The sequence below is a fragment of the Cupressus sempervirens genome, chromosome 2 (genome assembly GCF_028749045.1).
Source record: "Cupressus sempervirens isolate cs-2001-9-10 chromosome 2, ASM2874904v1, whole genome shotgun sequence".
Classification (NCBI taxonomy): domain Eukaryota; kingdom Viridiplantae; phylum Streptophyta; class Pinopsida; order Cupressales; family Cupressaceae; genus Cupressus; species Cupressus sempervirens.
Window position 1 is genome coordinate 45,434,504 of NC_143119.1, and position 288,358 is coordinate 45,722,861.

Sequence of the window (288,358 nt, forward strand, 5' to 3'; positions counted from 1 at the left end):
AATATGTCATATCATATATTTTCTCAAATTTATTTGTAAATTTGTCATATCAATATAAGCTTGATATCATGACTACAACCATGAGTTTTTAAGTTTATATCTTGAGTGATGTAGAATTGGACGAAGCCCTCCATAGATGTCAACAAAGTGTACATTGTAGTCAAGGGACAACAAAGATCAAAATAGGTGCCATAAATGTATTCTAGTAATAATAATGTGCACCTAACATGGTACTAAGTAGCAATTTTTATTGAAAAGCATAATTATATTAGATGTGAGATACTCTAATATATTAAAAGAATGGATACATTCTCATTTATAGTTCCTTATTACTTATGCCTAACTGATTTCATCCTATTTTTATCCCAAAAGACATGAGTAAATTATGAGAATGAGGTCTGATATGAAGTTAAAACAAATTCTATAAATGAATATAGACCTCAATAAATGGTGACAAAAGGATAAAATCTAGCTATCTTCCTTGGATCTGAAGGTTGTAATTAGATTTTAATCATTATAAAAAACATCCAACATGAGATCAAGATCATGTCTTATTGATAAATGGTCATAATGAGACCTACAATCAATTGTAAAGACTTCTAGAGGTCCAAAAATTAGAATTTTTAGTTATGGTGAAGGTCTGAAGTTTAGCTCTATCATTGGTAATTATTTGAATTTGAATCACCTTGATGGAAGTTACTTGAAATTGGGTTCCAAAGGACTAATGTATGGCCGCTAGAGTTCTGTTAGCTAGACTTTTAAAAAGATAAATAGTAGGGACTAATCTCTGTCACCTTCAACAACAAAGAAATTGAAACAAACTCCATAATTCTGCTATGAATAGTTTAAACCCTTGGATTTTACATGTATTTGTAATTAGAAATGATATTTAGTTTATGGTGAATGGTGAGGTTTGATTCTTGTAGCTTTTATGTTGAATATGTTTTGTGTTATACTAATTTAACATTTGGGATGAACTTAAACTATGCCAATTAATCCATATTAGTGTTGGTTTCTTATTTACGACCACAATTGACTGCATTAGTTCTTTTGATTGAATGCCTCTTTGGATTTAGTAGTCTTATGAGGAGTATAATAAATGCACCTTAAAATTTCACCCTTTTCTTCTATCCTTGGTAGTGGTTCCTCTTATTGTTAGCATGTTGTTCATAAAATAGAATATTATAGCATCTAGGATGGTTAAGATTTGGAATTTACTAGAATTAGCAACAAAAGAAGTAGGCAGTATTGAAGTTGAAGCTACTACACTTGATCATTGTAATTCTAGTAGCACGGTTCATAGCCTTAACTAGTGAACTAACTTTTTTGGTCTGACAACCAAATGTTGATCTAGATGCAAGACTATGGGATACTTCTCTAGAAAGTGACAAATAGTGCACTAGAGAAAATGTCACAAGTAAGATTATCAACCATAGATAGAAACACTAAATTTGATTTCTAATTTCATTCAAGATAGAGGAAGTTAAATCTTTTGACGTGAGTATACAAGAGGCAAGAAAGTTTAGTTCTCGATCTCAGAGGTTGGGTTCTTCTATAAGTATTTTCTTTCGGAGTGATTGATTTGTAGAAGATTCATTCTAAATCAATGATCAAAGATTGAGATTTCTAATGCAACTCAATACATCATTTTTGGTATTTTGGATGTGTTCACCTGTTTAGGCTTGCAAGAGTTATTTTATGGTCAGATGCCTAACTCAATGAGAAGTTGTAATGCCTACCACTAGTTTAGCTTTATTTTTATTGTAGGCTTCTAGGAGTAAGCCTAAGTCTAGGGGGAGTGGATGTAATTCCTACCCCTAGTTGACTTTTTTGACTATATTGCCGAACTCTTTTAGGCCAGCTTTATGTTTAAGCTTGATGATTAGTGACATTATTTTCTAGATTGTTGGATATTATTTCATACTCAGTTGATTATATGATGAGTTACCTTGGTAATAGTTATTTCAATTATTTTAGGATTATTTTGATGATGATATATATGTTCATTTAATGGCTTTCAGTGATTTCATGATTATAGTTAGAGGAATGATTTATATGTAGTTTCTATGGTTACTTACCTCATACTTGAAAGTGTATGGTGTACGTGTATGTCTTCTTTATATTTGATGTTTCTGATGTGGTTGAGGAAGTGAGTCGTAGTCACTTGTTATTCAAGGTCTACACGATGTACCACTTCCTGCCATTGCCTATTTAGTTTAGAATACATGTGTTTGTACATGCGTGGATTTTATGCAAATTTGTAGGTACTAGGTATCGACTTCCCTAAATTGTCGGGATGAGCGCACCCTATCACAATATTTCAATGGTATAAGTGGGGAGATAACTCTGGAGTCCAAATCCTAACTTAAGCCAATTTTCCTAGAAAATAGGACAAGTATTTGAGTTAGTTTCACTTTTCCAAATTTGTCAAATGACATGAATTCGTGACTTTGACCTTGGAGTTCAACTTTATTCATTATCTTCAGTTGAGGTATCGTATTTGGTTTTGTGGGTCTGTGATGATTTTTTGTTTTGACTAAATCATATTAAAGGATAAATTAATGATTTAATTTAATGGAAATTTTATAAAGAAATTCAATATTTAATTATTTGGGAAATTAATAAAATAAAATAATTAAATTAAAAAATAATTATTAAAGTTCTAATTTAGGCGTATTTATATTTATTTAATTTAATAATAATTATTTAAGAGTTTTATTTTAATAATTTACTCTAAATAATATTATTAGTTGAATTAATAAATATATTATTAAAAATGTCTGGTGAATTAATTAAATAAAAGAATGACATTTAAAGATAAAGTTATAGTTCTATTGTATATAGTTATATTTATTTAATTTAATGATAATTATTTAGGAGTTTTATTTTAATAATAAGCTCTAAATAATGTTATTAAGAAAATTAATAAATATATTATTAAAAACATCTCAAAAATCAATTAAAAAGAGAAAGCTAATTATTTAAATTAAGATATTTTGTAATTCAATATCTAAAAGAGTTGTGCATGAATAGGTGAAAAGGTAATAAGGTAATAAATAGTAATTGATCAACAAATTCCCTCACGTGATTGCACAATCATAGCCCCAAATCAAGGGAGAACTCTTTATCAAAGATCTAGAGCTCATTTTACTTTGATTTGTGATTTGGGGAGATTGGTAAACTCGAGTTGTGCTTGATGATTTAGTTTGGTCATGAAAATGATCTTTATCAACATTAGGGGAATTTTATGATTTGGGAACCTTAGTAGTTATCATACTTTGAAAAGACAGAAGTTGAACTCTGATTGTAATCATGAACTTTAGTGAATCTATGACTTAAAATGAAATGAAAACGGAAATTGTATGTTTGAACATCGAATCTTGTGTTTGTTTGAAATGAATTAAACTATGAAACTATGTTTAAGCAACTTTATATGATTTGTTGAATCGTCTAGGATTCTAGTGAACTCAAGAAACCTTACTGAATTTGGTAACTAGAGAAATGTAAATTGAAACCCTATTCTTGTATATCTAAATCTTGTGCTTGAAAGTGAAAGTGAAAACATGAAATCAATAAGTGAGAATTAAACCGTTGCGTTTTCAAAATGTAATGAATTGAGAAAATGAGTTTTGTATGTGCTTTTTTATGACACATGATTTTACAGTTGGGTGTTGGGTTGACTTAGTACTTTGACCAAATCAAGATGTTTACCGGAGGCTCGAGAGTCCTATTTTGTGATGTCCTGATGATGTTTTGATCATGATCTTTTATACTCAACCATGGTAATGTGTCTTGTATGCTCTATGAGGAGTTTTGATCTATTGATTGTTATTGCTTTCTAGTGTTCTTGTGTGAAACTAAGTTGAATGTTGTGACCTGTCTGATTTAACCTTTGAGTCTTTGATCAGTTATTTTTTGATTGCTTTACAGTTTCTTGTATAGGACTGAGGTGTTTGTATGATATGTTCTTGGTGATGTCTTGTTATGACATGGAATGGTTTATGTGTACTTGATTTTTGATCAATCATGTTATAATGATTGCATTACTGAAAATTGTGATTCTTTGATTTGTACTTTTTCGAGCTTAGGGTAGGTTATTTGTATGTCATGTTGGGAACTGGCTTACAATGGAGGTTGAGGCCCTAAAGATGTTGATGGGTAACTCATCGTAGGTTATTTAATAAGTGATAACATTTCATTAAATGGGTTTAAATTGAATTAATAAGATATTGCTACCACACAAAGTCACAAGGGAGTTGGAGGATTAAAAGACTAGTCGGGTAACCTTAGAGCTAACTTGTTAGTATGCCTTATAAGTACGAAAGGATACTAGTGTCATGTAGAGTCACTAGGGGGGCAGAGGATTAAAATATTAGCCAAGTAACCTTAGAGTTGGCTCGTGCGATGACATTTGCCAACATGCATAATAAATTCCCTTCATGTTTGTATTGCCTCTAGGATTAGTTGATACCCTTTGAGATAGTTTTCTTTCAAGTGATTCCTTGAAACTAGATGTTTTATTTGACTTTTGAGTTTATTATTTGATTTGGGACTTGAGTTTATCTACTTAGCATGGTGGGAGTGGACCTCTTTGGGTTCCACAAGGTTGGTAGTAGCGATTTTTCTTGTACCATTGAGATCCAATTGTCAAATGTCATTACTAGATGTGTTTGTGCAAATGTTCCTTTCTATCTGATCTTGTATTTCTACGATGGATGGTTGTACTTTAGTGTATTGTATTTGATTTCATAGATCTTATGAGATGATGTTATCTATTTCATGATGTATATTATTATAGCCTTTCATACCCTATGACTTTTATAGTGGATGATTGTGCATTCTTATTATTGCCAAGTGGCATTCGAGATAATTGTATATTGTTTAAATGGAATTTCCACTTGTAGTTATTCTTTAATATGGATGTGTTATATATTGGTTTTAGTATTAATTAAAATTAAACATGATTAAACATCATAAGACCCCGAAGAATTATAATCTATTTTATAGTACGTGCTTATGTGTATGTTAATACTTCCGCTATATTATATTTGTTGTTGTTCAGATATTATGTTTCAAAAAAAAATGTTTGGCAAACTTAGTAAAACTTTAGGTTAATTTCTTTTGGGTTCCTTGATGGGCCATTATAGAAGCCTTGGGGTGGCCCTCTATTTGAGCATTTTTGGAGTTGGTAGCTTCCTCAACAACATTCTTATTTCTATTATCAAGGAACTTGATAGTATAATTACGGGACTAAACTAGTTTAAATACAACTTAAATAGAGCTCATTTGGACTACATGTACTGGCTTTTGGCTGCAATCAATGCACTCTTCTTGTGTATCTATATCTCTTTTGCCAGGAGCTTCATTTACAAGCAAGAAGAAAGAAATTTTTGGAAAGATGAAGAGATATCCTAATCATTAAACATCACTCACAGAAATACTCTACGACGGTCTCTTCAACTTTGTCAGATATTGGTATATAAGTACATAAAGACTCCATAATTTAACAAATCAAGAGGAAAGTCTACCTTCATTTCAAATCCTCATTCTATGAATTTTTATAGAGAACATAAGTTTTCTATCCCTTGTTTAGAACTATGTGTCTAGAACATAAATACACCATGCTTCAAGGAATGAAGAAGAAACTCTACTGTCATTTCTAAACCTTATTTTGAAAGCTTTTGTATTGTATGCAACAACAAAAGAAAGCATAAAAGTTCAAACTTGTATATTATCAACTAGCTACATAGAATATGGATGAATTAGGTCTACAAATACCTATTGCTGCCCTGACTTTGACTTCATTGACAGTAAATTCAACTAATGTAGCACAAGATGACCAATTGTAATTATGATACAACTCAGATAAAACTAAGGACTTTTTGACAAAGTGTATCAAACACAATTCTCTGTTCCCATGAAAGTGGTTGGGTCAAAATTCCTTAGGCATTGTTGGAAGGAAGATTAGGATAGCTAAATGAGTATCACAGATTGAGTTTTTTATGTTAAGAGCTTCTTAAGGCTAAGCAAATGACTGCATTGAAAATCCTTGGCCTTTACCTTATATTCTTCTTTCAAGAATCTTATAACTAATATGTAAATTTTTTTGTGGGAAAAATGAAACATGTTGTATGTAGAGAGTCTTGCTAGCATAGATTGGGATTCTCATATTCCAATACTACGAAAGGCAATAATTCCAATCATACACAATCTTGTATGGGTGATGTGCTCCTTGCTATTATACTACCTTAAATTACAACCATGTAACACTCTATTTATTTATTTTTTTGAAAATTAAAAATCACAAACCTTACTTTTGGGCTCTTTTATATTGTTCTTAAATCTCATATACTCATTTGAGATAGTGCTCATTATTATAAAGATTCACTCTTTGTTCTCATTCAAACATGTTCAGTAAGAAACTGAGAGTGGACACAGATGATTCGTCCATGGCTTAGTAGCCGCTTCATGACCACAATAGAGAAATTATTTGTTGACTACTTGAGCTCCATTATTAGACTTTAAACTTATATAACAACTCCCCTAAAGTTGTATAAAAATTGTTTCAATTTTTTTTCATGGTAGTGGACCCAAAACTTCAAAATTGCTCCTCCTTTGCAGATCACAATTTATATGAAAGATAAAAAGGCTGAGATCTAATAAAAATATGGAGATTGAGGTATTTTTTTAAAACCTTCAATGTTTTGATAAAATTGTGAAAAGTGTGTTAAAATTGTCAATGGAGGACGAGACCAGCAAGAAAAGATCCCTAAAGCCAGTTGCAGGGGTGGAATTAAGCTATCAAAATCTCTTTCTTATTTCTTCCAAACCCTAATATATTTTAAATTTATTCTGCTATTTGATCAGAGTAGTATTATTCATAATTTTAAATTTATAATTCTTTCCCTCCAACGTTTTGACAAAATGACACCAACAAAAACTCATAGCACAAAACTCGCCACTGCACAATAAATGCTTGACCAAAACTCAAATATGGCCACCATGGTGTAAATAGGAAATGCAATAGATGTAATTTAACCCTTACCTTTAAATGCAACTATAATTTAACCCTTACATTTAAACAGCGTTGTAAAACTCTTCTCGAAGCCTCCCACACACCCGCACTTTGCCATGTAAACAAATGAAGTTTCATTTTTTTATAATATCCCGATGACGTCAAAATTTAGATGCCAAACTTAACTTTTGTCAAAAATTTGATGTTATCAGGATCACTTTTTAAATAAATGAATTTGACAAGCCAAATTGGCTTGCCGTGAAAAATGACCCTCAAATGTACTATTGAAGGAGAACTAAGTAGAGCAAACTGATGATCAAGCAGAGTTTGAGAAAAGTGAAAGTGTAAAGAAGTGAATCATCCAAATAAAGATCAAATAGAGATCAAAGAAGGAAGAAGAAGAGCATAACAAAGACTTGCACAAGCAAGGTAGTGTCAAATCTTACAAACCATTTAACTATTACTTTCTTAGCATTGTAGTAAAAAAATCTCTTAACCAAATGGACCTAACAAGTCTATGAAATCCTCTATGGTAACATCGATTAGTGATGTTTGTAAGTCCTTTAGAGAAAGTCACCCTTTAGAAAATATCAAGGAAGGATAAGGTTTAGATGATCTTTATGTTAAAACCCTCTAACTAGGTCACACAAAAAATGTGCACATAAACCTTTAACAAGGTTGGCTCCTAACATAGCTCACTTCAGAAGAGTGAAAATTATTTCGGTTGTTGGTCTTAGGTTATTTTTTATTTACAACATTTCCATGTTAAATCATGGTGTCAATTATGTGAATGTTGTTATGTTGCAAGTTATTTTTTCAAGTTATTAACTTTATATTGCAATTTAGTAATCACTAGGTAAAAGCCAAATTATATTTTTGATACTTGGTTTAATTAATAAACCAAAGTATAGGTTTTATATAATTATTAATTTGAGTTAGTCAATTAATTGAATTAATTAACTAAGGAAAGAGCCTACAATACAATAGTAAATTACGAGCCTCTCATTTGGGAGGTCTTGGGTTTGAATCTAGTTGATCCTAACACATAATTGTAACAAATCTAAATAAATAAATAATAAAATAATCTCTTGGCTTTGGCCCATTACCTATAATTTTTTTTGAATTAATTAGCTAAGGGATGAAATAAATTAATTAAATATTAAATATTTAGTCAATTAATACCTTAAGAGATGACTAAATAGGATTACTAAAATTGTGTAATTAGATTTAGGTATCTACATTTTGCCTATTTTTGACATAGTGTTTGGAAAATACTATATCAAAGAAGTTTGAAAAAAATGACACAAATAAGATTTTTAAAGCAATGAAGTTGCTCTAATCTTGAACAGAAAGAGGAAAGACCAGACTGTGTGATGCTCCCTCAAAAAGTCATGGTGAAGCGTACTACCCTTAATACCCAACAAATAAGATAAACCTAACAACACAAATCAAGAGAGAGAAAAATATGGGCTTCTTATTATCACCACAAATGTAGAATTGTAGAAATACAATAGACAAACCCACATGGGTGCCTTTCTTATACTAGTTTGCAAGATAGAGTTGTGAGTATCACCCAAAACTGCTTTAGACAACCTATGGGCCTTCCTTATATAGGAACTTTCACTGCCCAAGAAGGTTCTAGACACTAAGCCCTAACCCTTGAAGTTGACCAAACTCATATTATATCATTTCACTACACTTAATCACATAAGACCTACTCAAGACAACTGATAAATTATATTTTTGGATGGGTCTACTTCTTGAGACATTAACCAATAAATTGTAAAACAATGGGATACTATAACCCTATTCTAGGATGCTCAGCTAGCGATCTAGACCAATTGATTGCACAAGTGTCCTCCAGCTAAGGGTTTGCCTCCATTTAGGCCTTCATCACTGGACCTAAAGTTTGGATAGCCAAAATTCATACTGAAAATTTACAATAACTTTACTAATACATATGATATGATAATGAAACTCATCCAACATGATAATATGTCAAAGATGAACATCCACGTGTGAGATTAGAACAATATGAGCACATAACATCAACTTATTAAAATTAGAAATCTCCCTCAAATAGAAACTTTGCACAGGAATAACCCTTATTGAAAACACAAAACTGGAATATTGGAAATATAAATATTTTCAGGTGATGCAAGATAGCCCTTACACCTAGGAGGCTCTTGTATTAGACAACTAGGGTAATTTGAGAAGTGACCTTGTCACTTCTCAAGTAGTTAGAGGAAAACCAAGACTGTCAACCTCCTCTTGCGCTAGTTGATGGGTGCACATTTGTGTGTTTTTTCATATATTTCTTATGCATATTTTCACCCAACTTTGTGTTATCCCACTCCCATTTATGTCGCTAATTAGTAGAGATTTAAAGTATATTGATAAAATGTAAGATAGGAACTAGCTTCTAAAAAAATAATCAATGTGTAGAATTTGATAACAATTCGGATATATTTGACACTACGAGGGCTAAGCATGGATGTATGAGTAGTTACAGGAGCTATGGAGAAAATGGATCAATTGCACAACATATCGCGGCTCCATTTTTGCTATCCTAGTTTAGGTAGATGTTTTATTTTGTAATCTTAGGCATGGAGTAGTTTTTTGCCAAAATATTGGTCCTAAAAATGTTTCTCCACTTTAGGGAAATCTACTCCCAAATCCAAGGTTATGATCAGGTAAGTATAATCAACTCATTAAAAGAACATAGAGGGTTGAAGATCAACACTATAAGATCCACACACATTGTGCTTAGCATAAACTTGATGTTAGAATGATTTAGAATAAATGAGGGGGGTGAATCAGTTATCCTTAGGTCTAGATGTACCAATTAAACTTTTGAACTCTTCAAACAACATATATCTAATCTTTAATTCATTTAGTCTCTATAGCAACTTATTAGTAACATAAACTTGCAATCTATTATCCCAATAATAACTAACTTGCAAAATGTAAAACATTAAAGAATACAACATCTCAAATACCATTCACACTTGTAGGCTGCATCAATGTAATCTTGAAGGATGGCTCATCTCAATTAGTAGATTCTTTTTTTTTAACTCCACAATTTGATTATATTCATTTTGTATAAATTCCAAGGAAAAAGAACATGGTGAAGGCTTAACGGGATAAGTAGGCATCTAGAGTCAACCATAACTAACATGTCTATTTTTTAGGGCCAAATGCTTTAAATGATTCCAAAAAAGTTCTCAAACTTAGTCACAATTAGGCTTATATTTTCAAGCTTTTATCTTGTAAGAAGTGAAAGTCTTGTTAAATTCATGAATTCCAATGTTTCTTGGGGTTTTTGGAATGATGGAAAGCCTTCTTAGATTTTCTTTCTTTTGGATGCATTGATAGTTATTTTCACTTGGAAATATCTTTGTTGTGATTGGATGTATTTTTCTTTTCAATTAATATGATTTCTATTATGCCCCCCAAAAAGAGGCTCCTAAAACTTTCTTGTAAATCTTACTTAATCTTTATAAAGTCTCTCTGGTAGGATCATACTAATAGAATAGAAGAATTTTAATGTCCACAAAATTAATATAGCTTTTTGCACATCATATACCCTACCATATTAGCTTTCATACATGTACTTTTTTTAGTAAGCATAATGATGAGTTCCTCCTGTTGGTGTAAATAAGTATTTACTTATTACACTTACTTAAGTTTTACTTAGGTTAATGCATTATTTAATTATTTTGCATTATTTTATTATTATTTTAGGTGAGACACTTAGGAGTTTGTGAACTCTCATTGAGTTACGCAACTCTAATTATGCACATGGTGTCTACAACACAGGAGTATGCATCATTCACTGAGTTATCATGATGACAACACAGTTTTTTGCACTCCTCATTTAGCACATGTTGTCTACTCCACTATTTTGCGTGCTACACCATTGTAGTCTTATCCTCACATCATCGCACTTAATCCCATGCTTAATGGAGGATAATCCATATCTGGTGGACATGTGCCTAGTTGTATGACATATCATGATGTTGACTTCTATGCATTCTAGAAGCTCTCTTGAGGCCTTTATATTCAGGCACTCCTAGTGTACTCTGGCATCCAATTATTGAATGAATATTGTCATTCTTATCATACTTTGCCTATTTTGGTCTACTGTGTGCTTGTGTTGAGTTCTTTAGTTCTTGGGTGAATTCTAGCCTAAGCCAAATTCTTACACCTCCATTTTCTTAACCGGGACCCTTCAACAAATAATATAAAGAAATAATCACTAATGTATTCACATGATTTGATTATGTGTAATTGAAGGCTTCATATCTTGAACAAAGAATTTTTTCATTCTATTAGCACGACTATATTTGTTGTTTTAAAACTAAAGATTCTTGGTATACATGTGCGTCCATGTTCATGTCTTTTTTAATCATGTTAGGGAGGCAAGGCAATGCATTGTTAGTTTCTTTGACTTCATTAATTATTTTGTAAATTTTATTTGACATATGTACATTATATGTATTTAAAATATTCATTTTATTCTAATCAGGATTAATTAACTTAAAAGTAAGGAAAAAGAAATAGAATAATTAATGCATTCTCTGGGGGCTTCTCCCTTGTAATACAATAATTAATTGTGCTTCTAGAAAATTAAATTACCAGAGGCTTCTCCCTTTCCAATAATTAATGCACTCTCCAGAAGCTTCTCCATTACAATACAATAATTAATTAAATGTAAAGTCACCTTTAAATAATAATTTATTTAATGAATTTATAAGAAATTAATTTAATCAATTTTCGCTTATTTCTCCACTTAGCCTTTGGAGAACGTAAAGGCTAAGAACTCTACTTAGTTGCTAAAAAGATGGGAACATTACAACAAGTATACAAAATCAGAAGAAATCAAGGCAGTTAAAGATAGTATAGAGGGTAATCGCAAACCCCTATTTACACAAATCATTTCTAGACTGACAAAGGTTTCAGTTTCTAATAACATTAAACTTGGCAGTAAAAAAAAATTGCCCCTCTACCCAATAACTCTATAGATAGATTGACTAAGACCGCAACAACGACACCTAAGCCGTTTGTTTATATCCCCCTGCATAAGAAGAAGCAACTTCCCATAAACAAGCGAATCAAATTTTTTAATCCTCTTCATAGAAAAATAAACAATGTTAAAAATAGTGAAATGATCATAATTAGCAATGAATATAGTGAAGTAAAATGGCAGGAATGCTCTGATCTTGGAGTATACGCAATCTAGAATGACCTGACGAGATACAAAGCTAAATTGGAAAGCAACCTAATAAGGATCTGAGGTGCAAACGTAAGTAACATAACCCCTTTTGAAAATTACTCTTGGTATTTGCAATGCCAAGATCATAGAACTAGGAGAACTAGTAGAAATATCAAATTGTTATTATAAAGGGCATCCAATCAAATTCATAGCATGACAACCTAATTTTAATGAAAAAATTAGTTAAAAGTTACATACAATAAAATGGATGGAATGTGCAAATATTCCTCCATAACTAAATGATATTAACACTATAAAAAGAATAGGGCAAGCTTTAGGAGATCTTATAGTCTTTGAAGTAAACCATTATAAAACAAGTAAAATAAGATTCTTAGTTTCAATAAAAACAAAGTAGAGTGAGCCTATAATGAAAAAAATTATAACAAACAAATCAATATGTAAATTAACCTTTACTAAATATGAAGGATAAATCAATGAAATAATTGGAGAAAACTTTAAAAAGAAAAACATAAAGAACAATTTGAAAAAAGCCTTAAGGAACATCAAAAAAAGGGAGAAGGCAGAAGACAACAGAGAAAAAAGAAAATTAGTTGATAAAGAGAATACAAATAGTCAAGTCTTGAAGGAAAAAGAGGCAGAGCAAGAAGACCAAAGGGAAACTAGAAGAATAACATAAGAGGTCTAGAGATAAAAAGGAAGAACAACATGGATTATATACTGAAAAACATATGATTATCTATTCTTTCGATTCTGACCTCTTTTGCAGATAATTACTAGTTTATTCTATGTCAGAATTCAAAGGATAAAGAGGAAATTCTAAAATTAGATAATTATTTTTACAAAGGACATCACATTAATTTTTCAGCATGGAAACCAAACTTTTAAAAAAACCTCAGTTAAAACATAAAATCAATCAAATGGATGGAAACCTTAGAAGTACCATCAAAATTAATGGAGGAAAATATTGTTAAGAAAATTAGAGATTAATTATGAACAGTTATAGGTTTTGAAGATAACATAGATAAAGCAAATGCAATTAGGGTTTTGGTAAAATTAGATCTAAGTAATATAATAAGCAAAAAATTTATTACTAATAGATCAATATATTACTTAACACTTAAAGAATACTTAATAGATATAAACAAAATTAAGATTCAAACCTAATCAAATCACATATTAAAAATAACATTAAAGATAGCATAATTGTAAAAGGGAGCAAAGGAAAAAAGAAAGCACGAGAAGATGAGGCTATTACAGAGTTGAAAAACTATAGAGGAGGTCAGAGCACAGAGAACGAAGTAAACAATTATGATAAAAGAAAGCTAGAAAATGGTAAAGTAACATTGCAAGAGGAAAAGGACAAGGATGAATTGATGGGAAAAGAATGGATGGGTAATATAAACTACCAACACTCTCTAAATAAATTCAAAAGGTGTAAGGATTGCCAAACGGAAAAAGGGACTATTGAAAAAATAGATTTCAACATCATTAAACTAAATAAGCTCTTTCGTGAAATCCTTATGATAAAAAATGATCTAATAGACCAAAGCTTAATAGCGAAAGAAGTTCATAAGGAACATAAAGGAAAAAGGATAAGAATTATAGAAATAGGGAAAACATCAGGAAAAAATGGTGAGAAGAATGAGAATTTAAGGCATGATCAAGTAAAAGAACTAATTGAAGTTGTAGAAATGGAGCAAATGGACCAAAGACCAGATAAAGTAAACGATCAAACTATGGACAACATACAACATAGAGCCACTCAAAGGAAAAATACAGAGCAAGAGGTTAATATACCTCCAATAGACTCTGCCCAATGGAGTAACATAGCTATTAGGGAAAAAGGGAAAAAGAAAAGTTACAGATTTTGGCGAATTCCAAGTAATGGAATGGATATGTTTGAATCAGATACAGAGGATACAAAATTAGCTTCAAAAAAGAGAGGAACATCATCAGAGCCGTCAAATATCTTGAACAAAGATCAAATCATGTGGAATGAACTAGAGAATAGCCCTAATGAAGATGATACTAGTAAAGAGGTCAAGGATTCAAGGCCAGAACAAATCTCTAATAGCACGGATTACCAAATCAATAAACTAATGATTAAAGAAATTATCATAGAAGATGATCAGGAGAGAGAGGATTCAGCAATTGTGGAAAAAGTAATCAAAGAACAAAATCTTAAGAATAGGCATATCAGTGAATTAGGAAGGAATGAAGACTCCAAACTGTGTGAAATAAAAATAGAAATGTGAAAGGAAATCACTAAAAGAACTTAGAGAAGCAGCTGGGTAGGTAAAGGAACAAACTAAGATCCTCGGTATACTGCAAAGTGGGAAGGGGAAGTTCCTTCCCAAGGATCAATGAGAATCACAACCTGGAATGCTAGGGGCCTAAATGCCCCTAGCAAAAAATGCTTGATAAAGTGTAACCTCACCTTATTCAAATCTGATATAACATTGTTACAAGAAACTAAATTAAATAAAGAAGAGGGAATAAAATTAAGTCAGAAATTGGGAAAATGGAAATCAGAAGTCTATCAGTCACAAGGAGCATCAGGAGGACTTGGAATTATTTAGAAACCTCGGCAAGTTAATATAGAAGTACTCACCTCCCATACTGAATGGATGGGAGTGAGGGCAGTCAATAGAAAATCAAACTTGCAATCAATCATAATAAATGTTTATAGGCCTACCCAAACAATAGACAAACTAGTGGTATGGAATGAAATTAACTCTTTTATCAGCTCAATGCCCCAAGAGACATTCATCTTAGGAGGAGACTTCAATGTAGTTTTAAGGAAGGAAGAAAAACATGGAGGATGTAATCCAATACTCGGAGCCATGGAAGACTTTCAAAACTAGGTCTAGAAGAGCTCCCTTATAGAGATCACTACAAAGAATGGAATTTACACTTGGAACAATAGAAGAAAAGGATTTTGTTATATAGTAGAATGGCTGGACATATTTCTTGTACAAGGTGAGCTCGGTATGGATAAGGTTGTAATTGCTGAAATCCTACCAATGACAAGTTCAGATCGAAAATCAAAGAGCAACTCAAACCAAGTAGGAACCCCTTCAAATGTGAGAAAATGTGGTTCATGGAAAAATCATTTATCGACCAGATAAGAGGATGGCGGTAGGAGGAATAGTTCCAGGAATAAAAAATATTTTGGTTTGTATCCAAATTAAAAATTATTAAAGAAATTTTTTTAAAATGGAATAATACACATTTTAAAAATATATTTAAAGAAAAATTAGAGATTGAAGAAAAAATAAGTAATTTAAATAAAGAAGTCATTATGAATGGTATGAATAATGAAGCTTATCACCTAGAAAAAGAATACCAACTAAAACATGAAGAAATATTAGCTAAAGAAGAGATATTCTAGAGACAAAAATCAAGAGAAAAGTGGTTACTATAAGGTGACCGTAATACAATTTTTTTTCATAATAGCACTATTCATAATAGAAACCTTATTAACATATCAAAGATCAAAAATCTGGAGGGGGAGCAAACTGAAAACCCAATAGAAATAGCATATATCTTTGTCAAGTATTTCCATGACACCCTTAACAATTATGACACATCTAATAGATCAGTCCAAGAGGAAATGCTTAAACATATTCCCAAATTGATTTCAACGAAAGATAACGGATTCCTTATCAAACCCTTCACTCTTCATGAAGTCAAATCTACCCTGTTCAATATCAATCTAGATGAATCACCAGGTCTAGATGGTTTTCAAGCTTTCTACTTCCAGCAATGTTGGGACATTTAAGTAGAAGAACTATGGAAATCCCTAGAAGCAACTCAAAATGGAGGTTCAATATTAACTAAAACTAATCACGCTTTTCTTACTCTTATCCCCCCAAAAAATGAAAGTGTAGTGCCTATGGATTTAAGACCTATTACCTTGTGTAATATTATTTACAAGGTGTTCTAAAAAACCTTAGCTTATTATCTTAAGAGATTGTTCCCCAAGCTTAGTTCGAAAGAACAAACAGGTTTTGTCCCTGGCAGATCTATATTAGATGGTATCTCCATAATTTAGGAAACTATTCCTTTCGTAATTAAAAACAATGAAGCCTACATGTTACTAAAACTAGACATCCAAAAAACATAAGATAAAGTCGACTGGAGATTTCTTTGTAAAACATTAGAGGCCTTTTGGTTTCTCTAAGCAATGGATTAACGTTATCTTTCAATGGATTTCTACCCCCAAAATTTCCTTTCCCATCAACAACACCCTGAAAGGATTCTTTAATATCTCTAGGGGTATCAAATAAGGAGACTTGATATCTCCATTTCTATTCATCATAAATGCAAAATCATTCAGGAGAGCAATCAAAGCTACGCAAGTAGAAAGCAAAATTAAAGGTTTTAAAGTCACTAAAGAAGTGCAAAATACCACCCATCAACAATTTGTTGACGACATAATACTAGCAGGAGTCAGTACTTTGGACGAGGCCAAACAAATGCAACACATCTTAGAAACTTACACCAAAGCATTAGGACAAATGATTAATGCCGAGAAATAAAAAATCTTCTTCTTAAATACACTCGAAGTTAGAGAAGATCAAATTTGTAATAAAATAGGGTTTAAAAAAAGAACTTTGTCATTTAAGTACCTAGGAATTTATCTTGACAAAAGCAACAAAACCAACCTTGGTTGGGAACATATTCTTAGGAAAATCAATGGTCAAACAGAATCATGGAAAGTAAAATGGTTAACCTAGACTGGGAGGACAACTAAGATCAAAGTAGTCTTATTTGCAATCCCAAACTACCAACTTTCTTATTCACTTCTACCCAATAATTTTAATTTTAAGATGGAAAAGAAATTGTGTGATTTCTTTTGGAATGGACTAGAGGACAAGAAAAAAATGACCTTAATCAACTGGACCAAAATTTGTAAACCTAAGGAATCTGGGGGCTTAGGAATAAAAAATCTAGAATGGTAGAACAAAGCTCTAGGTGCTAAACAAGTTTGGAGACTGTATCAAGAAAGGGAAAGGAAGTGTGCCAGAATCCTATTCAATAAATATCTGAACCCCTTGGATAGTGCATCTTTATTTAGAATCTGAGAACCCCCTAAAGGCTCTACGAGATGGAATTTCCTTATTAAGTGTCAAAACCTGATATCCAAATACCTTACTTGGGAGATAGGAAAAGGCGATACAACTTTATTTTGGGAGGATTCATGGAATTGATACCCCCCCCCCCCTCTTCTGACCTAGGTCCAAAATCAATTACTCATCTCAAAGAAATATGGGGGACAAAAGTGAAAGATTATATAGAGGAAACCGAGTTGAACTCAAGAAAGATATGGAAATGGAAAACCATTGCTAACTGTGGACTTAACTAAATGGATAGAGAGAAAATTGAAAACATTCTTAAAACTTGATCAATTTCAACCAAAAATAAGGTGGACAAACTAATTTGGGCAGCCTCTAAAGATGGGAATTATAAAGTGAAAGAAGGATATAAAATGATTACAAATTCATAGAGCTGGGAAGTTAATACCCTCCCAATCAACCTATGTTGGGACCCAATAGGACTCCCTAAAGTAGGTATGTTCCTTTGGGCTTCCATACAAAGGAGAATTCTAACAGTAGATAGAATTCAAAAAATGGGCTTTGAAGGTCCCTCAAGATGCATTTTATGCAAAGAACATGAAGAGAATGCAGAACATCTCCTATATGGTTGTAAATTTTCCCAAGAATGCTAGAGGTGGCTCCAATGCAAACTGAATTGAATTGCCTCGCTTGAAGAAAAATGAATAAATTATCTACTGGGTTGGCATAAAGACACTTCAAATAAAGTATATGGAAAACTATGGAATATTTCCCTAGCAATCATAACATGGGAGATTTGGAAAGAAAGAAATTGCCGCATTTTCCAAAATCTTAGTCTTAATGAGAAAGCTCTCACTGCAAAAATAGAAGTGACTATAATGAAAATCATGAATAGTGATCTTAGGAAGAGGCTGAGAGAAGAAGGAACATTTTCTAATTGGGATGCAGAGATCAAAAAGTTATGGCCACTTCTAATCAATCCACCCCTATTTTACAAAAAGAAAAACAATTCAGCTGGGCAAACTTGCAAATGGGAACCCACAATGCCTGGATGGAAGAAATTGAACTTCGATGGGACCTTAAGAAGATATTTGGGTAAGACAAGCATAGGATGCATAATAAGGGATGAATCAATTAATTGGCTAGCAAAAAGTTTGAAACCGTTGGAAATGGCGATGAATAATATTGCAGAACTTTAAGTAGTAGAAGAAGGAATCAAACTATGTATAAACCTAAATATCAAAAGGATTATGATAGAAGGGGATTCTCATATCATAATTAATGCTCTTAGAAAAGGAGAAACCCCAAACTAGATATTAAATTCAAAACTAGAAACTATCATCCAATATCTCACAAAATTTGAAGATGTAAGATTCTCGCATATTTATAGAGAAGGCAATAAGGAAGCTGATAATCTAACCAACTTAGGAACTAATGATATTAGTTCTTTAATGTATAATCATACCTTATAATCATCATAGTTATTGGATTTTAACATAGCCCTTTATTCCCCACGTAAGAACTTATTAAACATCAATCGGGCCCTATACTTAATTTTGAGGAAAATCTCTCTCTCTCTCTCTCTCTCTCTCTCTCTCTCTCTCTCTCTCTCTCTCTCTCTCGTGTTAGTTATTCCTTGGTATGATGTATGTGAGAGGAACTCATGCATTCATCAAGGCATCACTTCCATCATTTTGAGTTCAAGATCTTTCTCCCCCTTTATTTAAGTTTCAATATTGGGTTCAGTTAATAGTACAACTTAGATAGCGTCTGGTATCAGTTTACTTTAGCCTATGGTTTGCAAATTAGGTCCTCCATGGATACAAATATTTTCCATTTTCATGCTTTTGAAAATTGAACTATGGCATTCTACGACTCGATAAAGCAAGAAAGATGGAATAGGCTTTTTCGACTAATTGATGACATAAGCCGAGTTGCAGTCAGCCGAGCATTGGGAGAAGGAGTTTTAAGCTATAAATATTCATGGAGGACTAACAGTGATATCATAGAGCTCTAGGTTGGATGTTTAGCTAGGTTGGAGTGGAGAAATTGGACACAATCAGGCTGACCTACAATATCTTTGAACCTTGTTGGTTGATAGGGTTGGAAATTGTGGTTGCCAACATTGACCATGTCTGCTTATAAGGGATAACATTTAGTTTTATAGAGAGTGGCCAAAAATGGAACCAAGTATCAATTTCCTACTTAGGTGGAGAGGTGCCATTGAAGACCTGGGTAAAGACTAGCTCACAAATTATTTAAGGGCTTATAATGCATACATTCACCCAGACACTAATCTCACCAATTTGGAGAATGTGGAATTTTGCCTACCCAACTATGACAAGTCAAGCAAAGGAAGGATGGCCTATGAATTTCCTCTAGGCTCAAAGGCCACAAATCTGCATGAGGCCTCAGAAATCATCATGGTCTTTAAGAAAGTATAGTGATATCTATAGTATTAGGGTCATTTTGGTAGTAAATTTGACCCAATATTAAAGGATTAAATATATGTAATAGGTGTGGGTTTCAATTATGTCGATAGTTTAATTGTCTAAATACTATACTCGAATAGCAGGTAGTAGGACACTTTTTAAACTACGTCCTCTTTGATTGTAATACGCTTTAGTTTTTGAAATGTAAATAACGATACCAGTATTAATGAAGATAATCTATTTCCTAATTTCAAGCCTCACTATCGGGTTTTGTTTGCAGTATTTGGATGCAAGATTCATTTTTGTTATTTAATTTGAGTTTCTATCATTTGGATTAGTGGAACTTCAAATATTTATCTCCTGACATGTGATCCTTGCATAGATTTTCAGTTTATCACATATAACAATGATAAAGGAATTCACACTCAGTACTGGTTACCCTGACATTTGGCTTATGATTACATTCTTTAGTAAATTCTTACCACCTAGTACCTTAAAATATTTTAATATCTACTATTACATGGATTTTTCTCCCTCCGAATTCCAATTGAGGCTATGGTTAATTGATTTTATTTTCTCTAACCCCTAGCCCACCTTGTTGTTTATTATGTGATGTTTTTTGATCAGGACCTCTGTAGTTTATATCTCAGAGTGCTTCATAGACATATCTGAAGCCTTTTGTGTATCATTTTGGACTCTCACTATGATGTAATAACTAGGGTATGCCCCTTTTATCTATGTATAATATAGGACTTCGGTCTCGGGAAAGACTGGAGGTCTTCTTGCCTCGTTCTTTCCTACTAGTGTCCGTCAAAACAATGGATTGCTTGTACATTTAAATTTTATTAATAAAATATATCAAGGCTACAATTGTTTATCGAATTTTTTAAAATTTTTTTTAGGTCTAATTTTTATAAATATCTACTAATTAAAAATCAAAATTAAAAAAAAACCCACTAGGAACCCATTTAAATGTGAAAAAATGTGGTTCCTAGATCCGGCTTTCATAGAAAGCATCAAAATTTGGTGGGAGCAAGACAAAGTAGAAGGTTTGAAGATTTTTGCTTTTGTTTCCAAATTAAAACTATTAAAAAAGCGCATTCTAAAATGGAACAAAAATCATTTTAATAATATTTTTGAAGAAAAAATAGAGATAGAAAATCAATTAAGAAATCTAAACCTTGAAATTATAAAGTACGGTATGAAAAAAGATAGCTATCTACTGGAAAAAGAGTTATTTGCTAAACAAGAGTCAATTTTATCCAAAGAAGAGACTTTTTGGCGATAGATTTCTAGGGAAAAATGGTTGGAAGTAGGGGATTGAAATACCAAATTTTTTCATAACTCAACTTTATATAATAGATCTAAGAATAAAATTATTAGCATCAAAAATCACTTGGGCACTCGGGTCAAAAAACCAATTGATATTGCTGATACATTCATAACTCATTTTAAGAATATCCTAAACAACTATGAAGTGTCAAATAAAGTGGCACAAGATAAGATGCTTAGATTTATACCTGAATTAATCTCTACTGAGGATAATAAGTTTTTAAATAAACCCATTACCTTGGAAGAGGTGAAATTAGTAGTTTTTAATTTGAACCCTGATAAATCTCCTGGACCTAGTGATTTTCAAGCCTTTTTCTTCCAGAAATGCTGGGACATTATTGGGGTTGACCTATGGAAGGCTATTGAAGCCTCAAGAAATGGTAGCACTCTGCTATTTGAAATTAATTCTTCCTTTATCACTTTAATCCCCAAAAATAATGATCCTGAATCTGCTGGGGATTTCAAGCCTATCGCCTTATGCAATATGATTTATAAGATCTTCTCCAAGATCATGGCAAACAGGCTTAGAGGTTTTGTGCCTAAACTGATATGTGAGGAATAAACAGGCTTTGTCCCTGGGAGATCTATTCTCGACGGTATCATTACTATTCAAGAAACAATTCATTCGATCGGCAAAAGCAAGGATCCTTAAATCTTTATGAAACTTGATATCCAAAAAGCATATAATGTGGTGAATTGGAGATTTCTATGTAGGGTTCTCAAAGCTTTTAGATTCTCTCATCAATAAATTAATCTCATTTTTAAATTCATATCTATGCCTAAAATATCTATTCTGATTAACAAAATTCCTGAAGGTTTCTTTGAAATCTCAAGGAGTATTTGACAAGGTGATCCTTTATCACCTTCTCTTTTCATCATTATGGCTGAAGCTTTTGGGAGAGCCTTAACTGATGCTTTCCAGAATCAGTTAATTTTTGGTAAAACTATCACTAGAAATATGCCTAATATCACTCACCAACAATATGTTGCTGATACAATTCTCCTTGGCAAAAGCACTATTTCAGAAGCTTCGGGATTTAAATCCATCATAAAATCGTATATGATGGCTTCAGGACAAAAAGTTAATCAGGCAAAGTCTAAGATTTTATTTATGAACACGACCGAAGAAACTAAAGATAGGATTTGTGAGTTTATGGGTTATAGAAAAGGACAATTCCCATGTAAATATTTGGGAATTATGCTTGAAAAGGGTTCCAAATCCTACAAGGTGTGGCATAACACTATTGAAAATTTGGATGCTATGATCAAGGGATGGAAAGATAAATGGCTCTTGAAAGCAGGTAAGGTTACTAAAATTAGTTCGATTCTTTTTGCCATTCCAATTTATCCCCTATCCTGCCTCCCTCTTTCAAAGAGCTATCATAATAAATTTGAAACTAAACTTAGGAATTTTCTTTGGAAGGACTATGAAGAAGACAAAAAACTGGCATTAATCAAATGGGATGATATATGCAAACCTAAGGAAATGGGTGGACTTGGTGTCAAGAACCTAGAAAGGCAAAATGAAGCCTTGGGTGCAAAACTAATTTGGCATCTGTACAAAGAAAGAGACTAAAATGGGCAAAGATAATATATAACAAATATCTCAATGTGGAAGACCCTATTTCTATTTTTAGAATGATCAATCCTCCTACGGGCTTCAAAAGTTGGAACTTTATGTTGAAATGTCATGATCTTATAGGTAAGTTTCTTAGTTGGGATGTTGGCATAGGTGATAAGGCCTTATTTTGGGAAGACTCTGGGATGGCCACCCCCCTCTAGTTTCCAAACCCTAACCAAAATATTTAAAGGACTTGTTAATCTCTCGATGGGGGAATCAAGTTGGTAATTATAAAACTAAGATTATGAGTAATGGTGTGGCTAGATGGGTATGGAAATCAGTGGAAGATTTGGGTGTTGATCCGGAAGAAGTAGATGCCTATATCATGATTTTATTTGATAGGGTATTCAAACAATTAGAAAAGCCAGATAAACTTATTTGGGCTACTGCCAATGATGGCAATTATAGAGTAAAAGATGGTTACAAAGCTTTACTCTACTCTCAAAGTTTGGATAGTACTGATATCCCACTCAAGTTATGATGGGATGGGGCTTGTCTTCCTAAGGATGGATTCCTCCTGTGGCTAGCCTTCCAAAATACGATGCTAACCACTGAGAGGCTAAGAAAATTTGGTATTCATGGTCCTTCTAGATGTGTACTACACAAACAGAACTATGAAGACCTAAACCACTCCCTTTATAGGTGTCCTTATTCGCAAAATTGTTGGGAGTGGCTTAGATTTAAGTTGGGTTGGTCTTTGCCATTCCCTCAGTCTTTTAGGGACCTTCTTATAAGTTGGCCCACAAACTTGGCTAAGGGAGTTTATAGTAAACTTTGGAATATTTGTTTGTCTATTGTATCTTGGGAGATTTGGAAGGAAAGAAATAGGCGCATCTTTCAAGATTATGAACTTAGGTATGAGGAGTTAATCTTAAAAATTGAGGCTAGTATTGTGGAGGTCACTAACTCCCATCTCAGAAAATGTATGAAAGAAGAAGGATCCTTCTCTATCTGGGATGGTCTTATGAAAAAGAATTGGGCCAACTTGATTAACCCCCCTCTTGTTTATTTAAAAAAAATCAAAGAAGATAGGGCTAACTGTAAATGATCCCCCACCCCCATGGGCTGGTCCAAATTCAATTTTGATGCAGCAACCCAAGGTAATCCTGGCACAGCGGGAATTGGATGTATCATCAACAATGATTTTGGTCAATGGTTAGCAAAAAAGGCGATGGCCATTAGGCCTATGTCTAATAACTTGGCCGAACTAGAGGCATTGGAATTGGGGTTGCATTTATGTTTGGAGGTTGGGATAGCCGAACTGGTTATTCAAGGTGATTCTTAGATTATTTTGAATGCTATTAGGAAATGCCCTACTCCTAATTGGGTCCTTCACTCTAGACTTGATGTCCTTGATCTTCTTGATTATTTTGAGGACTACCAAATTCATCACATTTATCGTGAAGGTAATCAGAAAGCAGATTAGCTTGCAAATAAAGGTGTTGCTGGTGTTAACATTCACCTGATGAAGGATTTGATTTTTCCTAATAATATTTATAAATTATAGTAGCTAAGCTTCTTTCCTTAGTATATGCACGCCCTATCAATAGCACAGATTAGAAGTTTTAGTTACTCAAATTATGTAATTAGTGTTTATATTTATTCATGTTAATGCATGACTAATGTCACCTTAGGTTTGAGGTTGTTATTTCTTAAGTGCTATAGAGTTAGGGCTCGATGCATGATGAATTTTGCCCAGTATGATCAAATCATGATGGGCTTCTTGTTGGATGATTATCATTTTTTATCCTTTGTTTCCCTCATGACTTGGTTTGATGGTGTCATCACCATTATTAAGCGCGTTAGTTTCTTTCTAGATCCTTCTTTGATTTGTCTTTTATGGGATTGTATTCACCTAAGTTTATTACCTTTTCTCTCTATGGAAATGGACACTAACATTATGGTATTCCGCTCCAAAGAATCATGAACTATGGCTTTTTGTGGCCTTGTGAAACCAGAATTTTGGAATAGAATCTTGAATCCTTTAAATGATATGTCAAGGATTGCAGTGGGGAGGGTGATTAGTGAAGGTATTTTTGACTACAATTACACCTGGAAAACTAACAGTAGAATTATTGGATCCTTTATTGGATGTTTAGCTAGAGCAAAGGTGGATCATGATTTGATAATTCATCTCTGTAATGACATTTTTCAATCTACATGGCGCAAGGAGCTAGAGAATGCAGTAAGGAGCATAAACAGCAAACTGCGTATTCTACTACCTGAGAGATATATGGCTTTTCCTCTAGGCTCCTCTGAGTTGGACACAGCTTACCATCGACCCTCATTAATTATCTAGGAGAGCCTCGCTTTCTACACCTAGTGGCCGAAAATGGAGGTGAATATTAGGTTCCTTTTGCATTAGAGGGGCATTGTAGTTGAAGTTAACAGGGTTTGGTTGATAGAATACCTCAACATTTTTCATGCATATATCCATACGAGAGTTTCATTTGATAACCTGCAAGCCCTGATCTTCTGTACTCCCAATGTAGAAAAGACAAGTAGACTTAAGGCTGGTTTTGAGCTCCCCCCTAACTTTCAGGTGGAAAACCCTAATGACATTTCCAAAGTCATTATGGTTTTTCTCGGGTAGGGTTTTCGGATGGATGGGGTCCCTCAGCTACTTTTTGGTATATAGGTAGTTACTCCGCTTTTTGTCACCAATATGTTGACTAGGGTTTTTATATTTATAAGAAGGTCCAGTACTCTGTATTAAGATTTAAAGATATTTTAGGTTTAAAATTGTATATCGCCTTTATGTAAAGGAACATATATAATTAATATACATAGCAGTTTATATTAATGTGGATGCTGGATTTGTATCTTAAACGACTCTAAATTTGATATTTTAATCTTCCATTTTTGTTTAGTGTATGAGCTATTATCTCATATGTTAGATGGTGGAATGATGATTATTTATTTAGAATTGGTGGTTCATGTACTTGAGATTTTGGCTCCCCTACATTTACAGATTCATTCCAAATGGTTTTCTTCATAGATTAGATGTGGGTTTTTGAAGGTTAATGTACTACTATCTTAGTAATCCTCTTGGTTAGTTATGAGTAATGCTCATTCTCGACTCAATCTTTAATCACTTTATCATGATTATGGTGTTAAAGTAGGCTAGTTTGCATACCCCTTCAATATTATGATAAAGTTTCTTCGATATGCATTACCAGTAATTGGATGCTTTTCAAAGTTGCGAGATTGTTTCCTTTACTCTCATGTCTTGGAAGGATCTAATTGAAGCTCTATCTCTGATGTTGGTGAAAATAAGATTGCTTCTATTTTAAGCATGAAGATTCATTTAGAGGATTTGATTATGCCTTGTTTGTGATTGATTATGATTATGTCGTCATACTGTATATTAGAGATTGCAGGATTTAGGATGTTGGCTTCTATTTTATTTGGCTTCGATTTTAAAATGAGGGGGTTAACTTTTCTTATGTTTGGAGGTAACTGCCTCTGTCGTTGCGATAGATAAGGTTCATGAGATTGGCAGGATAGTGATATTTGTGTTTAATTTCTTTCTTAGTTGGTTTCAGCTTTAGCAGGTTTAGGATATAACATTTGATTGAGTTTCCCATTTGTTATTTCTTTACTTTTTTTAAAATCTTTGGTGTTAGTGTAGATCCCTTATGGTTTATTTATTAATCATCATTATTATCATAGCTTTAGACTAATTTAAATTAGAAGTTTTATGACTGGTTTCTCATGTCTTGCTAATGCTTGTTATATGATCTCCTTTGTTAGCATTCCAATTTGGTATCTTATAGTATGATTCCTATTTGATTGTTAATTTCAAAAATTACCAAGGTATGGAAATCGTTCTCCATATAATCTGGTTAGTAGACATTATTTTCTATGGTTTTACTTGATTGCTAACATGTTAACTATCTAGCTCAACTTGAGAAAGGAATGTTCGATGGTGAAGAATCTCTCATGCAAGGGATATGATCATTTATCAATTAGACAAAGCTCTTCCTATGTATAACATTTAGATGAAATGTACACTTTTAAAGGGTTTCGTTCCCTCATAATTTTGTAAAACTATATAAATTCATTATATTCACTAGGGTATGCCCCTTTTAAAATGTACTAATAGGACATATGTCCCAGGCTAGACTGGAGGTTTTCTTCTACGTTCTTTCCTACCAGCGCCTGTTTGAATGGAGTAAAGCTTTTGTAAACCTTTTTAATTTCAATAAAATTAATCAAGGCCTTGGCCATTCACCGATTAAAAAAAATTAAAACTTTTATCATAAACATAAATTAATTAAAATTTAAAATTCAATAAATTTGATATAAATATTGATTAATAAAAAATACATTGAATTGTAATTGAGATTGTAAAATATTGATTGTAATTATAAAAATGTTATTCTCAAGTATCTAATTATTCATTTCAAATAATAAAATACCTTGAACATAAACATTATCCACACATAACTATAGTTATAAAATAAAATCATATTACTATAAATATTTATCTATTCAAAATGTCCACCCTTTTTCATAATTCTAAAAGTGAAATTATTTACACTATTCCTTGGAATTCTATACTCAATTTTAAATAAAGATTAAATTAGATATTTAGAAATATAATTCGTATATTTTAAATAGAAGTTTCTACAAATTTGATATAACTGTTGTAACTATTAATAATAGCTTATTGCTTGAGTCAAATTCTACAGTGGAAAACTACATTGCATTATTCCTAATTAAAAAGACTTGTGAGCTGGCAAATAATTAATAAATCAAAGTTAATGATGGAGCTAAAAATGCGAAAGTTTTGTTTTAAAATGAGGAATAGATGAGTAATAAGTGTCCTTGAAAGCGAATTGTCCACAAAATGGTAAATAAATGCTAATAAATGTGGACACTACGACACCAAGAAAATAGTAAATAAGGATCGACGAACGCCTGCAATTCAATTGTCTTGCAAGGTGTTTAATGAACTTTCAACCATTGATAATAATGCTCACTTTTTTTTCTTCATGCCTTCGGTGTAAATAGTAAAAAAGAAAAAAAGAGAGATAAAAATAAAGTATATTTTCTAGATTATCAATTAAGAAGAGACCTTCCAAGAACTTTGAGAATTTTTTTTATATTATAAGTTTTGTGTATAAGTAGTGATTACAATAAATTTGTTTACATATGATATAAATGATGAAACAATAATATTACAAAATTTGATTTGAGTGAGGTTAAGCATCATTCTATGTTTATATAGTTATTACACTATTTTCAAGGGACGCCAAAATTTATTATTAGATTTCAAAAAAAAATTCAAAGTTGAAAATATTACTTTATAATATTTATTGAATTGCAACAATCGTATTAAAGACATTAACAAACAAATAACATATTAATAGTATTCTTCTATGGCACTAGCTACGATACAACTTATTTGCACCATCAAAAGCCATGCCAAGTCCTGCCCATGCCCGACTTCTCTACTATGCGATGAAACATGGAATGGTGACGTGATAGGATGATAGGAAGTGTCAGTCAAATCCAACCTATGTGGCTTCTAGTATGTTCCCAGCAAATTCTCCTTAGGCTTAGCGTAATGTTTATAAATGGTTCAATTTCCTTGTTGTAAGCGAATTAATTTTAATTGATAAAGTTTGTTATCTAAAAAATCAACATTTTTTTATCATAGTTTCTTTTTTCAAATACGATGTAATATTAAAGTTATAAATATTAATAAAAAAATTATATTATATTTTATATTTTGAATTGTAAGTGTTATTATAATTATAAGAAATGATAAAGTGTTAGTTTTGTTTAACTTAATTATTTATCCTATTTAGTAATACTTATGACAATTTTATATTGTTATTATTAAAAAATTGTATTCATCTATTTATCAAATTCTATCTATTTCTATATTTTTTTAGAAATCTATTGCTATATATTTAAAATATTTATTTTTAAAATGAAAGTTATAAGTACAATAAACTAAATTCATAAAATTGACAAATATGATTTCAATTTTTTTACAATGTAATATTATATAATTCAAGAAATAAATAAATTTATTGCGATCTACTTTTATTAGAATTAACTTTTGTATTCATTTCAATAGTTGTGCAACTAATAGAATAATAAAAAATATTATTATTTGTTTTAAAATATCTTAATTATAGGCAAGGGCATAAAACACAATGGTAAATTGTGAACCTCTTATTGAAGAGGTCTTGTGTTCAAATCTACTCACGATCGCACTTGATGAATTATAATAATAATTAATTACAACACTAATAATTAATCTTAGCTTTGGCCTCTTATCGATCGCAAAAAAAAAAACTTAATTATTAATTATTATATTTTATAAATTAGTGAAAGAGAAATTTTGTGTAAATTATTTTTAAAAATTTATTATGGTCTATTTTTGTTATATATATATATATATCTATTAAAATTTGTTATTAGAAACCCTATCAAATTTAGATAATAAAACAAAATTTGGTTTTTCTTATAGTTATTAATTATCTTTTAATGTAACTTGTTATAATCAATATAAACATTCTAGCCATCTAAGCTTCATTCAATCAACAAAAACATGCCATAGCATTGAAGATTTTTGTAACTCATTATCATGACAATTTTAAAACTTGAATTAAATCCAACATATAAAACATAAGATACCATTGATAAAGATTTGTTCACTACCATTAACTTGACAATCTAAGACTTAAATTTCATGTAACATCTAAAACAACGCGCGCGCGTGTGCACATACACACACACAAGAAAATACACCCAAGCTATAGAAGAAAAGATATTATTGGTGAAGATTTGCTCTCTATCATAAACTTTGACACTCTAAAATTCAAATTACACCCAATATCTAGAACAAAGTATATTATTGATGAATAACATATTTTCATCTAATTCATTGTTAGCAATCTTGATAAAAAAATATACATTATGTAATTAAAAAACAAGAACCACTTAAACAATATATGCTTGTAAGAATTTGCCTAAGGGCAAAATTCACCCAAGAACTAAGAACTCAAACACAAGCACAATCGTAGACCAAAAATGGAGAGAGTATGATCAGAATAACAATGTATTCAATAACTTGGTTCTCACAGAGTACACTAGGAGTGCCTGAATATAAAGGCCTCAGGAGAGCTTCTAGAATGCATAGAAGTTAGCAACATAAAGTGTCATACAACCAAGCACATGTCCACCAGATATGGATTATCCTCCATTAAGCACGGAAGTAAGTGCGATGATGTGAGGATAAATCTACAAGGGTGGGACACACAAAACAGTGTTGTAGACACCATGAGCTCAAATAGAGTTGCGTACTCCTATGTTGTCAACATGAGAACTCAAAAGGTGTGCAAACTCCCAAGTGTCTCACAAATAAATATAATAAAATAATGCAATATAATTAAATAATGCATTAACCTAAGTAAACTTAAGTAAGTGTAAATAGTAAAGTACTTATTTACACCAACAACCCCCCCCCCCTTAAGTGCAAGTTAGGGGAATGCCTTTAAGCTTACGAACTAGGATGAAGATGCAGAATGGGTCCTGGCTACTAGGCCATGTAAGGTACCCATGTACATAATGGAATGCAATCTCCCATAAAGCAGGGAAAGAGGGAAAACCTCATGGGAAAAACCCTCCCCCAAAAAGAGAGATAGAGAAGGATGTGTCGATGGATGGAGTAATTAGGACCCCCCCCATTACGGCATACATCTAGTATATACAAAAGATAATGAGAGAAGGAAGAAAGACAGAATAGGCTCCCCCCCCCCCCCCCCCCCCCCCCAAAAAAAAAAGAAGAATGCCAACAAGTGAAAATTGCTCCGAGGAAGAAGCTGGTCCAAGAATGTAGAATGGTGTTCTTCCCCTTAGGAAGAAACAATGCCAAAGGTACAGTCTTGAAGATGTGTGCTAGCCCTAAAACTTGCTCAAGTATCCCTGTACTGATGTTGAAGTTCACCCCTTCCAATTGTGCTGAAAAGAATGAATGCAGATCTAGAAAGGATGTCTGCTGAACTTGTTCCACTAAACCATCTTTCTCCTCTACTAACAAAGAGACCTCCACTAATTGATGTTCATAAGAATCCACAATCACACCAACTGGTACAGATTGATCATGTAGAGAATGGACATGAGGGTCAGAGTGAGCCCTTGCAACAACTGTAGAAGAGTCATCATCAATGAGAAGATGTAAGTCCTCAAGTCTGCCTCTTAAGTCAAGTGAAGCTGAAGCTGGAAGACGAGATGTACCATGATGAGATGGACCTTTCACTGTGGCAATATAAGCACATGGACTAGACTTATGTGACCACTCGCTGCAATTGTCGATAGAACCCCATGTGTCTGAACCTGTTGAAGCATTATCGCTAGTGTCACTATTAGTTTCCATTGTGTATGATGTGCGGAGAGGAGTAGAGGACAAGCTCGGAGAACTTTCCTCAAAGTGAACATCCTTCTCCACAAAAATCTCATGAGTCTTGGGATCAACCTTCACATTGTCTTCATAAACAATAAAGTTACAAAGCCTAGATGTCGGTGCCTTGCAACTCCTAGAAGATAGGTTTGCCCATGCTAGACAACCAAAGAGTCTAAGGTGACTCACAACTCATTTTCTGCTGCACCATGCCTCAAAAGGATTCTTTCCATCTAAGGCTGGATGAGGAGACCTATTAAGTATGTGAGTAGCATTGCTAATGGCTTCAACTTCTAATGTAGGATCGAGAGACTTGGCCTTTATCATGCAACTTGCCATGGTCTTGAGAGTCCTAATCCTCATAGCTGCAACATCTGTCGTGTGTGGACTGAATGCTAGTGAGTTTTGAAGATCAATTCACTCAATTCTGCAAAAGTTCTTAAGTCTTCTGTCAACATAACGGTTCTCATTGTCCACTCTTAATACCTTGATGGCTTTCCTTGACTTGTGTTCAACATGAGCCTTGAATTCTTGAAGCTTATGAACTACTTCATTCTTGTGATGAAGGAAGAAGACCCAAGTGAATCTGGAAAAGTCATCAACAAATATGAGTATGTAGCGGCCTTGGCTGACTAAAGTCACCACAAACGGTACTGCTAATACCATGTGAACAAGCTAAAGAACAACTGGAGCTTGAGAATAATTTCCTTTATCATACTTCTCCTTGAGATGTGTGTCCACTAAAGAAGATGAACACTCTCCCTTAGAAAAGTTGATGTTGGGTAGACCTTTGACCATGTGTTTTGAGCAAAGTTGTTGAAGAGCAGAAGTCAAGGTGACCAAACCGCTCATGCCATAAGTTGATGTTTGAATTAGAGTGAGTTAACAAGGCTTGAGAAGAACTCTTAGGCACAAAATGGGAGAAGGCATAAAGCCTCCTATCATCATTGACTTTCCCAACTGCTACCAATGAATCATCTTTAAGACTGCGCACCATCATTGAATCGGGAAGGAACTCAACCTTATGACCATCTCCAAGGTGAGTGATTTGGTAAACTAATACGAGATTAGAGCTTAGATTGGGAACATAGAGAACATCTTTGAACTCCCCATCTTCCATTTCTACATGTCCTTTCCCTTCAACTTCCATCTTAACATCATCTCCCGTGAAGATGTGTGGTACCTGTGACTACTTCAATGAAGTAAAATCTTGCTTTGAAGAACCCATGTGGTAGGAGGCACCTGAGTCAAGTATCCATTCTGAAGAAGAACATGTGTTGGCCATAAGTGCTTTTTCTTTACCCTTTGAAGAGTTAGAATTAGAATCCTTGGAAGTACCTAGCACTTGAATCTTATTCTTCTTGAGTAGATTTTCTAACTCATCGATTCTTTTTGTCTTGCAATGATGCTCGTCATGATTTGGATTTTTACAGTATGCACAAAAGAGTTTGTCCTTCTTGTCATTACTTCCTTTCTTGTTTGAAGAAGAATCGCCTTGTTGAGAGGAGTCATTTTGTGTCTCAGATTGTGTTTTCTGCTTCCACTACTTCTTGTTGTTGCTTTTCCCCCCTTGACTAGATGTATGATCATCACGAGCTACTGAGGCTTTGGTCTCAGATGACTTGAGAAGGCCAAAATCCACCAAGTGAGATTGTTCAACAATCAACATGTTTGCAAATCCATCAAAGGAAGGCTTCTGGTAAGCAGATCCCATGGTTAACCTATGAGTATTAAAACTTGAAACAAAGTTGGCGTACTCAGAAGGTAGTTTCTTTAGGATGTGATGAATTAACCTGTAATCCTTCATGGGATTTCCACAATCTTTAAGAAGTGCCCTATACTCATTGACTTTGATGACATAATCCTAAATTGTGTCATAATTCTTATGATCCAAGAGAAGTAGATCATCCTCAACCTGAAATCCCTCTTCTTCATCCACTTTACCATACAACTGTTCCAGTTTGTCCCAAGTTTCCTTAGATTCTGAACAATTTTTAATGTGAAAGAGAAGATCCCTATGTACACAACTTGTGATTATACCTAAAGCCTGTCGGTCTTGATTTGTCCAATCAATGAGTTCTTTAGCATCAGTAGGTTTGGTAATAGTACCATCAACATATAAACTATATCTTTTTTCCATTAATCTACTCCATGCAATATCTTTCCATGTTGCATGAAGTTAGAGGAGGAGATTTAAAACCCATGATGCAGAAATGAAAGAGCACAATAGAGAGACACAAAAACACACTACACCCCCCCCCCCCTTTTCACTCAATCAAAAGACCCCCCCAAAAGAGATGCTTTCGCACTTTATAAGTAGTGCGTTTACAATGGGCCACTTGTCAAAATGAACAAAGTGGACTTTCTGATTTGGCTTTTACAACTACCTTATGAGGCTAAAATCTATCACTTAAGCATTGTAGCTTAGATGTACAACAATTCTGAAAAGAATCAAAGCTTTACAATGCCAAAGAAGGCCTAATTCTGAAAGTGAGAAATTGGTCCACACAACCTTAGAATCTGATTTTAGATCTGGAAAGTAGACAAAAAAAATGCACTTTCAAAAAAAATGGAACCTAGAAAAGTGACCAGATGTGCTCGTACAAAGCTTCTGAAGTTGTAAAAGGTAGGATTATGTAGGTACAGTTGCCAAAAAATGCAAATTTTGCAAAATCTGGGCACCAAAACTAGAAAACAACACCACCATTGGAAAATTCAAAAAATTTTACCTGATTTCAAAAAAAATTGTACCTGAATCAGAGTCCTGATGTCCAAGTTACAAGCTCACAAAGTTAGGCTGCCAAACTAAAAAGCAATTTGGAGAGGGTTCTGGAGGAGAAATTGTGAGTCTAAATTTGATGATCAAATGGTCGTCAACACAGTTGTAAAATGCCCTGGAATGACGTCCAGACGGGCGTCAAATTTAACACTGTGTGTTGATGATGTGAGCAAAAATTTAGCACCCTTGGGGTGACATGGCAGTTGATGTGTCTGCTCGTACTATACAGACATGACACGTGGCAAAAAGTACTTCTGACGTGGTAGTGCTATCTAGTTCCACAGGTGATGTGGCAGTCCGATCAGAGTTGCGTGTCAGTTACAACTGGGCGGTGAAGGGGTTGTCCACCGTGGCAAATTGTGGGCGTATTAAATAACGCCATGTATCGTAGTTTAAATTGCAGCATAGAATGTCGTGTGGCATCTATCCTTCAGTGCGTAGGAAAGGATCGCCGATGGGAGTCTAAACAGTCGCTTGAGACTTTTGAACCCTCTTGAACAACCACAACACTGTGCGGGATCTCCAAAATGCGGGCAGGAAAAGTCTGTGTCAAAAAACACCTCTACGCTCGCCAATCATCGAAAATGGCTCTAGATCGACGAAAAATAGTCGAACATGCAAGGATCTGGTTAACATGACGTTAAAAAATTGAGCTCGGTAGGAAATGACGTGCCTAGGGTCGTAAACAATCAACGGCCAGAAATCGTTCAAATAGCAACGGTCGAAGGTACCAAACGCGAGCATCGGAAGTGATTTGCAGTGGTTGAAAATCGAGATTTAATCCCACATCTGCCAGGCTGGGGTTTGCAGACTCTTTTAAATAAAAAGGGCCGCAAGACTTATGTAAAGAACAAAGTCTGTCGGTGGATGTGTTGTCGGGCTTTGTATGTTCAGTTGGGTTGACTGCAAATATGAATACAGATTTGCTTATTGGTTAATGTGGTCACCGAGAAATTTGTGAAGAAGGGTGTCAGGTTATGCAGTACGACCCTCTTCGCCAAATAAATAAAATAACTCCCTGCGATCAAATAAAATACCTTCCAAAAATGGCAGATCCGGGGTGTCATAGCTCAGGTCCGCCAAAATTTTTTTCTCTAAAATTCCGCTAATTAACTAACAGAAAATAACTACAAAGAAATCAAATGTGCAGATCTGAATTAATCAAATGAATCTGCAAAAGCTAATCATACCTATACTACAAATCGGGGCCTCCGGGTTTCGATTTGCAAAAAAAAATTTGTCTCATAGTCGACTTTGAGCCAAGGTAGGCGTGCTTATAGTCAATTTTCACCGGTTCAGCATTCCAAATGCAATGGAGAGGTCAGATCTAGTCCTAGATGCTCCCAATTTTTGTAGCACTCTGGATTCAGGCTAGATTGATGAAGCAAACAAGAGGTCTCGAACGGCTTGCGATGAGAAAGTCTCCAAGCTCTGATACCATGTAAGAATTTTCCTAAGGGAATAATTCACCCAAGAACTAAGAACTCAAAACACAAGCACAACTGTAGACCAAAAATGGAGAGAGTATGATCAGAATAACAATGTATTCAATAACTTGGTTCTCACAGAGTACACTAGGAGTGCTTGAATATAAAGGCCTTAGGAGAGCTTCTAGAATGCATAGAAGTTAGCACCATGAAGCGTCATACAACCAAGCACATGTCCACCAGATATGGGTTATCCTCCATTAAGCATGGAAGTAAGTGCAGTGATGTGAGGATAAGTCTACAAGGGTGGGACACGCAAAACAATGTTGTAGACACCATGTGCTCAAATCGAGTTGCGTACTTCTGTGTTGTCAACATGACAACTCAAAAGGTGTGTAAACTCCCAAGTGTCTCACAAATAAAAATAATAAAATAATGCAATATAATAAAATAATGCATTAACCTAAGTAAACTTAAGTAAGTGTAAATAGTAAAGTACTTATTTACACCAACAATGCTAATACTCGTATATTATAAGTGTTCAACAATCAAAGTTAAATAATTTTTTTAAGACTTAATTTGTTTCTTACTGTGTATTACCTAAAAACTGCCAAATAAATTAATTGAAACTCTAATAGAATGAACCATATTTCAAATTCACCAAATTGAAACAATTCAAAATTGAAAAATATTTTACTTCTTTAATTCATCATGTTGTGTAATGGAATCGACCATGTTAAACTCTTTTCACCAATATTTTTATTTTTTTCAATATCTATATTCTCAAGCGACCATATAATACAATTAAAAAATGAATACAATCAGATCTAAAAACTCTATTAAATATCATTCATAATGTTATGACATGAACTAAAATTTCTATAATCCAAATCAAGATCACCATTAAACATTATTCAGTCATATTAGACATTCATCTTAGAATAAACAATTGCACATCATATTAGACATTCAATTAACTAAATCCATACAAATGTCAGCAAAGTAGTTAGTATTAAATCCCTACTAGATACATCATATATGTGCTTGTAATTAAAAATGATACTATCTTAAAAATTCTTTAGAATGCTAAACTATGATAAACTTCAGCATGCTTATTACATGAAAATGACAAAACTAAACCTCAGCTACTTTGTGGAGCCAAAAGAATTAGAAGAATTAGTCTCAGTCTAGTAGAGCATCACAACTTACATCTAGACTTAATCTATTTAAAGAACTAGAGATCAAATAGGGCAGACTAAATTAACTACTATTAGAGCCAATTGATACCTTGATTACTCAGCTCCACAACCCAACTTTACTATTTCCAATCATCAATCAATTAAAATAAAACAGAGTTGAGTCCCAGACTATCAAACCCTTCGAATTAGGAATGAAAACACATAGTGATCCACTAAATACAAATAACTTGGTCTACCATGAATAAATTTAATACATGAAATTCAAAAATCTGCTTGTTCGAACAACATAAATCTATATCTAAATTTCCAAACCAACTTTCCATGCATCAAGCCTGATGCATTACTAGACAACTCATAATGAAATGAAAGTTCAGATAAACTTAATACAAGAAATGAAGCCTTCAAAAGAGATGAATAATTCATACTAATGATTATTATTTAAGTTCATACTGAGAGCAGATAATTATAATTATACCCAAACATCTAATAATCCAGAAAACGCAGAGACTATCTGTTCCTTGATTACATACTAGAATCAACCTTTAGTAGCTTTTTATCTTAACTAAAAGAGCCTAAAAAAGGGTTGGCATATACTTATCTAGAATGATGTGAAAAAATGACAGGATCTATTAAGCTAACCACATATTTGAAACCCAAGAATCCCTAACAAATCTCCCAAATTTCGAGGGAGGTATTACATCTTAGCCCAGCCAACACACTAGAGCAAAACAGATTGAGAATCCAAAACCGTTGAAACTTGAGAACTCCTTATTTCTTCTAGAACACCATAATCACTTTTGTAATGTCATTCAGGTCTTCAAACTGAAAATGAGGGTTAAATTTGAACGAAGATCTTGCTCTGCTAGTCTTCTCAATATTGGGAGTGCAGAAATCCAACACATCCAAATTACCAAAACCCACTCCCGGGTGGATATAAGCCTTGAAAAGGTCGAGATAATCACTAAGCCATTCGAGGCCTTGATCCAGTGTGATCTTTCTCTAGTGAAGGAGGAAACGGAATCAGGATTCCATCTTAGGCCAAGCCAAATTGAATGTAGCCATATCCCTAATTACTATGCCAAGCCTCCTAAGAATGTTTGCCACAACCATACTTCCTGGTAGGTGATTCCTATACATTTTTGAGAGAGGCACATATAATTTTTTATCCAAACTCATGATTACTTTAAAAACACCATAACACCAAGTAGAATCGAAGATGTTAAAACAGAGTCTTACTATAGTCCATTTGGAGATCCCGACTTTGGCCATGCATCCAATGAATATGGCAATGATATCGCTATTCGTTCTCCAAGTGAAATCATAGTTGAAAAAACCTTCACCAATAGCCCTACTTACTACAATGTGAGTCATCTCATCAACTGTCTTAAGAATTTGACTCCATCTGTTAGGTTTGGTGTTGCCTCGAAAGGCCATAGTGCAGACCTCGGCGGTATGAAAAACACATATGTTTGAATACATGTCTGTAAAGTGACAAACCAAATGACAAAGACAAGGCACTAACAAGAAGAATAAGACAGGACAATGATTTCTCTAGAAGGTGCTCCACTGTTCTGTACTAACTAAGATGCTTGACGTCATTGGAGAATCATGAGGTAGATAAGCTACCATTAAAAGACATGCATCATTGCAAGGAGTGACAAAACCTAAATGATTATTGAAACTAATCATAATTTATCCTATAATTTAAAGAACCCCGTGAGAACATTAAAAAGCTACTAAGACTTAAAAAGGAACCAACCCAAAACCACCTAACTCTTATGTACCTATGGGAGGTATAAGGAACAAGAACACTAATTAACAAGAAACCCCAAACCACCTATCCTTATAAGTGGTTATCCTAAATAAGCTATCTAGGTAATATCTACATCGAGACACTGAGTACTTATAGACTAGACTTGAAGCATAAAAGTAAAAATTGTTAATGATTTGAAAGATAAAATATTTTTTACTTTTAGTTTAATTGATATTTTAGCTAAGACTAATAAAGATATTATAAATATTTAGCATTTGTAAATAATATTTTTGAAACTTTAATAATATTTAAAAATAAATAAATTATATACTATTATGACTCAATTTTTCATATTGATCAAAATCATTAAATAGTTTATATATATATAGTAAAATTTAATTTTCATTAATCTATAAATTTATTTATTATTTAACTAAGTTAAAAAATTAAATCTATAAAATCATTCAAAATTTATGTTGTATGTAGAGTTTTTCAATATTTCTATTATGGGTTAAAATTTAATTTTCGCTAAAAATAAATATTAAGACAAATAAGTCTAATATATTTCAATGTTTTCATATTTCACGATGAAAAATGAATGAAATATAAATAAATATGCATTAATAAATTAAATATATAAGCCTAACATAAATTTAATTGAAATAGTAGTAATAATTAACATTGAACAATATTTATTTCAACCTATTGGACTATACTTTTATTTACAAATATAGTAATGTAAACTAATACAAGCTTTAAATGTCTTATATAGTACAAGTCAAATTTAACTTTTCACATATACATCACATCAAGATTTAGTATATTAACCATATGATTCACACAATTTTCCTAAACTTAATTTTTATATATCTATAAACTAACAAAAATTAACTTAATATTGTTACATAATTATAATCAAATATATTTTATAATACATAAATGTTAATCTTTTCTATAAAAAATCAAATAAATATCTAGAACTAATATCAAAATATTAATATTGTATATTCACATATTATATCTCTAACTAATATTACATATATTTAGTTATAATAATTTATCATACTTTAGCAGTAGGCAAGGACTCGTGCTCAATAGAGCTCTTATTAAATATTAAATAATTTACAAAATTATTTTCAAAGTCTAAAACTTAAAAAACCATAAACATTGTACTCTACAAAAGTAAAGAATTATATCGAATTTTGTTATATTATATTAATATTTAAGTTTATATAAAATGAAATCACATACAATTTCTTTGGCTAAAATTATACAATATGGTATTCTTAAAGCATTTCTATATCACAAATTGGTTTAAACCAACGAGAATGCAAATAAATAATATTTTTTATGGAAAAAATAAATAATATAAATTTAAACTTTATAAATAAATATTTGGATAATGAAAAAAAAGAGAAAGATTTTCATTAGTTAACATTTATTGAGTATTGAGATAAAGTGAATGCAATAGTATTGACAAGTACAATAATAATTTGTAATTATTTTATTGGTTGTGCAATTATTGAAATAAATAAAGGTACAAATTAAGTTATAATGTGAAGGCACCTACTGCAGTGTAACTTATTTGCATTGTCAAAAGTTGTGCCAAGTCCTGCTCGTGCTCGACTTCTCTGCTATGCAACGAAATAGGGAATGGTGATGTGACCAGGATGACATGAGTCAAATTTGACCTACATGACTTCCGATATGTTCCCACCAAAGTTTCCTTAAGCTTAGCATACTGTTTATAACTAGTTCATTTTCTTTGTTGTAAGCAATTTAATTTTAATCAAGATAAAGTTTGTTGTGCAAAAAAATAAAGCATTTTTTTCAAAGTTATTTTTTTTCAAATATGATATTATATTAAAGTCATAATTTTTTTTTTGATGAATAGTCGTTTTCTATTAATAAAACCAATCTTGTTGCTCTATACTCTTCCCTTCACACGCTTTGTCTGTCACCTCGCAATTAATTCTTCTCGGAGTTTAGGAATGCCGCCGAAAACCACCATCATATCCATTTGGGCAGTCTTTAATTTGTCTCATAATTACAATTTTACATCACATCTCCCACCATCTTTATAGATGTGCCATTACTTTACTATAATAACTCTTGTTGAAGATAGTCGCTGAAGTTCTCCAACATCACTTCTCCAATATTGGATAAATTTATCGCCTCTCTAAAGTGTGGCTAATTTTAAAGTTCGTGAACTTATCCAAATATTTAATAATTTCATCTATTTGGCTTTGTAAATACCAAGTTTGTGAATGTCTCATTTAAAACATATTGACTATGATCTCTGAATCTTTTTCCAAATGAAAATTATTGGCCCTCAGCTTGGGCATCGACTACGGTGCAACTTATTTGCATCATTGACAGTTGTGCCAAGTTGTGCTCGTGCTCGACTTCTATGGGCTTAAACATTGCATGACACTATCTACGCAATAACATATTTGCACTTTGGTACAAAAAAATTGTTAACAAACAATAGTATGTTAGTGATAATGTTAGCTAATTACATTAATATGTATTAGTAATCTGCAAACACTTACAATTAAGTAACATAATTGCTAACATACTATTGTTTGTTAGTAATATGTTTTTTTACCAAGGTGCAAATATAAAACACATTGCTAATAAACAATAGTATGTTAGCTAATTGTATAATATGTGTTAGTAATTAGGGGAAATATTGCAAGTAATTACTTTTCAAGGATAGGCTAATAGGATTTTCTCTTCATGGGATTGTTTGATTCAAAGAAACTGGTTAGATGTGAAAATTAACTGGTATAATGATGGAAGTAGGAGAGTGGACAAAACAAAAGGTAGGGAGAATGCAATTTGGATACTGCTGGATGAAGGTTGGATAAAAAAAAAAACTTCAACGGAGCCTCTAAAAGTAACTCGGGAGTTTCAAGAGCAAGGGCCATTGCAAGAAAGGCTAATGGGGAGGTTAAAGCCATAACATCAGAAAGAAAACTGGATGGAACTAATAATGCAGCGGAATCTCATGCAACTCTCCTAGCCATGCAACTAGGAGCCAAGTTGAAGTATCTGTCGAGGCAACAACATATTTGCACTTTGGTAAAAAAACATATTGTTAATGTAAACAATAGTATATTAGCAATCATATTAGCTAATTGTATTAATATGTGTTAGTAATTTGCAAACACATACAATTGAATAACATAATTGCTAACTTAGCAATATGTTTTTTTACCAAGGTGCAAATATGTGGCTGATGTAGAGGTGTCCAACCAGCCTATTCTTTCAAATTTCACCATTCGATCCTTTTGTTAGGGCTGCTCATATTGGGAATATTGTATGGCAGACGATGGAATGTATTCAATTCGGAAAGATATCCTTCAAGAAAAATCAGTGGGCAAAGAGAACACACAGCTTTTGGTAGCATATAGTCAGGAAGCCTGGAATTTGACGGTCACCATATCTAGCACTTGGAGGCCACTTGGACGGTCACCCTATGCTGAAATTTGAAATTTGAAAGAATGGGCTGATTGGATATGAAGTAGTAGATGAAACAAACAACGAGCATATGTGAAAAAAGCAGGACACCAATTCTTGCTTGGCCCCCATTAGTGTAAATGGTCAAGCGTTGCAGCTATTAGAAAATGTGCGTTTCTACCATATGCCCTACAACATGGTTGAGACTGGCAACTTCTTTTCAACTTAGAGGAAGCAGCGGAGTAAAATTAGGTTTCGAAGGGGGGCAAAGCTTTTCCATCTGTAAATGGAACAATAGTGATAATAATTTTGGGCAATACCAATGGAATCTTAGATACCCGTCCTTCTGTACTTCAACAGCGCATGCTATTCGTGCTGCAGAAATTCCACCATTGATTTCGTCCATTGTTAGGTACCAATTTAGGAAATATTCAGCGGTTCGCAAGGGTCAAGTTCAGGTCATTTCTCTTAAACTTTTCACCTGCAATGAAATTTTGATTCTGTTTTGAGAAATAAGAACATATTTTATCAGGAATTTGTGGGTACACAACAAGGCTTTGATGTTGTTTGCTAATTTCTGTTGTTATAGCCATGCTTGATTGCTGAGCAAAATTGCATGCGAGGATGCTCCTTTAATCTTTGCTTTTACTTTTCAATATTTATTTGCGGTTATATCATAGTATTTTCCAATTACGAGCTTGGGTTCGAACCTAGGTTCTTCTCACGACTGTGTTATGTATCTTATACATTTATTGCCTCGAACAAACTTTAGCAAAGGGAAGTCAGAAAAACAGGAATGGAGCCTTTGAATTGTTTAGTGAGATATCACATCAGGGCTAAAATCAGAACCAATGAGTGAATTTCAGAGTGCTTTGGTAGTCATATTGGCATCACACAAGTTTGCCCATTTTCCCAATTTCGTTTGAGTTATACATTGGTATGTTGAAAGAGCTATACCTGCCTATCAATATGCAGACAGATCTAACCAATGGAATCGTTAGAATGAATACTTGAATTACAAGATTAAATATTTCATATGATGCTATAAGTTTTAACACTTCCTCTGGGCAAATATGAAATTAATTAGTTATTACTGAGTTCATTCAATGAACAAAAATATTTTATTCATAATCATAAGAACACTATTCATAATCATAAGAACACTCAATGTAGAGTTTATTCACAAATAAAAATCATGGAATCACTCAACATGATAAACTTGTAAAAATCTCAGCTAAGCCTTTTAATCATGGATGATCTCCACATGAACTGTCATGGAGTAACTCAACGTGACATCCAACTCCCATCATGGATTTACTCCATGTGACGTCATCATGGATTCACTCCACATGATGATCATTCCTAGAGTGAAAGAGTTATCATAGCTAAATCTTACAACCTACCTTGTTTATTCACAGATAAATAACAAAAACAAGACTTAGATCCATTTAAGTCTCAAAGTTGATCATACCTAGCTTATTTCTAAAATAAGAAAGTTTCACCTTAGACAATGGCTTGGTGAGTATATCAGCAGTTTTCTCATTTGTGCTGATGTATTTCATCTCCACAATTTTTCGAAACACCATGTCTCTTAAGGAATGGAATTTGATTTCTATGTGTTTAGACTTGTCATGGAAGACAGGATTGATAGAAATTTTAATACAGCTCTGATTGTCACAAAAAATAGTGGTAGAGTTCAATGATTCTCCAAATAATCCTATGAGGAGTTTACGAAGCCATATTGCTTCTTGAGCTGCTGTATAAGCAACCACATATTCAGCCTCAGCTGAGCTTTGAGCAACACATTTTGCCTTCTCGCTGCACCATGAAATCATAGCAGACACAAGGCTGAAGCAAAAACCTGTAGTACCTTTCTGTCCATAATGCAACCAACCCAATCTGAATCAGGAAAACCATGAAGCTGAAGATCATCAGTGTGTGAAAACTTCAATCCATACTTTAGAGTTCAACGGACATATCTAAGAATGTGCTTAGCAGCAATGAGATGAAATTTCCTTGGTTCTCACATAAACTGACTCAAAGTATTAACTGCATAGTAGATATCTGGCCTAGTATTAACAAGATACATGAGGGAAGCAATCAACTGTCTATAGAGAGCGGAAATAATCAAATCTGAATCAGCAAGAACTTCTTGAAGTCTTTTCAAATTAACCTCCATAGGAGTCACATTTGGTTTCCAATCAAGCTCTCCGAATCTTTTAAGAATATCTACAACATACTTGCCTCAGCTGAGATTAATCTCATCAGACTTTTGCCAAATTTCCAATCCAAGAAAGTAGTGCATTAATCCAAGATCTTTCATCTCAAATTCAGAAGTTAAGTCATTCTCACATTTGTCTATCAATTTATCATCATTACTAATGAAGAGATCATCAACATAAAGAACTAGGATCAGCATGAGGTTATTATACCTTTGAAATAGATATTCAGATCAACTTCATTTTTTATAAAACCCAAGCTCAGAAGATATCTATCAATACGAACATACCAAGCCTGAGGAGCTTGCTTTAGACCATACAGTACTTTTTTTCAGCTCGCAAACATGAGAATCTCTGTTTATGAATTACAAATCCTTCATGCTGTTCCACAAAACTTCTTCATCAATGAAACCGTTAAGAAAGGCTGTCTTGACATCCATTTGGGGTAGCTTCCATTTTTTAACAGCTACAATAGTAATTATAGGTCTAATAGAAGTTTATCTAGCTACAAGAGCAAAAGTCTCATCATAGTCTATAACTTTATTTGAGAAAAGCTCCTTGCTACAAAGCTGGCTTTGAATTTCTCAATACTCCTATCAGCACCTTGCTTAATTTTGAACAACCATTGAGAAGAAATAACCGATTTACCTTTTGGACGAGGGACAATCTCCCAAAAATCATTTTTCATGATTGAATCATACTCCCCCAACATGATGTCTCTCCAAACTTGCTGTCCTATAGCTAAATCAAAACAAGAAGGTTCAGAGTCAATGATATTACACATCAAGGCTACATAACTGTCAAATTTCTGAGGCCTTTTACTTTCTCTAAGGGTTCCCCGTGGAGCTGAAATGTTTTCAACATCTTGTACAGTATTTCTAGCTCACAATGGGCTTTTCTTTTCATTCACTGGAACACTAGGACCAACATCAAAATCAGGCTGAAATTAAGGACAATCATCAGGAGAGTCCTCCCTCTCAACAAGGCTAGGAGAAGAGGGAGTAGCAAGAGGAAGTTCTTGAGAGATTACAGGTGCTTCCATATGAATATCTGAAGAGGGTTCGATAGATCTTCCACATATCAAATTTTCTTCAAAGGAGACATCTCTTCTTAACTCAATCATCTTTTGACCCAGAATGTAAATTTTATAAGCCTTAGACAATTCACTATAACAAACAAAAATTCCCTTCTTTCCCGAGGGTTCTAATTTAGATCTTTTATCTTTGGGAATATAAATATAAATTGAACAACCAAATATTTTAAGATGACTTACATCAGGTTTAGAACCAGAAAAGGCTTTTTCCAGAGTCATGTTGTTAAGATCAATGTGAGAGCTCCTATTTTGAACATATGCTGCTGTCCTGCAAGCTTCAGCCCAAAGAAAAATCTACAACTCTTGATCATGAATCATGGCTTTAGCAGCCTCAACTATGGCTCTGTTTTTCCTTTCAGCAATACTGTTCTGTTGAGGATTGTAAGGAATGCAAAAGCCCCTCTTAATTCCCAAATCAACACAAAAGGATTGAAATGCACAAGAGATAAATTCACCCCCATTGTCAGATCTGAGAGTCTTGATCTTCTTTTCTGTGATATTTTTCGCAAGAGCTTTAAATTCCTTAAACTTAGATAATACTTCATCAGGTTCCTTGGATTTAAGAGAGAAAATCCAAGTCTTGCGAGAGAAGTCATCAATAAATGTGACATAATACCAAAATCCACTTAATGAAGCTGAAGACATGGGCCGACACAAATCAGAGTGAAACAATTCTAGCACATGCTTAGCTCTACTTTCGCTTGAACGAAAAGGACCCTTAGTGAATTTGCCCAATGCACATCCCTTGCAAATGCCATCATAGGAAGCATTAAGTTTAGGAAGACGTACAACCAGCTTATCCATAGTAGAGAGAGATTTGCAGTTGAGATGATTAAACCTTCTATGCAAAAACAAATTATTATCAGAGGCATCATGATATAAAACTCGAATTTGATTTACAGAAAGCTTGTAGAGACGTTCATGACGAACTCCAATCACTTGAGTTAAAATCAGAGGTTTTCTTCCATGCAACTACTGTTCCATTAGTGAAAGCAACATTAAAACCTATATCCTCTAAGGCTGAAATAGAAATTAAGTTCCTCTTGATACCAGGAACAAATAAAAATTGCTAAGATGAAGAGGTATACTAGAACTTAATTTAAATGAAGTGTTACCAGCCTCTTTAGCGGAATAGGGAGCATCATCTCCAATGATTACTTGCAAGTGAGAGTCCTTTTCTTCCAAATTTGATAGATGTTGCTTATAGCCTGAAATGTGGTGAGAAGCACCACTATCTATCAACCAAGTATTGCAATCTGCTGGAACATTACTGGACAATGCTGAAATGAAAAGAAATCCTTCTGGATAATTGTTGGAGTCCTTGAAAGAACTTGAATCTTTTACATCAGAAACAACCACTTGATGATCAAGATTCATAGTACACTTTCTAGAATAATGACATTATTTATTGCCTCTGAAACATTTCACTTTGGACATATCTCTTTTCCTTTTAAAATCAGAAGATGAAGAAAAGGGATACTTATCATCAAAGCTCCTGAATTCCTTTTCTTTCCTCTTTTCTTGGAACTATGAGTATTAAGGACTTGATCTTCCTCATTGAAAGATTTACGAGAATTTCCCCTGGCCTCCAACTTGCATTCTTCTTGAATACAATCAGATCTTAATCTATCAAAATTTGGAAGGGAAGCTCGCTTCTACCATTGATACCTTAAATGAATGATTCCCAAAAATGTGGGAGACCATTCATGGCTAACATGACAAGTTCTTTGTCATTAATAGACTCCCAATAGTATCCAATTGATCTTTTAATCTGAATATTTCAGAAAGAAAGAACTAATGGACTCTTCTTTGCCCATTTTGATATGAAGAAGCTGCATGTGAAGAGCCGAAGCCTTGCTAGTATTGTTAACCTCATACAACTTGTGAAGATGGTCATAGATTTCCTTTGCCGAGATTATCAGTATAACTATTATCATTCTCAAAGGTAAAAACATGAAATTACAAGAAAGCTAAGCTATCATGTGTGATAAGTCTCAAGGAAGCCAATATCATATAAAGAATGTTATTTATTGATGTCGAAAGAATTTCGCAAGATCCAAAAGGACCAAAAGAGAAGTCAAGTTTATATTATTGATTATGCACTTTTGAAGAGTTAGAGATAAATGGATCTAAAATTGTACATTGCACTTATACAAATCAAATACAATGTATGCGATAGGCATTGAAGAGTATATGCAATGTTGAGGAGTTTGGTGATTGAGGATTGATGGATCATCTTTCATATGATAAGCTGTGATGTATTGAAAAAGATGGAAAAGAGTGATATCAAAGTAGGAAAACAAGACAAGTATGCAAATTATTTAACATTGATGATTTTATCTTACAAGTCTGCTGATGACACTCTCATATTACGAGTGAATAAACTCCATACACAACAATCTATATGAATAAACTTGAATAGTGATAAAAGACCTGCCATATTCATGTGTTTATCTAATAATGAACACATGACATCCTTGGGAACCATACAGCGAATGCAACAATGTGACCAATATTATGTGATGGTATCTAACCAAAAAAGAATGGATTAAATGCAAGGACAAATATGTAGCAATTGTTATGAGTTCAATACAGAATAATGACTGTGCCAAGGAAAATAAGAAAGATGTTGTTATAAATCCAAATTAGTTCATGGGATGTAAAGAAGATTCCATCGATATCATTTAAGCATTTGGCGGCAACATATTGTCCATGCCATCAAAGGCTACGAATAAGTCAAGGAATATTGTCAGAGGTTTTAAAATATTACATACTTGCTAACAAATGCTAAAATATATATGTATTTGCCTAACACTACATATGCAGTGTATGTACTACAAGGTAACGACATGAAGTAATAAGAAGCGGTTAAAGAAAAATCAATACAACGATGCCAGTATGGATGTTGACCGAAAAGTCTTATGAGAATACTATCGGGAGTCTTCAGCCCAGTCACATGATTACCATTTTCAATGTCATCTTCAAGAAAGCTGCCAAAACTTTGGAGGATATGGAGTAATTGACGACAAATACAGTCAACATACATTGACCAAGCAGCAACAAATATAATATTGTGTATGCAACAATTATATTGCAGGAGGACATGGTAATTGAACCCAGGGGAAGTGGCAATATTTTCCATAAGGTAATAGTCCCAGTGAAGTCCCGATAAAAAGACAACGAACAAAACATAAGCCTGCGATTCCTCAAGTGCATAGAACAACAAACAGGTTGTGTGCCAATGGCATCTTGAGTCTGCAATAAATCCCGATGGAGTTAAAATATTGGCCATAGAAAGGAGTGATTTTTGTTGTGAGGTTTTCACACCATCGCCCCAAAATTTTGGGGACCCCATTTTTCGGGTTCCTTAGCAAGATTTGGAATTGTCCAGAGGTTTTCGATTAGAAAATTTTACACCTTGGATGCCTTCGGGCTAGGAAAGGGATTTGATTTGTTTTCACCTGGTGCGAAACTTGATTTTCCAGAACATGTAATTTTGTCCTTAGGCCAAACAAAATTCAACGATATTTGGTAGGATAAAATTGCAAATTTTGGACTTAGAGATTTTTTCTCGAAAATTTGAAATAATTGTATAAGCTTGAGTAGTTTCAAAAAGAAAATTTTTGATTTAGTCGTTTTGGAAAATCTTGAATTTTTTTGGTGAAAAGGAAATTTTCTTTTTGATAGTGAAATTGAAATTGGAGTTTGAATTTCAATTGCCAGGAATGTTTTGTTTAGTGAAAAATTTGAAATTGTATTGCAAAATTGAAATTGGATTAAATTGCAAAATCTCATTAATTTGGTTGAAATTTATTGAAACTAGAGCCTAGAAACTAAAGATGAAAATCAGTAATAAATAAAATCATTAGAAAGAAAATCAACACCAGAAGATATCCTGGGAAAACCCTTCTAGAATGAAGGGAAAAACCCAGCCACATAACAAAAGATCATTTTATTGATAATAAACATTCAAGTGTACAATATCCTTTGCTTGACGTGAATATATAACAATAGGAGAGACTCTTCACATTATAACCAAAGGTCTCTTGAGATTCCCATAACTCCTGTAATTAATTATAACTCTTTGAATATTCATGCCTCAATGCATGTGAATGACACGTCATTTACATTTAATATTCCAAATTTAAACTATAAATGTCCTCTTCAACTGAAGTTGACAATAACAGTAATAACGTCCATATTTCTAGAGAAAAGATCTCTATCACAGCTACAATCTTCAACTCTCCCTCTTAGCCAGAGAGAGATCTTTAATAGAAAAATGACACAAAACTACAACCAAAAGTCAATGATAAAATCTCATCGTATAGATCCTATAAAATCCATGGAAACACTCAACATAAAAACCTATAACAATTACTCATATTCATGGGTTTGCTTAACATAAAAACCTGTATCAATTACTCATTTTCATGGACATGCTCAACATCATAATTGGTAACAATTACTCATTGTTAATAATTAGGGAATCACTCAACATAGCAGATTTGTAAGACTCACAACTAAGCCTTTAATCACAGACTCTCTCAACGTGAGCTGTCATGGAATTTTTCAACATGACATCCAACTCCCATCAGGAAATCTCTCAACGTGATGACATCATGGACTCTCTCAACATGATGTTCACTATCGCATAGTGAAAGAGTTATCAAAGCTGATCTTACAATCTCATTTATTCACACATAATTGAAGTAGACATAACAAAATAAGACTTAGTTCCATTTAAGTCAAATTATACAAATACCACAAGCATCACAAGCATGTATGATAATGAGGGGGATTTCATAAGTACTCCCTCTTAATTATGAAGTCTCCCTCTAAATCTAACATTTCCCAAAGCAACCTATTGCCTTTCTTGTTATAGCTGCAACAATGAGATATAAAAGATTAATCAGTCAAAGATATCAAACAATAGTATACTCTATTTCTAGCAATTCTCATAAATACTCATCTCTTTGTAGTCTAATCTCAATAAACACACATAAACAAAGAGATTTAGAATAATGCCTGTAAATCTCATAGCATCAATATAATTAAAAAAATATGATATCAACATTAAAATAATACTTATCTCTTCAATTCCATGCAATACTATTTCACAACAAAGTCCCACTTTGTAGCTGAAGAATGCAATCACATCTGAAACTGTTTTCCAGCAAGAATCTTATATTCTACAATACCAATAACTTATCACAAATAAGGAACATTATTAGTAACATGCATTCAATGATTGAAATATAACTTTGAGTATCATAAGAAGATAGCTAAAGAAACCTCCTTAAAAAAGAAGAAGCTCCCTCTCAGTGTTATAGTTGTAGCAGAGCTGGTCTCATCGTGAATGACCCATTTCCAATAGAATTGATCCATGCATGACCAAAAGCTTCACAGAGACAAGATATGAATTTCCATTACAAGCTCATGGTCAATGTGAGATGCCATAATAAATGAATGATAAGGTGCTCGATATATATCAAAGCTGCTACTCTCGGAACACAGGAATAATCATTCACTAAAATCACCACTGATCCAGGCAGTTCGCAGATGTTACAGAACACACCTATCTAAGATTATCATCATCAAATCTGAGGGATGCGATTTTCCAAAACAAAGATACCAAAAAACTTAAATTTGAGAAGCAGTTGATAGAAATGGAGAGGTCGTGCAAATAGACAAAGCCGTTTTTCCAGATGCCGTATATCTGAAGGAAGCTTATCAATCGCAAAGTGAACACATGCGGTAATGGTAAAACTGGAGATTATATATGTCTTATAGCCGATACCATCATCATTGACGGAATGAAAATTAACCTGAAGCGAGTGGTGATGGAGGAATGATCTTGCATGTTGACATTCATATCTTAAATGTGATGGTTTCCATATATGCGATAACTCTTTAATCAGATTTTTCTTGACAAAAAGTAATTGAAGTCCAAAAGAATAACTGTTGCTAGCACATATGCGGGACCGAGAAAGAATTAAAAGATAGAATAAGATAGAGTAATATAAGACTCTTGGTGAACTGACATGCATATGCTACCAGCATACGTGGTGAACTGGTACTTTTTCCTTGTGGAGCACCTTGATGGCCATGCTTTCACTAGTCTTAGAATTCCGGGCAAATTTCACCTTGGCAAAAGTGCCCTCCTCGAGGGTTATTCCCACCTAATATTTGCTCACCCGTTCCTTTATATTCTATATGCTCATACTAGCTCCAACTCTCTTACAATCCCCTCAAACCCAGTTCAGATCCACCCACACCTGTACCTACATTGCTACTTTAAAAAACACTTAAACATGACATACTCATTGTCTGCAACAATGAATGTCTGTACAACCCAAACAGAAATAGGTAGCAATGAAAAGGAAAAAAATAGATACGACCCAACTCAACTAATGCAATTTGGTGATAACCCAAGTGGTGAAATTCAGACTTGCTCCCTATATTTCTACTGTGGGTCTAATTTCCTTCAACTTTCTTATAGTAAAATACAATTGGGTTAGAAATCCAAACAATACTTAACACTAGAGAATCATAGAGATACGATTTCTTAAAGTCTGATTAAACATATAATAGGTGAATCTCTCCGTATCATATGAAAAAAAAGGTTAAAGATACTAGGATAAACTTGCATGAAAGAAATAAAATCTCTTGACCCATTTCACCAGTATCATCAAATGGATATGGTAGCAAGGAGCCAAGAACCTCATCCAACGGTGAAGACAATAAATAAAAATAAAAAGTAAAAAATAATCTTTTGCAGCTACTTGAAGTGAAGAGCTAAATAATATCAAAACTCGAGCTCGAATACCATGTTGAAACTAAAGCCCAGAAACTAAAGATGAAAATCAGTAATATAGAAAATCATTAAAAAGAAAATCAACACTAGAAGATATCCTGGGAAAACCCTTGTAGAATGAAGGGAAAAACCCAGCCACACAACAAAAGATCATTTTATTGATAATAGATGTTCAAGTGTACAATATCCTTTGCTTAATGTGAATATATAACAATAGGAGAGACTCTTCACATTATAACCGAAGGTCCCTTGAGATTCCCATAACTCCTATAATTAATTATAACTCTTCGAATATTCATGCCTCAATGCATGTGAATGACACATGCCATTTACATTTAATATTACAAATTTAAACTTTAAATGTCCTCTTCAGTTGAAGGTGACAATAACAGTAATAACGTCCATATTTCTAGAGATAAAGATCTCTATTGCAGCTACAATCTTCAACAAAATTTAGCCTAGAGGATTTTAGAAATGTTAGAGGAAATTGGTAATTTGGAATTGAAAATCGATTTTGGCTTGCTAAGATTTGATTTTAATGATATTTTAATTACCAAAGCATTGTTAAATGAAAAATTTGACATCTCCTAGGCTTACCTTGTTTCAATTTTCCAATTTCTGATCAAAACTAGCGATTAAATGGGCCAATTTCACTATAAGTGTAACAAATGGTTTTTCATATAAAAAACAAAGACGGTTTAAACAAAGAATTTCCAACATTCATAAATAGACAACTGAAAAATCATTTTCATATGACATTAACTGTTTTTAACAATTAACTGAATCAACCATAACCATATCAATGTTCATTTGAAATTAACTAATTTCACGATTAATAGAAGATAACTGTATCCATAATCATTTGAAATAACTAGATTCACGATTAACTAAACATATTTGTATTCATGATCAACTGAAAATAATTGTATTTATGGTCAATTGAAATAACTAATTAAACGATCAACTGAAAATAATTGTATTTGTGATCAACTGAAATAACTAATTAAATGATCAACTGAAAAAAAACTACATTTATGATCAATTGAAATAATAAGATCAACTATCCTTTCTTCATACAAGTAAGTAATGCTTAACAAGGAAAGAAATTAAGAACATACAAGATTCTTTCGGAGGATCTTTAGCTGGTTGTGCAAGCCTCGGCTTTGGTGAGAGGATAAGCAACCTCGGGCCATACTTATCCCCACAAATTCTATTAAATTAGAAAGGCCCTCCTTACCTTAAGACTGGGCTTGGAATGTTCTTAGTCTAGCCACTTGAGCATCTGGTGTTTCATGTTGGCATAACTAGTGCTACTAACATCAAGTGATCATTATATGACAACCATGCCTTAAACTACCTTGGACAAGGATTTCAGATGGTTTCATTGACCCAATCACCACTGCTTGACTTGACAACAGGTTTCATTGTCAGGGATGAGCATAAGCTATTAAGTTTATTTCATTTAAGTTATTCATGTCTAATTTCTCCTCTGCTTTCTTGCAGATTTGTTCCACCTCTTCACCTTACTTGGCTATAGCCGGGGAGTCCTAGGTGTCCGAAATTTCATGATCAATTTGCTCTATGCATAGATTCATTGCTTAGTATGCTTATCACAACTGTGACGAGAAAGATTATGTTCTTAAGACTATTTGGGAAATATTATTGGATAGTATATTATATTCTGGATTTTATTGTATTTGGAAAAACACTTACATAAGGGTTGTATCTAATTTATTATGAAAGTTAAAAGAAGAGGACTGTCAACAAAGCACATGGAGTATGCAACAAAAATTCATATTGTATCTTCAAATAAATTTGGAAAAGAAAAAGTCTTGTGAGCCTAACTGGCTGTTATGGAAAGCAGTAAAATGATGTTGAAATAACATTACATGACCTGATGTATATTCTAAATATTTTTGAAACCTTGCAACTGAATTGGAAATCTACCCTTCTTTAGACGCTGCAAACGTATCAAATGTAGAATACTTATTTCTCAATGGCTGAGTACATACGGCAGAGCTGCTGCTTGTAAGTGGATGTTTAGACTAGAAAGAAAAAGGGATTTCAACACACGGGATTGTGTGAAGTCGGGTGCTGAAGGTGGTAGAGAAAGTGTAAGGAAGACGTAGTGAGGAAAGGTTGTCGGGTGTGCAAAATGAATATGCCCGATTCTTCTCATGGCTCCCATTTAAAAGAGCAAGCCGTGACTTCTTGGCTTCCACCATTTTAAAAAAGATTATATGTCAATTCAAATTGCCAATTATTAAATCGATTGAAAAGAGAGGGAAAAAGAAAAGGTTGGAAAGAATTATAATTCAATTATTAATATAATATATATTTACATACATTCATGTAAGTATATCAGTGGGGTGACATCATTTTATTAAGTTATTATAATATAATGGTGCCATTTCATTTTAATATTTATATGTTTATATATATATTATAATAATATGATGAAATATCAATCAAAATCCCTTGAGGTATGTTTTTATATTTTAGTTAAATTATTTTATGCTTTCTTAGATTATTTTCTTAATAGCTCATGCGGGTCCCACAAATGTATCCTGTGTTCAAGTCGTGTCCTTTCCAAAGAAGTTTAAGGTCATACTTGCTGATCCTGACGACTAAACTAAGCGAGCATCCCATTCCGATGATCCTGTTTAGCAATGCTTCCCCCCTCTTCATCTTCTCTTGCAATCACCCATGAAAACAATTCCGCCATAATAACAATTCTTTAATAATTTCATATAAACATTTTAAAAGACTTTAAATTATTAATCATAATTTCAAATGAAGCAACTGCTAACATTTAATAACAGTTAATGGTTAATGACCATCTTCATTAACAGTTAATACAACATATATAAATAACTACCTATTTCACATGATCATGAAAACAAATAATCTGTTAAATCCATCGGTTATGAACAAGTTTTAAAATTAAGTCAAAATTTTGGGATGTAACATACCCTCCCCCTTAAAGTTTTCATTGTCCCTGATGAATATCACAACAAAACTTTAAACAATACCTTATCAGTTAAATTTAAGAAAAGAAAAGAACTGTTCAGGTTCTAGCCCTAGAGAAAAGATGAGGGTATTTTTGAAAAATTTCGTGATAATCCTCCCGAGTGGCATTATCCTCTGCATACTGATCCCACTAGACCTTGCATTGTGTCACCTCCCGATTTCGTAAGCGTAGCTTACACACCTTGAGTATTCTGAGTGGTTCTATTTCTACCACCCCTGGTTCTCGCACCTGTAATAGGTTCCAATCAATTATATGGTCATGATGACTAATGTAATTCTTATGGTATGACACAAGGAAGATGTCATGCATCTTGGCAAGGGCTGGTGGTAAAGCAATTCTGTAAGCTACTAGGTTCCCAACGTCCAATATCTCAAAGGGTCTCGCATACCTTGGGGCTAACTTGGCATTCTTACCAAACTTGATAGCTTCTGAGGTTTTACCCTTAATAGTACTTTTTCTCCCAATGAGAATTCTCTAGGTGTTCTTTTTGCGTCTGCATAACTTTTCTATCTGTCATTAGCTTCTTTCAATTTTTGACGAATCTGGATTATTTGTTTTTCCATTTCGTTAAGCAATTCAGGTCTAATAATAATTTTGTGTTCCAAACGATTCCAACTCACAGGAGTTCTACATTTGTGACCATATAGAGCCTCAAAGGGAGCCATTTTAATGGTGGATTGATAGGAATTGTTATACGCAAATTCCACCAAAGATATATATGTTTCCCACTGGTATTGCCGATCCATACAATAAACTCTCAAAAGATCTTCTAACACTTGGTTTATTCTTTCTGTTTGACCATCTATCTCAGGATGATAAGTGGAATTGATGTTTAATTTAGTACCTAATGCTGAAAATAATGTTTGTCAAAATCTAGAAGTTATCCTAGCATCCCTGTCCGAAATAATTTTCTTTGGAATTCCATGCAATCTGAAAATTTCTTTTATGAATTTATGAGCAATCCCTAGTGCTCCATCAGTTAGATTTCCTGGTATAAAATGAGCAACTTTTGTCAGTCTATCAACTACTACTTGAATGGTATTGTGTCGATTTCGTGTCATACGTAATTCTTGTACCAAATCCATAGAAATTATCTGCCATTTCCATTCCGGTACTTCACTAGGGTGCAAAAGACCGGTTGGGTATTGATGTTTTGCTTTTACGGTCTATTTGGTTCCTGGAAGATGACAAGAATTGGTTTTTTCAAAATCCGGATTGAAAATTTTTTGTGTTTGTTTCAAAATTGGCAAAATGGAATTAGCATACCGGACTTCCAATTTTGCTTAAAAACCAGGTTTTCCAACTTCTTACTAGCAAGTCGGAATTTAAAATGAAAACTTGGTTATGTTTTTTAAGGAGTGTAAAAACAATAGATTAGACTACTTTTTGAAATTTGCCTTTAACTCCAAGCTTATGCATAAAAATGTGTCTTCATACGCATCTTCCGAGTGAAACAAACGGTTTAAGTAAAATCCCAAAAATTGGAATGAAGATTTGCAAAACCTTGATTTGGCTAAACCAAAGTTTGTAGAAATCCGGGTTTTTTAAATTCCACAACCAAACGGACCCTTACTCTTTGGCATTCTAAACATCCTGCCACAAATTCTGTTATCTCCCTTTTCATTCCTTTCCAAAAATATAGAGGTTTGATATCGGACAACATTTTAATTACTCAAGGGTGTCCTGAATATGGAGCTGAATGAGATTCTTTTAGAATTGTTTTTCGTAGTTCAAATTTGTTGGGTAATAAATCCTGTTATGATATCTTAACAATCCATCCTCTTGTAGACTAAATTATGAATATTTAGAATCCTGTGGGTCCCTGATAAGAGCTAGGTTGATCTCTGAATAAAATTCATCATGCTCTAGGTGTTGTAAAATCTGTTCCTTTAATTTGAAGTTTATAGTAGCCATTGCAGAAATGTGTCTTCTCCTACGTAAGGCATCTGCCACTTTGTTTTCCTTGCCTTTAATATAACATATGTCGAAGTCATAGTCTGCTAAAAATTCCAGCCATCTTCTTTGTTTAGCATTTAGAATTGGTTGAGTAAAGATATATTTTAGGCTGTGATGGTCAGATCGTAGTTCAAAAGGTTTTCCAATCAAATAGTGTCTCCACATTTGAAGAGCATGTATAATAGCTGCTAATTCCAGATCACGAGGTACGTAATTCTACTCATAATTTTTCAATTTTCTAGATTCATATACAATTACATATTCATCCTCCATTGGTACCTCCTAAAACTTCTCCTGATGCATCTGTTATAACTACAAATTCTTTTTGTGGGTCGGTTACTTTTAGTATGGGTGTTGTAGTTAGCTTTTCCTTCAAGTATTCAAAAGCTGATTGACATTTTTCCATCCAAACAAATTTCTTTCCCTTTCTCTGAAGTGATGTAATCAGATAAGCTATTTTGGAGAAATTCCTACAAATTCTTTTTGTGGTCAGGTACTTTTAGTATGGGTGTTGTAGTTAGCTTTTCCTTCAAGTATTCAGAAGCTGATTGACATTTTTCCATCCAAACAAATTTCTTTCCCTTTCTCTGAAGTGATGTAATCAGATAAGCTATTTTGGGGAAATTCCTGACAAATTTCCTATAAAATCTCGCCAATCCTATAAAACTCCTAAATTCTTTCACATTTTTAGGTATAGGCCATTCCTTAATTGCTTTAATTTTTGATGGATCTACGGCTATGGCCTGAGCTGATATAATGTGCCCTAAATATTGGATTTCCTTTTGATAGAAAGTGCATTGAGACAATTTTCCATATAATTTATGTTCTCTTAACCTTTACAAAACTTTTTCTAGATGTTTTTGATGTTCTTCCTCGTTCTTTGAATAGATTAGAAAATCATCTATAAAGACCATCACAAACTTTTTTGCAAGACTAGTGAGTTCTGATTTTGCTAGGGCATCACATCTTGAGGGAGGATTGAAATTTTCTGAGATCTGATCCGAACTTGAAGAGGGCCCAATTATTAGTAAAGACAGATTTAAGGTCAAATTCTATATATTTTTAGAGACAAAGATTGGTTTTAAAGGCAGATTCTATTTTTTGTTCTTTTTTGGTTCGTTTTCCTTATCTTCTTCTTGCACTACTCATCCACCACTTCATCATTTCTGTTGATAGGCTGAAGTTGGGAGATATAAGTGTAGATTTCATGATAGGATATTTGAAGAGGCAGAAATAAGCTAGACCACCATTGGATTGAAGTTTGGAGATTGATAAGTGTAGTCCATTCTAAGTTAATGAAGAGGTAGAAATAAGTGGTAGTCCCACCCCAAGGATTGAAGTTTGGAGATTTATAAGTGGAGAGATAGGACTTGAAGAAGTAGAAATAAGCTAGATTCCATTGATAGAAAGAAGGTTGGAGATCGATAAGTGTAGTCTATATTATTTAGAACGAAGGGGCAAAAATAAGTGTTTAGGATGGTAGATGTTAGTGCAAGCAAGAACCCAAAGGGAACGAATACCAAAAAAGACAAGGAAGACATGATGCCTAAGACCACCACCTTCTCGAAAGTGAGGTGAATAAGTGATACCAATAGCAGTACCGTGAACATTGTACAACTGAAGGACAGATTGAAGGAAGGGCGATCCCTCATGGCAAAGAAGATCTACAAGAGCGGAATTGTACATGCGACGACTTTCCCTTTTACTTTGCCTTGTCCATAATTGGTAATGGAGTGGACATCCCGGTTTGATATTGTTACCAAGTCCATCATTTTTGATGAAGAGAAGAGAGTGTTGGCTAACATAAGTGGAGAAGTGGTTGAAGAAGTATTTAATATTCCCCAGTATAAAGGCATGACAGTGGTAATGATGGATCAGGCGTCCAAGTTATTTCAGGATAATTAGGAGGCCTACTTCCTTCATTTAAAGCAGAATTGGTTACACGAAGGCAAGAACTAGATTTGAAATCAAAGTATGGCGATGTTATTGTGCTTCTCAACCGAATCATGGGCGTGGCTCAAGGTATGCAATTCGAGAACTAGGTGTACTACTTTATTGATGAAATTGAAAATGGAAAAAAAAATTTGATTGCGCTAGAATCATAAGTGAAAATATAGAGTTGCAACTTAGGACAGTGCAAAATCAAAAACAATTCTATATGGGATCTTATCTTTTCTATCTAATTGCTAGACTATGGAAATCGTGGATTTAAGGCCTTAGGAATGATCGAAAATGGGGTGGGGCAATGTTTGGTGCATGAGTGCTATCCACAGCTTCATTTGCACAACACCAAAGATTATAAGATGTTTTATGATGCCTTTGCCATGAAGACGGTAAGGATATTACAAGGGACACTTGCTAGAAGGCTCATCGGAAGCAGAAGTAAAAGTTAAGAAGTATGTGAGTTGGTTCATCCAATTTCCGCAATTCACTTATATTAGAGTAGCAGGAAGTATAGTTGTCCCAAGAGACTTCCAAGGTACCCACCTGACAAGATAGTTTTGATGGAGTTGGCTAGGCAACTTGAGCATTACGACAAAATGATGAAACTTAAAGGTGAGACAGGGATTACCTTCTCATTTGGAATAGGCAATGATACTAGCTCCAATCCTATCGCCTTTGCAGTTGCGGAGAAAGAGTTAGAGCGATATTATCTAGGATGGTATAGAGCAAGACAAGGATTCGATCCTAATTGTCTTGTCAATGCATCTCACGAAAACACATTCAAACATACTCCTACTATAGAAAATTTTTGGGTCAATTTCCAGAATGATTTTCATGCGAGGAAGTTAGCTTTCTCAAGATTGTCAGTGGGCATGATGATGGCAATCAGATGGAGAGGCCTTGATATTCTCGATCAACTGGAAGATGATGAAAATGTGCTAAGAGAGGATTATGATACAGTGGATGGAACAGAGTTGGGTCCAGTGGATTGGGATGATCATCAGGATCCTTCCTTAGAGGCAGTTACAAGGACAATTGATCTACACAATGAGTCACGGTGCAATGAGAAGTTAAGGCAAGTACAAAGTCGGAAGGTGTGCCTTACTTATGAGAAGATGAAACCGGAGGAAGAGGGTTCAGCAGAGTTAGTCGGACATAAAGGTGAAGGTAGAAGCCAAAAACCAAGAGTAGTGAAGGGTAAGAAGAGAAATTTGGAGGTTGAACAACAAAGAGACAGAATGAAACACCATCAAGGGGGAGCATAATTGAGGCTAGGAGCCAAGAGATTAACACAAGTAGACAAAGGGTCACGATAGAGGTGAGCTCTGATTCAGAATCAAGTGGTTATAGTGAGAGTATGGAGTACTGTCCTCTCTTAGAGAACCAACATGGAAATCATGTGACAGGCACTAGTGAAGAAGAGGATAGGCCAATTGATATTGAGGAAATAAGCGAGGTGCTCAAAGCCATTGTTAATGCTTTGCTATTCGAACCGAATCTAGATTTGGGGAGATGCACAACACCACTATGGTTAAGGCAAATGCTTATGCCAAGAGGCGAGGTGGTAACTGTCCGAATAGTTGAAGATATTCAAGGGTTAGTGGAAAAGGAAGATAGTGAGAAATAGAGGCAAATTGCAAAAACAGTGGTAGAGGTAATCAGGAGTGATGATGAGGGTCACTGAAAAGTTTAGATTGCTATATCAAAGGTTAGCAAGGCAGTGGATGAGATTGTAGCCCAGGAGTATGAAATAGTAGAGCATAACTTGGGAAGATTCATGGATGACATGAATTGTGAGGAGATCCAGGAAGGCATGGTTTCAATTAGAGAAAGGTTGAGGAAGGCGAACGAGAGGATTGTAAAGTTGGAGGCCGAGAACAAGTATTGGAGAGATTGCCAGCCTATCCAACAGTTGCATTAGGCAGCTCTTTCACAAGACAATGGGAGCAATATAGAAGAGATATCGGCTTAGCTGTACGAAGTCAAGGATTGGATTCATGATATAATTCAAGAGGGGCGAAATTTCTTGCCTTCCTTTATCTCTACCGTTGGTTGTAATTTTGGCCCCTATATAAGGTCATTTGCTCTCATTTGTAAAGGGTTGAAGAAAATTGTTCCTTAATACCAAAATTGCTTCTCTTTATCATTGTTGTGACTTGCATGGTGATTAAGAACACTTGGTGTTATTGCATGGTTTCTACTTTCAATAGTTAGACTTAAATTTCATTGAAGTTGTTAAAGTAGATTTTATTTCAAGAAAGTTGTTAAGAGTAAGAGTAGATGGATAGTTGCATGGTGATATTAGTGGATGTTTGATAGGGATCTATAAACTAGGCCACTAGCATCCCAACAGCTGGTTAGGAAGCCTTGCGTGGTAATCTAGTTCTTTTTCCCTTGAATCATTGCATCTATGGAGGTAGAGTTGTTGGTAAGCTTTCATCTGATTTGATCCCTGTCCATTTGCTAATCTTTCCATTCATAGGAGTAGGAGTAAGACAATGAGTAGTGTAGTAGTTGGAGTTCAATCGAGAAGAAAGTTAGGAAGGCAGAAGTCATTTGAACACGCACCCTCCATCATCACCATCAACATTATTTGGCGCTCATATACTTTGCAAAGCTAGATTAACATACGTGAATGAATAATGTAAGCCTGCCTATGTGATTAACCAATAAATCACATTAATATAACTGAGTTAGTATCGACAGATTTAAGGAACCTTGGAGTTTTTCTCATGTTCTTCATGAGTATTTACTTTTCAAGAGAGGGATTGAGTGTTTGATATTCCATATCAAGTATTCAATTGCTATATAGTGGTCCAAAACTGACATCAACAACTTTCTCGATTATCCAAACATGGGGGAAATCAATACAAAGTTCTTGATATAAGGAAAAGTGCCACAAAGTGAAGATGTTAAAGATAATTATTTAACAACAATTTAAATCAACATGATGAGGACAACATGCATGCCGTACTTACATGAAGATAAGCTATTGAAGGCACACCATTGATTAAACAATCACCATATTACACAACAATATATGACTTCCTTATAATATTTATATGCTGTCAGGAGCTTTCATACAGTGACAAATATGGAGTATTGTTTTTAGAATCAAGTTGGGATCATTCTCTAATGGTGGACATATACTCCAAAAACAATTGAAAAGATAATAGTCAACAAAGAATAACACAGGTAATGAAAGACGATGCAACAGTGTTATGGTTACATGCTTAATCATTGATATATATATATATATATATATTTATTGTCGTTTCATAGTGTTGACGGAGTGATGCAACAACATCCAGAGCTATAAGGGCAATCCTGTGTCACCCAAAAAAAATGTACTTAGACTTAGTTTCTGTTTCAGGTGTTTTTATTTCTGGACACCCATTTGGGTCAAATAAAGGTTGCAACTCTCACAGTTTCACTATCAGTGTTCTAGGATAGAGTATTTGAGCACCGTGGATATGCGAAAATGCCTAAAAAATTAGGAGTATGTAATTGGGCCATCATTTTGGTGAACTAGAAGGTGTAAATTGGTTAGATGATTGTAATTGTAATTTAGAGCATTCCAGAAAAAGAATCAGGTCGAAAGTCTCCACGGTTTGAAAGTTATTTCAGTTTTTTGGTTTTTGTAGACCTCCTAAGAATGCTTCAAAGTCTGTTTTTCAGTTAAGTAGGCTGAAAAAGCGGGTACGAAAAAGCAGTCCGAAAAAGCGGAACCGAAAAAGCAGGCCGAAAAAGCAGTCTGAACAAAGCGGAACCGAAAAAGCAGGCCGAAAAAGCAGTTCGAAAAAACAAATCGAAAAAGCAAAGCAGAAAGGGTAGCATTGAAGAAAATTATTACAGCCATCTACAACCAGGTTCTTTTGTTAGTATTTTTTTTTAGGGTGTTATAAGCTTTCAGTTGTAAGTGTGCATTATACCAGCATTATCATTTTGTAATCCATGTACATGCCCAAGTCTTGGTCATATTTCATGAGCATTGTAATTTTCATTGCAATTAAGAAGATAATAGTTGCTGGTGTCATTTAAGCAATTTAATATCATTATTTATCAGCTAGTTAGTTTGCATACCAACTGTTTGTAAAAATGCCAGTTGGCTATAGGTGTTCATTTCTCATACTTAGATCATATATATGCACTGAATATTGTCAAAATTAGTAGCACACTCATGTTAGGTCATTGTGTAGTCCATTGTAGTCTTCTAGCACAAGATTCTCATTGATGCAAATTGAAGAAAAAGTCATTTGAAGCTAGCTGAAATACTATATTAGTCATACGTCCCTTGCATGTGAATTGTTTGACAAAATTCTTTGAGCATTCAATCAGCATCTTTGAGAGCAGATTTGAGGAGGGTTATTATATTGGTATCAGAGCTTGCTTGCAAAGTGTTTGACGAAATGTCAAACAACTGAAGTATAAAGATTTTTGGTGTTTGAAGCAGTTATAACCTGTTGGGGTCATTACAGTGGTATCAGAGCTATAAGTCCTGCCATCCTGTGGAGGTCTTATTGGGAATTTGGATTAGCCAGATAGAGAGAAAAATGTTTGACAAAATAAATGCCAATCCAGATCAGGGAAAGGAAAGATTCTTACAATTATTAGACACCTTAGCACAGGGATAGCGATCAGCAGAGCAAAGAGCACAGGACCAGATTCAGAGATTTGAGCTTATGATGCAAATGATGGCTCGTCAAATGGGGTTGAATGCTAATGTGGTTGAAGAAAATAATCAGAATGGTAATAATCAGGATGGGGCACATAATGGAGGCGAACAAGTTGAGAACAATTTCGGTCATGCACCCCAGCAAACTAGGACAGTGAGTTCGAGGCCCATGGTTCGAACATTTCCTCCTAGAGCTCCAGAGCAGCCCGTACCAGAGCCTCAGATCACTGATATACAGGACCTGCTGAGGAGAGATTGGGAAGCCGGAGGTCTAGATTTTACTACTGCAATTACCTTTAGGGAGTATATAGATGTGCGGATGAAGCATATGCCACATGGACATGACAGGAACCAGAGCTATGAGCTACAGAAGAAAGTAGGGAAACTTCAGTTACCATATTATGATGGCTCGGGGGAGTCTACAGCAAGAGCTTGGGTTCAAAAGCTTGACACATACTTTCAAATGAACCCTATGCCTGCGGAAGAAGCTATTAAGTATGCAGCAATTCACCTGGATGGGTTAGCACACGAGTGGTGGCATCATGGTATGGTCACTATGGGTCATGCACACATTACCTCATATGTGGAGTTTAAGGAGAGACTGATTGAACATTTTGATAGGCCTAAGGATCGTACCTTCCCTATGACAGGCAAAAATTTGTATGAGGAGTTTAACAGACATGTTGATTCAATATAGGGAGACATTAACACATCTTCAGGTAATGGTTTATTTGCATCATCTTCATAGGTAGAAGGGGTTTCAGATGTTGTGCAGGTTGAGCTAGTTGCAGCAGAAGGTGATATCATAGGCACACCGGATTGCATGATTGATACAGATAGTGATTCCAGTACAGTTGGGTTGGATGAAGTTACAATAGTTGAGGATACTGTCATGTTTGAGGATAGTACAGTTGATCCGAAAGTGAGCATTCAGGACTTTGCAGAAAATGAGTATCAAGCACAGTTGGATGCTTCTTCACATGAGATAGAGGCTAGTAGCTCTTCACTTGGTTTGGCAAGCCAGCTGAAGACAGGGGACAAGAATATTGTCACGACTTTATCTCATCATGACAGGATACATGGATTGATTGAGAATTACATTTGGATGATTCAACTGCAGGAGAGACAGAAAGGAGTCACAACAGGTTCTTCTTGTGACGACTTACAACAGATCAAGGAAGATGCAGTGAAGAAGGAGGAGGAGGAGGTTGACCGGCTTTTTCATGAGCTAGAGGATACTCGAAATTCCTTGGTGTGTACTCGGTTGGCTCTCCAGGATTTTAGAGACACGTGGACGAGCTTTGTCTTGAGGTGAGTTCAGTTCGGGAGTTAGCGCGTATAACAGGGACTCAGTTTTCTTTTACAGTCAGGTCACATGATGATGATATGAGTATGTCTAGCATTCACACTCCGGATTCAAAGATTGTAGACAAGTGCATGAAGTCAGTTGGTATTGTTCACATTACTCAGGTTAGAAGTTTACTTGAATTGCCAGCTAGTTTCCGTTCATGGATTAGATGTTGGGATCCTTATCTTAGTACTTGGGATCGTTTTGACCAGAGATATCTATCATTCCTTGGTGGTAGTATCTATTGCACCATCATGGACTTGATTAGTAGTTTGCCAGGTGTATTTCTCATCCATGCCAGCAACTTTTTTGATGCTGGAATTAGTTTTTACACACCTGTGTTGGGCATTGTTCATATATCCAGTTGAACATTCTTGTTGGAATGGGTTGATGATCTCTCAGATATGACAGAGTTTACAGAAGAGTCCTAGGATCTAAATATTACAGATGATAGCTATTTCGAGGTTACTCCTTTGGACAGTGTACCATGGATAGAGTATAGGAGTTCGACCAGTCGGCACAATCATGTGTCTAGTCAGCTGAGAGTTGGCGAGCAAGACATTTCTATCGCTTGCGAGCATTTCGATGTTGCTCGTCAGTTGTTAGTAGTTTATGGATGGGGTTCTCCTACTAGTGATGAGTAGGGAGGCAATTATCTTTCCTTGATAGAGATCCACTCTTTATGGGAGGCTATCCGGATTCTGAAACAAAATTATATGCAGTTGGTAGCCGACAGAGATTATCTTATGGAGTGGGGGAGTACAGCATATGATGCATCATTGGCCAAGGAAGATGAGGTGAGTGAGCTTACTCAGCAGCTCGAGGTGACTTCTGAGATTCTTGAGAGTACACAGTTGGCTTTTGAGGAGTTGCAGTTTCATTTGGCTAAGGTGACCATGGAGTTAGAGCGACTGCAGTCTTTACCAGATTCTATACAGTCACAAGCTGAGGTGTCTGGTGATCCGCGGATGTCCATGGTCGAGGTTGATAGAGGTAGTGGAGATGAGGATAAATCTGTCCACGACACTATTATTGGCATATTTGGTCCATTTCCACTGGAGGTAGGTTCAACTGAGTTGGGTGCTGCAGCTGAGCATTGTGATATGTTTGACTTGGAGGGCACTCTTGGCTATATCATCCTCTGACTTAGCTGATGATCAGTCTCAGTTGGTCATATCATGTTTGCAGGATGAGTCTTTGACTGAGATTGGTTCTTTTTATCGGCATTATACTAAAGGATATGTTCATTGGTTTGCTTTTGATCCATGTGTTGAGGAGTTGATGGCAGACAAGTTTGGACTGGGCTCTCATTTTTTCTATCTACCGTGTAATGACTATTCACCATCAGCAGTGCATGGGTGTTATGGTTATGAAGCAATGGCCGGTAATCTGCAGTGTTGTGTTAACTGCAGTAGATGTACAGTGTGTGGATTCTCTGTATTTGGTGCAGTTTCATGTTGGAGTGGTCACTATTGTAGCAGAGTTGGAGTGTGCATTCCACATAACATGGTGGGTTGAGTGGATGGTGTTTATTATGTTGACAGTTTGGGTGATCTACTCTACTTGGGGTCTAATATTTTGAGAGTTTGTGCCTCGTGGGTTCCTGACTGTAGCAGTAGTGGATTTGGAGTTCAGTTGCACTGTGATTCACGATTCATTTATGGATTCCTCTTGGTTAATTTTCACAAGTTGTTGCAGGAGCCTATGTTGACTGACAGCAGTATAGTTCATGACTACATTTGGGATCTAGGTGGATTGATTGGGTTGTTGTTCGGCCATTGCTTAGGGACAAGCAATTTTGGGAAGGGCGGACTGTAATGTCCTTATTTTAGCATTCATAGCATGATGTTGTCGTTAGCCTATTTCCCCACGGTCCCATAGGCTAACCAGGACATTAAAGGGGCTTAGAGGCCATTTGGCCTAGATAGTTTCAGTTGCAGGTCTTTTTGAGGGGTTTTGAGGCAACTTTGGGCATACTTACTATTTATAGTAAGTCATCTTGGGCATGGGTGGACATCTAGTGGCAGTGGTATGTCGATGGTAATTGTTTAAAATCGGCAAGAAGACTTGTTTATCATTGATAAGATTTGTTTTGCATTGATAAAGCTATTTTATAAAGTTAAATTTAAATATTTAACTTTATTAATGCATAGACTATAGTTTGTGGAAAATATTTAAATTAAAAGAGTCCCCTTTATTTTATAACACATTGGAGACATAAGTTACATAAAGGGAGTTATTTTTTATCCCACATTGAAAAAACGAAAGATGAAGCTCTTGTGAGAACACTATAAAAGAAATGGAAGAGCTTCTTTTTAGCATGCTTGGAAATATCAAAGAAATTGGCAAATTTTCTGGAGATTATGTCTCAATAGTTTGGAAGACGAAATCCCTTCAAGCTGAAAATCTTGACGCCATTGAAAGATATGGTCTTGAGATCCAACATAGTAGCAGTCCGAAGAAGTGGAACAAAAAAAGCAGGCTGAAAAAGCGGGTATGAAAAAGTAGTCCGAAAAAAGCGAAACCGAAAAAGCAGGCTGAAAAAGCGGGTACGAAAAAGCAGTCCGAAAAAGCGGAACCGAAAAAGCAGGCCAAAAAAGCAGTCTGAAAAAAGCGGAACCGAAAAAGCAGGCCGAAAAATCAGTCCGAAAAAGCAGTTTGAAAAAGCAAATCTAAAAAGCAAAGCAGAAAGGGCAGCATTGAAGAAAATTATTACAGCCATCTACAACCAGGTTCTTTTGTTAGTATTGTTTTTTAGGGTGTTATAAGCTTTCAGCTGTAAGTGTGCATTATACCAACATTATCATTTTGTAATCCATGTAAATGCCCAAGTCTTGGCTATATTTCATGATCATTGTAATTTTCATTGCAATTAAGAAGATAATAGTTGCTGGTGTCATTTAAGCAATTTAATATCATTATTTATAAGCTAGCTAGTTTGCATACCAACTGTTTGTAAAAATGCCAGTTGGCTGTAGGTGTTCATTTCTCATGCTTAGATCATATATATGCACTGAATATTGTCAAAATTAGTAGCACACTCATGTTAGGTCATTGTGTAGTCCATTTTAGTCTTCTAGCACAAGATTCTCATTGATGCAAATTGAAGAAAAAGTCATTTGAAGCTAGCTGAAATACTATATCAGTCATACGTCCCTTGCATGTGAATTGTTTGACAAAATTTTTTGAGCCTTCAATCAGCATCTTTGAGAGCAGATTTGAGGAGGGTTATTACAGTGGTATCAGAGCTTGCTTGCAAAGTGTTTGACGAAATGTCAAACCATTGAAATATAAAGATTTTTGGTGTTTGAAGCAGTTATAACCTGTTGGGGTCATTACAATATCAGTTTAAAATTCAATAATATTATATTAAATTACAGTATTATATTAAAATTCATAAAATTCGGATGACATTCAGAAAGAGCTAAAATTCGCTGAAATTCGAACAAAAAGGATGAAATTCTGCAAATCCTGTGACTTAGGTGAATACTACGTGCAATACCCCTGTTCTTCTTGATGCAGCTTGTATAACTAATTCCTTTGCTCCTATGAGGATCCTGAAAAGGATAATAACACTTAGGATTAAATAAAGGAACTTCAAGAGAGAGTGGTTGTTCTGAATTCTATCACACATACTATTGCTAACGAGCAATTTAATACTGCTATCTCTTCTGTTTGCAAGTTAATGAACAACACTATGAAAAGTAGTCTTTGGTGTGGCCATGGGCAACAGCTGGATGAGAAAAATGTCAAGAAGAAGAAGCAAGACAAGGATGAGAAAGAACCCTATGGAGCTGATAAAGAAGACTAGTAGAAGGAGCTTCATTGTCGCTCAAAGGATTGGGAGACTATCTCTAATTCCAAATGATAGTTAATTTACCTTTCTCTAGACTCAACTTTAGTGCCGATATGTTTATAGTGGCTCCTGTTAAACTTAAATTTATGATTATGTTTGGTATGCTTTAATTGGTATCAACAGGGACTTTGCGATTCTTTCCATTAGACAGATAAGATAAGATAAGATAATGATATTAATGTCCAACAAGAGACCAGCAAGGGTCTAAGGGATTGAAAGATTACAATAGGGAAGAGAAACAACCCAGCAGGAGCACTCCATGAAAGAGTTGACAAGAAAACAAAGAAAGGAAACATCAACAACAAAAGATGAGAGGTGGACTAGAAGTCCTTTCTTATTGAAAAGAAATCTAGCACCATAGGGTGTAGAATGGAAATACAACTCGAGTTCATAGAGTAATGCAAATGATATAGAATAATGCAATTGATATATACATGAAGCAAAACATAGAATGAACATTAATACCTTAATGCCAATTGGTGAGGAAATGATTTATTTATTCATACCAAAAACATAATGTGTACATTGACAATATTCCAATTACTTATAGAAGGGTCGGTTGGGAAAACCAACTGACACATTCCCTCACCTCCTAACTACCCAGCCCCAATAAGCTTTCACAAGTATTAAGTACAATAGTTACTTTATTCCGACTACATCTATCCCCCCCCAAAAAAGAAGTCTTCTAGACGACTGCTAGACATGGAAACAAAAAATCTTTGATTTTAAGAGAGGGAATGGTTTGTTTATTCATACGAAAAACATCGTGCGTATATTGACCATATTCCAAGTACTTATAGAAGGGTTGGTTGGTTAGGAAAACCAACCGACGCATTCGCTCCGAACTAGCCCGCTCGAATAAGCTTTAACAAGTACTAAGTACAATAGTTACTTTATTCCCACTACAAAGGGTAACGCTCAGGACGACCAGGGGTCCGGGCTTGTCTCTGAGTAACACTGGGGATAGGGTGGTGCTGTCGGATGAAATCCTGACGAGGTCTAACAACTCTGGTGTGCCGGGAGACAGGCGTAGCAAGTGACCACTTTAGGCCCCCCTAGAGGGGGACATGGGTGGGAAGAAGGCGGTGATAAGCTCATTTGAGGCTTGGCTCTAAGGAAACATGAGCTGTAAAGTGTGATCCTGGAGCTGTGAACTCTCACAGAGGTAAAGTGCTAAATACTGCTATTCGGAGTAGATGATAAATGTCGAGAGGGATATGCAATCTCTGAATAAACAATGGAATTTGCCTCTGATCTCATAGTATATAAGGTATCTGAAGATGAAATGGATCTTAGTCTCAGTCTCAGATAAAGTGCAAAGGTGGCAAATCCGGTCGTCTCTGGTTAGACGGTGATCCATCTGGCATCGGAGCCATTGGGAACCGACTCGGAAAGATCCCAGGGAGATACGGCGGGTGTGACTTCAACGTCGACTCATGTAAAAGGGACATACAATATTCCCATCATGGGTCTCTAGAAAGTGCTCAAAATTGAAAGCCATCTGTGGGCGGAGGCCCCCGGGAGGGTTACTCTAGGTCATGGTGATGTATTGTCTATATATGTCGAGTTTGACGTGCCCATTCAGTTCTTGCTGTGAAGAAAGGAGATGGGTAGGAGTATTTGAGGAGAACTAGTACGGCGGGAGACGATCAATGTTGATCCCAATCGAGCTCAATAAGGTAGTGATCTGGGTATACCAGTAGTGAGCCCTGGTCACCATGCCAGAGCTGTCAGTATCAACCGAGGAGTAGTATGCAAGGTAAGAATGTTTGTGGTGACTGTCCATGGTGTTCACGAAGCCCTTGAGCTAGTGAATGAATCAGATCAAGTCAAAGATTGTACTAAGCCTAAAAGGATGAGCTCCAAACTTGACCAAAATAATACAGTGTGGAGTGTGCCAATGGCATCTGATGATCTGACGGAGGAGAACGGTTTGGACCTGCTCAATTGAGGGTCAATCCAAATCAAGAAGAGAAGGTTCCCACACAACTAAGCTGTATAACGCTGTTGGTTTGACCAATGAGTCCAAGAGAGATAACTTGGACTCAATATCCTGAAAGTGGTGTCGAAAGCACTCTCTCCAAAAGGGCAAGGGAACCTATCCCCTTGGCAACCTTGGGCAAGTGTGCAGGCCTCATGCTGAAGCATGGCCTAGAGAACTTGACCCCGAAATAAGTGTAAAAAGAGAGAATCTTGATTTGTTCATCCTAGAAGCTAAAGTGAAGATGCGAGTTCCTCAGACAGTTAAAGACCATAACTTGTGTCTTGCTTAGATTCACCCTAGGATGACGCTTGTAAAGTTTCTACAAATTTTGATAATCAATACTGAAATAATGATTTAGGTATTGCTGAAAATCGATCTCCTGCAAGTCTTGTCTAAATGTTATTGTTCAGGAAATCTGAAATTAATTCTGGAAATTATAATTTAATCTCTGATATAAATCCTTTGGAGTAGATTGCTAGAAGAACAAAGTTTGGTAATAATTGCGTCTTCTATCCACAAACATGTTCCTATTTATATTTAACCCAAGGGTCTTGTCTTTCCAAAAGACATATCCCTTCTAGGTCGACCCTCCATGAATTAGTCTCTTCCTCATAACAAATCAACGATTTTAAACAGTTGACTAATAGTTAACAAAAATCAACTACAATAGTTTGTTAAGAGGCAAACAAGTATACCTCATAAGTTACCGATCATGATGCTTGGAGAAATATTAATCATAAGGCAAATACAAAGAACCATTTATGTATATCAGATCAGACTGATCAAGAATATCATAATGTTGTTGTTATCGTTATAAGGATTTAACAACGTTGATCGTAAAAAGAGGCCAACCCATCAATAAGTCTCTGGAGCTCCTCAGGAGAGGAGGCAAGGAGGACCACATGATCAGCAAAGAGGAGAATGGAGATCAGAACCTTGTGTACATAACAACCATCTCGAGGTAGTGAAGCCTCGCTGAGAAAGGTCTCGAGCTCATCATATAAATACCGAATAGTGTGAGGGAGAGAGGGCAACCTGGCTTCACTCCAATGATGCTCTAGATCAGATCGGAGAAACCATTCAGAGTCTTGAATCCAGCAGTCAGAGTCTCATAGAGTCTCATAATCGCTCTCAAAAGATTATTTGAGATACCAATGTCTCTATGCCTTTGGAAAAGGGCCCCCTGAGGGACGAAATCAAAGGCCTTGCGAAAGTCTACAAAATAATAGTAGACTTTCAGCACGGTACCGAGCCTCCTCAATGATAGCACACAGTGTCAAGATGTGGTCCATACTCTGGGAGTTGGTACGGAACCCAGCTTGCCCTCTAGCACGATTGTGTCTCCTATCAAGTTGTCTGGAGAGAGTAGTGTTCAGGATTGTGGCATAAAGCTTGGCAAAGGTATCTCCAATCATAATTGTCGTGTAATTGTTGGGGTCTGAAACCAACCTGAACTTGTAGATTGGATAAATCACATGTCTCGAACATGAATCAACCCAGTACACCACTATGTTGAAGAGCATTGGAAGAAAGGAGCACAAAATCGGAATACCGAGCTTGAAAATCTTAGCCTGAAATCCTTCTTCATCGGCAGCTTTGCTACATCTCATGAATGTAACAGCTTTGAAAATGGTGGAGAACTTGAAGAGATGACAGTGAAGGGGGGGAGGGGTTAGGGTGAATGGGTAGCTGGCCTAGGATATTGTAAAGAGTGGAGGCATGGGACACAAGGGAGTGCGAGTCAAGGGGGCAGGGTGGCAAGGGAACAAGGTATGCTAGAAGGCTTTCGGGTCCCTAATAAGCGTGTCACAGAGGGATTTGCACTGCGAAGCCACAAACAACCACTTCTTGTGACGAAGAAGGCAGTGGTAAGAGGAGTGCAATTGGGTGTATAAGGGGGGATAAGCCGCAAAAGAAGTACGTAGGGAGTGGTGGAACGAGTTATATTCATAATCATACCATTGGTTCATGGGACAGGATTTTCAGCTAATAGGGTTGTGGTGGGAGGGAAAGGTGTGGTGGGGGATGGAGAGGAGGGCAGACTACCAAATGCCAGCGGCCAAAAGGTCAACCAAGGACAAAGCCTGGGAGGAATCTGAAAAGCGGTTTGGGGGGAGAAGCCGTCTGAGGTGGAGGCTGAAGAGGTAGCAGTTACACTTAGAGAAACGAAAAGTGGAACAAGGGCGCAAGAGCGAGGGTGGCAGATGGAGGGGGTGAAGTGGTCGGTGAGAGTGAGGATGGAATGGTAGGCTAAAGGCGACGGTTGATGGTAGAATGGACAACATAGGGGATAAAGGAGGCCTATGCAATAACATAGCTAATCAACAAATCAGAAGACTCACAGAGATGTAGGAGACGACGACCGTAGCAAGAAAGAGGCCCAAGACTGTCCTGAGAATGACACTGGAAACTCAGACTGGTTGGATCAGTGTCCCAAGTACAAGTGAAATCCAAAGTGCAGAAGAGGTTATTTTGTTATTTTACTGAGATGATGAAAGACAACAATATGGAGTATAGTGATATCGGTGTTATATTAGGGAAATTGGACGATACAAAATAATTGTTGTTTATTTTTGCTCATTGATGGGTTTTGGTAGGTTTCGGTTGTAATGGCCCAAAGCCTAGTCCTCTGTTGATGCAGAGGGATTGGATCCACTTCTACAACCCTTGGTTTTTTCTTCACAAAAGGCTTATCTAGGCACCATCCAATGGTTGTACTCGATAACCTTCCAAAGATTATCTTCTTCTCTTTGTCCTTGCCCTTTGGCTCTGCCTTGTGACCAATTGTAGAGTGGTAATATCACTCGAGTTCATAGATACAAGATAACGCAATTGATATACACATGCATAAAACATAGAATGTACCAGTAATACCACAATCTAGTAGGCAAGGAAATGATTTCTTTATTAATACCAGAAAAACCACACTTGTACATTGACAATTATCCAAGTTCTTATAGAAGGGTCGGTTGGTTGGAAACCAACCAAAGCATTTCCTTACCACCTAACTACCCAACTCGGTAACAAGTACTAACATAATAGTTACTATACTCCGACTACATGTAAGCCCCCCAAAAAATGAAGTCGTCTTCCAGACGACTGCTGAACATGAAAACAACAAAAAAGAACATTGACTGCAAGAAGAGGGATGGGAGGACATCCCTGTGGTTGGATCAGCCTCCTCTATCTTGTAGGCTTCCTTCATGGCTACTTTTTTTGCTTCCCATTGATTGCCGTATGGACACTAAACGTCCTCGTCTGCACCCTTGCCATACGTGTACGGATGAGAAGCTTTCACCTTGACGCTGTACGAATGTAAGTTGTGGCTATCGTACTTCCTCTAATTTTCATACATGGTAATGCCATACTCCTTGTTCCCGTCCATGGTACTGTTTTGGGAAGTGTTTTGCAACTTTGTCTTTTTATAAGGACTTGGTTCGATTTTTTCTCTTCTTGCCACTTTATTTCATCTCTCGTACGCTTTTAACTTAGACCCATTTACTAGGTCTTTGATAGGTTTATTATCCAAAGTAGATAACTTTACAGCCCCATTCACTTTATACTTCATGTACTCCTGGGGGTACCTTCCTTCCAGCCGAGTCTTGTATTTGTAACATATTACATTTTGTGTGGAAAACTTCATAGTCTCCCATTTACCAGTGGAATAATCCATTAAGGGAATTTTTGTCATCGTTTGAGCATTCCCCTAGTCTGAGCATCCCTTCCTCATCAGGTTCCATCCCTTCATAGTTTTCTCCTTCAGAGTTTGATGCCAAGTCCTAACTTACTGACTGTTTCCTGAGATCTATGATGTACTTTCCTCCGATTCAATAGAGAGGGTGTTCCGTTTCCAAATGTGATTGGCCTTTGCTACTACTAGCCATCCTCTCCCTAATAAAGCATCATATCCTTTCTTTTCCAGGGTAATAATTTCAAAGTCTAGAACAAATTGTTGGGTTCCTATTATTACCTTTTGCCCTATCAAGGTGCCAATCGGTTTGATGCCATGCCAGTCTGCTCCTACGAGCTGGAATGTGGGCAGCCACAAGGTAAGTTTCCCAATCGCCTTCCAAGTATCTTCCGATAGGACATTCACCTCGAACCTTCATCAATTATGATGTTTGATAGTTTGTACCCCATGATCTCCATTTCTACCACTGTTGGCACTCTCCCTAGTCCTATTGTAAATAAGGTATTTTCTTCCTTTTCCACGGAAGTTTCTTCTTTCTCTACTTGTTCTACTGCTTTTGGTTCCGCTTGTTCCACTGTTTCTGGTTCCACTTGGGAATCCTGTTGAGTTGGCAGTGTTCCCCGTGTCAATGCAACTTGTAAATGGGGTAGAGGGTCCAGTAACTCCCCAATGGAGACTTGAATGGTAGTTTCTAATACTTTCCTTAAGATGTTGGGTACCCCTTTGCTCATAGGGGTCTTGGCTGGCTTAGCTGTTGTTTCCCGTTTCGAATCATTTTGTATGTTCTGCTTTGCCTTCTCAAATCTTGCTTCTTCCATAGTCACCTCCGGGTACATGACTTTCTTAGCTTGCATCTTTGTTATTGCAAGTATCTCACTTTCTGATTCTGCAATATCCAACATGTTCACACCTTTTTGCCTTGGGCAATTCACATCCTCATGGTTGCCAGCCCACACCATTTACAGAGCATTCCTCCATTCTGTCCCCCTTCGTTTTGACATTATCGAGCAAAATGGCCCCATTCATTGCATCTTCGGCATTGGATCATGGGCTGTCCTTGAGAATCATATTGGATTGCCTGTCAGGGTGTGTTCGTGTTGCTATTTTTATTACTACTGGTGGCACGACCTCTTAAGTTATTCCTGTACTCGTTGGTGAAGCTTCTGTATTATTGTTCTTTGGGGGAGTTGTTGGTGGTGTAGATTGTTCTCCAGTAAACAGTATCTGGGTGTTCCTTGTTTTTAGGTTATAAGGGCAATCTTTGATTCTATGACCTCTTATTTGACAAGTCTCGCAAAACATCTTTCTCGGGCATGCTCCTTTTGTATGACCCTCTTTTTCGCAGTCTGTACACCATAGGTCTTTACCTTCCTTCTTCTCATCCTTAGTTCCGGCTACTTCCTTCATTAGTCGTTTGAGGTCCTTCCTCAAGGCTCGGATCGTTTTCAACTCTTCCTCACTCTCCTCTGAACTCTCACTAGAGCTTCCATGCCGTCTCCTCTTTGAGGTTTTATTCTCACTTTCAATGTCATGGCACGCGTACAAGCATCTCCAAAAGTGGATGGTGGGACTATCTTCATTTTTTTTCTGTCAGACCTTCAATAAACCATCTTTTCTTTAACTCGTCCGCAGGCTTATTGTCCAATTTGTTGATGAGTTCCTTCAGTCGCCTGGTAAAAGCCTTCATCGATTCCCTCTTGTCTTACTTGGTGTTATAGATTTTTGTGACAATTTCATCATCATCTCTTAACAATTTGAATTCCTCCTCAAATGCTTTACGTAGGTTATCCCAAGTGTTCTTCTTGCCAGCATCCAAGTTTGCATACCAATCTACGACGATTCCTCTTAATGTGGTAGGAAATGCCTTCAACCATTCATTACTATCATTCTCCTCGTTCGCTTGCCATATAGTTATACAGGTTTTGTAATGGTGAGCAGGGTCCTCTAATCCATCCCCCGTAAATTGAGGCAATTTTTGTTTATCTAATGCCATTCTCTTTCCTTGTTGCCTCCTTCCCAATGGAACCCCTCCTCCCGAGGGAACACCACCCTCGGATGGAACACCACTTCTCGATAAAACACCACTTCCCGCTGGAACTCCACTTCCTGATGGAACATTACTTCTGGATGGAACCCCACTTTTGGATGGAACACCCCTTCTTGATGGAACACCACTTCCCGATGGAACACCACTTCCTACTAGAACACCACTTCCCGTTGGAACTCCACTTCCTGATGGAACTTTACTTCTAGATGGAACCCCACTTCTCGATGGAACACCACGTCCTGATGGACTAGACTTTTGACTATTTATCTCCTCCCGACGGAATTCTTGTCGTGTAGGGGTTTTTGGGTTTCTGCACCCGAACTGCCTTCCTTGTGTTTCTAAAATAACCAAATTGGCTAGTTCCTCAATGGTATGTTCAATCCACCCTTCCTGACTTCGGCGGGAATCCCCTTGTATTCTCAAGTTACGACATCTCTCTTCTTGCTACTGGAGATGTAAGGTTCTTAGGGTGACTTCCTCCTCAATTTCGTCATTTGGTGCTGTCCTCCAATATTTATTTGGAATCAGGGGCATGAAGTAATTCAGTGCCTATCTCCCTTTCTTGGCTTATTGGGTTCCTCTAATTTGCAATCCCACATCCTCCTCTCGGTAAATTGTTGAAGAACTTGTTGCCTTCTTTGTTCCCTCTCGATCTGTGCTCTTTCGTCCTCAATATGTACTAAGTTCCTTGCTAAAAGCTTAGGAATCTGTCCTAGGAGATCATGCACTGCCAGTGGCACGGAGAGTTCGTCGCGTACTGTGCTCTCAGGAACCATCCTCTCACGGGCTTCCCTTTGCACGTACTGTTCAACCGCAACTTCCCACACTGTCACGAGGTCGCACGTCAACTGATCCTCCCTAGTTATTTCCTCCTCCTCTCCGTCACTGTTAGTAATTTGGATGTAAGGTATGAATGTTCTTCCCATTAGCCCATCCTGTCTGTTAAAATACCTCTAGATTCGAACTTAGGCAACGACACCAAAAATGTAGAGTGGTAATATCACTCAAGTTCATAGATACAAAATAACACAATTGATATACACATGCATAAAACATAGATTGTACCAGTAATACCACAATCAAGTAGGCAAGGAAATGATTTCTTTATTAATACCACAAAACCTACTCCTGTACATTGACAATCATCCAAGTTCTTATAGAAGGGTCGGTGGGTTGGAAATCAACGGACGCATTTCCTTACCACCTAACTACCCAACTCGATAACAAGTACTAACATAATAGTTACTATACTCCGACTACACCAACTCCTAGAGCAATACAACTCTTCAAAGGACATACAACTCCTTCCATCGAGCCTTCCTTAGACCCAAGATTTCACTAAGGTAATCCAACCCTTGCCAATCAAGATCTCTTCACCAACATAGCATAGGACATGTGCTGGTGTTTTCTCATACACAGGCAAGAATAACTAATCAACTTGACCCCTTGGAACGATTGTTAAAAAAACCATAATGTGTTCTTCTCTTTATTGGCCTATTAAGGAGATCTACTAGAATTAGCCCTCAAATCTGAGTTTTTGGACGTTATCTCTCAAACCCCCAAACAAAATACAGTTTCAGATTCCCTTTTGGGACTACTATGAAATATCACAAAATGGGATCTGGGTATTGAGTTTGATCAGAGATCAACCATGACTATGCCAGTTAGGCCTAATAGGCTAAAACATGAGGTTTTAAGCAAAACTCTTCACTAGTCGACTTCGGATGATAGTGCATATTTTGTGAGGTATAGTCTACTCTAGAAGACTCCAAAACCATCATTGATTCACAACCACACTCCACATTGTCTCCTTTGCAACTCGATATTCTTACTAGTTTGGCTTGTCACATTAGCATGCCAAGCCTAGGGCATCACGGAAAAATTTCAGTTTTGTCCCAACTGCTCCCAGACCTTTTGCAACATGTAAAAGAATCCTAACATTCCCCAAGGTCTTGGGCAATTCCAATGGTGGAATGTTAAAGGATATCATCATTTGAATCCACAACCTCGGGTTTTAAATGTTAAGGGTTTCTGAACCAGTTTGGATTCAAACTGATGGATCTCCTCAAGGAATGCACCAAATGACTTAAGTGAAATTGCAAAGGAAAATTAATTCATCGTACTATCTAACTGTGTGCTTGGATCAGGGTGCCCAATCTCTAGAATTCTGTACAATCACAGAAAACAACGAATTTCAGGAAATTTCAATGTTTTCAGTAGAACAAAACCTCCATATTCATTCCAAACTTCATCATCACATCTGATATTGTTCGTAGGGATTATAAACACCCTCATGAAGGTTGGCCAACCACCCAACACCTATTTCTCAACTTCCTAGCCGTTGGACACAACATGTTTAAAGAGTTGTAAAAGTTGCTAAGCAACTTTTGAGCAACATTGGCAACATTTACATTTTTTTTTGCATTTGTCGCATCATTGTGACTTACATGATGAATAGGATCTTAAAACACAGTAGTTGCCATAATTTTGGAAAAGTTTGATCAATATTGACCCACTATGGGTGCTGAAGGATTCAATGACCAAAACGTCTACAAAATGTATCAAAGATGAAATGGCCTATCAGGCCTTATTTCAAACATGAAAAGAGCACAACCAAACAAACAAGGATCCCCATGGGTCATCTAGGTGCCCCTGCTCCGTGTGTGCTGCAATGTGATTTTCTGCCATTTGGGTTCAGGGCCCTCTCCCTACCATCTTAGTCAAAAGCATTGCTGTCCTGGACAAGGATTTATTGGCTAAACTAAGTACATTCTCCTTGGAAGCATCAACAACAATCCACCTGTTGAGTTACCTAAAGAAGATTTACATCTAGGAACTATTTTAACTAATTATGGATGAAGAACTAACTAAAAGAGAGTGTAATATAGCAAAGGAAATTTCAAACATTTACCAACAAATTCATATGAAATAATTTCTTCCCTATTTCTATCATTTTAACAAAAAAGGAAACTGTTTATCTTTCACATGAACACAAAACCTTTACAAACTGAATTAACTACTCTTAAGTAAATGGAAATAAACCATTAATAAAAACTTTTCATTCACATGATCGAGGGTATAACTGACATTCTATAACTGGTTTAAATGAAAGGGAACATAAGTGAAAACAAAATTAACTAATTGCATTCAAGAGATAACATGAAGTTGAGTGAGAAGAGAGTAACTGTGCTCTGATCCTTTCTAGTAAATCTGAATCTTTAATGTCTCCCTAATAGAGGCAGAGCATCATCAGAGGCTTACCTTCCAGCCATTGAGTCTTGACCATTGTTCTCCCACACTACTTCCATTTATAAGTGGCCCTGCCGTACACAAGAGGTGCAGATATGGGTTTCAGTCTAATTGTGATTGGAGTCTTTGGTGTTTAGAGCCTACACCAATCTTAGTTGGTCACTTCCTCTCGACTACACAAGTACTTATGTTTTGTCTGATGAAGGTCACATGCTATTACAAAGCGCTAGTTTGGCCAAGCTTTTAAAATGCAAGCACTGTACTTTGTGTTGTCAATTTCATCACCTTACTCGTTATTTGAGTCCATTAGACTCTTCTGGGTCTCCATGGCTGATCTTGACTTTGCTGTGCATTTCATGCAATAACAGCCTTACAACCTTAAGGAATGGTGGCTTGCTGGCAACTGCATAACATATATGATTCTTAATGGTCAAGGACTAATTAAGGGGAGGACTTCCTAATAGTTATCGCTGTTATAATTCATTTTTAATACGATTGGTTTTATAATTTATTTTAGTCATTCTGTTTTCACTCTTCCCGAATGCTATTATGCTTTCTTTTCTTGTTTTATAAATTATCTAATCAAGGTTTTATTCAATAATTCAAGTAAGACGATACAACATTCTTATTACATAGTCATTCATTAAAATTGTAAGTTTTAAGAACTGAATTATTCAAGTATATTGGTTCCTATTGCTCATATTTGTAAGTTTTAAAGACACAGTCACTCACAATACTCAGCTTGGACTCGCTCAGAATTTTGTTTGCTTCAGTTTTATCTAAATCAAATTGAATTGGTTTGGCCTTTCAGGTTTTGCCAACTCAGAGTTAGTAAACTTTGCATAGTCTTCTTGTTAAAATTCGGTTTTGTGCTCCTTATAATTTGCTGGGTATCTTGCTGAGTATTGGTTCTAAATTTGCAATGGTTGAGTCAACTTTTAGGCTTTGTTTTTCTGAGTTCATTGGTGTTGGGTATGAGTACAAATATATATGTATGTATTATGGTAAAATAATAATTGGGTTATTAAACAAAGATCATAAATGATTTATATATATAAGTATACAAGAGAATGTTTCTATAACGAACAAGAGAGGGGAAATAGAAATATTCTTATAGAGTGAAAAAAGAAAGTTTCCATATCGAACAAAAAGAGTTTATGGAAACATTACAAAAAGAGTGACTATTAGAAAAAGACAGAAGAGAGTAAATAGAAACTATCTATTATCGTAATACCCTCCCTTAATGGTCAATCTATCTTCAAAAAAAAATAAAATTGTCGGAGAATCTGATGTGAATGTTCTACAATAGTCGTCTATATTAGCATAGACCGTGGTAGGACGAGTGTCAGTACTCAGAACAAGCACCTCAAGGCGACGGTACTCGAAGATCGCCATCATTCTCTGCTTCTAGGCATAGTTTTTTCCGTTGAATCACTGACGACTTTCTAAGAGAATATTGGTGAGATATGCCATGACACATTTTTAATGCAAAAAAATGTGTATCTGAAAAGGCAAGAATTTCGAAGTAGATTGACGGAAGACCCAAGAATGAAAGGCACCCAAAAGAGAGATCAAAAAACCTAGAAAGAATGTAAAATTAGATTTTGAATTCGTTGGCTCAAAAAATGAGGCATAGAAAACAATGCACCCAAAAAAAATAGAGTCCGACACAGTTGAGATCTACAAAAACCTATCAAGAATCTATTGAAAGATTTTCAAAATGACAAATAATCTGAGAGTTTTGCTAGAAACGCTAGACGTTTTTGAAAAACCCAAAAAATGGCAGAAGTGGTGGAAAATGAAATTGTTGGACAAAAATTAGAGATGGGTTTAAAACCCACAAAGGAATTCCTCACAACTTTGTGAATTACAGAATACAATTTTTTTCAAGGGAAAAAATTATGAAAACCCATCAGAAAATTTTTAAGGGAAAAATTTATGAAAACCCATCATAAAATTTGTAAGGGAAAAAATTATGAAAACCCATCAAATTTTTTAAAGGGCGGTGAAACAAGAGAGCACATGCAAGTAACAAAATGCATATGCAAGCAACATGCAAGAACATGCAAGCACATGCAAGCAACTTACGGAAATCAGAGATTTTTGCCCAAATTAAAAAATTGTGAATTCAAAACCTCAACTAGGGCTTGCAATTTTTATTTCTAAAAATCGAAAAACAAATTCTTGGAAAAAATTCTAGATGAGAAGGGGCTTAAATTTTCTTAAAAAATCCACCAAATTTTAAGAAATCCCATCAACCTGCTTTGATACCATGTTTTGGTGAAATATTGAATGTGTTATTAAACAAAGATCAGAAATGATCTATATATACAAGTATATGAGAGAATGTTTCTATAATGAACAAGAGAGAGGAAATAGAAACCTTCTTGTAGAGTGAAAAAAAAAAGTTTCCATAATGAACATAAGGAGTTTATGGAAACATTACTAAAAGAGTGACCATTAGAAAAAGATAGAAGAGAGAGTAAATAGAAATTATCTAATATCGTAATAGTATGAGCCTGATCTTATACCATACACAAAAGGATCAATTTGGGGTTATGTTGTTTTATGACATGTCCATATTTATAGTGAGTATAATAATAAAAATTGAGAGACTAGCATAAGGATCATTTGCTCTTCTGTAATGCTTTAAAATATTGAATTAATTACTTACAATCACACTTGAAATTCATTCAGGGGTAGTTACATTGAATAGCTATTTCTGCAGGATGCATTGGAAGGCTCTTTTCATCTAGGCGAATCTCTTGGAAAGCCATCTAAACTAAAAAGATCAAGAACTAAGTTTGGTGTAACAGTTAACAAGGTGAGCAGTTATTGGACTATGCATGTTGAAATGTTAGGCGAAGTTTAGAATCTATATTTATCAAGAATTTTCTTTCTTATGTTGAGCCATGCTGAATTTCTGACCAGCAATGCCAGTGTATCATGAAATGACGGGAACAAATTAACTTTTGCACATGAAAATTGTTTGGTTAAATATTTCTGGATCCTTTCTGACTTATACCATTTGCTTCATGTCTCCCTACTCATAGAGGAATTGATTAGAAATGGCAATAAATCGAGAAGGACAATAATATGTGAGGGTATTTAACTTTACAAAGTTTACCATATGATGTTTTTTTTCCATTATCTATTACCCATTAATTTGTCTCTTAAAGGGCTTTATTGTTTGTTTTGTTGTGATACTGATTGTTCGAAATTATATTATTCTTTTTGCAACTGTTCAAAGACTAGCTATTTTTCTTGTGGTGTTGTTTCAAACACTAGATGAAACTTATGGTTGAGAGGTTTCTTTCATTGGCTTATGATTGGAGCACTTGTTGAAGGTATCACTTCATTTAGAGAAACCTCTTGAAAAGCTTTCTAAATAAAGAACGATAAAAAACAAGGTTGGACTAATAAATGTCTGCAAGTTGAGAAGCAATTTTCTTGATAGCCTATTAACAGTGTGTATTATTTGAAATGCTTGGACGAATCTAGTTCCTATGTATAAAATAAATTTAGTTTCTGGGTTTTTATGCTTTGGACCCTTTTGTATGTGCAATTCGTAATGATAGGTTTCATTAAAATGTTTGGAATCTCAATTCTTTCAGTACGCCTGTTTTGATTGCCATGGTTGTTGTTGGTTATTTTTGCAGGATTTGCTTCAGGATACTTGCTTATTAGAAGAACATCTTCATCTTCAGAATGTCAATAAACCGAAGAATTCCAGAAGGAAGCTTGATGTAATAAATCCTAATGAGGCAAGAAGAAATTAAATTTTCCCTCTGCTTTATTCTTTATTTCTTATTGACAATAATCAAGGTGTTACTAGGAGATGGCTATTGGTATTGGTATGGCTAGTTTTTAAAATAGGAGACAAGCAGTACTTGGAGATGCCATTTCAAAAAAATAAAAATGGTTCTTCGAAAATATCATGACATAGAACATTCAAAACAAGAATGACGGTAAAGCTAAACTTGAATTTTATAGTTTAAATACACAAATCTCGAATGCCATTGTGTCAAAGAGTTCGAAATTTGCACTACATATTTCATATCAGATTATCATTACATATTGAAATTCAAAAATCTTGACAGTTAGATGCTGATACGTAAACAAAAAACAAAAAGCAGAAGTCTATCATTTACTCTTCTACATTTTGATCATCCATATATCAAGGTCCTTAGTCATGATGCTCTCTAGATACTCAGCACTCTCAAACCTACATTCCTCTGATGGTAGGGGAATTGGGGGTAATACTTAAAGGCCATCTGGATGAACCACTTCATCCACCATTGCTACATCTTCCTCATCAGGGAAAATTTGGTCCCATATTTCTGAATGACCCTCCATGTACCTAGGATCTATACAAGAGATAAGACCAAGTAAGCTAAAAAATTAGAAACATTCTATGGGATCAACTGATGTGAGGGCTTCATTTGCATCTTTTTTTTGAGATCTTGATACATAAACAACAAAAGCTTCTTTCTATGGGTCTCATTGAGCCATCAAAGAATGAGGCCTTGTTGGCTAGTCAGCCTATAAGGGATAGAAGAGCCAACACAATTTGAAAAGAAACAAAAGGATTTGAAGAAAGAGCCACATACAGATAGAGAACAACATAAATCATTTTAAAAAGATGATTCATCTAAGAAGGTGAAGTCTACCCATGCATATTGCAAAAGAAGTAGACATGAAGAACATTCTTATTATGAGAAGGATATTGATGAATTGAAATATCTAAAAAAAATATTGATCTTCCTTCCCAAATGTTCAAATCGACTTCTTCTTATTCAAAACATTTAGGATATACAAAGGTAAAAGGTTATGTAGGACTTGCTTCTGAAGCAGCTAATGGTAAAGCTGTGTGCTTCTACATGTTTTGAATCAGGGAGTTGACTCCTAGATTGCAGAGGTTCTCATCATATATATGGGTTCTATATAGTGTAGGTTCTTATTTCGATCCTTGTGTTGTGCCACCTATTTTGATGGAGAGCAACACTTATACGAGTGTAATTGGGAAAGGTTCTATTGATATTAATGACACCTTTGATGATGTTTTGTGTGTACCCAATCTATCGAATCTTGTTTCCATCTATTAGATCATCCATAACGAAATAGGGTGTTGGAGTTTGTAGCTGCGATATAGATTTTTTCTCTAGAAATATGGATGTTATTATTGTCATGGCGACCTTAAGCTGAAGATGACACTTATGATGTAATTATGATAACAAATAAAGACGTGTCTTTTGACATGCGGTAAGGCATGGGAATACGAAGAGTTGTATTTGTAATAAAGTGTTATGTTTAGGAAATTGAAGGGACTTTCGTTTATAACATGAAGAGTCTCTCTTTTATTTATATGAATCACATCAAGTGATATGCTTTGTTCACTTAAAGTTTATTATCAATTAAATAATCTTTTGTTGTGTGGCTGTGTTTTTCCCTTCATTCTCGAAGGGTTTTCCCAGGGTATTTATGGCATTTATTGTTTTTCTTTTGGCTCTTTCTTATTGTTGTTTATCATCTTATTTTCTGGGCTCCACTTTCGACATTGTATCAGAGCCTCATTTGATAATAGTTTATCAGGAAGTTTTCTTGTTGCAATGTTGAGTATTTGAGCATATTGGATATAGAGGCTTGGGACAAGAGACATGAACTACTCTATTTGTATGGGTTCTTGAGTTTGATTGTATGGTGTGTTGTTCAACAGCCACACTGTCAAGGATTTAAGTTGTTCTGCAACTTCTAATGGCTTGGAGATATAAATTAACTTAAAGCAGAGGTTTCACATATTTTTGGTATCGTACTCCTTGCCATCACGATTATTTAGGATCGGGCTTATTTAATACTGTGTTATTTCCTCTTTGTGTCAGTTCATAGTTATTTTGTGCTGTAATTTTTACAATAGCTGTTGTCTATGCTTCATTTTGATATCGGGTGGTATGTATATGTGTTTTATATTGGTTGTGCCTTGTGCTTCAGAAGACAACTCTTGTGACAGTTTTTGCTTTCTGCTTGAGTGTTTTTCACATTATTGGGAGGAGATAATCGGAGTGGAAATAGTTTCGTTGGAGACTAATCCAAATTTTTTTATGCTTTAAAATATTACTGCATCCTTTGAGGAATAAAAAATATGCAGTGTGTGTAGATTATCACTAGGTCTCTTGTGCAAATATTTAAGGGGCGCCAAGATTTTTCTGGAACTCCCATTGTAACACCGATACTGGGGTATGTCGAGTCGAGTTTATGGGACGAGGGGAAAATGGGCCTCATTTTTCAAGATGGTAGGGGGATGGCTAGGGGAGGACGGGCAGGGAGGGTTGTTGTATACATATCGAATATGAAATGCTAGTTATGAAATGATGTTTCATTAGAACATACTAAATTAAAATACTTGAACATAGCAAAATTGCAATATGAACTAGAACCATTTAACATTCAAGTATTAACATATTACATACCCAATAGTAACATTCAACAATAAAAAATCAAATAGATATTCAAGTACCCATCCCAACGATGACATAGTTGCGGAATGACAGAGGTGGGCGTACTTGGGCACTCAAGTACTTGGTGTGGGGACGTCTTGGGGATAGGTACTTTGAGGTTTGGGAAGGAGGTGCGAGTCTTTGTGTTACACTAGAAACTCCTCAAGAGGCTCCCTCAAATTCATTTCACACCCATTGCATGCTCGATATCTTTCATTTGCTAGAATAAAACAGTCTAATGGTAGTGGAGACGTTCTTTTCTTTTGTCGACTCAAGAGGCTCCCTCTCTTTATGTTGCTGTCTTGTTAGGAGTTGTTTGAGACTTGGAAAACAAAGAGATAGTTGCTATTGGGATGGTTGCTCATGCATCTCGGTTATATGCTTTGCACTGATGATGATTTTGATCTCTTGGTTGTTGATAATGTTCCTAGTGCGAATCTTGATATTGAGGAGAACTTTGGTTTCTTGAACTTGGGTATTCTCACATCAGATCCATTTCTTGATCCTTACATTTCTTCTTCTACATCTACTGTTTCTTTTGAGGATACTTGTGTTGTTACATCAATGACTATTTGTGATTTAGTGTAACGTGAAACACATTGTCTTCTAGATTTTTTTAAAAACTTATTTCATATTTGTATGTTTCACGGTTATGCAAATTGTATATATCTGATTATTTTTCAATTGTCTTTTTTTTAATAAATGAGATTAACATCTCATTATATATGCAAGAGGTGCCCTTTCACCAAGGGACACCACTCTTCACATGTGGCCCAATTAATTAAATATTTATTAATTATATAATTAATATATAATCATGATTCGTTAAATAATTACTATAATATAATTATATTATCACAATATTATAATTATATTATATTATCTTAGAATAATTATATATATATATTTTGATGGGTAATGGGTTGAAGCCAATATTAATTAATTATTATTACTTGTTAAGCTTGAGTAGATTCGAACCTAAGACCTCCCAGATGAGAGACTCACAATTCACCTTTGTGTTGTAGGCTGTAGCTGTAGCATACCATTTTCCTAACCCTTTAAAAACACTGGAGACTTAGAACAATTTATGTTGCTTTCCACGTTCATCTAAAAAGATATAGTTATAACGACTACTTTTCATAATCAATTGAAAGACTTTAACAACTATAATGAGAATAACTGATTTCTATTTAAATAAAAAGGAAATAACTGAGGTAAATATATAAGGAGAGTAAATAACTGAATTAGCTGCAGAAACGAGAAGTACATAAAGGTATTATACCTGTTATGGGAAGATGGAATACATGCAGTACTAGTTGTATTTGTCCAATCTTGGCATCTAGTGAAGAGATACGTTGTCAAGGACTTAACCTCCTGACCGCGGACCCTTAGTATCCCCACACAATCTCTACTAAGAAAGGCCCCCCTACCAAGGGACAGGCATGGGACACCCTGTCCTAGCATTGAGCATCCCGGTGTTAGAGTACCGGCTAGGTAGTTAGCTAGGCCACAGATACCTTCCACTAACCTATTTGCCAACTTTTAGCAACCCTGACCTCTAGTGATCATAGCAGTAAGCATGACACTAAAGTTCTAAGCCTACCCTGGCTAGGGACTTGTATGGACAGAGTGTGCCCAATCACCCATTGCTCGAATGGACAACAATATTAACACCTTGATCACCATGAAGTAATTAGTTAAGCTAGTTTTGCTTAAGCTTATTATTTGTTTATTTGTTTCCAATATCCTTGTGTTATCTTGTAGGTATAATCCGATATTCATTTGGTATAAAACCACACTCTTCATCTCGGCCTTGCTGGTCTTCCTGGATGAATCTTGGTGTGGTTGTTTATTGCATCGATCAATCTTATTTTACCACAGTTTGAACTCTCAGTACATTCTATGCTTATAACAGTCACTCATAAATAAATCTTTAAGTTCTTATAACAATTTCTTGACTCTATAAGAGTGCCTTCCCTTATCTCATAAGGCATACAGAAAAAGGCTTCTGTATAAGTCTACACTAGATTGATAATCCTTCCAATAAAAAACAAATTTCTGAAATAAAATACATTCTCACAAAGATAGTGAAGAATTCAAATTTCCTAAGCATGATATTACTAAATCATATGTGTGAGAAAATGGCAGTCCCTTGGAGCCATGCTCCAACTATATTATCAAGGAAATTCCATCAACCTCCAGCCAAGATTTCAAAGCTTATCATATAAAATTGGAAATTAGCAATGTGGAAGAATATTTGACCTGGTACAATTATCATTTTCTTTATTAATTGATTAGTTTATCATATTATTGTATTCATCATATTAATTACAATGGTACAATTCTATTGATCAATATATTGTTGGAAATATATTCAGTGCTCCCATCGGGATTCGTGAGAAGGGCTTAACTGCCTCCTATGTATTATAAGTTGAGTGGTTGTATCGGACATTGATAGATCGGCCCTTTGATGCAATGACAACCCCATTGTAACAAGTGGTATTAGAGCTTGGTCACAGGTTTGAATCCTCATACCCTCGAGTAACGCTGAGGGGGAGATTGTTGGAAATTTATTCAACACTCCCCTCGGGATTTGTGACAAGGGCTTAACCGCCTGTTGTGTACTATTAAGTTGAGTGGTTGTATCGGCATTGATAGATCAGTCTTTTGGTGCAATGACAACCCTACTCTAACTTATATATTATATGATATTATTTTCCTTATTATATGTATAATATATAATAATAATAATAATTTAATTTATTATTATTTGTCCTATTATTAATAATAATAATTATTAAATCTTATAAATAGGGGGACATGACAGAGTCTGCTTGATATCCAACTATCAAATATAATGAGCTTGTCTCTTCAAAATGCATGTTCGGTTATGAACAAGAAGAAAAGGTGGCATCAAAATAAGTTACTCTCAAGAACCTTAACAAGGTGGCTGATAAATTAATGGTTCCTTAATAAAAATAGGCCACAGATTAATGTAATGGGCCAATGGCACAAATATAATTATAAAATTTCCAGTAGTTGGAATTAATAAATTGAATCATTGGCATAAATTGGAAATAAGGATTCCTTTAATGTTACAATATAGGGGTATCATTTGCACCCATCCAGACTTGCATATGTAAGTACATGTATACGTATGCATAGGTAATATTCCAAGTATACGTATATTATGCATAAGACATATGTACATACAATAAAATGGAATATATGCATGTGTCCGTGTATATGCACGTACATGTACAAGCATGTATAGGTACCATGGTATCATTATATTATAACATGCTTTGCCATGACAGGAAGCTCTAAAATCTTCTATAAACGTAAATGTAATAATTTGTTCTAGTTTGATTATTTCTTTATTTTTATTAAGTACATTGACCAATTTGTTCATGGTGATCACTTGGTATGAACTTGCTTGCCTAGTCTAGCTCCCTTGACCAAAGTGGCCTAGAACCCATACTTGATAACTCAATGGTAGGTGATGCCCTCATACCTTTTCTATTTCTGGCAATGCTCCCCCCCCCCTCGTCGTGTTCCTACAAAAATAATTAATCAAGGTAATAGTGTATTTCCAAATTGTTTAATTAAAATCAAATATTCATACTAGCTAACCACTTGCCATTCATATATCATCATAATGAAAACCGTTATTTCATTTCCTTAAGGAAATAAAGATTAACCAATATTTCAATTTCATAAGAACGATAACGAATAACTAATCACTTCATTTTCACATGAAATCAAATAAATAACAATTTAATTCTCCAACTCAATTTCATTTATAACTTCAACAGCTATAATGATATTTTTTTAAAATTAAGCAAAAATTTGGAGTGTAACAGTTTTCTATATAATAATGATATTATTAATATGATTATTATATTATATATAATTATTATATCTCATTAATTATATCATTTCAACCTTAATGTTATCTATGCCAACCTGAAGGAATCCGACTATAGCTACAATAACATTAATGCTAGATACTATTCCATGAGATGACTACTTAACGTACTTTGCAATTTTGTTTGTGGAGTCTCATATTTGAGATTAGAGAGACACTATTCACAACATTCATATTCGCTTTGGTGAAGTTTATCTTCTTTGGTTGTTGTGGATGAAACCTTGAATGAGGTGTTCGTTCTCCACATGATCATTTCGTAATGTCCTCTACTAGGGACTGTCTATTTAACATGCACCTTTACACATTACTAGCATACCTAAAATTTTAATTAATTTTGTTGTTAAATTAAGCTGAGAGATATCTAATTTAAAATATGTAAAGTTTAGAAATACGAATAGCTCATCATAGAAATATTATAAAATTAATTAATTTAAAATAATATAAATAATAGAAATATCCATAACAACTAGATAGAAATAAAAAATATAATTTTCTACCAAAAGTTTCAATTTATTTTAAATAATTAAAAAATAGAAACATCATAGAATTAATAATTCAATATAATGATAACAAATAAATAGAAATAAAAAAAATATTGAAAGAAAAATAATCAAAATTGATGGATAGGATTTTTGTAATTTGGTTCATTCACTTTCTAGTATTTTTAAAAAATCTTATATGGCATCTAATATACTGTTATATCTATTAGATTTCACAATTTACTATTTACCCAAAATCCAAATCAATTTTTTACATTTAGCATATAGAAAATATTCATTCTATTCCAGTAAAAAGCATAATTTTGTACTAAAAGTTTTAAGTTATTTTAAATAATAAAATAATAGAAACAACATAGAATTACTAATTGAATATATAGATAACAAAAAAAAAAAAGAGAAATTAGTTATGTGAAAGATGAGTTGCAAATATGAAAATAAATCATAAAGGATGTTGAAAACCCTGTCCTGCAAATATGACTTATATTTCACTATTTTATCATGGTTGTGGCAATAAGAGTGAATGCCCCTTTGTGATGATGTTGGTTGTGTAATGATATCATGCAAAACATTTATTGAAAATAAATTAAAAAATATTTCAAATTATTTTTAACATTTGAAACTGTGGTCAAAATAAGAAACAGAAGCCACTCCAATTAAAATTTTTATCCAATAGTAATATGCTGAGCACTGACGAGGTTGAAGATATCTGCCAACACATGAGCTATAGAGCCGACTACTTCTACATCTCATCAAAATTGTACAATTTAATTTTATAAAATAACAATGGTTATCATCAATGCAATTTTTAATTAACAGTCATTAATCATGAAAACAGTGTTGATAATAATGTCACGAACTTCAATCTAAAACCACAGTTTAAAAAAACTGCATAAGATTTTATGTGTAATCTCTCCCAAACATGCATATCTGTTAAATTCAACTAAAACCCTCCAACATTACATCTGTGTATCAAAGAAACGTATTCCTTCCCGGCTCTAGAAAATAAAATTGTAAATAAGATTCAAAGGGAAAACATATAAATCTAACAAACCTTGCCTTCTGAAATTTGATGAAGAAGATGCGGAATTATAGTGGACTGAGAAGCTTCGAAAGCTGAGGCTTGGGCTCCGATTTCAGGCCGATGAAAATGATAATAGAATGAAGTCATAGTGGGTTGCACCTTTTTTTTAAAATAGCCGATAAGAAAAGAAACGTAACAACTATTTGTATTCCTTATTAACCACATTATTATCAGACTAAGAGCACATTTACACGTCACATTCTATTATTAAAATTGCTAAAAAAAGCACCCACTACTTTATCTTGTTCGTCTTCCATTGTTCTTGCCACTTGCCACTCCTTAGTATTCTATTTCATTGCTTTGTTCATTTCTATTATTAATGAGCATTTGTTACTTCCATTATTTTCGGCTTTTCTACATACGTGGATAGAAATTGTCAACAGGGCTGTAGAATATGGAAGGTTTCTTTTTTCTTACACCATTTTTTGGATGACCTCCTATAGAGGGGTGTATGCCATTGTATGCATGACACTAATATGACTGTCAATTTTTTTTTAAATGCTAGAAAGTTTACATTGATGAATGCTTCCACTAAAGAAAGCTGGTCAGCTTAATTATACATTATTAAATTAAGAGATAGTTAATTTGTTCATATTAGAATCTATAATTTCTATATTTAAGCCTAATCCTTACTTCTTTCCTCGACTTAAAGGAGGATGGGGAATTACTGACATAGGGCACTCAAAATCATCTCCACAATTAATGCCAATGTTTTCATGAACACTTATCAATACTGCTATTTGGACCAAGAGTTTCATAAACAGCCATGAATATCATCATATGGGAGTGACCTAACTTGGGTTGGAATTACTTACCTCTCTCTACACAAACCAACCTACCCTTCCAAAGTCATTGGTGAAATTTTTAAGGCTAGACCACTATAATAGTGTTTCTTGTATTATAAATTTCTTTTGATATATCTATGTATGTATAGATGCTCACTTATAATATATATATATATATATATATATATATTTCTAATTATTATTATATATAAATACTATATATATATATATCTTAATATACATTATTAACCACCTCTATAATATAAACTTATTGTATATATGTTTCTTAATTTACTACAATAATATTATAATATTATAATCTCAAGCTCCATTCTTATTCAGCCCATGACGAGCAGCCAAATATATATTCTCCAATTCCATGCCTTGGGGAATGATTTCAATCCTTACTAAATATTCTTGGCATTGAATGGTTGCATCTTATTGGGAAGAGACCTATCCTTTTGTCATTAATTAATTTATCTTTCTTTCTATGCTACTCTCTATCTTTTCTAATGAGCTTTATCATCTTTTGCTTCCCCCTTCCGAAGAAATTCTATTCTCCCTTTCACATCGCATGTTTGAGGGAGTCACATCTTTTTCATGCCTTTTGACCATTCATTAAACTTAAATATATTTTAGTTTAATACTCTTATATTTTAATTTATATTTTATTTTTGTTCTTTTAAAATTTATATATTATTATTTAATACTAAAATCTATTTTAGAAAGTGTACACGCTTTTTACAACTGTCTCTTGTAATTTTTTTTATTTTTAGCTTTATTATTATTTATTGAACTCTCTTTCCAAAAGGGACATTATCATCCACCCTTCCCAAACTTGCTTGTCCTCAAGCAAGTATATGTTTTCTTCTTATGGTTTGATAGTATAATTTGACTCAAGGACAATTTTTATCTCATCTTCTAGGCCATTTTGTAATGACATTAAAACTGATATAGAATTTGGCTAACTTCGCTAAATTTTTTGTATTTTTGGTTCACTTTAGTTATTCTCTTATTTTAGATCAATCACAAGTAGAGCCACATATGGAGCATACACTTGAAAATATGAAATTTATATATGAATATATGAAGACATAAAACATATATGAAGTATACACATAAATGCATTGAGACATGGAGCATGAAGACATGTAGCATGCATGGAGTGTACACATAATCGATACGTTAGATTCCTTTGTATACCAAGACAACAAATAATAATAAATGGATTTTCCTAACTAATCATGGTTAGTTTGGTAGAAAAGCCTCAAGAGTGCATTTGCAAACTGCTCAACCCAACTAAGTCTAGGAGCACACAATGTCCCACTATGACAAATCACCTCTTGGCCCACAAGAGGGGGGATCATCCCACTGTGACAATTCCATCTCTTGGGGTGACGTACTAAATTTGGGAGAACTGGTAAACTGCAATAGTCTAACTTACTTCCTCCATTGTAATGTCCCCACTAATAGGGTTAGTTAGGGACAAGTAATACCTGCAAAATAAATGTTAGAATCACAATAATAATAAAACTAACTATATTATTCTACCTTCTAAGTCAACCCCAATCTTAGGGACGTCTCCAAGTTGGGCTTCCTAGCTCATAGCTACTTAGCCATGTTCCTGGAAGCGCACCCCTTAAGATTCTTCTTGGACAAGCATCCTCTATCCAAGGCTACTCACATATGCATATGTTGACAACTACAGACTATTCTGGTACGTCGATTATTGGCCATGGCGGACAATGGAGATCTGAAATATCTCACATGCTCCATGCTATGATATCGACACTTGGCCATGGAAGACAATGGAGATTTTAAATATCTCACATGCTCCATGCTACAATATCGACACTTGACCATGGAAGGCAATAGAGATCTTAAATATCTCACATGCTCCATGCTTCGAGTTTCATTAGTATCCATGGTACTAACCTCATAGGTTAACATAATATTATCCACAATTATGATTCATTAATATAAATAAATTCACAAATTTAATTAAATAAATATAATCCATAAACATACCTTTCTTATCTTCTTCTTTACTTGGTCCATGTGGCTCTATCCTTAGTTGACCCTTCAATGAATTATTCCTTCTAGATTATCTCAACTATATATTTACTTTCCAAAATTCTTCATTTTATAATTATAAGGAAAGGACAAAATATACTATTTTGTTTCTCTTTTTCCAAGAGTCACAACCTTTCATGATACAAATCCTTTAAAAATGTCACCACACTTCATAATTATAATCTTTCGAAAAGTCACGACACTTCATAACTAAAATCCTTTGGAAAAGTCCAAATACTTTATAATGAAAATATTTTTGAAGAGTCACAACTATTCATAATTATGACCCTTTCAAAGGTTCACATCCTTTCAATACCATTGATATCTCTTTAGAAAGTCACTTCCTTATTTTCTTTGTGTTACTTTCCTCTTCCATTTTTCCTCTTTGAACTCCTCTCTTCTTCTCTTTCTTTTTTCTCCTCTCTAAAATAAACTTTCCTCCCTTTTATATCTTAATTTTAAGGAGTCATGTCTATTTGTTAAACATCTGTGGACTTTTTATTAGATTTAGTTAATTTATGTTACTTACTTATTTATGTTTATTTTATTTAATATTAAATTCTATTTAGAAAGTTAACATACTTTCTACAATATTGTCTCTTGTATTTAATTTAATTTATTTCTTTACTCTTTGAAATTTTATTATTTTTAAATTATTTAAAATATCATACTAAATATTATTTTATTAATAATGTAGATTAAATAATTATTATTTTCTTGTTTTGTATTTTCGTATTAGTTTTAATGCAACTTTATTATTTATTTAATAACATTGTATTATCTAATAATTATTAAAATTCTATCTTACAATGAGGATATGACATCCATCCACTGCGATTGCTTATAGAGTAAGACACATACCCCATAAATCTAAATTACTTGTTCGTGTTCAGGTACAAGAACTCGGTTCATGGGTTCATGGATTGTTTTTTCATTATGGTTTATTTGGGTTTGTGTGTGTGTTTGTATATATGCATTATATATACAAAACAATAAGAGATATACATGATTGCAAAATTAAATCATTTCATAATATGTAAAAAAGTGTGTTTGGAGGCTTCATAATGGCCCATTTTACGGTTTTAACTCAAAAATAATAAGGGAATGTTTTTATTTGACTTTGGACCCATGAGGACCCACAAGGCTGAGCTTGAACCCGACCTAGACCATTCTACAAACCCTGACTTGGTTTGTACTGAGACCTGTTTTGAGGGCCGAAGGTGCAACGAAGCCATAAATAAATAATTTAAGAAAATGTAATCAATGTTATTAATTTATATTCTATTCACAATATTTTTATAGCTTGTCATTCCAAATACATGTATATATATGTATGTATGTACGTATAGATTCCTTTAAATAGACTAGAACGATTTAAAAAAAAAAATCGTCTACCTTGCAAAATGGTAGGATCATGCTCTTATGCCAATTGTAATGTTCCCTACTAGGGACTGCCTATTTAACATGCACCTTTATACATGACTGAGCAATATTAAATTAATAGATAGTTAATTTATTCATATTTCAATCTATAATTGCTATATTTAACCCTAACTTATTTCTTTCCCAATTCTAAAGTAGGATGGGGAATTATTATCATAGAGTGCTTGAAACTATCTTAAGCCCAAGGGTTCAACGAACACCCCTCAAGACCACCTTTTGGCATTGGGGTTTTATTAACACTCGCCTTTATCACCACTTGGGAGTCACCTAACCTTGGATGGAATTACTCGCCTTTCCCTACACGAACTAACCCACCCTTCCAATGTCGTTAGTGAAATTTTTAAGGCCAGGTCATTATAATCACAGTTCAAAATATCGTTATTGACAACTTATTACCGAAGGTAAATAAAAAAGATACCGGGAAATATCAAAGATAAGTCAAGAACTTCTTGGAAAAATATCACTAACTCATACAAATTGCTTAAATTTAATTGGAAATTCATTTTATTTTGCAAAATTCAATAAGGAGATGCATCTAATAAATTAGAAAATGAGTAAACAAACCAAACAAGCTGATCTAGATATATATAAATGCAAATAGGTTACAAAATCGCTTCCTCATGTAGAATGTTGATGACTCGTAGCCATCGATAATTTGAAGTTTGAACTCGAAAGCAAACTATAAATAACAAATTGTCTTTGTTAAACTATAAGCAAATACAAGTACATTATCAAAATAAGCCACATCTTCCTCTTCTCCTTCCCAACAACTCCAGTAAAAACTACAGTAGTGGAAGAGAGTCTAGCCTTAGAAGTTTTTTATAGTCGTGGATGGACCTCCATCCTGATGTAGACGTTGCTGACACTGGCAATGTCTCCTCATCATCTCTATCCTCACCACTCTCAGTGCCTTCATCCTCCTCATCAATGCCATCCAATCTTGTTGTGATTCATCCTCCTCCATAGCCCGCCTTTCCAAATGATGGATGCCATCATCTATGAGCAATGGAGGATGCTGTTGTGATGTCCACTCGTAGTAGGGATCTATGTCATCCAAATCAAGTGGATGGCGTTGCACATGAATGGTGGCATCATGGCATGGTGACTTTGGGGCGTAATCAGATTACATCCTATGAGGAATTCACCGAAACATTGATTGGGATATTTGACACTAAGGATCCCGAGTTACATTTCAAGGAGCTAGCACACTTAAAACAGTCAGGTTCTGTGGATGCTTACATTGCCGAGTTTCAGCGCTTGTTTGTACTTGTTACTGATATCTCTCCTAGGAGATTGGTGGTGTTATTTTATGATGGTCTTGCTGATCCATTACGAGGTTGGGTGAAGGGACATGATCCACTCACGTTAGCTGAAGCAACTAAAAACGCACGAGATTTAGCCCCTTTGGTATACAAAGGAAAAAATTATTCAACAGATTCTTCCTACCGCAAGGACAAAGACAAACACATTTTCCACTTTTGCATATTATTGTAGTTTCTTTCTTGTTTATGTTGTATGATACCAATTCCATGCACAAACACAACAAGCAAATAAATGTTTGATTTCTGGAGTTATAAGGGGTTTAAAACATTAAACGGAGAAATAAGAGGTTGAATGCAAACTGTTTGACATTATTCCTTTCAGCAATTTGGTTTAGTTTTTGGGACATTCAGGGGTGCCCATTACATTCTTTGATTGTAGGAGGAGATTCCTATCTTTTAGGAGGTGGTGACATTTCCAGAGTTGAGGTTCTATGAGATCACCCACTGGTCTCAATTTCAAGAGATTTGGGTGTGTTCCCTTTATTTTAGGAGTATCCCTAGATTTGAGGGTGTGACTGCTAGTTGGCCTAGGTTGTCCGACATTAGTCACAGGCAGGTGACAAACTCAGTTTCATGTTTTAAAGGTGTTTGGGTTGTTCCTTGGCTACTTGGGAAATATTTTAATATATTTAAATATTCTCCTCAGTTAGCATTTTAATAATTTAAATAAGGCTGAGATTTTAGCCATTTTGGAGTAATAAGGAGTTTTTTGGCTCCATTCGGATCGATTTGCCTATGTGTGATAGCTCTTTGGAAAGAGCTCAATCCCTAGTGTTTGATTATCGCTTGCTGAGACTTATTTGATGGTTGGAGCTATTTGTCATTAGTAAAGTAATGATTTCCTTCTATTTGGACGCCTTTATTAGGAAAATAATGTTATATTATAAGGTTCAAATGCAGTCTGCTTTAGGCTTCTTTTAAGGTTCAAATTGCCTTTGAGAGGGGATATAAGGAGAAGGCAACCTAAAGAGGAGTATTTTTTATCATTTTATCATCCTATTTTGGACACCATTGCTCTGGACGAGCATTCCTCACCTGGGACGCAAACCCTAGTGCTGAGAGCTGATTTGTTTGGACATAGCCCTCAACAAGATCAGGTGCGAAGGTTCCTATGCATATAGTTTGATCAAGGCAGTGGATCAATTTCTAGTATTGCAGTTACACTTTGCAAACTGTAGATTTTTAGGGAGGGTGGCTACTTTGGTTCAGCCTGGCATTTATAACAGCAGCTCACCTGGATCCCATTTTCAGCTAGCATCCATCTTGTTTGAAGCACATTTGTATTGGTACTATTCTAGAACAAATTAGACTCTGCTAGTATGGTTTTAGAATCATTTCTGGATTAGTATGTATTGGTGCATATTATTTCTATCACTTCTATTTATTAGTTATTGTTATTTATTCATTGTAATACCTATATTCTGAAAAATACAAAAAGAAATAACATTCTTCTGCAACTTCTGTCTAACTCTATAAGATCAAAGGAAAATCTATAGGAAAATATAATTTATATAATTAAATATTATAGCAACAATAGAGCAAATATCCATTTGGGATATTTCAGTGGTATCAGAGTTTGATCTTGCCAGCCTGTGGATTTGATTACAAATCTATGCATCCAAGAGCTGAGATACACAAATTTTATACGCGTAGGAGAGCTCAACTTAAGCAAGGTTTTGGAATCGAACAGGAAGTTCCTACCAGCCTGTTGGATTAGTTGCAGGTGAATACCATGGCTAGAATGAGAAATGGGTGCTCTAAGGTTTCATCTACGTGAATAGGTACAAATAAGAGGCCTCCTGCTAAGGCTTTCAATGATGCAATAATGAGCAGCTACCATCAATATCCTTCTCTTCCTAAGGAGATACAAGACATGCTTGCATTCACACAATTTGTGGGTATATTAGATGCCGAGGATGATTTGGTATCCAAAAGTTCATATCAACAGCAAGGAAGGAAAGAAGAATCAAAGGATACAAAAGAAAGTATTGGGAGAGAAAATAAATAAACAAAGGAAACACGGACCAACAATAACCAGCAAGAGGAATTACCACATGAAGATCTTGAGGGGGTATTAAAAGAGGATATTGAAGAGAGCCCTGCTATTCAATGGCAATCCACATCCTTTGCTTATGGATTTACACATGTCCATAAGCTTATTTTGGAGAGCCAACTGAAGGTTGGTGAAGAAAATGTCATTGCAGCCTTGTCACATTTTGATAGTTCCCACAAGTTAGTAGAGAGCTACATTTGGAAGGTCCAACTTGAGGGAAGACATAAATGTAAAGAAGAGGCTTCATCAATCTCTAATTTTCTTGTGCTTAAGACAGCCATGTAGGCAATGAAAAATAATTACTTAAACCTTTTTTTAGATAGAGATCATCTCCTTGACCTTGGTGTTATTTACTCTATTGCTTTGAGGGGGAAAGATGAGGAGATTGATCAACTTATTTTAGAACTTTTAAAGGTTAGAAAAAATTTGGAAAATTCTCAAGCAGCTCTCCTCATGGCAGAAAATTAGATTGAAGAACTAAGTAGGGAGTTGAGTTTAATCCATGCTTTACCTAGAAAATCAGAACATCAATGGGAGGAACATTGTCTGGAGCTGAGTCTACTACATTCTACTTCAGCTCAATCAGAAAACCTACTTCTTGCAACAGCCTGTTCAAAAAGACAACATATTGATGAGGTGAATGAGGAAGAGGAACCACTTGATGATACATTATCCAATGACACCAATAGTTCCAATACTGAGGATATACAAGATGATTCCAAAGAAGGTATAGAGGAGGATTCCAAAATTCTGAGCTTGGATAGTGGCAATTTTAGTTCCCGTTCTCATCAGCTTGTTGCCTATAGACTTAAAAAAGTTGATGACATACATTTAGTCATTGCTGATAACCCCTTTTCCGAAATGAGTGCTGATTTAATTTTAGATAACCAACCCTTTGAATTAGATGATGAGGAGGCTCTTGATCTTGATGACACAAATGATATGACGAGCTTTATCTTGGAGTATGATTGTGAAGTTGAGCATACACTTGGTGGGCTGGCCACTCAAAAGTTGTCCCTTATGCATGGATGACACATATACTTCTGTTAAGAGGTGGCCTTACGGTTTCCTTGACAAGGCAGAAATAACCTTGTTGATTGGTGACTTTGTACTCTTCAATCCATTGAGGATTAGTGACTATCCTAATTGGTATATTATGACTCATCCGAGTTTTTCACTGTCTACATTAGGTTTTCAACAATATGGGAGTGTTGGGAGGTGCCCTTATAGGTTAGCGATGGAGTGGGGAGTGTTTGTTGTTGATTGGAATTGGTTTGATAGTCTGTTTGATATCACTTGTGTTGCTGGTCGGAGTTATGACAGTGAGATATGGTGGCCATTGTTAATAGTTTTTGAGAATGCAAGATATTACTGACCCATAGTTATGGTGTTCTGCATAAATAGAGGGTTACTTGATAGTGATGGTGATAATATGAAGTTCTTCTACATCACACACAGTAGATGTGTTTTGTTATGGGACCTAGGTATTGATTCGCGAGATACATCACTTTACATAGACTTCCATATATTGCTTCATGGTTTGGAGTGTTTGGGCATTTTTGTCAGAATGGAATAGCCGGTTGTATGTTTGAGAGATATGGAGGGTCGCATGTTGTGGTTGAGCATGTTATTTTGTAAGTTTACTCGGATTGCATCGAGTTAAAGGATTGTTAGTAGGGACCTCATGGAGAGGCATTGGCAATATGGGTTTGCACATCTATTCAGACAGGTGCAATATGAATATGTTGCATTTGTTTTGAAATTGGTTTGGAATCCAGGAATCAACATGCATAATATATTCCTGTAGTGGATTCATGGTGAGATGCTACACTTTGAAGATCTTGATGTTTATATCAGAGTAGCGCAACAACGGACATGGGTGCGTTGGTTGCACTTGGGAAAGTATTGTTATGATACTACATATCATATGTTGATTGCTATGACTCCATTTAGAGCCCTTTATGGTTATGATGCTCTATCTTTTGTTGATCTGGTGATTAGTGACAATAGGGTTCCTTTGGCATAAGATTGCGTACAGGAGAACCAGGACATCATGAGATTTCTTAGAGAGAATCCTCAGCAGGCATAGAATCAGCAGGAGGTCTATGCTGATCGACACAAGATTGAGAGGATATTTGAAGTGGGGGATATAGTGTGCCTATGACTGTAGCCTTACCAATGGAGCACCTTTCAAAGGTGTGGTGCTGAGAAGCTTAAACCTTGTTTTTATGGACCATACAGGATTATCAAGCGTGTTGGAGAGGTTGCATATGAGATTGAGTTACCATCATGCAATAGGATTCATAATGTGTTCCACGTGTTGTGTCTAAAAAAGGCACTAGGACAACATATTATACCATCTCCAAATCTTGGAAGATAGGGAACACCGGCTGAGAAGCAGGGTGATTCGAGAGTGTCTAATTCGCTGGAGAGGTCTCCCTATAGAGGACAATCAAAGCCTACTTCCTACTAGCACATCAAGGATGTTGCAGACATTTTTTAGTTGCATAACAATGTATAAAAGCTTCAGCAACTAGAATTCTAAGACCAGCTATTTGCACATGTGCTAAAGATTGGATTTGCTAGTTTTCCTAATGGACTTTTGTTCCTCCTTAGCAGTTGTAGCAATTTGTTGTTTAGTTTTCAGTAGCTATTTAAAAATAACGAAGAATCAAGAACTCCAGATAAAATATTTGCATGAGTTCAAAACATATCAAGAGAATCAAAGCACACTGTTAGAGAACCCAAAGACGCTGAAACCTCATTTATTAGTTGGAGAAATAGGGGAATTTAATGGTGGATAATAAGAAAGAAAAAAGATAATGATAAATTTATTATTTTACTCATGTCCAACAAATGACCACAACAAGTCAATGGGACTAAAGAGCCAAACAAGAGAACAACCGACAGAAGGAACACCAAATGGTGACCACAAAACAAAGAGCAACGAAAAGAAGGAAAGAGAATCCTGGACCTTGACAAACATAAAGAGGGTAGAAGGGCAAGAAAACAACCTTAAGCCACTAAACAAACTAGGGAATCAAGGAGGCAATAAAAAAAAAAAAAACCCAAGGACAACCTGGGTGGTGCCGATGATGCTGCTTCTGAAGGTGACTCACCTGCCAGGGAGTGGATCTCTATGAGTAAGATCTGTGGGTCTCACAAACTTGGAATGAGAAGGCAAAGGTAAATGCTTCTTGGTGCCACACACCAAACTAAGCAAGAATGAGGTAATGAGCTGATTAGACAAAGGGCAAAAGTGGCGCCAAAAAGAATGATCCCATGCACAGATGGCCTCTTGCATATAAAGAGAAACACATCTTTGATCTATGTACCTAAAGGAGAGAGATCGGGCCTCCCTAAAAATGTAATAGAACTTGCCTATGCAGTGGAAGATAATGTGCTCCTCAAACTCCACCTCACTAAGAGTACAAAGCTAGCAAATCCTATCCAATTGGTGGTCAGTATGATCTATCTAACCAAAGGAGGAGAGAGATCAGGCCTTCGTGAAAAGACAATAGAACTTGCCTATGCAGTGGAAGATAATGTGCTCCTCAAACTCCACGTCACTAAGAGTACAAAGCTAGCAAATCCTATCCAACTGGTGTTTAGTATGATCTATGTACCTAAAGGATGAGAGAGATCAGGCCTCCATGAAAAGACAATTGAACTTGCCTATGCAATGGAAGATAATGTGCTCCTCAAACTCCACCTCACTAAGAGTACAACGCTAGCAAATGCTATCCAACTAGTGGTTAATACCATCTCAAAGATGGTGGGAACTGGCTTCGAACAACCCAAAGGAAATCTTGAAGGACTACAGCCGATGAAAAGAGGTATAAAAAGGATACACAATGATGTCATCTTGAAGCTCCAAAAAGTGCTCAACATAAAAGACATCTTTGGGCAAAGAACCTAGTGAGGTGCTTACCTAGGTGATGTGAATGTACCAAAGTAACGAGACTCGGACCTGCCTCAAACTTGACAAGGGTAACTCAACTCGTTACCTAGCTCGAACTCACCTATGACTTGGAAGTAACTTGGCAAAGTAATAAAACCCTTGAAATTTAGAATTTTTTTTTGATTTAAATTAATTCCGTGCACCCTTGATTGAATAAAGATTAAAGACACAAAAACATCATAAAATAGAAGGTAATTTGATCACATACATAACATACATCGATTACGTAACTACAAAGGCAAAAAAATTAAAAATCAGCCAAGTCAGATGAGTCAGTGTAGTTACCCTGCTGAGTCAGCCGAGTCAACTTAGTTATTTTGACTCGGCTCAGGTAACTTGACTAGCTAATTCAGAGAACAAGCCCAACTCGCGGCGAGTCTTGTTACTATGGAATGTACTACCTATAAATATCATTCCTGATGGACATGTTCAATTGCTCCCTAGGAGGGAGGAGGCGGAGGGTCATTCAAAGGATACTGGAATAGGAGAAGACAATCAATCTCAATTCTAATAGTACCTAGAAGGGTTGTGGCCCTTCTAAACCAACAATGAGACCAACTAGAGGGAGAAAAAGAGAGAAAAAGGGACTTAGAGAAGTAGTAGGCGAGGTAAGTGATGAGAGTGATTTGTTAGAAATTATCTTATATTTAACCCTTTACATAAGCCTTCATCCTTATTTTCACATTCCATGTTCTATTCCATTTTCCCATGTTTTGTTGCATGTATTTCAATATATATACGTAATATTTATTTTAGTTTTTAGATAAAATATTTGATTGTATTTTACTAGCATTTATTATGCCATAGGAAATTCATATTTCATATGGAAAGAAATCCCAAATATGTGACAGCCTATAAGCAAATTCAATATTAATTATTTATGACTAAAATCAAGAAGAAGCTTGTGGCTAAAATCAAGGAGAAGATTATGGTTAAAATCAAGGAGAATATTGTGGCTAAAATTAAGTAGCAAACTATGGTCAGAATCAAGAGGAATATTGTTTGAATATTGTTTGCTAAAAATATGATGGAGTGAGATTTGAACATGCAACCTACCAAATCCTATTTATTTCTATTACCACTCCACCATGCATGATTTTCAAAATGTCACATTCCATTTACTCAAATAACAATGCTCATTTCAAATAAAATGGGAGACCAATGGTTTAGAACCATTGATCTCAGCCTTCCAATTACAGCCTTTTATTCAATGGGTTATGCATGCTCTTTCCTATCTAATCTGTATTATATTCTCTCTAAAATGAAATTGCTCTGTAATTAGAAAATGGAGGACCCAACGGTTTCAACTATTCAGCTCTTAAATGAGGGCTAAGAGATGAGATAAAGGAAGTTGCAGCACTCTACATGATGACGTAGCTTTGCCAATTCTGATCCACGTAATTCTACTTCAATATTACTTGTCTTGGGGTAAAAGGTTTGTTTTGGTTTTGGATTGAAACAATTCTTATTATGAGCAAATTGGAGGACAGTGGTTTGGAGCAGCAATCTCCTATATTTTCTCTCTGCACACTCAATAATCTGCAAATATAGCAAAGAGACAAATAAATTTGTCTTGCCATGAATAACCATCGTTTCCTATATTTTATTTTCTTGTCATAACTACCTACAACCTTTAAAGAAGGCCGTACAGAAACTATTATTCTGTTTGTTTAAAACAATATCAATTGTGGTACATATTTGTTATTAGCTGCATTATATAACCACCATAAGGCAAACTCAATGAACAACTCTATATTCTATCTGAGAAATAAAATATCGATTGTGCTGATCAATCTAATGTCCACCATATTTTATCTCACCGCCTGACGGATTGGGAAGGGGGCCCACACTTTCCAAATCTCCAAGCCACAGGATTCATAGTAGGAGATTTTAACAAACCTCAGATCCATTATACTTCAGTAGTGGAATAAAAATACTTTTTAGATATAGTGACGAACAATAGAGAAGTTGGGCAATCTTAGCTATACCTCAGCAACTAGATTGCAAGTGCAATTCTTAGAATTTCCAACCCTTATACATCAACAAGGGCACAAATTTCAGACTCAGAAATGTCATGAAGACAACAAAAGAAAATAATATTTAAATGGATGCTTTACTTATCAAATGGGCTCATATTTATAATCTCCAAGTGGCACAAAATTTCCCAAATGAACTTCAATTAAGAAGCTTCCCACACACAACATTAAAACATAATAAAGTACCATTATAAACTAATTTATTAGTTGCTCTTGGCTCTGAAAATGACCTTTTCCACCATAGCTTCAAATTCTGAAATGTAAGGCCATTTTTTATTGTTCCCATGATTTAAAACTTTTTGTCCCGATTCCAACAAACTATGATAGTAAGGTGACCAATCAATAACACTAATAAAAATAGCAACCTCAACATATTTAGATGAATAATAATAATAATTCACTCGTCTTGCATAAACAAGAATAATCATTAACATATAATACAAGAATAATATAGTAGTCAAACCTAGGCTCTACAAGGCTCTAGTAAGTGCTAGGCTCTAGTAAGTCAAACCTAGGCTCTACAAATTGAGAATCAAACTTAAAATATCTATCTACATCTTGCTACCTTCAATGGCTAGCGCAATTAGAACCGAAAACAGGTTTGATGGAAAAAAAAACTTTGTTGCTTGGAATTTTAGAATTATGATGATCCTTGAAGACAATGATGTAATATAATTCGTTGATAAGGAATCCAAGCAACTTGATGATGATCCTCATAAAACTATTTGGATTAAAGGAAACAGAAAAGTCATGCCAATCATATTAGATGGAGTTAAAAATGAAATAGTACTTATGCTAATGAAACACCAAACAACATTTAATATGATGGGTGCATTATTAAATACATACGAGGTTAACAATGCAACTAGAACCCTTGCACTAAAAAGGCAACTAAATCATATAAAGATAAGGAAGGGAGAGTCTATGAATTCATACTTCCTAAGGATGGCTAGTCTAAGACAAGAGCATGCAAGTATAGGGACAATAATTGAAGACAAAGAGCTATCACTTATGGCTATAAATGGGATACCGGATTCATGGGAACCATTCTCACAAGGAGTAAGTGCTAGAGACAAACGTTCAGACTTCAATAGACTTAAAGGAGATTGGCTTCAAGAAGAATGTAGGCAACTCAAGAAAGGAGGGAAATTAAAAACTAAAGATGAAGAACTTCATGTTCTCAACACAAATTCCTAAACAGGTAAGAAGAAGCATTTCAAGAACAAGAAGGGTAATCAAAGAAATGAAAAACCTAAGGAAGATTTATCCAAAATAAAATGCTTCAAATGTGAAAAATTTGGACGCTATAAATCTAATCGCCCTGAGAATACAAAGCAAAAACTAAACTGTACAAACGTTACTAGGAAAGGGGAAAACTATGATCCTAAGAAACGTGTATTGTATTTAGCATTATCAAATGAAGTATCAAGCAAAGCATGGGTAATTGATAGTGGATCATCTTGACACATTGCAAGATACAAAGAAGTACTAGACTCAATATCAGAAGAAGTTAATGATGAAGTTACCATAGGTGATAATTCAACTCATTCTATCAAAGGAATTGGGAACTGCACCTTGAAACTGAAGTCGGGTATTTTTCTTCATCTCAAAAGAGTACTCTATGTACCAAGGATCAAGAGGAATTTAATTTCTGTTACAACACTTGAAGATGATGGACATAAGGTTGCATTCTTGGACGAAAGTAGTGACCTGGTCTAAGAACTCTTCTTTTAAGAAATCAAAGTTGATTGGTCAAAGAAAGGGATGCTTATATGGATTAAATATAGAAGCTACTCAAGCCTTAATTCATGAAACTGCGGATATAAACAAAATGTAGCATAAAAGGTTAGGCCATCTAAACTTTAAAGCCTTATTGACTATGGAAAAGATAGTTACTAGTTTATATAAATTGAATAAAATCATTCGAACATATGCAAAGGATGCGCTTTAGGTAAGAATGCCAAAATTTCATTTCAAGATAGCACTAAAAAAACTAACAATGTTTTAGAATTAGTCTACTCAGATTTATCTAGACCAATGTCTATTCCTTCTCTTGTAGGGTTCTAGTACTAAATACTTTTTATAGATGATTTCTCTAGGAAAAAATGGATTTACTACTTAAAATGTAAAGAATGAGAAGGAATCCTTAAGAGATTTAAAGAATTTAAATCCTTAACTGAAAACCTATCAGGACACAAAATTAAAACTCTTAGAACTGATAATGGAGGGGAATATACTTCAGATTTGTGTAAAGATTTTTGTAAAGAAGCAAGAATTAAGAGGGAGTATACTGTTCCTTATAACCCATGGCAAAACTGGGTAGTAGAAAGGAAGAATAAAGCAATTATAGAAGTAGCAACAACTATGATATTTGATCAAAATTTAGAATATTATCTTTCGGCAGAAGCCTCATTGACTGTTGTCTATATTCAAAACAGAAGTCCTCACTCCCACCTTAGAGAGAAGACTCTTGAAGAAGTTATTTCTAAGGTTAAATCAAATATAAGTCATCTTAGGATATTTTTGTGCCTAGTATACATACATGTTCCAAAAGAAAAAAGAACTAAGTTACAACCCTTTAGGAGAAAATGTACTTTTGTCGGGTACAGCAAAACTGCTAAAGCTTATAGAGTTTACATATCTGGTCAGAGAAACATTGAACTCAATAGGGATGTAATATTTGAAGAAGATTTAGCATTCAAAAGAACCATAATTTCTGAAAATCCTACACATATACCTAGTTTTGAAGAAAATCATGAATCTAAGTTTCGAAGGGAGAACATTGAAGAAATTGAAGGTGAAATTCAAAATCTTAATCTTGAGAAAACTCAAAATCCTAAGAAAAGACCACTTTGGGCTATTAAAATTGTAGAGGAAGCACAAGATTTTGTTGCACTCTCTGGAACCTTCAGAGAAAGCAAAAGACACAAAAGATTTTCTAGCTACGCAACAAACATGAGTGATTTCTCTAAATTAGAGGCAACCAATGTTATGGTATTAAACATACAGCTTAGAAGGATGCTATGACGGAAGAATACCAGTCCGTTGCTAAGAATGATGTTTGGGAAATTGTTCCAAGGCCTAAGGGAAAATCCTTTGTTTCTTCTAAATGAATATTTAAAATCACACATGTTGCCAACGGTAGAATTGAAAATATAAAATTAGATTCGTAGCCAAAGGATTCTCTCAGAAGGAGGGAATTGATTATGAAGAAACTTTTCCAAGCTATGCAACAAACATAAGTGATTTATCTAAATCAGAATCAGCGAATGTTTTAGATGCTATTAAACATACAGTTTGGAAGGCTGCTATGACGGAAGAATACCAATCCATCTTTAAGAATGATGTTTGGGAAATTATTCCAAGGCCTGAGGGAAAATCTGTTGTTTCTTCTAAATGGACATTTAAAATCAAGCATGCTGTTGAGGATAGAATTAAACATATAAAGCCAGATTTGTAGCCAGAGGATTTTCTCAGAAGGAGGGAATTGATTATGAAGAAACATTTTCTAGCTATACAACAAACATGAGTGATTTGTCTAAAGCAGAACCAACCAATGTTTCAAATGCTGATAAACATGCAACTTGGAAGGATGCTATAACGAAAGAATACGAATCCATTATTAGGAATGATGTTTGGGAAATTGTTCTAAGGCTTGAGGGAAAATCTATTGTTCCTTCTAAATTGATATTTAAAGCAAGCATGTTGCTGATGGAAGCATTGTAAGATATAAAGCCAGATTCATGTAAAGATTATGAAAATTCTTTGAATCAGACTTCTATTTCCTTCTTTGATTGCTTACAATGATCTTCTACGTTCTGAATATTATGAAGTTTACACTTATAATTCTGATCTGAGAATTATATATCTGCAAATAGATCAGTCTAATATATTGCTGAGAAAATAACCTTAATGGTGTAATATGTGGGGAAAATCGAACTTCTATGAAAATTCTTTGAATCAGACTTCTATATGAAAATTCTTTGAATCAGACTTCTATTTCCTTCTTTGATTGCTTATAATGATCTTCTACGTTCTGAATATTATGAAGTTTACACTTATAATTCTGATCTGAGAATTATATATCTGCAAATAGATCAGTCTAATATATTGCTGAGAAAATAACCTTAATGGTGTAATATATGGGGAAAATCGAACTTCTCTTATGCGAATATAATAATTAACCTTGTGACTGAGAGTATCTTTTGAACTTTGATTGCAGGGTATTGGTGCTTAGAAGAGTAGACTTAATTGTTTATGTGTATTCTCTAACTACACCAATAACCCTCCTATATATCCTTACTAAAGGGTATGTCCCTCAAAGGGACATATCCCTTCCTAAACTCGCACTAACTAAACTCCCCTTAAGTCAGTGATTTGGGAAAACAAATATAATAACACTTAAGTATGTGTTAGTTTAATTAAGCATTATAATGTTGCTTCATGAGAAGTTGCCGGCTCCAATAGGAAGAGTTATATATCTAATATAATGCCAACTTATATATATATATATATATATATATATATATATATATATATATATATATATATATATATAATAAGAAAAGGAAAGTACAGTCTATACTATCAGACCTATAGGTTATCTGGGTAATATTCTTAACACTCCCTCGTAACCTGATAATCCTATAGACAGATATTATATCTAGAAACACCAATACAGATGAATAAGCAAGAATTAATATTCTATATCTGTTTGATTCTTCCTAGTATCTGGTATCATAGAACACATGATACAAAGTCATATTACTAAACTTGTGATATGACAAATCACTGCTACTAGTGATATTATACAGGGTAAATCTAAAGAGTAATCTAAAGCAACTTTCTCGTATTTCAGTCCAAAGTTAATAGTGCCTTTTAAGTAACTCCTAATGTGTTTTACCACAATTGGGTGAGTCTCCTTTGATTCACACAAAAACTGACGTAAGGCATTAATTGCATAGCAAATATCTGGTCTTGTATTTACTAAGTACATAAGGGACCCAATCATTTGTCTATAGAGAGTAGAATCTATGGAAGGTGATTCTGTTGTTGCTTCCTTAAGTTTATGTAGATTAGTCTCCATTGGAGACAACAGAGGTTTACAATTCCACATTCCAAATCTCTTCAAAATGTTTGATGAATACTTTCCTTGATTAAGTATGATACTATCAGAATTCTGTCGTACTTCTAGTCCTAGGAAGAAATAAAGGAGTCCCAAATCTTTCATTTCAAATTATCTAGTTAGATCTTTCTTGGATTGATCTATGAGATGATCGTCACCAGTTATTAGTAAATCATCAACATACAGTATTAAAATTACCATATCATCTTTATCTCTTTTATAATATAAATTTTGATCAGCTTCATTCTTGGAGAATCCTAAGCAAGTTAGATACTTATTAATTCTTTCACACTAGGCCTTGGGAGCCTGTTTAAGTCCATGGAGAGCTTTCTTGAGCCTGCAAACAAAAGCGTTAGGATCATGAGTTTCAAATCCTTTAGGTTGCTGCAAACATACTTCTTCTGAAATCTTTCCATTTAGGAATGTTGTTTTTACATCCATCTGATGTATCTTCCATCCCTTTGATGCGGCAATTGCTAAGACTGCTCTTACGGAGGTATATCTGGCAACAGGAGCAAAGGTTTCTTCATAATCAATCCCTTCTTTCTGAGAAAATCCTCTGGCTAGAAATCTGGCTTTATACTTCTCAACACTACCATCAGCAGCATGCTTTATTTTTAATATCCATTTGGAAGAAACAACAGATTTTCCTTTAAATTTTGGAACAATTTCCCAAACATCATTTTACATGATAGATTGGTATTCTTCTATCATAGCCTCTTCCCAATTTGTATGTTTAATAGCATTAGAAAGATTGGTTGGTTCTGTTTTGGGTAAGTCACTCATGTTTGTTGTATAACTAGAGAATCTTTTAGGGCTTTTTCTTTCTTTGACTATTCCAGAAGGTGCAGCAAAGTCTTGAGCTGCTTCAACTATTTTAATCGCCCAAAGTGGTCTTCTCTTTGAATTTTCTTCAAGGTTCATATTTTAAATTTCATCTTCAATTTCTTCTAAGTTCTTCCTCTGGGACCTAGACTCGCTGTTTCTTTCAGAACTAGACAAAGGAGAACGTCCGTCAGAACTTATGGCTCTTTTGAATGGAAGGTCTTCTTCAAAAATTACATCCATACTAAGTTCAATGCTTTTCTGTCCAAGTATGAAAATCTTATATGCCTTAGATGTTTCACTATACCCTACAAAAATACCTTTCTTCCCAGAGAGTTCTAACTTGGTTCTCTTTTCTTTTGGAACATGGATATATACAGGACATCCAAAAATTCTAAGATGATATATATTGGGTTTTACTTTAGTAAATACTTCTTTAGGGGTTTTATCTTTAAGATAGGACTGAGTGTTTCTGTTTTCAATATATAAAGCAGTAAAAGAGGCTTCTACCCAAAGATAATAATTTAGATTTTGGTCACAGATCATAGCTCTAGTAGCCCCTATAATTGTCTTGTTCTTTTTTTCTGCTACCCCATTTTGTTCTGGATTATAAGGAACAGTGTACTCCCTCTTAATCCCTAATTCTTTAGAAAAAACTTTAAATAAGTCTAAGGTGTATTACTCTCCTCCGTTATCAGTTCTAAGGGTTTTAATTTTATGTCCTGAAATTTTTTCACTTAATACTTTGAATTCTTTAAATCTTTGTAGGATTTCTTCTGATTCCTTGCATTTTAAAAAGTAAATCCATGTTTTCCTAGAGAAGTCATCTATGAATAAGATATAATACTAGAATACTCCAAGAGAAGGAACAGACATAGGTCCACATAAATCTGAATGAATTAATTCTAGTACATTTTTTGTTTTCCTAGTACTGTCATGAAAGAGACTTCTAGTGTTCTTACCCAAAGCACACCCTTTGGAAATACTTGGGTGGTTTTTATTTAGTTTACATAATCCAGTAACCATCTTCTCCATAGTTGATAAAGTTTTGAGGTTTAGATGCCCTAATATTTTGTGTCGTATTTCATTTATATCTGTAGCGTCATGAAGTAGGGCTTGAATAGATTGACCAAATTCTATATTCTATTCATACAAATATCTTTTTCTTTGACCAAATAACTTTTCTTTCTTGATGGAGGAGTTCTCAGCCCAAGTTAATACTTTGTCATCCACGAATGCAACATTGTGTCCATCATCTTCAAGTGTTGTAATTGAGATTAGGTTTCTTTTAATTCCTGGTACATAGAGTACACCTTTAAGAAGAAGAGTATTTCATGATTTTAGTTTCAAAGTACAATTTCCAATTCCTTCAACAGAGTGTGCTGAATTATCACCAATTGTAACTTCACCACTAACATTATTTAATAAAGAGTCTAGAGTTTCTTTGTATCCCATTATATGTCTAGAAGATCCACTATCAATTACCCATGCTTTATTTGAAATTTCAATTGATAGAGAGGAATACAAAACACGGTTTTTAGGATCATAAGTATCTTCTTCTCTAATAACATTTGTACAGTTTGCTTGTTGTTTGAAATTTTTAGGACAATTAGATTTGTAGTGTCCAAATTTTTCAAATTTGAAACACTTTATTTTAGGTAGGTCTTTCTTGGGTTTTCCATTCTTTTGATTTCCCTTTTTCTTCTTGAAATGCTTCTTCTTGCCCTTATAGGAGTTTGTATTAAGAACGTGAAGTTCTTCATCTTCTTCTTTCAATTTCCCTCCTTTCTTTAGTTTTCTGGATTCCTCTTGGAGACAATCATTCTTGAGTCCGTTAAAGTCCTGAAGATTATCTTTGGCACTTATTCCTTGTGCAAATGTCTCCCATGAATCTGGCAATCCATCTATAGCCATAAGTGTTAATTATGTGTCACTAATGGCGGTTCCTATACTTAATAGTTCATCTCTAATGCCAGAAACTCTTAGGAAGTAAGAATTTATTTATTCTCCTTTCTTTATTTGAATGTGATTCAGTTGCATTTTTAGTGCGAGAACCCTAGTTGCATTATTTACTTCATATGCATTTCGTAATGCATTCATCATATCAAAGGCAATTTGATATTTTGGAAGGATAGGTGTGATATCATTTTTTACTCCATCCAAGATGATTTGAATAGTTTTTCTATTTCCCCTGCTCCAAATAGATTTGTGAGGTTCAACTAAGGGTTGTTTAGATACTCCATCAATGAATTGTTTTACATCATTCTCTTCAAAAATCATCATGATTCTGAATTTCCAGGCTTCAAAGTGCTCTTTCTCATCAAACCTGTCTTCGAGTCTAATTGTGTATGCCATTGAAGATATAAGATAGTTGTTAGATATATATAGAGTCTGATAATTGTATCTTGTAGAGCTTAGGTTCGACTACCAGAGCTCTGATACCATGTAAAGATTCTGAAAATTCTTTGAATCTGACTTCTATTTCCTTTTTTGATTGCTAACAATGATCTTCTACATTCTGAATATGATGAAGTTTACACTTATAATTCTGATCTGAGAATTATATATCTGCAAATAGATCAGTCTAATATATTGCTAAGGAAATAACCTTAATGGTGTAATATATGGGGAAACACCGAACTTCTTTTATGCTGATATAATAATTAAGCTTGTGACTGAGAGTATCTTCTGAATTTTGATTGCAGGGTATTGGTGCTTAGAAGAGTAGACTTAATTGTTTCTGTGTGTTCTCTAACTGCACCAATAACCCTCCTATATATCCTTACTAAAGGGCATGTCCCTCAAAGGGACATATCCCTTCCTAAACTAGCACTAACTAAAGTCCCGTTAAATCGGCAATCTTGGAAAACGAATATAATAACACTTAACTATGTGTTAGTTTAATTTAGCATTATAATGTTGCTTCATGAGAAGTCGTCAGCTCCTATAGGAAGAGTTATATCAAATATAATGCCAATTTAGATATATATATAATAAGAAGAGGAATTACGGTTTGAACTATCAGACCTGTAGGTTATCTGGTTAATATTCTTAAAAATTCGTAGCCAGAGGATTCTGTCAGAAGGATGGAATTGATTATGAAGAAACGTTTTCTCCAGTTGCCAGATACACCTCTGTAAGAGCAGTCCTAGCTATTGCAACATCGAAGGCATGGAAAGTACATCAAATGGATGTGAAAACAGTATTTTTGAATGGAAAGATTACAAAAGAGGTATATTTGGAACAACCTGAAGGATTTGAAACTCATGATCCTAAAATATTTGTTTGCAAACTCAAGAAAACTCTCTATGGGCTTAAACAAGCTCCCAAGGCATGGTATGAAAGAATTAATAAATATCTCACCAGTTTAAGGTTCTCTAAGAATGAAGCTGATCCAAATATCTATTGTAAAAGGGATAAAGATATTATAATTTTGATACTATATGTTGATGATTTACTAATAACAGGTGATGATCATCTTATAGATCAATAAAGATCTAATCAAAGAATTTGATATGAAAGATTTAGGACTCCTTCATTACTACTTAGGATGGGAAGTGTGGCAGAACTTTGACAACATCATAATTAATCAAGAAAAGTATACATTAGACATCTTGAAGAGATTTGGAATGTGGAACTGCACACCTGTGTCTTCTCCAATGGTGTCGAATCTACACAAACTTAAGGAAGGAGCAGCAGAATTGCCCTTCATAGATTCTACTTTTTACAAAGAAATGATTGGGTCTCTTATATACTTGGTAAATATAAGACTTGATATTTGTTATGTTGTTAATGCCTTAAGTCATTTTACGTGTGAGCCACAGGAGATTCACCTAGTTGCAATCAAACACATTATGAGATACTTACAAGGCACTCTTAACCTTGGGCCCAAGTATGAGAAAGTTGACTTGGAATTATATTGGTTCACAGACTCAAATTGGGCTAGAAGTGTTACTGATAGGAAAAGCACATCAAGATGCTATTTCAGTTTAGGATCAGCAATGATATCATGGATATGTAGAAAGTAAGCATCAGTAGCATAGAGTTCCACAGAAGCTGAATACATTGCAGTTGCAATGGCTTCTCAAGAAGCAGTTTGGCTTAGAAAGTTACTTGTGGGATTATTTGGTCAACGCATGAATCCCACTATTATTGTGACAATCAAAGTTCCATTAAGCTTTTGGTGAATCCAGTTTTTCATGAAAGGTCCAAGTATATTGAAATTCCTTACCATTATGTAAGGGATATGATAGACAAGAAAACTATCAAGCTAGAATACATTTGCACTGCAGATCAGACAGCATATATTCTTACCAAACCTCTCTCTCGAGTGAATATAGATCACTTCATAAAAAGACTTGGTATGGTTGAATTATAATACATTTGTATTCCTTAATTATTAATGAAATAATTTTTAGAATTACTATTGTCAGGTTATTGATTGTTATGGGCTTTAGCATTTGTGTTTATTATCTAAAGAGGTGGTGATCTTTGTGATAATAAATACACATTATATGAGATGACAATCTCTAAGATAATGTTCTATCACAGTAGCCTTGTTAGTACCTAGGAGTCACAAATGGAGCCCGATATGAATTGGTGGTAGTAATATTAATCTCTCTCTCTGACACACACACACAAATATGTGCATATAAGCATATATATATATATATATATATATATATATATCTGTTATTCTTACCCGCAATATACTTCGTAAAACCAGATTTCAATGTTCAATATTACTTTGACTGATACGATACTTCAACAATCACCTACTCGTGAATGTACTTTTACATATATAGATTGGTGAGGTATCATCTCCCTTACTAATTGCAACACTTCATAAAACATTAGTTAAATACTTTTGTCAATTATGGTTATTGGTTCTCTATATTGCTTACTATAATGTGTGTTTCCTAGATAGCACAACTATCTAGTTATTATCAAGCATTTTGTTGTAGCATGTTAATGCAAAGGTAAATTTATGTGCTCGATGCACAGATCAATATCAAGCACTCTTAACCTGTTCACTTAATCCCTTAGTTTGATTGATGATTCTCGAAGGCAGCAGTAGCCTCTGCAAGCTAACACTCTTTGTTTACCGCTTTTTCTAACACAGTATTACATACAGTCTTATAATGTATTGATTTCTTCATGTATAACTTGTCTTGATCATGCCACAATTTGTCTAATTACATCCATATAGTCATTATAATATATTCATGGATATGCCATCCAAGGTATACTTACAAAATAAGAAGAATAGAAAATTTTCATGCCTTAAGGAGGGTTGTCGTGATTGGTTTATCAAAACAAATAGCTGCTTTCATCAGTCCTCCATCTACATAATAATATGCATAGGCCCTTGAACTATAGAATAATAAACCCTTAGATCTTCATAGTGTATTCTTTATTAAACTCCTGTTGTTGCTAATCTTCTTAATATATTCATTCGATCGCTTTATATGATTATCACCAAATGGATATTCCTCATTGTCACATGGTTGCAGCGCTTGAACCAAAATATCGAGTTTCATCTGCCATTAGTTAATGCCATTGATATGTGTAGGGAAGACTTTTGGTGGCAGTGTGGTTATTCTACAACATGAGCTTTCTAACCATCATAACCTTTGTATTCAAATCGCCCCATTTGAAAGACATTAAACAGAGTTTGGAAGTTGAATGATATAGTTGCTGCTTCTGGTAACAAGGAGAAAGAGACCTTAATTTCCTAGTTCTGTTGCACCAGATGTTACACGTAACCAGCAAACATTGGATTGCAAATTTGCAGGTCACCCTCAGAGGCAAGCTGCCTGAGGACTCACATTCTCAGATTGGAGCCCCTTCATTTCAACCTAGATCAAACAATTCATTCCACAAATCCGAAAGTGGAATCATCATTAGCAGAATAAGGGGCACAATATCTCAGAATTCCTAACATTGTACTCAATTTCATTCTGAGATAATAATCAGGTTTATGTCTGTGTATTGTTAAAATTTGGAATTACTAATCTAGCAATTGTCTGTCCGTTGCTTTTAGTTCTGGGATATTTCAACTAGGATCATTCATTTAAGTCTTTTTTTATCATCAGCTATACACATAAAATGGATCAGATTGCAACTGTAATTATGGAACATCCTTTTTATTTTAGCATAATATGAACCTTGCCAAAGTTTTTGGTAGTCTATATTCTGTCATTTCTGAGATATTTCTTGCCTGTGTAGCAGTATGTTTATCAAGCAGCAGTAACAAAGTGAGTATTCAAAACTGGGCCTCACAGAATGCTAGACTTATTATTAGACACACGTTTATGCTACAAATTTCACAGGCTAAAGTTGAATACTACATAAGGTTGATTCCAAAGAGTTGATATTTTTATCACGAACAACAAAACATATCTTGGAATGTGCTTTTACTGATTGCACAATCTAATGGGCTTTTTAGAAAATGCTTCAAGATAGGAGCTTCAACAATGGTAAAAACAAAAAACTATTAATAAAGAATACAAATCGATCCCACAAGTTTTGACAGGTAGTATGAATGGAACATTTCATTTCATTTATAGTTAATAGACATGATTATTACGAATATATTTCACAAAAATCCCAACAAAATTATAACTGCGTGATGCATCAGCAGACAGCTTGTATTGTACAAATGTGGCTCTGTACTACAGGAGTGAATCCAAATGGAAACAATAAAAATAGCAGTATCTTTCTTCTCAACATGCAATGTAAGAATCATCACAGATACATGTGGTCATGTCCATACATCAAATTTTGTCCATATCGAACGTTTCTCATTTTTTCATGCATGATACAGAGAAAAATAAGTAGATAATTCCAAATCCAGGTACAACAAGATAAACACTAACTTACAAGTATAGAGACAAATCCTGCAAAGCTTTTTGTGTGGTAGTAACAGAGACTGGCAAGAGAGTGACCTGCATGTAAACAAGTTTCGAGTGACCTTGCACATGAATTCTTTGAACTCCCCTACTAAGAGCACCTTCTAATCCCAAAATTATTGCATGATATACAGCCATATTATGTGTTGCTATTCCCAAATTTTCCTTTAGTTCACAAATCTGTTTATAAACAATCCATTTTAGATCAAAAACTTCTACACACTCATGGAAACAAACCAATAAGTGAACATCCTTATCAAATGCATATAAAAACTCTTTAAAACAATTCTACCTATACCATAACTATAGTAAGTTTTTTTATCATACTACTGAGCCATATTGATTTCGGAGCACAGCTCCAGCTCCTGCTTTGCCAGGGTTTCCTTCCGATGCACCATCAAATTCTAACCGATAAAACCCTATTATATTCAGAATTTTGTAGATCAAATTAAAAATAATAATGTACTCTTGCAAATATCTATATCTTCAACTGATTCGTGCACATAGCTCAAACAATAAAAAAAATAAAAAATGAACAAGATAATAATAAAACTCGTAATTCTAAAGATACTAGTAATTTTTTAATTCAATTTTAGACAAGCAATATGACGACCACCACCATAAAGAAAAAAACAGAGATTTATAAATACGCAGGCATAAAAGAAATGTGACAAGCACAGCACGTATTGCAACATAAACAAATATAATGCATTTTATTAAATAATCATGAACTGTGGAGCAATTCCCTAATCATACCATCATTTGTGAAGCAATTCCCTAATCCTACCTCCAAAGCTCGACCAATACTTTTTTAAATTATTACACTCGATTTATATTGAAGTATAAAGCATAAGCTACAACATAAAGCTTCTGTCAAGTTTAGAATGAAGAGAATTTGTAATCTATCAATATTTAACACCATTATACAATCTGAAGGGAATGAAAAGCTTGAGCAAATAATTTGGCAAATGTGTGCCCAATCATAATAGTCCTATAATTCCCAGGATCAGATGCAAGACCGGTCTTATGGATTGGATAAATCAGATGTATGGACCAAGAAATTGGAAACCCAGTACAAATCACCTTATTAAATAGTATGGATAGATAAAGGCCCAGAATGGAGGCATCGAACTTGAAGAGTTCAGCCTGGAACCCCTCATCATCTGCCGCTCTGCTACATCTCATGGATTTGATGGCCTTGTAAATGTGAGAGGGGGTGAACAGGTGACAGAAAGGAGGCGGAATGGAATGAATGGAAGGCTGCCCAGGAATGTCATAAAGAACCATGGTGTGAGTGGTTAGGGAGCAAAAGTCAAGGATGGAAGATGGAGGGGTGCAGTGGGGGAATGGAGTGTGCCGAGAATGCTAGGGATTACGGATCAACTGTAATGATTACCCTAGAAATAGCTTTGATACCACTGTAATGATTACCCTAGAAATAGCTTTGATACCATTGTAATGGACACCGAGGAATGCCCAAAAGCTGAACCAATTACTGAAATTATATTAATTCTAAAAATGCTGCAATCAATTACAAAGAGATGTATTCCAAAGGCCAAACCCTAAGGAAATGACGTCTAGAATGTTACAACAAAGAATGAACGCCCCCTATTGCCAAAAAAGAGTGTGATTCACGCATCCAAGCTCTTATCAAATGCAAGTTATAATCATCTGATACAATAATCCGATGATCAGCAATGAGACTTTCATCCCTATTTATCCTTTTCTTCATCCTTCTGAAAGGAACTAAAACATAAATTAATTCCAAGAGCTAGAAGCTTCCTCCTTCAAATAATTAATGTGTTCTCTAGAAATTCCTCCCTGGTAATAATTAATTAGATCACGAGAGGCTTCCTTGCTTCCAATAATTAATACATACCCTAGAAGCTACTCCCTTGTAATTAATAATTAAATTAATTAAATACAAAGTCACCTTTAAATTGAATGACTTTATAAGAAATTAATTTAATTTCTTCTTATCCTCCACTTAGACTTTGGAGAACGTGAGAGCTAAAAATGGGATTATTACAAATCTGCCCTCCTTGAAATTGCTTGTCCTCAAGCAATCTGGCAATACAATGAACTCCAACCTCCACCCGGATCCCAATTGAAGTAGTATGCGACATCCTTGTGGACATTAAACCAACTACAAATCAGCATCATCAGGACCAACCACATGTCGTGCAACTTAGCACCCATTACTTGTACTGATGGTGAAGAAGTCAGAATGTCACCAAAAGGTAACTCCATATAAGATCTATGAAATCTCTTCTTCCCAACTGCTGCAACAAAAAACTGAATCTTTGTAGATGGTGAAAACTCATAATCGTCAACATGTGTGGCTTCATTAGAAAATACATCAATCACTGCATTTATACCATTAAACTCCTCATTGGATGGTTCAATTGACACAGAAGTGGCTGCTGATATGGTAGTATCCTCATGTTCTCCTAATCCCACTATTATTGTAGCACCATCTCCTGACAAAGCTTCATATGTGGTCTCTTGACTTTGCGCACATGTTTTTATTGATTTCACTGAAACACCCATATCACCAACATCATAACTGGTTGGCTCTATACGTGTCTCGATCCCACTTGAGGAATCAACTACCTTCTGCTCTGGAGCAACATACAAATCATCAATGTTGATGCCCATCTGTCTAGCCATAAGCTGCAACATCATACCCATTCGCCTATTCTGCTCCTGCTGCATACGCTGCCCCTGCTCTAATGTATCCAGTAATTGTCTGAACATTACATCCCATTAATCTGGACCGGCATTCCCGCCTCCGCCTAATCCTGTATTCCTGTCATCTCGATCACCCATATTGTTGTCCTGATCAAAGAATATCTCCCCTGTGTCTGTATGGCTGGATTCAATGTCCTCCTGCACGGATGTACTAGACTATTTGCTATGCAAGTCTGAAATCCTATTTTGTCTTGCTCTGGTATCGCAGAAATTATAAGGCCCTTGTCGCATGCTCAAACATAAATGCTTAGCCTGTGGTTTTTTTCAATTTAATTCTGATTTTAGTGTTTTGACATTCCGTCAAACACTTTTCCCTCTATCCGGCTATTCCAAATTCCATATAAGACCTCCACAAGATGGCAGGACTTATAGCTCTGATACCACTGTAATGATTACCCTAGAAATAGCTTTGATACCACTGTAATGATTACCCTAGAAATAGCTCTGATACCACTGTAATGGACACCTAGGAATGCCCAAAAGCTGAACCAACTACTGAAATTATATTAATTCTAAAAATGCTGCAATCAAGTACAAAGAGATGTATTCCAAAGGCCAAACCCTAAGGGAATGACGTCTAGAATGTTACAACAAAGAATGAACATCCCCTATTGGCAAAGAAGAGTGTGATTCACGCATCCAAGCTCTTATCAAATGCAAGTTATAATCATCCGATACAATAATCCGATGATCAGCAATGAGACTTTCATCCCTATTTATCCTTTTCTTCATCCTTCTGGAAGGAATTAAAACATTAATTAATTGCAAGAGCTAGAAGCTTCCTCCTTCCAATAATTAATGTGTTCTCTAGAAATTCCTCCTTGGCAATAATTAATTAAATCACGAGAGGCTTCCGTGCTTCCAATAATTAATACATACCCTAGAAGCTACTCCCTTGTAATTAATAATTAAATTAATTAAATACAAAGTGACCTTTAAATTGAATGACTTTATAAGAAATTAATTTAATTTCTTCTTATCTTCCACTTAGACTTTGGAGAACGTGAGAGCTAAAAATGGGATCATTACATCAACATGGAGCAAAGGGATTTACACTGGGAAGCGGTAAAGGATTGTTTCTTGTGGCAAAGAAAACGAAGGCAAGACAACTAAAGGTGAGCATAATCAGGGAAGTGAACCTCAAAACCATTTAGATTTCTAATTTATGTACAAGATTCTAAAGACACATTGCAAACAAATTAAAGAAATTGCCTATCTGATAGCTCCCAAGCAAGGACTCAAGCTATTAAAATAATATTGTCATAATGGTCAACTTATTTAGAAAGTTCTGTTTATGTAGGTAATATTCCATCCCCTTTTGTAATTTTCAAATTAGTTGCAGAATATTTGACTGTGTTTTCAAGGTTTTTTTTTTGTTTTGTGAATTTTTTGATTGAAATATATGCTTGAATGAAAGGAAATTATTTGCTAAAAAAAATGAATTCATATTGCCCAATAAACTACAAACTTCCAACATTAATCAAGAACTATAACATACCATCATTCAGGCATCCAACATCAGAAATGAATAGAGCAAATCAAACTGTTTAACTGCAGACCTACAGTTTGGTGAGCAATGCCCAAACCAAAACGTCCTCCAGTAAAACCTGTTTTCTGATATTAATGTCCATAAAATCACAGTAACTGTTATGGCCTGCTGCACTGAAGAACTCGGGTCTGAAGCATTCCAAGAAAGCCCAAGTCTTTCCTGCAATGTGATGACTAGCTGAGATATGATTGAACAATGCCTTGTGGTTGAATTCTACATGGTGTGGATGGTAAGAAAAATCACAAATTGATAAATCAGCATATAAACCCTATCAATTCTACCCTCTAGTAAAATCTGAAAATGATTAAAATGTTCACTATTGTAGGTTGTAAAATAACTTGTAGAAATGATTAATTGGTAGGTAGCCCAATGCAACCCATGTGAAATTGCCCATATATTATGCCCTTGGGTGATATTTCACACCTGCAGACATTCAGATTTGTCAAGAATTTTGTCTTCATAAATAATCTATGTTGTTTGGGGATGCAAGCCCAGCTCTAAAACCCTCAAACCCTTGTCCCCGTACCAAAAAAAATCTAGGGACTTAGGCACATCCATGGGACATCCCCTCCTAATACATGATTTCTGAAAAAATCACTGGAAATGTTCCCAACACTCGAGTATGGCTTCAAAATAATTTGGGGACCATCAGGGATGCGCCTTGACCATCCCTGATATGAACAGGTGTCCTTGACAAGATAGGTGGTGTCAACACCTAAAACTTTTTTTAAACTCTTTCTTTTTTAATTTAAAGTGTGCATGTAATGGGCACCCCTGGATGTCCCAAAAAACTAAACCAAATTGCTGAAAGGAATTATGTCAAACAGTTTGCATTCAACCTCTTATTTCTCCGTTTAATGTTTTAAACCCCTTATAACTCTAGAAATCAAATGTTTATTTGTTTGTTGTGTTTTGTGCATGGAATGGGTATCATACAACATAAACAAGAAGGAAACTACAATAATATGCAAAGTGGAAATGAACTGCTGCTAATAAAATGTTATTTTCAGAATTCATAAAACCAAATACATGGCAGATTTATCAACTCACTAATTACTTCAGCAGTATTGACATAATACTCCAGCCCATGCTTTCGAACTTGCTGCTATAGTGCTTTGTCCTTCAATCAGTCCACTACTTTCATAATATCATTCCCTCAAAGCGGCATAAGTGTCGGAAAAGTAGTGAAGAAGATATGGGCAAAATACCAAATCTGTCTGGAGCTGGAAATGCAACTAAACTGCCTGATAATGAAGCCAATAACAAAGAATTCCAAAGGCCAAATCCCAAGGGAATGACATCTAGAATGTTACAAGAGAGGATAGACGTCCTCAAATGCCAAGAACGGAGTTGCAACTCACACACCAATTTCTTCTCATATTCAACCTGGCTAATGAAGCCACAAATGCTTCCTTATATACTATTTCCAAGGGTCCGCTCAACTCATATGGGCAATGTGGGATAAAAGATGTGTACTATATAAAACATATATTAAAATACTCCTTATGTCTCCAATGGGTACACATCGCCATAAAATAAATATTAAAGTAACACTTTAATATTTTACAATTAAATTAGACGTTACTTTAATAAAACTTCAGGCATTAAAATGTATTAGCAATCGGATTCCAAATAATGCGAGTGATAGCGCATTGGAAAGCTCTCACCGAGGAGTATCAAATCCAATCACCAAAATTGACCTGCACTGTGTCCTGCCAACTTACTAAAAATAGTAAGTATGCCTGAAATTGAGTAAATCAACTTCGTTTTGGCCCAAACTGGAAATGACTAGGCCAAAACACTTCAGGATCCCATTGAACCCTTCGTTAGCCCTCGGGACTATGTAGAACAAGGCTAACGCACACACACTTGGTCAATTGCTAAAATAGGGACATTACAGTGCACCCTTCCTTTCAACTTGATCCTAACATTATCATTTGGTCGTCAGTTCCTATTGTTTGGGAAGTTCAAATTAGGACTGGAAGAAAAAAAAATTTGGTAGTCATGGGAAACATTCTATCAAGAATTGTGAAATTAAGAATGTTGTAACAGTCAAGAAACATGCTCAAAATCATAGCAGACTGTTTCCAAGGTGTCATGACAGTCTGAAACTGCATTACAACCTGGAACTTGCATCTTATGTCATTTTGGTGCATCAAGGTGCCATCTTGCTGTAACAGACCTATATCATGATCAAAGTTGAAACTACATAGCAGACCTGTTTGTATACATATCAATCCACTTGCAATGAGATGGGGATGTAACTCCAATTTAAATCATTGGCGAATTTGCTGAAGAGTTATAACCGCATTAGGAGACATATACTTGATCCACTGTTTGTAGCAGCACATTGGATTCAATATCAAACCTACAACAGCAAACTCCAACACAGTTTCCAAGGTATTTCATGTTCATATTTCATAATGTCATTTCAAATTTTAATTACCGGCACTATTGTGTGAATCAGTATTTTCCAAATCGATTGTAACGATATAATGTGTACACTGATTATTAATATTATACTTAAATGATAGTAGCGTCGTTTACCGTACAGGTAAAATAATTGATCGCATATAGACAACAAAACTCTTTTAGATTATTCACATATAATGGAAACAATGTATAATGAAAACACGAACAACAGAACTCCTTAGATTATTCGCATATGCCAGAACATTATATTATGCTAGATCAGATGAATGATTAATGATAGATGATTTACAATGATTCCAGACAGGATATAAATACTATCCACCGAACCTGCTCGAAAGAGTTCATCGGCCACAAACATTATGTCCGCTACAAACTATTTACCCGTCGGCTACAGAATACAGAAACACCGACGACAATCATCCCGTCGGCTACAGAAACATTGGCGACAATCCCGCCGGCTGACACCATCCCCTCCAAAAAGAAAAGTCGTCCCCTGATGACTAACAAAATATGTGAGACAAATTAACAAACAAAATACATTCATGGACTAATTACAACAAGATAAATCTGCTTCTGACACATCATTGTCACCTTCATCCCGTGCCTGTAGCCTCTGTTAACACAATACTGTCTCCTCAAGCTGACCTTGATAGCAGCCCGTGCTGCTTTGTCTGCTTCTAACACTGGGTCCACTGAGATAAGTGTCGGTATACTGCCTTATGGATGACCCACTCCTCCCGAGCTCTCAATGCATCCACCAAGACAGCCTCTCGGCCAACACCTACCAATACCTTATCAATGGAGCGCAGAGGCAAAAGATTCACAATTGACCTGCACACGCAAATGGTCGGCAAGGAGACATCGTTAGATTCAGAAAGTGACGGCGAAAGTGACGGCGAAGGTAAGAGGAGAATGGAACCAGACGAAGGAGTATTGAGACTTGATAGAGGATCGAATGACGACGACTTGGACTCAGTGAATGGTCTTTTCCACTGGTAGCTAGAGGACTACAAATTGTTTGCCAGTTGCAATATGTTAAGGGTCGATGAAGGGGAGAAAATAGAGAAAAATGAATGTCCGAAGGAATATGGAGAAGCGGATGAAGGAAAGGCCGTTACTAGTGGCTAGGGATTGAAGGGAATCTAGTAGAGTGATCGTCCTCCAACATAGCTTGTATGTTGGGAGCTTCATCAAACTAATTTTATCTATCTGTTGTTTGAGTCAATCAAATTTCTTTTTATTGAAAAATTGAGGATTAGTTTGTTGTCGAGAAAATCTATATTGTAGCCAATGGGTAGAATTGTATCTATATGAGCGCGTGACAGTTGAGTCACCCTTTGGGAAGGTATATGTACACTGTCCGAAATGGACTTTGGATCATCGTTGTAATCATTGTATTCGGATTGTAAGCATTGAGTGCATATTGCATATATGAATAAAGTATCTGTTCTGTGTTGTATCGTGCTATACTACATATGTTAAGTATCTTTACCCTGTACGGTAAACATTTGGTGTCATTGCCAGACGAAGCTGGAACGAAGGAATGTTATGAAGATTAATGCTGAATTTGCTTAACAAGGATAGGAATAAGGTTAAAGACGAGGATGAAATGTGCACAACACAAGAAGTTTTAATTTTAGCACAACAGGCAGAGCGTAGGCAGAAGCTTCAGAAAATTGCCGAGAGGCACCGAAGGGGTGAAGAGGCACAGATAGAGGGAGTGCACTCACCTAGTAGGCTGAGGAGTGCCAAAGAATTGCTGGAGGAGACTCGACAACGATTAAATTTGGTGGAAGGAACAACGGAGGAGTTCCTTAACCTATATATGTCGAGGGTAGAGTATTTGAATGGAAGGGAAGCAACTCACATGGCTCGAAGTGCCGAAGGAGCATGAGCGTGGAGTGAACTCTTCGTTCTTGATACACCGGCAATAAGCTTAATGCAATGAGCTTACAGACATAAGCAATTCTACCTAAGAAACGACTAGTTGAAGCAGTAGGGGAAGAACTAGTGTTATCTAAGTATGTAAGAAGGCACCACTCAGCTGATTAGATAATTAGATATAAGGATGGTGGAGTGATGACAAGAAGAAAAAAAAGAGAGACTACATGTCTACTCTCGCAAGTTGAGCCCAAGGCTAGGAAAGAACCTTGAGGGATAAAGATTGGATGAAGGCCATGGAGGAAGAAATTGTCGAAATAGAAAAGAATTAGACATGGACACTAGTTACTCGAGCAATGGATACAAATGCATCAGCAAAAAATGGGTATAAATGAATAAAATTAATGAAGATAGGGATTTAATAAGGAATAAGGTCAGACTTGTTTGCAAAGGATATTCGTAGGAAAAATAAATTGAATATGGGGAGACCTTTGTACCAATGGCCAGATTGAAAGGAGTCGAGATACTCCTAGCATTTTCAGCTTACAAAAGATTCAAGGTATATTAAATGGATGTAAAGTCTGCATTCCAAAATGGAATCCTAGAGGAAGAACTATACATAGACCAACCTAAGGGGTTTGTGTCTATAAAGAACAAAGTGTGCAAGTTGAAGAATTCCTTGTGTGGATTGAAATGGAGACTCTGTGTATGGTATGAGAGACTTCACTGATGTCTAATTAAGGTTGGGTTTGTGAGGACCAGTGACAATGTCAACACTTATTTGAAGAAAGAGATTGAAATTGAATTGTTGATTGCATAAATATTTGTAGGTGATATCATCTTTGGAGGTGATGATAAAATGAGAAAGGAGTATGTAGAGGAGTAGAATAAAGAATTTGCGATTCCATGATTTGATAGATAAAGTTCTTCAATGGACTACACGTATCTCAATTAAAAGGTGGAAACTTAATAAGTTAGACAAAGTATGTGAGAGAGATTCTAAATACCTCTGCACTAGATGAGTCTTAACTAGTAGCCATCCCAATGGTGAAATGTTGCAAGTTGTCAAAGGAATATGAGAGTCCTAAAGTAAATGAAACACTTTACCATTTCATGATAAGCTATTGTATGTGGTACACAAAACACCAAACATTGCACAAGTAGTAAAGACAGTGGCTTTTAGTTTGCAGAGAGGAGGTCCGAGCTTCGGCTGGTGTGCGTAGTTTCGGTGGAGTTGCCTGTTTGATTAGAGATGATCTGTTCAGTAATACCACATTGGTTCTTTCTAACACTTATGCCAAATTTATGTGGATCCGAGTTGGAGGTACCAATCACCGTCAGAAAGATATCTTCATTGTTGTTTGTTACTTCTTGCTGACTACCTCACCTTACTTGTTATGGTTGCCACCTTCTCCAGCTCTGTGAGTCCTCCAACTTGGTTATTTTGAACGGCCTCTCTTGTTTCCTGGGTTCTGAGCTTTTTACATGTTGGCCTCATAGTGGGGGTGCAAGCGTGGTGGATTACATCCTCGTTGTTGCTTCCTTCCTCCCCTCCATCCAAAATTTTACTATCTCCCGTCTTCCCTTAGCTGATCATGCCCTTCTTAGCCTTTCGATCCGTGTTTCTTCCCACCCTTTATCACCCAATTCTATTTACCCTGCCCGATTCCGCCCCCACACTCGTTTTTGTTTCGAGGATAGTGATCAAGAGCTCTTCATTTTCCATTTGAGAAGATTCCTCTGCCCAGCTAGCTTCATGGATCACAGTCAGGTGTCCACCATATTTCACTCACTAGCAATCGCGATTTGGGAGTCGACTCTCCTCTCTATCCCTCACCGCTCCATTTCTAGCACTCACAGATTGGCTCGACGAAATACTTGTCCCATGTATCAGTGGTTTGATGATGACTGTAAAATTTTCCACCGCTCTTTGCGCTTAGGTTTTGATATTCATTCCGCTGCTTTCACCTATTTACGACTCTCTTACAAACGCTTTCTTCGCCATAAGAAGTGATTATTTATTGCTTCACAAGGCAGATCCCTCTGAGACACTCTTATTCAGTATCCCATGTTGTTTGGCGCATCATGTTCCCTATGCGTAGCCAACCCCAGTCCACGGTCGACCTTCATCTCCTTGCTTTCCATATCTCCACGTTGTATGACATCTCGGGTCAGCTCGCCCCCCTTCCCAGCCCGCTTGCCCATTGTCACTTATTCTCCACCTCCAGCATTTACGAGGCCATCAGACTTATGAGATGCAGCAGGGCTGCTGATGAGGAGGGTTTTTAGGCAGAGCTCTTCAAACTCGGTACCACGATCTTGGGCCCTTATCTCTCTACGCTCTTTAATAGAGTGGCTTGTTTTGGTTTTCTGGACTGTTGGTCGAGACACATTATTCACCCGATCCATAAGTTTGGGCTGACCTCTGATCCCAGAAACTATAGGACCATCATGATTGGGCATACATTTGCCAAACTTTATGCTACAACTTTGAATACTATTTTATCTAGTGAGCTTGATAGGAGGAATTGTAGGGCTAAGGGTCAAGCAGGATTCAAGACAGACTACCAGACCATAGATCATATCTTTACACTACGAGCTATTATTGAGGAGGCTCGACATCACTCGAAGAAAGTCTATTGTTGTTTTGTGGATTTTCGTAACGCTTTTGATTCCATCCCTGAGCAGCCCTTTTTCAGAGACTGAGAGATATTGGTATTTCTGAGATCTTATTGACGGGTATTATGAGGTTATATGAGATTGTGATTGGTAGACTCAGGACCACAGAGGGCCTCTCTGATCCTATCCAGAGTACCATTGGGGTGAAGCAGGGCTGCCCTCTATCGCCCACCTTGTTCGGGATCTACATTGATGAACTCGAGGCTTTTCTAAGTGACTCCTCGCTTCCAGGTGACGGTTGTCATCTAAACTAGGTATTGATCTCCATCCTTCTCTTTGCTGATGATGTGGTTCTTCTTGCTTCCTCTCCTGAGGGTCTTCAAAGGCTTTTAGATAGACTTGCATCTTTTTGTGATATGAGACCGCTGGTTGTGAACCTTGAGAAGACTCGAGTTATGGTCTTCAACGGTCTGAAGACTTCACATCTCCATTTTCACTTCCAGGGTCGGGAAGTTGAGATTACATCATCTTACACATACCTTTGGGTTAAGTTTTTTGGATCTCGTTTCAGCTTGAGATCAGCTATTCAACCTCGGATTAGTAAAGGGTTGGATGCCCTTGCCATGCTCGAGAGACAGTGCTTCAAACACCACTTTTAGGATACATCTTCTAAGCTATCCCTCCTGGATTCCTTAGTAAGACTCACAATGCTCTATGGTTTGGTGGTTTGGGGTCCTTTTTTAGACTCGGATTGGGCCATGATCGAGCGTACCCAGATTATGCTCCTCCGTCGGATTATCAGATGTCACGGTTCTACCCCCCACAGTATTAGTTTGGCTGAGTTCGGTTCTCACCCATTCAGACTTGCAGCCATTTCTGACTTGATCTGGTTTCTCCATCATCTTCGTGGCTTTGCTGACTCGGAGGAAGGCCAACACAGATACCCTTATTTAGCCTACTGCTCCTCAGTTGCTATTGCTGATGTCGATCTTGCCACTAGAGCCCGCGGTTGGTATGCTCTAGCTACTATCCTACTGAGTTCAGTGGGGATCGACATTGATCATCTTCATCACTACCAGTTCTCATTGGATGCCCCTGCTCATCTACTCCCTTCTCGGCAGGAGTTGAATGGGCATGCCAGACTTGACATTTACAAGAAGTATATCACACGGACCTAGGTGGATCCTCCAGGGGGACTACGTCCAAGGATGGCTTTCTACGTTGAGCACTTCTTAGTTATCCGAGATGGGATTATTGTACACCCTGAGTACTTACATAGATACTGGACTCACGCCCTGCGTATCTCCCTTGGCTCCTTTAGGGTGGGCTCACACAAACTTCGGATTCAAGTCGATCACCATATTGCTAGAGAGGTCGGGTGTGTACACTTTGTACCTTAGTAGAGGCAAAATCTGAGATTCATTTTCTTTGCAGATGCCCCATATACTACGAGATTAGAGGGAGATTTTGCCTCTGCTACTAATGGAGAAGAAATTGATTTCAGTGCATGTCTTTAATCATCAAAATTTGCATATGAAATGTTGTCTATGTGAATTTTGTTTGATTGGGTTTTCCAAAGAAATTCAATTCAATTAGACTAGGTTTTTTTTTGCCAATTAGACCTTCAATTCATTAAGTAGTGGATGGTATAACACTATTTGTCAAGGTTGTATATTCTGGAGAAAGTTTGACTCTATTTACCCAAGGTTGGATAAGGGACTCATCTACAATTTATTTTGTGAAAGTGGGTTGATGTTTAAGGCCTTAAGTTCAATATTTTATGCCATATTCATAATCCAAAAACACTATTGGTTTCATTTAAATAATATTCATTTCACAAGTAAATATCTCAAAGCATTCATATAACTTTTGTTTTGATTGATTTTAAGGTATTGTTCAAATTAAGAACTCACAAATATTAAATTCTCCATAGACAAGCTTTGGACCAAGTGATCAAGGTTTTTAGGTGAAGGTTTACCCACCTAGCTTTAGTAAAGTGTAAGGTATGGGGGAATCGAATCAAGAGGTTATTCTCATTCACTATCGAAAATTGATTGATAATCCTATTAGAGAATTGGAGAAAGTCTTGGACTTCCAATATGCATTTTTTGGAACCAAAAGGCAGAAGACTGGTAACATGGGCCAACAAGAAACAACATTATATCTCTCAATTGACAATAAAAGTTGAGCATGTAGCTGTAGTAGTAAACTGCACATAGATAGCTTGGATCAAGCAACCTATAAGGTATTCAAGAAAATGTGATGGAACTAGTGGTTATAAGTTGTGACAATACAAGTGCCTTTAACTTATCAAAGAACTCAATTATGCACTCAAAGAAAAAGAACATCTCTACTAAGTGTCACTTTTTGAGAGAGCAAGTGCAAGAAAGAGGTCAAGTTGGAATATGTCCCAACTAAGGAGCAACTAGTAGATATTTTCACAAAATCTCTTTAGATGATACTTTTGAATATTGATGGTTGTAGAGGAAAGTTAAGGGTTAACCCCCTATCATGCCTAAAGTAGAATTGAGAGGTCATACATCAATTCAGAATCTTCAAAGATTTTATTTACACTTGATTGGATGACCCAGTGAAACTACTCCATATGGGGAGTAGTCACAAAAATAAAGGTGGTAGATATGAGCCTTTGGCATTGTTATGAAAGGGGAAGAAGTCAATAGAGGAATAAAGCACAATGGGAAAAGTAAGGGCATAAGTAGATATAGAATCGTGAGTAGTATGGAGAGAACTAAGAAGCACCATCAGAAGAGTAATTAGAGGGGAGCTACAAGCAGAAAAATTTAAAAGAATGAAAAAGAAGTAAACAACAAGAAGGGATGAAGTGGGCAAAGGAAAGAGAAAATATGTGTGCGCGTGTGCGTGAGCGCGCACACTCTATGTGTGTGTGTGTGTGTGTGTGTGTGTGTGTGTGTGAGAGAGAGAGAGAGAGAGAGAGAGAGAGAGAGAGAGAGGAACACCTAAAGGATTCAACTATCTTAGGAGGAGAGAAACATATTAACATATTATTTTCTAAGTATGCAGTAGTTAATGACCTTTATACAATGTGAAGATTGTGCTAAGGCATGCACCAATGTATATAGTGAGATAAGTAAACATGGGTGATTTTCACATTCATACTTAGACAATTTTGCGAAGTACAAGTTGGCAGTGAGCAAGGAGTCAATCCAGACATACAGGAATTGAAGATTGGTTGCCAAACTAAAAGGAGGTCCTGAAGGATGATACATGAAATTATAACAACATTAAGGATAAAGATCCAATAAATGAAACATGTGACTAGGTACATCATGAGGGAAAGTGAAATCATTTCACACCTCAAAGAATGGAGAGGGAGTTGTCACATCATGCTCCATCGAGAAAAAAGGCAGGAGAATTTGAATTTGAATTCTACATAAGATAAGACAACTATAATTGGAACTGTTGAAAAAAAAGATTGTTGAAGTATAGAAATCTATCATGGGAACAATAATTATTTTGTCACTGATGTCAAACCTACTACTTGTTGGTAAGACAATTGCTTCTTTGGTCAGAATGCTATCATTTGATTGATTGATGTAGAGATTTTGAAAAGAAAGGATAACAAGAGTATTTAGAGAAAGGTTGAGTTATATGGTGTATAAAAGGAGCACGAAGACCAAGTAAGACCTTGATGATATAATGTATTGTTTATCTAATTAAGGCTACAATGAAAGGATACTAAAGCAAAAGACAAGAAGAATAGTTTACAATAAGTATGTTTTTGCTAAGCCTAACCAAAAGAACAATGTAGTTTAGGTTGAGAAAAATTTAGTATGTGCTGAGAAAAGTGAAAGATAGTATGTGCCAAGTTTCAAAGATTGCAATATTGACCGAGGAAGATCTTGTATGTGTCGAGAAACCTAGTGTTGGCTGAGCATCAATAGTCAATTATTGCCGAGTGATAGTAAAAAGAGTTAGAATGAAGATTTGACAAATCTGAGCCGACAAAGTTGATTTCTTGAAATATGTGAATTGTGTTGAAGATAAGCTTGATGAGCTGGTGGCACATAATTCAAGATAAATCATTTTTAGGAAAATCTAATGAGGATTGTAACAGAACTTTCTAGAGGGAACATAATGGAAAGAAGGGAAGATTCAATGAATCTAATCTAACCCTAAGATGGACAATTGTGATTAAGTAACAAAAGATCAAAATTCTCTATATAAGGAGATACAAGGCAGGAAACAAATAGAGTGAGTGTGTGAGTGAGAAATAATAAATCTGGAGGTGTTGCTTCATTTAGTGGCCAAAGGAATGAACCTGTTGTTGGCATACTAAGCATGAAGGCTTAAGGATGTGACGGGTTGAAGGATAAACAAGCAATCAAAATAAAGGAGAATGAAGGCCAAACAGAATGGAAAGCCAAATCTAAGATATCAAATTTGCAAGTGAGTTGTTTTTTTATCAGACCAAGTCCTATTATTACACTCTAACATTTGTATTAGTCTAGATAAATCCTTTGGATTAAGGTTGACCTAACAGTCATGAGTAAATCCTTTAACAGAGTGACATTCTAATGGGATGTTCTAAATTTTTCTAACAAGGCTTACTTTTAATAGGGTGATTGAAATCCTTTGATCAAGTTCACATTTAATAGTGTGCACTGTAACCTTTAATAGGGTTGGCTCCTGACAGAGCTCACTTTAGAAGAGTGAAAATTAGTAGCATGTTACTAGTGGTTTTTCTCAAATTACGTTTCCATGTTAAATCATTGTGTCAAGTTGTGTGATTGAATTTGTAATGTTTCATGTTAACATTTCTACAAAGTTCATTTGACCTAGGACAAAAATATACAAAGGTTTGAAGATATTGGATGATCTAATCAATGCATGCACATATATGTTTGCTAAGCACTAAAAAGTTTTTTTTGAATATTTGGACCTTGGCTAATTGATTCACACCCCTCGCCCTCCTCCCACCTAGTTATTTTAAATTATTGCAAAAAATGATATTAGAGAAATTGGTGCTTGTGAGGAAGTAGTTTGAAGATACTTGAAGCTAATGATCAAGGTGTACAAAAAGGAGGTACCCAAGCTAAACAAGGAAAAATTTCCTACATAGAAAAGTTTGATGAAGTTGCACTTGGGTAAACTTGGAGATTTTGCAATGTTAACTATGACCATTGAATATGTGGAAGTGGTTGGAGCTCTTACTGCACACAATTGAAAGAAAATAAAGAACACAATCAGGCAATGTTGGAGATTGCATCTTTCCTAAACTATTCAGAGTTTGATGACATCAAAGAATGTACTTCTACTAAACAAATGTGGGATGCCCTAAAGAAAATCTATGGAGGAGACAAGAATGTGCTAAGAGCCAAGACAAAAAAGTCTACAAGGAAAATTTGATTATATGAGAATGCAAGAAGGTGAAACTATAGTTCAGTATTGTGGAAGAGCCAAAGATGTTGTAAATAGAATTAGAGGATCAGATGGAAAGATTGAAGATGGGACTGTGATAAAAAAGTATTAAGAACCCTATTTCCTATCTATGCTATTAGAGTCTCTGCTATACAAGAACTGAGATGTACTCATGGTAATTATTTGACCCTTGAAAAACTGGTAGGTAGATTAATTGCTTTTGAACTTAAAAATTTTGATAATTTCAAATATGTGAATGTTGACTCTACTTTCAAAGCTAAACTACCACTCAAAGAACCTAAAGATAAGAAAAAGAAAAAGGTTAAGCATGTTGCTAGTGATAGTGAGACAGATGATGAAGACCTGGATGAACTTGATGCAGCATTGGACAGGAGATTTCATAGAGGCAAAGGAAAATACAAAGGTTAGTTACCCATCATATGTTTTAATTATAATGAAGTTGGCCATATTGCAACAAGATGTCTTGAGAAGACAAACAACAAAATGGAGAAAAATATAGAAGTAGAAGAGATGAAAGTGACAAAGACTATAAAGATAAGGGAAAGAAAGATTGCTACATTGTTGAAGAAGAATCTAATGATGAATCAGATGATCATGATGAAGAAGTTATGTACGTTTCTATGAAAGATGACTCTGATGAAGATGATGCAATTGTATTAGTATCTTATGTGAATAAAAGTGACATATGGATCATTAATAAGGGATGTTCTCATCACATGATTGGTGACAAAAGTAAGTTCAAAACTCTTGAGCATTATAGTGGAAATAGTATTAGATTTGTCAATGATGCACCCTGTCTAATAAAAAGTAAATGATCAATAAGATTGACAGACAAGATCATGTGTGACAACACTTATTATGTGGAATGACATAAGTATATTTTTTTGAGTGCATCACAATTGAATAGTTTAGGATGCAAAGTTGAATTTGAACACAAGAAGGCCAAGATCTATGATGTTGATGGAGAACTCATTGGAAGTGGTGATCATACAAGAGGTAATCTATTTTATCTTGACATGACTAAAGCAACTTGTTTTGTTGTACAATTTGATGATATGTGGATATGGAAAAATTGATTATGTCATGTAAATCTTGACAACTTGATTAGTATCAGTAAGATGAAAAGAGTAAGAGGTTTTCCAAAATAGAAGAAACCTAATAATGTGATTTGCACACAATGTCAATTAGGCAAGATGAAAAAGTCTAGTTTTAAGAGTGAGAATCATACTTCAAATTGAAATTTTGGAATTAGTTCATACTGATCTATGTGGACCAATTGATGTGAAAAGTTACAAAGGTGACAAGTATTTCATTCTATATGTTGATGATTACTCTAGAATGATGATAGTGATGTTTTTGAGAGAAAAATATGATGATTTTAAATTGTTTAAGTGGGATTTGGAAAGAGTTGAAAAGGAAACTGGTAAAAGCTTAAAATATCTGAGATCTGATAGAGTTGGAGATTTTACATCAAATGAATTCAACATTTTTTGCAATGACAGAGGAATCAAAAGACAAACTTCTGCACCTAGGTCCCCTCCACAAAATGGGATAGCTCAAAGGAGAAACATGTTTGTGATGGACTGTGCAAGACATTGATGATGGAGAAGAATGTTGCTTTGAAATATTGGAGAGAATCTATCAGTACAACTGTCTATACCTTGAACCGAGTACAAGCCAAGAAAGGTACAAATTTCACAGTTTTTGAATTATGTTACAGATACTCACCCAATGTCAAATATTTTAAAGTATTTAGAAGCAAGTGTTACATTCTGAAGGACAACAGAAAAGGTAAAATTGATGTTAAAAGTTTTGAAGGCATATTCCTCGGATATTCCATAAGAAGTAAAGCTTATAAGTGTTTAAATACTTACACTAACAAAGCTGTGGAAAGTGCAAATGTAAAAGTTGATGAATATACATAAACACATGAAGAGGAACAAAAGAAGGAACCTAAAGATTACAAAACCTTTATGTACTACTATGAAGGCATATTTTCTAATACGGACGATTCTAAAAACCAAGCTACTAATCAACAAGAATTAGTAACTGTCGAATCACATACAATGGATGTCGAGCTACAATCATAAGCCAAGATACATTCTAATGCCTAGATCAGTTTACAAGAAAGGAATGTCGAGTTACCTGACAGAGAAATAAACACTGAACTTGAGATTGAACTTCATGATCAACCTATTTTTAAAGAAAAAAGAACATAGCCAAGATTATCAAAATATGTTAGAAGACATCATCCTGTTGAACAAATCATTGGAGGAAAAGAGGATGAACTAATGAAAAAGAATAGATTAAGAAATGACACATGTTTTTTACATGAACCTAAAATATTGAAGGATGCACTAGAGAATGAAGATTGAATTCAAACCATGAATGAAGAAATTAATCAGATTGAGAAGAAGAAAACCTGGACACTAGTACCAAGACCAAAGTATAAGAATGTTATTGGAACAAAGTGGGTATATAGAAAAAGTTTAGATGAGAATGGTGAAGTAATAAGGCAAGATTAGTTTACATAGGTGATGCACAAAAAGAGAGAATTGACTATGAAGAGACATTTGCCCCAGGTGCAAGATTGGAAGGAGTAAGAATGCTGTTTTCTTATTTTTGTTATAAAGGATTCAAAGTTTATCAAATGGATTTGAAGTATATTGGTATCCATTGAATGGTATACCAGAAGAGGAGGTTTACATTGAAAAAACTGAAGTATTTTTTGATCCAAACTATAGAAACATGATATGTAGATTACACAAATATTTATATGGTTTAAAGGAAGCTCCTAGAGCATGGTATGAAAGACTACATAATTATCTTGTAAAGATTGGTTTTGAGAAGATTGATGACAACAGCAATCTACATTTGAAGATAAACGGAGGTAAACTAATTTTACTAACTGAATTTTTTATTGATGATATCATATATGGAGGACAAAATTCACTTTGTAAGATATTTTCAAATGAAATGATGAAAGAATTTGAGATGTCTATGTTTGGAGAAATAAAGTTATTTTTAGGATTTAAAGTATATCAAATGGGATATGGTATTTATATTACTTAGTCCAAATATGTAAAGAAAATCTTAAAGACTTTTGATATGGAATATTCAAGACTAGATACCACTCCCATGGTGATAGGACATCAATTATCCACAACTGATGATTTTGCTAAGGTAAATAAAACATTGTACAAGTCTATAATTGGAAAGTTGCAATTTGCAGTTCATAGTAGACTTGATATTGCACTAGTTGTTGGGATTGTAGCAAGATTTTGTGCAAATCTTAAGGAGAATCACTTAATGACTATTAAAAGGATTATGAGATACTTAAAAGGGATATAAGACTATGGTCTATACTACAAAGAAAATGACAAGTTTGAATTAAAAGACTATACAAATGCTAATTGGGCTAGAAACATTGGTGATAGGAAAAGTACAAGTGGTGGAGCATTTTTCTTAGGAAAAAGATTATTTTCCTATACTAGCAAGAAACAAAATTGTATTTCACAATCTACTACTGAAGTTGAATATGTGGCTGTTGTAGTAAATTGTACAAAAATGGCACAGATCAAATAGTTACTCAAAGGAATGAAAGAGGAAATCATTGAACCTGTGGTAATCTACTGTGGCAATACAAGTGCTATAAACATATCTAAGAATCATGTGATGCATCTAAAGAAAAAGCACATTGCAATCAAATATCATTATTTGAGATAATTGGTTCAAGATAAAGAAGTGAGAATGGAATATGTGAATACAAAGGAAAATATAGCTGATATATTCACAAACGCTTTACCTAAAGATGCACATGAATGTCTTAGAGGTAAGCTAGATACCCCTATCTCAAGCTAGTTAAAGGAGTAATAGTAGTGCCCTGCATCAACTGAGTTGAATGACATACTTTACAACTTGATGCAGTGGATCTTAGTTTATGAACTGCCTAAAGTAGGGAAGGAACTAATATAAAAGATTTACAGTCACAAGCAAGGTGACAGAGGGAGAACATTATCAAGGAAACCTGAATTGGTGATACCTGCATGAACAGATGACTTGCCCTTGGCATTGTTGTCAAAGAGGGAGATTTCATTAGAAAATGAGATAGAGAGAGAGAGAGAGAGAGAGAGAGAGAGAGAGAGAGAGAGAGTTTACATTTAATATTTTGAAGAGAGAGTTTATCCAAGGAAGAAGAGAGATTGAAAAGAAAACAACAACCTATATAGAGGAAGGATGGATGTTGATAGAGGGAGAGATTTCAATAAAAGTTATTAAGTTTTTTTTGATAGATTTTTTGCTATTGGTTTGCCATCAATGCCAAATAGGGACATTATTGAAAAGGAAGATTATTGAAGTATAGAAATCTATCATGAGAATAGTCATTATTTTGTCAATGATGTCAAACTTACTACTTGTTAGTAAGGCAATTGCTTCATTGGTCAAAATGCTATCATTTGATTGATTAAGGATTTGAAAAGAAGGGACACCAAGAGTATTTAGAGAAATGTTGAGTTATATGGTGTATCAAAGGAGCATTATGACCAAGTAAGAACTTGATGATATAATGTATTAATTATCTACTTAAGCCTACAATGAAAGGATATTGAAGCAAAGACAAGAGGAAGAGTTTACAATAAGTATGTGTTTGCCAAGCCTGACCGAGCAAACAATGTAAGCCAAGCACTTAGTTTAGGCTGAGAAAATTTTAGTATGTGTCAAGAAAAGCGAAAGATAGTATGGGTCAAGTGTTAGAAGATTGTAGTATTGACTGAGCAACCTAGTGTTGGCCGAACTTCAATGGTTAGTAATTGTTGAGTGATAGTAAAATGAGTTTGAATGAAGATTTGACAAATCTAAGCCGACAAAGTTGATTTCTTCAATTACGTAAATCATGTTGAAGATAAAGATAGACCATTGATGAGCTAGTGGTAAAGTTTATTTGACGTAGGACAATCATATACAAAGGTTTGAAGGTATTGGATGATCTAATCAATGTATGCCCATATATGTTTGCTGAGTACTCAAAAAATTTATTTGTACATTTGGACCTTGATAATTGATTCACCCCTCTCAATTATTCTAAATTATTGTAACAAGATCTAGACAGTAGAGTGATGCATATACTTAAGCTAAATTTCTATTTATCCCCTATTTTGGAAGTCATGTTGATGAACTTACAAAGAGTAGACGAAAATTGGTAATGTGGGAGAATCTCGAGCATAAGAGAAATCTTGCATCACCCAAAAATATTTAATTTACATCTCTTGAGTAAGGGTTATCTCAGTGTAGAGTTGTTATTTGTGGAAGCTTGCTACTTTGTATGTTAATCATGCAGGCTCATAACGTTCTAATTTTATAGGTGGAGGTTCATCTTGGATAGTTTAGCCTCTAGTTAATGTGTAATACCATATCATGACCATTCATAAAATTATTATGGATTTTTAGTGTGAAATTTTGGTACAAAAATAATAGACTAAGTTTTGAAGGCCTTAGAGGCTCGATACGAGGCTTGAAACTCAATCGACTAGAGCCTACACCAGCCAATTATTGTGGAACAAGAGAAGATGATTTTGGAATGGTGTCATAATAGCTACTTGACTTAATATTTCCCTAATTATGGTCTCCAAAAATTAGGCTACCTGAAAATTCTAAAATAACATTTTAAATTATTTTGAGCGAACTTTATATGTAATTTTAGGGTTGGTCAGCTTCAAGGGTTAGGGTGAAATGTCTAGAGCCTTTCCTGTTGGTAGAAAATTGTCTATATAAGGAAGGCCCATAGGTTGTCTAGGACAGTTCTTGGTGATGGTTCACAACTCTATTATGTATATTATTGTAATGAGGGCACCCATGTGGGTTTTCATATTGTATTTTAGAATTTTTTAATTCCACATTTGTGGAGATAATAAGAAGCTCATGTTTTATTCTCACAATTTTTTTTTGTTTCTATATATTTTTTTAATGTATTTTTAGTATTGAGGGGAGTGCCCTTCATCAAGTGATATCATAATAGAAGTTCCTAAGTGAATAGATAGATCACCAACTGTAAGTTAATCATACAGGCTCATAACCTTCTAATTGTATAGGTGGAGGTTCATCTTGGATAGTTTAGCCTCTAGTTAATGTGTAATACCATATCATGACCATTCATAAAGTTATTATGCATTTTTAGTGTGAAATTTTGGTACAAAAATAATAGACTAAGTTTTGAAGGCCTTAGAGGCTCCATATGAGGTTTGAAACTCAATCGACTAGAGCCTACACCAGCCAATTATTGTACAACAAGAGATGATGATTTTTGAATGGTGTCATAATAGCCACTTGACTTAATATTTCCCTAATTATGGTCTCCAAAAATTAGGCTACCTGAAAATTCTAAAATAACATTTTAGATTATTTTGAGCCAACTTTATATGTAATTTTAGGGTTGGTCAGCTTCAAGGGTTTGGGTGAAATGTCTAGAGCTTTTCCCATTGGTAGAAAATTGTCTATATAAGGAAGGCCCGTAGGTTGTCTAGGACAGTTCTTGGTGATGGTTCACAACTCTATTATGTATATTATTGTAATGAGGGCACCCATGTGGGTTTTCATATTGTATTTTAGAATTTTTTAATTCCACATTTGTGGAGATAATAAGAAGCCCATGTTTTATTCTCACAATTTGTTTTTGTTTCTATATTTTTTTTAATGAATTTGTAGTATTGAGGGGAGTGCCATTCATCAAGTGATATCATAATAGAAGTTCCTAAGTGCATAGATAGATCACCAACTTTAAGGCAGTTTGCACCAAAACTTTGGTTTGGGATAGCTGTGTAGAATGACCCGCATCCATATTATATTTCCTAGGTGTAGGATGACCACAAGGTCATGGTCACTGAACAGTGCCCAGTGAAATTCAAGATTGGGGGCTACTAGCATGAGGTACTTTGTGATATCATACCTATGGAAATATGTCATATGTTATTGGGTAGGCCATGGACGTTTTATAGGCGTTCCATACATGATGCTTGTGCAAATACCTATACTCTGATAAAATGATGGAATGAAATATAAGGTGAAGCCATTAAAAGATAACAAAGAAAAGGTATATAGTAATGTTTTAGAATTTTTTGTGGATGGAAAGTGTTAGTGTAAATAATTAATTATTATTACACTTTACTTAAGTTTACTTAAGTTAAATGCATTTTCATATAGACACCTCGAATTGTGCGTAGTTATATGAGTTGTCTTATTGACAACATAGGAGTTTGCATATTCATTTGAGTTGTCATGTAGAGAACACAGTTGTTTGCACTCTAATTAGACACATGGTGTCTACAACATCTTTATACGAGATACACCTTGTCATACTTATCCTCTCATCATCGCACTTCTGTGCTCAATGGTGGATAATCCACCTCTGGTGGACATGTTCTTAGTTGTGAGACTTACAATTTTGCTAACTCCTAGTCATATACAAGCATTTCTAGTGTGTATTGTATAAAGAACATTTTGATTATTTTTATTCTGATCATCCATTATTGGTTCATATTGTGCTAGTGTTTAAGCTTCTTGATCTTGGTGTTATTTTTCCCTAAGGCAAATTCTTACATGGTATCAAAGCTATACCAAATTCTTACATGGTATTAGAGCCGAGAAAGATTCTCTTCACATAGCCATTAGAGACCATTTTTGCTTCACCTCTCGGAGGACCATGATTTAGATCCGGAGTATCTATAGTTATTGGGAGCGTCTAGAGCCAAAGTGGACCTCACCATTGCATCTAGAGCGTTGATTCAGTGAATTTTGACTATAAATTTGCCTACCCTAGGCTAAAGTCAAATTTGAGAAATTTTTTTTTTGCAAATCGGACTTGGAGGCTCGATTCTACAATTTGGAGGATTACATTTGATCTTTGCCACGGTAGGGGTTTGAGTTTTTTTTAATTAAAAAAAATTATTTTCAATTTTTTTTTTTAGATCTGCATATATTCTACTATTTGAAGATTTGGGTATTTGGAATTATTGGTGTATATTTTTTAATATCTGTTTTTTCAATTTTATTTGGGCGTATTATTGTTCTTGGAAATATCTGAGTTCAATAATCTTGAAACCACCTTCAATTCTATAGGGAAAAAGTCTGCATATCGGAGGTTAAGCTTTATGGAGACTTGTGTTTATTCATATTTGCAAGCGTGAACATAATCATAGTCCCAACCTGAGATCTCTATAGATAGGAGTCGATAATTTGTGAAGTATCAACCATATGGATTAAGGCAAAGCCCTAGATCCAATGAACTTTGCATTCACCCAGCTTGGGGTTCTCACAAGTGTGAACCTCATCTCTGTGCTAATTTGTGTCATGTGACATGTTTGTTTGTGTCTCATAGCATCATATTGCCCTTCAATCTGTACCACATTGGCAATTACCACTCTAGATGAAGCTCATTACGAGTTCAAACATGGGTCAACTCATGCATGGGAATTGCACATTGTGAAACAAATAGCTTAGCTCCCATCTCAATCCCTGCGGTTGCATTACTATTCAAATCATCACCATAGTAGGTTGAGGTGTTACATTTGATTGGTGGATGATGGAAATTGTAGGTCCAAACATTTGGCAAGATCTCCATAAATTTGAGCTCAGATACAATGTGGTCATCATTCCCGCAGAGTTTCCCGGCACAAGCTTCATTAGCATACTGAAAGAATTGCTCCTTTGATTGGATCAATGATCCCGAATCTTAATAAAGAGGAAGTGCTGAGTCTAGATCATCTCACAATTATGACATTGGAGGATTGTATCAGTTTGGACAAGATCAAATCTACCACATTTGAGCATAAGTTAAAACATTAAGGCTCCAAGACCCCTCGATGATAAGCAATGCGACACTTGAATGGTAAATTTTATTAAATTTTTATGCATTTCCATCAATTCTTGTCAAGTAAAATTTGACTGGTGTTCAAGTGTCATGGGATCCTTGGTGGTCTTTCATTTTTTTGCCGAGACCCAAACCATCAAAATTTATACTCATGCTTTGCTGACATCATTAGCTACTTGAGAATTGGAACCCCTCTTCATATGCGTTTTGATTTGATAATCTAATTTCAAAGAGCCATATCTCAGTCCTCCAGACTCCAAATCAGGTGCTTTTTTTTTTTTGGCTAGAATTCTTCGAACTTTTTAGTGGTGCTATTATTTTTTGGTTTTGGTGCACAGATTTGTCAGAAATTTCAGTTTTCGGCGACTGTACCTGTCTAATCCTTTGTTTTGCAACTTCAATTCCTTTGTACGGGCTGATCTGGACACATTTTTAGGTTTCATTTTTTTTTTGAAAGTCCATAATATTTTTTCTACTTTCCAAATCTGCAATCATATTATAGGCTTGTGTGGACAGAAATACCACTTTCAAAAATAGGTCCTTTTTAAAATTGTATTGCTTTAATCAAACTTAAAAATTGTCAATCAAAAGTCCACTTTTGTCCATTTTGACAGGTGGCCTATTGTAAACGCGCTACATATAAAGTGCCAAAAGCATTCATTTGGGGGGGGGGTGTCTTGTGTTATTGTGTCTCCTTGATATTGTGCTCTTTCTTTTGCATTATGGGTTCTTTCTCTAACTTAACTCCACATAATTATGTTACTTGGAAAGAAAAGATAAAGGAACCATTGGTTGAAAAAGGTTTACTGCATTATGTAACTGGTGCAACAAAGAAACTTGATGATGATGTTGATGAGTCTTGCAAAGAATATTGGGCATCAAATCAAGAAATGGCCCTAGGATCCTTGTTAAAGAATATCTCAGATCATGTCAAATATCACATTAGGAACCTTGACAATCCAATAGAAGTTTGGGCTAAACTTGAGGCATTGTATGGGATAGTAGATAAAGATACGGGCTACACAATTCAGGACAATCTTCTTGAATTGGATCCTAGGAATTTCGACAACATCAAAGACTATCTCACCCAAGTAGACATATATAGGGTACAACTTAAGGATTGTGGTGAACCCATCAAGGATGGAAAGTTGATCAAACATGTGATGATTCATCTTCCACCTGAATATGCAACTTTTATTTCCAGTTATAATACTCACAAGTTAACAATGGGTAGTGCCTTCACTAAGCCATCATTTGAGTCATTTTCAGGAATGGTGGTCTTAGAACATGAAAAGTTAGTGAGTATGGAAATTCTCTCGTCTTCCAAGACCAAAGCGTTGGTAGCTAATGAAGGGAATCTAGGTGGTAAAAATTCCAACAATAAGCAAAAGTAGTGGAAGGATAAGCCACAAGATGACACAAAATAATCTTCCTCTAAACATCAATCTTCCTCTTATCAATCTTCCTCCATAGAACAATCTTCCTCACAACAAGGCAAGTCTTTTTCCAAAAATAATCAAAAGGGGGACAACTTCAACAAAAGGGACAAGAAAACCTGTGCCTATTATAAGAAGAATGGTCATGATGAACACGAGTGTGAGGATAAGCAAATGGATGAGTTACTAAACACCACGAGGAAACATAAAATTGATGTACCAAATGCCTATAAGGATAAGGGATCTTCAACCACTTCAAAAGGTAAGGGACAAGCTTTGGTAGCAAGTACAAACAATTTTGAGGAATGGTTTCTTGATTTGGGAGCTACACATCATATGGGTGCTTCAAGGGAACATTTTTCCTCTTTGAAACCATCAACTGTACCTTACATCTATGTGGGAAATGAAACACAAGTGGAAGTTAAAGGAAAAAGGAATGTTGTGTTGGACAATGGTGTCTTCAAGGATGTTCTACATGTTCCCAACCTTAGCACCAACCTTCTTTCAATCTACCAAATAACTCACTATGGATGTGGCAACAAAGTGGAGTTCCTTCCTGATTCAATTGTGGTGAAAAATATCAAGGATGATTCTATGGTGACAATTGGAAAGGCTAATCATCAGACAAGACTTTATTATTTTTCTCATTTTGTGCCTAAGTCCACTTGCCTTGCCTTGTTGACCTACTCAAATTCACAAAGTAAACTATGGCATGAGAGGTTTGGACATCTCAATTACCGCTATCTTCAACAACTTAACAACAAAGAAATGGTCAAAGGTCTACCTCAAGTCAAGTATTCAGAGGGTGTATGTCCAAGTTGTGAAGCAGACAAGCATCCCAAAGAGAAGTTTGACAAGGGGAAGTCTTAGAGAGCTACCTTGTTTTTGAATTGGTTCATAGTGATGTAGCTGGCCCATTTCCGGTACCATCATTTGGAAAGGCTCGCTATGTTTTTACCTTCATTGATGACTTTTCACGATACACTTGGGTCGTCTTTCTTGCTCATAAGGGTGAAGTATTTGATAAGTTTATCACCTTCAAATCTCTAGTTGAGAAACAATTAGGGAAAGCCATCAAGACTCTATGAATAGATAATGGAAGGGAATATGTGAACTCAAGGCTTATAGACTGTTTTGCTCATGAGGGTATTGATCTTCAACATTTAGTTGCATACACTCCACAACAAAATGGTGTTGCTTAAAGGAAGAATAGAACCCTTAAGGATATGACCATTTGTATGCTTCAACATAAGTCTCTAGATCAAGTTCTTTAGGTAGAAGCCATGTGTTGTGCCAATTACATCCAAAACAAAAGTCCCAATAAGGCCTTAGATGGAATTACACATTTTGAGGCTTGATGTGGAAGAAAACCAAGTGTAAAGCACTTTAAAGTTTTTGGTTGTCGAGCATGGGCAAGGATACCTCCACAAAAATGAAAGGCATTAGCATCTCAAAGAAAACTTTGTATATTTGTTGAATATCCTGACCACATTAAGGTATACAAACTCATGGATCTAGAGACACATGAAATCTTCTTTGAGAGGAGTATTCATTTTGAAGAGACTTGTCCAAGTTTGGCTTCTTCAACTCCTCCTTTTTCCTCCTTAATGGAAAGTGATGATAGTGACTTGGAAGATGAGATTTCTTCAACCTTGACTCGTAGGACACCACCTTTATAGGGTCCACAAATAGTTGAGGATATTCCTTCTTCTTCTTCCACTAGACCTCGTTGGGTACAACAAACACTTGATTCAACAAGTTCATTGGTGGGGAATCCTTCAGATACTAGGAGGACAAGGTCACAACACAAATCATTTCCACATGCATATATTGCCATTGCTTCTAATCTACAATCATTTAAAGAAGCATCATGGATTCCTGAATGGGACAAGGCCATGGAGGAAGAATATAACTCTGTGATGAAAAACAAAACTTGGGACTTAGTTCCTCTTCCTAAGGGAAGAAAGTTGGTTTGGTATAAGTGGATCTATTGGACCAAGTTTGGAGCAGATGGAAGTGTGGATAAGCATAAGGCTAGACTTGTTGTAAAAGGTTTCTCACAGGTTCCTAGTATTGACTATACTAAGACCTTTGCACTGGTAGCAAAGATGAATTCCGTTTGTTAGGAAAAAGATTATTTTCCTATACTAGCAAGAGACGAAATTGTATTTCAATATACTACATCTTGCATCACATATAGGGTACACATACACATGGATACACTATGTAGCAGGTACTGGACTTTAGTTGGTTGGATATATAGACTCAGACTATGTAGGGGATCTTGATTCTCACATGTCTACTTCAGGTTACATGTTTCATGTTGGTTCCAGACCCATTTGTTGGTAGAGTAAGAAGAAAAATACTTTTTCTCTTTCTTCAAGTGAGGCTGAGTATCGAGGAGTGGTCACTGCAGCTACAAAAGCTATTTGGTAATAGTATATTTTGAAGGAGTTTGGATTTTCCATACCTAAATCCATAGTCATCTATTGCGATAATAAGAGTGATATTGAGATCTCCAAGCGTCTAATTCAACATCAACAGACCAAACATATTGATGTTCATATGCACTACGTTAGAGAGCTAATACATGAACGGGTCATTGCATTGTAGTATTGTCCTATAGTAGAGCAGGTCAAAGATATCTTCACCAAACCCTTCACTGAGGTAAAGTATATCCATTTGCGAGATCTCTTGTGAGTGCGGGATGTTTCAAAAAGGGGAGTCCCTTAACTTCTCTCTTCTTTCTTATGAGAGGGATCTTTTCCTTACATAAGGTCTTCTTCTCTCTCTCATCTATATGTAGAGCATTTCATTTGTACATGGGTATCTAACATGGCCTAGTAGCCAGGTCTCATCATGCATTTTCATCCTAGCTTTTGTGAGCTTAAGTGCATTCCCCTAAGTTGCACTTAAGGGGGGGTGTTAGTGTAAATAATTAATTATTATTACACTTTACTTAAGTTTCCTTAGGTTAAATGCATTTTCATATAGACACCTAGGAGTGTGCATAGTTATATGAGTTGTCTTGTTGACAACATAGGAGTTTGCATATTCATTTGAGTTGTCATGTAGAGAACACAGTTGTTCGCACTCTAATTAAGGACATGGTGTCTACAACATCTCTATAAGAGAAACACCTTGTCATACTTATCCTCTCATCATCATACTGACTTCTATGCCCAATGGATAATCCACCTCTAGTGGACTTGTTCTTAATTGTGAGGCTTATCATTTTGCTAACCCCTAGTTATATATAGGCACTTCTAGTGTGTATTGCATAGAGAACATTGTCATTATTCTTATTTTGATCATCCATTATTGGTCCATAATGTGCTAGTGTTTGAGCCTCTTGATCTTGGTGTTATTTTGCCCTAAGGGGAATTCTTATAGAAAGAAGTTTGTAGAGGGTATGAGGTGCAAGAATATGTATTTTTCTATAATTATAAAATATGATAAAAAAGAAGTAGAAGAGGTACTTATAGAAGTTGCAGATTTGTCAGATGAGTTTCCAGATATTGTATCTGATGATATGCTTGAAAGATTACCACTAGTGAGGAAGATTAGCCACCAGATGGACTTCATTCCAGGAGCTAATTTTCTAAACAAGGTAGTGCACAAAATTACACCAACAACAAGTGAAGAGTTGAATGAACAAGTGCATGAGTTATTGCAAAAGGGGTTTATTCGAGATAGTCCAAGCCCATGTATTATACTTAAGTATTGGCACTAAAGAAGAATGGAGAAGGGAGGATGTGTACATATTCTTAATATATCAACAAGATAAAAAATAAATACATATTTTCATTGCCATGGATGGATGACATTATGGACTGTTTGAGTGAAGTGTATTTCATAAAGATAGATTTAAAGAGTGGGTACCATCAGATTTGGATCAGAGAAGGAAATGCATGGAAAACTTCCTTCAAGATAAGGGAAGGATTATATGAGTGGTTAGTCATGCCTTTTGGGCTAACCAATGCACCAAGTAGTTTTAAGCGACTCATGAATGATGTGCTAAAGGAATTTCTGGGTAAGTTTGTCATTGTTTACCTAGATGGTATTTTGATCTTTAGTAAGTCATTGGAGGAGCATATCATGCATACTCATTGGGTGTTTAAAAATTTGAGGGAAGAAATTTGTTGATTAATCTAAGGGAGTCTAGTTTTGCAAAGGAGTTAGTGTATTTGGGATTTGTAGTTTCAATAGGTCTCAAAATGGACCCTAAGAAAGTGAATTCCATCATTGAATAGCCAACTCCAAGGAGTGATATGGAGGTAAGTGTTAGAAAGTAAATTATACCGAGATAACTAAGAGGGGGGAGTAGGGTGAATCAATTATACAATTAAAAAAACTCACAATATCTTTATTAATTTTGAAACATGTAAACAATAGAGTCAAAAATCATAGAAAGATAACCATGCACAATAACACTAGACATGTTAACTGGGAAAATCCTTGATCAGATGAAAAATCCTGATGGGGATGTTACCCACAAAATGATATACTATTATAAATGTCCCTTGTTAGAAGATAGACCCTGTTAGGAGTCAATGAAATACAATGAATGCATACGAGTCACTATTAGGAGATTCCAACCCTATTAGGAGTTGTACCAACCATGTTAGGAGTTGAAAGGAAACCCATTGAACCCTCTATTCAAATAGCCTATATACTATTCCTTCTGAATAATACAATGTGAAACAACAACTATCCAATTGACAACTTGTCTTGCTAAATATAGTTCTTTTTAAGATCACCATACCTCTACTACACCAAAATCTTCTATTATCTGTGCAAATTTGCATACAAATCTTGTATAATAGATATTATAAAAATATGATTTCATATCGTTACAAAAATGATCTCACCAATTATAAAATATTTGCAATAGATACCTATCCATAAAGAAATGACCCTTCCTTTATACCAAGTCCTAAAAGAAATTATTGAGTTGGCCTTACGGCTTTATCAAATTATAATTATAATACAGAACCACCTTAAGATATTAAAATACACGTTATACTATAATTTTACACTTTAATTGAGATTATACACAAACTATCAACTCATGCTTATCATAACTTTTCACTTGATGATCTTCAAATTATGCCATGTGAGCAAAAGAATCTCTAACATGCCTTCAACCTTTATCTTATTTTTCTCTAACTTAGAAGATAGAAAAAAAATAATAGTATCCACTTTCTTGAAATACTGTCGTAAAGATGCCTTCACTAAAATCTTTATAACACAATACTCAAGAAAGGTGTCTAGAAATACTATTGAACATATTCTCAAGTGTGTATCAGCTAATCTTCAATCCTCAAATTGTGCCAAACACTTCTTTCTCTGTAAATGTACTAGCCTTTACAAAATAACTAGTATGTTGACATCAATGGAAAACACTATCATGAATGCTACACATAAGCTCCAAATCATGTCTCCAACAATGCTAATATACTCTCCATAGGAATATCATTATCATTCATTCTAACTATGTCCCCTTTTGGCATTGATGACAACAGATATGAAAAACATCTAAGTTCCAAGATTACCAAATATACTTCTTCCTCATCTGCCTTTTCTCTCTGATTCGTGTTGCTCATGAATGTCATCAAGTAAAGGAAGGTGCTAATATCTCCCATACATCAATATCTTTAATAGATACTCTCCATCAATCAAGTACACATCTTTCTCCCAAACTTCTTTTTATCTCTCCCCAAGCATATCTCTCATGTTTTTCATGCTCCCATGTTTTTCCTGTATATATCTCCCCCCGATTGACATCAATGAAAAAGGTATCATTATGTCAATTTTCTAAGTTCAACCATTTCCAAAATATTCTTTTCAAGCTCTAGTGTCAAAAGACAGTATAGAATACCAATATTAAGAGTCCTCAATGACTCAGCTCATACATAGATGCTCCCTTACATAAGAAGCATTAAGCATCTAGTCCAGATAAAGAAATAGTGCTATACTACCAGCCAAGCCAATGCAATATTTGCATCAACTACTGTAAAGTAGGTCGAGGCATAACAGTAAGCATGTGTCTCAAATACTGAAAAGTGTCATTAGCCAAAGGTTTTGTGAATATATCTGCTATCTTCTCCTTTGTGCTAGCATATTCCAATCTGATCTCTTTTTTTGCAAATTTTTCTCTTACAAAGTGATATTTTATAGATATATACATTTTTTTAAACATAATACTAGATTCTTTGATGTACTTAGAGTACTTGTGTTGTCACAATGTATGATAATAGGTTTAGTAAACTCTAACCCAATGTCTTTCAACATTCGATTCATCCAAATAATTTGATTACAATTGTTTGTTGCTGGTACATACTCTACTTCTTCCATACTCTATGAAATATAATCCACTTTCTTTCTTATCCAAGAAACCAATCTTTCTCCCAAGAAGAATGCTCCACGATTGGTGCTCTAACTGTCATCTATAGTTCCTACCCAATCACCATAAATATATGCACATAAGGAAAAATCATGTGATCGGTCATACTATAATCCATAATTAGGCATGCCTTTGAAATATTTGAAAATTATTTTTACTATTGCATAATATGTCTATTTAGGATCTTCCTAAAATCTTTACACGATTCTAAATACATTAGCTATAGTAGTTATGATGTGTATGAAATTTTGCAATCCACCAATCATAGATTGTACTTTTTCTATTCAATAGTAGGAGATTCATCTTTGCTAGATGACTTACATCTAGTTACCATAGGTGTTCCAACATGTTTACAACTTTCCAATCAAAATATTTCTTTGAAAATATTTAGGATACTTTGTTTGTTTTATAAAAATGCTATCATTGTTTTGTAAAATCTGCTATCCCAAGAAATATTTCATTTCTCCAATCATACTCATCTCAAACTGTTTCTTCATTTCTTCTAAAAATGCCTCGCTTCATCATTACTTACAAAAATAATGTCATCCACACAGACTACAAAAATCAGTAATCCTTTATCATTCTCTCTGAGATGCAAATTACTATCAACATTACCTTTCACAAATTCTATATTTGTCAAGTATTTATCCAATCTTGCATACTAGGGTTTAGGTACTTGCTTGGATCCATATAATTCCTTTTTCAATCTACAAACTAGATCATCTTAATCTAGAAAACTCTTTACAAAACTCTTTAAGTAGAGAAGATTTTAATCTAGATCATGTTGTTCATGAGAAGAGTGTGGGTGATGAAAAGTGATGTGAACAGTGTGACAAACAAGGAGCGAAATGTGAATGAATAAGTGAAGGATCGAGATCAGATCATAAGTCATTGGAAGTGTTGTGTGAAAATATTAACAGAGCAAGTGATCTATTCAAAGTAGTGAAGGGAAAGAATTTTTTTATTAGATTAGAGAGAGAGGATCAGTTTACAAAGAGAAGACTCAAAATCAATTTATAGAGCATATTGAGAGTTAGGTACTGAATTAGTTTTAATCAACTTGAATCAAGGTAAATCTCTTAACAAAGTGGTGTTAACAAAACTTTGTAAATCTCCTAACAGAGTCCTTACTTTTTTGCAAGTGTTAAATCCTCTAACAAGGTGAGTCTCAATAGTCTCAAACAATTCTAACAAGGTAGACCCCTCACAGAATAGATCATATATTATGATCAAACATTGTATCCCTATTAGGTTAACTTGATTACTATAGTAGTAAATATTTGTGGGTGTCATCCCCACTCTAGTTTTACCTTCACCTTGGAGGGTTTCTAGGTAATAAATATTGTGTTATGTGTTAATTTTCATGCATGTAATAGATTAAATTTACATGTTACAACAAGTTTATCATTAGAAGCTTTACATGCACAAGATAACTTGTGAATGTGTGAATGAATCATTGGAAATTAAAAGTGCTTAAGATTCTAATTCACCCCCCCCCGCCCCCTAGTATTTTTTTTATCTTGTTTATACTTCCATCCATCAAAAATTGATATCAGAGCATTGGTTCTTTGAGATAAGCTTAATCATTTGGAGACGGAGCCTTTTGAACTGGATAAGGTTATTGAAAATAAGGTGATTGACATCCAACTCATACTATAGAAACTTGAGAAAGAAAGACAAGATCTAAAGAAATCCCTAAAAAGAAGAAAGGAATTGGCTATCTAAGTTGAGACTGGAGGATTGTTTGAATCAATCAATCCAAATGATAAAGAATCTGAAGATCTACTTGAAAAGAACAAATTCTTGAATGAAGAAATAAGAGGACTAAAAAGATAACAAGAAATCCAATCAAAAAGATTATGTGAAGTGATCGAACAAAAGAAGAAAGATGAAGAAGATGGGACTATGGCTAATGAAGAAAAAAGAATAAATTAAATACTTTGAAGAAGTCATGAAGTCATCTAGTGGTACTAATGACTCAGGCCATTCATACACTGAGCAAGGAGAATGATCTAGAAATGGAGAACTGAGGATTGAAAAGTCAAAAGAAAAACCAACATGCTATCACTATACAAAAAATAGTCATATTGCAAACATTTTTCAAAGAAAACATGTAATGCAAAATCCTAAACCTAAATTTATTGGTTACTATTATTACTACAAGAAACAAGGACATCAAATATTTTAGTTTAGGTCAACAATGATGAATACATCTACTACACGTAGATTTGAAGAGCAATTTGGACGAGAAGTGTAAACAAGTGAAGATCTAAACTGTGTTGAATAATTTCAAGGAAAGAGGAGAGACTTCAAACCATAAGAAAGAATATGGTAGCTTCATATATCGCAGGAATGAGCTAGGAGATTAGTAAAATCCAATTGGTGAAGAGTGATGCTTGTCCTCCACCAAAGTTTCATGCTATTCCATAAATTACAATGGAACGAGTTTCAATGGGTGTGCTCTTTTGAATATCACCCAAAGTTATTATGATCCCTGATGTAAGGATTTGTTATATGTGTAAGATTGGAGAAGTTGGAGATTATGATATAAGAGAAGCATATGAGATGTAATGAAGGAATCTTAAAAGATGAATTCAAAGTATTGGAAAGGAAATAGTTAACTCGTGCCTTAGAATTTCCAAGGAATTTCACAATTGTATTAATTAAAATTGTTCTGACTAGAATCCGTGATATGAATTTTTGGTTACAGAATGGACCATAGAGATCACAAATCTTTTCACAAAGTTACAGGCTATCTAACCCAAGATAACAAGAAAACTATGTGATGGCCAAGTCAAGAGGAAATTGAGGCAAACACAGGTGTCAAGTAGGATGGATGAGGTCTATCCATTACAAATGTTTTTGATCTATTAATAAAATTTGTTGTGAGGGTTATAGCTCACAAATTCTATAAGTTAAGAAGATTGAACAGTGTGTCATGTATGACAATGCATAAAGAATAGAAGATAGTGATGAAAGATCATGAATAGGATCTTGCTAAACTTCAAAGACTGCAATTAGCAGAGAATTTTTCATCTATTAGAAAAGAAGAGAACTCAATGTGTAAGTTTGGATACCTCATTATATGTATTTTATTTTACATCTAGAAATATTTTTCTGGTGTTGGTGATATTGTTTGAAAACAAAGATAACCAGTGACAAGATAAGTAAGAGAATACATTACTCAATTAGGAGAAAATTTTGAGAGAGTGATGGAAAATAGTGATGAAAGATCACGAACAAAGCTTCAAAGAATGCAATTAGTAGAGAATCTGTCATCTATCGAAAAGGAAAAGAACTCAATGTGTAAGTGTGGATCCCTCATTGTATGTATTTTCTTTTACATCTAAAAATATTTTTATGGTGTTGGTTATATTGTTTGGGAACAAAGATAACCAGTGATAAGACAAGTGAGAGAATACATTACACAATTAGGAGCAAATTTTGAGAATGTTATGAATTCTTATTTTTAGGAATTCAAGGAAAGAATGAAGATGGGCATGATAATACCTTAAGAATTGGTTTCCAGGTATTATAGTGACATAAGTTTAATTGTAGATATAGATAATACATTTATATAGGAAGTAAAGTTGAGGAAGGCTTGGTTGCAAGGTTTCAATTATGAAATTGATAGTGATTTAGTTAGTGCAAACATTGTTGCCCTATTTAAAGAAGAAATGGACACTAAGGTTGAATCCTTTGGAAGATATGAGGAAGATAAGTTTAGAATAAATATTAATATCAAGATAACTTCTAAAGAGTTGAAAAGGAAAAGAATGATTGAAGACCTAAAAGAAAAACTAGGCACCCTAGGCAAGGGAAAGGAACCATTGTAGATTACACAAGGTCTTGGAGATGATGAAATAAAAGTCAACGGTGATGAGGAAGGAAAAGAAGGAGAAGAAGGAGACAAGGGTAGATTCCTAGTTTTTGTCACTCCAACGAAGAAGAAAGATAAAAGAAATATGAAGAAGCCAGTGGTGACAATCCTCTCTCCTCCACCAAATAAGCCAAGAACTAGGGCAACTACTAGTGTCAATCAAATTGCAAAAAAAAGAGAGTAGTAGAGAGTTCTGAGCCCAATGCCTCTAAACAAAAGAAAATGATATTGGACAGAGGACCACCCAAAGGGAAAATAAAGTCTATTGATGAGATATGTGCAGATCTTAGAGGATCTTCGAGATTATCCAGCTTTAGATTTGTAAAATATGATACATAGGATAATATTGATGGAACCAAAATTGAAGAGACTATGGTAGATGTGATTTTTAATAATATGCTAGCTCCAAGTGAAATTGAAAAAAAAGTACCCAATGATTTGCATGATAGATTGGAAAGAAGATGGCAATAGACAAAAGAAGAAGATAAAAAGATAAGAACTAACACTTTAGTCAGAGTAATGCCTAATCAGTCCCAAGATTAGCATAAAACATTTTTGGTAAAGTACAAGAATTATTTCATTCCTAAGTATAAAATGTTTTTGATTTTGCAAAATAAAATGGAAGTTGTAGCACAATAAGATTAATTTCTTTGGAAAAGCATTTTTGGGTTATCCACCATGGGATAAAATATAGAGAATGAAATTGAGACTGTGACCATTAAAGATGATCATAGTAGTGGAGAAAGTTTAGGTGTGTCAAGTCTGCAAGGAAACATGTCACTAGTATATGCTGACACCCCTTACACTCTAGAGGTTGAGAAATCAAGGCTCATAGGTACAGAGGAAAAAAATGAGTTAAATGACATAAGTGTAGATAGTCAAACTATTAAGTACCTCACATTGAGGAAAATAAACAGATGAGTAGAGCTCAATTGAGTGCAACCATTGTTGTCTTGAGCATTGATGCACCAACACGACTAGGTGGTGAGATTCCCTCACCAACTCCCAAAGTAGTGTCGAGCACCAAAATTCCTTCATTGAGTAAAGGAAAAGCAATAAAAGACACCTCACAAGATATTGAAGTGAGTCAGGATGAAGTAATTGAGATGCCACGGTTAGATTTTGCAAATCTTACCTTGGAATAAACAATTCTGGCACAAAAACAAGGGAGATTGAATTTTTTGAATTTGTTGTTACATTGTCATAAAAAAGAGTATGTGGATAAGTATTAATTTTATTCACTAGTCATTTTTTCATAAGTAATAAGACTTGGGGGGGAGCTCAATATCAGATTGTGTTTGTAGTGATGTAATAAAGATAAATTGTTTTTCCCACTAATGTCAAAGGGGGAGATTGTTGATATCTCTAATTATTAATATCTATTAGTGTTAAACACTTAGTGATTTACTAGGCAGAGTCAGACAGTCATCACTATGACTGAGCTACTCTATATAGGTTGATTCATGTAAATAAGTGTGTATGTACCAAGCTCTATAAGAGTCGAGTAAGTGTAGGATCATCGAGTATTTTATATACAAGTTGAGCTCAACACCTACCAAGCAGTTCAAGAATATAAGTGTCAAATTATATAGTTCATGCAAAGCATAATATACACTGAGCATCAGCAATACCGAGTATCAGAAAATAGTAAAGGATGAGCAATGTAGAGTTTACATAAAAGTTAGAAATGATATAGATTTTGAGGTAAATCATTTTCAAGATGGCATGAAAGGAATATTTAATATTTGTAGAGATTCTTACAAAGATTTTTATGAATTTATGAAGTGGATCACATATCCGTATGTTTTGTGATGAATGATTTCAATGAAGAGGAAAAATATGGAAGCATCTAGAAAACTCTTTATGGAACTCTTTAAATAGAGAATATTTTAACCAAGATCTTGTTGTTCATAAGAAGAGTGTGGGTGATAAAATGTAATGCATACAATTTGATAGATAAGGAGTAATATATGAATAGTGAAGTGAAGGATCGAGATCAGGTCATAATTTAGTGGAAGTGTTATGTTAATACATGAATAGTGAAGTGGAGGATCAAGATGAGATCATAAGTCAGTGGAAGTGTTCTATTAAACTCTTAACATAGCAAGTGACCTATTCAAAATAGTGAAGGGAAAGAAAAGTTTTATCAGATTAGAAGAGAGGACCAGTTTACAAAGAGAAGATTCAATATCAACTTACAAAGCATACCGAGAGTCAGGTATTGAATCAGGGTAAATCTCTTAATAGAGTGGTTTTAATAGATCTTTTTAAATCTCCTAACATAGTGCTTACTATATTATAAGTGTTAAATCCTCTAACAAGATGAGATCTAGTAGTCTCAAACACTTTTAACATGACATACCCCTCACTGGGTGGATCATATATTATGATCAAACGTTGTAACCCTAACATGTTAACTTTATTACTATAGTAGTGAAGATTTGTACATGTTATTCCCACCTAATTTTACCTTCACCTTAGAGGGTTTTTGGGTAACAAATATTGTGTTGTGTTAACTTTCATGCATGTGATAGATTAAATTTACATGTTATAGAAAGTTTATTATTACAAGTTTTACATCTAGAAGATAATTGGTGAATGTGTGAATGAAATTGTTGAAAAGTAAAAGTTCTTAAGATTTTGATTCACCCCCCCCCCCCCCCCCCTCCCGCCTAGCACCTTCTCATCCTATTTATACTTCCATCAATCAACACAGTTAACTAACAAACCACCTTTTTGAGGAAATACAATGAAAGAAAATCATAGAGAACAACACCAAGGGTATAGAGAACCAACAATATCTCATTAACTCATCAAATGATCTAGAAACATGTCTGACTATGAGGCCTTCTAGGTTACAACCAATACAACGATCATATGTGTGTGTGTGTGTGTATCAAAATGCATCCAACATGATATATTTGTGTTTAGATATCTAGACTCTAGTTCGCTAATTTCTATGATTATTCTACTTGATCAGATGACCTTAAACGTAAATCTAGGCTCTCTACTTATACTTGCCAAAATGGCTTAAAGAAGATTCTAGATCACTACATAGAGAAATTTGACCCTATAGTAGTCTACAGACATCCCAATGCATGATCCTTATATTAAATACACAACTTTAAATAAATGAACAAGTCATCTCACAAAAGATCCAACACATAGAGCAATATAGTCAAAGAAGGAATTAGACACAACTGAACATCAAGAAAAAAGACCATTGAATAGGTTTGACCAACATAACTTTCATTCAATACTGGCACTTGACATTCATACGAACTTAGCCAACACTAAACCTAAACTTGACCAATAATGGAACTCATCCAATATTGGGACTCAAAATAAATTAAAGCTACAACTTGGCCAACACTGAAACTCAACAAAACAAAAATGATGAAAAGGATAGCAAAGCAACCTAGGATGCTCCTACATTACAAGTCTTCTATGTGAGCTACAATTGATATCCCTTATAAACAAGATGTCCAACACTCAATATTTTTTTGTTCCAATCCATCTACAAATTAAACATCTTCATTGTTAGTTCTTCCATGAAGTGTAATAAATCCTTTTCATTTTATGTGACATGTTGCATTATCTCCAACTCTAACTATTTCACCATTATAACTATTAAAATACACAAATTTCTTCATGTCTCATGTCATAGGATGGGAACAACCACTATATATAATCCAATCAAACCTTTTCTTTTTAACTTGTGATACTAACGGTTTTTCTTCTCAAATTTTTTTTTTCAGGGTTTTCTTCTTTTGATAGTGCTGAAGTTGATGATAGATCAACTCCACAACTCCCAAGAATCATTGCATGCAAACACCTATTATAAAAAGATAGGAGAGAATCTAAAGAGGCTTGAATTGAAAGATTCATAAGATGAGACATTGTTGATGTGCAAAAAATAATTACCAATTGTATTGAATGAATGAATAATTACAAAGAGATCAATCCTTATAAAGGAGATCAAAACCCTAAAAGGTAAAACCTAGGTTGTATTATAATAATTAATAAAAGAATTAATTATTAGATGCATACAGTTTAGCTTAAGTTAAATAGAGTTAATAAGTGACTTAATAATTAAATCAACAAGATTTAATTAACAAGGAAATACTCTATTAGTCTAACATGATTGAAATTATAGGAGGCCAAAGTAATAGGATGTTAGAAATTAAATAAATTACTATCGAAGCCAAAAAATGGTCAAACCATTAAAAATTTATAGTAATAAGCTAACATGGTAGATATTTATTAATTATAAGTAATTTTTATATTAAAGTATTATAAATAATAAAATATATATTTATTAATTTTGGTAAGATGAATGTGTATATTAAGTTGACTATGATATATAAAAAGTTTAAACATAGAGGTTACATCAAATGTATATTAAAGTCTAAAACTATAAGAGGATTATGCCTCAAACCAAGCTAGATGACTTTAGAGACTACCATTTTATCCATTTAATATCAACAAGTGTGGTTGGAATATAAAAAAACTAGATGCTGATAACAACCCAAAACTATGATCCAGCCAATCATGGATTACAATAAATAGCATGATAAAAAAGAGAGTAAGAAAATGCAACATTGATACACCCTTCAATTACTAGGAGACTAGTCTTTGGAAGTATTGACAATGTCCTCAATATCGGACCCACTTTCGTTTACCCTAGCTTCAACAATCCTATCTTCAATCTTGAGATTATTCATAAACTGGTTCAAATTATCTAGTTCCCTCTAATTAAGCATGTCCTTCTGTATTGAGAAGTATTGGTAAGATATAACATCCATCTTGTGGATCAACAATTTCCCTCCCTCATAAGCATCATAAACCTATCTTAGGAGATCTCCATGTTGTAGCAACCTATGTCATAATATGAAAATGTGTGAATTTAAAACCAAACTTAGTAAGCTTCCTCCTTTTCCTTTGGAAAATCTCTCCATTTCTATCGTTTCAAAGAATCCATAAGATCTTACATGTTAATAGAGACCAAAAAGTATTAGTTTTTAAATGAAAAGATTCTGTAGATCTAGAAAGGATTTCCCTCCAATATAGACCAAGATCACTATTCCAGGTAATAGGGGAGCCAAAACAAATAGCCCGAATATCACGGGCATAAATGCATTAAAAAAAATATTCTTATAAGTTTCATGTATAGAACGAATTTCACAATTCTTATCATGGGTTATGCAAAAACCAACAGTAAGTTTAAAAGCAAAAGAAACCATTTGAAACATGTTTTTCTGGCTCACAAGGTGAATGCCAAAATAAGTCAAGCATAAAATTCCATTTGGAAATAAACCATCCCAACCCCTAGACATAGTTCACTCTATCAAAAGTACAACTCTATCAAAAGTACAATCACTTTGAAACATACAATAAATTTGTTTGGTGGAAATCTTATCAAGATCTATGTAATCAAGCCATTTAGTCCTCTACAAAAAATGATGAGTATTTATGATATGTCTAGGAAAATAATTTCCTTGTAACGCCCCACCAAGGGATCCAAAGAGTTAGCCTAAAGTTTCACTAAGTTTGGTGGCATTTTTTTTTTGAAACATGAAAGTAAACCATTCATAACATAGTAGGGAAAGCAACAACATTATTTAACTGAAAGTAAACATAAACATACATAACAGGTTACATTCTTTAAGGATCCCTTAACGTTGAATTACATCTAAATCAACTAATATTAATGATTCCCTCTAATACTACATCCACATAAAATAATAATGAAAAGTCCAACGTTCATACATTGCATTTCTGAATGCTCAATCATCCACTATACATGCCACATGGTATGAAAGGTTTAAAAGAGTATACATATGTGAAATAAAGTACATCATCCTATTGTAATTCATGATGCAGATGCTATAAAGTAAATGAAACCAAATACCATACATGATACATCATCATCATAAAGATATAAACATCCATCATAAAAGATAACCATATATCAAACATAATTACCTAAGTGCACGGTTCCTCCCAACTGTAAATAGCATCATTAGACCATCGTGGGCCTAACCATCCCTCCGTGCGTAACATTCCAAATTATTGAAGAGATCATCGGTATTAACATAGTAGGAATGTCACTCCTAAAAAATACTACATCATATATAGAAAAGAAATCTAACATGCAAAGTAAAGCATAAGATAACATCATCTAACATATGCAAATCATCAATGTAAGGATACGTGTCCTGTATCATAATCCATGAACAGAATGAAGATATATGCCAACAAAGAATGCATCATCCACAGTGTCTCAAACGGATCTCAAATGGTAAGAGTGAAAAAGCACTACCAACTGACCGCGTGGAACCTAAATGGTCCACTCCCACCGTGCTGAGGAGATAATCTCAAGTCCCAAACAGGATATCAAATCACATAGCACAAGTACTCTCTAAGTCCAGGAATCTTAAAAGTATACTAACTCAAAGGTTCCAACACAAATCAACATCTAATCCCAGAGGCACAACATAGACATGTAGGAAACCTACTATGCAAGCGGGAAAGTGTCATCACATAGATCAGGCTAGAGTTACCCTGGTAGTCTCCCAATAGACCCCAGCCCCCTAGTGATCCCTATGCGGCTACTAGTATCCTCTCATATAGACGAGGCATACTACAGAATGCAAGGTTGCAACCAAGCGTTCACTCTACTCCCATCTTAGTCTATACTAGCACTCGAGGCATGGGTGAGAACAAACAATTATCTTATTAGGTTCATAAAAGTCAGTATTAGGTGTAATGTTTTCACTTATTAAAACAACTTACAATGAGTTACCCTGGCAGCCTCTTAGGGCTCCGGCCCCCATTGCAAGCCACTTCCCTACACTACAAGTAGATAACCTACCGTAAGCTCATGGAATCATAAATCACAAATCACCATAGTCCTATACAAAGCGATTGGAAAAATACAAAAGAATAATCCACAATATAAACATCAAATCTCCATTAGCAACTAAAAAGCATCCATCGATAATCATGACCACAATAGTTCTCTATTGGCAATTGAAAATGTCAATGATAATCACAATATTCATTGGTTCTCAACAAGCAACCAAAAAGTATCTCAAAATAATACTGATCGAAGACTCCAAAATGGTCGAGTCAAAACATGTCACAACATGACATCATCAAGATCAGATAAACAATTCAATCCCATCAAGGTGACTGAAAAGTAATCTAAATACAACTGATCGATATTCATAAAATGTTACATATGTCACAACATACACAAGAAGATTGAATACAATATCAATCAGCATGCCATCACATAACCATGGTTGGGTTTATAAAACTTGAGATCAAAATACATCATCATGACATCACAATCATTACCCCCGAGCCTCTGGTACATGCCCTATAACTGGTCAACAAACTAGTCATCCCAAAAACCCAAAACAAGGAGCATAGAGAAAACACAAGATGCAAGCACAAGTTTGGGTTTATTAAAATCTTATAATTGAATTAAGTGTGGAGGTCTCAGTTTTTATTTTCAAATTTAGATATCGAGTGGAGAAGTTTATACATTTTACTTAACCAATGTATTTGTTTGATAGATAAAAGTATTCTCCCCAAAACCCATAGACTCAATTTTCTAATTGTTCTAATAATATACTATTTATATAAACGTTGTTTGAAAAATGACCCCCATTGTGTTCCAATAGGATTCATTGTAGATTTTAACATGAGTAATTACCAATTCTTTTTCGTTAACATCTTTTCTTCATAATTCAAGTCAGTTAAATAATTAAATTAAATCTATATCGTTAGACTATACTATTACAAAATAATTAATTATTAAAGAAATAATCTATTAATACAATTCATTTATCAAATATAATAATTATTAATTATTAATAACATATATATATATATATATATATATATATATATATATACATACATACATACATAAATATATAATAAAATTATTAATATTTAATAATAATAAAAAATCATTATAAAAATCGAAATGTAAAAAAAATTGATTTCCCAACACAATAATTTAAAAAAAAAAAAAAGTAACTCATATATATATATATATATATTATAACTGCTGTGACGGTATGCGGTAGCCTGCGATCGCAGGGCCTACGGTGACAGCGGGTACAAAGTACTTGTGGTCGAAATAGTACCTGCGGCGGAGGTACTCTACGTTCATTCGTAGGCAGGGTACGAGCTTGCCCTCCCGATTTCAATATAATTTTTTTTATAAACATTATCTAAAAACGTTTTGCCAACAGCGCATCAAATAATTTTGTTTTAAATGCTTTCCAGTCACGTTTTTTTTAAAGCAGCGTTTTTAAATAAACATACATGTATATATGTATATGTGTGTGTATATATATATATACACACACACACACACACACACACACACACACACATACATGCAGATTTTATATATTTAAAAAGAGAAAATATACCTAGTTTAAAACAAATAGGGCTTTCGAATTCGATGAGTTAAGAATTTCTCTTAAAAATAACTGTTCTCTAATTTACCCATTAATTCTTTTAAATAGATTTGCCTATAAAATTTCAAATCCTAGTCCATAGAATTCTCAGATCTACACATGTGGGGGTTTCTCGTACGACAATTTAGATATCCATGACAAAATTGCATATAACTAGAACATTCACGCATAGAATCTTAAGAAAGCATTCAGAAGACACAAAGAAGACAGGAAGTGCAAGAAGCGAAATATCACATGCAAAAATCACAAGTGTCTACCTAGACATTGATGCTAAATCACTTCTCCTCAGAATCTGTAGAGCAAGCTCCTTCCTTCTCCAACGTCCTCGGGTCCTCCAAACATTCTCCCCGAGCTTCTAGGAGTGCTTGAATATAAAGAACTCTCAGGAAGCACCTAGAATGTCTCTAGAAACAACCAGAAGGTGTTGACAACTAAGCACGAGTCTTTTCCAACCTTCTAGATGAGTCACAAGGTTGTAGACATCATGTGCTTAATTTGTGTGCTTACTCCTGTGTTTTTGACATATGTGCAATCAAGAGGTGCATTTACTCCTAGGTAGACTTATAAATTTATTTTAATTCGTTTATTATTTCTATTATTATTATTTATTTACTATTTTATTATTATTATTAATTTTAATTTCTTTTATTTAATTCTTTTTCTCAATTAATTCCCCATTTAATTAATTAAAATCAAAATATCAAAATATTATGACATTATATTTATTTTTTCTAAAATAATTAAATAATTAATTAAATCTTTTAATTTTAGACTTAATTAATAAAATATTCTCCAAAGACCACCAAGATAAAATATGAAAACTCATCATAGAACAATCCATGCAAAATCAGTCTAAAGGGTTAAAATCATGAATTATGTCATCCGACACATTCGGAAGGTAAACTATCTCGGATACTTGTTCTACCTTTCTAGGACAAATAGTTTAAGGGCTTAAGATTTGGACTCAAGAATTTATCTCCCCTCTCTTACCATTGAGAAGGTGCGATAAGGTACGCTCATCTTGGCAATTCAGGGAAGTCGATACTCGATACCCGCAACTTGCATAAAATCCATGCATGTACATACAATATATATATGCTTAGCTAAATAGGCAATGGCAAGAAGTGGTGCATTGTGTAGATCCCGACTAGCAGGTGATTGCAACTTCCTTCCTTAACCACATCAGAAACACCATACAATAAGAGAACAAACACGCACACCATACACATGCAAGTATGGGGTAAGTATCCATATGAAAACACGTGATAATAAACCATCTAACTAACTATCATGAATAACTGGAAATAATATAATAATCATCATGCATACATGAAATGTAGAGTCTAAGTAATCTCATCACATATCAACTGAATCCATAACACAATATCTGAAAGTCTCAAAACAATGCTACTAACCAACAACATAAAACTAGTCTAACAGGGTTCGACCATGATAGCAACAATGTATCTAGAAAAATGTAAACGAGGGCAGGCACTACATTCGCATAGCTTTACAAACAATAGAGAAATTCTTTTTTGGAGTAGTAGGGATGTTGAACTTGGCAAAAATTCCCTCCCAAGTCCCTAACTCATTATCAATCAAAATATATTTCACCATGGAAATACCAAATTTATACCTTTTTTTTGTGGAGCAACTATGGGTAAGGGCTAGGGATTTCCCATTAGCCACTACACCTGACCATAAGGATATATCTATGAAAGAGTATGTAGGAGAACCTCCAATAGCCCCCCTATGCTTAATAAAGTCCCTAATACTAGATCAAGTCTTCCATGGAGACTAGATAACTTTAGAGCCAAAAATAGATAGGTGCAAGTTGCCAAAGATCTTATCACAGAGAGAGACATTATTCCAATTTTTGCCTTTCTTAATGGAAGATTTAATAATATTATTCCTAATCAGGATCTTCCATTGTTTCTCCCCTGAAAGAGACTGGATGATACAATTGGAGGCTAATGCAATACCACAAGCCTTCAGATCTTTACTACCAAGCCCCCCCTATTTTTTAGGAATACAACGCCAATCCCATTTAACAATGTGTCTCTTTTTGTTCCCCAAACCATCAGGCCATAAGAAATATCTCATGATTTTTTCCAAACTATTAGATTGATAATTAGCAAATAATTGGGTAAAAGAGAAGTAAATATGATGAGTTGAAAGGACCTTTTGAACAACTTGAATCCTCCATTCCATGGATAAAAGATTAGTCTTCCGCTTCATATACTTCTTTTCAATTTTGGAAAAAAGACAAGATCACATTTCCTTAAGAGATGGGTCAATAGAGAAAGAAATTCCTAATTACTTAACAATAGGGTTAGGATCAAGCCATTGCCAACCATTAGTCACAATCCATTCAAGGGTTTTAGAAAGCAAATTAGTAATAAAGGACTTGTGAGTGGCAACTTTAGATTTTGATACCAACAAAAAGAACTAAAGCCTATTATGACTGTTATCAAAATTATTATTATCTAATTCTATTAAAAGAGTAGTGTCATCTGCAAATTGGGCATTAAGAAGAGTCTCCTTGTTAGGAAGAGTAATAACTCTTACTCAAGAACCAAGGTGAGGAGTCCTGAGAATGTAGCAAAAAGAATTTTCTACTATGATAAACAAGGTAGGAGCAATGGGGTAATCTTGTCTTATATATCTTTGGATTTTTAATATTATCTAATAATTCACCATTAATGTCAATGATAGTGGAAAAATCTTTAAGGAGTGGAATCCAAAAGCTTGAAGCATACCCAAGACAAATGGCCATTCAATTCTATCACATGCCTTCTCAAGATATATCAACACCATAATTGTATTTTTGATCCTCACACTTAGCCAAATGCATAGCTTCCCAGCTAGTAATAAGATTCTCAAGTATGAATCTCCCATTGATGAAACTAGTTTGGGTAGGAGAAATAAAATCATATAATAGGCACCCTATTCTCCTAGCAAGAATCTTGGTAATAATCTTATACAATAGATTTAACAAATTCATTGGCCTCCAATTCCTCATTTGTTTAGATTATCACCTCATTTAGGAATAAGTTTGATAATCCCTTTGTTTATATCCATTCCCAAGGATTCTTTCTCAAAGACATCATCATACAACTCCAATAGTTTAGGGACAATAAATTCCTTGTTATGTTTATAAAATTCAATTGGAAAGCCATTAGGGTGTGGGAACTTGTCATTGGCCAAGGAGTTAATAGAACATTCAATCTCTTCCAGGTTGATTGGGTGTCCAACCACTAAGCTTGTTTAGTTGAAATTTTCTTAGGAACGAGTTTTAAACATTCATTTAGAGAATGCATGTTATTCTCATTATATTTTGATGTAAAGATATCTTTACAAAAATTGAAAAAAGCCTCCTTGATGCTGCTAGGATCATCTAAGATATCTCCATCAATTTGGATCCCTTTGATCCTCTCGATTTTTTGTTTAGCTCTAACAATAAAAACAAAATATTTGGTATCTTTATCTCCTTATTTCAACTAATTCACCCTGGTCCTAATCCTTTGTCCTTTGATCTTTAATTGATGAAGCCTCCTTAAATTCCCCTTGATACAAACTAATTGGTCCTCTATTTGAGCATCAAAGCCTTTAATTTACAGTTCCTTTTCAATAAAATTTAGTTTATTCTATAAATCATGCTCTTCCTTAACCCTATTAGATGTTTTTTCTTACCAACAATCCAATATATTTTCCTGCAAGCAACAACCATTGATGGTCATCTTTCTTTAGGATCCTTACCTTGATTAAAATATTTTGTTAAGGTAGAAACCATACTAATGACACCATTACTTTCTTCATCATTCAATAAGGAGAAATTAAGTTTAAAAGAGCCATTATTCCATCCTCTACCCTTGTTAATATTAGGATCCTCTATGAAAACACAATTTGAGATTGGATAGTGATCTGGCATAGAAATAGAGGAGACTCCAACGGGAGCATGATTAGGTTCAACAACACAGAAGAAGGTGGAACTTTCAATATATATCATGTCTAGTCAGCAATAAACTTTCTGGTGACTCCTTTGATTGTTACACCAATAGACCATATATATATTTGAAATATTTTTTCTTGCCAGCTAGAAGGTCATTGATACTAAAGTTCCTCTTAAAGTTTGACCAAAATAATAGTTTATTCCATTTCTAGTTATGCAGGTTACGCCACTCTTATCCTCTTTTTCCCTAACCATACTAAATTCCGCCACAATAATCTAGTGATCTTTAGGAAGCTCTGAGATTAACTAGTCCCACAAACTAGCTATGTCCCTATAATCATTATGGGCATAAGTATTACAGATTCCAATGTTGCTACTATTATGTTTAAAGATAACCCATAAGGCTCTTTGGCATGGGGAAACACCATTAGCGTAAATTTTGTCTTCCCACTGGGGACCAACCATAATAGAAGTGCCCTTATTGCCTCTGGTACGATTGGAATAAAATCCAAACAAATTTATCCCAAATAAATTTTAAAATGGAATAGGCATGAAACTTGACAACCTTAATCTCTAGGAGAAAAATGATATGATTTAGTTTAAGGTTGTTACACCATCCACTCACCAAGTAATTTCTATTTGGCATTTTAAGGCCCCTTATATTCTAGCTATGGGTATGAATCATTTAAATTGAAGATATTTGGAATTATAGTATATCCTATTAAAGCAATCTTTGATACCTTAACCCGATTTCCTACTATCATTCAAGAGAGATTGCCTCTCCGCAATGTACCTCTTTTTTTTAGGACTTATTAATAACTTCAACGAAAGCAGGCTCATTCATAGACTCTACAATTTCATTTTTTTGAAAACATATTTAAGAGTTCTAGTAAGTTCATCATAGGAAGGAGGCCCATTAGAGACTCTCCTAACATACTCTGCTCTTTCTTTAATAGAGTTGAGAGCATTTTTTTGAGAATTCAACCTAGGTAGGGGTAGGGGCTTAATAACTACCACGAAGTTTCTCATATTATTACTAGATTTTAATTGACACTTAGTTAGGGCCTTGGTGGTTCCCTCATCTGTGGCAAGAACCACTTCAAATTCATCTTTGAACAAAGGATTATTCAAACATAAAAATTTCTCATTATGAACTATTCCTTGATTAAATCCATCTACATCATTATTGACAATATTATTTCCAAAAAAAATCTTTATCAATATTACTAACATTTTTTAGTATTAGGGTTAGCAAAATTCTTGTTGTTATCTATCTTATCATTATCCTTTGAATGAGCATTGAAATCAAATTTAGGGTTCTAATAATTTTTGATAAGAATTTCTAGGGTTGGATGATCCTTTTTAGTATGACCACTCTTTTTATAGTGAAAACAAGACCCTAAGTTCCCTAAGAGAGAAATCTCCCATAAGAATTTATGTTTATCTAAGACCATCAAGATAACCTTAGGAAATTCAATCTCCGAGGCTAGAGATATTAAAATCCACACACTAAGATGAGGGAGTGTATGTTTAGATTCTTTGATTTGAATAATTGAACCCAAGGGTTGAAAATTTATGCTATGAAAGGTCAAAATTCTAGCTATAAGTTTTTAGTTTCAATCCAATGTGGATAGGAATGAGTAATCACTTACTCAACATTTTTTTTTGTAGACAATTGAAAAGCCCTAAATAAATAAAGACCCACATTGTAGTATCCTTTTTTTAAAAACCTATCTTGCATACCGTTGGATTTGAAGAAAACCACAAAGAGGCCATTTTGAATCATTTTCCAAAAACTAATTTGAATCCCTAGTTTCCTTCCCTAAATATTAGCTATCCAGTGATCAAAAAACTTATCAAAGGGAAGAGAATCTTTATCAACACAAACAAAGAAAATAGCAATATCTCTCAACCAAGATTATTCTTTTTGAATAGCTTTTATCATGTGTTTGTTAGGAGAAAGGGAGAGAGTTCTAGGTTCATAGGGAGGAGACTTACCAACTCCTCCACCTCTATCAGATTTGTCTTTATTCAATGAGTCTCCATCTAGTCTATTTCCATCAGCTATGGGTCTTCCATTTTCTTTCTTCCTATAAGAAGATACATTGAAGGTGGTTGAGGGAGGGCACTCGAGCCGGGACTAGACATCCACCATGGACTTATATGAGGGTTTATAACTACTTCTTTCTAGTTTTCTATTTTCCCCAGACTCAACACCCAAATTCTCACCCAATTTGGGGGTTTTATCAACATCTATCTCTTAGTTGTCATGAGCATTATTTTGGAAGGTCATGCCCTGTATGAGTGAACCAAGTTGGGATCCAAGAGAGTTCGACTCTAAAGACATAAAACCCACAACAAACTCAACACACAATGTTAAAAAATGCTGAGCCCAAAAATAAAGCAATAAGGAAGCAAAATGATTTCACAATAAGATACAAAATAAAGGTATAAGAAAGAAGAACACACGGGGTATACGTAAAGATCAAATAGAGACTCTTTCGGTACTATAGAATCCAAGGAAACCACATCAGCCTATGTACTTGTACGGTTGTAGAGCCCAACTTCAAAATCACATCAACTACATTAATCTATATTAAGTTAAATATGGTATGTTAAGTCTTTCAATGCATAATAAAGGCACTGAATAGTTAAATAATAATTGACATATATCTAGGAAATAATAAATACTTTTGTAATAATAATTAGATTTAAATGTATAAGAATCATAATTATAAAGGAATTAGAATGTAAAATTTTGATTCTCTTGCTATAGTCCTATTACTTGATAGATGGTGTTGTGTAAGGAAAGACAGAGTAAATCTAGAGAATGTATTGGTGTCAAGTGCCCTATGACAGGTGAATCCACACTCTCCTTAGCGTTGATATTAGGAGAGAAGTAATTAATTGATACATAAAAATGATAATTGTTAAATATATTATAGACTTGATCTAACATACATTTATGACATCAAGATAATAATGTATACTAAGTCAATTCTCTAATCACTCATTAACATCACCAAGAATATAGGGGATTTACATAAGGGAATAAGTAATTCAATCATTTTGGGGTGGAGTTCTAATATGAGTGAGAACTATGAAGGAGCCTCATGTTATTTATTTTCATACTCAAGAAACAATAATTTACCATCAGCTTTAGGGTTAGTAATTATGAGAGAAATAAGGAATTAAGGATTATGTATTAAAAGTCAATTATTTATGAATATGATAATTAGAATCCTCTTAGTATACACCATAGGTGGTCCAAAACCTAATTAGTAATTTTTAGAGAATATTTAAGAATGTTGTAATAGGGGAAATTGCATCAATACCCTCCTATCCTGAATAACCTTTACATATTAGTCTAGCTTTGTTTCTTACCACTTCTCCTTGCTCAATCATCTAGTTTCTAAATACCCACTTAGTTCCTATAAGGTTCTTGCCTTTAGGCCTCATAACGAATTACTATGTATTTTTTATTTTTAATCTACTCTATCTCTTCCTTCATAAAATCAATCTATGATTCATATTTTCATTCTTCATTAGTACTCTTAGGTTCAAATTGTGAAATGAGGAATATTTAATTTATCATTCTGCCTCTACTCATTATTCCACTACTTGCATTTCCAATAATCTATTCATTGAGATAATGTTGGAAATATATGTGATAGGCTAAGTTATTGAGAGGGGAGGGGTAAATCAATAACCTATAAAACTAAATTCTTTATTAGCAATTAATCCTTCTTGTATATCCTGATCTAATTACATGCATGAAAAATTGAAAGCATCAAAACATTCATAACACTTTTGACACACAATATGGTGACCCAGAAACCTTCCAAATATAAAGTAAAATTGGGGTGGGGATGATATGCACAAGATTTAGTACTGTAGTATAAATTCATCTTGTTAAGGTTTACAATGATCACTATTGATGATTTTCCCTGTTACGAGCAATAAGGACTACCAAGTCCACTTTGCAAAAGGATTTACAAACATACAATGAAGTATGCACTCGGTAAAGAGATTTATAAAAGACCATTAAGTCTACCTTATGAAAGGATTTAATTGATCCACCTGTTAAGATGAAACGGTGGCTGATCTCTAATTTGCAACTTGGTTTGTTGAGTGAGATTACTTTGAGTGTAATGATCACCTTGCTGTGATAGATAAATTTTTGCTACTCCTTATACTACTGTAGCCTTTGTACGTCACACTTTAATCTTCTTTGCTTGCTAAATTACTTCCATACGATGTATTGGATGTGATACAATACATTACATATATACCAATCCAAATTACAATTCAATAAAGTCGGCTACAATACAAGTTTACACAAAGTTAGCCCAATTGAAAGTCAGATAACATCTCCTATCAATTCTCAACATCATCATGCATTCGATATACATAGAAGCTTGGTCCATACTGATCACTTCCAAGAAGTCTAAACTTGGTCTACACTAGCGACTGTGAATACTGGAAACTTGACATATAAATTGAATTACTTGATTCACATTGGATAGCTCGGTCAATGCTATCACAATGAGCTCGGTATAAATTGAATCACTTGGTTCACACTGAGTGGATCGGTCAACATTGGATTCACATCACTATAAATATGAACTTAGTAAGCACTACACAACTTAGTTTACACTGAGGAACTCGGCATACATTGAGATGCTCGGTTTACATTGCTGATCACCATCTTGATAGAAACTGCTCGACACAAACTAAATATTGTTCCTTGAACTTAGTAAAGCCTTAAATGCTTGGTTAACATTGTTTACTATGCAATACACTTGGTATATACTATCTATCTAAATAAATGTGTGTCACTAATAACAAACATGACTATAATGTCAACAATCCCCCCCTTTGGCATTAGTGACAAAAACACTTATCAGTCAGAACTAAATTCAAAAAGTTCAAGAACACTTTTTATTCATTATCTTGTGTCTCCAACTCAGTAGGGTACTTTGTTTTTGAGATTTTTCAAAATTGCTTTTATAAGAAATGTATCTCTGAGTATCTGTACATATATGATATGATAATTCTCCCCCATTATGATAATACTATACATCTTTTCATATTTGATATATACATTTTCTCCCCCTTTATGTATACTACATCTTATATTATATCTTCTCCCCCTTTTTGACTTTAATGTCAAAGATGTATGTTGTATGCTATATAATAACACCAAAATGTGACAAGAAATCTGAATGTACATTTAGAATCAGTGCCATTATCTTGTCCCAATTTTCTTGCAACACCTTGCACGTGTGCAATGCAACTTGAACTTCTACCGAAAGTTCTATCAAGTGATATGCCATTGAGAAGTTGTTACCATGGATGAGGGTTTTGGCATGCACAATATGTTTTTGCAATGCATCTATGTTTGGGAGAATCATGCCCTATATGTTTGCCAATGTAGCTCTTATTTTGACTTCTTCTTTAAGCGATTCTGCCTGCATATCAGTTAAAAATCTAATCTTTCTATAGCGGGCAGAGCTGTAACTCAGGTCAACTTGCAGCTATTGTGCACTTGCCTTTAGATCTTCAACAATCTTTGAAAGTTTATCTTTGATTTCCTTGGTGAAAATTGAAGTATCATAGAGTTTACCAAATAATGAAGTCATATTGTTGCATGAGGTCTCCAATGAGCTTAGAATAGTAGATAGATCTACTTGATGAATTACAATCTTTTGTGCAATTAGCTCCAAAAATTTATTTTCAAATTTCTTCTCTGCTCTCTACAACAATTTCTTTTGTTCATTTAAATCTTCATTGAATTTTTGGACTACCTCTTCTAACTGAACCAAAATTGGTTGAGAAGTGTCAACCTCAATGCTGAGTGCCTCTTTTAGAATATTCTTTGCATCTTCAAGAACTTAAAAATCTTTATCTTTTTCTTCTCTAAGCCTCTGCTATTTAGCTTTCTTTTGAAGTATCTCTCCAAATAAATGCATTTGATCAGGATTGAGATTGGAGATGTCCCAATTTAGAATAACAATCTCCTCATCAAGATCAATTTCTTCTTCTTTCTCTTTGCCTTTACTGAATTTTTTTTTACTCGGTTGAGGCTTTGTCTCAACTGTCTTTGTACTTATTATTTGCACGTTAGGAATGGAAACAATGATAGAAATAGTAGGACTAGCTAAAAATTTAGATACTGCACTTATTAACAAAATACCTTGCGTAACCAAAACTGATGGAGGAGGAAGTGTTGTTTGCTTGGTAGATGAAGTGGTTGTCACTTCTGTTAATGAATTACTCATTAAAGCAGGTGTGGAAATTGATTGAGTGCTTGTACTTTCACTTTTTGACACAATCAATCTTGTAGTAGCTTTCTCTAAGATTGTTGTTTTCAATGCTTCACTCAGAGAATGAGGACGTGAGGCTATAACCACTACTACAATTTTCTTAGGGTCAGTCTCCTCTATGTTCTAAACTTCAAGTAAATTTTCGTCGGTAGCTTCCTATCCTTGATCCTATTCTTCATCATCTATGTTATCATTATGTATTACTTCTTCATCATCATCTTCCTTGTCATTGACATTAACAATCAAATCACTTTGTTTGTGAAGATTGTACATGTTCTTCCATGTGTTGGTGGCATTCCTTACCACATGTTCAATGTCATTGATCAAAATTAGACAAGTGTTAAACTTCAAGGTAAGATTTTCTTCATTCTTCTTTATGGATTCTTTTACTTCCTTGTCACTTAAGCTTGACATGAGTTACCTTAGGGTCTGCTCATGTATTTCTTTAGCAATTTTCCTTGCATGCTCCCATCTTGGCTTAACTTTCTCCATTAATTCACTTGGAATCTGCTAAACAAGACCGTCTAGAGAATATTTCCATTTGCCCATCTTAGACATAACCATTTCTTCAATTTTCTTCTGCTCCTTTGTAGTTTTGGTTTCATACCTTAATGCTTTGAAATTTGTTATGTTGACTCCTAAATCTATTTCTTTCAATCTTTCCTTAAAGGTGGGTGGAGACTTCTTGAAAATTATATCCTTTGCTTCTTCATCCATCTTTTGTTTCTTCCTAGATGTCCTTGTGAACACAAGAGTACCCTGTTTGGTAAGTTTGGTTATAATAACCTTACCTTTCTTCTTTATAGGTTCTTCTTCTTCTAAATTTTCTTCATCTTCTACTTCATCATCATCAATGTCATCTCCTTTTCCTTCAGTCAATAGAGGAGTGAATTTGGTTTTCAATTCTGCAATTCTCTTCTTTCCTTTGTTGACTGCTTGAGGGAGTTTTATTTCAAGTTCTATTCTTGCCTTTGCTTCATCATAGGTGCCAAAGTATGCAAATTTTGGGTCAATAGGCTCATTTAATAGTGCTTCAATAATGTCCTTGGTTTCATCAATGTTAACCTCATAACCTAGAGGCTTGACCCATACATTTTTCAATCTAATTGCTTGAATATATACTTTATCACAGTCAACCATAAAATAAATATCATCTTTGTAATCATCAAAATTTTCTTTGGTATCCTAAATCTTTTATTCATCTTGTCCTTAAATGTATCAAAGTACTTATCTGTAATACTAGTATAGTTTTCTCTCATTTCAGCTATATATTCATTAATTTGATAAAGAGCAAGTACATCCTCCATACAATGGTACCTTTAGATGGGAAAAAATTTTGCACATAGAAAAATAGACAAATTAAGAGTGAACCAAACTTACAAGCATTGTTCTTTGAAGTTCTTATACTCTCCATATTTTTGTTGAATTGATTCAACATCAATTTGGCAAGGTCAAGTGACAAATTTTTTTTTACCACTTTGTATGCTAGATCCACTACTTCACATGATACATTGTTGAGTCTGCTTGAGCTGTGTATTTTGTGTACAATGACATGTATCTTGAACTTCAGTTTCATATCTGTAACACAACTGATCTTCATTCCCCTTGCATCCCACTCGGTATGGGTTTTCGTTTCTAGCTTGACCCAACTTAGGCTTCTGGTCGTTTTAGCTTTTGCCAACATTAGAAGACCAATGGTCCTATGGATCATCTTTTTGGTTATCATAATAGGTTTCTTTAAGTGCAATTGACCATTATGCACACGATTGAGGATAAATCTTTATGCATTTGATCTGAAAATCTCATGGCATATGTAGAATGTAAGTCAAACCCTTCACTCCAAGGTGTTGAAAATGACGAAAATAGAAAGAAAATAATAAAAAATAGAAAATAGGAAAAGAATGAGAAAAAGAGAAATTCCTATTTTCAATGTGCATAGGTGGCGTGAATAAAAAGGAAAAAAAAGAAGTTGGCATTCCATTTATCGAGGTGTGTAGGCGGCATCTTAAGAAGTTTGTGGAAAGTTCCTTAAATCATGTATTTAATATTTGTTGGGTGCTTAGTTGTATTTGGGTGGGAATTTAATATTTATTTAAAGGTAGTTGTATTTACCTTTTATCCCACATTGGTTGTGTTTGTGATGAAGGGCCAACACCACCATTACAAACTCACAACCAAGATCACAACAATATGGAGATAGAGAGATGACAAAATGCTTCATAAAGCATTCATTAATACTTTAAATTCATTACAATATTCTCCAAATGGAAAAACTCCAAACTCTTATAATATAAGAGAACTTCCTCACTAAGGGCTTCCAACTAGAAGAGCTTACAACAAAAGAGTTTGTTCGCTACACCTTGAGAGCTTCCTTACAAGAGATTACATTCGAAGAGCTTCTATTTTTCGAACTTGATTACAAATGATAATAAACCTTGCTTAAATAGGCACTTCTAACCCAAGACATTACAAACACAACCAATGTGGGATAAAAGGTAAATACAACTACCTTTAAATAAATATTAAATTCCCACCCAAATACAACTAAGCACCCAACAAATATTAAATACATGATTTAAGAAACTTTTCACAAACTTCTTAAGATGCCACTTACCTCGATAAACGGAATGCCAACTATTTTTATTTTATTTTATTCACGCCACCTATGCACATTGAAAATAGGAATTTCTCTTTTTCTCATTTTTTTCCTATTTTCTATTTTGTGAGTATGGATTCACAAAATGAACTAAGGCCACTGTTGACATTTTTTTTTCTCTTCCTCCAACACATAGTTGGAACAAGTATCCGGTGCCAATATATTTCCTTCTTTCTTCTTTTCCAACACCTGGCTGGAAGAAGTGTTTGTTGCTGAAAATTTCCCTTCGCAATGAATTCTATCGAAGTATAACTCTCAGCCTCACCCAATCTTGTTGAATTAATCACACCTGTAATAAACCCAGCAACACCATACCAATCTTTCTTCGCATACCATACATCACAAACAAGATCCTCATGCGAATCATCATTAATATCTTTCAAACTCATATCAAAGAAAACATCCCATGATTCAAAAGAATTTACCTCTTTCATGTCTTCATCTTTGATTTCTTCTTCTATGTTTTCAACAAAGCATGTAATAACTTCACTTTCTTGATCTCCATCTAAGGCACTATATGTTTCCTCCATTGCTTCAATCTTCAAATCATCTTGTTTTGCTTTTGGCATATAAATCTGGTTATCTTCATGCTCTTCCTCTTTTCTTTCATCTTCTTTAGGTTCACAAATAATTTCCTCTGAATCCTCTTGCTCTTCTTTTGGACCACATGTCTGAGACTCCACTAGGTCTTCTTTCTTTTCCACATCCAAGGAATTATCAACATCTCTTTTCTGGTAATGCGCTCTTCGTTTCCGCAACTCAGCTTCTAATTCGTTCACTTGCTTCTGCAAATCCAAAAATATTTCTTCTTGCATTCTGCTTCTAAATCTCTCAAGTCTAGGAATCCTCAGAATCCATCCAATCACAAAAGTCATCTTCTTCTTTCTCTTCTCCATACTCAAGTCTATATAAGGCAAATCTTGTGCAACACAACAACCTTGTGTAAACCGCCTCACAATCGGCGATCTAACTACACAATCAAGAACTTTTTGACAAACTTCACCCAACTCAAGGTCCTGGTGCAAACTGCCTCACGTTCAGCGATCTGTCCGCATGCTCAGGAACTCTCGCTTTGATACCACTTATGAAGGCCAACACCACCCTTACAAACTCACAACCAAGATCACAACAATATGGAGATAGAGAGATGACAAAATGCTTCATAAAACATTCATTAATACTTGAAATTCATTACAATATTCTCCAAATGGGTAAACTCCAAACTCTTATAATATAAGAGAACTTCCTCACTAAGGGCTTCCAACTAGAAGAGCTTACAACAAAAGAGCTTTTTCGCTACATCGTGAGAGCTTTCTTACAAGAGATTACATTCGAAGAGCTTCTATTTTCCGAACTTGATTACAAATAATAATAAGCCTTGCTTAAATAGGCACTTCTAACCCAAGACATTACAAAATGATGCATGATGTTTTCCTATTTTTCAATTTTTTATTATTTTTCCTTCTATTTTCGTCACTTTCTCTCTCCTCCACAAATTTTTTTTTTCCCTCTTTTTTTTTTGTTTGGTTAATAAATAATTTTTCCATGCAAGATGCTTTTGCATCAGACTCTCCAGGTAGATAGAAAAGTGTGTCCCACACTTTGACGCCAAAAGAAAGATATACAACCATCTTCATCTTCACTAAAGGCTTCCACAGTTTTTCTCAGAAAATAAAATAAAATGCGTGGAAACCTTTGGTGAAGATGAAGATGGTTGTATATCTTTCTTTTGGCATCAAAGTGTGGGACACACTTTTCAATCTACCTGGGGAGTTTGATGCAGGAGCAATTTGCATGGGAAAATTATGAAAAAATAAATAAATAAATAAAGAAGAAAAAACTAAAAAAAAAAAAAATGTGGAAGAGAGAGAAAGTGACGAAAATAGAAAGAAAATAATAAAAAATAGAAAATAGGAAAAAAATGAGAAAAAGAGAAATTCCTATTTTCAATGTGCATAGGTGGCGTGAATAAAAAGAAAAAAAAAATAGTTGGCAGTCCATTTATCGAGGTGTGTAGGTGGCATCTTAAGAAGTTTGTGGAAAGTTCCTTAAATTATGTATTTAATATTTGTTGGATGCTTAGTTGTATTTGGGTGGGAATTTAATATTTATTTAAAGGTAGTTATATTTACCTTTTATCCCACATTGGTTGTGTTTGTAATGTCTTGAGTTAGAAGTGCCTATTTAAGCAAGGCTTATTATCATTTGTAATCAAGTTCGGAAAATAGAAGCTCTTCGAATGTAATCTCTTGTAAGGAAGCTCTCAAGGTGTAGCGAACAAGCTCTTTTGTTGTAAGCTCTTCTAGTTGGAAGCCCTTAGTGAGGAAGTTTTCTTATATTATAAGAGTTTGGAGTTTTTCCATTTGGAGAATATTGTAATAAATTTAAAGTATTAATGAATGCTTTATGAAGCATTTTGTCATCTCTCTATCTCCATATTGTTGTCATCTTGGTTGTGAGTTTGTAAGGGTGGTGTTGGCCCTTCATCAGATTTACAAACATACAATAAAGTATGCACTCAGTAAAGAGATTTATAAAATATAGTCAAGTCTACCTTGTGAGATTTATAAAAGACTGTCAAGTCTACCTTGTGAAAGGATTTAATTGATCTGTACTAACTCCAACAGGTTATAACTTCTTCAAATACCAAAGTTCTTTATATTTTAGTTGTTTGACATTGTATTAAACACTTTGCAAGGAAGCTCTGATACCACTGTAATATCCCTTGGGCTTATAGGTCTAAAATGTGCTTTGAGTGACACAAGGAATATTGTCAAATGCTACATGTGCAACCTTCCCACTTGCTGGTCTAATGTTACCAGTCTGATATGTACTTTAAAATAACTATAGGTGGCTTCTAATGCTTGAGGATCAACACATCAAAATGTAAATTATGCTCTGATACCACTATAATAACCCTCCTCAAATCTGCTCTCAAAAATGCTGATTGAAGGCTCAAAGAATTTTGTCAAACAATTCACATGCAAGGGACATGTGACTGATATAGTATTTCAGTGTGCTTTAAATGAGTCTTTCTTCAATTTGCATCAATGAGAATCTTGTGCTAGAAAACTCAAAATGGACTACACAATGACCTAACATGAATGTGCAACTTATTCTAACAATATTCAATGCATATATGTGACTAAAATTACTTGCAATATGCAGCTACAACAACTAGTAATTTTGAAAAACACTTGGGATGTAAAATTGTAACATTATTTATGCCAAAAGGAGAACTTACATCCAATTGACATTTTTGTCAAACAATTGGCATGCAAACTAATAAGCTGATCCTGAATGAAATGAACACTTACAGCCAATTGGCATTTTTACAAACAGTTGGTATGCAAACTAATTCGCTGATAAATAATAATATTGAATTGCTCAAATGACACCAGCAACTATTATCTCCTTAATTGCAATGAAATTTCTAATACAATGCTCATGAAATATGGCCAAGACTTTGTTGGCATTTACATAGATTACAAAAATGATAATGCTGGTATAATGCACACCTACAGCTGAAACTTATAACACCTAAAAAAGCAATACTAACAAAGGACCCTGGTTGTAGATGGCTGTAATAATTTTCTTCAATGCTGCCCCTTCTGCTTTGCTTTTTCCTATCTGCTTTTTCCACTTGCTTTTTTCCGGATTTTCTTTTTTCGTTTTGCTTTTTCAAACTACTTTTTCAGATTTCTTTTTTCGGATTGCTTTTTCGGCTTGCTTTTTTCAGTGCTGCTTTTTCGGACTGCTTTTTTCGGTTCTGCTTTTTCGGCCTGCTTTTTCGGCTTTTCTTTTTTGGACTGCTTTTAAAAAAAAAAATCAAACCCTTTTGAACTGAAGTAGAAACTTTCTCAAGATATGCAATTAAAATTCCTTCAAACAAATCCTCTAGATGTTGGCCCTTGGCCACAGTTATGCTCAGCTTGAGATAGCTGGATACTATCTCCAAAGTGCAACCCTTCAGAAGGTCTTTCACTTCCTCAGTTATGCAATCTCTTGAGAGGTATCGTTCTCAAGGATTATGCTGAATATTTGCAGACTTGGATGGTGTCACAAATGCTCAAAGAGAATGTAGTTGAATTATCAAATCCCGTCTGTCCAAATGAGAGGCCAAGCCCTCTATTTATTCACTTCTCTAAGAAGTTACTAAGAACTTCTAGAAGCATCCATTATAAAATCCCATTATAATGCACTTTTATAATTAAATAACTTTATAAAATAAAAAGTGCAATTTAAACTTAAAATTATAGCATGTAGGCCGCGTATAAAAAGTAATGATAAAATAATATCTCCAAGAGCATAATAAACCATCCAATCCTCAAATAAATGCTAGAATGACTCTCTCATCACAACCACCAGTCTACGAGAGTCCATGGTAGACTGATCCGGCTCGCAAAACGATGTCAGCCAAAATGGGGACATTACATGATCCACTTGTTAGGATAAAATAGTGGCTGATCTCTTATCTACAACTTGGTTTGCTGAGTGAGATTCTTTTGAGTGTAATGATCACCTTGCTGTGATAGATGAATCTTTGCTGCTCCTTATACTATTGTAACCTTTGTACTTCATATTTTTTTTTCTTCTCTACTTGTTACATACTTCCATAGTATATAGTGGATGTGATACAATACATTACATATATACCAATCCAAATTAGAATTCAACAAAGTCGGCTACAATACAAGTTTACACAAAATACACAAAGCTGACCTAAGTGCAATAACTCAAGTTCTAAAGACTATCTTGTTGAGGTTCTTATACTCAACATCTACTATCAATGCTCGAAATCATCGTGCATTTGGTAGTCATAGAAGCACAGTCGATATTGATCACTTCCAAGTAGTCTGAACTCGGTCTGCTCCAGTGACTCGGTGAATACTGTGAAACTCAACATATAAACTGAATCACTTGATTCACACTACATAGCTTGGTCAATGCTATCACAACGAGCTCGATATAAACTAAATCACTCTGTTCACACTGAGTGGCTCGGTCAACACTGGATTCACATCACTGTAACTATGAACTTGGTAAGCACAACACAACTCACTTTGCACTGAGGAACTTGACATGCACTGAGATGCTTAGTTTACACTGTTGATCACCAACTTGGTAGAAATTGCTTGGCACAAACTGAATATTATTCCTTGAACTCGATAAAAGCCTAAATGCTTGGTTAACATAGTTTATTGTGCAATACGCTTGGTAGATACTATCTATCTAAATAAGTGTGTGTTAATAATAACAAACATAATGTAATGTCAATAGATGATTCAAAGCTTAGTACCTTTGTGATCTCTATTCTTCTCTTGGTTCTTCAATCTAAACATGAATCCCCTTATCTATCTCAAATAAGTTTCCATGTTTTGTAATCTAATTCTTAAATTTTGACTTTCAACAATCTTTTTAATCTTAGATCACAACATATGTAAGCTTTACTTTTAGTAAAATAAATAATAAATATACCTTCATCACTTCTAGGATCAAACTTTCCCATTTCACCATCTCTTTTGATATAGCATTTGCTTCCAAAGATTCCAAATTACTTTATTTTAAGATACATGACCAAACCAAAGTTCATAATATTTTTTACCCACTCCTTGCCTTATTTTAACTATGTTCAAGGTGTATAATAACATAACTAATGCTTATATCCAATGTGCATGTGCTACATTACCTTCAAGAAATATCACTCTTTTTGTGTCACAAATAGTTATGATTATTTTCTCTACTACACTATTTTATTATAGTGTCTTAGGGGCTAAAGTTTGTCTATGAATACCACACCTCACAATATGAATTGGATTTATTAGATGTAAACTCTCCTCCTCTATTATAGTTTAAACATTCTATCTTAATTCCAAATTTATTTTCAACTTTATCTTTAGAGATCTTGAACTCATCAAATGCCTCAAATTTATCTCTTAAAAAATAAATGCACATCATTCTAGTGCAATCGTCAGAAAAAGGGAAAAAATACTTCTCACCATAGAATGTTCTTGTCTTAGTAGGACCACATATATCTGTGTGCGCCAATTCCAACTTCCTTGTAGCAGTAAATTATTTTCTCCGAAATGCATTCCTCAATTATTTTTCCATTAGACATTCCTTAAACATCATGTTAGTTGGATTCATAACCTTAGGTAGATCTCTGAATGCATTAGAATTACTAGTCTTCAATATATTATCAAATTTTATATGATAAAACCTTCTATGTCATAACCAATTATCATCAACTTTTAAAAAAAACAACTTACTTCAAAAATATTTAACTAAATTACATTACCTTTGGTCTTAGCACCAGTTGCAATCTCATTCCTTGATTTATCTTCGACTAAACATTTTCTATTTTTTAATTGTAAATGGTAACCCTTCTCTACACACTATCCAAAACTTAGCAATTTTTGTTTGAAGCCATCAAAAAATAAGATATCATTTGTGTTAGTCTTACCATCAAGTGTGATAGAACATTTTCCTTTTATCAAGTAAGGTGTATTGTTACAAAGTTTGACTCCTTTGCCATACGTTTTTAGCTCAATAAACCTGTCTTTTTAACCCATCATATGATGTGAACATCCATAGTCTATAATCCAATTTGATTTCTTCTCTATGTGTGAAACTAATGCTTTTTCTTCCTTAACATGATTCTCATCTCTAACTGCAACAAATCCTATTTCATATTCATTATCACTTTCCTCAAAGTTGATTCCCTTAATTTCAATCTTATCATCACTAACATTAAGACATTCCTTAGGAAATTATAACTTGTAGGGACTATGTTTAACCTTAGTTTCTCTAGTAATACATCTTGATGCAAAATGACCAAGGGTAAAAGTACAAATGCATGTCACGGTGAAGGACATCTAAAGTTGTTTTGGTCAAATTCATTTCTCCATAAAAAACTCAACTTTCGTCAAAAATAAAATAAAATACCCTTTTATAGATCTCGAAGTTAAGATCATCATATAAATTTCATAGTTTTTTGATTAGTTATGTTATAATTTCAAAGTAATGCAAGTAGAAATTTTTGCATTTGGGAAGATGCTACTTAAAATATAGAAAAAAGTAAGTTATGTCAAAAGAATTAAAATCTATATTTAGCACAAGAGGAGAGAGTCATCTTCATGAATATGTTATTTTTGCCAAAAAGGTGTAGATTTGATAGACAAATTTTGATGGAAAAAAGAACTATTGATTTATGATAAGTTTGACTTTGAGTACTTATAGTGGAAAAGTACACATCAAAAATTATTATTTTTCACTAGCTATACATGTCATCTATAAAATCTTTTAAGTTAGAGTAAAAAAATATATTTTCATATACTTGTTTGGCGGGAACTACACCCCATATTTTCAACAATTAAAAAAAGAACTTCAAAAATAAAATAAAATGCAAAATTTATTGCTCATTTTTTTTCAAAATTTATAGGCATAAACTTCATTCAATTTTATATATCATCAGTCTACATCATCTTAAAAATTTAAATAAAAATACTACTTTTATGTCATTTAAGTTGAACAATTTGCATGTTGTCGTCCTTTTCCTTTATAAAAGTGTGACACGAGTTTGTACTTTTACCCCCAATTTTATTGCATGAATTTTAGATTAAAATTAATATTCCTTTAATTATCCTCTTACCTCTTTGCTACTATCTTTAAATGAAGTTTCATCTTTAGGTAAAGAATATTTAAATTGAGTAATTTCAAAATCTTGTGACTTACTAATTAGCATCTCCATGTTGAATCCATTGGTTTGAGAAACTACTTAATAATATTGACTTTATTCTCATTAGATGGTGTCAAATATCTGAGAATTTTCTACACTACCTCATCCTTAAGTATTATTCATCCTGTGCTCTTTACCCCTATTGCAATCTTTGTGATCATTTGTACATAAGATTTGACGATGTCATCTTCTTGCATGTTGTATTAAAATTCCTTCTTTTCCTTATATGTGAATGAAGATAGCTCACTCTCATATTTGATATCAATCTCATACATAATGAGTGTTCAATAATGAACTCCATATGAATCAAATGTGTTACCATCTTATTCTTCTAGTTGTCATAATCATCTCCATCAAATTTAAGACTCATTCTTGTAAGTCATTGCAGATCTCCTCAAGATTCTAAGCTTCTATGATTAATTAAAAACTTATGAAACTAATCACCAAGAATTTAAAAAAATGTAAAACACTAAGAGACCATACCCCATAACACATTGATTTTTGTTCTCAAAGAAAAACCTTGATCAAAGGGAAAGCCCTGATGAGGATGATGCCCATGAAATAGTTTACTAACATGTAAGCTCCTTGTAAAAAGATGTGACCTATTTAGGAGTCAAATATGGTACATTTAGTACAACATACCTTATTAAAGTAAATATCCTTTTTAGAAGACCTTGAGCCCTTTTTATAAGGTTCTAACTATATTAGGAGTTGATGAGAATAAAAGGCACACTGTTTGATCTCATGGCTAAAAGGATGAAGCCTTAAATCACCTTTACAAAAGGATAAAAAATTCAACAATGTGAACTGATTGATATGCAACTTACTTACCAAAATATCTCCTTTGAAGTCCACCAGGATGATGGATTCCACTCATACCTCTTCTCAAATCACCCAACAACTTATCATCTCTTCTTTGACAATCCAACATCAAGGCTCACATCTATTCTTATCATTCCATACATCTCATTCCTCATAATAACTTTTATATATATACCAATTATAAGTAATTAATTAAGTTAGGCTATTAGGGCTTCCTTGATGTACAAATAACTGCATATAACCATTATAAGGTATATATGCATTATCAAGAAATTAGACAATCATTACATGAATTGTTCTACATGATACAATAAGAATTTAAATTTTTTCCAGTACCATTTCACATGCTACAATGATCTAGTCAATTGCCAGTAAAATACATTGCATATTACACATATGTATTCTTTCCAGAATAAAAGGCACACTGTTTGATCTCACGGCTAAAAGGATGAAGGGTTAAACCACCTTTACAAAAGGATAAAAAATCCAACAATGTGAACAGATTGATATGCAACTTACTTACCAAAATATCTCCTTTGAAGTCCACTAGGATGATAGATTCCACTCATACCTCTTCTCAAATCACCCAACAACTTATCATCTCTTCTTTGACAATCCAACATCAACGCTCACATCTATACTTATCATTCCATACATCTCTTTCCTCATAATAACTTTTATATATATACCAATTATAAATAATTAATTAAGTTAGGCTATTGGGGCTTCCTTGATGTACAAATAACTACATATAACCATTATAAGGTATACATGCATTATTAAGAAATTATACAATCATTACATGAATTGTTCTACATGATACAACAAGAATTTAACATTTTCCAGTACCATTTCACATGCTACAATGATCTAGTCAATTGCCAGTAAAATACATTGCATATTACAAATATGTATTCTTTCCAGAGTACAATATATGCACACAAACAAGTCTTTTATCACCTTCCATGCTCTTCAACATTGGTTCCTACTCGCCATCAAGATATAACAAAAATATTGCATCCGCATCTGGCATATTTTACTTCTCACTGGTTTGCTACTAGTTTTCACAACACAAATTGTAACTCATCTATAATATTAAATAAAATACAATGAACATTGACATGATGTATATAATCCTTCTACACAAATGTAAGTTCATGTGTCCAAATCTATTGACTATTGCTTACACTAAACTTATGTTGGCATCAACGATAAAACCAATTATTAATACAAAACTTTTACAAAAATCTAAGTGCCAATAATCTCTACTATTTCCAACAGTTTAATCATTTTACCTCGAAATCACAAGTCCTAGAACTAGATCTTCATCAAAGGACATGATGAAAGAAGGTAATTAAAGAATTTTCTATTGGAAATATAAGGTAGGCAAGGTTACTGAGAAGGGAAGGGTGAATCAAGAACCAATAAAAATTTATCTTACTTCACTAATTAATCCTTCATATAATATTCTAATCTAATTTTATGCATGAAACAATTAAATGAAATAAAAATTTATAACACTTTGACATAAGAAATGTTGATCCAGAAACTTTTCAATTAGAAAGTAAAACTGGGTTGGGGATGATACCCATAAGCTTTAGTACTGTAGTATAAGGTTAACTTGTTAAGGCTTACAATTGACCATTTCTAGTGATATGCCCTAGTAGGAGCAATAAGGACTGTGAGGTCCACCTTGTCAAAGGATTTACAAACATACAATGATGTATGCACTCGACTAGGAGGCGATTTAGTAAAGACTGTTAAGTCTACCCTATTAAAGGATTTGGTTGATGCACTTATTAGGATGAACCAGTGGCTGATCTTTGATTTGCAACTCTAATTTGTTGGTTGAGATTCCTTGTATTACAATAATCACCTGACTGTGATAGATACAATAATGTATTACATATATACCAATCTAATTTATAACTTATTGGAGTCAGCTATAATACCAATTTCATCACAATTCATAGGGTCAGCCCAACTAATATAGCTTGGGTTCTGAAGACAAACTTAGCGATGTTCTGATACATGGAAAACACTGTCAACATTCGACAATCTTTGGCACTCATTTGAACTTTGAAGCTCAATCCGTATTAATCACTTCCAAGTAGCTTGCACTCAGCCAAGACTATGTGACTCAGTGAACTCTAAGAAACTCGATAGCAACTAGATCACTTGGTTGATACTACATGACTCGGTGGACACTAAATCCACTTTGTTAACCTTGTGAGCTTGGTAGACACTCTTGGACTTGGTTAACACTATAAAGCTCAATTTACACTATGATCTTCTTCACTTCCACTAACTGGCCTGGTAGCCTCTGTTATTATTGGTTTGCATTGAACCTTGTCTCTGAAGCTTGGTAAACACTTTGTAGCTCGAAAAACACCGCAAACTGACTTAGGTGCTTGGTAGATACTGTATTCTGATTGCTTAGCTCAGGAGCACCTGAATTACTTGGTTAACACTACAAACTAAATGATAAGCTCAGTAGCAACTATAGAGCTCAGAAGCAATATAATCAATTGTCTAAGTGTTGAGACACTAATAGACAAATTAACCTTTATATCAACAATCTCCCCCTTCGGCATTAGTGACAAAAACACTTATCAAAACAAAAATATGATCATTCAAAACTGTAAGTCAAGACTTCCTTTTCCATCATTCCACGTCTTCAACTTGGTTTTGACTTCTATTTGCTATGGCTTGGTAACATACTCTTATTTTATAATTTTTCAAAATTGCTTTTGTAAAGGTATTCCTTGCTTATTCATACTATACTATACTGCTCCCCCATACATATATCTCCCTTATATATACACAGTATAGTATACTTCTCCTTTACATATTATATACACTACTCCCCGTTTTTGACATAAATTCCAAATGTTTATAATAATTATATGTTAATACCAAAATGTGACAAGAACTCATAATGTACCTTCAGAATAAGTACCATCATCTTATGCCAATTTTCCTGTAGTGCCTTTCTTGCATGCAATACAATCTAAACTTCTACTGATAATTCCATCATGTGATCAGCTATGGAGAAGTTGTTATCATGGATGAGTGTCTTTGCATGTGCAGTATGTTTCTGCAATGCATCCATGTTTGGAAGAATCATGCCTTGGATTTCTGCAAGCATGACCTTGATCCTATCTTCTGCCATCAATAGTTCTGCCTATAGATTGGTCAAATATCTAATCTTTGTATAATGTGTAGAGGAATGGCTTGGGTCAAGTGATAGCTGATGTGCACTTGCCTTCATGTCTTCATCTATCTTGGATAACTTCTCCTTGATATCCTTGATGTCATCAATGTTAACCTCATATTCTAGAGGTTTAACCAATGCCACTCTAGGTTTGACTACTTGAATGTATACTTTGTCACAGTGCACCATGAAACATATATCATCCTAGTAATCTTCAACAAGTTTCTTGGAATCCTATATCTATTATTCATCTTCTCCTTGAATGTTTCAAAGTAGTTATCCATGATAATTAAATTTTTTTCACCCATCTCTGCTATATACTCATTAATCTAATACAAAACAGGAATATCTTTCCTCCATACTACTTTACCTTTGGAAGATTTCAGAGTAGAGAAGAATAAACATGTTATAAGAGATCCAAACTTACATGGATTATTCTTTGATCCTCCGATGCTCTCCATATTCTTGTTGAATTGATTCAACAAAAACTCAGCAAGGTTGAAGGATACATTATTCTTTACAACCTTGTAAGTGAGATCGACAGCTTCACATGATCCATTATTTAATCTTCTTGTACTATAAATCTTATGTGTAATGGTATGGATGACAAATTTCAGTTCCATGTCAGTTACACTGCTAATCTTTATTCCTCTTCCATCCCACAAGGAAAGAGTTCTCTTTTATGGTTCTATCCGACCTTGGGTTTTAGTTGTCTTTTCATTGTTAAGCATTGGGAGTCCAGTGATCTTATGAATCATTTTCCTGGTTATCTGAATATTTTGCTCCAACCATAATTGCCCATTATGTACATGGCTCAAAATATATCTCATCTATTTGACCTAGAAGCCCCTTGGCATATGAGAGATATGAGTCAAGCCCTTGGTTTCCAAATGTTGATGTTTGGGTTTCAATGCATCATCCACACATAATTCCTTGAATTCTTCATTCATTTACAGGGTTTCAAGTTGTTGGATTGACAATGATAAAAAGAATAGATGTATGCAAGAGTAATACCTTAGGCAGAATTTGTGATTGTACACCAACTGGGTCAAGCACCTCTCCAATCGTTGGACTCAACTTGAAGTTTGGTGTGTTGCAATCAATTCCATGAACCAACATTTCAAACCCTTTCTTTTCTTTTCTTCTCGAAGATGCCATGCTAGGTAGGGTTTCTAAAAACCTCAAAAATCCTTTAACAACAAATGCTCAAATCGCTTGGGGGATCTAAAATCGGTTTGCACTAATAGCTCTAGAAATTTGCAATGAAGACAATGCCTTTGATTCCTTTCTTTTAACAAATTTCCACCTTTCCATCACCATTAATGTTTTGTACTTCATACTCACTTGGTGATAGACTATTCTCCACTTGGTTTAGTGTTTAATACTCAGGAGATATCTACAACTTGGTAGAGTCACCATCACTCGGTATGGACTATCAACTAGAGTCTGCAACAATATGTAACCCGACCTTTCTTGGTAAGGTCATGTGACCCAACCTTACTTAGTAAGGTCTTCTGCTTTTCATCATGCTTGGTGATCCCTGTGCATCTCGAATGCTGATTGGATCAGTCTTTCTACTGGCTGGAACTGATGTTAGATTACTTCCTTTGAATCATAGTTCCAGTGATCTCTTTAGGTAACTAAAATGAAGTTTTTGGACCACCCAAATAATTGACTTGGGTGTCATTCACTTCATGATCTTGGTTTGCATTCTCTAGAGATTTTAGTACCCATTGTTTCCTCATTTTCTTTCTTATATTGTTAGCTATGGCTTTCTTTTCATTTTCAATTCTACTTGTGTTGATATAGTTCTTGGAAAGATGTCCAAGTTCTGTATTGATATAACATCTCTTGTTAATGTCAATTTTTCTCATATGATGTTTGATACAATTTGCTCCAATGTGCCCAAATTCACCACAGTAGTGACATCTGCACCATGTATTGTAATCCCATCCAAATATTGCTTTCACAATTTGTTTTATTGGGTTCCACTGCTTGGTTTTACATTCTAAAGATTTTTGTCCTTGTTTCTTGCAATTATGACATTTACCTTCAAACTTAGGTTTTTGTTTACATTCACTTGCTCTATGACTTTGCTTATTACCTATAACACTTTCCATTAAATTTTGCTTTACCATTATTCCAACATTTATTTGATGTATGACCTATCTTACCACAATGATTGGAAATAGGTCTTTGATTCTTTTGAGCTCCTTTTTTAGATGATTCACCTTCTTCTATGTGTCCTATTCCAACTTTTTCTTTGTGTCTATATTGACTTTATTCATTCAATTGATTCATGCTTTCTTGAGATTTCATTATTCTTTCATAGGTTTTGTTTTTAGTGTTGAGATCATTCTGTAATCTTTCATTTTTTGACCTTAGATTCATAAGTTCTTCATCTGCATTAGTGAGTTGATCAATGAAGTCTTCTTGTTGAAGGGATAGATGTTGAATTTCATTGTTCTTTCCTTCTATCTCTTCTTTAGTTTTGTCATTTTCTTTCATGACTTCACATAATCTCACTAATTGGATTTCTTGTTCTCTTTCCATCTTTCTAACTTCTTCTTGAAGATTGGAATTCTTTTCTAATAGATCTTTGATTGCTTCATTAGCTCCATCTAAATTTATTTGTGGATATATATCTTCAATTATTTCTTCAACGTAGAGATTGTCATTCATTTGTACTGCAAGATCTTTCCTTCTTTTCAATGATTGAGAGAGTTGCTCCTTTTCTTTCTTTAGTTTCCTAGTAGCCTTATCTAGCCTGTATACCTCCATTGCCTCTAATCTTTTCTCAGTTTGTTAAACTTTTTATGTGAGAACATGACTAGCTTTGATACCAATTGTTAGAAATATAAAGTACGCAAGGTTACTGAGAGGGGAGGGGTGAATCAAGAACCAATAAAACTTTATCTCACTTCACCAAATAATCCTGCATATAATATTTTGATCTATTTATATGCATGAAAGAATGAAAGTAAATAAACATTCATAACACTTTGACACAAGATATGGTGACCCCTAAACGTTTCAATCAAAAAGTAAAATTGGGGTGAGGATGATACCCACAAGCTTTAGTATTGTAGTATAAAGTTAACCTATTAAGGCTTACAATTGACCGCTTCTAGTGATCTACCCTATTAGGAGCCATAAGGACTGTGAGATCCACTTTGTCAAAGTATTTACAAACATACAATGAAGTATGGACTCAGTTAGGAGATTTAGCAAAGACTGTTAAGGCTACCCTATTAAAGGATTTGGTTGATGCACCTATTAGGATGAACCAGTGGCTGATCTCTAATCTGTAACTCTAATTTGTTGGTTGAGATTCCTTGTATTATAATAATCACTTGACTGTGATAGATAAATATTTTTTGTCCCTTATACTTCTTGTAGCCTTCTTCAATTCGCACTTCTTCTGATCATACACTCTTCACTTCTCTTCTTTAGATATGATACAATGTATCACATACATAACAATCCAATTTATAACTTACCAGAGTCAGCTACAATACTAATTTCATCATAATTCACAAAGTTGGCCCAAGTATTAAAACTCGAGTTCTAAAGACAAACTCGGTGTTGTTTTGATACACGACAAACACTGTTAATGCTTGACAATCATTGGCATTCAGTTGAACTTTGAGGCTTGGTCCATACTAATCACTTCTAGGTAGCTTGAACTTGGTCAACCTTGTGTGACTCGGTGAACTCTAAGAAACTCAATAGCAACTGGATCACTCGATTGACACTACATGACTCGGTCAACACTAGATCCACTTTGTTAACCGTATGATCTTAGTAGACACTATTGAACTTGGTTAACACTATAGAGCTCAGTTAATGCTATGATCTTCTTCACTTCCATTGACTGGCTCGGTAGTCTCTACTACACTCAATTTTCGCTAAACTTTGTCTCTAAAGCTCAATAAACACTATGTAGCTTGACAAACATTGCAAACTAACTCACGTGATTAGTAGACACTGTATTCCAACTACTTAGCTTAGGAGCAACTGAACCACTTGGTTAACATTGCAAATTGAATGATAAGCTTGGTAGCAATTTTAGAGCTCATAGCAATGTAACCAATTGACTAAGTGTTGAGTCACTGATAGACAAATTGACCTTTATGTCAATTTGTTCTAAGTGAGTAGTTACTATTTTGTCCTTTCTATATTTTTTTTTTGTTAACAATAAAATGTATGTTAGATGAAAATGTGACATTACTCTCCTTTAGGCCTTAGCTTCTTTTACTATCCTTATTTCTATAAAAGGATAATCGAGGTCAAGAGATAAGGGCCAACATCTTTTCAGTAGAACTTTATTTTTGAGTTTGTTAGTCCAACAAAATTTTAATGGAGTTCTAAGAAATTTTGTAAACATTCAATGGAGCAAACAAAAGTATTTAGTGTTATTATCTTGAAAGTTTTGATTGAGTCTGATTATGTCTCTCATTATATATCAAGAGTAACATTAAACATAATGAGATTACATATTTCTGGCTTATTTATCTCAAGGGTGTGAATCTTATTCATTTTGTTCTAATTTGATCAAGGATCTTATTAAATCAATACATTATTATGATATATTTGTTTGTATTCATGATTTAATTCAAGGAACTAATTAAAGTGATAAGATACTAATGACAGATTCATTGGGTTTACTCAAGGACTTTGATAAGTAGTCTTGGTCATATATATACTTGTAATGTAGTGTTATCTTAGATCCAAAAGTTTATCTAGAAACTTCTTATTATAAGGTGTAGATATATGTCAAATTTATAATGAACCAAATAAATAGGCACTTTCATATTATTTCACACAAAAATTTGAAGAAATAATGAGGTTCATTTTTAAATTTGTATATTGAATAAGTTTGTAATACCTTATGTCATGCTTCATTTTAAGTAGTACAGATCAATGAATAACTAGCCATTGTTTAGTATCTCCTTAATTATGTTCATTCTAGTACTAGATTTATCTAATGACTTGATTTCATCTATAAGTTTGAGGTAGAGATTATACAAGATTATCAAATGAATACATGACTAGGTGTTGTGGAGCCTAAAGTGTAGAAGGCGTTGGGTCTTCCTTATTAGTTGATCCAAGTCTAATTATCTAGTGATAATAAGAATTGGTCTCTTTAAGTGGATGAATGGGTCACTTAACTTCATTTATGATTAAATCCTATTCTAGGAACAAACAATTAAAAGATTGACATTTGTAGAATTAATATTCAAAGCAGATGTAGCCCCGAGAGGTGGTACATAGGTGGAAACACTAGATAATGAACTAGGAATCATATAAGTCTCAAAACTACTAGTAGGTTGGGTTAAACGAAGATAATGAGGATAATCCTTAATGTGTGTACCATTTTGATCAATGATATGTGAAACAGTATGCAAGAAATCAACACAACGGTCATCATTCTAAAGTATCTTCCTCATCATTTCTACTAAAGTGATGATGTTTGAATTAGAATGTTCTTAACCTTCTTTGGAAATATTTTGCTCTTGGGTATGAGACACTCTTAAGGTTTCATCATCATCGTGAGAAGAGTGGGGAGATGGATTCTCAATAATAGTGGTAATGTCATTAGAATTCATGTGTGGTTCATTAAGATTCCTAAGAAATAAAGAGGGCTCAAGATCAATGGGGCCATAATTATACAAATCATCCTAACCAAAATGCTATAGGTATGATTCAATTGTATAAAAATAATGTAGAAGGAAATATGGAAAAGGTATATCTATTAAATGGAAGAATGAAATTTTAAGGGTAGACAAAAACTCAACACTAATTAGATTTATCCACCATAAATGGATTCAAAATGCATAAGCAGGATTGACCAAAATGCATAGTAAAAAAGTGACACACGTGTAGTAGAGGCCGTATTGTCTACCCCTTTCCTAATGTATAATCAAAAAAGAAAATGACCCAGTAGGCTAAAGTGGGACTTAAGCACTTAGCGAGTGTAGTAATATTTTATGATTATGATTAAGATGAGTTGGATTTGAGAGAATATGGCTGAGTAATGTACTTGATAAAAGGATAATTAAGGAAAATATGCAAGATTCAACAAAAACAAACAAATATAAGTTAGCTAGTAACTTATGGTGCCTTGAATCACCAATTAGAATGTAGATTGAATGTGTCGTTTTAGTTTGAAGTAGATTTGGAGCATATAGAATTCCTTTTCCATTGTATGCTTAGGTACAAAATATACCCACCCACTGTATATCTTGCACTTTTGTTTATATTTGTTAGGTGCAATCCATTGGATCACATACTTTTCATATTTTTAACAACTTCATCGCATGTTCCTATCAACATAAAAATAGGGATGGTTTAGTTGTAAAGGATTTGCCTTGCTCAAGCACATATTTAGGAATCAACCTTGAAATTAAAATGAAATTGCATAAAGGAAAGCATGTAAATATAAAGGTTGTATGGTTCTTAATATTAGTTGTTGAATCATGGAATGGAATCCAAGATGCATTTTCACAAATGCATGGATCTATGAACACCATTCCAATATATTTAATGTTGTTATGCTTAATGCATTCTTTCCTTAAAGAATGAATGAATACATGCATGTAGGTGACAAAAAAGATCTTCTTTCTTGATTGAGAACTCTTGTTGGACATCATAAGAGATAATCTTTCTATATTAGAGAAGACTTCCTATAAAATACCTTAGGATTCTTATAGAATGATTGAGACATGAATGCTTGAAAACTCTAGAAAATTTTCCTTTGGATAGTAACAAGAAGCGAGGTTCAAACTAGGCATTTTATTTCCTTTTTTTTGGTTCATTGAGGTAGTTTAACTTTAAATTGAAAATTTAAGACTATAATAATTTTTTTAGAACAATGAATTTATTTCTTTATGAGACTTTGAATAGCTGAGATTATTCATCAATATAAATGAAATAAAATTAATAGGTAAAGATGTTAGTGAAAGGTTGAAAGATATTGATGTTTGTATACTATTCAATAATGTGACAAATATTATAAAAATAATTAAAAATGCATGATCATTATAGGGGATCCTACCATATTGAACATAATTGTATCATTTAGGATTATTAGCGTGCCATTTGAGAGCTTTAAAACTTTGAGTAACTAACCTTGTTCAATATTCATATAAAATATCAACCTCAATGATAAAAGATATATATTTTACTTTAACAAAAATATTTAGATTATGTTTAGAAGTAGTAGGAAGGTGAAAGAGTTTTGGGTAATTCATAGGTTCATTTGAGGTAGATGGAGTGAGAGGAGAAAGTGAAAGAATTGAAAGATGATTATTAGAATTTCATTTGGCATGATTTTGAGGATTATATCCTTCAAGGACTTAGATTTGTCACTTGTTGTGCACAATGAACCATTATAGGCTCTAAAACAAGGGCATCTTATTCCTATTTTCTCTTTACTAAAGATGTTTACTATTTTGGAGATGCTACTTGTCCTAGTATTGTTTTGAGTGAGGAGCTCCTCGTGATTTTGGGTGCAAATAATATAGTGGATAAATATTTTTCTTCCTATACCTTCTAAGAACTTTTCATCTCCACTTTACCAATGTTAGAGTCGTTGCTAGGGCCTAGTGTTGACTAGTACAAGGAATCATCAAAAGTCCAAACCACACATTGTAGTCCTTATATTATTGTTGTAGAGTGTAGTTATTAGGTGTAAAAGTTACTTGATTTCCTTGTGAAAAAAGTTTCATCCAATCTTAAAAACTAGTAGGGAAATTGTGTAGAGTCTAGACTCAATATTGATGTTTTTAGAGCTTGGTCTAAGAGAAAATATACATAGATTCATTGAGACCTTGGTACTTGTGAATGATTTATTTCTCTATGTTATCCCTCCAAGAATATTATATATGTACTCTCTTATTTGGTATTTGGTTTTTTTCATAGATTTATTGAGACCTTAGTACTTGTGAATGATTTATTTCGCTATGTGATCCCTCTGAGAATATTATATATGTTTTCTCTTTTTTAGTATTGGTTTTTTTGGTAATGCTAGCATTTTCCTTAAGAAGTATCATACAATCTTGGATTTAGAGAAATAATAGAGTCCTACACAAGTTAAGATTTCCTAGTTTATAGATCAAACACTGGGGCAAAAATATTTGGATATGAATTTCTTGTATTGTTGGCCAAATTGTTAATGATACATAATGTAGATAATAATGATTTTGTATGATTCTATATTGATGTGTATATGAAGCAGGTGCTTGTTTATCTTGTTACATTATCCTCTAAGTTGGGGAATATGATGTAATAGATCAAACATATGAGCTCTTTAGGTTTTGAAATAAATGCGCCATGGCTGGTTATGTTTCTGATGGGTGCAGGACATGAAATCAAGTTTAATCGAACAAAAAAGATCTGTCAATTCTTTTAAAGGTTGGATTCACATCCTTCTATGGGAGGGAGAGTTCTCTCTTCTAGACAAGACATTTTGAGCACATCATTCCTTGTTTTGATGACCCTATGAAAAAATATTTAGAGGAGTTGGATAAAGGAGCATTTTGTGAAAGGGTATGCCTCAACAAGGCTAACCCAACTTCTTGGGAAAAATGATTGAAGACCTCAAAATATGAAAATAGGAAGACCTACAACTAAAGTCAAGTTTAGTAGAAAATTAATGACTTACAAAATTAAACAAAATATAAGATAGATGAAAATGATAAATCTATAAAAATAAACATAGTTCAATTGATTGTTTGAACTATTTAAGTTTAAATCTATATAATAAAACATTTTAAAATACCTCTAAAATATTCGTACAAAAGAACTATAAAATCAATTTCGTAATATTCAAGATTACATTTGTTTCAAACAATCTAGTTTTTATTTATTTACATCGTTAGAGTAGCTGTTCAAGAAAACAACCAGCTGTGGACCCTCAATTTTGAGTTATAGGAGGTTCGACAATCTGAACAGCACTAAAACAAAGTCATTAAATTATGAATTACATTTTAAGAATGTGTGTCTACAGCACTTGCCAACTGCCTTCTTGCTGTAAGAAAAATAACTGCTGGAAGAAAAATTATAGCAGGGCAAAAAGAAAAGTTACATTGTGTGAACAAATTGGAGCAGCTGGAGCAAACTGTCGAGGGAAAGACGAGCAGCCACAAATGTGTCAGCCAATTACCGTTACAAATCCAATGTAATCCTTGTAATGTTGTAAACAATATCAAAAAAAGTTTAAAAATCACTGAAAATTCAATCTAAAAACTTAAAATTTTCTATGTTAGAAAGTAAGTCTAAGTCTAATGACTTAAGCTGACAGTCTTTTAACAATTCAAAACAATGTCCTAAGAAGAACACCCATCCCTTTGCAGCAAAGCAATTATCACATCCTTTCAAAAGCAAACTGATACAATTTTCACCATTTCTGAAGTCTCCATGAAATTTGTAGTCACAACTGATCTTCTCAATGTACTCATGTTTCCTTTCTAAATATTAATCTACATCTTACCTTTTAATTTCAAATGTTGCACCATTAATTCTTCACACATCTAAATTATTTTATAACCATCAATGACTATTAATTGCATTTGAGCTTCAAATCACTGTCATCTAGTCAACATTTATCTGACATTACAGAAGTGTAAAGATAATTCAAAGCTGTTACTTCTTCATCCTTGACTCTTTTCATTCATTCAATGCTTTTAGTAGTTGAATTGTACTTACATTATGTTTTATCCAATCTGCAGCAAAAAATAGACATCAATCTGTTTTCTCCCTTTAGTGAGCCTTCTTCCATCCCGATGCTTGAGATAGCATACTGAACTTTCATTGTCAAACCAAGTCCAAAATAAGCATGGTTTACCCCAGGGAAGGAAGGACAAAAACTATGCTGAAACCCTTAATGCATTGAAAAAGGAAGAGGAACATGAAACTTACAATATCATGAATCCAAAAACCTGTAATATCTCATTTTGGAACAGGCGAATATTTTGATGTTAACAGCAGCAAAAATTTGATTAAAGCTGTGATATCCATGGAATTCGCTTCAAACTGCCTGCATGCTCTTTCTAATTGTATGAAAAGGTAGTGGCCTACATTATTCAATCAACTGAATGGAATTTTTCATTTCGAAGGTTCGGAGGTTGCGTTGGATATCACTGTCTATTCAGATTCCCCAACAATTGGCCTTCATACTGAATCACTTTTGTTTTGCACCTGCATAAGAACAATGTTGACAATTAACTATATATTTTCTGAGAAAAGCTTGCAAACATGTGTTTTTAAAGTACTACGGTTTTAGACTTTCAAATTAGCCAATGAATAAATGAATGAATGAAACAAAAGCAACTTATGAGACTCACAAGTTAACACACGCTACAGAAGGGAGGAAGAAAACTTTAGCTGGTTGTGACCTCTGTAACCTTTTGATTAATGTGTCTCTTCGTTGGTGGATTTTAATAACCAGAAATTACAAATCACAAACTATGCTACGCCCTTAATATTGGTGTATATAGGGATATGGATGGTCAATTTGTGGCTATCTTAACCCTTAATCAAGTCATGTTATCATTATTATATTATTATTTAGGTAGGTAGGTCGGCCTAGGTGTTATGTAGAGTTGTGTCTATTCAACCTAAGCATAATTAGGAATATATAGGAGATTGTGAGTCTTATTTCAACATCATATTGTGAAGTGTGTTCTCATTGGAGATATCTGGAGGTTGCCCCCTCAAAGTGGCCTGTTGCTCTCAGTTATTATCAAGTATTTATATAATATTTCATATTATTTCTTCTATTGTGCAAGTTATTTCATTACAAACTATCTATAAATTTTGATGCCTTTCCGGATAAAATATCATGTCAACTAATATTCGCATATAAAGTGGCCTCATCACCCAAATGAAAAGTAGAATCTGAAAACTCATTCAAACTATGATAAATAACTAAAACAATACGATTGAAAAATGTCTTACAGAATCTTTGAAGAACTTACATAATTGCATTGGAGAGCTGAACCTGCAGTTGCACTATTGCTTACATGGTGGTCATCATTAGAATTCTGTATAGTCAAGCCCCCAAAGAGTTGCAAATGGTTAGAGAATTGTTGATGCTTGCATTGTCATCATCATTAGAACCCTATTATAGTCAAAATTCACAAAGGGTTAGCAAATGATGAAATTAAGTTATTCTTAAGAAAATTATAATCTTTGAAGAACTTACATCAATATTTCTACTAGTACTGTTGCTGACACTGCCATCATCATGAGACTTTTATTAAGTCAAGTCCACAAAGGGTTAGCAAATGTCAGATTAAGTTAATCTTAAGAAAATTAGAATATTTGAACAACTTACATGAAGACCTCTATTAACATCGTGGTTGACATGGTCATCATCATCAAGCTCCTGTTTTAATCAAATCCACAAAGGATTAGAAAATGGTCAGATTAAGTTATTCCAAAGAAAATTAGAATCTTTGAAGAACTTACATCAAGACAATGGAAAGCTGAACTTCCAGTAGTATTGTTTCTTATATAGTCATCGTCATGAGGTTCCTATTAAAAGTTCTCAAAGGTTAGCAGATAATCAAAAAGGAGAAAAACAAACATATTAGTTGTAACAATAGCATAACTTTTAAATCTTACTTTCTATTTGAACAAGACATTACAGACCTTTCAAGATTCTTACTTTTCTAATAAATAATATTAGCACAGTCCATTATCAACTCAACATATCTCTGATAAACTCATTCAAAAATGGAAATTAGCAAAGTCTAGATTAAGTTATTCTTAATAAAATTAGAATCTGTGAACTTACAACAAGAGAATAGAGAGCTGAACTTCTAGTAGCATTTTTTCTTACATGGGCATCATCATCATGCTCCTATTATAGTCAAGTCTGTAAAAGGTTAGTAAATGCTTAGAATAAAATATTCCTACGAGAATTAGAATCTTTGCAGAACTTACGTCAAGACAATGGAGAGCTAAGCCTTTACTAGCATAGTTGCTTACATGGTCTTCATCATTAGACTCCTGTTATAGTCAAGTCCGCAAGGAATAGAAAATGGTTAGATTAAGTTATTCCTAAGAAACCAAAATGTTTGAAGAAGTTACATCAAGAAAATAGAGGGCTGAACCTCTAGTGGCATTATTGCTTACCTGGTCCTCATCATCAGATTCCTATTTAAAGTCCACAAAGGTTAACAAAGAGACAGACAAAGTTAGTCTAAATTGTAACAAAACATGTTAGTTGTAATATTAGCATAACTTATTTCAAAATTCTTGCTTATCTAATAAAAAATATTAACATAGTTCAATATCAATCTGACATACCTCTGATAAACACATTCGAAAACCTTTATTTTCTGGAACCCAACATAAATCTGATAAATCCAATCGAAATCCTTCCATCCCTTTTGGGACTATTGGAATACTTTCAGTATCATTAGTGACATCAGATGATGCTCCACCAGGCCCAAAGTAGATGTTGCAATGACTAATGGCCAAGGTAGGTGTTGCAAGATTTGATGGAGAAAGGTCATTTGAACTTGATATTGGCATTGTGTTTTCTATGCAATAAATGAGAAGCAATTATTAGAAAACAAATAAAATACATTGTTCAATGCAAAAAGTTCTTGCTTGTTAAAGATACCTTTAGTTGTAACATGGAGGTTCTTTTTAGGTTTCGTTGACAATTGTATCAATTACATTAAGTATTACTGCCAACATGTTATCAGTGTATTTGTTATGACTACTATGATTTTGCTATCTTGTTTGCTTCATCAATCAACAACATTCTTCTCTTTTATGTCATTTTGTTAGTATTTGATGCTGAAGCAATACAATTATCTATTTGATGCTGAAGCAATACAATTATGTACAAGGTCTTGAAAGATTGGAAAACAATAGAGTCCACCTTAACAATGTGTGAAGGTATATTTGGGCTATTATATTAATGTACTTGATTTGGAACTTTATTGGAATTCATATTTTGTTTGTAGATTCTAGACTTCTGATTGGACTATTAAATAGTTTATAGTAGAGTTTTTGATTTCGGTAAAAACAGATTTTGAGGGGATCCGAAAGCCCCTACAAAAAATTAAAAAAGAGATCAAAAAAGGAGTCCACTAGGTTTTTCAAGGACCGGGAACCTGCAGTTCTGGCAGCTAATAATAGAGTTACAATTGAACAATCACAATATATATTTCAAAACTATCTCATAAAATTATATTCAAAATTTGATAGATGCCTGAGAGTCTTGAGGGAGATGTACCTTTGATTCTCGAAGCCAAATGCTCTAAAGATCCTAGTGAAGTTTGACAATCATCATTAGATTTTAGTAGAGCTGAAGATTGTTCAGCACAATGCTCTAGAATCTTACGAGCCATCTCTCTGGATTTTTGTGGTACTAGGTGTTCATATGCCAACGAAACACCCTGCTTCTCTATTTCCATTGGTTTCTTAATAACTGCAATCAAAAGAAAGACAAAAGATTGAGATTCTTTTATAATCAATAATACCGAGAAATCTGTATATAGATCTATTTATTTGATTGAATTGTTAAGCAGCTGATTGAAATGGACTAAAATTACCCAATGGGGAATCAGAGTTTGTCCTTTGTCGGGTCATCCTCAATGGCATATGAGAGCTATTACTCCTTTTTAACAACTGCAGTGCAAATCATGTCATGTCAAAAACCAACAATTTATCTCAAAAACCAAAATCTTAGGAGAAAAATGTTGTCAAACAGAGTTTCTCACCTGCCGTCCACCTGTAATTGGAAATTGTATGGGTGACCACTGCGATTCTGGAGTGCTTACTAATGTTCCATCATCCATGTCCTGCAAGCACAATTAAAATATTCATGGAATAATATAATAGAACTGATTCAACTTTCATCAATTTTGAAACTAAACTAGATACTCCTAAGTAGGATTTCTTACACATTTTTAAATCTATGTATCATACATTTAGTGGGCTTACTACCACAAACTATGAGGAGATGAATGAATTGTATGTCAAGTTTAAGGACCAAGGTGATATGTAATATATATAGTCTTCTAATGTCTAATAGTTTTATCTTTTAGAGGACTTTTTATCTGTAGCTTTGGAGCTTTTAATTTACTGTTAGATAGGGGAAGTAGACTGTTTAGCTTTTCTATGGTAGTGGAGATTTAGTGGTATGTGTTTTACACAATTCTGAAGTAGATGCATGATATCCATGATAGCTTCTAGTTGTGTATGTTCGTTTAAAATTATATATGATTGAAACTAAAATCTATCATAAATCCAATAGAAACTTGGATTGGCTTTGAGATGGTGACATTGGGCTTCAAATATTAATTCATGTTTATGAAAATGTTGTAAATCTTGGATGCTGAGGATTTCTTTTGCATGGGATGAACACTTGTTATATAATACCAGTCTGTAGCTGTAAACTCCCTGAAATTATAATTTGTATGGTGTAATGGAATATTTCCTGAAGTATCCATCTGGTATACTTGAATGAATTTTCTATATGACTTATTACAAAATAGATGCTCTTGTATTGGTAGTAGTTAAAAGTCAGTTTTTCTACATCTTTATAGAAGGTTTGATTGTGGAAACTTAGACATCAGATTTAAGTTTCTCCACATCTTTATAGGAGGCTTGATTGTGGAAAGTTGGCATCAGATTTAAGTTTTTCCACATCTTTATAGAAGGTTTGACTGTGGAGACTTGGCATCAGATTTAAATTTTTCTACGTCTTTCTAGAAGATTTGACTATGGAAACTTGACATCGGATTTAAGTTTCTCTACATCTTTATAGAAGGTTTAATTGTGGAAACTTTGGCATCAGATTTCTTCCATCTTAAGCCAAATTACAGGTCAACACCTGACTTGTTCTCTATGTGTGTAATCTAATGGGCGAGTCAATCCAAAAGGAAGTACAAATAATGATAATGCACATCTAATCTTGCAAAGTACTATCTTTAGTGACTTTCAGATATGAAATATTTTAAGTAAGAAGTTTATTTTTCGAGAAATGTTTAATGGGTGAGTAGGAAATAATTTTATAGCAAGTTAAATTATGATATAGCTATCAGGATTTAATTGTGTAGTTTTTGAGTAAAACCAGTTGATCCATATTTCATGAGTAGTGATTGAACACGAACCTAACAAAGCACCCGACTTCCCCAGAGCCCGGAGGAGGTCACCCATCCCAATACTACAACTTGAGTGTGCTTAACTACAGAATTTCCTACATGGTCAAACAAACAGAGGCCCCTTGACAAGAGAACTGATAACCAAGAAAACGCTTAAAACAACATATCATATCTTCACAAATCCAAAATAAAATTTGATTTCAAAATATATACTGAAAAATACAAATAATGTCAATCATCAAAGTTTATAGAGAGCTCAAATTATTTTGAAAAACATGTTTGTAGGTTTCGAAGTATTGGCCTTTCCATGTAATCAGTTTGCTGCACAAGAACCTGGTACTAATGAAGAGATTGCAGCAATTGCATGCCCTCGCTTTAAAGCCAACTTTCCCATTTTTGATAAGGTTTGCATTTTAAATACAGGGGACATGGTATATGATTTAAAAGTAGAGTTTTTAGTTAACATTATTTCCTTAATAATGATTTGAAATACTAATTATGAATATGCAGGTGGATGTGAATGGTGAGAATGCAGCTCCTGTATACAGGTTCTTAAAATCATGCAGAGGTGGTGTTTTTGATGAGGACATCAGATGGAACTTCTCCAAATTTTTGATTGACAAGGATGGAAATGTATTTTAATGTATTTTGAGTTAGATATATACTACAGTAGTTCACCATTAGATATATGAACTCTGTTTTGAGCAGAAGCCACTAACCTCTAGAGAGTGAGATCTGCCATGATCCGTTCTTGCCCTTTTCCTCTGTTCTTGCTCTGCATGTTGCATGTTGTTTTCTTCCTCTGCCTCAGGATCCTCCTCAAATTCTTTAAACGTGCGCTTCCTGCTGATGCAGCTGAACCATTTCAATGCACATTCTTTTATAACACGTCTCGCTGGATCCACAACTCTTTTCATTAAGCCCTTTGCAGTTTCCATTACCCTGTTTGAAAGTTGTTTCCTGATCTTTTCCGTATTGCAATGTGATGCTTTAGCAAAGGTTTGTTCTTTGTTTGAAATCCATGTTTTCTGTAGAATGTATCTCTTATAGTAATTCTATGTTTCCAAGTTTCCTTTTCTCTTTCACAAAGATAGCACCTTTTTCACAGCGGGTGGGAAATGTTCTATTGCAAATTGATTCTTTACAGAAGTTTTGTCAGGAAAAATTAATCGAACACAAGATATCAGCTGTTAAATTTTGCGGTTTCTATTTTGGACTGCCTTTTCTAATACAGTTTTGCATTATGATTTGCATTATGATTTGTTTGTGGTTTTCATGTCCATTCAGCAACGTAAGTTTAAAAATCTGTTCGGTTTTCCCACTGAAAAAGAATCCCTCTTCAGCGAATGGAAGAGTCGGGATTCAAAAAGTCCTTAAAATCGAATGCCAACCGAATATTAGTCTTGAAATAACGTAACTCAGAAACAAGTGTTATAACGCCAACCGAATATTAGTCTTGAAATAACGTAACTCAGAAACAAGTGTTATTAGTTATAATTTGATTGTAATTTTATTATATATTTATTATATGAATGAAATATATTAATGTTTAGTTTTAGAATATTTTTAAATTATATTCTATGTATTTTTCAGGTGAGAAAGTAGTATTTTTGGTCATGCAATATTTTTTGAAACATGTTTAAGAAGTGTCTATTTGTATAACCAACACATTAACTCATAGAATCACACATTGTAATACATATAATATATGTGGAATCATTTTTCTTTTCTTTTAACAATATCACTAATTAAATTCTACTTAACTAAGAATTGTAATAAATAACTACACTAAACATTGTGTGTGTGTGTATTTCAATGTATTTACTTACAATTAATTAAAACATTTCTAATAGTTCTAGAAAAGTATGAAAGATCAAATTATTCATTGTATTATTATAATGTATAATTTTCTATTCTAAAATCTATGTACAATAATTAAAGTCTTAAAATAGAAATTCAAAGTACTTTGAATAAATAGATAATAGATGTGCTAAAACATATAGAATCAAATTCAAATATTTTATTAAAAATCATACCATAAACTCACAATTAGATTTCTATTATTTTTGAATACAAAAAGATTCATTTAAAATCTAAGTTTTCCTTTAGGTTTCAATCGTTATTATTATTATAGTATTTGCAACTAATACCATTGCAATCACTTCTACTTCGTTGGCGAGCTTAGAACGTTTGTGAGTACCCCAAACTAGAGTGTCTCCAAGGTGCCCTAAGCATGTTTGGGTTGTGATCTTCTGACACTTGTATCTCAGAATTGTCATATGCTAAAGAACCATGATATCGATGTCCACAATAACCTCTTTTAATTATGGGACATTCAATTTCATTTGAAATTGACACATCGATCTTGGTCGATGCCAAACCTCACACTGTTCCTTAGTGAATTGGTGCACCAGTGTGCAACTTTTGAACCATTCATCATGACATCATTTTGTCGGCACTGTTAACTTTGGATGGCGAAGTGAACCCCAATGACACTACTGTTTCGACCACGGGGAGCCTAGAATGTTCGCAAGCACCCCAAACAAGAGCGTTTCCAAGGTGTCCTAAGCACTTCTAGGCTGCAATCTTCTAATGCTTGTATCTCATAACTTGTGAGGCTTATTGAAGAACTACCACATGCTATAGGACCATGATATCAATATCCACTATAACCTCTCTCAGTTTTGCAAGATTCAATTTCGTTTCAATTGGCACAATGATATTGGTCGATGCCAAATCTCATAGTATTCCTTAGTGAATTGGTGCACCGACACACAACTTTCGAACCATTTATTGTGACATCGATTCATCATTAGAAAGTTCACAAACACCACACATTGCACTTCCCACAAGGTGCATTAAGTACATTTGAGCAGTAATCTTTGAGTCATAACACAATGCCCTTATTGTTTTTTTTTTTTCTTTATGTTTGTGGTTAGTTGGATGTTGAAAAATTTCAAGGGCTTGTCTTCGCTTCTAGCTATTTTTTCTTAAGGAGGGATTTTGGTTTTGTGGTTGCTTAAATCTTTGGAGGAGTTCAATTATTTTCTATTAGTGTGATATTGATTTCATAAACCACAAACAAGATTTTAATGAACAAGACTACAATGAATAAGTTGCATAAACCATATACAAGATTTTAATGAATGAGAATTCAATTAACAAGATTCTAATAAACATTATTAAAATAAACAAGATTCCATACACTATACAAATACACCTATGCAACAATTCACAATAATACAATATATCAAAATATATAATCATATATAGATTCGATGCAAATGTATGTCAAAATGTACATTCATATACAAAATATGGCACATGTCATCAAAAAATGTCTATGAAATCAAAGTTTATACATAAAATATGGCATATGTCATATGGAAATGTGCCCCAAGGCTTCCCTAAAAAACTACTATGTCCTAGATTGTAGGAGGATCATCAAAATGAAGCCTCTTCGATGGACTCTTTAAACTCGCTAGGTCCTATATGGACAAGGGTGAGTGCACCAAGACGGTGTACAAAAAGGGGGGTATAAGTGGGCAACTTTTTTTGAAAATCAGGTAAACCTGAACTTGGACGAGTCATTTGAGGAATATCCACTAAAAATGACAAGATGCATAAAACATATAAATTGTAGTACTTTGAATCTACTTTATAAAAAACTAGAGTTTTTATGAAATAGACAAGATTAGGTGGGTCAAAACCTGTGCACATGAAAAATAGTTCCTAATTTAAAAAAAAAAGATAACATAGTTATTTTTGTGTGAAACACAAAAGACATAGTTATATTTAGTATTTTGCATATCCCTTTGGTAGTATGAGCTAATAGTCATATCTAGAAGTTGTGTGTTTTTTTGTATTTTTTATGATGAGTGTTTTTTTTGTTATGAATTATTGAAGTAATTAAAGTTTATAATGTTAATGTTGTCCAAAAAAAAATTGTTAGAAAGTTAAGAAGACGTGTAAGATTATGGTAGTGATTTTAGAGATACCCACTTCACCATTAGTGTACCTAATGAAGACAAAGATGATAATTCATCTTAGAAGATGAAAAAATGTCTAAAGGAAAAAAAATTGGAGGGAAAACAGTCTCCCAAGGCTTTGGGTCATTTTCCTAAGCTATCACCAACCCATAAACCAATCAGACTTTTTGGATTCAAATAATCCAATTGGGTTATGAAAATAAAAAATGCTTTTAGAACCCAATCAATTTCTAGAAAACTTGATTGGGTTTTGTATTACTACTACACAAGGTTAGATTGAGGGAGGGAGGGACATGGAGAGAGAGAGATAGAGAGATTGGGTTATGTATTTTGCTAAACAAGTGTCTATCATATCCCCCAATCCTTGTTTCCATCCCATCCTCTCTCTCTCTCTCTCTCCATTACTCTCTCTCTTGCTCTCATTTTCACTCTTTATCCTATCCTCGTCTCTCTCTCTCCTATCCCCTTCTCTCTCTCACTCTTTATATCATATCCCCTAATCTCTTTCTCCTATTCCCCTTTCTCTCACTCATTCTCTCCACCTCTCTCACACTCTTTCTATCATATCCCCTAATCTCTCTCTCTCTCTCCCCCTCGCCATCCCTCCCATAATCTCTCTCCCCTATCCCTCTTGCTCTCTCCTATCCCCCTCTCTCTTTCTCCTATCCCCTTCTCTCTCTCACTCTTTCTATCATATCCTCTAATTCTTCTTTCCATCCCATCCCCCCCCTCTCTCTCCCTCTCTCCCTCCCTCTCTCCCTCTCTCTCTTTCTTCTATCCCCTTCTCTCTCTCTCTCTCTCTGTCTCTCTCTCTCTCTCTCTCTCTCTCTCTCTCTCTCCATCTCTTTCTCACTCTTTCTATCATATCTCCTAATCTCTTAATCTCTCTCTCTCTCTCTCTCTCTCTCTCTCTCTCTCACTCTTTCTATCATGTATTCTCTAATTCTTCTCACCATCCCATCCTCTCTCGTTCATATTCTCTCTTTGTCCTATACTCTCCCTTTGTCCTATTCCCTTCTCTCTCTCTCTCTCTCTCTCTCTCTCTCTCTCTCCTTCCTATCCTTCTCTGTCCCTCCCTCCCTCCTATCCCTCTCTCCCCCTTCTCTTTCTCGCTCTTTCTATCATATCCTCTAATTCTTCTCTTCATCTCATCCTCTCTCTCTCTCTCTCTCTCTCTCTCTCTCCCTCTCTTTCTCTCTCTCTCTCCCCACCCCCTTATACCCTCCCTCTATTTATCACATCCCCTTCTCTCTCTCTCATTCTCTCCATCTCTCTCTCACTCTTGCTATCATATCCCCTAATCTCTCTCACACTATTTCTATCATATCTCCTAATCTCTCTCTCCCACTCTCATATCCCCTCTCTATCTCTCTTATCCCCTAATCCTTTATCCATCCTATGTCTCTCTCTCTCCTCCCCCCCACTCCCCCATCCTCTTCTCTCTCTCACCCCCATTTCCTCTCCCTCTTTGTATCCCCTTCTCTCTCTTTACCCTATCCTCACCCTCTCACCCTCTCTCTCTCTCTCTCTCTCTCTCTCTCTCTCTCTCTCTCTCCATCACTCCCCCCCTTCTTCAATATACCATTTTTTAGTAGTAATATAAAACCCTATCGAGTTATTTATCTATACGGATAATGTAGTTAGAACCCAATAACTTGACTAGGTTATACGCAATTTGATTGGGTTATTAAAAAATGTAAATAAAATAGCATGTCAATGATTATTATGTTGTTTTAGTGTGATCCAACAAATTCTACTATTGTTTCACATGTATTCTTTACCAAGTATGCAAGTGTAAGGTTTTTTATGCTTGGAAAAGGTAAATTTTATATTTTTCATGTGCCAATATCTTTTTTTTGTTAGTATCTTGTGATTGAGCGTAAAATAATCATGCAAATTTGTTTGGTTATGTATTTTATTGTTTATTTTATTCATGTTATTGTTTGTAGGGTAATTTGCATCTACAATCATGGGAAAGAACAAGAGAGGAACTATTAGAAAATGAGAGGCAACAAAGGCAAAAACAAGGAAGCATATGAGGAGATTATGTGAAGGTACACCATCAAATGCCTTTAATTTAAGTGATGAAAATCTACCTATTGATATTGATGTCGCAAACACACCTAATTTAACAAACAAAAATGTTCATGAAAAATACACTTACATCACCTAATGCCCCTAATGCAACATTTCAAGTTGAAATGATGAATGTGCATGACGTACCTAATGAAAATATAGAGCATGTGTGTACATCAACATCTCCTAGGATAATTTGTAGAAAAGCAAAGTTTTCTAATTGACATTGATGAAAATATTTTGAAGTCAATGCATGATAAAATGTCAGAAAGAAATTGTAGGATAACTAAAAGATTTGGAATAACTATATTGAAAATTTAAATCGAAGTGGAAGATGCCAACTTCTTGTTGAAATGGTTAAAAATCTGAAATTCAGAGAGACAATGAGAATTTTGGGGTTAAGAACATCTGAAAATAGTAGTGCAAGAAGCATTGTTAGAAATCTCTTTGATGCATACTAATCTATTGGTTCAAAAGCATGTACTAAAGATGCTAATACAAGTCAATGGGTCCTCACATCAACCATAATGGGAAAGGAAATGGAAAAAACTCGTATGGTAAGAAAAATAAGTAAATCATTAAGGATAAGTAGAACAATGTTACTCAAAGCCTTAATGAGGCAAAAGAAAGTTGAGAATTCTAATGAGACCTCTTTTTGGTCATTCCAAGGTAGACTTCCACATAAGGATAAAGTTATTGTTGATGCAATAAGAATATTAATAGAGAAATTTTGGCATGATAATACAAGGGCTTCACCAAACCAAAAAGATATTCTCAAAAGATGAATTGAAAAAACAAACCATGAGCCACATGCAAAACATTTACATATGACGCGAACACAATTTTATGAAATGTTTCTTCAAAGATTTCCTCAAATTAAAACTAGTTTAAGAATTTTTGAGATAAAAAAAACCATTCTATGTTAAGATAAATCATACATGCACTACATGTTGTTGTAGGGTTCATGTTGAGTTTTTTTATGCAGTTTGATGTTTATCATTATAGATGTTGTACTTTGCATACTAACACAATATTGTAGGAATGTGGTCTACAACCTCCTAAGTTACTGAGAATTTTTTTTGCAAGTGTACTATGTAGACAAAATGATGGGTGTATTTATTATAAGACCATGTGTTTGAAAGGATTTTTTCGTCAATGTAGTGATTTGCAAAAGTTGCATAGATGCCTACATCTAGATAGCACACTTGAAATTGGTAAGACACTAGTTTTTCTTGGAAAGTACAAGCCAGTTATATATGGTGTTAAAGATGGAAAAGAATTAAATAGGTGTGAATTAGTGAAAAGTGATGTATGTGTAACTAATTTTATGCAATTGTTTCAAGATAAAATAGTTTATGACTACATAGGTCATACACATAGAGCTAGATTGTTAGATGAGAAATTCAAGTTGTGTAAGAATTTTTTTCTCTTGGGTACGATTGTTTCAATTGTTGACTTCACTAAAAACTATACACCAAAACCTCAAAATAAAGTGCAACCAATGTATTACAACTCTATGCAAGTGTCAATTTTTGTACACATAACATTCATTCATGCACATGATAACACAGAGGATGACAAAAAAGTATTAAGAGAGTATCACTTCTATATCAGCGATGATCAAACTCATTCATCAAATTTTGTGCAGGGATGTTTTAGATTTTTCTATGACAATTTGAGGGAAAAAGATGAAAGATACAATCAACACATTATATGGTCAAACAATTGCACTACACAATTCAAGAATGCAATGATGTTCTATTGGTTGAGTAGGATGCATGTGACAAGAGGACTGCAACATTTTTGGAATTTCATTGATGTGGGATATGGAAAGGGAGAGCACAATGGTGTTGGAGCATGTGTGAAAAGAGCCTTTAGTAGAGAGGAATTAAAGTACAAAGGTGGAACAATACTAGAAATATTGAAGTAATTGTCCAATGGTGCAATTCTACAATGGGACCGGGTAATACAGGTAAGTCTATGGTTTCTAGATATTTTTTGTTGATACATGAACCTAACATTAAAAATTTGCAAGATTGTTGTACACTTACAGGGTCAAGTGAGATGCATTCATTTTGAAGTTCAAATGCAACGTCACTAGCTATTGATACTAGAAAGATTGCATGCTTTTGCTCTTTGTTTATGCATCATTTATGAGATGAATATGAATCAAAAGAGTGGGTTGGCCAATTATGGTCTTGTAGACCTTTTCATACAATTGATTCATATCAACTTTCTACAACACTACAACTCAACTAGGTTGAAGCATCAACATATTTTGAGCATGTATTTGACCTAGTTAAATCAGGTACTAAGTTATCAATTTAATACTTGGTTAAAATAGTTTACTTTCAATTTTACCATTAACTTATCCTTTTGTATAATGTAGGTCATGTATATGTAGTTATTGCATATGAGAATAATGATGGAGTGAATTACTTTCTATGTTGGTGTATTGAGCCCAAAAAGAAATTGATAGATACAATCATTAATGGTGAGGATATTGAGCACCCAATAGGATCTATTGTTGTGATAGGCACATGGCTTAGAAGGTAGTTTTTTTTCCCCTGCCATGAAGATCTCTTTAAGTCAATTTGTCATGTATAATGTATCAATTTTAACTTTAAGTTGTCTTTACAACTAAATGTAGGTACCCTATCAATAATTCTACCATGTGGTTATTTGAGGATTTTGAGACATACAAACATATTCTTCATTATTATAACCCTATTGTTGCAATAAATATTCAATTGATACTATATCATGGTAGGCCTCTTAACAAGAAGTGGAAAGTATGTGAATTTTATCACTAGGCAATACTTGATACAATAAGGATTAGAGTTGATCCAAAAGGTTCCCTTGATTGATTGTGTGCTATATAGTTGAATCATTCTACATATGGTAGAATAGTTTTGAAAATTTTGTATATATGTTATGCAAAATTTTGCAACTTTGCAGTGATATGGATATGTAGATGCCAAATTTTGTGTATAAATCAGATAAGAGATGTCACATGTGCATATTTAGATGCCAAAAGTTGCATATAAAACTAATTAGACATGTAACATGTGCATATTTATATGCCATATTTTGTATAAAAATTTGATAAGAGATGTCACATGTGCATATTTAGATGCCAAATTTGTATATAAAAAAGAGAAGACATGTAACATGTGCATATTTAGATGTCATATTCTTATAAAAATCTGATAAGAGATATCAAACATGTGGATATTTAGATGCCAAATTTTTTATGTAAAACTGATAAGAGATGTAAATATTGTAAATTATTGTTATAAATTTGTTATAAATATATCTCTTGAACTCTTTTTTGTGGGTTTGATGATATCCTTAAAAAATATTCAATTATCTTCAACTTATATAGACTTAGATAGCTGCCCTCTTTCATTTTTCTCCCAAATTTCCCAAAAACATCAAGAAAATAAATTATAGATTATATCCATTTGGCTTCTCTACAATAGATGCAAATCTTGGATATGGTTGTTTTGGACCATGTCCTTAGTGTCACACTATGTCACCCCTTTTTAGGCTTAAAATAACCCTTTGATTGGCAAAAGGCATGATGATGATGTCATCATGAGGTTAATAAGGTCAACAAAGAGTTGGAATTAGGTTTTTACCATAGGCAGGGTTTATAGGTAAGTTTGAGATGATAGGAAGGTCATTTGACCAAATTGGTGAAAAATTGCAAAAAATGTAAAAGTTGTATTGTGCAATTTTTGGCAAGAAAGTTGCAAAGCATTAAAGAAGAGTCCTAAAGGGTTACTACCCACCCAACCACCCTATATAAAACATGAGAAAATCAAAATTGCATAATAGTGCAAAGAGTTGTTAAAAAGTTGCAAAGAGCAAATTTTGCAAAAGTTGTCAAGAATGTACAACCAAGTGCAAAAGTTGGTTGGGCAATGATCAAATGACCCAGAGGAGTGTAAATGTGTTGGAGATAATGATGCAGAGGATAATGGAGGATTTTCAAAATCTTTTAGCAGAATGTTAATGTTTTCTAAGCCTAATACCCCACATTTTCAAAGCAACCCTATCATGGGTGTACTCCCAAACCTTGCCACTTTCAACACTATCATGAAATGGATCTAATTTGAGGAATATGTATCCAATTTGACTCTATGACACATCTGGATATGAAAGCCCCAATTTGGACCCCAAAATTCCATAATTATAGGGCTTGCTCAATGTTTGACCTCCCAACAGAATACCTGCAAAATGAAAATTGTTACACCATCCTTAAACTATTCTAAGATAGACTCCATCATAAAAAAACCCCCTCTAATGGCTATATCTTTTTTTGCTAAACCTATGGCTCCATTTCATGACCCCAATGATACTCCAAAATACCATCAAACTCCTCCAAATACTCTCCACCTACAAAATCTCATTCTTTCCTGGATTAGCATTGTTATAATACAATGTTAGGACAAGATGTAGAGGGTCTAGGGCTCTAGCACTTAGCAACTCCTAATTAAGGATCCAATCCTTGAACCATTCAATGGTTCTTATTTTCAAAACTATAACCAGTCCTTCTTGACCTTTCTTAACACCTCTAAATCACAACTATAACCATTCAAAACTTACTATCTTCAAATAGGGCTGATGAGGCCTATTTTATTTAGGTTTATTAATAGTTGTACTAGGGCATTAAAGCATTGCAAAAACAAATAGAAATGCTACAACAGTCCGTACAATAGATACACACATGTGGAATCTAATTGGAAACTTTATAGCCTTCCAAAATATGTTCCCCATGCTCATATACCTAAGCATGGGTAGTTACAACTTCCCAAAAAATTGCCAAATTTGCTCAAGCAACTTGTTGAGCAACTTCACAACTTTTGAGCAATTTTTTCTTTTGACATCTTTTGGTCAAATGGGTCCATTTAGGACTATTCTAGGACCTTATCTGAGATTCCTAGGACCTAATAAGTAACCTAATACCCTAGTTTCCCTTCCCTAATAACACCTAGCCTATTGAGCAACTTTTGGCTCATTGAGTAACTTTTGACCAACTTAGGACCTAATGAGAAATTTTGACATCTCCTAGCAATCTACAATTGCTCCATTAGGTCAGGTTGGTTAGGTTTAGGCTAGGACCAAGCTCCCTCTGATAGTATTGCCCATACTAAACACAAGCATCCCTAAGGGTCTCTAAGCACAATCGTATTGCGATCTTTGATCAGGCATTTCTCTGATCTTGTTTGAGGTATTGAAAAACTACCAGGTGATAGAAGATCGCATTATCTAGGCCAAAAAAAACCTATCTTAGTTTTTAGAGATTAGACTTTGTTTAGATTTGGAATCTGTATCTTGCCTATTGCCAAAAGTTGCAATGTTTCTCAATTAGAATGAGCAAGGTTGTGTATATTTCAAACTGTTGGTCTTAGGATCATATCATCTACTATATTAGCTCGAGTTGGTCAAGTATGAGCTAGGAGATCAACCTTTTTTCAGCCATAACATCCCTCTGATGATATTGACCACAATAAATAGAAGCATTCCTAAGGGTCTCTAAGTACCATTGGGATGGTATCTTTGATTAGAAATTTATCTGAGTTCATTTAAGGTATTGAAAAACTATTAGGTGATATATGATCGCGTTATTTAGAACTACAACAACCTATCTCATTTAGAGATTCAAGTTTGTTTGGATTTCTCATTCGTATCTCACCTTTTGCCAAAATTTGCAATGTTGCTCAGTTAAAATGAGGAAGGTTGTCTATATTTCAAACCGTTGGTCCTAGGACCGAATTGCATTCTCCGTTAGCTCTAGTTGGTCAGGTTTAGGTTATGACCAACCTCGTTTCAGCCACAATGTCCCTCTAATAGTATTGATCCCACTAAATGGAAGTGTCGCTAAGTCTCTAAGCACTATTGGGTTGTGAACTTTGACACAAATACACAAATCATGACATATTTTTTTATATTCGTGTCTTATTACATCAAAATAAGTGACATATGATTACATTTTATAATGAATTTGGTAAACATGTTACTTTTTCTATATAAAATAATGAAAGTTCATGTATTTGATTAATTGAAAGAAAGTAAGCTAAAATACAAGTTTGTATGCACACATTAAACAAGATGGATGGAAATCCAAGTTTAATGTATATCAAAATGATCAATACATTATGTCATATCAATCATGTAGTTACAAAAGGATGTTATGTCTCATCATTACATTACAAAAGTTGAATACTCGAGAAATGTTGAATGTGTACAATAGACATGTCGAATGTGCACAATACAAATCTCAAAAATATACAATGCAAAAGTTGGATACCCAACAAATGTTGAATGTGTACAATAGAAATGTTCAATGGACAACACAATACAAATATTGAATATATACAATACAAAAGTCGAATATATGTCAATGTTATGTGATGACCACAACTACATATGCATATCACCATCAATATCTATGACTGCAGAATCATCAAAATTGAGCCTCTTTGATGCAGTTTGTGGCTTGCCAAGTGTTTGCAGAAGAAAATTTAAGATACACTATCAAATATGTTACATATAAGTAATATGAAAATAACTAGAAATTGGGTTCTAAATTATGGATAGTTGAGTTGTTCATTACGCCATCCCTTTGTCTAAATTATTATGGTAATGGGATCCTTTGTTAATGGGTGGGACTCCTAAAAAAATGATGAGGTAGAGTGATGACGGAAGACACAACTACTGATGAATCAATGCTCATGGAAGGCACAACCACTAATGAATTAGTGCTAGTATGAGGCACAACTTTTATGGTAAGCAATAAAATGTTAGCATTATAGAGTGGCATTAGGGATTCCAAATAAAGTAAAAAAATAAAAATATATTGCAACCTGAGCTAGATCTCCCGTGCTAGCAAGAGGTATAACCACTGATGAATCAGTGTTGGTATAAGGAACAACTTGTATGGTAATTGATAAAATGTTAGCATTATAGAGTGGCATCAGGAATTACAAATAGAGTAAGAAACAAAAAATATAGTGCAACTTGAGCTAGATCTCTTGTGCTAGTAGGAAGTACAACCACTGATGAATCAGTGCTGGTATGAGGCACAACTTGTATGGTAAGCAATAACATGTTAGAATTATGGAGTAGGCTTTAGGGAATCCAAATAGAGTAAAATAAAATGTGCTATAGCTTGAGCTAGATCTCTAGTGCTACCAAGAGGTACAACCATTCATGAATCAATGTTGGTATGAGGCTCAACCTTTATGGTAAGCAATATATCTTTAGCAATATAGAGTGGCATTAAGATTCCAAATAGAGTAAAAAACAAAAAAATACTACAGCCTAAGCTAGATCTCTTGTGCTAACAGGAGACACAACCATTGATGAATCAATACTAGTATGAGGCACAACTTGTATGGTAAGCGATAAAATGTTACAATTGTAGAGTAGGTGTTAGGGATTTCTATCACACACAAGCAATCCAAATTGAGATCACAAGAGGGCTTCAACTAAGACTCTACATACATACCTTTGGCCTTTATTGTATTTGACCCCATCTTTGACCCTCGGGACTCCTAACAAAATGAAATGGGAAAGGATTTGCATAAAGTCTCAAAAAGAGTGTTGTAATAGGTAAAAGATAAATAACACATGTTAATAAGACAAATTATTGATAATAACCATAAAAATGAAAAAAAAATGTACTCATTTGTAAATGCAACTATTTAATATGTATATAGAACAAATGCATACTATAACCTAAAATTTATGAGAAGGAAAATATGAAATTTCACCTCTTCTTCCATTGCCTCAACATCGACATTCCTAGGTGCATTCATCAACTCTACAAAACTAAATTGTTTCTACATATATACAACAAACAAGTCAACATGTATTCATCAATATTGAGTACATGTATATAAATTTGTTCATAATAAATTTCAAAATATAAACTTGACTTGTATTTCATACATTTTTTTTTTCAGTGTTCTTGCTAATTTCCTTCCCTTTCCTCCAAATCTCAAGCTATGTGGAGTACCCTAAAGAAGAAACAAATATAACATAAGAAGAATCAACAAGACACATCATGAGTTCAACTCAAATCATAAACTTGATAGGTGTACAAGATGTGACACTGCATAACTCTCAAGGCCAAAGTTAATGGTAGAAAATGTGGCATCATCAATTTGAGAAATTTCAGCCCTTGACAAGCCATATAAAATAGTAAAGCGTATTATTATAAATATGAGATAATGTTGTAAATGGAAAGAAGGAACAATAACAACAAGAAGATCATAGGAGACAAAGAAGACACAAGAAGGAATTAAAGGACAATATTGGAAGGATAGTTGAAAGATAGGAAAAATTGGGGCTAAAAAAGACTACAAGGTCTAAATTGAAAACAAAGAGACTGAGAAGAAAAAGAGAGATGCGAAAGAAATTTTGGCACCTTGTCAAGAAATAAAAGTGAAGATTCATGATCCTCACACTCTTGCAAGACATCCTATGTGAATGGAGGTTCTTCGATGTAGATGGGTATATGGAGGTTGAACTTGTGAGGTTCATTAGATAGAGCTTGGGTATGCTAGGAGCAAGATATGTCAATGAGAATTGGATGGATTTGATGAATTTGGGAGGGTTTCAATGATGGTAGGAGATGAAAAGGTATTATTGTAATTTTAAGAAAACCAATTGAGAAACAATATTTCATACCCAATGTATTATTGTACTTTGAAGAATATTTAAAAAACTTTACCTTGGGTATTCTTGATGGACTAGCCTCATACCTCTAGCAAAATGAGTACTATGTAGTGTCCTCGTACCGCTTGTTGCACCCTACATTGCATATTATTTGAAGATATCAATGTAAAATTTTCTGTAAAATTTAAAAAAATTACTTTTATGATATTTAGGTGATTAAATAATATCATGTCAAAATTCATGAGGTTCATTAGATGGGGTTTGGGTAATGTTAAGAGCAAGATTTGTGGATGGGAATTGGATCGATTTGATGAATGAGAGGGTTTCAATGATGGTAGGAGATGGAATAGGATCTATAAGTAGGTTGTTAGTCTTCATACAATTAAGAAACAATATTTTAAACTCAATGTATTATTGCACTTTTAAGAATATTTGGAAAACTTTACCTCAGGTGTTCTTGCTTCTAGCCTCACACCTATAGTAGAATGAGCATTCTGTGGTATTCTTATACAACTTGCTGCACCCTGCATTGCATATTGTTCACATATTAATCTAGAGTGATCTATAATTTCTTTTACTTTTATAATATTTAGGTGATTAAATAATATCATGTCAAAAATCAAACAAACAAACCTGTGTATCCTGTCCACCGAAGACCATCACCATCAAATCATCTGTGAGTGTGAGATCCCCACCTCCATATGAATTAAAAGTATACCCACAATATACAAATGGATGAGATGATAATCCATCTTGAGATGTCTCCATATCTATCCCATCACACATGTGCTAACAGCTAAAACAAAAATGTTGATTGGGCCCTGAAGATTGTAATGATGCATGTGATGATGATGTAGGTGGCACAAGTGAGGATGACATTGGTGGTGTAGGTGACACAAGAAAATATGACACTAATGGTGTAGGTGACACAAGCAGAGATGACATTGGTGGTGTCCATGACACAAGAAAACATGACACTAGTGGTGCACGTGATGCTAATGGAGCTATTATAGGCTGTGATGACCAAGGTGCCATAGGTGATGATGATGGAGTTGTTGCATGTTGTAATGACCTTGGTACCATAGGTGATGATTATGGTGGAGCTATCACATTTTATGATGACCGTAAAGGTGCATCTGATGATGGTCGAGGTGCCATAGGTGAAGGAAGACCACCTAACTATGAGCCATCTTCAATGATAACATCTGTCAATGATGAAACCACATGAAGAGTTTGTAAATCAATAGAATCCTTTAAAATTGATGGGAGAACAACATGAGACATGGTTTTTTGTGTTAGACATCTCCTCTCATGTTATGGTACCACCCTACGAGTGCCAAGTCTATCCTTTGTAGAGCTTGTCTCCCTCTACCCTAGAACTGACAGATGTCAAAGTGATTTAGCTTCTTGTCAAGGATGAAATCACAATATAGCTTTCTCAAAAAATATAGAGGCACCTCATAATTATTACATGGTGGTAGGTCAAATAACATATACCACCTATCCCAAAAATATGATCTCATCCTAGTATGAGTGCACTAATGAATGGGAAAAGTTTTGGTTGTGTGTAATATAGGGTTGCTAGATATAAGATCGGTGAAAAGAGAATATATAGTACCTTTCTTTGTCTTTATGTTTCACTTGCTAATATGATAACCTATTGGCATAAAATGCACAACACATATCCCTCCATGTGCCCTATTTTGTAACCTCCCTAGACTCCTCGTTTGCATTTTGGGCAATTCATTCAAGTATATTTGCTAGGGTTGAGTGGTGAGAAAGTGTAGATGACCACAACCTATTGACCATTTGGGTAATGTTAGCACTATTTTGTGTGAGGTAGTTTATGAGGTACTCTTGTCTAGTAGTTAAATGATGTAATTGTATGCACATAGGGTTTATAGGAGGTGGTGGTTGTTGAAGGGGAACATTGAGTGGAGGGTTTTGTGGTTGCGTCACTACAGGTGGATGGTTTTGTGGTTGTGTCACAATGGGTGGAGTGTTTTGTGGTCAAGTGTCATGACAAGTGGAGGGTTTTATTGTGTAGGAGGTGGTCTTTCATCTCTCCCTCATTTTCTTGGATTCCTTGATGCATCTTTATTAAACAATTTAAAAAATAATTACAAGACTTATAAATTAAAAAACCACATTAAAAAAATTGATTAAAAAATACATAAATGATGAATAGGATGAAGGCCTACCTTGTTTGTGGGGCACCATGGATGGAAATGCAATAGACAATCAATTTTTATGTTAAACCTGAACAAGTTTTGATGTTCTCTTCCGCACTCCACATTGCTAATGTCATTTGAGGGTATACAAATGCCCTTAAATGTAGACAACAGAAAAAATATATAGTTTACAAAACCTAATCAATTTTTTAAATTCTCTCATTTAATAACCATATCAAGTTTTTAAGAGTATAATGGGCAGGCCTAGATTCCAAGCCTAGCTGGCATTTCACTTTTAAATAACTTGATCAGGTTATTGATTTTTTTTTTTGGTTGTCCACTTTTTCATACACCAACTTGGTGCACTAGCCCACAAAAAGGATAAAATTCAAGTTAGACTAGTTAATTAAATGGATTTGTACATATAGAATACAATATTTTTCAAATTGCATATTGATCAATAATGAAGAAAACTTTATTTACCTCTTTCCATGCCTTCCTCCACTGTTCAAGAGTTCTCACATATATCCTCAACAAAGCACACACCTCAATAAGTCCATCCTAAACACGTTTGTATGGTTGTCAGATTGATCTAATACAAGTTTAAGCTATAATGTTATTAATGATAACTTAATCAAGAATTCAAATTATAATTTGCCTTAAGTGTTCTCTGATCAACAAATGTCAGCTAAGTGAGAAAAGATACAAAGCCTTACCGACCTCCCTCCATCACATTAGGTGCTTCCTATGACAATTAAGAATATTGTTTTCACAATAATGATGAAAATTATTTATTTTTAATCTAAGAACATTAAGATAAATGATAAATATACACACTATAGGGATCTTGTTGTGAATGGAAATGCTAAAGGGTCTACAATGGTGAATCTGGGTATGTGCATCATCAGAGGCCACCCCCCAAAAATAATAATTTAATAACATTTCATTAGTACAAACAAATAAAAAGTACATATCTATCTATATATGCATTTAATGACTTTGAAACATATAATTAGCTTCCTGTTCTCAATGGTTAGTGGCACAACTCCCTCACATTGTCCCCCACTAACAGGTGAAACTTACAAAAGAAAAAGAAGACGAGAAATCATGTAAAATATAGTACCAAACAAGAAATTACTGAGTAATCAAATAATACATACCAAAGAGGTCTCAAGGCCAAATGAAATGGTTAAAAGCGTGATAGCATTCAAATCTCTCATTTCCTCCTCTATCATTAGCTAGATTTGATGTAAATGAATCAAAAAATGTACATAAGTATGAAGTTATAATTTTTTAAAAATATAAATATTGATTTTAAATTAAAAATTCTATGACAAATCAAATTTATAGACTTACCATAACAAAAGGAGCCCATGTCTCTACCCACCCCTCATTGTCTCTTGTAGGAGTTTGGTTGTCTCTATAGTCATTGTTTGTTGTGTCATCATCCCCAACCTCAAACTGAAACTCAGAACTAGTAATGGGACCTAGACAAAGACTCTTGCACATATCACAAGTATGCCACACACAAACATGTGAGGAACTACCAAATGTACTAGCACCAACATCATTGACACAAGGATGCAATAATGACCTAGCTTGGGTGACTAGTAGACTGCTCAAATGATGAATGTCTCTAATAAATGCCACACTAGCCTTAGCGATGACATCAGGGTGTTGGCTTAGAGGAGGGGTAGGGATATCAATATGGACAAATGTATTGACTTTCTTATGCTTCACCCTAGGTCTATCTTGTGGAGCTCCACCTCCTATGACCATATTCAAGTTCAAGCTCAAATAATTAACTTTAAGCCTTTTGAAAAACTTAGCATATAACTTTTGCAAGAAATATATGGGCATCTCAAATTATTGTGTGGTGGTTTGTCAAAAACCATCCACCAACAATCCCAAAAATGAGTTCTAATGGCCTCATTAGTGTACCATTTGATTGACAATTTTGGTTCTCAAGGGTCAACTATTTTACCATTTTTGGGGTCAAAAAATAGGTCGGTTAATTATTTTTTACTAATATTGTGTGTCCTCTATCCACAATCTTGCTCCTTTATACATTAACCAAGGGTCTTGTTGTTTGATAAGACACAACCCCTTCTAGGTTGGCCCTCCATGAAACAATCCTATTCCACTACAAATCGACGACCTTTTCATTTAACTAATAGTTAATTAATAATCAACTACAATAATTAATTACAAGGCATATAAAAATGCCTAGAAAATTGCCGATCAGTATAGGGAGAAGTATTCATCATAAGGACATATGTAAGGGAACTTACATGCTTATTTGATCTATCTAATCTAGAATATCAAAACATTAATATGATCAAGCTATGAGGATTTAACAATTGAAAATGATAACAATTAAAAGAGGCCAGTTTGGGCTAGGAAAATGTGAGAAGAGAATGATGTTGAACTTGATGAAGTAATTAGAGAAAGCAAGAGTACGAGAAATCAGTCATGTTATGTAGCTCTATTAATTGAACTTATAAAAAAAAAACTTCAAATGTTGAAGAAGCTTTATCAAGCAAAGCTTAGAAAAAAGCAATGATTGAGGAATATAATTCAATACTAAAAATTGATGGATGGGATATTGTACTGAGACCTAAAACCAAATCAGTTGTTTCTTCTAAGTGGCTTTTCAAAATCAAGCATGCACCTTATGATAGCATTAAAAAATACAAAGCCAAATTTGTAGGATGTGGTTTCTCATTGAAAGAAGGTATCAATCATGAAGAAACATTTTCCCCAGTTGTTAGATACAGATCTGTTAGGACTATCTTGGCAATCGCAACATCCAAAGAATGGAAAGTTCATCAAATGGATGTTAAAACAACATTCGTAAATGGTGAAATTTAAGAAGAAGTTTATATTGAGCAAACAAAAAGGTTCTTCACTCATGACAAAAAATCTCATATGTGTGAGTTAAAAAAAGCACCGTATGGTCTTAAACAGGCTCCTAGAGCATGGTATGAAAGAATAGACAAATATCTAAGAAAGTTAGGGTACTCTAAGAATGAAGTTGATCCTACTTATACTTTAAGATAGATGGTGATGACATGATTATTCTTGTATTATATCTTAATGATTTGTTAATAACAGGTGAAGAACATCTTATAAAGAAGTGCAAACAAGAATTAACAATAGAGTTTGATATGAAAGATCTAGGTCTTCTCCACTACTTCCTAGGACTAGAAGTCTAGCAAAAAGCGAGCTACATTTTTCTAAATTAGGGAAAATATACGATTGATATTTTGACAAAATTTGAAATGATGGATTGTAACCCAGTTACTGCTCCTATAGAAGTCGGACATCACAAGATGAAGTATGATATGATTAACTCTAAATCTATGAATCCTACTCACTATAGGCAGATTATTGGATCCTTATTGTATTTGGTGAATACTCATCCAAGCATATGTTATGCTACTAACACCTTAAGCTAGTTCATGTATGGACCAAAGAAGATACATATAATGGTAGGTAAATATATCTTAAGATATCTAAAAGACATTATTGGCATGGGAATCAAATATAATCGAGTAGAAATCAATCTTCATGGATATTCAGGTTCTGATTGGGCAGGCAACTTTACTAAATGTAAAAGTGCTTTTGGTATTGGTTCAATCTTGTATTTGGGATGATTTCTTGGTTTTGTAGAAAACAATCCTTAGTTTCATTAAGCTCTACTAAAGCAGAATATATAGCCTCTTCCTTGGGAGCCAGAGAAGCTGTATGGTTACAAAAGTTACTAGTTAATTTGTTTAAAAGGGATTTGAAGCCCACTGTGATTCATTGCGACAATTAGAGTTGTATCAAGTTTTCTGCTAATCAAGTTTTTCACAATTGGTCTAAGCATATTGAAATTCTGTGTCATTACATCAGAGATATGGGAGATCTGGGTGTTATCAAACTAGAGTACATCAGTATTAATGAACAAAAAATAGATATTTTTACCAAGCCTCTTTCTAAAGTGAAGTTGGAATACTTTAAAAGAAAACTTGGCATGATTAAATTAAAATATTGAAATATTGAATTTAATTTTTAATTTATGTGTTTATGCTTCTATGGTTATTTAGTTGCATCAGATATGTAATGAAAGGTGATGATCTTTGATGGACATGTATATTCAGAAGGTAATCTTTGTAAGGTGACAATCTTGCAAATGATAGGCCTGTTATCATGATAATTTGTTCTAGATATGTCAGAAGTCATTGATAACAAATGCATTATGATTACTCTAGACATTTTTTCAGACAATTAAAGATCATAATATATGTTATGATAGTGTTCATAGCATGGTGATTTTAATTATTTGACAAGTCACTATTTTAGAGTGTTAAAGTCAGATAATGTGTTATATACAGACATTCTATATTCTAGTATCTATTAAGGAATCTATTACTTCTCCCTTGCTAAGAGGGAATGTTGAAGTAAAGCATCAGTCAAAGTAATATTGAACATTTGAATCTGGTTTTATGAATTACATTTCAGGTAAGAATAACAAATATATATACCTTTATACATACACAATATACACATATGTGCTTATATGCATGTGTGTGTGTGTAATTAATATTACTGCCACCCATTCATATCAGGATCCATTTTTTTATTGAGCATAGTACTATCACTGATTCATATCGGGTTTCATGCATTGGTTGTAATCTATATCGGGCATGTGAGTGCCACCGGTCATTAACTTGCAATTGCATTATTATTAAAAGGTAATCGAGTAGTTATGCCCATGTAGGGTCATGAACCTACGTAGCCTTTGGCCATGTAGGGGACATGACTCTTCGTTGTATATATATATATATATATATATATATATATATATATATATATATATATATATAATTGCATCGGTGGGGACTAATCATATATCAATCACAAGTCAAAGATGCAGTCCCAGCAATCTCTATCTCTTGCAAGTTATTGAAGTCCAGTTTATCAATCCTTTATTCAAGTAGAAGATTCTCCAAGCATAGAATACTATTCTGATGTTGAAGATCTGCAATACACAATCTGCGATCAAGCAAGTAATCTGATTTATCATAGTCTAAAATTATAGTTTATGCATTAATAGTGATTAATTAATAGAAGTGATTAGAGATGATTAAAGTCAAGAAGGCCATTATAATTGAATGTGTTTTCTGGGAGGAAACTCATCATCCCAATTAATAGTATATAAGAAGGCAACCATTGCCATTTTTCAAAGAGGAGGAGGACTAAGGAGATATAGCAATGGAATATAATTTAGGATACTCTTCAAAGCAAAGAATAAGAGTATAAACATATGCGCTACTCAAGACAAGAAAGAGAGATCATTCTTTTAAGTAACATTATTTGAATTCTATTGAGGATAAGTATTATACACACACACATATACATACTAGTAATAAGTTATCATATATATATATATATATATATATATATATATATAAAAGAGATCATAATTGTATATATAAGTCATTTTATATTTTATACATGTATGTATTATACATACATATCATGATGCAAAGGATGCTAATACACACACACACACACACACACACACACACACATAAACACACATTATAGCCAATTTCTTAATCACTTTCTATAGCCCGTCAAGAGGATTGGTTGGTGTTATGTAGGGAGAAACAGAGTAAATCCACAAAAGGTGAGTGAATCCCATGATGGGGTAGTGATGGGGTCTGAAGCCTTGAGGGATTAACTTGCTTGTGGATTAGTTTCAAGTGCTCTACACAAGTAAATTCACAATCTCCTTATGGATTAGTGTTAACCAATCTCATGAAAACCTAGGGTGGTAGCCATGCCTATGTTTTTTGAATTATTTATGATTGTGATGCAAGCATATAAGGGATACATAAAACTTTAGTTCATTCTTTTATATCCCTAAGTCTTAATCATTTTCTTCATATTGCATGTTATGTTCTTGTGAATATTTCAAGCTATGATAATGCGACTGCATTTCATTGCCTTGTCACTCTAGTTTAACACTTAACCATTAGATGGGCTGCTAGCATGCAGTTTCGGGTTGCAAGGTTGCGAAGGACAAGGGCATCTACATTTATCTTCCCAATCGTTAGATCTCAGTAGATCAACGCTTAGCATTTTCCTGCTTTTCAAAGATGCACAAAGTTTAACTAAAGTGGGATAGTGAGAGTTCGCCTCATGTCATGGTGGGACTAGGTGCATGTTATCCTCTTCATCGCATTGTTGCAAGGGTCAGGAGATAGTTAATATGATTAATTTCGAAGGAGTTGTTTTTCGAATAAAGAAGATAAATTGAATCGATACCACTCCATTGAAAAGCTTTAGTGATTTAAGTTATGAAATTGTGAAAGTCAACAACCTTAGTCAAAATTTTTAGTTGTCACTTTATTGCACATGGTTAAAGGTTACCTTGGGTCAGAGTGGCAATGTGGCAAAAGCCTATTGCCATGGCCTCACAGGGTTAAAAAATTGGTTAAGAGTTAAGGTTGCGGTAGAGCGATCAATAGTTAAAAATGTCATTGTAGTTTCGCAGGTCAAATGGTCAATGAAGAAATGCAGTTGTGAGGTTGCAATGGCATGAAATAGTTAAGTTTAGCAGTTATTGCAATATCGTAGGTAAAAGAGTATTGAAGACATCTTAATTTGCGAAGGTGCAAATGGTGATCATAGCAGTTAAGGAACAAGTGTCATCACAACCTCACATGGAGTTAAAGATAACTCAGAGTTAAGTTTGCAAAGTTGCGAAAGGCTTTTTTTGCATCTTCGCTGGGTTAATGCTATGGTTAAGATTTGAGGCTGTGAGTTTGTGAACAAAGGAAATTTTATAGTTAAGGGCTAGGTGCAACTTCGTAAGGTTTCAGTGGCAATTAAGTTAAATGGTTGCGAAGCTATGAAACAATGACAGTAATCATCTAGGGTAGTAGTCACAACGTCGCACAATTAAGAAGGATGTCTGTTTGGCAGTTACAGAGAGGCGACACGGTTAAGGATAAAGACATCACAACATCGCACGGTTAAACAACAGTTAGAGCTTCACCATTGCGAGGGTGTGAGGCAGTTCTTTTTATGATGTTTGCAGGGTTGCAATGGTTTGTGAGAAAAGTAATTTCTAGCTGCGAAGCAACAATAAGACATGAAATCAGGTAGTTGTAGTTTCACATGGCCGAACATTTAATGAGGGAAATGGGTTGCAAAGCTGCGAACTGATGCAGGCGTAGGTCAACATAAGTGATAGAAGGTTGGGTGATTTGGTAGAATGTTTAAAGGTTATAAGGCCACATGGAAGGATTGACTATTGAATTTTGTTGAGTGATGACATAGCCGATTTGGCATGGTTGTGAACATGAAACAACAATTCTTTGATGGAAAACAAGTCCTTTGAATGCCTGCAACCTCCTTTTGGTGTTCTCTACGCCTAGTAAATGGAAAAGACACTTCATCGTCGCCATGGTGATCTACCTAACTAGCTAGAGAAATTATGGCCATCATTTCTATCTCTTCGAAGCTAGAATTTGGATGGAAGATGAGATTTTCTACATGTGGATGTGCACTTGATCAAATCTCTTGGATTAGTAATAATTATTCTTTGCAACTTAAAGGCAACAGTTGAGTTTTGGCTTTCGGTAGAAGTTTTCTCAATTATGCTTAAGCTATAAAAACAAATTTTGTAAGCTTTTCAAGAGTCAGTCTTTTCATTGGTTCTATATCAGATGTATTGCATACTATGGTACTATAATTCCCTTCGGCTCTAAGTGAATATAATTCTCTATTGCATCTCTTTCTTCCATCAATATTTTGTGCAATATCTTCTTACCTTATGTTGATGTATTTCTTCCATTCTTTGATTGTATGATTGTATCTACTTGGCTTTTGAATGATATAGAGTGAAGCTCTTCCTTATAGCATTCTTTTGGTTTCTGATCTACATATGATGAGATTGAATCTATGTATGTTGAGATTATGTTGATGAATTGTGCATTTCTAAGTAGAGATAAGATTGAACATACTATTTGGTATATTACCCCTCTAGATTAGATTAGGTAGTTTTATTTGCATGCATGTCCTTCTCCCTTTTTCTCTCAAGTAGTAAGGAAGCACCCTAATAGTAAGGAAGCTGACCTTCTCCAGAGACTCAATCTCATTTTTCAAGTCCTAGAACATGGAGATTGTTTACATGTTTCACAAGGTTGCCTTTAGGTCAAACTTCGGGGAAGGATGCAAAATTTTGTGACAATAATTTTTGGCACGCCCTGTGGGACTACATTCAAGCTTTAAGAAGTCTACTGGTTTGATGGTGTCAAGAAAGGACTTCAACTTATACTAAGTAAACAATGTTGTTCTTAGCATTTCAAGCCTTCAAGAGGCTCACATTCAAGCACTTGGCGACTGCATCTTTGTATCTTGGTTTCCAAACCAAAATTTCTATAATTCATGCCCAAGGCTCAAACAAGGCCATCTTCTAGAGGTACTTTTCATTATACTAAACTTTCATTTTCAAATCCTAGAAGAAAAATAAGTAGACTCTATACCACTAGTTAGGAGTTCAGAAGTAGCACATACACTTTTTAAATCACTTTCTACTCCTTTTATTGGTAGATTACAACCTAGGGTACCATCTTTTCATCTGAATGGATCATTATTCCACATGCCGCTCCGTAGGAATCAAGTGTTTGCTACCTTTAATGGTGGTAGTCCTACCATTTTAACCCAAAGACATGATATCCTAGTGTTTTCTCTTAAGAGCCTACCCGATTTTACTGGTGAATCTTCCATTTCTCCTATAGAGAATATTCAATAAATTTCAAACATCTACAATATACATGGTATTACAGAGGATGATGTTGCTGTTAAACTTTTAGCTTCATCATTAAAGGGAAAAACCTTACAGTGGTATAGGGGATTGCCACATAACTCTTATCACTAACTGGGATGAGTTAGGGGAAAGATTATGCAAACATTTTGAAAATAAAAGTGATCACCTATCACTTTTAGAGCAGCTAACTACCATTAAGAGAGAACCCCATGAGTAAATGACAGACTTTAATTATAGATTCCAAAAGACATGGGATAGAATACCTACTGCAGTAAAACCTTCCCCTGGTAATGCTTTCTAACATTACCTTAGAGCTTTCAATAGTGATATTGCTAATACCTTACAAGCCATGTGAGGGGATACCTTACCATCTCTATATGAAATTTCCATAAGGGTAGAAAATATCTTGATTCTAGGAGGGAAGTTAGCTCCAAGGCCTCCAATGCTTTTCTTTCCTGACATGCCTACTCATTAGCCTAGAATAGCTCCTATTCCTACCACATCTACATGTCAACCTCTTGCTGTTGGCCCCTCAACTCCCACATTGTTGAGTGGGATAGATAAGATCGAGGCCATGATGCAAATGATGATGCAAAATACAGACAAAAAGTTTTAGGGTCATAGCTCTAATATAGAAAGGAAGCTACAAGACCAAAGTTCCAATCTAGAAAAAAAGCCAGAAGACAATTTCACAGTGGTGCAAAAGATGAGCAACAAGATGGTGGCCTTAGAAAGGTAACAAGCTCAAAATAGTAGGCCCTTCCAACCTCATTATCAAAACTCCACATATACTAGGCCACTAAATCAAGGTCAAGGTTATGTTCCGCACAACCAAAATAGACCTATGGATAATACCTCTGCTACAAATACAAGCACAAATACAATAAGGGCATTAGTTCCTCAAAATAACTTTTCTTAAGAGCAAGATTTTTTTCCTTGCAATTATTCGTATGAATATTGTATGTGTTATAAGGCATAACCATCCCAAACATTAGTTACAGAAGATCAAGAAAAAGGACAACAATACAGTGCCACCCAACCTACAGATGGTCCTCATCAACAACAGGGTGATTGTTCTTTTATGAACCATTAGCTAGAGGAACATTGCCATGCCAACCATGAGAAATATGATGCTATGTCTCATAATACCAGAAGCAAAATAAGATCTATTGAGAATGCTAAACCTACACCAAATCAAGCTTCAACCTCAGAAGTTGCTCCTAAGGTTCTAGTTACAAATGCACAATCAAGTGTTGCTCCCCAATAGAAGCAAGACATAAACAACAAGAAGACTACTGAACCTCATGCTGCTCAAATTCAGTCATCAATTTCAAGGGCTCCAGTCAAAGCAATTGGCACCCCTCTAAACTATGTAGATCAGATGAAGAGGACTAGTGTTAATATTCCTTTGCGGGATGTTACCACTATGCCATCACATTTGGAGCTACTACAACAAGAGTTAAAGAGTATAGAGGTGTCAAATCAATCAGCTAAAGAGGATGGTGCAACAAGTTGGGTGCAGCCAACAAAGGAAGGAGAAACAAGTAAGAAAATTATGCCTCCTTCCTTTTATGTCTCGTTGATTATAGGGGACAAACTAGTTCATAATTGCATGATTGATTTTGCAACTAGTAGTTTTGTGATGCCTAAATGTATTGCTAACCTCATGGGTATTGAGTATAAGCCAGTTAGATGGTAACTCTGTTAAAACAGTAGGAATCCTAAAAGATGTGGAAATGGCATTGCACGCTGTTGTGAAGTTTTTACATCATCACCCCAAAATTTTTGGTGACCCCCTTTTTTTTGATTGCCTTGGCAATATTTTTTTGAAGTTGTCCAAAAATTTCCAATTTCAGAAAGTTTTACGCCTTGGACACCTTCAGATCAAGAGGGAAGAGGTTAAATTTATTTTTCACCTGGTCATAGCATGATTTTTCAGAATTGGCAATTTTATCCTTAGGCCGAACAAATTTCAAAGATGACTTTTTTTCGATGGTTAGAACAATATTCAGCAGGATAAATTAACAAATTTTTGGACTTAGATGATTTATTTTGAAAATTGGATGTAATTGTATAATCTTGAGCATTTTTTCAAAATAAAAATTCTTTTTAGATTTAATTGTTTTGGAAAATTTTTATTTTTTTTGGTGAAAAGAAAATTTTGTGATAGTGAAATTGAATTGAAAAAATCAATTTTGGATGTTAAAGAAATGATTTATTTTTTGTAAAAAAAATTTAAAAAAATTAATTGCATTGCAAAATCGAACATGGATTAAATTGCAAAATTTTGCATTAAATTAGTTAAATTTGCATTGAAGATTTTAAAATTATTTTTAAAAAATTGGTAAATTAAAGTTGAAAATCAATTTTAGCTTGCTAAATCAAATTTTAAATGATATTTTAATTACTAAAATGTTATTAAGTGGAAATTTTAACATATCTAGGGCTTTCTTAATTTTATTTTGCAATTTTGGTCGTAACTGACAATTAAATATATGCTAATTTCACTATAGAAGAGGTAATTTTAATGATGCATTTAAATTTGGACCATGAATGGTGGCCTAATTTAATTTTTTGTCTCTCCCAGGGCAAGTCGGCCAGTTTGGACGATTGGTGAAATGTTGGTATAAGAGAGGCTCGCCCCTCTTTCATTTCTAATTCCATCTTCCTCCTCATGTGTTGGGCGAAATTTGTGGAGAGGCAATTTCCAACCTAGGCGATTTTCTTCTTAGAGCAGATTTTCCTTACTTGGAGGCATTTTTTTTCTTCTTCCATCTTGGGCAAATTTTTGCCCTAGGCGATTTTGAGGCAAATTTAGATTTTTCTTGCTTGGGAAAATTTTGTGGAGGCCTGATTTTTGGGTAAATTTAGTGGAGGATTGATTTTTTTTTCTTGCAAAGGGGTTGTTATGTTATATCAGATCTTTTCATGGGCAGTGAGCTAGGGTTTTGAGGCATGTGTTAGCATCTAGGGTTTTGGTGCCTCCATTGTGGATTGTTTTGGGCAACATTTGTTTCATTTTTAGATATGATCCTTCGACATCAATTCTAGTCTTCATAAGGCAGTAAAATCCATCACATTTGACAACCTTCATTCTATGCAATTTGCATGTGCATGTTAGGGTTTTATTGGCAGCAAGTTCTAGGGCATTTTGGATAGAATTTGGATAGTGTTTTAGAGGTCTGATTTATATTATTTATGAAAAATTTGAGGGCTTGATTTGATAAGTTTTATTGCAGCACTTCATGCCCTAGCTGGGTCATAACCAAACTCTAGTAATTTTTATTGATATCTTCTACTTTTGGCAACTTTTTTGAAGGATATTGAAGGCAGATTTGAGGACATTGTTTTGTGCCCTAGATCAAATATTTCAATGACAATTTCTAGAATTTGATTAAGTCTAATTTGGACAACATAAGGGAATATTTTCAAACATTTTGGTGCCCTAGATAAGGAATTTTAATAAGCATTTTCATTATTTTCCTAAGGTGGACAGAATTCCAAGGTCTTATTTAACTTGCCATGACTTCACGTTCTTTCTTGGAGGACTAAATTTTCACATGCAAGAAAAATTTCCAAAGGCATTCTTTGTTGGTAGAATGACGAACTTCATTCCGTGTTTAGAGGCTGCTCTAAGGGCAAGGTTGTCTCTCTCTTGTTCTTGCTTGGTTTCGTTCTTCTTCCCTTGCTTGTACTTTTCATCCACCACTTCATCATCCCATCTATAGGTTGAAGATTGGAGAGATAAGTGTAGATTCCATGATAGGACATTTGGTGAGGTAGAAATAAGCGAGACCACCCTAGGAATGAAGTTGGGAGATATAAGTTTTGTCCATCCTAAGGTAACGAAGAGGTAAAAATAAATGGTAGTCCCACCCCTAGTTTGAAGATTGGAGATTGATAAGTGTAGTGATAAGACTTGGCAAGGAAGAAATAAGTTAGAATCCATCGATAGAAAGAAGGTTGGAGATCAATAAGTGTAGTCCATATCACTTAGAACAAAGGGGTAAAAATAAGTGTTTAGGATGGTAGATGTTAGTGCAAGAAAAAACCCTAACAGAATGTATACCAAAAAAGACAAGGAAGACATGATGTCAAAGACAGACTTCTCGAAATTGAAGCAAGTCTGTGACACCAATAGTGGCACTATAAAGATGATATAGTTGAAAGACAAACAATGGATCAAGCTGCCAAGTTCGACTAGGATAATCAAGATGCCTACTTCACTCTCCTAAAATAGAATTGGGTACATGAAGGCAAGAAGGGAGTCACCAAGGTGTCAAGGTTCACCCGATCAAACTTCAAATCAGAGTATGGTGACCTCATTGTGTTGCTCAACTTAGGGTAGTGCAAAACTTGAAGTAATTCCACATGTGGTCTTCGCCATTCTATTTGATTGCAAAACAACAAAGGTTGAAGTGCAAGCTTTGGTGAAGAACGAAATCAAGTGATGGGCGAATTTGATTGAAGATTGAGATTCAAGAAGACTCCCAATTTCAAGAAAGAGCAGATTAGTAGAAGAGATTTGAAAATATTTGAGGTTGGGCAAGGCTTGGCTATTCGTGCAAGTTAGCTTGGTTGGATTCGAATGGGAAGGTGGGAAGACCAAGAAGGTTAAGGAAGGTAAGGATAATGGGGGAGGTTAAGTTCAATTTCAAGGTAGTGGCCAAGAGCAAGGCTCTGAAGTTGCAAAGAAGTTCACATCTAAGGAAGCCATCTAGGCCAAGGCAAGATTACCCCAAGTGCATGAAGACTTGATCCTTTTAGGGTCAGGACATCAGGTACAAGCAAGTTCGAGTGGTGATGAGAAAGTTTCTAAGGACAAGCTCAAGCATCCAAGGCTTCACCACATTTCAAGGATTGATTAAATTTTTAAGATAAGGTTGATGAGGTGGCACTTTCATGTGCATGAAATCAAATCATGCCAAGTGTTCAATATTCTCATGGGTTGACAAATTATTATAATTTTCTCATTGACCCACAAAGTTGGTGCCCTCATGTAATAGGTTGAATAATGGTAACCCTAGTTAGGGTTTGTAAGAAATAATCTTGGCTATTGATTTTGCCTCTTAATCTCATTACTTCATTGTAATTTGGAGCCTCTATATAAGGCCATTTTGCTCTCATTTGTGAGAGAGTTATGTTGGAGAATTTTTGCCGAAATACTATCAAAATTGTTCTCTATTCATTATTGTGGCTTGCATGGTGGATATACATGATCATTTTGACGTATTGCATGGTTCTTATCTCTCAAATTAAAGTAGGATTTCATTTCATGTTGTTAGAGTAGAAGTAGATGGCCAATTGTATGGTGATGTTAGTTAATGTTGATAGGGACCTATATACTAGGCCACTAGCATCCTAGCGGCTTGTTAGGAAGCCTTGGGTGGTAATCTAGTCCAATCACTCCTAAGTTCTACTTGCATATCATCTTTCTTCTTGTACTTCAAGTTGGGTTGGAAGATAGGTGTCAGTGTGAAAATCCTAAGAGTATCCCTTAGAATCATTGCACCAATGGAGGTAGTGTTGTTGGCAAGCTTTCATTTGGTTAGATCCCCGTCCATTTCCTAATTTCTCCATCTATAGGAGTAGTAGTAGAGCAATAAGCATTTAGTGGTAGGAGTAGTTGAAAGTGAAAGTGATCAAGGAGAAAAGAACAAGTCAAGAAAGAAAAGTACCACTAAGTTATCTTGGAATGAATAATGTAAACTCACCTACATGATTACTAGCAAATCACATCGATATACTGAGTTAGTATCCATAGGTGTAAGGAACATTGGAGTTACTCTCATGTCCTCATGAGTATTAACTTTTTAAGAGAGGGATTGATTATTTGATATTCTATATCAAGTATTCAATCACTATATGTTATGTAGTGTTACAAAAACTGAAATCAACACACGCATGCCCTAGTTGTACTGTCATGCAAGACATATCAATAGCTGAAGTTGAGCCACATTTTACCATCTTTCTAGAGACTTTACTGCATGGATAGGTGGTTATATTGCATTAGATTGGTCCTATGTGTTCTTTACAACAAGATATGGGACAACAACTTCCATAAGGGCAAAACCTCTGGCCCTTAATCACATAGAGACCTATACACCTAGTCCTGTAAACATGAATTGTACAATTCATGAGATAGATGATGAGGGAATGACCCATGAACCTACCAGTTCCTTATTAGAGGTGCCTGATTATCTTTTAGATGAGTAAGCCACTACTTTTCAATTTGATCCAACACACGAGGCTTTGGAAATAGGCCTTGGTACATATTGTATATTGGAGAAAGGTACTCCTAATCCTAATGTCATAAAAATGAAAGAAGAAAATGGTGGAGTATGGAGAATCTTCTTTGATGGCCAAAGAAACAAGAATGGCTCAGGGGCCGGTGTGATGCTGGTCTCCCCTAGTTTGAAGAAGTTTTACTTCTTTAGACTTCAATTCAGCTGCACCAACAATATAGTAGATTATGAACCCTTCTTCTTGAAGTACTTCTTCTTACCTTTATAGGAATTTGTATTGAGAACATGAAGTTCTTCATCTTCAATTTTCAATCTTCCTCCTTTCTTAAGTTTCCTAGATTCTTTTTGCAGGCAATCTCCTTTAAGTCTATTAAAGTCTAGAAGATTGTCTCTAGCATGTACTCCTTGTGAGAATGTTTCCCATGAATCTAGTAACCCATCTATAGCCATAAGTGTTAGTTCCCTATCTTCAATTTTGGTCCCTCTACTTGCAAGTTTGTCTCTTAGACTAGCCACCCTTACGAAGTAAGAGTTCATAGATTCTCCCTTCTTTATCTGTATATGATTTAGTTTCCTTTTTAGTGCAAGGGTTCCAGTTGCATTGTTAACCTCATATGCATTTAATAACACATTCAGCATATGAAATGTTGTTTGATGTTTCATTAGCAATAGGTACTATTTCATTTTCACTCCATCTACTATGATCTGCATGGCTTTCCTATTTCCTTTACTCTACATAGTTTTATTAGGTTCAACATCAGGTTGCTTGGATGCTTTATCAACAAACTGTTTCACATCATTGTCTCCAAGAATCATCATAATTTTGAATTTCCAAACAACGAAGTGTTCTTTCCCATCAAATCTATCCTCAGGTCTGATTGTGCTCGCCTTTGAAGATAGAAGGATGTTGCTAGATATTTAAAGTCTGATCATTTAATTTGCAAAGCGTAGGTTTGACTACCAGAGCTTTGATACCATGTAAAGTTTCTACAAATTTTGAACAACCAACTCTAATATGAAGCTTTTTTTTATAAACACCAACCAGTATATATAGTATTCTTTAATCGATGTATAAATTTGCAATTGTATATTTAATTCTACTAGTAAGTCGAATGAGACAGAGAATACTAAAGAAACAAACTTGTTATTCTTGTGTGTTCTTTATCCACATTCCTATCTCTTATTTATAAGGCACTCAAGAGGCATGTCCTCAGAAAGGACATGACTTTTTCTAGGTTGGCTCTACACACACACCAAAGTGTATATTGCCCAGATCAATGTCTCAAGAATAAACAACTTAGTTAATATACTAACAATGATTATGCCAATTAGAACATTATTAAATGCTCTAAGGAAACTGATTAGGTTAATATATATATGGTATTCAATAGGTTAAATCCTTTCTAAGGATATCGATGCTTTGCTAGATCTATATGATCTACAGTTTAGATAAGTTATGTTATCACAATTATATAGGATTAACATGGATAGAACATTAACAATTCAACACTATAATGTCCCTATTCTTAGCATGTTCTTGTAGTTGGCTAGGTAAATTCACCATTGCGACCCTCGTGAGCTGATAATTGGATTTGTGGGTCTTAGTTATGTGGTTATAGGCTTTCAAGTAGCATATGGTGTGTTTTGGCTTCGTTTGAGGGTCTTACTATTTATAGTAAGTCAATTTGTTGGTTCCGATGAGCTTAGTTGAGTCAGAGGAGTTGGAGGATGCTCTCAGTTTTTATTTCAAGCTTCTAGTTTGGGCTCCAAGAATCCCGGAGAGTGCATCTATTTATAGTAAGTCACTTTGTTAGTTTCATTCACTATCTTTCATCATCATGATCACTTTGGTGTTGTGAGATTTTGATTCTGATACTTTGTTAGTTGTTTATGCAAGACGGGTGAATTATTATTATTATTCATCTAAATACCTTGAGGTTTCTATTTTTATTAGTGTTATTGATTGGTCACCTCAATATCATAGTTTTTTGGAATCGGGACAAAAAGTTTTAAATCATGGGAACAAGAAACAATGGCCTTACATGTCAGAATTTGAAGCTATGGTGGAAAAGGTCATTTTTGGAGCCAAGAGAAATTAATAAATTAGTTTATATGGCACTTTATTATGTTTTAATGTTGTGTGTGGGAAGCTTCTTAAGTGAAGTTCATTTGGAAAATTTTGTGCCATTTGGAGATTATAAATATGAGCCCATTTGATAAGTAAAGCATCCATTTAAATATTATTTACTTTTGTTGTCTTTGTGACATTTTTGATTTGAAGTTTGTGCCCTTGTTGATGTATAAGGGTTGGAAATTCTAAGAATTGCACTTGCAATCTAGTTGCTGAGGTATAACTAAGATTGCCCAACTTCTCTATTTTTCGTCACTATATCTGAGAAGTATTTTTATTCCACTACTGAAGTATAATGGATCTGAGGTTTGCTGAAATCTCCTACTATGAATCTTGTGGCTTGGAGATTTGGAAAGTGTGGGCCCCCTTCCCAGTTTGTCACGTGGTGAGATAAAATATAGTGGACATTGGACTAATTAGCACAATTGATATTTTATTTCTCAGATAGAATACAGAGTTTTTCATTGAGTTTTCCTTATGATGGTTATATATACGCAGCTGATAACAAATATGTACCACAATTGATATTATTTTAAACAAACAGAATAATAGTTTCTGTACGGCCTTGTTTAAAGGTTGTAGGTAGTTATGATAAGAAAATAAAATATAGGAAATGATGGTTATTCATGGCAAGACAAATTTATTTGTCTCTTGGCTATATTTGCAGATTAATGAGTGTGCAAAGATAAAATATAGGAGATTGATGCTCCAAACCACAATCCTCCAATTTTCTCATAATAAGAATTGTTTCAATCCAAAACCAAAACAAACCTTTTACCCCAAGACAAGTAATATTGAAGTAGAATTACGTGGATCGGAATTGGCAAAGCTACATCATCATGTAAAGTGCTACAACTTCCTTTATCTCATCTCTTAGCCCTCATTTAAGAGCTGAATAGTTGAAACCGTTGGGTCCTCCATTTTCTAATTACAAAGCAATTTCATTTTAGATAGAATATAATATAGATTAGATAGGAAAGAGCATGCATAACCCATTGGCTAAAAGGCTGTAATTGGAAGGCTAAGATCAATGGCTCTAAACCATTGGTCTCCCATTTTATTTGAAATGAGCATTGTTATTTGAGTAAATGGAATGTGAAAATTTGAAAATCATGCATGGTCTCTTTTTCTCACTCTAGTTGGTCTCATTGTTGGTTTACAAGGGCCACAACCCTTCTAGGTACTATTAGAATTGAGATTGACTATCTTCTCCTATTCCAGTATCCTTTGAATGACCCTCCACCTCCTCCCTCCTAGGCAGTAATTGAACATGTCCATCAAGAATGATATTTATAGGTAGTACATTCTATAGTAACAAGACTCGTCGTGAGTTGGGCAAGTTGTCTGATTTAGCTAGTCAAGTTACCTCAGCCAGGTCAAAATGACTTGTGACCCTAGCTTGACTGGTCAACTGAGTTGACTCCACTAACTTGGCACGGTAACTTGATTGAATCATCCGACTTGGCTGATTTTTAATTTTTTTGCCTTTGTAGTTACGTAATCGATGTATGTTATGTATGTGATCAAATTACCTTCTATTTAATGATGTTTTTGTGTCTTTAATCTTTATTCAATCAAGGCTGCATAGAATTAATTTAAATCCAAAAAAATTTCTAAATTTCAAGGGTTTTATCACTTTGCCAAGTTACTGCCAAGTCATAGGTGAGTTCGAGCTGGGTGACGAGTCGAGTTACCCTTGTCGAGTTTAAGCCGAGTTCGAGTCTCATTACTTTGGTACATTCACATCACCTAGGTAAGCACCTCACCAGGGTCTTTGCCCAAAGATGTCTTTTATGTTGAGCACTTTTTGGAGCTTCAAGATGACATCATTGTGTATCCTTTTGATACCTCTTTTCATCAGCTGTAGTCCTTCAATATTTCCTTTGGGTTGTTCGAAGCTAGTTCCCACAATCTTTGAGATGGTACTGACCACTAGTTGGATAGTATTTGCTAGCTTTGTACTCTTAGTGAGGTGGAGTTTGAGGAGCACATTATCTTCCACTACATAGGCAAGTTCTATTGTCTTTTCACGGAGGCCTAATCTCTCCCCTCCTTTGGTTAGATAGATCGTACTGATCACCAATTGGATAGGATTTTCTAGCTTTGTACTCTTAGTGAGGTGGAGTTTGAGGAGCACATTATCTTCCACTACATAGGCAAGTTCTATTAAATTTTTAGGGAGGCCCGATCTCTCTCCTTTAGGTACATAGATCAAAGATGTGTTTCTCTTTATATGCAGGAGGCCATCTATGTATGGGACCATTCTTTTTGGTGCCCCTTTTTCCCTTTGTCTAATCAGCTCATTACCTCATTCTTGCTTAATATGGTGTGTCACACCAAAAAGCATTTACCTTTGCCTTCTCATTCCAAGTTTGTGAGACCCACAGATCTTACTCATAGAGATATTACAATGAATAAATAAAAACAACTAATAAATAGAAGTGATAGAAATAATATGTAGCAATACATACTAATCCAAAAAAGATTCTAAAACCATACCAGCAGAATCTGATTTATTCTAGAATAGTACCAATACAGATGTGCTTCAAACAAGATGGATGCCAGCAAAAAATGGGATCTAGGTGAGTTGTTGTAATAAATGTTAGGCTAAACCAATGTGGCCACCTTCCCTAAAAATCCATTGCCTACAAAGTGTAACTGCAATACTAGAAACTGATCCACTGCTTTGATCAAATTGTATGCACAAGAACCTTCGAATCTGATCTTGTTGAGGGCTATGTCCCAACAAATCTACTCTTAGCACTAGGGTTTGCATCTTAGGTGAGGAATGCTCTTCCAGAGCAATGCCATCCAAAATAGGATGATAAAATGATAAAAGATACTCCTCTTTAGGTTTTCTTTTCCTTATATCCCCTCTCTAAGGCATTTCGAACCCTAAAAGAACCCTAAAGTAGATTGCATTTGAACTTTATTATATAACATTATTTTCCTAATAAAGGCATCCAAGTAGAAGGAAATCATTACTTTATTAATGACAAATAGCTCCAAGCATCACATATGTCCCAGCAAGTGATAATCAAATACTAGAGACTGAACTCTTTCCAATGAGCTATCACACAGGCAAATTGATCCAAATGGAGCCAGAAAACTCCTTATTACTCTAAAATGGCTAAACACAACCTTATTTAAATTATTAAAATGCTAACTTAGGAGAATATTAAAATATATTAAAATATTTCTCAAGTAGCCAAATATGCTAACAACCCAAACACCTCTAAAACATGAAATTGAGTTTTTCGCCTACCTATGACTAATGCTAGACAACCTAGGCCAATTGGCAGTCACACCCTCAAATCTAGGGATACTCCTAAAATATAGGAAACACACCCAAATCTCTTGAAATTGAGACTAGGGGATGATCTCATAGAACCTCAACTCTGGAAATGTCACCACCTCCTAAAAGGAAGGAATCTCCTCCTACAATTAAGGAATTGCCTCCTGAAATCAAGGATCTGCTCTCCACTAATCTACTATTGCCTGTAATACCAAATCTAGATGCCGAGAACCTTGGCTGAGTCCTTGATCACCATTGCTAGCCTGCAAGACTCCATAATAGGCTAACTCTTATGTCACTACCAAACAAAGCTAAAATGGGTACATGAAAAATCCTCCCCTATTGGAGATGCTTGCCCACAAGCAATTACAAAGCTGTATGCTGTACACTAGTCTCGCCCTCCCAAGTGGCGTCCTCTATAGGGAGACCTCTCTAGCAAATCAGATACTCTAGAATCACCTTACTTCTTAGCCACCGTTCCCTCTCTTCCAAGATCTGGAGATGGTATAATATTTTGTCCCAATGCCTTTTTTAGACACAACATGTGGAACACATTATGAATCCTATTGCCAGATTGTAACTCAATCTCATATGCAACCTCTCCAAGACACTTGATAATCTTGTACTATGTGTGATGTAGAAGAACTTCATATTATCACCATCACTATCAAGTAACCCTTTGTTTATGTAGGAAACCATAACTATGGGTAAGTAATATCTTGCATTCTAAAAAACTATCAACAATGGCCACCATATCTCACCGTCATAACTCCGAAAAGCAACACAAGTGATATCAAACATACTATCAAACCAATTCCAATCAACAAAAAACACTCCCCACTCCATTGCTAACCTATAAGGGCACCTCCCAACACTCCCATATTGTTGAAAACCTAATGTAGATAGTGAAAAACTCAGATGAGTCATAAGATACCCATTAGGATAGTCACTAATCCTCAATGGATTGAAGAGTACAAAGTCACCAATCAATAAGGTTATTTCTGCCTTGTCAAGGAAACCATGAGGCCACCTCTTAACAGAAGTATATGTGTCATCCATGCCCATAAAGGACAATTTTTGAGTGGCTGGCCCACCAAGTGTATGCTTAACTTCACAATCATACTCCAAGACTAAGCTCCTCATATCATTTGTGTCATCAAGATCAAGAGCCTCCTCATCATCTAATTCAAAGTGTTGGTTATCTAAAATTAAATCAGCACTCATCTTAGAAAAGGGGTTAGCAATGATTGAATGTATGTCATCAACTTTTTAAAGACTATAGACAACAAGCTCATGAAAATGGGAAGTAAAATTGCCACTATCCAAACTTAGAATTTTGGAATCCTCCTCTATACCTTCTTTGGAATCATCTTGTATATCCTCAGTATTGGAACTACTGGTGTCATTGGATAATGTATCATCAAGTGGTTCCTCTTCCTCATTCACCTCATGAATATGTTGTCTTTTTGAATAGGTTGTTGCAAGAAGTAGGTTTTCTGATTGAGCTGAAGTAGAATGTAGTAGACTCAGCTCCACATAATGTTCCTCCCATTTTTTGATTTTCTAGGTAAAGCATGGATTAAACTCAACTCCCTACTTAGTTCTTCAATCTAATTTTCTGCCATGAGGAGAGCTGCTTGAGAATTTTCCAAAGTTTTTCTAACCTTTAAAAGTTCTAAAATAAGTTGATCAATCTCCTCTTCTTTCCCCCTCAAAGCAATAGAGTAAATAACACCAAGGCCAAGAAGATGATCTCTATCTTAAAAAAGTTTTAAGTAATTATTTTTCATTGCCTCCATGGTTTTCTTAAGCACATGCAAACTAGAGATTGATGAAGCCTCTTCTTTACATTTATGTCTTCTCTCAAGTTGGACCTTCAAAGTGTAGCTCTCTGCTAACTTGTGGTAACTATCAAAATGTGACAAGGTTGCAATGACATTTTCTTCACCAACTTTCAGTTGGCTCTTTTCAAAATAAGCTTATGCACATGTGTAAATCCATAAGCAAAGGATGTGGACTACCATTGAAGAGTAGGGCTCTCTTCAATATCCTCTTTTAATACCCCCTCAAGATCTTCATGTGGTAATTCCTCTTGTTGGTTATTGTTGGTCTATGTTTCCTTTGTTAACTTATATTCTCTCCCAATACTTTTTTTTCTATCCTTTGATTCTTCTTTCCTTCCTTGCTGTTGATATGAACTTTTGGATACCAAATCATCCTCGACATCTGGTATACCCATAAATTATGTGAATGCAAGCATGTCTTGTATCTCCTTAGGAAGAGAACGATACTGATGGTAGCTGCTCATTATTGCATCATTGAAAGCCTTAGCAGGAGGCCTCTTATTTGTACCTATTGACGTAGATGAAACCTTAGAGCACCCATTTCTCATTCTAGCTATGGTATTCACCTGTAACTAACCCAACAGGTTGGTAGGAACTTCCTATTCAATTCCAAAACCTTGCTTAAGTTGAGCTCTCCTGAGCATATAAAATCTGTGTATCTCAGCTCTTGGATGCATAGATTTGTAATCAAATCCACAGGCTGGCAAGATCAGGCTCTAATACCACTAAAATATCCCAAATGGATATTTGCTCTATTGCTACTGTAATATTTAATTATATAAATTATATTTTCCTATAGATTTTTCTTTGATCTTATAGAGCTAGATAGAAGTTGCAAAAGAATGTTATTTCTTTTTGTATTTTTTAGAATATATTTATTACAATGAATAAATAACAATAACTAATAAATAGAAGCGATAGAAATAATATGCAGCAATACATACTAATCTGGAAATGATTCTAAAACCATACCAGGAAAGTCTGATTTGTTCCAGAATAGTACCAATACAAATATGCTTCAAACAAGATGGATGCTAGCTGAAAATGGGATCTACGTGAGCTGCTGTTATAAATGTCGGGCTGAACCAAAGTGGCCACCTTCCCTAAAAATCCACTGCTTGCAAAGTGTAACTGCAATACTAGAAACTGATCCACTGCCTTGATCAAACTATATGCATAGGAACCTTTGAATCTGCTCTTGCTGAGGGCTATGTCCCAACAAACCAGATCTCAACACTAGGGTTTGTGTCCCAGGTGAGGAATGCTTGTCCAGAGCAATGGTGTTAGAAATAGGATGATAAAATGATAAAATATACTCCTCTTTAGGTTGCCTTCTCCTTATATCCCCTCTCCAAGGAAATTCAAACCCTAAAAAAACCCTAAAGTGGATTGCATTTGAACCTTATAATATAACATTATTTTCCTAATAAAGGTGTCCAAATAGAAGGAAATCATTACTTTATTAATGAAAAATAGCTCCAAGCATCAAATAAGTCTTAGCAAGTGATAATCAAATACTAGAGATTGAGCTCTTTCAACGAGCTATCACACATAGGCAAATAGATGCAAATGGAGCCAAAAAACTCCTTATTACTCCAAAATGGCTAAAAACTTAGCCTTATTTAAATTATTAAAATGCTAACTAAGGAGAATATTTAAATATATTAAAATATTTCTCAAGTAGCCAAGGAACAACCCAAACACCTTTAAAACATGAAGCTGAGTTTTTCACCTACCTGTGATTAATGTTGGACAACCTAGGCCAATTGGCAGTCACACCCTCAAATCTAGGGATACTCCTAAAATATAGGGAACACACCCAAATCTCTTGAAATCGAGACCAGAGGGTGATCTCATAGAACCTCAACTCTGGAAATGTCACCACCTCCTAAAAGGTAGGAATCTCCTCCTACAATCAAGGAACTACCTCCTAAAATTAAGGAACTGCTCTCAACTAATCTACTACTGCCTGTAATACCAAATTCGAACACTTAAAACCTTGACTGAGTCCTTGATCACCACTACCAGCCTATGAGACTCCATAATAGGCTAACTCTCATGTCACTGCTAGACATAGCTAAAATGGGGACATGACATGTCCACACTCACCCAATAGATGTTTTATGATCCTAGTATGACTTAAATGGTAATCAATTTTACAAATATGATAACCAGTGCCTGCTGCACTTGTATTTTTGCCCTTATTAATGGAAAAATTGCTGCCAAATTGAAGAAATGGTATTTTGTGTTGAATGAACCTTTTGCAAATTTTTGAAGAGAGGGTGAATGACATTCAAAACATTCTCATGGAGTTGCAATAGAACCTATGCTTGTATTTTTAGAATTAGAAGAAATATATGTTTCGATTTCTTCATTGTCCTCATTCACATTGTCATCATTGGAACTTTGGAAACTGTTGAATTTTTGGTATAGCAAAAGGAAACCATTATCTGAAAAAAAAAAGTAAAATTAATAGTAGTTAGAATTTTCAAACCGTCTAATAAGCTGCAAAAACTAAAACCATTATATTAAAAAAAAAAAGTAAACTTAATAGTAGTTAGAATTTTCAAACCCTGTCTAACAAGCTACAAAAACTAAAACACAAGATAACGTACCTTGACACTGTTATATCAATATGCTATTTGAAATTTCCTCAGTGTTTTCAAGATGCCAAGCTTCAAGTTTTCAATTGCAGTTCCTTGAAGCTCAAAGTTTCGAGTTCTTACTTTAGTTTTTTCTTCTTTTGCATGGAAAACAAGATGTTTGGGTGTATAAGGGGCATGGGATAGTTGACGGGATCCCTGTCCACTATAATTGAAAAAAAAATTAAAAATCATTTCTTTTTGGATGAAACTAACGTGAAGCTTTCATTTTCAGAGGGGACACCTAGCTGTCCCTAAGACTGTCATGGGACATCTGAGACATTCGTTGGCTTTTCATGATAGCCAACTATCCCCTTTGCATTCTTCAATGTCCCCAATATTGGTAATATCTTTTGGGATGATTCTTTTGAATGGCAGATTGGGGGGATGACAAGAATTTTTTTGCTAAAATCTTGTCATCCTGCAAACATGCTAGTCAGTGGGGATGCCTGAGACTGTCAAGGGACATCTGAGACATTCATTGCCTTTTCAGGATAGCCAACTGTCCCCTTTGCATTCTTTATTGTCCCCAATATTGGGAATATCTTTTGGGATGATTTTTGTGAATGGTAGATTGGGGGGATGGCATGACAACATTCACTAACATCCCATTGAGGTCTTGCAAACATGCTAGGGGATGGGGTTGGGGGTTAGAGGGGTTGAGACACATCCCTATGCAGCATGGATAAATTAGAATCCATTCACCAATAGCTTCCCATCTCCTATATGCATATTAATAGTGTATGTGTTGAGTTTGATTCTGCTTTATGGTTATTTTTTATTAGCTAGGTCTATCTTTTATCTTGATTGAAGTGGACTTGACAATTAGATCATTTTTTTTTAATCAGAATGAATTGTCAAATTTCTATCTTGATTTATATTTATTATTTTTCTGTAGTTTATTTTTGGTGGCTCAAATTTACATTTTGTCTTGTTGGTTCTTTTCACATTGTACTTTCTTCCAAGGAGCCTTTGTGAGTATATATTTCTGAGCTCCTGCATAAAATCCATCTATTTTGAATCTTTTTGGAGTTTGTTTTAGTTGAAGTTTTTTTTTTGTAATAGTCTAAGACTAATGCATGGTCATAGTTTAAAATATAATTACTATTAATTTCAACAGGAATTGTTCTTCTACATTCATTTAAGATAGTTTCATACTTGGGACTACTTTTCCACTAAGATGTGATGTAATTGCAGGTCTAGGGTTTGTGCACAGTCAAAAGTAAGAACATCGTTGGGTTACATAGTGAGACGAAGCAATTGAAAAGTAAATTTAAGGAATTCTGCATGAATCATGTAGACAAGGTAAAGTGCACACTCTTTGCAATTATATTTGTTTGACATAATAAAAAATATTTCTATGGCTTTAGGGAAACTTATATCGATGAGTACGATCAACATGATTTTTTTTAATAATATCGTTCACCAAGTTATTAATATTTTGAATGTCTTCTTGCATAAGCTTAATGCAATGAGCTTACTGAGAGTTGAAATATATTAAACACTTATGAATGTGCTCAAGTTTATTTATTGGGTAATTTTTTGATGCTCAAAAAGTTGAATTGATAAGCAGAGTAGTTGAGTCAAGTTCTATTTTGAGACTTCAAAATTGGAAGAATGATATAGATATAGGAACTTAGATAAATTTATAGGAATGAATGTTTTTTGTGTCACTCACCGAATTTTTAGTTTCCCTTTTTAAAATTCATGTGTAATTATAGACACCATTTGTTCTAGTGTATGATAATATGTTTCTTTTCATATGCAAATTATAGGAGCTTAATGGTGAAGCCAACAATCTAGCAAATGCTGCTATAGAACTTTAAAGTATGTGACAATTGTTTTATTTGTAACTATCTTATCTTTTGATATAGCCAACTTGCTAGCCATCACAATGCCTTTTAGGATGGATCTGGTTTTAAATGTACCAATTTCTTATCCATTGTGCATGTAGTGAATAGACTTCAAGCAATCAAAACTGGCGATTGTATGGAAGGACATCAAGAGATGATCTGATTTGGCTAGAATTTGAATGGTTACAGTTCTAGGCTTGAACAAGAGCTAGTATAGATGGGAGGATGGGTCTTATCAACATTGGAGGATCACTATAATAAGGAAAAAGGCAACGAGGTTTACATTCAAATTTTTATTTTCTAAAAGTGTGGCATAGTGTCATGAAATTTCAAATTGTAACCAAGTAATATCACAGAATATTTTTGTACCATGGCAATTATACTTTTACAATTGGTGATGTTGGGGAATATTTATCTGCAAGCTTGCTGACCGATATTTTTTTAAGATAAGTGGTTCTATAGGGACTTATGCGCACACTATTTTCTTTTTTGCAATTGCTCACTAGTATTCTAGTTGAATTCTACCAACTCTTTTCTTTGGTGTCTTGAACATATAATGGAACAAAAATTTAGTGAGAATAGACTTCATCATCAGCTAATGTATGCACTGATCTTTCATCTCAAATTTTATAGTTAGATCTTTCTTGCACTAATCTATGAGATGATTATCACCTACTATTAGTAGATCATCAAAATACAGTATTAGAATTACCATATCATCTTTATCTCTTTTATAATATAAATTTGGATCAGCTTCATTCTTGGAGAATCCTAAGATAGTGAGATATTATCAACTCTTTCGTACCAAGCCCAGGGAGCTTGTTTAAGTCCATAAAGAGCTTTCTTGAGTCTGTAAACAAAAGCGTTATGATCATGAGTTTCAAATCCTTCAAGTTTCTCTAGATGTACTTCTTTTGAAATCTTTCCATTTAGGAATGTTGTTTTCAGATCCATTTGATGTACCTTCCATTCCTTTGATGCGAAAATTGCTAAGACTGCTCTTACGGAGGTGTATCTGGCCATAGGAGCAAAGGTATCTTCATAATCAATCCCTTCTTTCTGAGAAAATCCTCTTGTTACAAATTTGGCTTTATACTTCTCAATACTATAGTCAACAACATGCTTTATTTTAAATATCCACTTGGGAGAAACAAGATATTTTCCTTTAGGTCCTGGAACAATTTCCCAAACATCATTTTTCATGATAGATTGGTATTCTTTTATCATAGCTTCTTTCCAAGTTGTATATTTAATAGCATCAGAGGGATTGGTTGGCTCTGTTTTGGATAAATCACTTATGTTAGCTGTATAACTAGAGAATCTTTTAGGTCTTTTGCTTTCTCTGACTATTTTGGAAGGTGCAACAAAGTCTTAAGTTGCTTCAACTGTTTTAATGGCCCAAAGTGGTCTTTTCTTTGAATTTTCTTCAAGGTTCATATTTTGAATTCCATCTTCCATTTCTTCTAAGTTCTCCCTCTATGACCCAAATTCACTATTTCTTTCAGAACTAGATAAAGAAGAAGCTTCGTCAGAACTTATGGCTCTTTTGAATGTAAGATCTTCTTCAAAGATTACATCTCTGCTAAGTTCAACATTTTTTTGTCCAGGTATGAAAATCCTATATGCTTTAGAAGTTTCACTATACCCTACTAAAATACCTTTCCTTCAAAGGGTTCTAACTTGGTTCTCTTTTCTTTTGGAACATGGATATATACAAGACATCCAAAAATTCTAAGATGACTTATATTGGGTTTTACTTTAGTAAATACTTCTTCAGGTGTTTTATCTTTAAGATAGGAGTGAGGACTTCTATTTTAAATATATACGGCAGTACAAGAGGCTTCTGCCCAAAGATAATATTATAGGTTTTGGTCAAAAATCATAGCCCTAGCAGCTTATATAATTGTCCTATTCTTTCTTTCTCCTACCCCATTTTTCTCTAGGTTATAAGGAACAGTGTACTCCCTCTTAATCCCTGATTCTTTACAAAACCTTTTAAACAAGTTTAAGGTATATTCTCCTCCATTATCAGTTCTAAGGGTTTTAATTTTATGTCTTGAAAAATTTTTAGTTAATGCTTTGAATTCTTTAAATCTTTGTAGGATTTCTTCTGATTCCTTGCATTTAAAAAAGTAAATCCACATTTTTCTGAAGAAGTCATCTATGAACAAGATATAATACCAAAATCCTCCAAGAGAACGAGGAGATATAGGTCCACATAAATATTAATGAATTAATTTTAGTACATAATTTGTTTTCCTAGTACTATCATGAAAGGGACTTCTGGTGCTTTTACCCAGAGCACACCCTTTGAAAATACAATACTAGGGTGGTATTTATTTAATTTGGGTAATCTAGTAACCATATTTTCAATAGTGGATAAATTTTTAAAATTTAGATTCCCTAATATTTTGTGCCATATTTCATTTGAATCTTCAGCTTTGTGGACTAGGGCTTGAATGGATCGACTAGATTCTATATTCAATTCATAAAAATATCCTTTTCTTTGACCAATTAACTTTTCTTTCTTGATGGAAGAGTTCTTAGCTCAAGTTAATACTTTGCCATCCATGAATGCAACCTTGTGTCCATCATCTTCAAGTGTTGTAATTGAGATTAGGTTTCTTTTAATCCTTGGTACTTAGAGTACACTTTTAAGAAGAGTATTTCCTAATTTTAGTTTCAAAGTACAATTTTCAATTCCTTAAACAGATCGTGCTGAGTTATCACCAATGGTAACTTCACCGTTAACCTTCTCTGATAAAGAATCTAGAGTTTCTTTGTATCCTATTATATGTCTAGAAGATCCACTATCAATTACCCATGCTTTATTTGAAATTTCATTTGATAGAGAGGAATACAAAACATGGTTCTCAAGATCATAAGTATCTTCTTCTCTAATTGACATTTACAATTTGCCTGTTGTTTGGAGTTTTTAGGACAATTAGATCTATAGTGAAAAATAAAATTTTTACATTTGAAACACTTTATTTTAGATAGATATTTCTTGGGCTTTCATTCTTTTGATTTCCCTTTTTCTTCTTGAAATGCTTCTTCTTTCCTTTATAGGAGTTTGTATTAAGAATGTGAAGTTCTTCATCTTCTACTTTTGGTTTCCCTCCTTTCTTTAGTTTTTTGGATTCCTCTTGAAGACAATCATTCTCGAGTCTATTGAAGTTTGGGAGCTAATCTCTGGCACTTATTCCTTGTACAAATGTCTCCCATAAATCTAGCAATCCATCTATAGCCATAAGCATTAATTTTGTGTCACTAATGATGGTTCATATGCTTGATAGTTGATCTCTAATGCCGAAAACTCTTAAGAAGTAGGAACTTATCAATTCTCCTTTCTTTATTTGAATGTGATTCAATTGTTTTTTTAGTGCAAGAACCCTAGTTACATTGTTTACTTCATAGGCATTTTGTAATGCATTCATCATATCAAAGGCAATTTGATGTTTTGTAAGCATAGGTACAATATCATTTTTAACTCCATCTGAGATGATTTGAATAGCTTTTCTATTTCCTCTTCTCCAGAGAGATTTGCGAGGTTCAACTAAGGGTTATTTAGATGCTCCATCAATGAATTGTTTTACATTGTTCTCTTCAAGAATCATTGTGATTTTGAACTTCCAGGCTTCAAAGTGCTCTTTCCTATCAAACCTATCCTTGAGTCTGATTGTGTAAGCCATGGAAGATAGAAGATTTTTGCTTGATGTGTACAAAGTCTGATTATTGAAATTTAGCAAAGCCTAGGTTTGATTACCAGAGCTCTAATACCATGTAAAGTATATGCTAAATCCTTATCTCTTAATTAGACTTTTAATCCTGTCTTATATGTTGAGAATGATCTTCTAAGTAGTATGAATATTGATGAAATTAGTGCTTGTTATAATGCAGATATAATATTGAATATTGAACCTTTTATTGTGATTTAGAATCTAAGATATAAATTGCAAGATATAAAATGCTTATAGGAGTAGACTGTTGTAATTGTGTGTCCTATAATCTGCATTTAGAACCTATTTATATATCCTTTCTAAAGGGCTTACTTGGCACCTATATATATATATATATATATATATATATATATATATATATATCATTAAATGCCAACATTAGAGATATATTACCATTAAGAGGAAGTACGATTTGTACTGTTAGACCTGTAGGTTTATCTTGGTTAATATTCTTAACAATAAATAGGAGTAGAAGAGACATCTCGTGAAAAGACGTGTATCTACATTATTTAATATTGGTTATTGTAACTTAATTGTCATTAGACATTAGACACACACTATGTAATAATGATTAAATCATAACCATAATATAGTTGATTAATAATGATTAAAAGGAGTCTAACATCATTAAAGGTAGCCTTTGATATGATGAATGCATCACAAAATGCCTATAAAGTAAACAATGTAACCAGGGTTCTTGCACTAAAAAGGCAATTAAATCACATTTAAATAAATAAAGGAGAATTGATAAGTTCTTACTTAAGAGTTGTCGGCATTAGAGATCAACTATCAAGCATAGGAACCATCATTAGTGACACAAAATTAATGGTTATGGCTATAGATGGATTTCTAGATTCATGGGAGACATTTTCACAAGGAATAAGTGCCAGAGATTAGCTCCCAAACTTCAATAGACTCAAGAATGAATTTCTTCAAGAGGAATCCAAAAAACTAAAGAAAGGAGGGAAACCAAAAGTAGAAGAAGAAGAAATTCAAGGAATTAGAAGATATCCTACAAAGATTTAAAGAATTCAAAGCATTAACTAAAAAAAATTTAGGACATAAAATTAAAGCCCTTAGAACTAATAACGGAGGAGAATATACCTTAGAATTGTTTAAAAGGTTTTGTAAAGAATCAGGGATTAAGAGGGAGTACACTATTCCTTATAACCTAGAGAAAAATGGGGTAGGAGAAAGAAAGAATAGGACAATTATAGAAGCTGCTAGGGCTATGATTTTTGACCAAAACCTAGAATATTATCTTTGGGCAGAAGCCTCTTGTACTGCTATATATATTCAAAACAGAAGTCCTCACTCCTATCTTGAAGTATTTACTAAAGTAAAACTCAATATAAGTCATCTTAGAATTTTTATATGTCCTATATATATCCATGTTCCAAAAGAAAAGAGAACCAAGTTAGAATCCTCTGAAGGAAAGGTATTTTTGTAGGGTATAGTGAAACTTCTAAAGCATATAGGATTTTCATACCTGGACAAAAAATTGTTGAACTTAGCAGAGATGTAATCTTTGAAGAAGATCTTGCATTCAAAAGAGCCATAAGTTCTGATGAAGCTTCTCCTTTATCTAGTTCTGAAAGATTAATCAAATGTAATAATGATTAAATAATAACCATAGGGGATTGAGTCTAGATCAAAGAAATCCAACTGAAGCTACAACATCAAATTTCCTCTTAGCTAGGGAGGATAAGCACGTGACCATATATTACCTCACTTGTAATATAATAATATCTTTGATTAGAAGATATTGAACATTTAGATATCACATTTGATATCATGAGTATTGGCCTAAAAATTTCAATAAGGTGTGTGTACACACATTTTCATAATACTTACCATAGGAACAACCATGGTCTGTTTTAGAAACTTCATGGTGTATTTCAAAATTCTAATCCACCATGTATGTAATATTTTAGACATCATATGATATCAATCATAATAGAAGGCTATGGTTTGTTGAGGAACTTAATCCACCATGCAAGATATCATCTGTCATGATTTTCTTAGACATCATAAGATGCCCATCATAATAGATGCCCATGGTTTGTTTAAATAACTTAATCTACCATGCAAGTTTACAATCTATTATGATCTATCTCAGACATCATAAAATGTCTATCACAATAGAAGGTTAAGTTATTGAAAGATCGTTAACTTTCAACAATTTCTATAGATACAAGTGATAATCATTTGGAAGTCATCACTTCCTCATGATGTACATAGGGGTAGGCCCAAATAGTCATGATTTATATCCATGATGCATAGTGGTCTTGATTGCTATAATTTATTGATTAGTGGAGAATCCACCTCAACATGGTCCACTCCATTTGAATCAATACGACCAAGATCATGGAAGGTTGACCGAACCATATCCTCTATTTGTTCCCTCTCTTTCGAGGCTTCTTTTAATGATGCTAGACTCCTTTTGAATATCAATCTCCCTCTTCTTGTAATAACATATAGGAAAAGATCAATGCAAAATGCTCTTATAGGATGCATAAAGATACAAGTAAGAATGTTAATTAGACTGATAGAAATTTAACTCCATCCTACTAATAATAATAACACATAATCTTTTACTTTTCATACTCCTGTATTGGATCTCACAATCATTGTATCAAATTTTTAATGTCATTAGATGTATCTGTGCGCACGTGTGTGTGTGTGGATAGATAGATAATTGTCATGTATATCCATGTATAGTACTTATCTAATTGTTTATCTAATAAGAGTTACCTTAACCTCTTGCACTGGGACTAAGCCATTATATATATAGAGATGAGTGATGACTCTATATAGGCACTGTAGACACTAAATCATCTTGTAAGAAAATATGAGGATGTCCTTGTATCCTTTAATTCACTTAAATCTCTAAGTATCATTCTTAATTTAATACAAGATTGCTTAATAATGAATTTCTATATTATGATAGATTTAGTAATAACATATATACACATTTAAGTATGTTTTAATTTCATAACATAATATCAACTTAAACCACGTCTTACCTTTTCCTACCTATTTAGGCATGGGTTCCAACACCCAACACCCTCTATTCCAACCTTGATCTTGATACACATTGCTTGTATCTCTTGTGAGTGGTTGATGTGTCATTGGCCGATCTCTACAAGTCATTCCAATTGCTATCGCTACAAACAACATGCTTATTCCTTGTCATATATTATGGTTGATTACTATTTTTCCTAAGTTGATATTCATTAAAGTTAGAAGTAAATATTTTATTCAATTTTTGCATCAGTTTGAATCCCTTTAGGCTTTAATCTTTGAGACGACCCTCCCGCGAGACTATGCCATCTATCGAACTAAGTCTTTGTCCACCAATTCTTATATCTTTTCTTATTTATAGGATGTCTTCCATTTCATCAACATCTTTGGTGTACAATATTATATTTGTGTTGATCCTCCTTAACTTCTAACATAATTTCTCTCTATTCTCGTCCCATTGGAAATTACGCTATCTGCATTTATCGATGATATTTGTATGCTAATTGTTTTTCTCTCATAATATGGGTTGACCATGTGCTTAATTCATCCCAAATGGAGGTCAAACTTAGACTCACCTTATGGTTTAAATTGTAAGTCATGTGGGTGAGAAAATAAGGGTAGTTGTCTTCCTATCATCATCACCCTATAGCATGATGTTCAATGTCCAATCATGTGGTAGTATATTTGACTCAAGAGAAACATGTAATATAGAGTGATGTTAGAAGAATGTATTCTCCATGTACTATTTTCTATTGGTGTGATGTTTGCACATTTGGTTGTAGTAATTTGATAGATACATTCATTGTAATATTGGTTGCTTATTTATTTCATCATTATAATTCTTACATGTCCAGCCTGCTTTGATACCATGTTATATTTTCAGGATCATAGCAAATGTACTAAGCACTACTATTTTTGTGGTATGTGTTTTTCAAATACATATCCAAGGTATATAAATAGGAGTAGAAGAGGCACGTCTCTACATTAATAAATATTGGTTATGAGTCCCTGCCTTATAATGTAGGAGACTCTAGTTTTCACTCAGTTTATACTATTAACATTTTTTTGACAAAATTTTGAAAACATTGGATAATCTTAAATGTTTCTGAATATTATTATTAAAATAGACATTTTTCATATTCTAATATTATTTTGTGATTAGTTGTCACAATTTTTCTAGTGGTTTTAAATATATATATTTTTAAAGAAAAATTGTCTAAATCCATTAATGATGAGTAGTTGAAGTGTCTACCATATATGGATTTTATGGAGGTCTAATGAATTAAATATAAGTTTAATAAATGACTTACTTATGTGCTTGTATTGTGTTTCCATGAACGAATGTCGCTATTAAAAATAATTATATATACATGTTTATATTTTGTTGTGTATTGGTTGAGGATAGTATAAAACTTTATTTGTAGGTGTGCGCATTGGTAAACATTCTTCCATTTCAGCTAGTTCTTTTCTTAAGTTGGGTTTGGGGATATCGAAATTATTGTGTGTGGTTGCCCATATTAGCCATTGTATTCTATGGCTCTTTAATTTGTCCATTTTTTTGTGTGTTTTGAAGTGTTTCTATTTGTTGTAGGTTTCTTATTCCTGAGTTTAGGATTCAGTTACATTATTGCATTTTAGCTTGTTGTTCTCTTATATTGGGTTTCAAGATTATGAAAATCAGTGTTCTTGGTTGTCCATTTTAGCCTTTCTATTGTATGGCTATGTAATTTCTCCATTTTATATTTTGTTTTCAAGGGTTTGTATTTGTTGTAGGTTTTTCATTATGTGATGACAAGGAAAGGGGGTTGTGTTGCATGTCAAAACTAGTATACCTAATGTTTTACAAGAAGGCTTTATATATATATATATATATATATATAGTTAAAAAAAAAAAATGAATGCTATTTGTGTGCATAACTAGTCTTTAGCCATTGCATTTTATGACTTTGTAATTTCTCCATTCTATATTTTGTTTCCAAGGGTTTATTGGCCTCTAGTGCTAAGCACATTGAGGAGCGTATTATTAAAAAATGGCATACATATATAATTGAAGAAACATAACATTAATGACTTTGCTTTGCTTTTATGTGTGTGTGTGTGTAAAATTAGTTTTTTTTGAATGCTATTTGTGTGCATAACTAGTCTTTAGCCATTGTATTTTATGGCTTTGTAATTTCTCCATTCTATATTTTTTTTTCAAGAGTTTATTGGCCTCTACTATTTTTCACATTGAGGAGCTTATCATAAAAAATTGGCATACATATATAATTGAAGAAACATAACATTGATGAATTTGCTTTGCTTTACTAACGACCAACATTTGTTTTCCATATTATCTATTAATGATTTAAGCACTAAATATTTGTCTGGTCCACATTAGTTTGCATATCCTATGATTAGAAATGAAGGTTTTTCTACATATACCCTAGCCACTCTATTTTTGTAGTAATATATTGGGGTTTAAAGGTTTCAAGCCTCAACTGTCTTTTCCATACCTTTCTCTACTACTTTATCTTGTAGATGAGTAGATGAAAGGTTTCAATGCATTGCATGCAAGACAATTTTCTTTCATATATTTAGGGACTTTCATTCTAATTTCCTATGGATTGATTCCATAAGGCATGACTGTTGACTGTAATATTTTCAAATGTTTACATCACAAAATGGGCATAATGATTTTCATACCGATTTGTATTATAATCCCACAATACTTTCATCTTGTATTCCTTTACCAAATTGTTTGACTTGGATAACCAACAACTTTAACTCAAAGGGAAATAAAATGGGTTTCTCTTTTATATCAAGATTTCACAATCATAGAAAAATGTAGTCTCAAATACAAATGAATCTTGTTGTTGTTATTAGATTACCATTATATATATATATATATATATATATATATATATATATAAAATTTGTGTAAGACATTTGTTTCCCAAGATGGTGTGGTGCAATTTGATTACAGATACACTCAATTTCTCACATTTTATATTTATTGTATTGAGTCTGGTACTCGTTTGAAACATTCCATTGAAACCTTCCAATGCCTTTTCTTTTTTAATAGTATTTGAATTTTTTTCAAAAGTTTTACATATATGGTTGTGTACTATTATTGTTGTTCTTAAGACAATCGCTTTTCTGGTAGTTATAGCTTGATGTTTAGGGGGTCTAAGCATGTACATTTAGATTAACTTATCTTGCTTTCTTATTAAGTTTATATGAAATTATCCAGACTTAGAATTTGATGGATAAAAAAATAGAAAAGTTACAAAATAGTCTTTTGAAAATAGATTTAAATATAACAAGTCAAAGGCTTGATTACATTTATAAAACCAACTTTCTTTATCTTTTATTAGATTGGCTCTATTTTGTATTAGTTACTTTATATTAACAAAATGTCCAATTTATGTAATTGAAAGGTGTTAAAGACTTAATGATTTTAGATATGTAATCTAAAGTCATTAAAGACTTAATGACTTATATATGAAAGGGATAAATTGGAAAAAAGGGTCAATCTATATCATTGATCTATTTTAAAGATTGTTAAATATTTAATGATTTATCTATGCTTTCATGTTGTCAATGAAGATTCTATGTTATCACATCATCAATATATTTTTAACTACTTTATTTGTAATGAAATACTCAAGTTAATGAATACAAGAGCATAATACAAAAAGGTTTTAACTTAATCTAAGAAAACTGAGCAATACGACAATGATGAATTATGATTTCTGAATTTGACTATTATTAAATAATAAAATTATGTTATACTACTCTTGTTGTCATGCACGAATTTGATATTCATACTACCCATTGCACCACAAACAATCTACAATTATTCATAATCTTATTTATTTATATGGTTTTGGAAAATACTCAACTCTAAACTCCAAATGATACAAATCTAAATAAGATCAAAGGCAAAAATTTATTTCCTTGTCTTCTTTATTAATGTGAAAGTCTTTTTGAACTTAGAATTTTTGAGACAATCAATAAAATATTCATTTTTCTTCTCTACCTTAAAATAGATTTATTAAACTAATTATAGCTAATTAATAAATCACTAAAACAATCATCTTTTTTTTACCAAAAGGTAGGGATTCTAGCTCTTAGAGAGCACTTGTTGTAAGTTAGTTGTCATTAGACACACATAATTGACAATTAATCAAATACTAATGATTAAAAAATAACCATAAGGAATAGAGTCTAGATCAAATGAATCTGACTGAAGCTACAACATCAACAATCTCCTTTGTGATTGGGGACATTTGTTTAGATCTAAGGTGTGATGTCCACCAACACTAGCCCATGTAATTAGGACATATGGGTTTGGGGGGGGAGAGATGTATGTTACCTTTTTAGGATCATTGCAAATGTACAAAACACTACCATTTTGTGGTATGTGTTTTTCAAATATAGATCTAAGATATATAAATAAGAGTAGAAGAGAGATGTCTCTACATTAATTAATATTGGTTATTGTGAGTTAATTGTCATTAGACATTATTAACAACTATATATATAGTTAATCAAATGCTAACATTCTATGTTATGATTGGGGACATTTATTTAGATGTAATGCATGATGTCTGCCAACACTAGCCCATGTAAGTGGTACATTTGGGTCATGGTAGAGGGACATAGGGTTTTGGGTCATGAGAGAGAGAGAGAGAGAGTAGTAAGTTGTTACAAAATGAAATTACCTTGCAAAGATTTGTTATTAAAAACTATTAAATTCAATTATAATAGCTAATATGTAGATATTCACTTGTTTCTACATAATCCTTAAAGATTTCTTCAAATCAGGCTTTCTAATTCTTTGGGAGGATCCCCCGTGTTCTACAAAATGTCCTTCGATTACTCCACGTTCTTCCTTGAAACTATTATTCAAGTCAGGCTTTATAACCCTCAAGGAGGGCACCCTGTGTTCTATAGACTGGCCCTCAATTAGTTAGCCATCTTTTTTGTAGGGTGTCTTTTAAGTTCTATTTGACTTGTCTATCAAATCCCTACATTTTCTTTGAATGGGATCAATTAAGTTTATATCTCTTCACATGCCTTTGTATGGCTTCTAAATAAATGATCAAAGATAATATCGTTTTCTTTCTAACATCATTTATAAGTTCTCCTTAAGTTATATTCAAACTAATATTATATTGGCATAACTGTCAAAAGAGTCAAGTTATGAGACTGGTGGAGCTTATTGGTAAGACATATTAAAGTAGTGTTTTCATTAATGTCAATGAAGGATTGGAGTGTTGACTAATATGGAAAGGGAAACTAGTAAGACAAGGTATGAAACTAATCCGTTATAGTTAGAAGAGGACTAGAGTAAGATAAAAGTAGGACAAGTAAAGGAAAGAAATCTTCATAATTATACTTAGACAATTGGGCCAAGTACAAGTTCACATTGAGTGAGGAGTCAAGACAGACAAACAAGAAGTGAAGACTGGTTGCCAAACAAGACACAATGAAAGGAAGTCCTCAAGGACAACTGATGAGATTATAAAAGTATCAAGCATAAAGAGAAAAGGCAAGAAACATGCAACTTGACACGTCACAAGGGTAGGTGAAATCTTCTAACACCTTGAAGAATGGAGAGGGATTTGTCACATCATTCTCCAATGAGAAAATAGGTGGGATAGTTTAAATTTGAATCCTTCCCAATGAGCAAACATGGGTCATAGGAAACCCATGACCTTCTATGTCAGGAAAGTACACTTGACACACACAACCTAAAAGAACAATGCATGACAAAGACTAGAGTGCACACAAGAAAAAGTAGGACACCCCAAATTTTGAATTCTTGGATTAGGGTTTGAAGGAGATTGAGTAAGTATTATATATAGTCATTCATTTTTTAATGAACAAGTAGGATTGAACATTCTAAGAAGTTGGAATGCCAAAATGCTAGGTTGATTGCAATTAATTAGCCTATAAATTGTCATATTTATATTTATTTATTATAACACTTTACCCCATTATTGCAATATATTTCCAAGTCATAGCCATACATTAACTTGATTTATGAATCATTTACTATGATTAATAAGCTATTGATTAACATTTGTATGTTTAGCTAATTAATGTTAAATTGTGATGGTTTATCCTGATATATGATTATTATTAAATAATAATTATCTTAAAATGATTAACAAATTTTTTTCGAGGAATTTGAGTCATTCATATAGCTGGCATGGAGAAGCAATTTGACACTTGTCAATATTTAATAGTTTTGTGAAATGTAGAAAAAGTTAAAGTCATTTTTCAGTAAAATGGGCATATCTTACTCAATTCTCAATGAAATTAGATTTTTCGAACATATTTGGAAAGCTAAAAAAGAGGTGCACAAGACCGTTTGAATTAATTCGTAATTGTTCATGTGAAACACTAACAAGAACTTGATTGAGTAAAAGGTGGTGAGTTTGAAGGCAACATAAACCCAGTTTTAGTAAAATGACGATATCTTTCATATTTGTTAATGAGATCTAGATTTTCAAAATGATCCAAAAAGCTAAAAAGGAGGAACATAATTTGGTATTAGAGTTTGATACAATTCACAATAATAAAAGAGTATTATGCATTTGAAGTGGACTACTAAAAAGGTGGAATATAAAATTAGCACACTTAGTGAAACTTCTTCTATTTATTGTAATTTGAGTTACAACTTCAAAGGAGGTTGGATAAGATTTTTATTGTATTGTGAAAACCAACAAATCTTCAAAATTCATCTTTTTCATAAAAGAGTCCAAACAAACACTTTTTCCAATCAGTCAAGAAAACAAGTTGTATATATACTCTTCTTTATAGTCATTGTTTTAGAATAAGTCTGTTCATTGTTTAAAAGAATGATGAGGTCACATATTATATACTTGTTAAAGAGTCAATAAACTTATAAATCAAGCAATATACATAGAAGTTGTAGATGTTAATTAGTTGGTAATACATAGTTCCATTACTGTGCACTTAGATGTATTTCTAGCGTTGTTGCATTTCCTATTTTGTAATGATATAATAGCTTAGAGAATCTTATAGTTCATATACTTTGTAGACCCATTTGAAGTATGTGTCCTCATGTTGATAATTTAAATGATCTTTCTTTATTAGAAAGATAAATAGTTAGTTTGTATGTCCAATCCATGAGTCATGGCTTTAGAACCAAGTTATTAATTTAATTAGGAAGCCAACATAAATCACATGAAGAAAAAAAGTCGAAAGAAAAGGTAAAGGATTTCCAATCCATGAGTTGTAGCTCTAGAACCAAGTTATTAATCTAATTGGGAAACCAACATCAGTCACATGAAGAAAAAAAGTGAGAATAAAAGGTGAAGGTATTGAGAGTTGAAGAAAAGTGTGTTATATGAAACCAGAGAGCCAAACACACAATGGAAAAGAGTGTTGAAGTTGAGGAGGGTGGTGAGGGTGGAGCACAAAAGTTGTCAAGTCTAAGTTGCAAAGCCATGGAGAGTTAAGCAAGTTGTATACCAGTTTAAGAGCATAAAGGTGATTTGAATCAAGCTAAGTAGCTACTTCTCCTGGGTCAATCATTTTGTTGTACTCTTATCATTAGAATAAAAAATCCCATTGTGGGTGGACTCTAGCAAGTCCTTTGTATAAAATCCCTTTATAGGGTAAACACATTCAATTTTTTTCCAAGTGCTTTAACCAAACCACCTTTAACTGAGTAAAGAATCTAACATGTCTCTCTCAAATCTTTTATCGAAGTGACACCTAATAGTGTCATTGTAATCTTCTAACAAAGATAAGTTCTTGACCAGGCACACTCTATAACAATGAAAAATTCTTGATTATCATCTCACAACTGTGGTTATCACCCTAATTGGGTTTCCATGAAATAAATTAGTGTTATGCATGTATATTTGTTTTTCTTGCATATCATGTTGTTTATCTATTGAATGGTTAGAATACATGAGGTTATATCAGTAGAAAGCTAAATGATAAAAGTTTGAATCTATTAGTATAATATTGATTCACCCCACCTCTCAATATATGTTGCATTGTGTGGACCAACAAGTGGTATTAGAGCTACAATCCTTTGAAGACAAGTCTAAGAACATGAGGAAAAGATCAAACTGATGAAAAGAGAAGCACCAAAGTTTTTGAAGGAAAAATATGTTTTGTAGTGTTGAAAAATAAAGTTGCATCTCAGATTTTTGGGAGATGCATATTGGAAACACATTGAGACCAAATACATCCATCCTGCAATATCACTTGATGCAAACCAAACTAAGGAGAAAGAAATAAATGTTTTTACCATGGATGCCCTGGTAAGTACTCTCTCATATGTTGAGTATGACGATGTAGAAGACTTTGATATTGTATTTGAAATCTAAGAAGCTTGAAACTGTTTATGATGGAGACAAGCATGTCCAAAAGGAAAATGCTAATAGCTTGAGAGGAAAATATGATGACATGAGGATGCAAGAAGGATAAAACATTTATCAATATAGTACAAGAATAAATGATCTTGTGGCCGATGTAAGATAAGGAAGGCAACTGGGAGGAAGATAATATAGTGAGCAAGATACTAGGGATGTTGTAACCTCAATATGCTATAAGAGTCTTAGTCATTCAAGAACTCAGATTACTGGAGAAAGGTGAAGTTTCTCTTGATGCATTGATAGGAAAGCTTACAACATTTGGATTGAGTAATTATGATAACAACCTTTTTAAGGGAGATACAACATCAAAAGTATCTATTGCACCTAATGAACCTAGAAAAGCTAAATAAGTGGAAAGATCTTCTAGATCCAATAGAGACCTTAAGAGTCTCTTTGCTAAAGAAGTTGAACATGATGATCTAGAGATGTTGTTAGTAAGAAGATTGCCTAGAGGTAAAGGGAAGTACAAAGGTAAGCTTCTTTTGAAGTGTTTTAGTTACAACAAGATAAGACATATAGTTGCAAGATGTCTTGACAATAACTAGAAAAATAGGAACAAGAGGTTGAAGAGCTTCAAACACAAAGGCAAGAAGCATTGCTATCTTGTAGAAGGTGTGACTAATGAAGAGTCAACCATTTTAGATGACGATGAGGAGACAGATTTCTTTGTGGTAAATGAAGATTGGGTGGAAAGGACTCTAGTATCGAGCACAAGCCACAACAAAAATTAGATCATTGGTAGTGGCTTCTCTCATCACCTAACTAGAGACCAAAGCGAATTCCTCAAAGTGGTGGAATGTGATGGAGGAATGAACATAAGATTTAGTAATGATGCTCTATGTGCTATAATATGTAAGGGTTCTATATCCTTAAATGATTCCACAAATTTTGAAGATGTATTTTTTATGAAGGAGTAAAGTATAACCTGTTGAGCATAGCTCAACTAAGTAATAAAGGTTGTAGATTCAATTTTGACAAAGGGTCTTGCATGATATTAGACAAGACAAGTACATTTTTTGTAATCGGTTAGAAAAGAAAAGGTAATATGTTTTACCTTGACTCTACTATAAGCAAGTTCTTAATAGCCACAATAGATAATAGTTGGTTGTGGCATAAAAGACTATGCAATGCAAATTTTGATAGCATTGTAAAGGTAGGAAGAAAGAAATGCTTGAGAGGCTTGCCTCTAATTCCTAAGCCTAATAATACTATGTGTAAAGATTGTCAACTGGGTAAGTTAGCTAGTTCACATTTTTATAGAAAATTATTTACTTTAGAACACATTCTAGAGACAATGCACTTTGACTTGTGTGGTCCTATGAGGAGTAGCAGTATATTTGGCGATAGAAATTTTATTTTTTTCACACATGATTTTTCTAAGATGACATGGATTCTTTATCTGAAGGAAAAATATGAGTCATTCCTCATGTTCAAAGTGTTTAAAGCTAAAGTGGCAAGAGAGATATGCAAAGCTCTGAAGTGCCTAGGATCAGCCAAGGGAGTTGGGTTCACCTCACAAGAATTTGTAGGTTATTGTGAGGAGCACACTATTAAGAGGCACATGATAGTCCCCAAATTACTTAATAGAATGGTGTTGTTGAGAGAAGGAACAATATAGTAATAGACTATGCCATACCTCTAATGATTCAGAAGAATATTGCACAATTCTATAGGAGGGAAGCATTGACCACTGTAGTGTGTACTTTGAACAAGGTACAAGTGAAGAAAGGTATACATAATACTCCCTATGAGATATGATTTGAATACTCACCATCAATGAGTTACTTCAAGGTTTTTGGAAGAAAATGCTATAGTAAAAGAGATGAGTACCAAGGAAAATTTGAACACAAGAGTGATGAATGAATCTTCTTAGGATACTCCACAAAAAGAAAGTCCTACCTGTGTCTAATCACCAAGATGGATAACATAGTGTAGTTTTCCAACATAAGAGTGAATGGGTTCTCTAAACAAAATGATGAATGAAGTGATAGAGAACTAGAAGACTACAAGCAATTCATTTACACCCCACTTGTTGCGCCTATAGCAAAGGAACCTATAGATGCTTTACAGGAACATGTATAGACATAAGCAATTCTACCTAAGAAACGACTAGTTGAAGCAGTAGGGGAAGAACTAGTGTTATATAAGTATGTAAGAAGGCACCACCCAGCTGATTAGATCATTAGATATAAGGATGGTGGAGTGATGACAAGAAGAAAAAAAAGAGAGACTACATGTCTACTCTCGCAAGTTGAGCCCAAGGCTAGAAAAGAACCTTGAGGGATAAAGATTGGATGAAGGCCATGGAGGAAGAAATTGTCCAAATAGAAAAGAATTAGACATGGACACTAGTTACCTGAGCAATGGATACAAATGCATCAGAAAAAAATGGGTATAAATGAATAAAATTAATGAAGATAGGGATTTAATAAGGAATAAGGTCAGACTTGTTTGCAAAGGATATTCATAGGAAAAATAAATTGAATATGGGGAGACCTTTGTACTAATGGCCAGATTGAAAGAAGTTGAGATACTCCTAGCATTTTCAGCTTACAAAAGATTCAAGGTATATTAAATGGATGTAAAGTCTGCATTCCAGAATGGAATCTTAGAGGAAGAACTGGACATAGACCAACCTAAGGGGTTTGTGTCTATAAAGAACAAAGTGTACAAGTTAAAGAATGCCTTGTGTGGATTGAAATGGACACTTTGTGTATGGTATGAGAGACTTCACTTATATCTAATTAAGATTGGCTTTGTGAGGACCAATGACAATATCAACATTTGAAGAAAGAGATTGAAATTGAATTGTTGATTGCATAAATATTTGTAGATGATATCATCTTTTGAGGTGATGAAAAAATGAGAAAGGAGTATGTAGAGGATTAGAATAAAGAATTTGGGATTCCATGATTTGAGAGATAAAGTTCTTCATTGGACTACATGTATCTCAATTAAAAGGTGGAAACTTAATAAGTTAGACAAAGTATGTGAGAGAGATTCTAAATACCTCTAGACTAGATGAGTCTTAACTAGTAGGCACCCCAATGGTAAAGTTGCAAGTTGTCAAAGGAGGATGAGAGTCCTAAAGTAAATGAAACACTTTACCATTCCATGGTAAGCTATGGTATGTGGTATACAGAAGACCAAACATTGCACAAGTAGTAGAGATAGTGGCCAATCCTAAAGGATCACACTTAGTTGCTACAAAGAGGATATCCAATACTTGAAGGATACTGAAGAATATGATTTATGGTATCCTTACAAAGGAACCTTTGAACTCAATGTCTTCACATATGCTAATTGGGAAGGAAATATCATGAAATAAAAATCACAATTAGATCTGCATTCTTTCTTGGAGGTGATAGAGACCTAATTTTTGCAAATTAGGGCATCCATTTGAGAAATAATTTTGGAGATTCATAATGGAAATATAATCATTGATGTCAAAAGTGGAAAGAAGAAAATTTCCATAAGAAGCTGGAAGAATTGATTAGAGAGTGCTGGAGATCTAGTTGCAGTTTGACATAAGAATTTTGGTATTTATTTATGTGGAGGAGCAGAAATAACTGACATAAAATACATCACTAGTTTATGTGCAACAAAAATATGGAGTTAATATGTTCTTTATTAATAAGCTTTTTCCTAGCCTATACAATGTATAGTAATTAACATAGCCAAGGAAACGTATTGTTTTGACTAAGTCAGTAGGAGACGAAGGAAACTAATACAATGCAGTGATAAATACATTATTAATGTCTTGGAGTGACAGTGACTTGAATCCTACAAGCAGTAGTCACTTATCAACAACATCAATAGAAATTAACAAAAAAGAAGAGGTTTTCTTCTGCAACAACCAGTAGGCACGATGAAGTAAAATATATCTATGATGCACTTTAATAATTTATAAGTAAGAATATTGAAGACTAGTAATCTAAAGCAAATGCAACGTACTATACAAACAATGGTTACATTAAAGAATAAACATGAATCTATCTTCACGGAAGACAACCCTTCAAAATCATAAATACATGGTGTAGATTGAAACTATAGATATGCACATACAGAACAAAGGGAGAAACTAGCTTACAAATTTTTCAAAGGTTGTTGTGGATATTTCTCAAGAAATCAATTAACTTTCAAACAATAACACAAAGCAGAAAACTAGCATAATAGTCCAAGGAATTGTAGTATTCTCAAGGTGCTCCAACTAATATACAATACTAGTGATCTCCCCAAAGATAAGTTAAATTATTAAGACATCATTTCTCAAACATGTTTAAGGTTTGATTCCAAATTGATGAGATTAAAATAAAAGCTCGATAAAGTCAATGGTAAATGACGTAAATTTAAATGTTGTCGCACATGATAGGGATATTGTGTATATATTCGATGCTTTATGTCGCCTAAGGTGAGTAGAGTGAAAATGTTGAAAATGTTTAGGATATATTTGTGAAAAAAAGGAGTATGTATATATAAGGAATGACTTAAACATCACTTACTAAGTATATTTTCTAGACCAAAAGCATTAAATAGTCAAAGTTGATTTTTTTTTCTAAGCTTAATTCTTCCCTTAGTGTATGACATCAATGATGAAGTCAGGTGTATATGACATTGAGAACAAATTTGGTAGAAGAAAAAATAGTATGCAACAACCATATATGATGTCTTTGTGGTTATTTGAGTCAGCCTATTATTTATCTCTCCACGTCACTCAGTTTGAGGTATGCATATTGTAGCAAAGATATAGTGCACCTTCAGAAAGTATTAGGTCTATAAAATTATATCGTTGGAGATTTATGGTGGCATCTCTTTTGTACATGTGCAAGTTAATAAGGGTACATGGTGATGGAATCTATTTAACCCAGTAAGTCAATTAAATTTGACAAACACAAGTATGATTAGCAAGTGTTATTAAATTTTGTTAATAAAAGGCATGACTCTTGAGTTAGAAAAGTCACATTTTCTTGAATAATCAGATGTATATAAGGAGTGAATCATTTGCAAAGGAAATTTAGCAGTTGAATAGTAGAAGAGAGAATTTATATTAAATAAGAAGAAAAAGTGATAGAGAATGGAGAAAAATATAGAGATACATAGATAAGAAAAAAAAAATGTTTTATGTAGTTTTTGGTATATTGGATACTGTAATTAAAGTACAAATTTATTGTACTCATTTTCAAAATTAATGCAAGAGCCATGTTTTTCTTGTTCATCTTGAAAATTGAAGTTCAAGTATTTTACTCTGATTAACCCCCTTTGATTTTTTATTTCAAAATCAATTGCTACTAATGCATAAGAAATTGATTTCAGTACATGTCCTTAATCATCAAAATTTGCATATGAAATGTTGTCTATGTGAATTTTGTTTGATTGGGTTTTCCAAAGAAATTCATTTCAATTAGACTAGGTTTTTTTTTACCAATTATACCTTCAATTCATTAAGTAGTGGATGGTATAACACTATTTGTCATGGTTTTATATTCTGGAGAAAGTTTGACTCTATTTACCCAAGGTTGGATAAGGGACTCATCTACAATTTATTTTGTGAAAGTGGGTTGATGTTTAAAGCCTTAAGTTCAATATTTTATGCCATATCCATAATCCAAAAACACTATTGGTTTCATTTAAATAATATTCATTTCACAAGTAAATATCTCAAAGCATTCATATAACTTTTATTTTGATTCAGAATTCTATCATTTGATTGATTGATGAAGAGATTTTGAAAAGAAAGGATAACAAGAGTATCTAGAGAAAGGTTGAGTTATATGGTGTATAAAAGGAGCACTAAGACCAAGTAAGACCTTGATGATATAATGTATTTTTTATCTAATTAAGGCTACAATGAAAGGATACTAAAGCAAAAGACAAGAAGAATAGTTTACAATAAGTATGTTTTTGCGAAGCCTAACTAAAAAAACAATGTAATTTAGGCTGAGAAAAATTTAGTATGTGCTGAGAAAAGTGAAAGATAGTATGTGCCAAGTGTCAAAAGATTGCAGTATTGACTGAGAAAGATCTAGTATGTGTCGAGAAACCTAGTGTTGGCTAAACATCAATAGTTAATTATTACCGAGTGATAGTAAAAAGAGTTTGAATGAAGATTTGACAAATCTGAGCCGACAAAGTTGATTTGTTGAATTATGTGAATTGTGTTAAAGATAAGCTTGATGAGATGGTGGCACATAATTCAAGATAAATCATTTTTAGGAAAATCTAATGAGGATTGTAAGAGAACTTTTGAGAGGGAACATAATGGAAAGAAGGGAAGATTCAATGAATCTAACCTAACCCTAAGATAGACAATTGTGATTAAGCAACAAAAGATCAAAATTCTCTATATAAGGAGATACAAGGCTAGAAACAATTAGAGTGAGTGTGCGAGTGAGAAATAATAAATCTAGAGGTGTTGCTTCATTTAGTGGCCAAAGGAATGAACCTGTTGTTTGCATACTAAGCATGAAGGCTTAAGGAGGTGAAGGCTTGAAGGATAAACAAGCAATCAAAAATAAAGGAGAATGAAGGCCAAGCAGAATGGAGAGCCAAATCTGAGATATGAAATTTGTAAGTGAGTTGTTTTGTTATCAGACCAAGTCCTATTATTACACTCTAACAGTTGTATTAGTCTAGATAAATCCTTTGCATTAAGGTTGACCTATTAGTCATGAGTAAATCCTTTAACCGAGTGACATTCTAATGGGATGTTCTAAATTTTTCTAACAAGGCTCACTTTTAATAGGGTGATTGAAATCCTTTAATCAAGTTCACATTTAATAGTGTGCATTATAACCTTTAATAGGGTTGGCTCCTCATAGAGCTCACTTTAGAAGAGTGAAAATTAGTAGCATGTTATTAGTGATTTTTTCCAAATTACGTTTCCATGTTAAATCATTGTGTCAAGTTGTGTGATTGAATTTGTGATGTTTCATGTTAACATTTCTACAAAGTTCATTTTACCTAGGACAATAATATACAAAGGTTTGAAGATATTGGATGATCTAATCAATGCATGCACATATATGTTTGCTAAGCACTAGAAAGTTTTTTTTGAATATTTGAACCTATGCTAACTGATTCACACCCCCCACCCTCCTCCCACCTAGTTATTTTAAATTATTTCAAAAATTGATATTAGAGAAATTGGTGCTTGTGAGGAAATAGTTTGAAGGTACTTGAAGCTAATGATCAAGGTGTACAGAAAAGAGGTACCCAAGCTAAACAAGGAAAAATTTCCTATATAGAAAAGTTTGATGAAGTTGCACTTGGGTGGATTTGGAGATTTTGCAATGTTAACTATGACCATTGAATATGTGGAAGTGGTTGGAGCCCTTACTACAAGCAACTGAAAGAAAATAAAGAACACAATCAGGAAATGATGGAGATTGCATCTTTCCTAAGTTATTCAAAGTTTGATGACATCAAAGAATGTACTTCCACTAAAAAAATGTGGGATGCCCGAAAGAAAATCTATGGAAGAGATAAGAATGTACTAAGAGCCAAGACAAAAAAGTCTACAAGGAAAATTTGATGGTATGAGAATGCAAGAAGGTGAAACTATAGTTCAGTATTGTGGAAGAGTCAAAGATGTTGTAAATGGAATTAGAGGATTAGATGGAAAGATTGAAGATGGGACTGTGATAAAAAAAGTATTAAGAACCCTATTTCCTATCTATGCTATTAGAGTCTCTGCTATACAAGAATTGAGATGTACTCATGGTAATTATTTGACCCTTGAAGAATTGGTAGGTAGACTCATTTCTTTTGAACTTTAAAATTTTGATAATTTTAAATATGAGAATGTTGACTCTACTTTCAAAGCTAAACTGACACTCAAAGAACCTAAAGATAAGAAAAAGAAAAAGGTTAAGCACGTTGGTAGTGATAGTGAGGCCGATGATGAAGACCTAGATGAACTGGACACACCATTGGATAGGAGATTTCATAGAGGCACATGAAAATACAAAGGTATGTTACCCATCATATGTTTTAATTATAATGAAGTTGGCCATATTGCAACAAGATGTCTTGAGAAGACAAACAACAAAATGGAGAAAAATATAGAAGTAGAAGAGATGAAAGTGACAAAGACTATAAAGATAAGGGAAAGAAAGCTTGCTACATTATTGAAGAAGAATCTAATGATGAATCGGATGATCATGATGAAGAAGTTATGTACATTTCTATGAAAGATGACTTTGATAAAGATGAGGCAACTGTATTAGTATCTTATGTGAATAAAATGGACATATGGATCATTAATAAGGGATGTTCTCATCACATGATTGGTGACAAAAGTAAGTTCGAAACTCTTGAGCATTATAGTGGAAATAGTATTAGATTTTCCAATGATGCACCTTGTCTAATAAAAAGTAAATTATCAGTAAGATTGATAGACAAAATCATGTGTGACAACACTTATTATGTGGAAGGACATAAGTATAATTTTTTGAGTGCATCAAGATTTAATATTTTAGAATGCAAAGTTGAATTTGAACACAAGAAGGCCAAGATCTATGATGTTGATGGAGAACTCATTGGAAGTGGTGATCATACAAGAGGTAATTTATTTTATCTTGACATGACTAAAGCAACTTGTTTTGTTGTACAATTTGATGATGTGTGGATATGGAAAAAATGATTATGTCATGTAAATCTTGACAACTTGATTAGTATCAGTAATATGAAAAGAGTTAGAGGTTTTCCAAAATGGAAGAAACCTAATAATGTGATTTGTAAACAATGTCAATTAGGCAAGATGACAAAGTCTAGTTTTAAAAGTAGGAATCATACCTCAAACTAAAATTTTGGAATTAATTCATACTGATCTATGTGAACCAATTGATGTGAAAAGATACAAAGGTGACAAGTATTTCATTCTATTTGTTGATGATTACTCTAGAATGATGATAGTGATGTTTTTGAGAGAAAAATATGATGATTTTAAAATGTTTAAGTGGAATCTAGAAAGAGTTGAAAAGAAAATTGGCAAAAGCTTAAAATATCTGAGATCTGATAGAGGTGGAGATTTTACATCAAATGAATTCAACATTTTTTTGAAATGATAGAGGAATCAAAAGACAAACTTCGGCACCTAGGACCCCTCCACAAAATGGGATATCTCAAAGGAGAAACATGTCTGTGATGGACTGCGCAAGGACATTGATGATGGAGAAGAATGTTGCTTTGAAATATTGGAGAGAATCTATCAGTACAACTGTCTATACCTTGAACTGAGTACAAGCCAAGAAAGGTACAAATTTCACACTTTTTAAATTATGTTACAGATACTCACCCAATGTCAAATATTTTAAAGTATTTAGAAGCAAGTGTTTTATTCTGAAGGACAGTAGAAAAGGTAAAATTGATGCTAAAAGTTTTGAAGGCATATTCCTCGAATATTCCACAAGAAGTAAAGCTTATAAGTGTTTAAATACTTACACTAACAAAGCTGTGGAAAGTGCAAATGTAAAAGTTGATGAATATACATAAATACATGAAGATGAACAAAAGAAGGAACCTAAAGATTACAAAACCTTTATGTACTAATATGAAGGCATATTTTCTAATACTGACGATTCTAAAAACCAAGCTACTAATCAACAAGAATTAGTAACTATCGAGTCACATACAATGGATGTCGAGCTACAGTCATAAGCCAAGATACATTCTAATGCCTAGATCAATTTACAAGAAAGGAATGTCGAGTTACCTGAGAAAGAAATAAACATTGAACTTGAGATTGAACTTCATGAACAACCAATTTTTAAAGAAAAAAGAACATAGCCAAGATTATCAAAATATGTTAGAAGACATCATCTTGTTGAACACATTGGAGGAAAAGAGGATGAACTAATGAAAAAGAATATATTAAGAAGTGACACATGTTTTTTACATGAACCTAAAATAGTGAAGGATGCACTATGGAATGAAGATTGGATTCAAACCATGAATGAATAAATTGATTAAATTGAGAAGAAGAAAACTTGGACACTAGTACCAAGACCAAAGGACAAGAATGTTATTGGAACAAAGTGAGTATATAGAAAAAAATTAGATGAGAATGGTGAAGTAATAAGGCAAGATTAGTCTGCAAGGGTTATTCACAAAAAGAGAGAATTGATTATGAAGAGACATTTGCCCCAGGTGCAAGATTGGAAGGAATAAGAATATTTTTTTCTTATTCTTCTTATAAAGGATTCAAAGTTTATCAAATGGATGTTAAGTATACTGGTATCCATTGAATGGTATACTAGAAGAGGAGGTTTACATTGAAAAAATTGAAGATTTTTTGATCCAAATAGATTACACAAATATTTATATGCTTTAAAGGAAGCTCCTAGAGAATGGTATGAAAGACTACATAATTATCTTGTAAAGATTGGTCTTGAGAAGATTGATGACAACAACAATCTACATTTGAAGATAAAAGGAGGTAAACTAATTTTACTAGCTGAAATTTTTGTTGATGATATCATATTTGGAGGACAAAATTCACTTTGTAATATATTTTCAAATGAAATGATGAAAGAATTTGAGATGTCTATGTTTGGAGAAATAAAGTTATTTTTTGGATTACAAGTATATCAAATGGGATATGGTATTTATATTACTTAGTACAAATATGTAAAGAAAATCTTAAAGACTTTTGATATGGAATATTCAAGACTAGATACCACTCCCATGATGATAGGATATCAATTATCCACAACTGATGATTTTTCTAAGGTAAATCAAACATTGTACAGGTCTATAATTGGAAAGTTGCAGTATGTAGTTCATAGTAGACCTGATATTGCACTAGTTGTTGGGATTGGAGCAAGATTTTGTGTAAATCTTAAGGAGAATCACTTAATGACTATTAAAAGGATTATGAGATACTTAAAAGGAATATAAGACTATGGTCTATACTACAAGAATAATGACAAGTTTGAATTGAAAGACTATACAAATGCTAATTGGGCTAGAAACATTGATGATAGGAAAAGTACAAGTGGTGGAGCATTTTTCTTAGGAAAAAGATTATTTTTCTAGACTAGCAAGAAACAAAATTGTTTTTCACAATCTACTACTGAAGCTGAATATGTGGCTATTGTAGTAAATTGTACAATTATGGCACAGATCAAATAGTTGCTCAAAGGAATGAAAGAGGAAATCATTAAACCTGTGGTAATCTACTGTGGCAATACAAGTGCTATAAACATATCTAAGAATCATATGATGCATATAAAGAAAAAGCATATTGCAATCAAATATCATTATTTGAGAGAATTGGTTCAAGATAAAGAAGTGAGAATGGAAAATGTTAATACACAGGAAAATATAGCTGATATATTCACAACCGCTTTACCTAAAGATGCACATGAATGTCTTAGAGGTAAGCTAGGGGTGATACCCCTATCTCAAGCTACTTAAAGGAGTAATAGTAGTGCCCTGCTTCAATTGAGTTGAATGACATAATTTACAACTTGATGTAATGGATATTACTTTAGGAACTACCTAAAGTAGGGAAGAAACTAATATAAAAGATTTACAGTCACAAGTAAGGTGACAAAGGGAGAACCTTATCAAGGAAACCTCAATTGGTGATACCTGCATGAATAGATGACATGCCCTTGGCATTGTTTTCAAAGAGGGAGATTTAATCAAAAAATGAGAGAGAGAGAGAGAGAGAGAGAGAGAGAGAGAGAGAGAGAGAGAGAGAGAGAGAGAGAGAGAGAGAGAGAGTTTACATTGAATATCTTGAAGAGAGAGTTTATCCAAGGAAGAAGAGAGATTAAAAAGAAAACAACAGCCTATATAGAGGAAGGATGGATTTTGATAGAGGGAGAGATTTCAATAAGAGGTATTAAGTTTATTTTTGGTATTTTTGTTGGTATTGGTTTGCCATCAATGCCAAAGAGGGAGATTATTTAAAAAGAAGATTATTGAAGTATAGAAATCTATCATGGGAATAGTCATTATTTTTTTAATGATTTCAAACCTACTACTTGTTAGTAAGGCAATTGTTTCTTTGGTCAAAATGCTATCATTTGATTAAGGACTTGAAAAGAAGGGACAACAAGAGTATCTAGAGAAATGTTGAGTTATATGGTGTATCAAAGGAGCACTATGACCAAGTAAGACCTTGATGATATAATGTATTAATTATCTACTTAAGCCTACAATGAAAGGATATTGAAGCAAACACAAGAAGAAGAGTTTACAATAGGTATGTGTTTGCCAAGCCTGACCAAAAAAACAATGTAAGCCAAGCACTTAGTTTAGGCTGAGAAAATTTTAGTATGTGTCAAGAAAAGTGAAAGATAGTATGTGTCAATTGTTAGAAGATTGTAGTATTGACTGAGCAACCTAGTGTTGGCCGAGCATCAACGGTTAGTAATTGTTGAGTGATAGTAAAAAGAGTTTGAATGAAGATTTGACAAATCTGAGCCGACAAAGCTGATTTCTTCAATTACCTAAATCATGTTGAAGATAAGCTTGATGAGTGGGTGGCACAAAATTCAAGATAGACCATTGATGATCTAGTGGTAAAGTTTATTTGACCTAGGACAATCATATACAAAGGTTTCAAGGTATTGGATGATCTAATCAATGCATGCACATATATGTTTGTTGAGTACTCAAAGAATTTATTTGTACATTTGGACCTTGATAACTGATTCACCCCTCTCTCAGTTATTCTAAATTATTCTAACAAGATCAAGATAGTAGAGTGAGGCATATACTTAAGCTAAATTTCTATTTATCCCCTATTTTGGAAGTCATGTTGATGAACTTACAAAGAGTAGAGGAAAATTGGTAATGTGGGAGAACTCGAGCATAAGAAAAATCTTGCATCACCCAAAAATATTTAATTTAAACCTCTTGAGTAAGGGTTGTCTCAGTGTAGAGTTGTTATTTGTGGAAGCTTGCTACTTTGTCAGTTAATCATACAAGCTCATAATGTTCTAATTTTAGAGGTTGAGGTTCATCTTGGATAGTTTAGCCTCTAGTTAATGTGTAATACCATATCATGAGCATTCATAAAGTTATTATGAATTTTTAGTGTGAAATTTTGGCACAAAAATAATAGACTAAGTTTTGAAGGCCTTAGAGGCTCCATATGAGGCTTGAAACTCAATTGACTAGAGCCTACACTAGCCAATTATTGTAGAACAAGAGATGATGATTTTGGAATGGTGTCATAATAGTCACTTGACTTAATATTTCCCTAATTATGGTCTCCAAAAATTAGGCTACCTAAAAATTCTAAAATAACATTTTAAATTATTTTGAGCCAACTTTATGTGTAATTTTAGGGTTGGTCAGCCTCAAGGGTTAGGGTGAAATGTCTAGAGCCTTCCCCATTGGTAGAAAATTGTCTATATAAGGAAGGGCCATAGGTTGTCTAGGATAGTTCTAGGTGATGGTTAACAACTCTATTATGTATATTATTGTAATGAGGGCACCCATGTGGGTTTTCATATTGTATTTTAGAATTTTTTAATTCCACATTTGTGGAGATAATAAGAAGCCCATGTTTTATTCTCACAATTTGTTTTTGTTTCTATATATATTTTTAATGTATTTATAGTATTGAGGGGAGTGCCCTTCATCAAGTGATATCATAATAGGAGTTCCTAAGTGCATAGATAGATCACCAACTTTAAGGTAGTTTGCACCAAAACTTTGGTTTGGGATAGCTATGTAGACAAATAATTAATTATGACACAGTTCCACTAGTGTTTCAAAGAAAGTGTGAAAATTTCTCCATGAAGGGAATGTAATGGAAGAGTTGGATGTATTACACTTTAGAGTTTCAAATCCTTCCAGAGACAACTACAAGCATTATAAGAACAATTGCACATATGAAAAAATTTTGTTGTAAGAGTTGAAAGTTAGGATAAAGGTGAAGAAGAAGGAAATGTTGAAGAAGAGGAAGTTATGAACCCAAAAGAAGAAAGACCTTTTAAGGGCATCTTCATGATTGGATAAAGACCTAGGTTTGAGGTTCCCACATTCTCAAGAAATATTAACTTAGAGAAATTGATAAATTAGACCAATAAATAAGAAGAATATTTTGAGTATGAGGATATTAGGATCCTAATGGGGTGAATTTTGCAATTGCAAAATTGAAGGGTCATGCAAAGATTTGGTAGCAAGAGATTCAATTGGAGTAGAATAGAAGAGAGAAGAAAATAATTACCAGATGGGATCGTATGATAGCTAAATTAAAGTGACAATTCATCCCCATATATTATGAGATTGAGCTAAAGAAAATACAAGGGTTGAAGCAATCAGAAAGATCTATTTAGGAGTATACATAAGAGTTCTACCAATATCTTATCAGAATAGACCATACAGATGGTGACAAATAAAAAATTTCACACTACCTTAATGGGTTGAGGCCAAATATTAAATTGGAATAGAGTTTGGTCTAAATGAACAATATTGAAGAGGCATACCAATTTTCCCTAAAAGTAGAGGGAAATCCTAATAAGAACTTTGAGAACAAGAAAAGAAGAAGAAGTCATGGTAGATGATCTGATGGAGGCTAAAATGAAGATCAGAAGAAGGATGAAGCCAAAAATAGTAGTTAGAATTAGAGGGAAAATAATTTTTATCATTTACATGAACAAAATAATAGATATCATAGAGGAGGTGGAAGAGGACAAGGGTCAAGAAGAAGAGGCTTCTATGGAACAGGTTTTCACTATCGAGAAGGTCATAGAAAATTTAAATGTCTTTAGATCCAAGGAAGGATAAATAGGAGAATTGAAGACTAGGCTAGAGTTGTACATTTAGATGAAGATGAAAAATCATCACATTCTAACAATGCTGAAAGAAGAGAAGTCTTGGTTAACAAAAGAGTACTAGTGAGTGGTGGGAATGAAACTAATCAAAGTAAGAGCTTGTTTCACACTAGGTACAAGTGTGAATATAAGTGTTGTGATGTGATTATTGATGGTGGAGAACTAAAAATTTGGTGTCCAAAGAGATGGTCACAAAGTTAACACCAATAGCTAGAAACATCCACATCCATATTATATTTTCTAGGTGTAGGATGACCACAAGGTCATGGTCACTGAACAGTGCCCAGTGAAATTCAGGATTGGGGGCTACTAGCATGAGGTACTTTGTGATATCATACCTATGGAAATATGTCATATGTTATTGGGTAGGCCATGGAAGTTTTATAGGTGTTTCACACATCATTCTTGTGCAAATACCTATACTCTAATAAAAAGATGGAGTGAAATATAAGGTGAAGCCATTAAAAGATAACAAAGAAAAGGTATATAGTAATTTCATATAATTTTTTGTGGATGGAAAGCGTTAGTGTAAGTAATTAATTATTATTAAACTTTACTTAAGTTAAATGCATTTTCATATAGACACCTAGAATTGTGCGTAGTTATATGAGTTGTCTTATTGACAACATAGGAGTTTGCATATTCATTTGAGTTGCATGTAGAGAACACAATTGTTCGCACTCTAATTAGGCACATGGTTCCTACAACATCTTTATATGAGATACACCTTGTCATACTTATCCTCTCATCATCGCACTTTTGTGGTCAATGGAGGATAATCCACCTCTGATGGACATGTGCTTAGTTGTGAGACTTATCATTTTGCTAACTCCTAGTCATATACATGCATTTCTAATGTGTATTGTACAGAGAACATTCTCATTATTTTTATTCTAATCATCCATTATTGGTTCATATTGTGCTAGTGTTTAAGCCTCTTGATCTTGGTGTTATTTTTCCCTAAGGAAAATTCTTACATGGTATCAAAGTTATACCAAATTCTTACATGGTATCAGAGCTGAGAAAGATTCTCTTCACATAGCCATTAGAGACCATTTTTGCTTCACCTCTTAGAGGACCATGATTTAGATCCAGAGTATCTGTAGTTATTGGGAGCGTCTAGAGCCAAAGTGGACCTCACTATTGCATCTAGAGCATTGATTTAGTGAATTTTGACTATAAATTTTCCTACCCTAGGCTAAAGTCAAATTTGAGAAATTTTTTTTTTGCAACTCGGACTTGGAGGCTCAATTTTCCAATTTAGAGGATTACATTTGATCTTTGCCATAGTAGGGGTTTGAGTTTTTTTAAATTAAAAAAACTTATTTTCAATTTTTTTTTTTCTTAGATCTACATATATTCTATTATTTGAAGATTTGGGTATTTGGCATTATTGGTGTATATTTTTGAATATCTGTTATTTCAATTTTATTTGGGTATATTATTGTTCTTGGAAATATCTGAGTGCAATAATCTTGAAACCACCTTCAATTCTATAGGGAAAAATTCTGTATATCATAGGTTAAGCTTTATGGAGGTTAAGAATATCCAATAAAATTTGCATTTACGTAGCTTGGGGTTCTTACAAGTGTGAACCTCATCTCTGTGCTAATTAGTGTCGTGTGACATGTTTTTTTGCATCTCATAGCACTATATTTCCCTTGAATCGGTACCACATTGGCAATTACCACTCTTGATGAAGCTCATTATGAGTTTAACCATGGGTCAACTCATGCATGGGAATTGCACATTGTGAAACAAATAGCTTAGCTCCCATCTCAATCCCTGCAGTGCCATTACTATTCAAATCATCACCATAGCCATTTGAGGCATCACATTTGATTGGTGGATGATGGAAATTGTAGGCCGAGACATTTGGCAAGATCTACATAAATTTGAGCTTAGATACAATGTGGTCATCATTCCCGTAGATTTTCTTGGCACAAGCTTCATTAGCATACTGAAAGAATTCCTCCTTTGATTGGATCAATGATCCCAAATCTTGATAAAGAGGAAGTGTCGAGTCTAGATCATCTCACATTTATGACATTGGAGGATTGTATCATTTTGGCCAAGATCAAATCTACCACATTTGAGCACAAGTGAAGACATTAAGGCACCAAGACCCCTCGATGATAAACAATGTGACATTTGATTGGTAAATTTTATTAAAATTTTTGGCATTTCCATCAATTCTTGTCAAGTAAAATTTGACTGGTGTTCAAGTGTCATGGGATCCTTGGTGGTCTTTCATTTTTCTGTCGAGACCCAAACCATCAAAATTTATACTCATGCTTTGTTAACATCATTAGCTACTTAAGAATTGGAACCCCTCTTCATATGCATTTTGATTTGATAGTCTAATTTCAAAGAGCCATATCTCAGTCCTCCAAACTCCAAATCAGGTGCAATTTTTTTTTTTTGGCTAGAATTCTTTGAACTTTTTAGTGGTGCTATTATTTTTTGGTTTTTCTATATAGATTTGTCAGAAATTTCAATTTTTGGCAACTATACTTGTTTAATCCTATGTTTTGCAACTTCAATTGCTTTATACGGGCTCATCTGGACACATTTTCAGGTTTCATTTTTTTTGAAAGTCCATAATATCTTGTCTACTTTCCAGATCTGCAATCATATTATAGGCTTGTGTGGACAAAAATACCACTTTCAAAAATAGGTCCTTTTTAAAATTGTATTGCTTTAATCAAACTTAAAAATTGTCAATCAAAAGTCCACTTTTGTCCATTTTGACAAGTGGTCTATTGTAAATGCACTACATATAAAGTGCCAAAAGCATTCATTTGTGGGGGGGGGGGGGGGGGGGGGGCATTCTTTGATTGAGTGAAAAGGGGGTGTGTGTCTTATGTTATTGTGCCTCCTTGATATTGTGCTCTTTCTTTTGCATAATGGGTTCTTTTTCTAAGTTAACTTCACATAATTATGTTACTTGGAAAGAAAAGATAAAGGAACCATTGGTTGAATAAGGTTTACTGCATTATGTAACTGGTGCAATGAAGAAAATTGATGATGATGTTGATGAGTCTCGTAAAGAATATTGGGCATCAAAACAAGAAATGGTCCTAGGAACCTTGTTAAAGAATATCTCAGATCATGTCAAATATCACCTCAAGAACCTTGAAAATCCAATAGAAGTTTGTGCTAAACTTGAGGCATTGTATGGGATAGTAGATGAAGATATGGCCTACAACATTGAGGACAATCTTCTTGAATTGGATCCTAGAAATTTATATGCCATCAAAGACTATCTTACCCAAGTAGACATATATAGGGCACAACTTAAGGATTTTGGTGAACCCATCAAGGATGGAAAGTTGATCAAACATGTGATGACTCATCTTCCACCTAAATATGCAACTTTTATTTCTAGTTATAATACTCACAAGTTAACAATGGGTAGTGCCTTCACTAAGCCATCATTTGAGTCATTTTCAGGAATGTTGGTCTTAGAACATGAAAAGCTAGTGAGTATGGAAATTCTCCAGTCTTCCAAGACCAAAGCCTTGGTAGCTAATGAAGGGAATCTAGGTGGTAAAAATTCCAACAATAAGCGAAAGTAGTGGAAGGCTAAGCCACAAGATGACACAAAATAATCTTCCTCTAAACATCAATCTTCCTCGCATAAATCTTCCTCCATGGAACAATCTTCCTCACAACAAGGCAAGTCTTTTTCCAAAAATAATCAAAAGGGGAACAACTTCAACAAAAGGGACAAGAAAACTCATGCCTATTATAAGAAGAATGGTCATGATGAACATGAGTGTGAGGATAAGCAAATGGATGAGTTACTAAACATCATGAGGAAACATAAAATTGATGTACCAAATGCCTATAAGGATAAGGGATCTTCAACCACTGCAAAAGGTAAGGGACAAGCTTTGGTAGCAAGTACAAACAATTTTTAGGAATGGGTTCTTGATTAAGGAGCTACACATCATATGGGTGCTTCAAGGGAGCAATTTTCCTCTTTGAAACCATCAAATGTACCTTACATCTATGTGGGAAATGAAACACAAGTGGAAGTTGAAGGCAAAAGGAATGTTGAGTTATACAATGGTGTCTTCAAGGATGTTCTACATGTTCCCAACCTTAGCACCAACCTTCTTTCAATCTACCAAATAACTCACTATGGATGTGGCAACAAAGTGGAGTTCCTTCTTGATTCAGTTGTGGTGAAAAATGTCAAGGATGATTCTATGGTGACAATTGGAAAGTCTAATCATGACACAAGACTTTATTATTTTTCTTATTTTGTGCCTAAGTCTGCTTCCCTTTCCTTGTTCACCTACTCAAATTAACAAAGTAAAATATGGCATGAGAGGTTTGGACATCTCAATTACCACTATCTTCTACAACTTAGCAACAAGGAAATGGTCAACGGTCTACCTCGACTCAAGTATTTAGAGGGTGTATGTGAAGGTTGTGAAGTAGACAAGCATCCCAAAGAGAACTTTGACAAGGGGAAGTCTTGGAGAGCTACCTTGTTTTTGAATTGGTTCATAGTGATGTAACTGGCCCATTTTCGGTACCATCATTTGGAAAGGCTCGCTATGTTTTTACCTTCATTGATGACTTTTCACACTACACTTGGGTCTTCTTTCTTGCTCATAAGAGTGAAGTATTTGATAAGTTTATCACCTTCAAATCTCTAGTTAAGAAACAATTAGGGAAAGCCATCAAGACTCTATGAATAGATAATGGAAGGGAATATGTGAACTCAAGGCTTATAGACTTTTTTACTCATGAGGGTATTGATCTTCAACATTTAGTTGCATACACTCCACAACAAAATAGTGTTTCTGAAAGGAAGAATAGAACCCTTAAGGATATGACTACTTTTATGCTTCAACATAAGTCTCTAGATCAAGTTCTTTAGGTAGAAGCCATGTGTTGTGCCAATTACATCCAAAACAAAAGTCCCCATAAGGCCTTAGATGGAATTACACCTTTTGAGGCTTGGTGTGGAAGAAAACAAAGTGTAAAGCACTTTAATGTTTTTGGTTGTCAAGCATGGGAAAGGATACCTCCACAAAAATGAAAGGCATTAGCACCTCAAAGAAAATTTTGTAAATTTGTTGAATATCCTGTCTGCATTAAGGTATACAAATTCATGGATCTAGAGACACATGAAATCTTCTTTCAGAGGAGTATTCATTTTGAAGAGACTTCTCCAAGATTGGTTTCTTCAACTCCTCCTTTTTCCTCCTTAATGGAAAGTGATGATAGTGATGATAGTGACTTGGAAGATGAGATTTCTTCAACCTTGACTCGTAGGACACCACCTTCATAGGGTCCACAAATAGTTGAGGATATTCCTTCTTCTTCTTCCACTAGACCTCGTTGGGTACAACAAACACTTGATTCAACAAGTTCATTGGTGGGGAATCCTTTAGATACTAGGAGGAAAAGGTCACAACACAAATCATTTCTACATGCATATATTGCCATTGCTTCTAATCTACAATCATTTAAGGAAGCATCATAGGTTCCTAGTATTGACTATACTGAGAGCTTTGCACTGGTAGCAAAGATGAACTCCTTTTGTTTGACACTAGTTATTGCTACAGCTCATGGTTGGCTTGTACATCAGATGGATGTGAAGAGTGCATTTTTTACTAGTAATCTTCATGAGCAGATTTGTATGGAGCAGCCATAGGGGTTCATACAAGATTCTACTTTGGTTTGTAGATTAAAGAAGTCTATCTATGGTCTTAAGCAAGCTCCTCGGGCTTGATATGCGAAGATGGATTCCTTCCTACTCTCAATAGGATTCACCAAGTGTCATTTTGATTTGAAGTGTCTACATTCTTTAGAGGGATGAATCACACTTGATACTCGTGCTTTATGTAGATGACTTGATCATTATAGGAAGTAATTCATCCACCATTGCTTGTGTCAAGACTTCTTTGCAGGATGGATTTTCTATGATAGACTTGGGTTTACTTTATTATTTCCCTGGTATTGAGATCACATAGTCTTCAGTTGGGATCACACTTTCTCAACCAAAGTATGCTCTTGATTTGCTTTCTTGATTTCACTTGAGTGATTGCAAGTCTGCAACTACTCCCTTTCTTTTAGGTGTCAAGTTAGAGGCCAAGTGTTCCACTCCACTTGTTGATGCTACATTTTATAGATAGTTGGTTGGGAGTCTCATCTACTTGACACATACATGCCCTGACATAACTTTTGCAGTTGGCATGGTTTCTCACTCCATGCAAGAGCCACATGAGCTTTATTAAAAGGCTGGCAGATACATCTTGCATCACATGTAGGGTACACATACACATGGATACACTATGTAGCAGGTACTAGACTTTTGTTGGTTGGATATATAGACTCAGACTATGTAGGGGATCTTGATTCTAACAAGTCTACTTCAGGTTACATGTTTCATCTTGGTTCCAGACCCATTTGTTGGCAAAGTAAGAAGAAAAATACTTTTTCTCTTTCTTCAACTGAGGCTGAGTATCAAGGAGTGGTCACTACAGCTACAAAAGCTAACAAACCACCTTTCTGAGTAAATACAATGAAAGAAAATCATAGAGAACAACACCAAGGGAATAGAGAACCAATAATATCTTATTAACTCATCAAATGATCTAGAAACATGTCTAACTATGTGGCCTTCTAGGTTACAACCAATACAATGATCATGTGTGTGTATGTGTGTGTGTGTGTGTGTGTGTGTGTGTGTGTGTGTGTGTGTGTGTGTGTGTGTGTGTGTGTGTATCAAAATGCATCCAACATGATATATTTGTGTTTAGATATCTAGACTCTAGTTCGCTAACTTATATGATTATTCTACTTGATTAGATGCCCTTAAACCTAAATCTAGGCTCTCTACTTATACTTGCCAAAATGGCTTAAAGAAGATTCTAGATCACTACATACAGAAATTTGACCTTATAGTAGTCTACAGACATCCAATGCATGATCCTTATATTAAATACACAACTTTAAATAAATGAACAAGTCATCTCACAAAAGATCCAACACATAGAGCAACATAGTCAAAGAAGGAATTAGACACAACTGAACATCAAGAAAAAATACCATTGAATAGGTTTGACCAACATAACATTCATTCAATACTAGCACTTGACACTCATACGAACTTAGCCAACACTAAACCTAAACTTGACCAATAATGGAACTCATCCAATATTGGGACTCAAAATAAGTTAAAGCTACAACTTGGCCAACACTGAAACTCAACAAAACAAAAAAGACGAGAAGGATAGCAAAGCAACCTAGGATGCTCCTACATCGCAAGTCTTCTATGTGAGCTACAATTGATATCCCTTGTAAACAAGATGTCCAACACTCAATTTTTTTTTGTTCCAATCCATCTACAAATTAAACATCTTCATTGTTAGTGTTTCCATTAAGTGTAATAAATCCTTTCCCTTTTATGTGACATGTTGCATTATCTCCAACTCTAACTATTTCACCATTATAACTATTAAAATCCACAAATTTCTTCATGTCTCATGTCATAGGATGGGAACAACAACTATATATAATCCAATCAAACCTTTTCTTTTTAACTTGTGATACTAATGGTTTTTCTTCTCTAATTTGTTTTTTTTTAGGGTTTTCTTCTTTTGATAGTGTTGAAGTTGATGACAGATCAACCCCACAACTCCCAAGAATCATTGCATGAAAACATCTATTATAAAAAGATAGGAGAGAATCTAAGGAGGCTTGAATTCAAAGATTCCAAAGATGAGAAATTGTTGATGTGCAAAAAATAATTACCAATTGTATTGAATGAATGAATAATTACAAAGAGATCAATCCCTATAAAGGAGATCAAAACCCTAAAAGGTAAAACCTAGGTTGTATTATAATAATTAATAAAATAATTAATTATTAGATGCATACAGTTTAGCTTAAGTTAAATAGAGTTAATAAGTCACTTAATAATTAAATCAACAAGATTTAATTAACAAGGAAATACTTTATTAGTCTAACATGATTGAAATTATAGGAGGCCAAAGTAATAGGATGTTAGAAATAAAATAAATTACTATCCAAGCCAAAAAAATGTTCAAACCATTAAAAATTTATAGTAATAAGCTAACATGGTAGATATTTATTAATTATAAGTAATTTTAATATTAAAATATTATAAATAATAAAATATATATCTATTAATTTTAGTAAGATGAATGTGTATATTAAGTTAACTATGATATATAAAAAGTTTAAACCCAGAGGTTACTATTAGGAATAAGGTGTCTCAACCTTGTATAATTCCTATTCTTATTATTATTTGTTTTGTAAATGTATTTTTATAAATAATATGTAAATGTGAGTGTATATGTCTAGTTGGCATGTTGATCACTTACATGTGTCGGCATCTTGAAGTCTGTGAAGGAGATCATGGTTGAAAAGGCTATGATGGATTCCTATGATGCGTAAGAGCTATTTAAGGAATGAGCTATGATAGGTGTAAGAGCATCTTATGACATGGGGCCTTTTTGGGCGCCCAAGAATGATTGGTTGGTGTGTGTAAGAGAATATGCCAAAAATAGGTTGGTATGATGGATTCCCTTACACTTCTCTTGTGACTGCTATTTTTGGTAGTTTCTATGACAAGCTATCATGGCCTATTCAAGGGATGGATGCCTTTTACTTGGTATTGCATGTACATATGGCATTGTGCATGGTTCTTGGTGGTTGAGCCATGAAAAATGTCCAACTCCTTGGTGGGCATTTTCTTGGGTCTTAAGATGTTCATAAAAGTAGTATTGCATGTTGAAAATGTAAGAGAGAGGAAGAGGAGAGTGTGCAGGTACTGAGGTGCTACTGAAGTCTTCTATTGTTGCTTTTAAACTTGCATTGCAAGTGTATTATAACCTTTTGTTGAAGATAATACATTGAGCAGGTTTTGAAGGGGTGGGGTTGTTTTACCGGAAGGTTTTTCCCCACCGACAAATCTTTGTGTTATGTGTTTCTTTCTCTATCTATTTTCTGTATGCATGGTTGGCTATAATATTGTTGTTTATATGATATCAAATTTACAAGTATAAATTTTTTAAAAGGATTTGCACCATACTTTCTTTAAGAGATTAGTGTAGGAAGCTGTTTTCACACCTAAGTTTCCTTACAAGTTGTATTAGAGCTTGATCAACTTTTGATCCTAGTTGTTGGGTAGGGTTTTTTGAGCTAATCTCAAGTTGAGTGGGAGTCTTGTGCAGAGCATCCTGAATCTTATTTGCAAATTGAGATGGCGAGTTCATCATATGGAAGAATGGAGGTAGAGAAATTTAATGGCACTAATTTCGAGTTGTGGAAACTCAAGATGGAAGATATGTTGGAAGATTGTGACCTATGGGAAGAAACTTCAAGTGCCACAAGACCAACAACTGTAGCTCAAGTAGATTGGGATATCAAAGATCATAAAGCTAAGGGTCTCATAAGACTCTATTTAACTGATGTAGTTCTTCTAAATGTTCTAGATGAGAAAATTGCATATAGTTTATGGACACGACTCGAGTCTGTGTATCAGGCCAAATCTTTGGTGAACAAGTTGTTCCTGATGAAGAAGTTGTAGTCTCTATGAATGGAGGAAGGTGGATCCTTAACGGATCATTTAAATGCATTTAATATGTTGGCTGCATAGTTGACATCAACTTGTGTCAAGTTAGAGGAGGAGGATCATTGCAACACACTTTTGTGTTCTTTACTGGATTCATGTGACCATCTTGTGATGGCTCTCAGAAGCACATTAGTCACTTTGAAAATGGATGATGTGGTGTCTTCACTAATTAGAGGAGATGCGAAGAAAGGCTTTCGTTTCGAAAAAAGATGCCCTTGTTGTTCATGGGAGATCCAAAAAAAGAGGGAAGAAAAATGACAATAAGTCTGAAAATAAGGATAGATCCAAATCTTGTGGGAAGTCAAAGACTTCCAATAAGTCTAAGGCAAAATTTTGGAACTGTGATAAACCTGAGCACTTCCGTAAAGATTGAAAAGAGTCGAAGAAGAAGAAGAAAGGTTCAAATTTAGCATCAGAAAGATCTCAAGAAGATGGTGATGCATTCATCGTAGCTTTGGCAGCCCATGCATCTGATGATGTGTGGTTGGTTGACTCAGGTGTATCTTTTCAGATGACCTCTCATCGAAACTAGTTCTCAAAATATGAAGAGTTCGATGGTGGAAAGGTGTACTTGGGTGATGATTCTCACCTAAAGATAGTTGGACATGGAAGGGTCACTATCAAATTTCCTGATGGACGAGTAAAGGGAATCAATGGAGTTATGCACATTCCAGGTTTGGCACAAAACCTATTATCTGTAAGTATGTTGAATGATTTAGGTGTGCAATTTATTTTTTCGAAAGAAGGATGCAAGATGATGAGAGGATTGATAGTGCTTGCAAGGGGTACTAGGAGAGGTACCTTATTTCAGCTAGATGCATGTATTCCTATATGTAATAGTTCTTCATCCTCACCATCTGAACAAGCAGTGAATAATTCTATGGTTATTGGTTCTGATGGAAATGCAAACTCTTTGGAAGGTAAGCTTCCTACAAAAAAGACAATGTTGTGGCATATGAGATTTGGTCACATTGGTGAAAAGGGTCTCAAAACCCTGAAAAATAAAACTCTTGTTGAGGAGTTAAATGATTTCAATCTCAAGTTCAACTTCTGTGAATACTGTATCTATGGTAAACAAAATTGTGTTCAGTTTTACTCTAGTTCTCACAAATCTTTTGATGTTTTGGATCTTATTCATTCTGATGTATTTGGTCCTGTAAAAGTTCCTTCAATCTCCAAGTCTGTATTTTTTGTATCTTTCATAGATGATTACAATAGAAGGACATGGATTTATTTCC

General features: G+C 34.2%; 1 protein-coding gene and 4 long non-coding RNA genes across 8 annotated transcripts; 3 read left to right on the forward strand and 2 right to left on the reverse strand.

Moving 5' to 3' along the window:
- Positions 1-41,552: 41,552 nt before the first annotated feature.
- Positions 41,553-204,791, forward strand: LOC149570987 (uncharacterized). Of its 4 annotated transcripts, XM_089812552.1 has the most exons (5): positions 41,558-42,211; positions 82,389-82,484; positions 83,320-83,424; positions 204,059-204,177; positions 204,284-204,791. In XM_089812552.1, exons 1-5 carry the CDS (start codon positions 41,921-41,923, stop codon positions 204,291-204,293), a joined length of 621 nt encoding a protein of 206 aa, XP_089668678.1. In that variant the 5' UTR covers positions 41,558-41,920; the 3' UTR covers positions 204,294-204,791. The 4 variants fall into 4 exon arrangements, with proteins under 4 accessions (XP_089668679.1, XP_089668677.1, XP_089668680.1 ...); XM_089812551.1 differs by lacking the exon at positions 204,059-204,177 and having other exon boundaries at positions 41,554-42,211; XM_089812554.1 differs by lacking the exon at positions 82,389-82,484 and having other exon boundaries at positions 41,557-42,211.
- LOC149570988 (uncharacterized) lies at positions 198,601-199,989 on the reverse strand. The gene is made up of 3 exons (XR_016359740.1): positions 199,852-199,989; positions 199,625-199,767; positions 198,601-198,845 (listed from the first exon to the last, which is right to left on the reverse strand). It is a non-coding gene; the product is annotated as an uncharacterized LOC149570988 (long non-coding RNA).
- On the reverse strand, positions 200,594-200,993 carry LOC149570989 (uncharacterized). The gene is made up of 3 exons (XR_016358383.1): positions 200,961-200,993; positions 200,787-200,807; positions 200,594-200,660 (listed from the first exon to the last, which is right to left on the reverse strand). It is a non-coding gene; the product is annotated as an uncharacterized LOC149570989 (long non-coding RNA).
- A 4,922-nt stretch (positions 204,792-209,713) lies between the features above and the next one.
- LOC149570990 (uncharacterized) lies at positions 209,714-212,166 on the forward strand. The gene is made up of 2 exons (XR_016358384.1): positions 209,714-209,816; positions 211,487-212,166. It is a non-coding gene; the product is annotated as an uncharacterized LOC149570990 (long non-coding RNA).
- A 35,288-nt stretch (positions 212,167-247,454) lies between these two features.
- Positions 247,455-248,113, forward strand: LOC149570991 (uncharacterized). The gene is made up of 2 exons (XR_016358385.1): positions 247,455-247,508; positions 247,636-248,113. It is a non-coding gene; the product is annotated as an uncharacterized LOC149570991 (long non-coding RNA).
- Positions 248,114-288,358: the final 40,245 nt, after the last annotated feature.

What these genes read in the sequence shown, in the direction of transcription:
- LOC149570987 (XM_089812551.1), top strand. Translation starts at nt 41,921, where the DNA reads ATGTGCGTTTCTACCATATGCCCTACAACATGGTTGAGACTGGCAACT. An exon ending in TTCGCAAGGGTCAAGTTCAG is followed by an intron (nt 42,212 to 82,388) that starts GTCATTTCTCTT and finishes CTATTTCTGCAG; the next exon opens with GATGCATTGGAAGGCTCTTT. An exon ending in TTGGTGTAACAGTTAACAAG is followed by an intron (nt 82,485 to 83,319) that starts GTGAGCAGTTAT and finishes TTATTTTTGCAG; the next exon opens with GATTTGCTTCAGGATACTTG.